The 254,439-nt window shown below is 40.8% G+C and overlaps 2 protein-coding genes and 2 pseudogenes across 47 annotated transcripts; 3 read left to right on the forward strand and 1 right to left on the reverse strand.

The window, feature by feature from the left end:
- Positions 1-3,015: 3,015 nt before the first annotated feature.
- SYTL2 (synaptotagmin like 2) lies at positions 3,016-158,832 on the reverse strand. Of its 32 annotated transcripts, XM_063783354.1 has the most exons (21): positions 158,637-158,805; positions 150,106-150,254; positions 65,586-66,075; positions 56,257-56,408; positions 53,621-53,756; positions 45,558-45,639; positions 44,484-44,595; positions 41,919-42,722; positions 36,202-36,273; positions 29,257-29,358; positions 27,187-27,240; positions 25,898-25,945; positions 22,836-22,930; positions 19,510-19,629; positions 17,728-17,897; positions 15,816-15,918; positions 13,240-13,410; positions 8,892-8,970; positions 6,351-6,450; positions 4,555-4,760; positions 3,016-3,712 (listed from the first exon to the last, which is right to left on the reverse strand). In XM_063783354.1, exons 3-21 carry the CDS (start codon positions 65,684-65,686, stop codon positions 3,567-3,569), a joined length of 2,853 nt encoding a protein of 950 aa, XP_063639424.1. In that variant the 5' UTR covers positions 65,687-66,075; positions 150,106-150,254; positions 158,637-158,805; the 3' UTR covers positions 3,016-3,566. The 32 variants fall into 32 exon arrangements, 31 of the variants coding, with proteins under 31 accessions (XP_063639424.1, XP_063639426.1, XP_016777219.3 ...); XM_063783356.1 differs by lacking the exon at positions 25,898-25,945 and having other exon boundaries at positions 44,484-44,598; positions 158,637-158,832; XM_016921730.4 differs by lacking the exon at positions 158,637-158,805 and having other exon boundaries at positions 32,338-36,273; positions 44,484-44,598.
- Positions 158,795-224,365, forward strand: CCDC83 (coiled-coil domain containing 83). 15 transcript variants are annotated; one of them, XM_016919930.4, is made up of 13 exons: positions 159,049-159,540; positions 160,256-160,300; positions 169,038-169,160; positions 177,159-177,243; positions 186,462-186,624; positions 190,154-190,321; positions 199,456-199,547; positions 203,119-203,187; positions 215,720-215,841; positions 217,086-217,178; positions 220,181-220,260; positions 220,790-220,995; positions 224,064-224,365. In XM_016919930.4, exons 3-13 carry the CDS (start codon positions 169,066-169,068, stop codon positions 224,223-224,225), a joined length of 1,335 nt encoding a protein of 444 aa, XP_016775419.2. In that variant the 5' UTR covers positions 159,049-159,540; positions 160,256-160,300; positions 169,038-169,065; the 3' UTR covers positions 224,226-224,365.
- Positions 161,046-162,411, forward strand: LOC104001282 (adenosylhomocysteinase-like; annotated as a pseudogene).
- A 15,083-nt stretch (positions 224,366-239,448) lies between the features above and the next one.
- On the forward strand, positions 239,449-240,526 carry LOC749107 (tricarboxylate transport protein, mitochondrial-like; annotated as a pseudogene).
- Positions 240,527-254,439: the final 13,913 nt, after the last annotated feature.

Consider the following 254,439-nt stretch of genomic DNA (forward strand, 5'->3'; position numbering starts at 1 on the left):
AAGCCAGCCAAAGAAATAGAGGGAATATATTGTCTGTGATTGAATCAAGTATGTGGGGACTTTTTTAAAATAAAACAAACTAGTGAATAAGCCTGGGAGAGAGTGAAGATGAGAGTAGATGAGAGACCAATCCCAAAGCAGAATGGGAATGAAAGTACAGTGGAAAGAGATATTTGGGGCTTTTTACTTGTATAGTGAGTATGGATGCCAGGGATCTGCAAAGATGTCTAAGCAAGTTCCCTGGAAAATACAGCTGAGGGGAAGGGTGGTAGGCGTCTCTGAAAGAAGCTAGCCTAGCCTAACAGTAGCCATGCTTTGGGTGGACCGCTGGACCATGTGAGAAGTCCATGGAGTTCCCAGGATCCTCACCACCCACTTAGAAGCTAGAGCAGTCAGGGTAAATGGAAGAATTTAGGCCTCTCTGAAAAGAGTCAGCAGTGACCCTTAGAAATTTTACTTCATTTTAAAAATAATGGTATTTTGAAATATTTTCACTTAAGGTAGAAACAAATTGCATGTATACCTAGCTCTTGATTTCATCAGTGTCTACATAACATCCCATTCTTCTAATAATGAACCATTTTCCTTTGGCCACAGGGTGGGCATATTACCCAGGCTAGGTGAATCATATTACACCATCCACAGTGAATGGTCCAATAGGTGGGCATATGACACAGACCTGGCCAGTTTCCACCATAGGTCTCTCAAGCTGAACCTAGGAAAGAGAAGTGCTTTAGCTGAGAGGTTGATGTTGAACCTGGCTGAGGTGCTATTTCTCACTCCCTGAAGAAGAGAGACCACATCTGAGTTTCTAGTTCCAGCCTGCAAGTCCCCAAAATAACATAGGTTCCCGCAGTACTTCTTTATTCTGTGAGCTAACCCAGTATATTTCCAATAAATCCTCCTTTTTGGCTTATTACCAGTTGGGCTTCTGAAAAAAAAAAAAAAAGCCCTAAAATATGCAGTTCAAGGAATGCCTCTAGCTTAGAAAAATGTACTTTGAAGTTTTAGGAGGGTCTTTGCCTAAAAGTTACACTGACTCAAAAGCATGTCAACCTGAGTTCACTAAAGAATTCAAGTTGCCTACATTTTTTTAAAGAGACAGGATCTCCTTCTGTCTCCCAGGCTGGAGTGCAGTGGCACAATCAAAACTCACTGCAGCCTCAAACTCCTAGGCTCAAGCAATTCTCCCACCTCAGCCTCCCAAGTAGCTAGGACTACAGGCACACACCACCATGCCCAGCTAATTTTTTTAGTTTTTCTAGAGATGGGATCTTGCTATGCTTCCCAGGCTGGTCTTGAACTCCTGGCCTCAATCAATGCTCTTGCCTCAGCCTCCCAAGGTGTTGGAATTACAAGCATGAGCCACCACACCCAGCCGTGCTTACATTTTATAAAGCATGAAGCTCACACTTAGCCTTCCTTTTGAACCAGGGAAGATTAAATTTATGATTTATACTTTTTTTTCATGTGAAACCTCTCCTTGGACTTCTTGAGGCAGTCAGAAGTGCTGTGGATAGATGCAAAGAAGGTGGGGGGTTCTATTTTCCACTTTGGTGTTTTGAAGATGAGGGATCGGGGGATAGGATGAGACAGGCAGTCCTGGTCCTAGATGGGGAGATAATGGAGCCAATCTCATTATTGCTCCAGAGCTGGCTGGATGCTGGTTTTACAGGTAACTGAAAGAAAGCCTGAGGAAGTAGCTTGTACTATGATCTGGCACAAGCCAGAACAGGGTTTGTGCTTCTGCCGCTGTGCTCTAGGAAGTGTGACTCTAATTAGCTCATTTTGCCCTTCCCTAAGGTCAGAGCAGGAACGATAAATAGAGCTAGACTAAGCACTCTAATAAAAAACCTGGGTTGGGAGGCCGAGGCAGGCAGATCGCAAGGTCAGGAATTCTCGAGACCAGCCTGGCCAACATGGTAAAACCCCATCTCTACTAAAAATACAAAAATTGGCCGGGCATGGTAGTGGGCACCTGTAATCCCAGCTACTCACGAGGCTGAGGCAGGAGAATTGCTTGAACCCGGGAAGCAGAGGTTGCAGTGAGCCAAGATCACGCCAGCGCACTCCGGCCTGGGTGACCGAGCCACACTCCATCTCAAAAAAAAAAAAAAAAGACCTGAGGAGACAATGGAAAGGGCATTGACCTAGGTTAGTCACTCTTATTGACAAGTGGGTAGAACGTTCTAGTATCTGTTCGGGAAAAACAGGCAAGCATTCTAGTTGTTTTCAATGACATTTATGAGATGCTTGTTGTAAGATCCCATGTTCCCCTGTCACTCAGGCTTTCTTGAACCTACATTAAATCAGTGCTTGTTTTCAGAAAATTAAGCTGGTTGGGTCCTAAGGGAGAGTAATGTGCTTCATATACTAAAATCATCCCCAAAGCATTTTAACTACTTAAAAAAAAAATAAAAATCCTTCAGATCTGCTATGTCCTTTAAAACAAAATAAATAAAAATAAAAATCCTACTCTTAATAACATAGCCAAAGTTGCCCACTTAGGGGAGATGATGCCCAGAATTGCAGTGAAGACTGCAGAAACATTAGCCCAGAAGAAGTTCATTAGCCTTATTAGGAAATTTAGATGTTTAGAATTCCTAAAATATTTTATTTAAAATGAGAAGTCACGCTAATTTTCTAATACAATTTAAATCACATGATAATTTATTCTAAGGGTTTTTACAAAATACTTTATGAAAATTTTACATACATAAGAAGAACAGTATAACTGAACAACTTACATTCTAATTAAAACTTTGTTGCAAAACATGTTTGTGACTACTCTTATGCTGCTTTCATATAGTAAAGTTATAAGAAAAGCAATCATATATATGCAGGGTTTTAAAAAAATAAACTCATAAAAATACAGGCTTGAGACCTATTTTAGAATTAAGTCAAAACAAGCCAACAACTGAATTGTACCTATGGCCAGTGGGTGGCACTAAAATACATTTGAGGCTTGTTTTAACTGTTTGTTTCCTCAAGGCAGAAAAACACCAGTAGATTCAGTCTCATTGCCCTAATATGGAATTCCATATTTTATTAGAGATTACAGAGTAAATAGTTTCTTAAGGTACATTTTTTTTTTTATCATCACTGATGTTCTGTCTCCATTCCCCGCTCCACTTTGAGTATCTTTCTGTGACTTTTTCCCACAACCTACAAAGGTCCTGCAAGGGTACCAGACCCTCTTAACTGTGGCACAGAATTGTGGTGTGAAACACATGATGGCAAACAAGAACATTTTGCTTCTTAACAATACCCCATGTTTAATGCTCTGGGGCAGCTTTTTCTTTGAAGCAGCAGCAGAAATTCAATTTTCCTAGCTTGTTCAAATATCTTATTTAATATTAGAGTCACAAATTACACATTTTGTTATTATTTAAATCCCTTGGGCCTTGTAATCAAAGAAGCACATGCAAATTGACTTTTACATGCTGTGTAGTATTCCTTAGGTGCAATAGATAGAAAGTGAGGATATCTGTCCACCTACTCAGATTTTCAAGATCAGATTCCACCGGTTTAGTAGTTTTCAGTGGAGGAGCCAGTGGAATTTGGGCTCATTTGGAAATCTTGGCAATCAAAAGCATTCTGAGAGGCAGTGTTGCTTCAATCCAAGTATTGGGGGAGTTTGCCATCTTCTCCCAGAGAGCAACTTCCTCTGAAGTAGAGTCCATCCAGTCCACTTCAGTCCCATAACTTTTACCTGAAAAAAGGAAGCTTTGCATTTAGAAAGAAACAGCTCATTGGGGGTAGGGGAAAGAGGGAAAGTTATTCCCTAATTATAACCACCAGTGGAAGCTAGGAGGAGCTTTCTTCACTGGGAGGGCAGATGTGAGACTCAACATAAGGAAGAACTGTTCAATTGTCTGAGTGACTTCATGTTTGTAATCATTACCATAATTCCTAGAGCAATGATTTTTCTTCAAGTTAATGTAAAGGCCAGATGAAAATTCATCAGGGAATAAGGGAGTTGGGAGGACTCCTGCACTGGGTTGGAGATGACACTAGATAATCTCTAGGTTAGTGTGACTAAGGCTTTAGTGTCTAACAGACTCAATTTTGAATCTTGGCTCTGCCACTTTGTAGCTATGTTACTTACTTTCTTGGACTATCAGTTCCTTTGGGGTAACATTAGTAACTACCTCATAGACTTGTGAGGATTCAATGAAATAATGTAAATGAAGCATTTAATACAGTGACTGGTGCTCCATAAATGTTATTGTTATTACTCAAAGCATATATTTAGCCTTGAAGGACCATAAATATTTTTGCAGGGCAGACTAGTGATGAAGGCTTTTCTGTCCCTGCCACTGCCACAATAACTTAAGCTCTATATGCAGAGACACTTCACCCTGTTAATCCTCATATCTGGAGCCCTTGGCATACAACCTGACATTTCTTTACTCATTTATTTCACTATACTTAAGAGATATCTGTTTTCAGGATATCTCGGTTTTCACTGGGAAGAAGCAAAGCAACAAACAAACCTCTAGTATCTCTAGAAAAATTTGGCTCATGGAGAATTAAAAATGTAGCAAACAGTACCTGTTCCAAAGCCAATACGAAGACCTCCCAAAAATTGGTTGGTTAATTTGTAATGGTCCCAGACAGTAAGCTCTACACAGGCTTCCATCAGATCTTCAGGCCTGAACCCATCATACACCATAGTGTGGTTGAAGATAGGGTTGGTGGTTTTCCCTACAGCTCTTGTCTTCTGGCGACTTTTCCTACTTGTATCTGGAAGGATGGTACTACAAAAAGAGGCATGATTGTGGGAGCATTTTAGTAAGATAGTGAACATTCATGCTTTCAATACATAACAACACAGCTATTAAGGATTGACAATGGAGGAAAAGATGTGGAGAGATAGTGGTGGTGGTGGTTTGGCAGACAGTGGGGTAGTGGGTAGGAACACATCATGCTGAAAAGACTCTGGACCTAGAGTCGGCTATACTTGGTTTGAATCCTGACTCTGCTACCTCCTGGGTATGCATTTTAGGGAAAGTTACTCAACCTTACGGACACTTGCTTCTTCATCTATAAAATGGGAATGGTGATGCTGATTTCATAAGGCTAAAATTAGAATTAAATAACATATGCAAAACACTTAGCTCCATGCCTGCATTTAGTAAGTGCTTAATATGCTAGTAATCATTTGAGGATTCCTTTAAAATTTGCAAGCACAGGCTATCCTGATTAGCTGTGATAGCCTAAGACATTTGTGTTATACAGAATAGAAAAAGAAGAGAAACCTCTCCAAATTGCTAGATTTGACTTTGGAAATAAATTATGTAATTTTTTTTTTACAATCACTTACATTTCATTTATGATAACAATTAAATGAACTTTAACCTACCATGCCTCTTGTAAGTGGCAATATAAGACAATACAAGTGGCAACACAAGGCAAGAAGGTCTGTGAATGGTCTCAGAATGTGACTGACTGACTTGGTCTTAGAATGAGGCTGACTTGAGCCAAAAAAATCTTACCAGCTGACATCTATAAAGATAATGTGTAGGGAAAATCATAAATAATATCATCTATGCTACTTAGATATATGTCACATATATATTTATTTATTTAATAGAGAAGGGGTTTGGCTATGTTGACCAGGCTGGTCTTGAACTCCTGGGCTCCAGTGATCCGTCCGCCTTGGCCTCCCAAAGTGCTGGAATTACAGGCGTGAGACACCTCGCCGTACCAGATATATGTCACATATATTTAAAAAGCTACAGTTGGTCTTCTGGTAGACTATATATAAATAAAATTAGAGAAACTAGGAGAGCATACTAATATCTGTTTAGTTATTATTTACTAGATGCCAGCCACTTTATATGTATAACAGAGAGAAGAGTTTGCCATTTAAAAACCCAAACTGTCTCAAGCTCTTAGTAAGGGTTGATTAGCAAATCATTTTCCAAATATCTGCAGTCTCATACAATGACCGTTTGCAAATAGGCCACAAAACAGGTGGGACAAAGGAGAGAAGGAATTCTCCCTGCTCCATAAAGGAGTCAAGGGGTGTGACATCTTACCATTAGAAATTTAATAAAATCTTTTGAACTGATTATTGCCCTCACCAACAGATGTTTTCCCTAGAACACATTACACATTGAGTATGAGGTCTCTAGTTCCATTTGACCTCTTACTTTATGATTTTAAAGCCAAATGAAGCCTTGAGAGTTCATGATATAGATTCCTCCAATTCATGTCTCCATTATCCCAAGTAAATTCATTTAAATTATGAATGATGAGTCAGTATTACAGATATAGAGAACCGAAACTAACCAGCAAAGACCAGGCTACAGAACTGTTGCAGACAGAGTCATCAATACTATTACCATTTAACAAAAGAATTTAGATGACTTCCCCTTAGCAGTGGTAGATCAAGGCATTCCTTCACCCAGATGTGCACTTCTCCAGTTGTAGGAAGCTTTTTACCTACAACAGAAAAAGAAGAGAAAATTTTCACTGCCAGTTCTCCCTTGGCAATACTGTGTCCAAAGATGTCAGCTTAAAAATGTTCTGGCATGGAGATACTAGCTAGTATTTGATGACATCATCTGAACTGATTAAATCTATACAGTCTTAACTAAGTCTTCATAATCTGGTTTTACTGAACTCGATAGCTCTATAAAAATAATTCATATTGGCTTTAAGTACCAAGTATTACATCATTAGTACATCATTCATTTGGGGTTTTGCTTGATTCAACAAAATCAAACATCAGGAATGTGAATCATCCATTTACAGTTATATTCAGAACATTTCAATGAAATGCATATACCTTGCAAACATTAATACCAGTATCAGTTGGTGCTAGTGGAAGGCATGTAAAACATATTTGGGTATAAAGTAACCAAAACAGGTATTGGCTAAGGTATAGTCATTTTTAAGAGTAGTTATACTTTTTTTTTTGAGACAGGGTCTCACTCTGTCACCCAGGTTGGAGTTCAGTGGCACAATCATGGCTCACTGCAGCCTCAACCTCCTGGGCTCAAGTGATCCTCCTACCTCAGCCCTCCCAGAGGAGCTGCAACTACAGGCATGTGCCACCACACTTGGCTAATTTTTAAATTTTTGTAGAGACAGAGTTTCATCATGTTGCCCAGGCTTGTCTTGAACTCTTAAGCTCAAGGGATCCACCTGCCTCAGCCTCCTAAAGTGTTGGGATTACAGGCGTGAGCCACCACACCCAGTCAAGAGTGGTTAAACATTTTATAGGGATATTGTATGTACATACGTAATAGTTAATATTATGGGCAGATAGTTACTAAGAAGTTGGCTTAGTCTGAAATTGTTGTCTAGGCTGGGTTCATACGAACAGAGGAATGCCACCAGATTTTTCTGAATGGGTTAGCTCAATCAGTCAACCAAACAGTACTTAGTGAGGATCTATCATAAGCTCATCTCTATGCTATGCTAGGAACATCATTAGATATACAGAGAATACATGAAATAATATATGCCCTTGGGAAATGTTTATAGTTATGTTGGAGAGAATAATTCAAATAAAATGATAAAAATGTAATATACAGTGAAACTCCAAGTTATTACTGTAATGTTCTAGAAGATGATATGATCAGTGAGATCTAATATAGTTAGGGAAAGCTTTATGGAGGAGATGGGGCTTCATCTAAGACTTTGGTAGGTTGAGGAGAAGAGAAAGCCATTTTAAAGAAGAAAAACTACGTAGACAAAAATTCAGACATGGTGGCACCCATCACAACACACAATACCCCTGCCCTCTACTACCAAGTGATAGAAGGAAAAAGGGAAATGGGGTTTCTATGAATGTTGACTTTAAATGATAGGATACAAATTATATGCAAAAGAATCTACCTTTTAGGAAAATCCAGAAGTTCAAAGGTGGCAGTCTGACAGCAATCCAGCCTGAAAATATGCTTTACTTGCCCTCTAATTCTTTCTTTTTTGGGGGGCGGGGGGTGGTATAAACTACATCAGAATGCTTTTCTTTAGTTCAGTCACTATCCTCACCATCAATTATTTCTTCCATCTCACTAGCTTCACTGCCTGGTTACTGAAAGCATTTGAGTTTACAACCTCTGATTTCAGCCATAACATTCATACAGATTCTTAAAGAGACTAACTTGGGGAACTTGCTTGGGAAATGGAGCAAGGAGCTGGCTGGCATTCATTTCCTGCTAGTCTCTTGCTCCTTAACTGGGCTGAAGACCTGACAAGGAGGCAATTGATAATCTTGAGGGAAAAGCTTTATCTCTTAATGAGACCCTGAGAGTGGAGGGTGAATGAGCTTTAAGTTCTCTGGAGTCCTCTTAATTCCCACCTGTGAAAAAGAACACTCAGGTTCTATTCTTATAGCACTATCAATAAGTCCAAATTCCAAACACAGGAATACACAAATTCTGAATACAGGCCATTCACATTGTGCAGATACAAATTTTTGGAGAGTGAGGTGAAACCCTAATGACTATAAACTAAACTAAAAAAAAAAAAATGAGAACTTTCTTATAGAAACAGAAAGTAAAATGATGATTACCAGAAGCTGGTAGTAGAGGAAAAGGAAATTGTTGGTTAATAGATAAACAGGTTCAGATTTGCAAGATGAAAAGGTTCTGGAGATCTGTTTCCCAACAGTGTGAATATACTTAGCACTACTGAGCTGTACAGTTAAAAATGGTGAAGATGGTAGATTTTATGTTTTCTTTCTTTTTTTTTTTTTTGCCACAATAACAAAAAAAGAATTTTCTTATTTACAACTGTGAATAGGCTCATTTGGTCTATACGTTACTAACTTGATAAGTTTGTTTAGGGCCTCACCTTTGAAAACACATAGTAAATACTGTGAGAAGGGAGGGATAAGGAAAGGACATAAATCTGAATAGAAAATCATTACATACCAGGGACTGGCTCTGGGACATACTGGAGAGCTAGTTTCATTTCACCTCTGTTTTCTGCTTCAAGGGCAACTGGTGCTGTCTGAAAAGTGAAGAAATGTCAGCAGGTGGGAGACAGACTTTTCATCCTGTTTGTTGGTATAGGTCCCATTACAGAACCATATCTGTCCCATTTCTGGGACCATGTGTCACTCATGAGTGCTCTGGATTAAAATTTCTCTTTGCATCAGAACTAGACTGTTGCCTTAATACCTGGGAAAACTAGGCTGTATATCTTGAAAAATCTTGCAGGATACCCAGAAAATATTTCAAGGCCTTTAGTCTCAAAGATGGTGAAGAAACCAGAATGGCTTTCTTGGAGATGGGAGAGGTTTCTTCGAATGCTTTAATTTTGATCAAAACACAAATATTTTGTTAGCTATTCAGTCAGCATATAAAACAATTTATTTGTATTCCCTTTATTTGAAGGAGTATGAGATAGTGTGTGAAAGTAAGGGGGGAAAGGCCATATCTTACATTTTCAAAGCTGCACTAATCTGATTATTTTAGGCCAAATGCATAGAAGTCTGTAAGTATAACAAAGACTGAACAATAATTTTTTAAACTTCTATCTGTTATTTTCAAGTACACGTTGAATATTCCTTATCTGAAATGCTTGGGATCAGAAATGTTTCAGATTTCGGATTTGTTTTTTGAAATTCGTAATATTTGCATATACGTAATGAGATATCTTAGGGATGGGACCCAAGTCTAAACACAAAATTCATTTATGTTTCATATACATCTTCTACACATAGCCTGAAGGTAATTTTATATAACATTTTTAATAACTTTATGCAACCCATCACATGAAGCAGGTGTGGAATTTTCCACTTGCGGCATCATATCGGCACTCAAAAAGTTTCAGATTTTGGAGCATTATGGATTTGAAATTTTTGAATTAGGGATGCTAAACCTGTATAAGAAACCTGCATAAGATAGTTTTTTACTTTCAAATTCTGGCTCTTTAGAGCTTTATTTTCAAAATATGGGTATGTATCAGAAACGTAATGGTAGCCAGTTAAAAATGAGATGCTTTTGATATCTTCTGAGGAGTTCAGGTCTTGGGTAGGGCTAGAAATAAGTGCTTCAAGTGATTTTGATATAACATTTGAGAACCATTTCTTTAGTGGAACTAAAACAGTTCCACTGTTGTGTAGACACTAAGTTATGGTTTGTATTAGTTATTTATATTTATCACTTCCTACTATGATGGACTAGCTTGGATCACATCAACCCCTAAACTAATAACAATTTAAAAGGTGGGATTTTAAATATCAGTTTGAAAGTGCTAAAGAATTATTAACACAGACAGGACTCAAATGAACAAGATCTCAGAATCTGACATTCTTCTCTGCTTTTCACTTTGAGACATTTAAGTAGTGCCAAACTGAGCACATAAAAAGCCTAACAGAATGAGACTGAAAAGGTAAGCAGGACTTTTAGCAGTTTCATGAGGCTGGGGAGACAAAACTTGGAGTCCACGGCCTGTCAAGAAGGAATGGCACTGGAAAAACACTCTAGACCAGTGGTTTTCAAAGTACCGTTTCTAGGTCAGCTGCACTGACAGGGAACCTGTTAAAAATGTATATTCTTGGGCCCATAAACCTTGGGAATAGGGCTCAGAATCTAGTGGGTCTATTTTTTTTTTTTTTTTTTTTTGAGACAGGGTCTCGCTTTGTTGCCCACGCTGGAGTGCAATGGTGTGATCTCAGTTCATTGCAACCACCACCTCCCGGGTTCAAGTGATCCTCCCATTTCAGCCTCCTGAGTAGCTGGGGCTATAGGTGCATGCCACCAAGCCTGGTTAATTTCTTTGCAAAGGCAGGGTTTTGCCACGTTCCTCAGGCTTGTCTCCATCCAACTCCTGGACTCAAGCAATCCACACCTCAGCCTCCCAAAGTGCTGGGATTAAAGCTGAGAGCCACCACACCCAGCCCCAGAATCTGTGATTTAATAAGTCCTTCAGGTGAATCAGATGCATGCTGATTTTGAGAACTATTTCCCATGGCTTTCAGTTGGAACCTCTGAAGGGCCTTAGCCTAGGAATATAAGCAAACAAAAACTAGACCAGATCACATGAAAACTGGGCTTGTGCTTCAAAGTCAGTTTATTCCCAGATTAAATGAAGGTGGTCTATGCCTGCTGTATCAGAAGCAAAAGTAAATCCTCCCCAATTATTCCTAGAACGTTCTCATATGCAATACCCCACATATGATCAAAAAATGAACAGGCATACCAAGACAAAGAACTAAGTGTCCAAACTAAGATTTTAAAAAATAGATAAGCAGGACTCACAAATGTTTAAGATATTGCAATTTTCAAGTACATACATTAAATAACTTTGCATGCTGTATTTTTAAAGACAATGTTAAGATAGAGAATTTTAGGAGAGAAATGGAATCAAAATAGTCAAAAGAAAATATGCTTTCGAAAATATAAGTTTTATATTATAGATTGGCTTAAATTGTAGATGGTTTTAACAACAGAATAGACATAGCAGATAAAATTGTTGAATTGTGAAAAGGTTAGCAAAACATGGACTGAAATATAAGAAAAAAAGTATACAGAAAAGACCATAAGAGACATGTTGGACAGAATAAAAAGGTATAACATACTTGTAATTGGAGTTTCCAGAAGGAGAGGAGAAAATAGTGGGGCAAAAGTAATATTTGAAGAAATAGTTGCTGAGAAATTTTCAAAGTGATGAAAGATACCAAAACATAGATAGATTCAAGCAGCTCACTGAACCCCAAACCTCAGGATAAATTAAAGAAAACTACACCTAGGCTCATTATAGTACAATTGCTAAAAATCAAAGACAAAGAAAAGTATCCTAAAATCTGGAAAAGAACACATAACCTTCAAAGGAGCAAAAATAAGACTAACAGCTGACTTCACAACAGAAATGACCAAATACTATGAAATGACATCTTCAAAACACTGAAAGAAATAATTGTCAACCTAGCAACAGAGCAAAAATATCCCTCCAAGATTGAAAAAGATGTTATGATACCAAGAAAATCTGAAATAATCTGTTGCCAGGAGATATTCACTAAGAGTAAAACTAAAGGAGAGTCTTGAACAGAAGAAACAACTCCACGGATAAATCCAGGAAAGGATAAAGAGCAAGGGAAAGGCAAATATGTGGTTAAATCTAAATTAATAGACCGTATAAAACAATAACGGTAATGTCTTATGGGACTTAAAAATATATACAATTAAAACATGACCAAAAATAGCACAAAGGATGAGAGAAGGGGTAAATGGAGTTAAAATGTTCTTGGTTCCTTCCACCGTTCTGAAAGTGGCAAAAGTTCTAATTTATATTACAGTTTGAATTCAAGGGTGCATATTATAATCTCTACAGGAACTAATAAAGAAAAATGAAAATAAACTATGACTGACATATTAAGAGAGAGAAAAAATGGAATAATAATCCCAAAGGAGGCAATTACGAAAATAAGAAAACAGGACAAATAGTAAGATACTAGATTTGGACCCAAATACATCAATATTTATATTAAGTGCAAATGGACTAGATAATCCAATTAAGAGACAAATATTTTAAGACTGGAAAAACATCAAAACTATTGCTTATAAAAATATATCTGAACTATAAGAATTTTAAAAGGCTGAAAATCAAAAGATAGAAACAAACTTCTAATCAAAAGGAAGCTAATAGAGCTATATAAATACAGGCAAAGTAGATTTTAAGGCAATAAGCATTACTAGAGATAAAAAGGGAATTTCAAAATGATAAAATGGTTAATTCATCAAGAAAATATAACAATTACAGTTGTATGTATATGTAATAAGACAATCTCAAATATAGTGAATCAAAAATAATAAAACTAAAAGGAGAAAAAGACAAATTCACAATTGTAACTCTCCTAGTAATTCACAGTACACACAGACATAAAATCCATGAGGATATAAAAGATTTCAGGAACTAGTTTTGACTTAATTGATAAATATAGAACATTACATCCTTTAATCATTGAATACACTTTGGTCTCAAGTAACACATGGAACATTTATCAAAATTCAGCCAAATATTAGGCTAAAAGTCAGTATCAAATTTCAAAGGATTGAATTATTTAAAAGACCTTCCTGAAGTCTCTGAAACATTTGTGTTAAATGATTTAAACATGTTCCCAATAACCTTTTTTACCTTTCTTTTTTTTCCTCTAGTTTAAAATTATCCCAAACTACAGATCTGTACTCTGAATTAAATGCAATTAAGCTTTTTCCTATACACCAGGTACCACATCAACCAACCAAATAAACAAACAAAAAATTCCGGACTCACCTTCCGCTTCAGAGGGTACCATCTCAATTGTTTATTCTGTTTGTTATCCCAGTCCCATGTTTCCAAATCAAGTTCCACCTCCCCTAGGAAACTATTGCGCTTAAATGTATCCCGATGCCAAATGGACAGGTTCAATTTCTGTGTCTTTAAGATTTGTTTTTCAATTTTATACTGAAGTTCAAAGAAGAAAATTAAATGATGAAAAACATTACTTGATGCCAAAGTTATAACACAGAGATGAAGAGAAAATTCATCTGTATATATCAAATTTTCTTATCTGTTAGATTTCAAGTCCCAAAAATATTGCAAAGTCATCTTATTCTAAGCATCTTGTTTCAAAGAGCTAAAATCCATCTTTCATAAAAGCTGATTTGCTTCCCCACTCTGGAAAAGCAAACCAAGGCTCAGATATCATAGTTGGTAATAGCTCTCTAACAATAAAAGCCAGTTTTTCAATTTTCGCTGAATATTTTTAGACTAGATGTAATACAAAATTGAGTCTAAAATACAAATCAAATGTAACCGAATTCTCTGTTTTCTACTTAAGAACAAGGTCTTTTTTAAAATAGTCTTTTTAGAGCAGTTTTCGGTTTACAGCAAAACTGAGCAGAAAGAACAGAGTTCCCATATGCCATGTATGCTGCCACATACACACACCTCCCCCACTATCAACATCCCACACAGATGAGGTATTTAAAATAAATAAATAAATAAACTTGTCTTTTCCTGCTTCATATGACCAAGTAGAAAAGGTCTGGCATCCTAACAGTTTTTCATCTCAAATGTAGTCAATCTTTAATTACATATAATCATGGAAAGGACAATAGTACTTCTAATCTAAAAATAATTTCCATTTGGCTTCATGATGTACTACTTGAATGTCCACTGTGGTTGTAGTAAGTCTGCCTTTCTCTGAGCTTAACATTTAAATTATCTGGCTTTTCCTGAGTATAGGGTTGAAGTAGCTGACCCAGAAATAGCCAGGGTACTAGGGTATATCATAGTCAAACTGTAATTAAAAACTTGCTACAAAAATTCTACAGGTGGTTAATTCAGACCATGGATGACTGAGTGTTGATTTAACTGCTTATTTTTCCAGAGGATGATCAAATACTTGGACAGAGTTTTCAGAAAGAGGGAATGAACAACACTTATTTTTAGTTTTAAATGATCTGTTAGTCATGACTAAGGCAGCATGATGTAGCTTTGGGAAGAAAAAGAATATGAGCCAAGTATACTTTCTATTCATCTGTCCATTTATCTTTCCAGTAAACATATTTTGAATACCTATCCCAGATTAAGGATCAAGATTTATTAAATGCTTAATGTGTGTTGATCTGTCACACAAATTAACTAATTTACTGTTCTCCACTGCTAAGGTAGGTACGTAAGTACTATTATTATCTTCCTTTTGCAAATCTGAAAACTAGCATTAACCCGACTTGGCAGATCTGAGGTGCCCAAAGACACACGGTTTACAAACAACACCAAGTTGGTCCCTACCCTCATGGAACTTACAATTTAGTGGCAAGGAAGACAATAAAACCACTAGTTAAACTGCTGTTAACATATCCTGCTATAAAGCAAGATTACTGAGGCAGCAGACAGCAGGAGAACTTAGGGGTTAAGCACAGCCCCTCATAAGAGGAGGTATTTAAGACAGTACAGGAGGCAGTTAGGGAAATAATGTGTGGAAGAATATTCCAGCCTGAAGGAACAGAAATTCACAGAATTGTGAGAAAATGTACTTCCTTAAAATAATGAAAAGAATTCAGGGTGACTGGAACAAATACTATGAGAGAGGAAAGTTGAGGCTGGAGTTCAGGTTGTGAAAGGACTGGTGTGCATGGTAAGAAAGATGGCTTTGACCCTAAGGGTTATAGAAAGCAGAAAAATAGCATAATCAGAATTGTGCTTTTATAAGATCATTCTGGTTGCAATGCTCAACTTTATCAGCTGTGGGGTTTTTTTGTTTTTTGTTTTGTTTTGTTTTGTTTTGTTTTTTGAGACAGAGTTTCACTCTTGTCACCCACGCTGGAGTGCAGTGGTGTGATCTTGGCTCACTGCAACCTCCGCCTCCCTGGTTCAAGTCATTCTCCTGCCTCAGCTTCCCAAGTAGCTGGGATTACAGGTGCCTGCCACCATGCTGGCTCATTTTTGTATTTTTAGTACAGACAGGGTTTCACCATGTTGGCCAGACTGGTCTTGAACTCCTGACCTCAAGGGATCCACCCACCTCGGCCTCCCAAAGTTGCTGGGATTACAGGCGTGAACCACCTCACCCAGCCAAGCTGTGTGTTTTTAAATAAGTTACTTCATTTCTCCAAGTTTCATTTGCCTCATCTGTGAGATGCAGATACCAATACCAGCCTGGCAGTTTATATATGGGGAGTGAATGAAATAACGTATACAACATTCAGGTTGTTTTGTCTCAAACAAAACAGTCTCAGAACATTTGTATTCCCTTCCTCCTCCTCTCTTGGTGACTGACTTTATCCTGTAGAGCTACTACCCAAAGAAGACATGGTAAACAGGTCACCATCTAGGATTTTCCTATAGAGAGAGTTCATAGATACCCGCAGTATTTCATTATACACAGGATTCAAGGTTTTCTTCACTACGAGTGTTTTCTTCTTGCCCATTTTGCCTTTGTCTGGTAGCAAATAGGCCTTTACATATCTGAAAAGGAGAATTGAACAGACAAAGTCAAAGAAAATAAAAGTTATGTTTCCACCTCTAGTTTTTTAAATACATTGAAAACTGACAGCAGAAATAATTATTTCATGACACTGAGAAAAGCAGTGAATAACAAATTTTCCTACCAATACCTTTATACTTAAATGTGTAAAGGGTTTTAGTGGAATTGATCATTTTATATTGTTTTGAAGATTTTTAACCGGCATTTCCTGCATTCCTTTTTTCCTTTGGCCTTAACTAATATGCAGGGGTGGAAAGGGGCAGAAAACACACTTCCAGGCCAGGCACGGTGGCTCACACCTGTAATCCCAGCACTCTGGGAGGCCAAGGTGAGCAGATCACCTGAGGTCGGGAGTTCAAGACCAGCCTGACCAACATGGAAAAACCCCATGAGCCAGGCTGGTCTCAAAAAAAAAAAAAAAAAAAAAAAAAAACCACACACACACACACACACACAGAGCTACAAAGTTAGCTGGGTGTGGTGATGCATGCCTGTAATTCCAGCTAGTCAGGAGGCTGAGGCAGGAGAATCGCTTGAACCCGGGAGGCGAAGGTTGCTGTGAGCTGGTGAGCTGAGATCGTGCCAGCCTGGGCAACAACAGTGAAACTCCATCTCAAAAAAAAAAAAAAAAAAAGAAAACACACTTTCAGCATAGAGCTTAAATCTGTTTGTTCCCCTAGTTTGTTCCCCTCTGAGAAAACGCTTTGGTGCTTCCAGTATTTTTAAGTTTTTGTTACCGTCTTTTGAAATAAATTAATCTTAGTAAATACCTAGTCAAGTTATCTTCAATGTTAAAAAAATAAAGGATGTTGAGCTCAGTTGTTTTTATAATAAGAATAAAAGAAAAAAGGATTGCACTTGTCTCAGCAAAATAATTAAGAATCAGACTTCTGTATAGGGATAAGTAGGGAATACCATTTAGCGTTTGCAAAAAAAGAAAAAAAACTGAAGTGCAATCAAACCCGTGATTTAAAACAATAATTTTAGTAATTTCCCCTAAAGTTCTGTAAGATATAATTTAAATATGAAAATTCTCTCATTCTAGAGTCTTAAATATTTTTATACCACTGAGCATTATGAAGTGTGTCCCATGTATCCCTAATTTTGTAAAAAGTTTGAGAGTGTGGTGGAAAGAGATGGGTTCAGGTCCTCATTCCTCATTTTGCTTCTATCTGAATTCACATATATGGGTTACTTGTCTTCTCTGGTCCTTGCGTTCTTATCTGTAAAATGAAGGAACTGAACAAGATGACCCCAAAGGTTCTGTCCAAGTTGAAACATTTTGTGCTTCTCTGTGATTTTTTTTTTTTTTTTTTTTTTTTTGAGACGGAGTCTCACTCTGTCGCCCAGGCTGGAGTGCAGTGGCCCGATCTCAGCTCACTGCAAGCTCTGCCTCCTCGCCATTCTCCTGCCTCAGCCTCCTGAGTAGCTGGGACTACAGGCGCCCGCCACCACGCCCGGCTAATTTTTTGTATTTTTAGTAGAGACGGGGTTTCACCATGTTAGCCAGGATGGTCTCGATCTCCTGACCTTGTGATCCGCCCGCCTCGGCCTCCCAAAGTGCCGGGATTACAGGCGTGAGCCACCGCGCCCGGCCTTTCTCTGTGATTTTTATAATTTAATGTTTGACATATGAATTTATAGAATAAAACAGCATTTCCCCCCAACTTTTCAAACATTCCTCTTAACACATACCCTCCCTCCTCTTGATTACTTTATTTCCTTCCAATTCCTGTAAGATTGACAGTTGGAGAACTAAGAGAAGGTAGGTGACTCTAAAATGTACTTACGGGTCTGAACGCTGTTTTTTTACATCCGCTGCTGCTAAGTCCTTACACTGGGCCACAAAAACATGCAACTCCTTCAGTGACTCCACATATTCAATTGCAAACTGAATATTTCCTTTAACTTCCAGATTGCCAAAGTCTCCACTATAAACACTCATCACACTGCCACTCACCTGAAAGCATCAGAAATACATAGTGTTTGTCTCTATCTCATTCTTAAACCTAGCACAAGGATCATGGATATAATCCTTGCTGGCATTATTTCTTTAGCTTGCTTATAAAAGCAGTTAATTCAATATAGCATAAAGACATATCTATAAAGACAACCTGACATGATATACATGACTAGAGTTTTTTGTTTCATTTTGTTTTTGAGACAGAGTCTCACTCTGTTGCCCAGGATGGAGTGCAGTGGCTTGATCTCGGCTCACTGCAACCTCCACCTCCCAGGTTCAGGCGATTCTCCTGACTCAGCCTCCCAAGCAGCTGGGATTACAGGCGCACGCCACCATGCCCAGCTAATTTTTATATTTTTAGTAGAGATGGGGTTTCACCAGGTTAGCCAGGCTGGTCTCAAACTCCTGACCTCAAGTAATCTGCCCACCTCGGCCTCCCAAAGTGCTGGAATTACAGGCATGAGCCACCGCGCCCAGCCGACTAATGTTTTTAAATAATTTTCCCTATAAGACATAGATGAAAAGTGAAATGCAACGTTATTTAGATGCTGGCTCATTTCAAAGCAGGGTGATTTTATGCTAGGTGGCATTCAAAGGCATCAATTTTCAGGCATGCTTAATATTTAAAATCCAAAAGAAAGAAGATGTGAGAAAACCCAGACACTCTAATCATAGTGACACACTGCTGTATCGAATTTCCAAGGCACTAAAAAGGAATTTTACCATGTTACCCATCCACTGAATCTAGAAAAATGCTTACTGAGCCATGCGCTTTTAGAGGTCAGGAAGGGTAGAAAATGGATGATTGATGAAGGGACTTTAAAACCTTCCCAAAGGCAGATGTTAGATTTTTATCAGCAGAAACTCAATTTAAATAGGTTTTTAAAAAAGGTTTCAGAAACACAAGGCTAGCAAGAATTTAAGCACAGTTTTATCATTTCTTTAGCATACTTGGGTGAATATATGTATGTGTATGCACATCTGATACTCAGATAAGTGTATGTGGATATATTTACATATATTTTTACATACATACTACATGCACATACAACTTCACCTTATGCAAGAAGTTCTATGTAAAGTCAAATTAGTCAGATTCCCTTAAATCAAATCTGAATAACTACACTTAAGGATATTTCCTTTTAAAATGCTGCTCAGATGCCTTCTAAAAGGCAAGGAATTACCTCTCATATTCTTTCATGTCAACCAGTATATTGATTCATCAGGATTACTAAAAGAGAGGTTCAATTCTATGCCTGCAAATCATATATAAAAGCATATCTGATACAAGCAGATTTTATCATAGTTACCCCATTTGTTGCACAGAAAAATTTAGTGGTTCATCTTCTTGGCAATTTAAGTTTATTTGTGAAGTACTTACATCAACAACAACAAAAAAACCCACAAAGATTTGTTTATGATGGATATGAACCCCATTAGTCTAAAAAAAAAAAGATAGATGTAGCTAGCCAGAAGCTAATTATGGATTGGAGAAACTGTTTGTGCCCTGAGAAATACAGGAGGAGGCTGTTTTACAATGAGCATGAGCATGTCAGAGCAAGGTTCAGAGATGCGGAGAGATATTAATATGGAGCCTTTGTTTACATACAGAAGACAAGGACGTCATGCCAGAGGAGCTGCTAAGATTGGTTAAAGAGCTCGGGCTCTTCTTGTGTCTGCTGAGCTGGTAACTGCTTTCTGATGCTGTATCTGTTTCTCTGTCATCACTCTACAAAACAGCATATAATATGCACAATATGTAAATTCAGAATGAGTCAAGATCAGAATCTCTGTTTAGGCAAAGATGATATTTTGGTATTCCACTGACATTTACACAAGGTCAAAGGATGCTAGTGCTAATTGCCAGGGTATGGGATTCAGGATGGAGTGGGTGGTCTGCCTTGACCTCACCTAAGGAGGAAGGCAGTGCTTAGCTACCAAAATAACAAAGTGATTTCTTTTCACCTACAAAGTAGTCTTTCCCAAAGTGCTGCAGAAGACAGCACTATTGTGAGCTTTCTTGCCACTCTTTTAATATTATATATTTATTTGCCTGGGGAACTCTATTGGTATATATGAGAAATTAACTTTACCCAGATAATAAAAAGATTTACTGTTAAAACCAAAACATCATGTTTAATTCCTCTTATTAGCACAGCCCCTAACTTCTCTAAAAATCAAATCTTTTACTTGACACACTATTAAACTAGGAAAAAAGAAATGCTAGTCTCATCTGTTTCAACTCAAGGCCATATATATATATTTTTTAATGTTTAAAATTTTTAAACTTCCCCTTACATATTCCTGTGTTATTACGCTTATCTTTTTGTTCCTAGAGTTAAGTATATTAAATTATACATTCTACCCACATTAGATTTTAACACATTTTTTTAAAAAAAGTAAAATACAGGTATTTATTTTAAATATGTCCGAGGAAGTATTTACGTGGGACAAGAAAGAAAAGTGACAGTAACAAATTTTGTTATATTTGAATCTAAAGTTTATTAAATAGTAGCTTTAAAAATTTATGATTCAGAGTGAGCTCCTTTTAGGGTTAGAGAGCTTATGGAACAGTTCAGTGGCACCAGGGGTTAAGGGACACCTTTATGGAGTAGTTAGTTCATGCCAGCATATTCCAGGACCATGCAATTATGCATCAATATAATGGATGCCAATTGTAATGCAGATTAATAAAGGAGTTAAAGGAAAGCAAAATTAATGCTTTACGTGGATAAGAATCCTTTCTCAAGGATTAAAAAAATTCATATCTTTTAAATGTCTCTGTTGTCACACTCTCTTCCCACATGCTGATAGTCATTTCCCTCTATTTTAGCGCCTACTGCATTCTACCTAGTATATCAGATCATTAGTGAATTATTGGAAGGATAGGACTCTGCCTTGTTGATCTGGAATGGTGTTTTACATGTAACTGGCACTCAACAAATGTGACTGATGATAAGTCTCAAAGGGAACAGATGAGCAAGGCCTGATTGCATTTCCACTTTCTTTAATACCTAGTTCAACCCTATACCCCATGCAAAATGATAGAGCTTAATTCTGGCATCTCTGATACACAAACCCAGATGATTTGAACTCTCTTCTGTGTGGAGCTATGAGACAGCAGGTTAAAACTGAAGGAAGGAGAAAAATTAAAAACCAGGAACTTATATAATTTGCCTCGAAAATATATATATATATACACACACACACATACATATATATATACACACACACACACACACACACACTTTTTTTTTCAATTAGAGTCTCACTCTATCGCCTAGGCTGGAGTGCAGTGGCACAATCTCGGCTCACTACAGCCTCTGCCTCCCGGGTTCAAGCAATTCCCCTGCCTTACCCTCTCAAGTAGCTGGGATTATAGACATAAGCCACCATGCCCGGCTAATTTTTTGAATTTTTAGTAGAGACAGGGTTTTGCTATGTTGGCCAGGCTGGTCTCGAACTCCTGGGCCTCAAGGGATCTGCCCGTCTCAGTTTCCCAAAGTGCCAGGATTACAGGCATGAGCCACCATGCCCGGCCTCATATTATTATATGGTTGAACTGCATGGCATGCCTACTGTTGGCTTCTAGCTAATGAATTACTTCCAAAGAATGAGTGATTCTTTCCAAAGGAAACTGTAACATGTGCTCTTAACCATAGGCAAGGGCTGAATATTTGCAGATACAGTTCATCAAAGGCCCAAGAATGGACAAAAGGATGCCCAGGCCAGTGACAGAATATAATTTATGTGTTGCCCAGAGCTTTCCTCAACATTCCATCTACTAAGAGAATTCTTGATAATGAAGCCTTTTATTTCACCGTTAGAAATCAGACCAAAACTACAAACAGTAGCAGCTAACATTTACCAGGTACTCATTATATGCCAAGCACTGTGCTATGTGTTTTCCCTGCATTATCCTACCGATACCCCACAACCTCACGTGGTAGGTGCAAGGAAACCAGACTCAGAGAAGGTACTGAATGTGTCCATGATCACACAGAAAATTAGTATCATAACCAGGACTAGGGATATCTGGCTCCAAAGCTTAGGCTCCTAACTACCTGACTGCAAGAACATGGAATCTTAATTAAGTCAAAGGACCTGAGTTAAAGTCCTAGATCTACTCTTCAGTAGCTATTGGATTTGGGGAAAGTTATTTAACCTCTCTGCGGCTCTTTCTTCATTTGTAAAATGAAGAAAATAGTCCTTACCACATATAGTTAGTAAGAGTTAGATGACAGAATGAGTATTAGGTACCTGGCACATATTAGGTACTCAATGAATAGTAAATTATAGTCATGTGCTTTCTTAAGACCGTACAGTATATAGTACAGTCGTTAACAGCAGGCAACTTGGATCTGTGCTCCAGTCCTGGTTGAACCCCCTTCTAGCTGAGTGAGGTTAATCTCCCTTAGTCTCAGTTTCCTCACCTGTAATGTGTGGGGATAATGATGGTGCCTACCTCCTAGGGTTGTTGAAGGATTAAATGATATATGTAAAGTGCCTGGCACCCAGTAAATACTCCTTAAAGCTTGATGTGTCATTGTTACTTTATTAACAAACACTTTCAAACTAGTCATGCTGCCTAAATTAAGTTTTCACAAATCAAGTCTACTCCAAACTACAGAGGAATAATCAGTTCATATACCTTCCTGGATTTCTTATTTTGTACTAACTTTGAAACAAAAGTCACATTCCCAAATCTATGCAATTTGACTTCACTAACCAAAAGGAGTTACTGTTTGAGTCAAATGAGATGTGCCTTTCCCTGTTCCAGGATGAACAACACTACTTCTATTGACTTGAAAGGCAAGGGCCAGTCCTTCTGACCTCTTTGATCTCTGCCACAGTGGAATACAAACACACCAACCTTGGCATAGCAATTCCAACCCTCTGTCTCCATTTTTCTGAAGGTACAAAAGACAAACTTGCCTCATCTTGGAGAAATGCTGGAACAGACTTGCTCATCCTTTTGAGTTTGTCAGGGTGAGAAAATGGATTATCAGGTTGTGTAGGCACTGTGGAAACTAAACAGCAGCATTTCCATTTCAAAATTATTCTTACAATTGTCAGAAAACATTAGACATTAAGTTGAAAACATACTTTTATTTAATCTATGAACAAACATGTTTTTGTAAAAAAGTTAAAGGCAGAGTAGTTCACATGCACAGGATCATGAGATTAGCAACATGCAGTTTTTATAAATTATATATAGAGAGAACTAGCAAGGAGTTGAACCAAATACAAAACAAAGTTAATTTTAAAAACATTAGTTTTTATTGAACTGGAGCTGAACTTAAATCAAATTATACTGTCAGTGTGAATTGGTTTAGCTTATTTTTTCACAACAGAGCTTCAGACCACAACGTTTGTACTTTATTGGTTCATCTCCTTGAGATATATCACTAACACACTGCAGGCTGAAAAACTATTTCATCTGGACAGTCAAGATTTTTGTACACAACTCAATAATAAAAGTGTTCTGGTTGTTGAGTGTCTTACAGTAGGTTTGTTTAGTGAGCATGAGGATTACTTTTCTGATAGTGTTTTACACTCAGAATTATAAAATAAACATTATTTTTTGAAAATATAAATTATTTAGATACCTCACTGATTCAGAATTTTCAATATCCCAAGGCAAAGTTAGAATGGTTAAAGTTAGGGTACTCTAAGAATTTAATAAGAAAATGTACCATATGTCTTCTTTCTGATATAGAAAGTATATGTGTAGAAGGTACAAGAAGAGGATAAATTATAATCCTAATTTGCATACACCTAGTTAGAAAACTATTTTCTTCTTTTTCTAAGAATCACAACATCTAAGCTTTTCTTATGGTGAATCACAGCTCTTATAATGAATAAGTTAATATTTTCCAAGGCACTTAGTGCCTAGCACAGAGTAAGCTCTATATAAGTATTTTCTAATCTAATAAATATCATATGATAAAGAATCTTAAATTATATTGTGGGTGAAACAGATACATTGACTTTATCATTATAAGAGATATTAAGAAAATAGGTAAAAATCAAATTATATTTATATACATAACACAAAAGACTCAAATTCATGCTTAAACATTAAATTCATCTTTAAAGAAATCTAATGAAGGAAAAACTAAAAATTTAGCTACACGTACTAAAGATATCCTTGCTCACATAACAATTTTCACCTATCCTTAGGCTCCCATAGGTAAATGCACATCAGAATGCATTTATGGTGTCTCACTAAAATGACACCTACTTTAATCACTTCCCATGAAACAACAATGTGTGTATATTAGGGAGAGTTATACTGGTAGCAGTGTAAGATTAGGTCCCACGATATGGTCCAACGAGAATGCAAAAACTTTTTTGTTATAACATTGCACCCTACTATTTTCAAAGTATATTGTTGGATGATGCTATGAAGGTCAAATTCAATTATACCCACTACTCAAATGTAATCAATTTTAGATTTATGGGCTTTCATCATTTGTGTTTGGATCATGTATTTGATTTTTGTGGTAAGAATATACTCTTTACCAGTGAAAAGGCACTAACAGTCATTTTGGAAAATATCACAAAAAAGGGACAAATTAATTTACCCAGAGTTCAGCACAGGAGTAGTCTATGTGCCTTGACCAATAAACTAAGCCAATTAGGAGATCATGAATAAAGATACAGATATTTAGGCATATATGTCTATGTGTGTTTTGCTTTTACTCCACAGACTAAATTTTGAACAAAACATAGCAAGATATTATAAGATGCTCAAAATTAAATATGTCCTAGTTCAAAAGTAACTGGAAAAGCCCCTTTACCTAACACCCCTTAGGGGCAGAAGGCTTGTTTCATCTGCAATAGTCAGACAGAGAGCACATACTCACAAGAGCTGAAGCCTGGACTCTCTTCTTTCCTAGGCAGTTCTTAAGAATTTGTCAAGTCATGTGCCAAAGTTCAGCACCTTCACTGCTAGCAGGAGGACCTCATAAGCAAAGTTTCAGGTTTCCCACTACATGTCACTGACTTTTAGCCATCAGCACATTGGTTTTCTATCTAATGGCTCCTCCATTTAGCTGCTTTCCTCATTAAGCCCTATTAGCATATCCAAAGACTGTTGGGAAATTATTATTTAAAATATTGTGGCCCTGAGGGTAGACATGTGTATCATTATCTTCATACCCCCAGTGCCTAGGGTTTATGAAACAGAGTGAAACCGAGAAGCTAAAAAATCATACACACACACACACACACACACACACACACAGCTGCATGCTTTACTAGGCCATCTGAGTACTTTTTAAATGTGTTATTTGTCCTTAAGATAGTAGTCACAGCTAAGTAGAGTAATCTTAAGATTGAACAGAAAAGATCGAACAAACATTATCTTTGCTTGATGATAGACATTAATTAGTAGATGGGCATTAGTCACCACAGGTATACATTTACTTCTTAGATTCACTTGTTCACTTGGTTTATACTTAGAACATTTACCATTCAAGGCAGTTTTGAAACTCAGAGTTTAAACCCTGGGCATAATAAGATTTGCTTTTATGGATATGGAGAGAAGCACATACTCTAACAGTTCTTTCATAGGTCCAAATAAGTTATAAATGAATTCACATCTACAGTTTTGTATAGAGGCCACAAGAGATCCAATACTCAAAATCATACTGCAACATAAAAACCAAATGAAATCAGAAGGTGCCAACTTGCTTTTAAGCAGAGATTCAAACAGCATAGAGACTGACAAAAGCACAATAATATCAGCAATAACATATATATATATATTTAATATACAACTCTCCCTCAGTGGAACCACAAATCATTCTTTCAACACAGACAATAGTAAAATGTTTTCAATAAAACCCTTATCGTAATGAAATAGCTTTGCAAGCTGCAGGAGTTTAGTGCCAATAATAAATACTGTGTTATTAATGGGGTTAGTAATTTCAGTATATTTAATATGTAAAGTGGAATGTTTAGTCATTTGTGAGAAAGATCCTGCTACTCACTTCTTGGTATGCATTCATTTGTAACTGGCTTCTGATCTGGTTTCTCATCTACTCAGGAGGGCAACATTGAGAATAAATACCATTTTAACAGAAGGATTAAAGAGACATGAAAGTAAAGCTCAAATGTCAGTTTCACAACTGAGACAGCAGAATACATCTGACAGGTTTTCATCTTGCTTTCATCCATTCCTCACTGTGACTGTTCTTCATTAGCCTCTTTAAGGTCTCCTGTTCAACTAAAAATCTGGGATCAAACAAAAGAGATATGGAGCATCCTTCCTGTAATTCACTAGACCACAGTATGGAAAATGGGAAGGAGCACTGGACTAGGAGTAATGAAGCTGAGATTCTATTTCCTGCCCTCCCAGTGACTGACTAACTATAGGATCTTAGAAAAGTCACCTAATTTCTCTGAGTTTTTCTTATCAGCAAAATGAAGATAAAAATCCCTGCCCCATCAACTTCAGTGAGGTTGTTGTAAACATAAAATAAGAAAGACAAAACGATTACATAAAAGTAAAGAATGACCTTTAAGGAGCTCTGTTGCTGCATTTATATGGGAAAGCTCAGTGAGTACACATTTTTATGATTATAGTGAAGGCAGATTTAACAACAAATAAATAAAATCCAGCATGCAAATACAAATTATACATTTGCATAAATTCTGCAATATAAAAATCAGACTCATTTCTGTCTCTCCCTCAACCAAGGCACCACTATACTATTCATCTTATAACAGAGCCAAGTAATACCTGATCCACTGACAAGCTTCAAGATCTTCTGGCTCCATTATATTCAGAATCAACTTCACCCTCTGTCTATATTTAGTTATTTATATAAGCAGAGGCACGATTTCCCACCCTTGTTCTGGGACTCTTTCCTTTGAATTTAAGATTTTACCAGTTGTGCCCAGAGAGATCTAAATGCTGAGACTTGAGAATCAAACAGAAGAATAACTTAACCCAGGAATTCACTCCACTCTTCCTGCAAGTCAGAGTAGCAAAAATCAGCTCACATCCAAAGAAATACAATTTTCTATTTATAGAAACCCTTGCTTCACAAGGGTCTCTGATGAGATCCTCATGACAGTATCACCAGAAGAAGCCTTAAAAATACAAACTATATTAAATGTACCAAATCAGAACTGTTTTATAGTAACTTAGGCACTATTCACCACATAGTGGCAAATGACGTTCTTCTATTTACCCAACAGCTGCGTCCCGGAGACTGCCCAAATCACCCCAGAAGTTAATACAAAGACAGACATGCAAATACATAAAGATATTTACCATCTTCAGCACTACGCACTAATTCTTCTGGCTGATTATCTACTTTTGCTTGATCTGTTCAGAAGAAATTAACAAATGGTTAACATGGCTGACCCTTGGAGAGAAAAGAACAATGAGATTGTCCCTGGAAGCCCCCGGAGTTGGAAGCAATTAGTCAAGATGCAATGAGGGGTGCAACCAAGATGTCTTCCCCAAAATACTTTCTCTTTAGATAAGCTCCTTGAGCCAGTGCCATAGCGGGAGCTCCCATTTCAGCCCGGATGCAGCTCACATCACTGCTGCACACAGACTCCCAAGGGTTAGAGGGTTAGTTCAGAGCAAGCAATCGGCCAGCAGCAGGAGAAAGCACGGGGCTGCAACAGCCTCTCTATTCTTCTGTAAAGGGTATGATGCTAGCCATGACTAACACCTTCCCAAACCCATGGTCATTAACAAATATTTGTGTGTGTGCATCATCATTCACATATGCCTCTGGGAGGCTTGCTTGGGAAGTCAACTGAAGAGATGTAACTGGGGACCAGCTGCTAAGTGGAATCTTGGCAGGCTAGTGTGAGAGTGGGTATCGGTATTTGGAAGGGAGCGTGCAGGAATACCCGTCAGCTGATGGTGATTTTTTTTTAACCCTATACATTCCTGAGTACTTTAAAGCTGCACCATGGAAATAGCCCCATGTTTCACAGGCAAGAGGTTTGCTAAATGGGCCAATTGTTCTGAGATTTTTTTTTTTTCTTTTTTTCTTTTTCTCAAGGCCCATCACCAACATAAGGAAAAACAATGAGGGCTGTCCAACAAAGGATTCGACTCGCCTTCTCTGGAAGCATTCAGGCGGATATGGGGGTTGGCCGCCTGTTGAGGAGGCTTTAGAGAGAATTCCTGCATTGGGGGGAGGTTAAAATGGGTGATTTTTAAGATCCCTTCTAACCCTGAGATTCCAAGATCCTTGGGATAGTCAGGACTACATTCCAAATTGGGAATACTGTCTTCAAACCCCTGGGAATCTGTGAATTTTAGGAAATGTTTGGTGAAGTGGCTTTTTCTTTTCTTTTTTTCATTTTTAAATTCTGACTTTTTATTCTTAATTGCAAATGCACAAAAAATATTCTAAACATAACAATGGCCAATTTTCAATCATATGAGTTTGGCAGTGGTTAACTTTTCACTTGATAATTTTTCTTATGACCATCTGCAATCCCAGGGGTGCATTTTAGCTTGGAAATAGCAAGAACAAAACCCCAAGAAATCATGGTTTCTTAGTCCATTTGTCTAGCACACAACTCTCTTTATATATTATGTTTTCTGCTAGTACTCAAGAAATCCTTCACCATTAAAGCAGCTGCCAGTGGGGAATCGTGTACCTAAAGTCTTTCATGTTAAGTAGTTTTGGGCTTATAGTTCCAGTATCTAAAAGAAAAGTGTGAATAGAATAGAAGGGATAAAAGAGAAAGGAAAGTCCTTGAAGCCAGGGACTAATTCAACTCTGTATCATGCAAAATTCACTGGACATCCAACGCTGTCATATATAATGTGGTCCCTTCATAAATGTTCTTGATAATAGCCTGTTAATTTTGAGTCCCAGATCTTCTGTGTAATACTAAAAAGGTCATTTCACATTTCTGAGCTTCATTTTCCTCATCTTTAAATTTGGATAACAATAATTCACCTCTCATAGGGTTGCTTGTGCTGGTTAAATGAGATAATACATGTAAAATTATTAGGCACGTTTTGGCAAATAATATTCAATAAATGCTAGTTATGACTATTTTCACTAATACTACTAGCTACCACAATCCTTTGAAACTCACTGTACTTGAGAAACACTCAAACTGGGATTCTTCCATTAAAGGAAACCTAGTGTTTTAGTAACCAAATGTAATATATTATTTTATAAGCAAAGTTCCAGCCACTTTAGGTTGAGCCTCTTCAGCGCACTTTGGAGAGGTTATTTTCATCTGTTGACTGCCCCCATTAGAGGGTGCAGTGCACAACAGCATGCAGTGAGGCTACAGGGGAGCACATAGGCATTTTTAAGCTTAGATGGGGCATGAACAGTGAGGCGAACTTTATTCTCACTTGATGAATCTGATGAAATGTCTTCTAGACTTTTGGAAGGCATTTTCCTAGTGGCACTCCTTTCCAAAGTTTTCAAAACAGGACTGGGTTCTTCTTCTGAACCTGTTATAAAACAAAATCGATGAACACTGCACAATACCAAAAAAAAAAAAATCCTCTAACATATGGACATAGAAATGGTAGGCTGAAAAGAGACATTATGCTATGAATTTCTACTTTACGAAGCACTTATTTCACAGAAGAAAATAAAATTTCTCCACTATTAATATGCTCTTAAACATAATTTTCCTGGTCAAGAAATATTTGCAAACGTAAACCCTACAAAAACAAGATTACCACATTAATAGAAATGTGATCTCTTAGTTGTTTACTCCTATTTTAGACATATGATTTGTCCTATGCCAGACACTGACTCTTCCCATTTAACATTCTAGCTTTTGAAGACAGCCATGAAATACTTCTAGGAGCATTAATAAAATTAATTCAAAACCGTGGAAGGCAGGATTCAGATGTTTAACATCTGTGTATAATTGGGTACACATATGAGTGCATTCTCTAGATCAAAGGTTGTAGACTTTCTGGGTTTCATGATCTAGTATAATTTCCAATGAAATGTTGGGAAATAACATGGGATAGTCAAATTTTTATTTTAGTAAGGCATTTTAAAGTTGCGGGAGGGAGGCCTCTATCATTTACTAATGCCATTATTTTATAAAAGGAATGGCTCCATCATGAATAAGCTTAAGTACTGACATTTATTACTGCTGTATTCTCAGTGCCTAGAACGGTGGCTGGAAATAAACACTTCAAAATATTTGCTGAATCAATGAGTGATTCGATTAAGGAATCAATCAATTTAAGAACCACTTCTCTAGACAATAATTTCCTGAAATACATTCCAGTTCTGCCTAGTACATTCCATAGCAAATGGATTCTAAGATGAATTAGATTTGGATGTTCTCTGTTCAAATTTAAAATGTTCCTTACTGCGGACCTTCTCTGTGCATAATGGCCCAGCATTTCCAAAAGTATTTGACTACTGAACCTTTAATTTTTCCCAAAGGAGCATACTGAGGTATTGCTTAGTTAAGAGCTCAGCCGCAAGTCAAATGTGTTAGCTTGCTCCCCAAAATTACAGTACCCTTATAGTAGGTTTCTCTTCATTTTTCACCCCACCCCCACTGCAGTTTGCTTTAAAATAATAATTTAGGTTAGAGTATATAAACCTAAATTAAAATCATGACTATACCATTTTATACTTCTTAATTGGCTTGTTATTCTAAAATGTCTTCTCTGGGCTCTGTTTAGGTGATTTTTTTTTTTTTTTTTTTTTTTTTTTTTGAGATGAAGTCTTGCTCTGTAGCCCAGGCTGGAGTGCAGTGGCGTGATCTCGACTCACTGCAAGCTCCGCCTCAGGGTTCACACCATTCTGCTGCCTCAGCCTCCCGAGTAGCTGGGACTACAGCCACCACCACCATGCCCGGCTACTTTATTGTATTTTTTAGTAGAGATGGGGTTTCACCATGTTAGCCAGGATGGTCTCGATATCCTCACCTCATGATCTGCCCGCCTTGGCCTCCCAAAGTGCTGGGATTACAGGCGTGAGCCACCGTGCCCGGCCTAGGTGATTATTTAACACTGCCTTTTTGGATAGGCTTTTTACTATTCAGTCAGTTATGCTGGGATACACATTAGATGATAGTCTCTAACATAATTGCAAATTTGCAAGCGCTCCTTCTCCTGTGGGTCAGTTTACACTAGCAACTCATGGGCAGTTTAGTTAAGAGCCTACTTCAACAAGTTTAACATGCTGGCTTTATTCTTGCCATTATATTAATTAATTATTAATTAATTAAATTTATTTACTTTAGAGATTAAATAAATTTAGAGATTTAATTAGAGATTTATAAATAAATATGTATGGTTTTAGAGATTGATATTTCAATTTCTTTCTTTTTTTTATTAACAACAAAATTTTTTAGAGGGGCTTCAACTTAACTGAATAGGATTAAAGGTGGATTCTTTGGTCAGTGTTCAAGAAGAGACCCTATAGCTACTTACAAAGGAGTCCACACCTCAAAGTAAGCCACTCAGTAAAGCTTATCTATTTTCACTGGAACCAAAAGGAGCTAAACAAATGACAAATTCTACTAAACTACAAGGAAGGCAATCAACATCAGTTGTGCAACTTTGGTTAAAATGTCCCAGCCAAAAAACATTCTCTATCATTTCATCATTTTAATCAGGTAGCTTCTCATTCCTATTTGCTCTGGGGTTTCTCTGCTAAAATGTCCACATGTTGATTAAATAGCAAACTGAGACAAGCCCTACATTTCACAGCCTGGCCGCCAAAACCAATGCCCCCACGTTCATGTAGATGAATGTGGAGATCGATTCAGGTCATCAACTTAGCCAAGGCTGGAGCCAGAGAAATGTACCTGGCCAGGCAATGCCCTTAGGTGGCGTCAGGTGAGTCATCTGGCCAAAGTCATACTCTAGAAAGGGAAGATTGTGCATATAATTGAAAATGAGAGGGAGAAAGTGGCAACAAAACACCACAGCACAAGGTATCTGAGGGAAGGAAAGTTCCGGCCTTGTATTTTGTCCCTAGCATTTAGCCACCACTGTGGTAAGATATTGCTCCCGAATGGGAAATTTGTGTCCATCTGTGGCACATCTTTGCGACAAATCTTACTAGACTTCTATAAAGGTTGCCAATTAAGGAAGAAATTCTAAATATTTCCAGGAGGAAAACTAGCTTAAATGTATTAAAGGTACTTTCCAAACCCAAAAAGTCATTTAAAAAGTATTTTTTGAAACCTAAAATTTCTATAGGTAGATGAAAGAGAAGTCAACTCAGACTCTGAAACAGCCTTATAGGAAAGCTGTTTTATGTAATGCATTTGATTAAAAAATATAAATTTTTTTTTAATTAAGAAAGTCTCAGGAACACAGAAGTGGTAAGAAGAATTTAACATCATTTAAGAATATCAAATTAATCCCAATTAAAAAAAAATCATCCTTTACATCAGCATTCCATAAAGCAGACTCACTGTGAGTTAAAAATTTTTAAATGCTCACTGGAAGGATTTCTCCAGCTCTCTGCATTAGAACTGGTGTTTCCATCTGAAAAATCAGACTCAGAGAAACCTTCTTTTTCTTCCTCTTTCTCTTGTTTCATATATGGCGATGCTAGAGTCAATTCAACTTTACTTGTTTTTGTAGAGTTTTCTTTGTTCATCAGGAGAGGAATGGGTTGCCTATTTCTGGACACACTAATTGCTTCAGAAGCCTCTCCAAAGCCAGGTTCCTGAAAAGTCCCTTGTCCCCCTGCAACCCCACTTTCACTGTCCCTGTCCTCTGGGGGGGTTACAGTTTTAATGGTCCCTATTTCATGAGCCACATAAAGTTGTGGGGTTCTAGGGATCTCAACTCCACTTCTGGAACCACAAAAATCTACCAATAAATCAGTCACAAGTGCGTCTCCTCCCAACATTTTATCACATTGGTTGACTTGAGATTCCAAACCATTACTTTTATCCTTCATTTCAGAGGTCTGTGAGGCTGCCCTGTAAAAATGGGGCACTGTCCCCAAGAACCTGGTCTGCTCTGACTGTGAGGACTCCTTCTCATGAGTTTCTTCTCTCACTGACACCTGGAGCTGATAAGGAGGAGCTTCAGTTATTTCTTTAAGAAGTTTCTCAAAACCAGCATCAAAAGCACTCTCAGTTATTAACGGAGCCTCGGCCTTTTCTACTGTTTCTTTTAATTCCTCAGGATGGAATTCAGAAGTGGCTCGCCTGGGCTCCTCTGTACTACCTATTAACTTTGATGGAGAAAGATTCCCTGTATCACTTTCATATTTTGAGGGGAAGGTTTCAGTTTCTTCCTTCAGTAGTTTTTCTAAGCCAGCACTGAATTCGAGGAACTCTGATTTGGGTTGAATAATTGTTTCCCTCACAATTTCTTCCACTTCCTGAGGTAGGCCTTTGCCATATTGAGCAACAATGGAAGCAAATGAGCTAAGCGTCTGGTCTGATGGAGACATTTGGGCAGCTAAATAAGATCCAACTTCATGAGTTTTATCAGGAACTACATTGGAGGAATAAAAATCCTTCCTGTCTGGAACTATGGTGTCCATCGTAGCCCATGGTGATATCACTCCTGGAGGATTTAGGGGGCTACATACTGGCTGTACTGCTTCAGGAAATTCTGGGTTCACTTCTCCAGGACCTACTTCCCTTCCAGCTGGATAACTTAACCATACTTCTCTACACAGCTTCTGTAATGCAGCATTTACATCATTCAATACAGGTCTGGGTGGAAGAATGACTTTCTCTACAGTCTCCGAAATTTCCGTTTGAGAAGGGTGTACCCTAGCCTGGGGAACAAGATGAGCATCCTGGGGAAAAAGCATATCTTGGGGAGGGCTGGCCACATCCCCAAAAGAACCCTTTCTGGAAAGCTGGGAAGTTGGATCCAATGGATGAGAATCTTCTGCAGCCATCTGAATCAAATTCTCTGTGCTTAGCTGGCACTCACCACTTTCAGCTTTCTTGAGGAGAGCTGTATTTCCAAAAGTTTCATCTCTCACTGGAAAAGGAGCTAGTATTTCTCTCTTATCAGCTGAAGTATTGTGACTCTGTTCTATCCCTTTTCCAAAAAATCTCCCCTCTTCCAGCTTAGAGTTGGTTCCAGTGATAACGGGCGCCAACTTGGTTTGCAAGGGAGAGGGTGAAGTTCCAGTTGCTTCCTTCAGGAGTTTGTCTAGACTAGCAGTCAAAGAGTTCCGTTTAACCTTTGGATGAACTACTGTTTTGTCAACATGCTCATTAATGATCTTCTCAGGTCCTTTGACTTCTTCCTCAGTATCAGCAAAATCTGTTTTTTGAGGCCATGTCCTATTTTCAGAAACACTTGGTTCAAGCACTTGTTTTCCATGAACTTTTCCACCAGAGGGTTGAATTGCTGGTGTTGAGGTTTCTGAAAGCAGTTTCTGCAAGCTGTCATTAAAAGTGTCTTTGCAGTCTTTAGACAAAACATTGGTTTTTATTATGGATTCTTGAATCTCTTGTTCTGAGTAATCCTTTTCTTCCTTAAACACTGGAGTAACAATCCCTTCCGTATTCTTTTCCACGTTTTCCTTTGATGTCTCATTTCCTGGCAACTGATGAGTATACTTTCTAAGTGGACTCAAAGGAAATGTGATTTCATCTGGTAGCACCTGGAGTATGCTGTTTGAATTTAATTTCTCCATTTCCTCTCTTGCCATAACTTTTTTTGGGCTTAGAAGCACCTCTGCTTCATGGGTATTTTTACCTGATAATTTAATGTCGCTGAATTCCTTGTGTTTCTGCCTATTAAAAGGTGCAGAATTTTTTTGGCTTGTGATGGTAATATTCTTGTCATTATCCTTACTGTTTGAATTAGCTTCTAAGTCCCAAAACTTTCTCAAATTCTCAAACTGAGAGGGATTATAGACCTGTTCTGCATTGGGTTCATCCATTCTTTCTTTTAGGGACATAACTTTAAAGTTGGCATTTGATTCACAAACTAGAGGTCTGTCTTTCTCCAATGCAGCATGTCGTTCACTCCCGACATTTGAGGGATGTTGCAGTGCTGGTAAAGTAATGTTTCTTCTAGAAGGCAAACTGTCTGCCACTTGTGATCTTTTTATAGGCTCATTTTTCTTATTCTGAAACAGAGACACTTTATCTGATTGCTCAGCTGAAAGATAGTTTCTGGATGGACCTGCTATTTGTGGCTTGGTCTCTTTAGATTTATTTGAGGAATAAGAATTGGAGAGCTGGGATGCTTGATCATCCTCATCTAAGACCACTCGTTTGGGAATGGCCTGATTATATTCACTCTGGTCTGTAGATAAACTGTCCATGGATGATACACCCTGTGACTTCTTCACAGGCTGATATGCTTTAGCAGAAGGTTGTTCCTGGCTACATGAAGATGTGGGTTTTTTATGAGTTATCTTAGCAGCAGCTTTCTCTCCTTCCCAAAAGGATATTCTGTCACTCACTCTTTTGTATTTCTCTCTCTGCACTTGGCTCTTGGGAACCTCACCAGCTTCTTGCTGGAATTGGACCTCAGGCTTCTTCCAAGGAGAGCCATTGTTGGCAACCCCAGGTGTTGACTTAATATTCTCTGGCTCTAAGGAGGCTTTCAGGATATAGGTATTTCCTACTTTACTCTTTCTCTCTGCGTTCATGTTATCTTTCAAACCTGCTTCTTTGACAACTGTTGAAGAGTCAAAATTCACTTCTGAGTGTCCTCTATTTTCTTCATGAGCATGAAACTTGGGTTCTTCTTCACCCAAGTTGCCAATATTATTAGTGTTGCATGGAACTTGGTTTTCTGCATCAGATTCCTTGAGAACACTGTAGGAATAGTTACTATTTGAAGGAGATGCCCCATTCCCTTTTCCTGGGCTTTTTGAATCTTGGCTATAGTCCATATTTTTACTCCCTTGACTTGGGGTGCCATAGCTTTCAAATGGTTGCAATATACCTGGGCCTTCCTTTGGGGTGCCTTTTTGGGACAAATTCATGAATTTGGATTTGATATTCACATTATTATCTTGGCAACTTTCAGAAACCAGCATATCTCCCTCTGCTTGGAATGGTGAGTCAGATCTCACAGGCTTCAATTCAATTTTGCTGGGTGATAGGGTCTTTGAGCCATTTTCTCTTAAAGTAGTGTCATCTGTCACCAAGTCAATAGCAACCTGTGATTTTGAGTCTGTTTTTTCTTTGGACTCTATTCCTCGGGGATGTTGGAGGAATGACTTATTGTCATCTGAATAAGAACTTCGGTTAAACCAGTCTAGAACTTTAAATATGGAATCATCAATTGACTTCTTTATCTCAGTGGCATATGGACCAGAACGTGAAGACGTCTTAGCTTTTAGAGCCGGGAGAGGAGGGGGCTTACCTTGCTGACGGTCTCTAGAACTGCCACCTGGCACCTGAGATGGCTCAGGCTCAACACAATGAGACAGCTCATCTGCAACATAGAAATACTTTTCTAAATAAGAAAAGAGCATGCTTAAAGAACTGTTAATCATTCACATCATCATCTTTATAAAAGCACTTTGTATTTGCACTTTCTATACCAATAGCTGTTTATACCAGCATTTTTCAGGGGTTAAAATGTAAGTTGTCCTAATTAAGGTATTCTACCAAAGGTGCCCTATGACAGTAAAGGAAAGGAAATGTAGAGACCTGGAAGTACATGGTATAGACCTAACCGAAAAATTTCTTTGTAGTTCCTTGTTTATTTTAAAAATACATGTGAATTTTGCATTCTGTTTCATGTTACATTTTATTTTATTATTATTTTTGAGATGGAGTCTCACTCTGTTGCCTAGGCCAGAGTGCAGTGGCGGGATCTCGGCTCACTGCAACCTCCGCCTCCCAGGTTCAAGCGATTCTTCTGCTTCAGCCTCCCAAATAGCTGGGATTACAGCCATGCACCACCACGCTCAGCTAATTTTTGTATTTTTAGTGGAGACGGGGTTTCACCATATTGGCCAGGCTGGTCTTGAACTCCTGACCTCATGATCCACTCACCTCAGCCTCCGAAAGTGCTGGGATTACAGTCATGAGCCACCACACCCAGCTCCATGTTACATTTTAAATGTTAATTTTCTCTTACTTTTAAATCTTTGTATAAAACTGACACTCCAGGAAGATATGCCATGCCGATTTTATGACTTCACCCATCCCCTGGCACATATCATAAACCCTAGAGGGGGCTTAAACCCAGGTTTGAGAAGCACAGACTTAAGTGATTTCAGGAGTTAGAAAAATAACTTTCAAATAAGACTAAACAAGGAATTTTATCCACAATATTTAAATGGGAAAATGAGGATATTTCCATTCCTGGGCCTTACTACTGATGTATTGAATGAGAAGAATTTCTGAAGATTGGGCACAGTAATCTTTACTAACAGCTATTCTAGTGATTGTTCTGCATACTGGGGTTTAAGAACCGTGTTTTCAATCCAACAAAGATCAAAAAGACAAAGAAGGGCATTACGTAATGGTAAAGGGATCAATGCAACAAGAAGAGCTAGCTATCCTAAATATATATGCACCCAATACAGGAGCACCCAGATTCATAAAGCAAGTTCTTAGAAACCTACAAAGAGACTTAGACTCCCACACAGTAATAGTGGGAGACTTTAACACCCCACTGTCAATATTACACAGATCAACGATACAGAAAATTAACAAGGATATTCAGGATTTGAACTAAGCTCTGGACCAAGTGGACCTAAAAGACATCTACAGAACTCTCCACCCCAAATCAACAGAATACACGTTCTTCTCAGCACCACATCGCACTTATTCTAAAATTGACCACATAATCGGAAGTAAAACACTCCTCAGCAAATGCAAAAGAATAGAAATAATAACAAACGGTCTCTCAGACCACAGTGCAATCAAATTAGAACTCAGGATTAAGAAACTCACTCAAAACTGCACAACTATATGGAAACTGAACAACTTGCTCCTGAGTGACTACTGGGTAAATAACGAAATAAAGGCAGAAATAAATAAGTTCTTTGAAACCAATGAGAATAAAGACACAGCATTCCAGAATCTCTGGGACACAGCTAAACCAGTGTTTAGAGGGAAATTTATAGCACTAAATGCCCACAGGAGAAAGTGGGAAAGATCTAAAATCAACACCCTAACATCACAATTAGAAAAACTGGAAAAGCAAGAGCAAACAAATTCAAAAGCTAGCAGAAGACAAGAAATAACTAAAATCAGAGCAGAACTGAAGGAGATAGTGACACAAAAAACCCTTCAAAAAATCAATGAATCCAGGAGCAGGTTCAGGTTTTTTGAAAAGATCAATAAAATAGATGGACCATTAGCCAGACTAATAAGAAAAGACAGAAGAATCAAATAGACACAATAAAAAATGATAAAGGGGATATCACCACTGATCCCACAGAAATTCAAACCACCATCAGAAAATACTATAAACACTTCTATGCAAATAAACTAGAAAATCTAGAAGAAATGGATAAATTCCTGGACACGCACACCCTCCCAAGACTAAACCAGGAAGACGTTGAATCCCTGAATAGACCAATAACAAGTTCAGAAATGGAGGCAGCAATTAATAGCCTAGCAACCAAAAAAAGTCCAGGACCAGATGGATTCACAGCCGAATTCTACCGGAGGTACAAAGAGGAGCTGGTACCATTCGTTCTGAAACTATCCCAAACAATAGAAAAAGAGGGACTCCTCCCTAACTCATTTTGTGAGGCCAACATCAACCTGATACCAAACCCTGGCAGAGACAACACAAGAAAAGAAAATTTCAGACCAGTATCCCTGATGAACATTGATGCCAACATTCTCAATAAAATGCTGGCAAACAGAATCCAGCAGCACATCAAAAAGCTTATCGACTATGATCAAGTCAGCTTCATCCCTGGGATGAAAGGCTGGTGCAACATATGCAAATCAATAAACGTAATCCATCACTTAAACAGAACCAATGACAAAAACCACATGATTATCTCAATAGATGCAGAAAAGGCCTTCGAAAAAATTCAACAGCCCTTCTTGCTAAAAACCCTCAATAAACTAGGTATTGATGGAACGTATCTCAAAATAATAAAAGCTATTTATAACAAACCCATAGCCAATATCATACTGAATGGGCAAAAGCTGGAAGCATTCTCTTTGAAAGCCGGCACAAGACAAGGATGCCCTCTCTCACCACTCCTATTCAACATAGTATTGGAAGTTCTGACTGGGACAATCAGGCAAGAGAAAAAAATAAATGGTATTCAAATAGGAAGAGAGGAGGTCAAATTGTCTCTTTTTGCAGATGACATGATTGTATATTTAGAAAACCTCATCGTCTCCGCCCAAAATCTCCTTAAGCTGATAAGCAACTTCAGCAAAGTCTCAGGATACAAAATCAATGTGCAAAAATCACAAGCATTCCTATACACCAATAATAAAGAGCCAAATCATGAGTGAACTCCCATTCACAATTGCTACAAAGAGAATAAAATACCTAGGAATCCAGTTTACAGGGATGTGAAGGATCTCTTCAAGGAGAACTACAAACCACTGCTCAAGGAAATAAGAGAGGACACAAACAAACGGAAAAACATTCCATGCTCATGGATAGGAAGAATCAGTACCGTGAAAATGGCCATACTGCCCAAAGTAATTTATAGATTCAATGCTATCCCCATAGAGCTACCATTGACTCTCGTCGCAGAATTAGAAAAAAGTTTAAATTTCATGTGGAACCAAAAAAGAGGTTGCATAGCCAACACGTTCCTAAGCAAAAAGTACAAAGCTGGAGGCATCACGCTACCTGACTTCAAACTATACTACAAGGCTACCATAACCAAAACCGCATGGTACTGGTACCAAAACAGATATATAGACCAATGGGACAGAACAGAGGCCTCAGAAATAATGCCACACATCTACAACCATCTGATCTTTGCCAAAACTGACAAAAACAAGCAATGGGGAAAGGATTCCCTATTTAATAAATGGTGTTGGGAAAACTGGCTAGCCATACGCAGAAAACTGAAACTGGATCCCTTCCTTACACCTTATACAAAAATTAACTCAACTAGATTAAAGACTTAAATGTAAGCCCTAAAACCATAAAAACCCTAGAAGAAAACCTAGGCAATACCACTCAGGACATAGGCATGGGCAAAGACTTCATGACTAAAACACCAAAAGCAATGGCAACAAAAGTCAAAATTGACAAACGGGATCTAATTAAACTAAAGAGCTTCTGCATAGCAAAAGAATCTATCATCAGAGTGAAGAGGCAACCTACAGAATGGGAGAAAATTTTTGGAATCTATCCATCTGACAAAGGGCTAATATCCAGAATCTATAAGGAACTTAAATTTACAAGAAAATTTACAAATTTACAAGAAAAAAACAACCCCATTAAAAAGTGGGTGAAGGATATGAACAGACACTTCTCAAAAGAAGATATTTATGCAGCCAACAAACTTGATAAAAAGCTCATTATCACTGGTCATTAGAGAAATGCAAATCAAAACCACAATGAGATACCATCTCACTCCAGTTAGAATGGTGATCATTAAAAAGTCAGGAAACAACCCATGCTGGAGAGGATGTGGAGAAATAGGAATGCTTTTACACTGTTGGTGGGAGTGTAAATGAGTTCAACTGTTGTGAAGACAGTGTGGTGATTCCTCAAGGATCTAGAACCAGAAATACCATTTGACCCAGCAATCCCATTACTGGGTATGTATCTAAAGTATTATAAATCATTCTACTACAAAGACACATGCACACCTGTGTTTACTGCAGCACTGTTCACAACAGCAGAAACTTGGAACCAACCCAAATGCCCATCAATGATAGACTGGAAAAAGAAAATGTGGCACATATACAGCATGGAATACTATGCCACCACAAAAAAGGATGAGTTCATGTCCTTTGCAGGGACATGGATGAAGCTGGAAACCATCATTCTCAGCAAACTATCACAAGATCAGAAAACCAACCACCGCATGTTCTCACCCATAAGTGGGAGTTCAACAATGAGAACACACGGACACAAGGAGGGAAACATCACACACCAGGGCCTGTTGGGGTGGGCGGGGGGTGGAGAGGGACTGCATTAGGAGAAATACCTAATGTAGGTGACAGGTTGATGGGTGCAGCAAACCACCATGGCATGTGTATACCTATGTAACAAACCTGCACATTCTTCACATGTATCCCAGAACTTAAAGTACATATTTAAAAAAAATTTTTTTAAAAAAAGCAAATTTGATTGTTGCTATTGTGAATTATCCTGACTATAAAGAAACTATCATAGGGTTCGATGCAGGCTTACTGAAGATGGCAGAGGGTACACAGCATGTTTTTTTCTATTGTTTCTGTTTTTTTAAAAAACATAAGAAATTATGATTATAAAACATTATGATTACTTCATGATCATATAGGTATAAAAGTAGTTTCAGGCATCCCCTGAGAGTGGTAAGACCTTCAAGACAAGGCTAGTTAGCAGGGAAAAGCAGTACCCTCATTGCCTCTCAACTCACACAAGCTGAAGGAGAAAGTGCCTTCAGGGCTTTTAAAGCCTAAGAACAAATGGCTGGAGGCCTGAGCAGGCCAAAGTCTGAGGCTTTTGCATAGTAAGGCCTCAAAGTCTAGTTTCCCATCCTTTGACACTAAGAAAGTGAAGGTTCTCTTGAGATTACAAGAGAAACCAAAGTCTGGTAAAATTGTAATTAATAAATTTGCATTAGGTGAGTAATAATACATTTACCCTGTACAAAGGTATTAGCTAATGAAAGGAAGTCTTTCTTACTCTATTCCACCTTGATTTAACTAAAAACATTGTCATTTGTTTAAATAATTGATATGGTTATATATATTTTAGGGTAAAGCATAATGGGCCAGAAACTGTGCTATCCTGGTACTTTTAGTTATTGGTGATTGAGGAAAATCTCCAAGCCCATTAAGAGGTATAAACATTTCCAGTGGCATCTGTCTGAATTGTAGATGGAATGCCTAGAAGGTTAAATTGGGATTCTACAGGACTAGCTGGCCTGGGCATTTCAAGCTCACCAAGTTTTTATAATCTAGTAGTGACAACTCTCTTACCAGCGGGGCTTCTGGGTAATACAGATTCAAGCCTTGTTAATTCTGATGATTTATCTTTGGGTTCATTGATGGTTGGTGAATTCTCCATGGACTGTGGTCTTGCAGTTAAAACTTCTGAATGAGAATGCAGCCCATTAATTGGAAAAGAACCAGAAGTCATTGGCTGATGTGTTTCACTTTTTGATACATATGGGCTTGAGGTTGATTGATGAAAAAGCGAAGGCTTTCTGTATTGAGAAGGCTTAGGGTCACTCTGAAACTCTTCTGTGTCCCCTGCATCTTCCGTTCCATTTTTCAATCTGTCAGATTCTAAAACACTAAATTCTCCTACTTCCCGACCATGGATTAGCCCAGGACTTTGTGGAAGCTCATCCTTCACTGCAGAGAATCTCACATGCTTTAATGGCTCCAGGGAGTTTGGGGAAGAGTTGTCTTCTAAAGAATGCTCCTTCTCAGAAATTCTCTCATGGATGGTTAGGCCAGGTGACACAATTTTGCTTTTGGGTTCAAAGTTGTGATTATAACGAAGGGTTTCTGAGTCTGTGCTACTGGAACTGGAGTTGCGCTTGAGGATCCCTCTCGGAGCCCCTCTCGCTTTCAGGGAGTCTGTCCTTTGTCTAGGAAAAGACTGGTTATCATCTTTGTTTAAATCAGTCGATTTGTAGATCATCCTCCTGGCTTTGGGGATTGGAGCCTTGATTTGGGACCCATTTGAAAGGCCTGGCAAAGTCTGCTTTGATTTCTCTAACTTTTGGATTGAAGTATCTGCGACAGTTGACTTTTCTTTTGACTCTGACAATTCATCTGAAAATTAAAACACAGTAGGTGATATATCATATGGAGAGTAATATATAATTTAAAATACCTGTCATAAAACTTAACCTACACTTAGTGAAACTATTAAAATATTAAAGACAGTAAAGTATGTAGCACAACTACAGGCCTAATGTGAAAAGCCTTTAAAAATTCATGCATTGGAGCACAGAGGACTTTTAGGGCACTGAAACTACTCTATGATACTACAATGGTGGCCGCACACTATTATACTTTTGTCCAAACCCATAGAATGTACGCCACCAAGAGTGAACCCTGATGTAAACGATGTACTTTGGGTGATAGTGATGTCTCAGTGTGGTTCATCACGTGTAACAAATGTACCATTCTCATGAGGAATGTTGATAATGAGGGAGGCTATGCCTGTGTGGGGAGAGGGTGTATATGGAAAACGTCTGTATCTTTTGCTCAATATTGTGAACCTAAAACTGCTCTAAAAAATAACGTCTATTCGAAAAATTATGTATAAACTTCATTGCACTGTACATTTAAGATTACTGTGCTTTATATAGTTTGTGATTATTTTACACCCAATACAGAAAGTTTTTTTAAGAATGAAAAGAAAATTTCTCAAAAGAGGCTTAAAGAAAAACATAGAAGTCACTTAAATTCACCTGCAGAAATCAGAAAAGGAAATTCAGTTTAAAAAAATAAAACCCCATTACCTAACACAAAATTTATTTTTGTCAGAAAGTTAAAAACAGGCCAAGCGCAGTGGCTCACACCTGTAATCCCAGCACTTTGGGAAGCCGAGGTGGGCGGATCACTTGAGTCCAGGAGTTTGAGACCAGCCTGGCCAAAAGGGTGAAACCTCATTTCTACTAAAAATACAAAAATTAGGCGGGCGTGGTAGAGCAAGCCTGTAGTCCCAGCTATTCAGAAGGCTGAGGCACAAGAAGCCCTGGAACCCGGGAGGCGAAGGGTGCAGTGAGCCGAGATTGTACCACTGCACTCCAGCCTGGGCAATAGAGTGGGACTCCATGGCCAAAAAAAAAAAAAAGAAAAGTTAAAAACAAACATCTAACATGTTCCAGTGATTTTTTTCTACAAAATATTTTATGTAATCTAAAACGTGCCCAGTGGAAAGTATTTTAATATTCAGACAGGCTAACTGAAAACCCCAGCTCCACTGTTTTTTAATTTTCTACCCCTAACCACTCTTTAATGCTTGTGGAATCTTCTTCAAGTTGCTTTTGAAGAGATTGAAATGTTTAGCATTTCCTCTTAACAGTATATAAAAATGATAAAATTCCATAGCAGGCTGACTTACATCAATTGAGCCACAAACCTGATCAAACGCTTTTGGGCGGCTGGGCTGAGAATTACAGATTAGAGGATCATAACATTGTCAACAGGCTTTTTCTTCTTGAGGCAAGCCCTTTTAAACAGAACTTTGTGAACACACAGTAGGCATCTAATAAATACTGTTAAGTGGAAGACTGAATGTCTTGGGTCAAAAAATCTCCCAATTTACTGATGAGGGAATCCAAGACACAATGGAAGTCACGTAACAAGTCGCAGCTCTGAGACTGGAATGCGTGAGCTATCAGTTTCTCAAATTTCTGCTTCCTCTCCCTCAGGAAGGAAACCAACAAGCACCGTAAAATAAGAAAACCATCAGGACTTTTCACTTTCTCTTGGAAGTTATTTGAGCGAAAGGAACTCTGAGAATTTCCCTTAGTCCACAGATAACAAAGATAAAAATATCAAGTTCATAAAAATAATATTTACCCTCTTTTGAAGTCTGAAATAAACCAGTTCTTCCATTTTTTGACTGTTCATTTTTAGTTTGTTGTGACGAGTGACCTTCTGGCAACTTGGAGCTATTAAACGGATTCTTCCTCTGCTGGGGACAAATATTGTTTATTAAACTTATTTTAAATGTCATGACAGCAACTCAGTGTTGGCAAATGCCTATTATCTTCAATTTTGATAGTTTTATCCCATAAACTCCATTATTTGGCATGTTTGAAAAACAGTTGTCCTGATTAATCTGCTTAGCACAAAGTTACCATATATGCCATTTAAAAATTATATAAAATATATGCAAAGCCAGAGTCCTACAAAGTTAGCTCAGAATCAGACACTTAAATCAAAATCCCACATTTTACAGGTGAAAAAACTTGGCCCCGGATATAGCAAAGACCAGATCAAGGTCAAAGGAAACTTGGGTCTCTAATCAGGTCAGAGTCCCACCAGTGATTCTTCTACCATACCAGACTCTCAGTGTGCTAGATCACAAGTGTACAAAATACAACTGTAATTGACCTTTCCTAAAGATTTTGAAGACATTTTAGGTATCTTGAAGTGCTTCATAGTCATTATTATTATCATCATTTCTAATAATAAAAATGGTATCAATAGAGGTTTTAAAAATTAATATAGGACTCAATAACAATGTTTACTGTCTACAGTTTAATAAATTAGCAATTCTCTCCCAGAAGCAGATCTCTAACAGAGATTTAGGAAGCTATGCATAGGAATATAGGAATAAGGACTGACATGGAACTAACAAGCCTTATTCCATATGCTAAAAAGCAGCAGCACCAAATAGCTTCAGACTTTTTACCCTCTAGGGCTAGAAATCTGGGTCTTCAGCAATGCAATGACATGGTATCCATCCACTTTTTCCACCATGAGAGTGACTTCTTAAACTAGTGACTTCTTAAAATAGTGAAAATTACCTGTATTTGGTAACAAAAAACTGTACTACAAAATTCTCTTTATTTTGTGGTGCTTTGACACAATGAGGAAAAATGGCATTCTTAACAAATACAAGATTTTCAAAATCTGGGCTCAATCTACCTTCTCTGGAGACACATTTGGTTTCCTTGTTTTTTCCTGGGACATATCAATCACACTGGAAGCTGGATTTACCACACTGGAACTGCAAAAGAAACAATAATTCAGAGAATAAAACCTCACCTTTTGAGGAATCATAAATTATGCCTCTGAAGTGGAAAGCTATCTGCAGGCTAGGAGAGGAAGCTGGTGCAGAAGAATAAGAAGGATTCTCTAGAGAATTATTCCCTATCCCAGGGACAGGACAGCGCCAGAGTGAGAGTAAGGCAAGAGTGAGTGGAGACAAGTGAGGTGAGCAGGCTCCCTCCAGAACCACCACACCCTTGACTGTTGATTGAGAAGGGCAAAAGAGGGTCACGGAGGCCCTGGGTGGGGAGAGGAACAACCTGCTCAGACTTCCTGTTCCAGTGGTCTTGCCTCAGGCACAGGAGGTGAAGTTGCTATTGGCTGAAGCCTTCGTGTCCTGTTACCACCACCAGTTCTCTCAGTGGCATCACAGAGTCAGGAGCTTGGAAAACACCTTAGTTTGTGGAGGTAGGGGTAAGATTCCTGCTTTTCCCCATGAAGTAAGGAACCAAAGGCCTGGAGAGGAGGGGAATAATTTGCCCCCAAGGCCACAGAACCTCAACCAAGATTGTTGTCACTAAAACCATGGGCTAGATGTTCCTGCAGCCTCATTTCTTTTCTTTATCTCTGTACTTCAATTGCTATTTTTACACAATTACTCCCAAGAAAAGGCTGAGCTCTTGAAGAAGCCATTCTTCCTTTCATTACTTCCTTTCATTGTTCCAGAAAGGCATTATAGCAGATGAGCAGAAGGATATAAAATACAGCCTGATTACATACAGGCGAGAAAGGGGGAAAATAGAGGATGGGAGGGAAAGGGGAGGGAACAGAATAGGAATGTATAATGGAGCCTGAATTAAGGCTAATAGACACATTACAGGAGTCCTCCATTCCTGTAATAGGTGTGCACAAACTTGAATCAAGCTATCTAGAAACAGTGAAAAAAGAAACCTAGTCACTGATATAATTCAGTCTCTATATAATAAAAACAACCAATAGCTCAGAACCAGAAAGCAATTTCTCTTGAATGTCATTTTTAGAAGCCAGTGGGTGATATGAGGAACAACATCCCTATAGTCGATGCTATGCTCAGTTTCTCAGAGTGTTCTGCATAATCTTCCTTAGTAAATAAAGCAGTCACATAATCAGAAGACCTGAGCCAAGTGCTGATGGTTGGGGGTCTCTGTGGAACACCTGTCTTTTCCCACCATCTTTCTCCTTTCCCCTTCCCACTCACCAAGCCCAAAGGATAAGCAGAGTGTCTATATCCTTCTCCCTCTGCTCCCTGGAATTCCAGTTCCTGTGCCTCCAGGCCGCCAGCCTCAACAGCCCATATTGCAAATCATGTAGTCCCTACCTCCTAGAGATGAGGTCTCTCCCTTACTGAGCTGTACCTAGCTATGTATTTCATGTCTACTATGCAACCTCCTCTGTGTATACATATCTTACCTCGCATAGTAAAGTGGGAGATCCCTCAAGAGTATCTCAAACATCTTTATATCCCCTGCAGTGCCTTGCACAGTGCCTGGTACATAACTGGTGAATGGCTAAATAAATGAAGGCCAATTGAGCCAGTGCCAGGAGAAGCAGCAACAGATAGTAAGCAGGAGGCTGGCTTTTTTTTTTTTTTTTTTTTAATCCATGTTATTTGCCAAACTACAGTGAGGCAGACTATTTAGGTATTAAACAAAATGTCTGTTTCCGCTATTCGGAAAGAAAAAGAGAGGAAGAAACAAAACAGTCAGAACACATGGTCAGACACTAAAATATTAGAAACACACAGGATTCATTCAGTTACCTTGTGGTTGGGATAGGGGCAAACTGGGATGAGGGGGGATACTCAGTTAAAGTTTACAGTCTGCTTAATAGGAAAAAATTAAAACAAGAGTCTTATTTCCTCAAATTTTGTCTGAAAATGCAGCTACTTCCTAGTAGCTTTGTTTCTCTCAAGGGATACTATAATGTTTTGCTTGTCTGTCTTTTATTGGGCAATCAGTACTGCAACCACCTTATTCTCAATTGATCCTTGCATCATCTCTATGTTATCTATCATTTTATCTATCATTCTCTCCATCTCACTTATGAAAAAACTGAGGTTCACAGAGGTTAAGTCACCTGCTTGATGTTACAAAATTGGCAAAAGAGCTGGGGATTTGAACCCAGGTGTGTCTGACTCCAAAGACAATCATGGTAATGGCTAGGCTATCCTGCCTCTGGTTTCTTGCATTAAAGCAGTGGTTTGTGGCAAGAGGACTGGAGGCAAGTCTGGGTGATTCTTCCCTCCCAGGGACTCCCACATCTGTCTCTTCTACCTCTACTGACACCTCCTTTATTTGTGTCAACTCTATTGGCCTAACATTTGGCTTCCTGACTCCCAAGTTCCACTCTCCTAAACCATTCTACGTTCTACCACTACGCTGGAGTGGTCCAAAATGCAACTTTGGTGGTGTCTTTCTTCTGTTCATTACCTTTGCAGGATCCTCAAGGCCTGTGGAATGAAGTCTGAACTCCTTGGCAAGGTACTGGAGACCATCCACCATCTGCCCCAATATACTTTCCCATTCTTCCTTTCTTTTGACCTTTCATGCCAAACAAAATGGTCAATCTACTTACTGCCCCAGAAACTCACCTGACTCTGCTATTTCCACTTAACTTATTCCCAGTCCCTCCCTGTAAGTGTTCTTTTTGCTTTCTTTGTCTACCCAAATCGTCCCTATCCTCTTCATGCCCAGTCCAAATCTCACCTCTTATATCAACCTGGCTAGGAGTATGTCTCTCTTGCCTCAATTATTGCAGCACATTTTATTGGTACTTTGGATTAGGAATTTCCTTTCTTCCTGGCACTACTTGCTATCATGTGGTCATATCTTCATAAATTGGTGCATTATTTTTCCTAAGAGAATACAGAATAGAGCCAGATACTGTGTCTTCTGTTTCTTAGAATTCCTCTCAGAGGGTAGCAGACTGTGTCCTGAATATAAAAGATACTCCATACATTCCACATGATAAGATATTTAAACTATGAAGCAAGCCAAATTCCATACCCTGTGTTCTGTAACTTTCCCTCAGGCACTCTTCAAAAAAGGAACTGCAACATTAGAAGCAGCACTCAGACAGAATTAGTTTACTTTGTTAAGAAGATTATTAAAATATTAGACTATGGTATTGGCATCAGGGTGCCCCTCCTAAAAGCATCTTCATTTTAATACAAGTCTTTGAAATCTTAACTAAAAAGAATAAATAACATCAGGAAGGGCCACTGGGGGAAGAGGTTTTACAGCCGTTTTAAAATTATACCACACAGGCAGCTGCCTGCTATACCCGGCCACAAGGTGCTTCTATGCACATGCAGCCATTTAAAAAAGTTTTTTAACCTTCACCAGCCTTTCTCTCTAAAACAGTTAAAAATAGTAGCAGATATGCCTTTTTCTGAGGTTGTTTTTTTTTTCTTAGCTTAATTGTTGTTTATAGAACCAAATTCTACAAGTGTTGTTGACTTGTTTTTTGTTGTTTTGATCTCTCCCTTTGTACTGTGAGTTCCTTGGGGGCTCAAGCTGTGTCTCATCCCCAGCACCCAGAACTGTGCTGGCATGTGTTGGCACTTAATGAAGCATGAACAAATGAGCAAACAAATGAAGAAACGGCTCAGGGATGGAGTGAGGGAAGCAAATTAGAAAATATCTTATCTGAAGCACCTCAAGTCAGTATTTCTTTAAGTAAAATATTACTTGTGAGTATACATAGTTCTCCAGTGTTCCCACTGTTCAGGCTACAGAGTTGTTGAACATGCATATAAAAGTATGAGGCATTTTTATGTCACAGTGAAACTATTCTTACTACAACTGATATGAGTAAATCTGAGCTCTTATAGAATTAAGAATTATTATTTTAAGAGTTCAATATAAATGACTTTGTAGGCCAGGCCTCCAAGAAATGAAATCTTCACATTACTAGATTTGCTATCAATCCTGGGAAAAAATATCAGATGCATTATCTCAGATTGGCTCATCTCTACCCTGCCTTTGGGAGCAAGCTAGGTACCTTACACTCATCTTAATACTAGGGGTAAACGCAATAGCTAATCCTTCTGGGAGAGGGAAATTAATATCTACGAAAGACTTTCAGGAAAAAGAGCATTGTGGGGGAAAACTAAGAGCTAAAGATGTGGCTTTAATTGATTGGTTCCTATTCAACAGACGGTAAGAAGGAGACTGGTGTCAGAAGCATCCCTAAGGCACAGGCAATGAAGCACAAAGACTTACCAAATAGTGTTTTAATTCTACCAAAAACAAAGTTAGGTGTAAATGCACAGTTTTTCTTGCAAGGAAAGTTATCATTTTCTTGCCATTTTACAGGTAAGTGCCCAGAAGAAAACCTGCCAATGCCACGGACTGAAATACAACAGTGAAGGGTTGATCTTGTTCTCCCTGAACTCATTTGGGAGACATTCTCTAGAGATGTTTGATTACTAGCCATTACAAACCTCTGCAGCAGCCAAGCCTCCTTACAAGCCAAGGACAGGGCATGGCCACGCAGAGGTTTATAGGCTACCTCCTGCAGTCTAGTTCTCCATCTTGAATGCTCTTCTCTCATAGCTATGCAAATCTGAGAGGGCCCTCAAATTCTCCTCTATTTTTCTATAATTGCCAGGGCTTATGGGGACACTTCTGAAGTGACAGCTTCTTAGTAAAACCAGAACAGACCTAATTTGATAGTCAGGAAACATTATACCTCATTTATGGACAGGGTCCTGACCTTCATGGGATGAGTCTTCATTCTGTACTCCCCACCTTGGCTCAGCCATGTCCTGTGGATTACTGTGTACATATTCAAGAGTTATTTTCTGTTGTGGGGGGCACACAATGTGCTATCAGCATATGGTTCATGGACCAGTGCCCATCCATGCACTGTTTGTCACTGGTTCACAATGAGATAAGTACAGAAACGGAGGCTATGTGCTGAAGAACTATTTATAGCAAACATGATCGACGGGCTTATCTTTTGCATGCCACTGTTGTTTTCTGTATTTTATTTTTCTAGTATTTATTTTCATTATAGTTTACAAAAGATATCAATCTGTGATGATTAGAAATAAAAACTTTAAAATGAAACAAAACTAGTCCTTCACTACAAAGGGTTTATGAAGTGCTGGTCCAACCAACACTGCCCACCTGAAAAGTCTGTAACCAGAACTAGAAATGTGGGCATTCAGGGTTTTCCTTTTGCTACTCCAGAACAAGCCTTATTTTCTTCTCCTCTGCTCATAAACCTCTCTGCTTCCTTGTACTCCAGGTGCAAACAAAGGTGAGTTAAGAAAGAATGCAGTCAGCTGCCAATGCTTGACTACATGCTGGGTACCCACAGTGTTTTACTTCTTCATGTGTGGGACCCCACAGAATTGTGCCCACAACAGAAAGAAAGATGTTGCCACAGAGCCTATTAGCAAAACTCCAGAAACTATAATAACCAGCCTATCACCTTACACTCCCCAACTTCTGACTCCTGGCTAAGAAAATACTGACAGGTATTGAGTCATTCTATTAAAGTTCACTTAGTCTAAAAGTACAGGCCCCAAAATACACTTAACACACCCAGTTCACAAAGGTTAAAGTATAGGTAAGAAACATTGCAGGAACTTGATACTGAGTAAGGTAGTAGTTTCTAATATAGAAAGAAGGAAGTAAAAAATAGCTCATTCTAACTTTCTGGATAATTACCACCCATGGCATGTGTTATAGGACTGGCCTTTTATGAGCAAAGCATCCTGGATACGCCTAACATCTTTATTCTTGCCTTCTCAAACATACTTCATCCATGTAATAATAACAATTTTCATGCCACCGGAAAATGGCCAATTTTCTTTCTTCCTGAGAAATGCTGACTGATTCTCATACCTTGTTTCATTTAATCTCACAATGTCCTGGTGAGGAAATTCTGTTCTGATTTACAGATGAGACCTGAAAGACTTGCCTGAAGTCACACAAGGAATGCAGAAAATAACGGAGATGCTAATCTTGAATACTATGTTATTAGCCTCAAGTTTAGGAAGAGTGGGAGAATACCCACCAGCCCCATGGTTCATGAAGAAAAAGTTAGGCTATGAGGACAGTGGCACCTCTGACCCTCAGGCCCACTGAGATAGAATAAGTTCCTGGAAGAAGGATGGAAAGTCTGACCCAGATAAAATGGGGCAATGAGCTATTTGTCTCTGATGCTCCCAAATCATCTCCTTTCCCCTTCTGTGGCACCTGCTCCCTCCTCCCTCAGCTGGTCAGTGCTCTAGTGCTCCCCAGTCCCCATCAAAGCCAGCTCTTAAGAGCTTCTCTCAGCTTCTTGGTGGTAAATATAAATAACTATGTTCTCTCTCTTTGTGTTTCTTTAACATGACAATATTTTAGGTCTCATCTTTCTTTATGAAGGAAGGCCTTCATTCCATTAGAGAGATTATAGGCAGGTGGCAAGTGGGGAGTCACCCAGGGGGACAGAATAGTGTGTCCTTCACACTCCTTCCTGGTGTTCCTGAAATATCTTATATGTAGGCAAGAGCTCATGCTTCCATTTCTTGAGCGCTTATTACGTGCTAATGGGCTGCACTGGGAATTCTATATTCACTGGCTAATTAACTTCTCAGTAATTCTGCTAGCAAACTATTAATATTATTGTTCCCATTTTAAAACTGAGGAAATAAAAGTCCAAGGAGTTAAGTCAGTACTACTGTAAGGTCACATTATCAATTAGTGACTACTATTAAGGTGTTTTATCCCCAGCAAAGATGGCCTCTACAGATACAAAAGAATATTACAAATAGTCCCAGAGGGGAAACAGTGCAGCCTACCATTCATGGGAAGCAGAATGATCCCCTTTCCAAATGGGAAACAGATAAATAAAGGGTACCCTTAGAGTATCCATAGAGTCAGTATTCCATTATCCACGTGATATAACTTTACTCATATTTGACTTTAAAATACCTATTGGTACTTATATCATATACCCTCCCTGACACCTATAAACTATGCTAGAAATATCCCTGTTTCCAGGTGCCTCAGCCTTAGACCCTGATTCAGTGACATCCCACCAGTAAATTCATCAACTTCGTCCCAATTGAAGACTCTGAATTGAACTAACTTAATTGAGGAGCTACAGGTAAAAGGCAACTGCCCCTCTCACTAAAGGGTAACAACTATGCCCTCAAGGAACAGACACCCATGAGAAGATCCTTAAATACCTAAAAACAAATCATTATGGCTCAAAAGGTTTATAGCAATGTAGCCCCACAATTGGCTGCATCTCAGCAAAGATGTACAAATGTACATTTTGATTGGTCAGATAACAACATGTAGGAAAAACACCAAAAAACCCCAAGACTATAATATTGAAGATAATCTATATCCTTAAGAGGCATTTACTGAGTATCTATCATGCCAGGTATTCTACATACCTTATCACTAATTCTTGCCATAGCTTTTCAGGTATATATTATTGTTCCTAGCTATAGTTAAGAATATAGACTCAGAAAGGTTAAATATCTTGCCCATAGTCAAATGGCTAATAAATCGCAGATTCAGCAATTGAATTCACATCTATCTGGTTCTTGTGCTTGAGCTTCTTCCATTGCACTAGGCTGTTACAATCTGGTCATAGTTTATCTTTTCCCTGAAATGACTTATTCCTTGATATTCAAATTGAAGTACCTCTTCATTCTACTCTAAGGAGAAATCCATGGGAGAAATAAAAACGGCTCTTGCTGGTACTGGAAGAAATCACCACTTAACATTTTTATTTTATTTAAGATGTAGATTTGTTGGAAATTCTGGAAGCTGAGAAAGAGTACCACTTGGGCTTCATCTGCATCGGGGCCCAGAATTCTCTCATACACTGCCCCTTCCCCATGCCCATGACCCCAGTCTGGCATCTGTACTCATAGCCTGCCATTCTGCCCATGTGACACCCCAGGCCATGAAAGCCACATGCAGCAGCTCTCCCCAGAAGCTTTGCCTTACCTCGGGCTTGCTGGTGCCGCATCTTCTTCTGGCTCTTCTACAACGCCAGCCAGCTCTGGAGGAAGGAAAGCATCTTTGTTGACATTATTCACCCAGCTTTCCTTTGCCCCATTTTCTCTGTCTTTACTCTGCTCAGCTGAAACAGGAAACAGTAAACACAGGAAGGTTATCTCTCACCTCCATGACCTACAACTCTCTTATCAGCTCTTATCACTGAAGCCTTGAACCTGAACCTCAGGCCTTCCCAGTGCCAAGGCAATCACTGGGTCTAAGTAGTTGATCAGAATTACATCTAAGAGAGAAGTCAGTAAATTGCCACGACATTAGATTTCCCCAAGCAGAGTCTCTTGAGAGAATGAGCATACCTTTAAATGTGAGAGTAACTCCAGAGACCATTAAAGCAAAATTCTGACTGCCTCTAGGTTAATCTGAACTGAGTTGGGGTCAGGTCTAAATGTGCATGGCCAGGGGATGCTCAGGGCAGGAAGTCCTCAGTGGGATAGAAGCACCATCATTACCAAGCATTTACTGAATAGCTGCAATGTGTTCAAATATCTTGTATGTGCTCTAAGATACAAAGGGGAACAAATGATTATGGTCTAGGAATGTCTTCCTCTGCTGCCTTCTCCTCCTCCCCACAGTCTCTACAAATCCAAAACTACATATTCTTCAATCCCAGCTCAGATGTCAGAGCCCCCATAAAACCTCTGTGCTCCTGCTTCAGAAAATAACCTCTTTGGCCTCTGAACATCCAGCACTCACTCTTTACCTGAACATCTCTGATAATTAGCAGCAACTGAATGATAACTAACTACCAGGCACTGTGCTGAGTTCTTTGCATGCATTATTCTATGAGAGCTATTTTCCAAGTACACAGATTTGAAAACTGAGGATCAAAAAGTTCAAGACACTTGCCTAAGGCCACAGAGCCAGTAAGTGCCCAGAATACTTTCATCAATATTAAGGATGAAGCAGTGCTGGAGCTTCCAGTTTCCAAATACCCATATTCCAGGAGAGTATCCCCCCACAGGTCCTGTTACATGTAAGTCTAGTTTCTTCAACTGCAAAATGGGGTGACCTGGTACTAACCAGTACCCTCAAGATTTCTGAAGGTCTGGGTGATTTTGAAAAGCAAGAGGGCTACAAACAATGCACTGTACGTACTAAGCAGTCAGTCCTTTTCCGCAAGGAGTATGGCACTAATTCAGAAATATTTTGAAATCCTGGCTCTGCCATTTGCCAATTATATAATCTCGGGCAAGTTACTTAACTTCTCTGAGCTTCATATGTCCCATGTATAGAATGGGGGAAATAATGCCTACCTCACAGGATTACTGCAACAATTAGAAATAATAGAGATTAAATGCCTATCCTATATCAGATGCTCAAAAGGTGATAGCTATTTTCCTTATTGAGTACAGGGTAGACCTTGACAAGGCTTTACATGGACTAAGCCAGAGTTAATTAGAGAGAAGGCAACCAGTAATTATTTAATGAACTCGACAGAATTTTAAACAAGCCCTCAAAAGATTGCCTTCGCCAGGCATGGTGGCTTATGTCTATAATCGCAGCACTTTGGGAGGGTGAGGCAGGAAGATTGCTTGAGGCCAGTAGTTCGAGACCAGCCTGGCCAAAATAGTAAGACTCTATGTCTATTAAAAAAAAAAGACATAAAAATAGTGCCATGATATAAGGAATATGCACTATCATAGTAACCTCCCTGGCCACAGAAACCATGCTACAAGCCCATCTGGGGTGGGATGCTGGCTGCCTTTGCCACTTTTAAATGGGCATTGTCATGATAGTATAAATCCCATCAATTCAGTAGATGGGTGGAGAAGTAAAGATTTCCCCCCCCAAACCTTTAGGCAAAAGTGGGTTTTTGGTTGGTTGGCATTTTTATTTCCCCCCTCTTTTGACTTTCACTTTTAAATGTTACTATTGTAGGCCACAGGCATGACAGGCAATGAGCAGGTGAAGAACCAATGGAAAAGTGTTTTAAAACTCCTGTGTTAGCTAACAGGCTCTTGAATATATCACTGTGGTCCACAGAGAGGGCTGGAGTAGGTAGCAAGGAGATGCTGTGTCAGCTACTACAGCCTCAAAACAAAGTTGATGTCTGTCTGGACTTTAAACTTGTTCCTATACAGCTTAATTTATTTTTGTTTAATCAAATAAACAAGAAGGTTTTTCCATTAAAAAAATGCCTTTACGGTCTCTTAAATAATGTACTTGGTTAATTAAGAAAGTACTACCATATGTTAAGATCACTGAAAAGAGAGGCTGATATCTTTTTGTCTAAGCCCTTCATTTTACTCAGAAGATTCTGAATCTTCAGAGTTAAAAGCCAAAGAAGAGGTGGTAGATCCCTTACGGGCCCCAACTATCTATGCTACTATAATTCAACAGGGCACCTAAAGGGCTTCCTATGTTCCTCTACACCACACTGAGTCACTTAGCTCTGCCCTCATCCATCCAAATCCAAGGCAAGGGAAATTTAAACCAGAGGGCCACACATTATGAAAAGTGTACATCCAAATGATTTCCATCAGCAGATTTCTGACACCATTCCCTTCTCCCTGCTCCTCCTTCCCAAACGAATGCTTGTTGTAAATGCACTAGCCAAGTCAACTCACCTTCTACCTGGGGCCTCTTCTTTCTCATAGATGCTCTGATGATATCTGCACCATGGATTTTGTCCCTGTGCCTTTTTGCCTTGGCTTCATAAAACCATTGGCCACTCATATTCTTCAGCTGCTGGTCATCCTTAATTTTTTCAGGCAAATGTCTACAAAAGGAAAAGATCTTTAGTTTGCTGAGAACCCACAGTAAATAAATGAGTTCATTATGACACTGCATAAAGACATGTGTAAACACACAGCTAAAATGAAGCTTTAATATTTCAGATGATCCCAGAAACTTCCCAGATGACTAACAAATGTATGTTCACCTTTGAAAAGTCAGAGAAGACAAGGCCAACATTTTTTCAAATAAAGGTTTAATCCACGATTCCCGCATGATGCCTGAAATTTCTCAAGAGCAGATTCACTTTTTGGCTGCATTCTTCAGTGTCTGCTGTTCAAATGCGAATACCCCAGGGAGGGATAATACGGTAGGCTTCCCTAAGCCTTGGTTTCCTTATCCGTAAAAAAGCATTAGTAATAGTAACCTTTGGACTTTAAAATTGGGGTTTCTATGAGGTTTAACCAAGTGAATTCATTAAATAGCTCTCTGCACCTCCCTGGCACCTAATAAACACTGGATGGGGTAGTCATTAGCTCATCAGTCCTTTCCATTTTGGGTGATATGAGTTTATTGGAGACTTTCCTGGAAGCCTGTGGAGGAGGAGTGATGTCTCTGATGCTTATTGTTAGGGAAAGGCATCTTTAAAAGGCTGCTGGAATCAGGGAAGACCAAAATTGAGGAGGAGTGTGTACAGGCAAGTTCCATTTGTGCAGATCCTGCATTTAAGAGTTTCACAATTATTCATGCTTACTGAAAAGCTAAAACCTAAAGAACAAACAAGATAGTCTGCCCTCCTAAAACTTCCCTAAAAACTTTGTTCTAATTGACAAGTCTTAACCTCTCCATCTCTCTATCCATCTCAGTAAAATAAAAAAATCACAAAATCTCTCTTGTTTATAGAGATGTACTTAGAATAAAGTGGAATAAAAGCTGTAAGGGAACACTATACTCTTGGAAGATAATGTGCTAACATAAATCCAAGAGGGTTTTAAGATAGTCATACAAACTAATATGCACAATTAGCAAATCAAAGTGCTTCAGGCAGAGAATGTGAATGGGCCAAGGTGGTAGCAGCACTGCATGTAAGGGTTGCACACAGGCATACCTGGGAGTGGGAAAAAGAGGGGGAGCAGTTATCCCAGGTCTAGCAAGAATGTCTCCTCTCTCCCAAGCGTGCCTGGAGAGTGTCCTTCCACCCAGAGTAAACTCTTACAGGAACTTCCTCTCTTTGTCGTGACAGCCCCATCTATAAACCCTAACAGGGAGAGCGTCATTGCTTCATAGTTCTCAGTCAGCAATGATATCATGGTTTTTATTAAATGTTCCTAATGGTTTGACACTGCTTTCAACACTGTTTTCAGCAGAGCAAACAACTGCTGGACTGTTGGTGAACCTTTGCTTTCTCCTCCCAAAAGGACCAAGTTTGAGTTCAATTCCAGAAAGGAGAAGTTCTTCTACTTCTCCCTGGTGAGTTCCTGGGGGCAGGGTCTGTACTCAATACATCTTTGTTTAGTGTCTGGAAAATAGGGGGTATTTATTCAGATCTTGCAGAGTGGAGGAATATCAGATGAGGCTCCTGACCACCTAAAAAGGCTTCAGGTTACCTTTTCAGATCAATCTGCCAGCACTCACGCCCATACCCCACTTGCCAGCAGGCTCAGCTTCTTACAATTCTCCAATGCTCTTCTGTGACCTCTGTAGATGACAGAGGCAGGAAGTTGTGGCAGAAAGACTCTGGGTTTTCAAGGCTCCCCAAATTACATCCAAATCTCAGTTCTGACCCTTCCTAGATGGGATGTTGGACAGTTTACCAAACTCCTCTAAGCTTTAGTCTCCTTGTTTTTAAGGATCAGGGAAAATAAGACCTACCCTCCAGGACTTCTGAGATGATTGAGATGTTTAACTGAAAGTACTTAGTACTGCCTAGATCTTGGTACGAGGCCAGTTAACGTGAAGTCTCATGGGATGTCTTTCCCTCAGTTCTCTGTCCAGCCCGTTGCTCCTCATCCTTCAAATCCAGCTCAAACACTGCCTCACTGGGAAGCTTTCCCTAACTCAGGAGGGCACAGTTATTACAGTTTCTCCTTTCCCATTGCTCCCACAGCACCTCCACTTCAGTCCTTACTATATCACATTCCAGTGATCTATTTGCACATCTGTTGTACTCACTAATCTGTGGTCTTTGCAAACTCCTTGAAAGTGAGGACTATGTCTTAACCACCTTTGTAATGCCAGCACCTAGCACGGAGCCTGGAACAGAGCTGATACCCAATAACTGTCTGTTGAGTGAATAAATCAAAGAACAAATAAACGCTCAGCAGCCATCCTGAGTCAGGCAAGAGATCAAGAAGATCCTGTCACTGCTATGATTAAGTGAACCTCAGACCCCATCACAATGATGGTGTCTCCTCCTGATGCAGCAGGACATGCTCATCTCTCATCAGAACAGGAAAAAACATCATGAAATGTGGTGTCGGTCAGCATTCTTGTTGAAGGAGGCCACAAACCCTTATAGCAGAACAACACCCAATTTCTTTTCATAAGATTGTTTATTTTTGTTTTTCAACTAAAATGCACTTTGTGGGGATTCTTGTGCAACCCTTGATCTGTTCCTGCCTAAATGACTGTCTGTAAGCCCACGATCAATGCACAATGAGCACAGGTTTTGCATCGACTCCCTGAAACACATGGTCCCTACAAAGGCTGATAGCCGTTATAGTAAGGAAAGGGTTTCTGGCTCACTTGTTTTAAAGTGGCAAAAGAACAGGAAATTCTTTCAAATGTAGTTAAGTGCTACTTACATATTTCCTTACATGACTATCACTACTAGGTTTAATAATCAATTTCTTTTTCTATCTTAGTCACTTGTACTATTTCGTAGATAAATCCATATGTATAACATCAAAGTTTTGTAAAGATGTAGATCATTTTTAAAATCCCACTGTCTAGTGCAGCTGTTAAAATCTTCTCGTTTTCCAGCCCATGTTCATCTCTCATTTTTTTCTGAACTCTAATTACATCAACAAAATGAGCATTTGATTCTCTAATTATCGTACCATCTAGATGAAGAGAGAAAGGGGTAAGTTTCTTGGGACTGACATTTATCCTTTACCATCCTCTCCACACACACACGTTATGTTTAGCAGAGAGTTAAGTAGAGAGAAGACGCTCAGTAAACACCGGTGGGCTGGTGGGCAGAAGTGAGGGCTGAAGAAGAGCACTCAATCCAGAAAGTACACTGGCCTGCTGGCCTCCCAGGTGGGATGTCCTGGTCATTCTCTCGTTCATTCTCCCATTCCTTCAGCTAGCACACAGTATCTGCTTTGTGCTGAACCACACATCTGACACTTAACAAGCCTCTTATCATTTCATCCTTACAATTTCACCACGTTGTTCAAAGAATTTCATCCATTTCAAAAGATGGCCATTTTACCTCTTCTGTATGCTAAAAGCCATATATAAACCCTGTCTGGCTATTTGTTCACTGACTCATTAATTCCCATACCAGCCATCTGCTTCGAATTGGACAATAAAAATTCTATCTACAGCCCTAACTGTCAATGTCAACTCCTTTTCATGCCAAGAGTGTGAGCACTTACAGAGGAAAGCCAGAAGAGCAGAAATGCCCTCTGGGCTGGATTCAACACGTTTGCCCTCAGCCTACCCCTTTTCTCCTTGTGCTCACTTATGTACACCTCAGCTTCCAGCTACTCAACAGGACTAGGCAAAGTTCGAACATCACCTGCAGGACCTGGTTCATAGTATTTAGTCAACTGTGGACAGCTGCTGGCCAGATAGGTTGACTGGTCTATTCTCCAGCCTTTCTTTTTTCATCTTGCCCAGAATATACTGGGCGAGATGTTTAGACTGTGTGATTTGGAGGTGCTCTCAGATGTTTGTTTTGAATGTGAGAGCTGAAAGGTACCTTAGATAGTTACAAATGACCTCACTTTCTAGATAAAATGATAGAAGCCCAGAGAAGTTAAGAGGCTTGCCCAAGGTCACACAGAGCTGGCAGCAGAAGCCAGTCTGACTCCCAGCCAACATACTTTCTACTACCCGATCCTGCCTCAGAGAGCCAAACATGATTTCGGTTTCTAAGATGGCTGTCACACTTCACTCTTTCTCCTAAGGAACTCAATCTTTGATGAAGAATCTGAAAACCAACATGTGGAAAACAAACTACAAACCTTCCTTAGAGTGGAAAACAAGAAATATCCACCTTTTACATGACACATCATAGATCTCTGCAGTCTGCTGAGAGGCAGCACAGTGTAAGGAAAGTGCACAGGCCTTGATGTTGGATCAACAAGGCTTCAATCCTGCGGGGCACTTACCCTCTTCAACCCTATTTCCTCATCTGTTAAGTGGATTCAGCTACACTGTTTTGAAGATGAAATAGGAAAATCTATGTGAAGATCCATGTACAGTCCCTTGACAAATGTTAGTTCCTTTCCCCTTTGCTTTGACAGAAAAACACCATGAGAGGTCCTGGAAATTAGTCCTTCAATGACAACTGCCTTCATTAAAAAAAAAAAAAAAAAACAACTAGGTCTAAGGAGGCAGCTGAGAATCATAAGATGTGGTGGCGGTTGAGATCGTATCTACTGCAAAAACACCCATCGCTGTAGATGTGGTTGTGTGTATATGGGGGTGGGGGATACAGTGCTGGTGGTGGTGTACAGACAGACATGAGCAGCAATTTCCTGCTGGCAGTGTGACGCAAAGCACAGGAAATGCCACCTTTTGAGTATGTGATTTTCAAACCATAAAAGACTAAAATTACATATGTGTATGTATGGTTGTGTTTCCTTAAAGGTGGGTCAGGGCAGCAGGAGAGAAGACACAGGATAGGGGTGGAAGAGAGAGAAAGAATCCACCCTGATGTCTCCTTCACTGCTGGTCTGTGAAATGTCTCCACATGGGAGTTAGGGAAGCAGGCTGTGTAGCGATACATGGTAATAACTGGGTCCAGTACTTGTGGCTACAGGTAGTGGAGCAACATAAAAGACAGTGTGGTAGCAACAGTGATCTGGAACCGTTATTGTCTCAGCTGTACCCCAGAGACACCCCAGTGACTATTTCCTTGGGTACGAGTCCATGTTCTACCATTAACAGACCAAGTGATTTAGGAACTGGATATGTCTCTGTGCAACACTCACTTTTCCTATCCATGAAATCAAGATGGGAAGTAACAAAAACTTTTTTTTTAATTAGCTAGATGTGGTAGTACACACATGTGGTTTTAGCTACTTGGGAGACAGGAGGATCACTTGAGCCCAGGAGTTCGAGGCTGCAGTGAGCTATGATTGCCTCACTGCACTCCAGCCTGGGTCACAGAGAGAAACTCTCTTTTTAAAAAAAAAAAAAAAAAAAAAAAAAGATGGGAAGTGACATATAAACTAAATCATCTCCAAAGTATCTTGAATGAGCTTGGCTGTGAACAAGTCAAAGCACTGGACATATTAGGAATGGCAACATTTCCATTTGAATGCCAGATCTCATCTAGAGCCATACTGAAAAAGATTCTAAAGTGATATCTGGTCTTGCAGGCAACAGTGGTGTATCCATTAGTGATGTCCTCTTGGCTACGGGAGAGTTATACTCCAAAGTCTATAAAACATTAGTATTTAAAAGAAAAGTCTGAATTTTAGTAATAAATTGGCCTTTCTAATGATGTTTTGATTGGGCTGATATAATTATATAATGTGTTTCTAAGCCAAATAACACCTAGGAGGAATGAGGCATTGTAAAGTCATGTTAGGGAAACAAAATTGAGATTTTAAATTTGCAACTGATAATCCATTAAATGGATAAAGGTCATTAGATAGTAAATTCCTTGAGAGCTGGGGCCATGTTTTCAATCACCCTGGAATTCTCTTCATATCATTGTCCAGAGCAGTTCCTTGTACTTAATAGGTGCTCAATTAACTTCTAATATGTTAAATAATTAAGAGTTTTAGGAGTAATTTCCTTCTAAGGAATCAGTCTACTAACTAGAATCTCCTGTCCCTTTTTGGAGGTATAGGTAGAGTGGTGAATAAAGGAATTAAAATGAACTATCACATATTATGTGCCAGGAAGATTAAAAATTATTTTTAATTTAATTGACAAATAATAATTTTATATATTCATGAGGAAACAGTGATGTTTTGATATACATAACATATAGTCATCAGGTCACTGTAATTTTGTATCCTTTACCAAATCTCTCGCTATCTCTTGCTTCCTAAAAATTATTTTACTTAATCCTGACATTAATCTTTTGAATTTAAATGTAGTATTATGATCATGCCCACTCTGAGTTGAGGCTCAGAGAGGTTAAATAACTTGCCCAGTGAAACACAGTTCATTAGTGGTAGGAATGAGATGCAAACGCATGTCAGTTTCATCTCCAGTTCCAAGCAGCAGAGTTTTTTGTGTCATGATCAAACCCTTACTGTTCCTTTCTGAAAGAATAACAACGATGAGCAGAATAGAGCAGAGGGAAAAGCACCGGCCCAAGAGATTTCTCATCATGGCTTTGGCACTGACTTAATGTGTGGCCCTGGGCAAGTCATTTACCCTTTCTGGGCTTTATCTTTTTTTCTGTAAAATGACTGATATGGAACAACAACAATAAAAAAATTTCATAGTTATGAGGCTATAACTCTGGTAGAAGAGGCAAAGACAAACAGCAATGGAATGGAAAAGGCGCTGACAAACAAAAGCCCATGGAGTAACATTTTCAGAGATCCAGTTCTGGTTCCACCATCCGAGGAGCAGAACAACCTCCAAACTATCCCCACAAGTCCCTTCAGGCCTAAAGCAAAGAGGGGGTCAGGCTATGAGTTGAGCCTTTTTCAGGGTCCACAAGCCATAGGTCTGCCATCTATCTGTGCACTGTCACTGCTCCCTAGCTCCAGGGTCCTGAAACTGTCCATGGCCAAGTCCACATGAGGTACATGGTGCCTAACTAGAAAGTCTCTTGGGAAAGTGATGGTAGGTAGGGCTTGACTCACACCAGGCTTTTCACCAATCCAAGCCTTCTTCCTGTCATTTAGTCACAAAAGCAAAACACAAAGGCAGCACCAGTCGCAGCTGCTGGGGCACCTTCAGAAACAACAGACAGAAGGAGTGTCTGCAACACCAACACTAGGAAGGGACTCACACCATTTTCGCTGAAGTTGTAGATTGGCTGATGCCAGAGGGTACACACTCACACCCCTTATAAGGCCTAATTTCAGGCAGAACTTTGCATTTTTTGAGGATATTTTCATCAACCAATGCAAGTGCCCAAGAAACACCTTCACTCTATTCAGACAGAATCATAGAACTACAGACAAGACTCAGCAGCTTGGAATCCCAAGTGCCAAGAAAAGATAGAAGGGAGGGAGGAAATGAAACGAGGCTTTCTCCTCGTAAGCTGACTAACTAGAGGGGCAGAATTGCAGACCATAAATAACACCTCCTGAGCAGAAGGAATCAAAGGTACTTGCACCTCTCCAAAATGCAGGGGCCCACATCCTGAGGTAGAAAGAGAGACTCAGTGCAGTCCCAGCTCTACTGCTTTCTAAGTTCTTCCCCCAATCTTTTCTTTTGGGAGGGTAAAGGAAATACCATTTCCCCTTATGCTTAAAGAATCAATATTTTCTCTATGCTCCCCCACCTCCTGCCCTTACTCCTCAATGGTTGCAATAGTCCCTGCTTTGCCAAATGTCAGGGTTGCTGTGAGGAACATAACAGGATAACATTCATAAAAGGGCTTTATAAACTGTCAATGGGTAGAGGATTAATGCTACCAAGAGGCTCTAATGCCTGGGTTAGTGACAATCCTTCACCTCTCCTGGGGACACTGTTTAAGGCACACCATTTGCGGAGAAGGCACAGCAGAGCCCCATCCAGGTGTGCATTGCAAGGGACCTTTGAGGAACAGCATGATCCCCACTACCTACAGCCACTGCTTGTCATCATAGCTCAGTGTCCTACTTCACACCATGACAGCCAGCCCCTTCCTCCATTGCCAGGTCCTGGGATGGCCTGTCTGTTATTGTTTTCTCAGGGAGAGGAGGTGGAGTTAACAAATGAGTACCTAAGACTGGGATTTGATTCTCACTTCTGACACCTACCAGTTGTGTGATATTGGGCGAGTCACCTGACTTGTCTCAAAGTCAACTTCCTGACACATCAAATAGGGTAATTATATCCCACTCCACCCACCAACCGCAAAAGAGTATGTGAGCTCATAAAAAATAATGGGCATGTTAAGCCCTTTGCAACTTGTTAAATACTGTCTATATAGAAGTTATTTTAGTAGTCATAATCAGACATTCTGTAGTGGTTGAAGTGAATTCTAGCATGTTCTTTTATAAATCATCCACGTTAAATCAGTGTCATGATACGGAAATGGTAAAAATAAAGCCATTATTCATGGTCCTGTGTCCCAGGAAGTAAGAACATATCTTATGCTCCTTTTGGATAACTCCTGGGGCGAGAATCATAAAATTAATAATACTAACTTACATTCAGGAAGCCTGTTGCTGCCTTCAAAGCCCAAGATTACACAGGCAGTAAATGGCAGGGCCTGGACAAAGTCAAGTTCTTCAGCATCCTGGCCTAGTGCTTGTTTGACAACAAAGGTGAATGAAAGTGGCAGGAATGTTGACATGGAACATTTGGGTTCCACCCAACAAGAATAGTGTATCAAAGTTGCCACTCCTCTTTATGGGACCCAAGACAAATGAAAAATTGGCTCAGAGAATACTTTCAATTGCCATTAAAACCAATTCCAACATTTCTGAAAGCATGCAGAAATGTGAGCTAGTTTAATTTATTTTCTTTTCAAAATTCTAAAAATTTTTTAAAATTCTAATTTGGTTCATGATTCAGTTAAAAAAAAGTAGATCCAGTTTTTTTAAGTGGATAGAAATACACACACACACACACAAATGTAGACGTATGTGGTTGTATACATTTCATTTTTATCTCAGTATTTAATAAGTTAAAGGAATTTAGTTAGGTTTTTAATCAAGACCCTATTTCTGGTAGGAGTCCAGTAGGATAAATTAAGAGGCACCAAGAGGAAAAATGTTTTGTCCAGGAAGTAAACCTAAAATTGGAATCCATAAATTCAGTCTTCGAGTCAGAACTACCACTTATAGTTGAAAAAAAACCCAGTGTCCTATTTTCGTACAGACTGCCTCTTCCTTCCCTCATGCCCAAGGCTTCTCTGGCCTCTTACCTGACTCTCTCTTCTTCGGCCCTCTTCAGAGCAGCATCCCGCTGCAAAACCTTCATGATGGCCTCTTGTTCCTCTTCAGTCAGGAAGCTTAAGTCAATCATTTTGAAAAGTGCATGCAAAAATAATAGCAACAAATGTGGCTCAAAATTCTCAGGGCTGAACAACTAAGACTGCAACCAGCAAGATTAAAACACACAAAAATGAAATATCTTGTTCAGTTCTGCATCAAAGTCTTATTTTGGCTCAGCAAAAGTTTAGGGCAGCTGATAGCAAGATCCTAAGTGCTCTTTCCCATGAGGAAGTCCTGGTCTGTGGGATAGTGTCGAGAAGAGGCTCTCAGAAGGATGCTGTATTCCTTGCCAAACAGGTCGCTTGTTCCTATGGTGGCTTCCAGCACACTCACTCTCTGGTCCAGTCTTAGACACAGTTTATTCTCTCTCTGCACCTGTCGTCAATTCATAAGAGGCAGCAGCATCAGAGCATCACCTACCTGGGGAATCATGAGACAGCAAACACCAGACAGTGAGAGGCAGTTCCTATAAGCACTATTCATTACTACAAGATTTTTAAATGGCCATGCGAGATGGTCTCTGAGATCAAGGAAACCAGTTCAGCCAGCTTCCTGAGCAAATGGTAAATGGGTCATGAAACATGCTTCAACCCTATTCCAGACGGCCAAGATGGAGAACCCACAAAAATGCCTGTCAGTGTTTAACGATCCACCTGAGTAAAGGATGGTTGCAAAAAGGAACTGGTTCTCTCTCTGCAAACTCTGGGGATGCTAGGCTAAAAAGTCATGTTAAAGGTCAGTAAGATCAGGGATATGTGATTCCAGTGGTCAAGCAAGAATCTAGAAATAAAAATTTTAAATGCTCACCTCTTCACAAGTAAGAATATTCCACCATACTATATATGTGCTCCATATTAACAGGAGAACTAGTATTAGATAGAGATAGTTTGCAGAAGAGTGAGAATTGTTATTCTTCATCCAGTCTCACTGCTAACCTTTGCTGGACCTAGAGGAACCTAACAAGCTTGTCTACTTTCATTTCTCAGGGGAAAAACACTTACCTGTGTGTGTATATAAACTGGAGGAAAGGAAGAGGCAGTTTCAAAACACCTCACCATCCAAAGTGAGGATTTTTCAGTTGCACAATGTGCAAGAATCCTATTTTCTTTGAGGCATCTTCAATACATATGTAATGGGAAGGAAGTGAGAAGTGAAGAATGACACAGCCCTACAGAAATTCAGAGGTGATCCACTCAAGGTTGGGGCACTTTTAACAAGTGCAGTGCTGAACATACACACTAAAAACCTTTAGTAAATTTTAAAGCAGGCTGGGTGCAGTGGTTCATGCCTGTAATCCTAGCACTTTGGGAGGCCAAGGTGGGTGGATCACCTGAGGTCAGGAGTTCGAGACCAGCCTGACCAACATGGTGAAACCCCGTCTCTACAAAAAAATACAAAAATTAGCTGGGTGTGGTGACACACGCCTGTAATCCCAGCTACTCAGGAGGCTGAGGCAGGAGAATCGCTTGAACCCGGGAGGCGGAGGTTGCAGTGAGCCGGGATCACACCACTGCACTCCAGCCTGGGTGACAGAGTGAGACTCCTTATCAAAAAAAGAAAAAAAAATTTTAAAGCAGCCCCACTTAAGAATAAAACAGTATGTACATTAGTGAATAAAATTTATAAAAATTAATTACTTGAAAAACAGAATTACTGGGAAGTTATCCTTCTACCACTTACTAGCTATAAGTCATTGGGCAAGTTACCGACCACTGTGAAGCTGTTTTCTCATTTGTGCTTGACATTAGGATGTCCCTCACAGATTGTAAGGATTAAATGAAATAATGAATATAAAAAGAGCACGTCTTGCATTCTGTACCAAAAATAGCTACTAAAAATATATTCTAGCTTCCGCTCTGAGTTCACACTTTTTTTCCATCCAGCTGAATAAGACTATACTTAGTAATATATTTCTCTTTTGTATTATGTCTCTTTCTGATCTCCCCCCATGAAGTTTGGGCTTCATTGACAGGGAATCTAATGACCTTTGTTTTAATTTCCTCTAGCTCTCTGCATACTGTCCACAGTAATTACTCAAATAAATATTAAGACATTACTTCATTTTCTTTTTAATTTGCATGTGCTTGCATATGCTACTACCTGCTTGTTCATCTTGAAAACTACTTACCCTTCAAGACAGATCAAAGTTACCACCTCCATGAAGCCTTCCATAACTTCCATACCCCAAGTTAAAGTTGCAGCAGATTCAATGATTATTCCTAACTCTTCATTTCCTCCCTGTAACAGAACTATACTATCATGTTCCCACCAGAGTAAGCAAAGAATTCATCCCTATCCTCCTAATGTCGGGCTTGGCCTGTGACTCGCTTTGGCCAATGGAATGTTAGCAAATGTGATGCAAGCATAGGCTGTAAATGTGCTTTTGTGGTTTGATCTGGCTTCTTGTATTCCTGCCACATGCCACGAGAAGAGCTTGTCCCAATTATTCATTGCCTCTTCATCCTGGGTTCCAGAAAGAGGTAAAAGGACAGACCTGAACCTGACCTCCCTGAAGCAGGTATCCCTGCTGACCTATAGATATAAAAGAAAAAACTAAATATTTGTTGTTGGAAGCCACTGAGGTTTGGGAGTTGTTATACGATACTCCCGCAGCAGGAACCTGCTAATACAAACACTTTCTCCTCCAAATACACATCCACTGCTGTGATGATCTACTCTCAGTCTCTCTTGATTGTGAGTCTCTGAATGTGAACAAATAAAAGAATGAGCAAATGAATAAATGAACCTGATTCAAATATACAATATCACCAAGAGATGGCTATCTCAATTATTTCCTTTCTTTCACGTGCAGTAACTTCCTTAGATCTCAAAGGCTGGCAAGAAAATAGATTTAGGCCACATTCTGGGACCCAGGTTCCCAATGAGGTCTTACACTGCCATTTGGTTGGTTCGATGTGAGACTTTAAATTCAAGGAGTGGTGGACAGGAAGAAAACAACAACAACAAAAAATTTAGGTCGTCTAGCAGTGGTAACTGGCAGGGTTGCTGAAATGGGCAACATTGGCTTCCACACCTTCAAGTAGAATACAAGCTAACAAGTGCTTCTGTGTCAAAGCCTCTGAGGGTTAAAATTTCTAACTTAAAATAGGCTGTTAGTGAGGCAAAGGGCAATGTTTCCACTTTACAAAGGAGTGAAGGGCTGGAACCCTTCCCTTTTAATTGGGTAGGCAGGAATCAGTGCCCAATCAAACTGTAAGAGAGCCCTCAGAGGGCAATCAAGATTCTGCAGTTTGAGGTGCTCACCCAACTCCTAATATTCTGGATGACGTCCAGCATGGGAGCTAACTGAACATTTCCCTCACTCACTTGACAAAGATTTATTGAGAGACTGGCACTATTCTAAGCACTGGAGGTACAGCAAGGGAACAAGACAGAAAAACTTCCTGCCTTTGTGGAGTTCATATGGCAATGGATGGAAACAATCAAACTAAATAATAAAAATAAGTTTTTGAATACCAAATAATTAAATTATAACACATTGGAAGGTGATGAGAACTATGGAGGAAAACAAAAAAGGGAAGGGAGGAGAATAATAACTCAGGGAGAGTAGGAATTTTAAAGAGAGTGGTTAGGGTAGGCCTCATTGAGAAGGTGATATTTGAACAAAAACGTGACAGCGATGAGGAAACAAGCCATGCAGATATCCCAGGGTTCTGAGGTGGGAGTTGTCTGGCACATTCAAGAAATGGCAAGGTGACCAGTGCTGGTACACCAGAATGCCCCCAGGAGAGCAGGAGGAGAGGAGGCCGGAAAGGACACGGGTCAGACTGTATTAGGCCTTGTGAGGACAGTAAGACTTCTGGCTTTTACTCTGAGATGAAGCAGCATTAAAGAAAGCCAGACAAAAAGGCAGCAAACATTTACTTGGTCCCTTCTACACATGTGGCGCTGTACATACCTCTCATGGAATCCTCACAAAGACACTCTGAGGTAGGTCTTATGTATTGAGACAGGGTCTCACTCCGTTGCCCAGGCTGTAGTACAGTGACACAATCTCGGCTCACTGCAACTTCCACCTCCTGGGTTTAAGCAATTCTCATGCCTCAGCCTTCCAAGTAGCTGGGATTACAGGCGCCCACGACCATGCCTGTATTTTTGGTAGAGTTGCAGCTTTGCCACGTTGTACAGGCTGGTCTTGAACTCCTGGCTTCAAGTGGTCTGCCGGCCTCGGCCTCCCAAAGTATTGGGATTACAGGCATGAGCCACCGCACCCAGCCCAAGGTAGGTCTTATTATCTGTGTTTTTCACATGAGGAGAGTGAGGCTGAGGGGGGCATTTGCCACCAAGCTTATGTCTGACTGGCATTTGCTGATGGTTGTGTCAGAATAAGCCAACCCAACATTGACATTTCATTTAATTCTTCTCTTCACACAGATTCCTCCAATCAGCGAGGCAGAACAAAACCCCTGTCTCTGTGGACCCTCATTCTCTGCTTAAGTATAAGAGACTCACCGACCCAGACCTGGCAGTCAGAACGGGGGCAACCTCAGTGCTAAACTGTGAGGGAAGAATTTTGGCTACTACAGTGTCTTGCATTCTCACCAGAGCCTCACAATAACCTCAGTAAAGAAGGGAGGGTAGGAGTGAATATACCCATTGTTCACAGATATTATTGATGTGTTCACAGGAGGAACTCCTGGGGCAAGTTCTCCTTGGGTTCAGCCTCTCCTACCCATCCTCCATTCAGCATGATGCTGAGTCATTTTTCTAAAACTCAGTTCTGACCAAGATACATTCTCAGGCTTAAAATCCTTCACCAACTTCCCACTGACCATTGACTAAAACTCAAAATCCTTAAGCGGCCTGTAGGACTCTCCATGAACCAGCACCTGCTTTACTCTCCAAGCTCTTTTCCTTAGGCTCCAGCCATTCTGAAATTTTCCAGTTCTTCTTGCCTTCAGGCTTTTGCATGTGCTGTTCCTTCGTCCTGGAACAGCATTTCCCTGGTTAATACTTGTTAGGTCTCAAGTTACATGTCACTTGCTGCACAAAAGTCTTCCCTAACCCCTCCAAGCCAGCTTAGGTGCCCCTCCTATGTGCTCAATTAGCACCTGACTTCATCAGTCACAGTACTCATCACACGGTCTCAAATCCCTACCTACTCATGTTTGTCTCTTGCCAGTTTATGAGCAAGGCTTGTGTCTCCCAGTGATTTGTATTCCCAGCTCTTGCCACTGTCTTGCATCTACTAGGCACTCAAGTGTTCATGAAAAAAAAAAAATGATGAACACAGGTGGAAGGGGATTGAGCTTCCATTTCCCCCTGAACATGAACATAGCTCTAGGGCCCATAAATGAAAAACTAGGTCAATATTATTCAATGGGTTCCAGCTCCAGATCTTTCACATCATTCTGTGGTTTGAATAAGTTGAATGACTTCTCTAAGTCTTGGTTATCTCATGCATATGATGGGTATATTCTCTTCCTTGTGGAGATTACTGTGAGGCTCTGGTGAGAATTCAGGACACCGCAGAGGACAAAGAAGGATAAGGAGCAGCGGTAGAAACAGCAGCACAAAGGGAAATTGGAGGACTCCAAATGTGGACTCTGCTTAATTCATACTTTCCATGTGTCAGCCCTACCATGCCACATCTATGAATACTAATACTCTTCTTGTCAATTGTCCAAAAGTTAAGCTAGAGAGAAAAACTAAGGCCCCACATAGTTGGTGCTTGCCTTTGATAGGCAGCAAAGAGTGGATCTGGGCTTCTAACTCTAATTCCAATTAAAATTCTAATCCCAGGTTAAAGTCTAATTAACAACCAAATTTCCTTCCCAGCAGGCTCTGCTGTGAGGAGGGGCCCAGATAACACAGATAGCATCTTCTGCTTTCCCAGACAGTATTGTTGTACCAAAGGCAAGGAGTGTAAAACTTACATAAATGGTGACTCTCACATGATGAGGATTTCAGAAGACAGGCAAATTGTCCTGACAGTCCCATGACATCAAGAATGAAGGCTTCCAAAAAAAAAAAAAAAATCCGGGCAGCAACAGAAGAGCAGTAACAAATATGCTTGAGTTGGGGAGAATGCCGCCAGACAAAAAGGCCGTGATCAACAAGAAGGCTCATCCCCACTGGAACACTTACGAAACCATTGTGCATAAAACTAAATGCTTTGTAAACTTCCTAGGATCACAGCAGCATCAAAGGATGGATGGAAGGAGAAGCCAAAGATGGAACAAGTTGAATGTGACAATTAGAGACTCTTTGCTCACTTCCCTCTCAGCAGAAAGATTTCCCTCCAGTGTACCAGCCCGATGATCATCAGATCACACTGCCAGGGCATCCACGCCTAAAGCTGCTAACTGCACAGCTGGGCTGCTCCGCTTCTCAGGCTCACTTGGTTGGACTTGCCCCTAAGTTCTTCGCATTGGCTACATTTTACCCTGCCCTCTTGAACCCCATTTAATTTATTCTCCCTTGCACATAATAGTTTACAAAAAAGATGTCATGCTCTCCCCACCTCTTCTTAGTTGAGGGGATAAAAAACTTCGTTGTTCCCTCAACTGTTCCTCACATGTTGTTCTCTAAGCCTCTCATGATCTTGGTCATTTCTCTCCAGACTGAAAAAATGCGCAGGCAGTGCTAAGCCCTTTACACATATTTTAGTTTAACCACTCTGACCACCATGCAGATAGGTATTCTCCACATCCCATGGATGAGAACACTGGTGCTCAAGTTAAATAACTTGCCTAAGGCTACTCAACCAGGATATTATTTGAACCCAAGTCTTCAGATTCTGAAGCCACTATTTTTCATCTTTCACTGCATCACTAATCCCCTACTTCTCAGAGAGATCACACAGCTGGTTAGGGGCAAAGATGACACTAGAACCCAAGTTTCCTGATTCCTAGACTGTTCTCTTTTCACCCTGCTGTTTCTCCCTCTGTACATTTGACTTTGTCATTTCTTATGGGCAACATGCATCAGCCCTCAAGGCATGGCATGCTCTTCTAAGGACAACTTGTTAGGAATTAGAAAATGATCAGTCCCTTTGGATTTGGTTTATGGATAGACATGGAAAAGAGGATATGCATGAGATAGAGGGGAAAAAAGGCATCTGTGTCACCATGCACCTATTTATATATGCCTACTAGCCTCTTAGAATGGTATCAATCCCTTGAACCAGAAACTATTACTGAAAGAACCTACATTTTATATGCTTAGGCCCAATCAAAATGTTTTGTAATATGCGTACACAGAAATGTGTTTATATGAAAAGCAAACTTTGTCCACGCACAGTCGGGTAACAATGCTACATGAATATTTTGTTTCTGTGTGGTCAGAGTCTTCAGTGTTCTATTTTTAAAAAACACATAAATTACTCAATGTAATGGGTGGCTTAAGTTGGGCTTCTTGAGAGGAAAGAATTGTCTTGTGACTGGTTCAAGGTAGCCTCTTAAAAAATAATAGTTGAATGAACAAATAAAATGAACTTCTTTATAAAGAGGTGAACAAATGAAAGGATATAGATAGAATAAGAAAGGATAAGCTATCCAACAATAGGTTGCCTTTTTTTTTGAGACAGAGTCTCGCCCTGTCACCCACGCTGGAGTGCAAGGAAGGGCGTGATCTCTGCTCACTGCAACCGCCGCCTCCCAGGTTCAAATGATTCTCCTGCCTCAGCCTCCCGAGTAGCTGGGATTATAGGCACCTGCCACCATGCCAAGCTAATTTTTGTGTGTTTAGTAGAGACGGGGTTTCACCATGTTGCCCAGGCTGGTCTCAAACTCCTGACCTCGTGATCTGCCCACCTTGTCCTCCCAAAGTGCTGGGATTGCAGGTGTGAGCCACCGCGCCTGGCAGTTGCCATTTTTTATAGAGCAACTGAAAATTAAAAATGGACAGCATCTCAAAATACAAAGCTTTCACTTTTGTAAGGATTCTTCCAAAGATGGAAGCCATCTTTCTACTTCATTCATCTCCTCCAGGTCCAGGCTGAGTAGCAGACAGCTAGTATCTTCTGGAAACTGGCTTGGTGGTCTCAAATTATGAATGAAGAGGGAAAGACAGGTAGAAAGACTACCTTATCTGACAATTCCCCCTACTCCTTAATCTCATATTCAAACCTAACAATAACATCCCTGGGTTTCTGAAAAGCTCATTTTCTGCAATTGCTAGGCCACAGGTTTAAACTTACAATACCCCTAGGAATAAAATATGTTAACCAAGCCCCAACCAAGGGCAAGATAATGGGCTATGTGAGGAGACAGCATCACACACGACCAACCATAATACAAGTATGTCAGCTACTAATAAAGGAGGCACACACCAAGTGTCAGGTAGGCCACAGAGATTTAGGAAGGAGATAAAATGAGGTGAGCCTTGAAGGCTGTATTAGAGAAGGAGGTAGGCATTCTGGGCAAGAGCGCTGGACCCTGAAACCATAAAGGTGTTCAAAAAGAAGGCTGGTAACGGGAGTACAGGGTGTAAATGGGGCAAGTGACCAAGGTTGGACCCCAAGAGGCCTAAAGTGTCAAGGGGGGGAATTTGAACCTGAATTTTTCATGCTTGCCAGTCTTGATAAATGTGCTAGAACCATCCTTTTAATCTATATTTTCTTGATCAGGATTCTAAGAAAGAAAAACAGTAAACAAAGAAAGGATCTGAGGAAATGGGCAGCTGAAAGTTCATTTTAAACTTCATACCTGAGCTGAAAATTCAAATCATATGTAGAAGAGAGACGGCAGTCTACAAAAGGGGTGACTTATCTTTGACAACATATCACGAAGGACTTTAAGCCACATAGAACAGAGTTCTGATATTGCATGAAGCTGCTGCAAAAGCCACCATATCCATGGGCTTTTATTAACTACACAGCTTGGGAAGCACCAAGAGGCTTGCCTAAGTTCAAAATACCAGAGAGAAACTTCCTCTCTCCTTGGAATGGCAGCATCCACCGCAGGCCCAGATCTCATTCTGGAAGAGGGTAATTTGTATGCACCAAAAGTTCTGATAATGTATGCCGTCCCCTGCCTCAGAGAGTTTAGATTCTGGAAAGGAGGGCAGATACTGAACAAGCCCAAGAAGTCTCACAGAGCAGAAAGGCAGTGGGCTATAAAACTTTTAACCAGAGGATTTAATGTACTCTTGGGGAGCCAGGGAAGGCTTCCTTGAAGAGAAGTACGATCTCTGTCAACAGCACACTCTATAGTGACATCTAAATTGGGAGTGCTATCACTTTCATTATATTCATGATTGCTTCAATAAATAGTAGTATTAAAATCTGGCTGATCAGCAGCAGATTCCCAGACATTGCTCAAGGCTTACTGAACCAAACTCTTCAAAGCTGATGTCCAGCAATCTGCATTTTCTAAAATGTTCCCACATGATGTGGATACACAGCAATTAGTCAAAGTTAAACACGCATATTTGTATATCAATTGTTTTCAGCTGTTACAAGAGAAAACACATGAAACAAAGTAACAGTCAAATCACAGAGTCATAACTAATTCTTTGCGTGGATGAGGAATCTGTGATGAAAAAGGGTTAGACCAATTGCTTAAGGTCACACAACTGCCTAACATTGGAGCTAGGACATGCAGAGAAGATCTCCTTTACCCTCTAGGACATACACAATTTCAACGTAAATAAGGATTTGCAAACTGGCTAATAAATGGTTTGGGCTGCATTTCACAGCACCCCTAAAAGCCAAACACTGATAACAGCCCAAATTACAGATGAATATCAGATTTAATTATTTTCTAGGTTTCAAATTCAAAGGAAGGGAGTGGAAGAACAAGCTGATTTATTAACTAGGCTGGAATTAAACTCAGGATCATAAAGTTAACTGAACTGTAGCCATCACCAGCCCAGACTTTAAAAGGACCACAGAAAAACGCAAAGTGAGAAAGCCTCACTTTTGGTACAATCACATACACTCCTAACCAGACAGGGAATGAGGGACTCTCCCCAAATGTACCAACTTGGGGGTTCCAAAAACTGGCTGTACATTAGCATCATCTGAAAAGATTTTTCTAAAAATACCAATGCCCAAGTCTCTTCATCCTCCCTCTCTCCCCCAACAATTCTGATTTAAATGGCCTGGGGTGAGACTCCCACCTAGGATATTTTTCAGAATGGTGCCTAGATGATTGTAATATGCAGCCAGAATTAAAACAATTTAACCGGTTCTCTCCCACTTCTAGCTTCTGCTCAAATCCAGGACCTATAGGTGAAGCAAGCAAGGCACCCAGAGCACAAAATACAAAGAGGCAAGGTCACGTGAGCTCAGCACTCTGCACCTGCAGCACTCTGAGAATCAGTGTCTCCTTAAGAGCAAGACACCCAGGGCACATAATTAGACACTCACTATCAGGGTACTACAAGTGAGCATCAGCACTTGCATGACCTTGTCTCCAAGGACTTTGTGCTCTAGGCGCTTCACCTGCCTCAGCCTAGTCCCAGACCTGCTCAATTCCATCTGGTCAGGCCAAATTGCCCCACTAAAGATGCACTGAGCTCCTACTGTGTGCAAGATCTTCCTTGATCCTTACCATCCTCTAAAGAGACACTGATTTTGAAACTAATACAGGTAAATAATGTCTACTATATTCATTTTCTATACCCCCAATAGAAGAAGTGTTGTGATGTAGTAGAATGCACTTGTAGCTTTGGAGTCAAAAGATAATTGAAAGTGGATTAATCTATTAGTTCTTTGGCAGTTTCCCTAATGACTCTCGTTTGTTTCTTCATCTATTCAACATGGGCAGCAAAACAGATCTACCTTACAGGGTTACCATGAGGATGACATTATGCTGTAAGTAAAATGGCCTGGGACACAGTAAGTGCTCCATAAACACCTAATGACAATACATAAATCCCCAACATTTCACTAACTCAATCCCTTTCCATGCCATTATAAGGTTGGAGAATTACTTCTGCTACCTTTTCTATTTACCTCACTAGACTGTTTCCTATCCTCTAACCTCCTACACCATTTTAAGAATGAGTCAAATTCTTGGTTTCTGCAAGCACACACACTCCCACCCTCTGCTGCAGAGACCTTTGAGGAGGGTTTTTTTAATCTTCTAAATTTGAGATGGGGTATTGGTAGGAGAAAAGTTGGGTGAAAGGATCTCATTCTTCAAACACAAGAATTCTCCTAAATCTTTCCATCTTAGGCCTGGACCCCAATCTCAGAGCATCAAAAGCCAAGAGTTTGATATCTTGGTCTCTGGTTCTGCAGTAACAGCCCTCCTCTAGCTTCCTCCAGCAGTGGGCAGAAAGGCTTTGGTATCCTGTGTCTCCAGCATATAGCAGGGTACCTGGCATATAGCAGGCGCCTCATTTATTGAGTAAATGAAGACGAGGAAAAAAAGATCAGAAAGAAAAAAAGCAAAACAATTCAATGGAATACAGAAAAGGCCAAAAAAGGGCTGTACAAAAAAGTTTGATAAGTTATGTTCCATAAGTATGTTAATTCTATGGTAGGCAGAATAACGGTCCTCCAAAGATATCCACATCCTAATCCCTGGAACCTGAAGATATGCTGCCTTACATGGTAAAAGAAACTTTGTAGATATTATTGTTAAGAATACTGTGGGGAGATTATCCTAGATTATCTAATGAGGCCCAATGTAATCACAAGGTCCTTATAAGAAGGAATTAGAATAGTCAGAAGGAGAGAGAGGAGATATGAGGCTGAAAATGTTGGAGTGATGTGTTTTGAAGATGGAGGAAGGGGCCATGAGCCAAGGAATGCAGGCAGCCTGTAGCAGCTGGAAAAGGCAAGGAAACAGATTCTCCCCTAGAGCCTCCTGAAGGAATTCAGCTCTGTTGATCTCTTGATTTTAGCCTGTAAGATCCATTTCAGACTTCTGACTTCTAGAATTGTATAAGTTTGTGTTGTCTTAAGCCCCTAAGTTCATCACAGCAGTAATAGAAAATTAATACACAGTCTGAGGACACGATGTTACTTATTCATCTCTGAGTCCATCTGTGAGTTGTGCCGAACCCCTATTGACTCCAACAGGGATGGCACCCAGTTTAAGAGGCTGAAGAAGAGACCCAAAGCCTGCAAATGAAACATGGGGTTTTATCAGCGGCTTACATACAGGGAAGAGAGTCCAGTAGCGGTGGGCTGGACAGGAGAACCACCAGTCCAGTGGCAGCAGGCTGGACAGAATAACCGCACAGGCCCGTGGTGGTAGGCTGGGCGGGAGAACCACAACCACTTGCAAAAACACACAGTTTATGTAGCATTTTCACTTGGCACCCTTCCCCTAACAACCTCCACCTGGCAACCATCATTTAACCCAAAACAAAGGGCCTCATTTCACAGGACAGCTGGGGGCTCAGATGTTCCTCATAGATAAGGAATAGATCTCCAGGTTGGCCACTCCCAGATTCATTAGCTCAGAACTCTGAACACACATTCTGGTAAATCTGCCACACAGTCATGCTCAGGGTGTGCTCGAGTCAAGTTATTGCTGTTGGATTCATATTGCATCTGCTATACAAATCCCCAGCATGCTGCCTGGAACCTGTTAACTAAGTACATCCTCATAAGTAACTCTGAGGTGACATTATGGATGCTTTCCTCTCCTCATCCTAAAAACCAATCATTGCCAGACTGAACCTGTGCAATCTCCCTCCAGTACAACTCTTTCTCCCCTTGTCTACCACTCATGTAGGCGGATGTAATTTTCTCTGAACATGGCTTCATTCACTCCTGGTTCTCCCTCATTTCTGTCTACCATACACAATCCAGCTAGACTCATATCCAAAGCACCACTCTCATCATGCCATGCCTTGACTTGAAAACCTTCCCAAGCACTTCCCTGATGGCAGAGAAGTCCAAATTCCTTACTCCAGTATTGGCATCCTTCTCATTTCATTCCAAGTTCCCTATCCAATCTTCTTTCCTACAAGACCATTCCTACCCCTTGAACTACAGCCCATCCATTCCCCACATATCACCTGTGCACTATCATCGCCAGACCATTGTTTATGCCATTCTCTCTACCTGGAATGTCTTTACCTTTTATCTGCACACATCCAACCCTTTCCTATCACTCAAGTCCCAGTGTAAATGACACCTCCTCCATGAAACTGCTCCTGCAGCCCATTTCCCCTCACAAATACCCCTACCACAAGCAGGCAACATTTTCTCTTTCACTGAGCCCAATAATACTTATCTGTACATCTCTCATCTGAAGTAGGAAAGAGCCCAGGCTCTAGAGTCAGATAGACCCGAATATAATGTGGCCCTATTATACAAGTTACTTAGCTTCCCTGAGCCTCAGGTTTCTCATCTGTAAAATGGGCATCATACCTATCTTACTGGGTTGTCAAGAAAATTAATGCTTATATATAGGTACCCAACACAGTAATTATTCAATAACTAACATTTTGTAACTTATAGATATATCAAATTCCCACTTCTAGACTCTTTGAGGGAAGGATTTTTGTCCATTTTTAGCCACATTGCACCTTATACATAGTAGTGGAAAAAAACATAAATAGTTACCAAAGTGTTGAGAACATCTCTCGAGACTTCCTGACTGGTGTAGTCTAAGGATGGTTTCACCTTTAGACACTTCAGACAGCAGGGGAGAAGCACACTGGATCTCTGTGATCATCAGTGTTCAATATAATTCTTAAAATGGAAACTTGGCAAGACTCCCTGTCTTTGGTTAATTAACGTAAATGAATGTAAACAAATATTCATCCCAACCAACAGTAATAAAGTAATAAATTAGTATTTCTTTCATTAGCGTAAGTTACATACTGTTAGTTTAATGTCACTGAGTTCTAGCTCAGACAACTGTTGTTTCAGAGCTGGGGGGACAAAGCTCACGTTTATTCCATCCTGTTTAGAAACCCCATGCTGTGGATTCTCCTTCCTTCCTTGGTTGTGTATGCAACAGAATTCCCTCGCTTTCAAGGCATTCCTTGAACCACTTTTACACTGTAGGAGAAACTGGCCCTTTTTCCTCAGTCTAGTTGGCAGTGTCATGAAGGAAAAAGAACGTAAGATTTAAAGTCACAAGATCTGGTTTGAAATCTGATTACCCACTTACTAGCTTGGTGACCACCAACAGCATTTGCTTGAGCCTTAGTTTGCTCATCTCTAAAATTGAGACTAACCACTGCCTACCCTCTTTGCTGAATCACCACAGGGAGCTGATGAGACCCTGCATGGAAAGACATTTTATAAAGTGCAAAATATTATATATAATTATACTTTTTTTTTTTTTTTTGAGACAGGATCTTGCTCTATCACCCAGGCTAGAGTGCACTGGCACAATCTCAGCTCACTGCAAACTCCGCCTCCTGGGTTTAAGCGATCCTCCCATCTCAGCCTCCTAAACAGCTAGGCCTACAGGCATATGACACAACGCCTGGCTAATTTTTTTATTTTTTGGTAGAGACAAGGTTTCGTCACGCTGCCCAGGCTGGTCTCAAACTCCTGAGCTCGAGCCACTCGCCTTGGCCTCCCAAAGTGCTGGGATTACAGGCACGTGCCCGGCTGATCCATTCTCCTTCTAACATAGCATGATCTCTAAGCAGATACCCATAAATTTGGTTAAGAAGAAAGGTTCATAGTACAGTCTAGAAGAAATGAAGAATGCTTTTACTTCACCTATCTTCATATATATAGTTCCTGAGACACAACAGGAAGTAGTATTCTACTTGTAGATAACAAATAGCCACAAGCATGCTCCCATTGAATAAGTCTTAATGAATATCTGACTTGCTATCTATGAAGTCCTATAAGGTTGTATTACTAAATAAAAGGTGCTATTACATGGTAGTTACACCAATCAGTCAGCACCAACTCTGCCCAGGCATTATGTCTCTGAATCTGCAAAATCCAGTCATCCTTCATGATAGCTGTCATATTCCAGAAGGACCTTCACTATGCGTATGAAGGCAGAATGACCAACCGTATCTAAAACTCCATTTAACATTAGATATCAAAATGGGCAGCAACCAGCCCAGCCCCAGTTTTGTTTTCCCCAAACTCCAGTCCCCTTACTTATATCTCAGGCCAGCCTGAGCTCAGACTCAGTATAATGCCTCACAGAAGGATAAAAACCCTAATGAGCAAATTTCATAAAATATTCAGCTGGCCTTTTGGAGAAAAACAGCTGGAGCTAACCTTAGGAATTCCACTAATTCCCCCTACCACACAGCCTAAAAATAGCCAAAGAGCATTTCTTGCTAGTGATGGCCTTTCCTTTAAAGGAAATAATATGCAAAAGGCATGCTGGGGTCATTAGCCCAAACCATGCAGTCCCCATGATAAATCCTTGGCCAAATGTTCCTATGAGAATCTGCCTTCATAAGGTCAACACTGAAATTTCCTTGGGAAGGTTCCCTTCTCCCTACTTCCCACTGTATAAAAGACATAGGTTATCAGCCACTAATTCCCTGTATGGCCATGAGTGTTTCACTTTCCTTTCCTTTCCTTTCCTTGGCCTCAGTTTCCACATCTGCAAAAACAAGAGGGCTCAGTTCTGACCTCTAAGGTCTTCTGCCATTGTAAGACTCCCTGGGAGGTACAGTCAATGGCTTCACTGCCTTCAGGATAAAATTCAAACCACTCAGCGTTACATTAGCCCCTCCAGATCTACACACCGACTTCCTTTCCGTTTCTCCCGACACAGTACCTTGAAGTTAGCTCTTTAAACTTACCTTTCACACCTCTGTCTTTGGAACGTGCAGCTCCTTTTGCCTGCAAGGTCTTTCTCCAGCTTCTTAAACTCCTAGTCATCTTTCAAGACAGAGTCCAGGTGTCACCTCCTGTCGGAAGATGAGTCTAGCCCCTTCCTGATAAGTGGAGTTAGAGTCTCCTCCTCTTTGGTCTCACAGGACTCGGCATTATATAGCAACTGTCTGTTTCCTTATCCGTCTCCTTTATCAGCCTGAGCTCTCCTGGAAGAAGGAGATGCCATGTTCATCTCCTCTGTATTTCCAACACCTGACCTGTGCCCGCCACTCCATGTTTGGTGATATTGTTCCAAATTCCATCAAAGTACCACATTCATTTTATAGTGTTATTCCAAAAGACCAGAAATTTATTTTTTCAATAAATGTTTTCTCTATTCAAAAAAGAAAGTAAACTGTCTCTAAGCCTTTGCCTTATTAGGAAAAAATATATAGCTATTCAGATTTATAATGTAATCTTTGCAGAGCTGAAAAATATATATTAAATTTGTCCCTGAAAAACCTCTCTTTAAACCAACTAAACCACAGTTCTTAAAAAGGCAATTCAAAGTTAGAAATGATGTCCAGCTATGTGGTTTTTTTCTTTTACCAAGAGGCAGGAAAATCTCTAAAAGGAATAAATTATACACTAAACTTTCTGAAAATTCTCAAGCCCTGGAAATTCAGATGAAAGCCAGCAAGAAAGAATGTGATATTACATAGAAAACCAAAAAGCCTTGTTCACTACTAATAACATTAAAAGTTATGTGCATATATTATAGAAAGTAAAAAACTAAATTAATGCAATTAATTGGTAGGACTTGAATTTTATTGAAGAATTAGAGAAGGAACTGACATTTAATCTTTCTCCAATACCTTTTTTAATCTTTACACACATTTTCTCTACACCATAAGGCAAACCAGCAAAGTAGGCACCATCACCCGCATTTTATCAATGAGGAAACTGAAGTTCATGGATCTTAAGGGACTTCATTAAATTCATATTGCTTCCAAGTAACACAGTTGGGATTTGAACTCAGGTCTACCTAGCTCCAAAGTTCTGACATAACAGGAAGAGCAGCAGTAAAGGTGGAAGAAAAGGCCAGGTACACAGTGCCCTGAAAAGGAACCCAAAGAGGCAAACAGGAGCTGGGGTTTCCCTCGAACCCCTACACACCCCAAATACCGAGCTTTGCAAGATAGAATGTTGTTAAACTTGATGTGAAATGAGACCAGTTAAAAAGGAATTTTTATTTTTTTACGTGATCCCAATTTAGAAGCTTATATAAATAAACTCAAAGTGTGGAGAGCAGGCAGGAAGTATGAGGTTATAGCATCAGCAAATCTATTTCTCCTATACCCTCATGAACAACAAAAATCCTTGCACTGATCTGGACAAGAGCTTTATAGTATTAATCAAACCTTAAACCCTTCCAAAGGCAGGCACAAATGATCATTAGTACTTCATTAATTAGGGTCAGCCTGTGCCCTGCCTAGAGCAGCTGAAGATCTGGGTTCTGGTCTTCGCTCTGCTACTGAAAACTGAAACTCTTTGTTTCACTCACCTCTCTGGGTGACTTCACCTGTAAAATGAGGCATTTGGACTCTGATCTCTCAGGTGCCTTCCTGTTTTTTTTTTTTCTCATGGACATAAAATCAAATGACAAAATGAATGCCAACACCATCACCAAGCTAGCTTAGGGAGAAAGAGATGAATAGGCAGACTACTGGAGAAAAATGTCACCCTGCTGCCCAGTGCAAAGCCTTTTTAGAAACTAAACACTTTTCATAAGACATCACTACAGTGAAGGAGAGAATGATAATTAGGAAAATAGGGTATAAAACCTAACAAAAGTCTTTCTTTTCTTCTTTCTGTCCCTCCCTCCCTCCTTCCTGAATGACAGTATCCTCTGTTTGGGATTAAGCTAGGCACAATGGGTACAACTATTAAGTCCTAAGACCTGGTTCCTGTTGTGAAGAACATATTGGCCCGCAGCAATAATAATAGCTCCCATTTGTACAATGTTGGGGGTTTACACTGTACTGTAGCACATGTACTCTTCACAACCCTTCTTGGGAGGTAGGTAGAGCGGGTAGGAATAAGTATCTTCATAATCCCCCATTTATTTATTTATTTATTTAGAGACAGAGTCCCACTCTATCATCCAGGCTAGAGTACACTGGCGTTATCTCGGCACACTCCAGCCTCCACCTCCTGGGTTCAAGTGATTGTCCTGCCCCAGCGTCCAGAGCAGCTGGAATTACATGCATGTGCGACCACGCCTGGCTAATTTTTGTATTTTTACTAAGACGGGTTTCACCATGTTGACCAGGCTGATCTTGAACTCCTGACCTCAAGTAATCTGCCCGCCTCAGCCTCCCAAAGTGCTAGGATTACGGGTATAAACCACCATGCCCAGCCCACCCTTTTATTGATATGAAAACTGAGGTTCAGCAAGGTCAAGTGGCTTAGCCAAGATCACACAGGTGTTAAGTGACAGAGCTGAGAACACATTTGTAAAGGAAGAGAAGAACTAAAAGCAATGGGTGCTATGGTTTGGATGTTTATCCCTCCAAATCTCATATTGAAATTTAATCCCAATGATGGAGGTACAGCCTAATGGCAGGTGTTTTGGTGATGGGGGTAGATCCCTCACAAATAGATTAACACTCTCCTTCAGAAGATGAGTGAGTCCTCACTCTATTAGTTCCCTTGAGAGCTGGTTGTTTTAAAAAGAGCTAGCCAGTTCTCTCACCCTTTGCTTCCTCTCTTGCCAAATGATCTCTGCACAGCTGGCTCCCCTTCTGCCTTCCTCTAGGAGTGGAAGCAGCTGAAGGTCCTCACCAGATATAGATGCCCAATCTTGAACTTCCCAGCCATCAGAATCATGAGCCAAATAAACCTTTTATTATTATTATTATAAGTTCTGGATTACATGTGCAGAACATGCAGTTTTGTTACATAGGTATACACATGCCATGGTTTGCTGCACCCATCAACCCGTCATCTACATTAGGTATTTCTCCTAATGTTATCCCTCCCCTAGCCCCCCACCGCGCAACAGGCCCCGGTGTGTTATGTTCCCCTCCCTGTGTCCATCTGTTCTCATTGTTCAACTCCTATTTATGAGTGAGAACGTGTGGTGTTTGGTTTTCTGATCTTGTGATAGTTTGCTGAGAATGATGGTTTCCAGCTTTATCCATGTCCCTGCAAAGGACATGAACTCATCCCTTTTTTGTGGCTGCATAGTATCCATGCTGTATATGTGTCACATTTTCTTAATCCAGTCTATCACTGATGGACATTTGGGCTGGTTCCAAGTCTTTGCTATTGTGAATAGTGATGCAATAAACATGCGTGTGCATGTGTCTTTATTGTAGAATGATTTATAATCCTTTGGGTATATGCCCAGTAATGGGATTGCTGGGTCAAATGATATTTCTAGTTCTAGATCCTTGAGGAATCACCACAAACCTTTTTTAAAAAATAAATTACCCAGCCTCGGGTATTTCTTTATAGCAACACAAAATGGAGTAAGACAATGGAGTGTATTTAAGTGTCAGCTGTGTGGTTAGAGGGGTAGTGAAGAGATCAGGGCAAAAACCAGGATGAGGTAAGACTTAACCTGAGCTTTGGACAGGGGGAAAGATTCAGACAAGTCACATGCCAACTCACTGAATTCAATGCAGAAGACAGCATAGTACAGCTTTGGAGAGGGTGGAGTACAGGAAAACAAAAGGACATCTATTTTCCTACATACACAAAAGAGCATTGTCTTTCATTGAAGAAGTGGACATTCTTTAGTCACCTCAGTAATTAGCATGTGTATGCTCTGAGTATTTTTCTTGGTAGCAGAAATGGGTGGCCCCAAGCCCTACTTTTCCCTTGGCAGTAACAGTAAGTATCAGGAAGAGGGCTAACATGGGGTTAAGAACATGTAATCTGTACCACTGAGTGAAGGTGAAAACAACTAATCTTGGCACTCTTGACCATTACCAAAAGTGTCTGAGCTAATTGGCCTTTTAGTCAAGGTATTCCTCTCTGCAGGTGTGACTTATCACATGCCTGTACAGCAAGCCTACCTTCCCAGACTGCATTCATTGCTACCAACACTCAAGAATGTAATTAATGAGCACCCTGAACCTGCTTCTGAGGCACGAAGGGAGAGGAGGGGAATGGCTAGAAAAGATTTCAAGGTGAAGATAAAGCATCAAAATGATAGAAGGGATTATAAAACAGGCCCAGGCTCTGTACACTAAAAGAATGGGATTTAATCCCCCCCCAACCCACACCCCCTGCCAAAAAAAAGAAAAAGAAAAAAACTACCAAAAAACAGGAATTGGGACTCTGGAATCAGGTAGAGGTCCTTAACAGAGTAGGCTTCAGACACAAGAAGAGTAAAACTTAGGTCATAGGAATCCTAAGGTTTCACTTACCAGAATTACAGGTCTTACTTCTTTTTTTTTTTTTGAGACCGAGTTTTGCTCTTGTTGCCCAGGCTGGAGTGCAATGGCATAATCTCGGCTCACTGCAACCTCTGACTCCCTATTCAAGTGATTCTCCTGCCTCAGCCTCCCGAGTAGATGGGACTACAGGTGCCCACCACCATGCAGGCTACTTTTTGTATTTTTAGTGAAGATGGGGTTTCACCACGTTGGCCAGGCTGGTCTCGAACGCCTGACCTCAGGTGATCTGCCCGCCTTGGCCTCCCAAACTGCTGGGATTACAGGCAGGAACCACCATGCCCGGCCGGTCTTCTTACTAGTGAGACTTTAGTCAACTTGCAGATTCCAATTTATTTTCATCAAGTAACACTTCAAACAATTTCACTAAGGGTTCTGAGATGAAATTCACAGGTGTAATTCATACAATGTAGGTTATGATAAGATTAAACAATCCTCCCTCACCCTTACCCCATCCCCTCACCCCCCAAAGCAATTAGCAAGCAGTGGGGATGGGGTAGAGCCCAGGACTATTTGATAGTGTTACCCAGGAGTGGTTTTGGAGTTTGGACTCGAAGCTGAAAGTGACTTTCTACCAAAGAGAATTTAAACCGTCTTTTCCATCACAACAGTACCCAGTACTAATTGCAGAGTGAATGCAGTGACCAAAGAGAAGCAGAGCTCCCAAGTTAGAAAGCAGAACCAGTTCTAGCATCTTTTCAGCCATTCTGGCATCTTGAGCAACTCAACAGAAGGCAGCAAGACCTGTAGATATGCACCACTGAAGTCTTGAAGACTTATCCTTGAGCAAGTGCCTAATAATGTCTAAGCTTAGTGAAGAGGAGCAGCATAGACACATGCGTGCACTATCTATTTAAAATAAGGCTGGGCGTGCAGTGGCTCACACCTGTAATCCCAGCACTTTGGGAGGCTGAGTCAGGCGGATCACTTAAGCTCACAAGTTTGAGACCAGCCTGGGCCACGTGGCAAAACCCTATCTCTACAGAAAATACAAAAATTAGCTAGGTGTAGTGGTGCATGCCAAGTAGTCCCAGCTACTTGAGACGCTGAGGTGGGAGAATGGCTTGAGACTGGGAGGCAGAGGTTGCGGTGAGAGGAGATTGCCCCACTGCACTCAAGCCTGGGTGATAGAGCCAGACCTCGTCTCAAGAAACAAATACATGAATAAAATAAAAACAAAATATAGAATCTATATATTCTGTAGTGTACTATACTATATATATTATATAACATATACATCTATATACATAAAAACTACTATACATTTAGTTCTCAGTCATTTGCAACCAATTTATGAAATCCTGAAAACTTCTTGACCTATTATTACATAGAAAATTAGGCTCGGTGGCTGCTAAGTGATGATAAAACCAGGATCCTCATCCCCAGGTAGTAAAATAAGGCATCCCTTTGCCATAGAAGAGTGTTCTAACAAGGGTATTTTGGTTCAGATGTGGTTGTTTATTGGGAGGGGGACAGCAGGATTACATGTGAAGTTATTGCTATTGCTATTATTTCTATGAAGAGCCACCAGTCTGGAACACTTACACGGGCTATCTCCCCAAATCCTCAGTCCAACACTGTAAGGAAAGTGTCATTATCATTCCTGTTTCACAAAAGAGGAACTGGGTTCAGAGAAGCAGAATAATTTCACCTCCATATGTGCTCTTAATTACTATGTTGTGTATAGATATGTGTATATATGGATATATTATAGGTATAAGTTACTATCTACAAACTGACATAATGGAATTTCAAATGTTCATTTCAAAAGCTGTAAACATATGGAACAGATAAAACTCATAAAGTGTTTTTTTTTTTCCCTAGCAGAAGTAGGACTTAAAAAAGGTCACACTATCATGGAAAACTGAAAATATTTAGGTAAAACAATCTTCAGTTTCAGAAGAAGAAAAACAGTCATTTTATAAATTTTTAATCAACAAAGATCAATCAGTAAATACTTCCTAAGGACATACTGTGTGAGAAGACTTGTTAGGTACATCTCACTGAAGAGAGGGGCCATGATTTTAGAAAACTGGTGTGTACTAGAGAAAGAACACTGTCCAGGGATTAGGCAAGGTCAACTTTGCTCCCAGCTCAGTTTCTGTCTCTTGCTATGTGATGCTGGGCAAGTCACTTAACCTTCTGAAGCTTCTATCTCCTCATCTGCAAAGTGAGGGAACTAAAAAGGATGATCTCTCACATAGACTCCTTCTGACGATAAAATGCTGTGACTCACACTGGTGAAAGAAGACAATTCAGGCCACAGCAGAATTTGTCTACAATGAACTATGGCCCTATACCTCTTATTGCATTTCAAAGCCCAGAGTAAAACCATCCCAAAGTCTGTAGTCAAGCAAGCAACAGTCATTCTTTCAATAGTGCTTATGCTCATCTAAAGAGTAGGATAATTTTCCACCAAATTAAATGTCTCTCTGTGATATTGTGAAATATCTTTGTTCTCTTTTCCTGGTACATAGCTCCTAAAACCCTTGGAATCTCTGGAGTGACAAGAGTGTCTTTTGTATGCTAAGGTGATAACTGGTGGCTGGCAGCCACTAGGTAGCTTCAGAATGGGGGCTGGTCACAATAAAGACTAAAGCATGATTAAACTTTTCAGTCCAAAGCCCCAGTCTCTGGGGAGAAGAGAGGTCCCTGCCAGCACAAAGGTTAAGCTAATCACTGTGTCCATTGGTTTAATCAGTCACGCCTATGTAATGAAGCTGCCATAAAATCCCAAAGGGATTGGGTTTGAAGAGCTTCTTGTTAGCTGAACACATGGAAGCTCCATGCCCCTTCTCCCATACTTTGCCCTATGCATTTCTTCTATCTGGCTGTTCATCTATATCCTTTGCAATATCCTTTATAATAAACTGGTAAATACAAGTAAAGTTTTTCTCTGAGTTCTGTAACATTCTAGTGAATTAGTCAAACCCAAAAAAAGGAGTAGTGAGAAATCCAATTTACAGTCAGTCAATCAATCAGAAATATAGGTGACAACCTATTACTTGCGATTGGCATCTGAATTAGGGACAGTCTTGTGGGACTGGGCCCTCAGCCTGTGAGATCTGATGCTATCTTCAGTTAGGCAATGTCAGAATTGAATTGAATTAGAGGATACCCAGCTGGTGTTTGCTGTAGAACTGATTGCTTGCTTGGTATGTGTGGGGAAAACCCCTGCACATCTGGGGTACAGAAGTGTTCTGTGCTGTGGTGAGTAGAGAATAGGAAGAACACTGCAGTAGTCCATTCCAATGCTGCTAATGAAGACATACCTAAGACTGGGTAATTTATAAAGGAAAGAGGTTTAATTGACTCAAAGTTCAGCATGGCTGGGGAGGCCTCAGGAAACTTACAATCATGACAGAAGGGGAAGCAAACACATCCTTCTTCACATGGTAGCAGCAAGGAGAAGTGCTAAGCAAAAGGGGAAAAAGCCCCTTATAAAACCATCAGATCTTGTAAGAACTGACTCACTGTCACTAGAACAGCGGCATGGGGGTAACCACCCCCATGATTCAATTACTTCCCACCAAGTCCCTCCCACAGCACACAGGGATTATGAGAACTACAATTCAAGATGAGATTAGGGTGGGGACACAGCCAAACCATATCATTCTGCCCTGGCCCCTCCCAAATCTCATGTCCTCACATTTCAAAACCAGTTATGCCCTCCCAACAGTCCCACAAGTTCTTAACTCATTTCAGCATTAACTCAGAAGCCCACAGTTCAAAGTCTCATCTGAGACAAACCAAGTCCCTTACACTTATGAGCCTGTAAAATCAAAAGGAAGTTAATTACTTCCTGGATACAATGGGGGTACAGGCACTGGGTAAATACACCCATTCTAAATGGGAAAAGTTGGCAGAAATGAAGGGGCAACAGGCCCCAGGCAAGTCCAAAATCCGGTAGGGCAGTCAAATCTTAAAGCTCCAAAATGATCTCCTTTGAGATCTCCATGTCTCATATCTAGGTCATGCTGATGCAAAAGGTTGGCTCCCACAGCCTTGCGCAACTCCACCCCTGTGGCTTTGTAGGATACAGCACCCCCTCCCAACTGCTTTCACAGGCTGGCATTGAGTGTCTACAGCTTTTCCAGGCACACAGTGCAAGTGTTGGTGGATCTACCATTCTGGGGTCTGGAGGATAGTAGCCCTCTTCTCACAGCTCCACTAGGCAGTGCCCCAGTGGGGACTGGGTGTGGGGTCTCCAACCCCACAGTTCCCTTCTGCACTGCCCTAGCAGAGGTTCTCCATGAGGGTCCCACCCCTGCAGAAAACTTCTGCCTAGACATCAGGCATTTCCATACATCCTCTGAAATCTAGGTGGATGTTCCCAAACGTCAATTCTTGACTTCTGTGCACTGGTAGGCTCAAAACCATGTGGAAGCTGCCAAGGCTTGGGGCTTACACCCTCTGAAGTAACAACTTGAGCTGTACCTTGGTCTCTTTAAGCCATGGCTGGAGTGGCTGGGATGGAGGGCACCAACAAGTCCTAGAGGCTGCACACAGCAGGGGGGCCCTGGACCCAGCCCAGGAAACCATTTTTCCTTCCTAGGCCTCCAGACCTGTGATGGGTGGGGGGGCTGCTGTGAAGGCCTCTGACATGCCCTGGAGACATTTTCCCCATTGTCTTGCTGATTAACATTTGGTTCCTCATTACTTATGCAAATGTATGCAGCCAGCTTGAATTTCTCTCCAGAAAATGGGTTTTTCTTTTCTGTCACACAGTCAGGCTGCAAATTCTCCAAACTTTTATGCTCTGCTTCTTTTTTAAACGTAAGTTCCAATTCCAAACCATATCTTTGTGAATACATAAAACTGAATGCTTTTAACAGCATTCAGGTCACATCTTGAACACTTTACCGCTTAGAAATTTCTTCTTACAGATATCCTAATCATCTCTCTCAAGTTCAAAGTTTCATCTCTCTCTAGTTCAAATCTCTAAGACAGGGGCAAAATGCCACCAGTCTCTTTACCAAAGCATAATGAGCTTTGCTCCAGTTCCCAACAAGTTCTTCATCTCCATCTGAGACCACCTCAATCTGGACTTCGTTGTCCACATCAATATCAGCATTTTGGTCAAAACCATTCAACAAGTCTCTAGGAAGTTCCAAGCTTTCTCACATTTTCCTTTCTTCTTCAGAGCCCTCCAAACTGTTCCAACCTCTGTCTGTTACACAGTTCCAAAGCCGCTTCCACATTTTTGGATATCTTTACAGCAGCAACCCACTCCCAGTACCAAATCACTGTATTAGTCCATTCTTATGCTGCTAATAAAGACATACCCGAGACTGGGTAACTTATAAAGGAAAAAGGTTTAATGGACTTACAGTTCCATGTGGCTGGGGAGGCCTCAGGAAACTTACGATCATGACAGAAGGGGAAGCAAACATGTCCTTCTTTACATGGTGGCAGCAAGGAGAAGTGCCAAGCAAAAGGGGGAAAGCCCCTTATAAAGCCATCAGATCTCGTGAGAACTCACTCACTATCACTAGAATAGCAGCATAGAGGTAACCACCCCCATGATTCAATTACCTCCCACCAAGTCCCTCCCACAACAGGTGGGGATTATGGGAACTACAATTCAAGATGATATTTCGGTGGGGACATAGCCAAACCATATAAAACACTTTGATTTTTATATATAGAACTCTGGTTCTTCATATATCCTAACACCCTTGTTCTTGATGGTATATAGCAAACTAGGCAAAAATAGTTAATATTAGTTAATAAAAACAATAAGACTATCAAAGTCTTACATAACAGAATATTCTAGGCATGGTTTTAAGTACCTTACATATATTAACTCATTAATTTCTCACAGCAACATGAAGTAAGCATTCTACAGATAAGAAAACAGGTTTAGAGAGGCCAAGTAACTGCTCATTAATCAGTTAAGTGCTAGTAATGGCAGCACAACTCCAGCCAGATTGTCCAACTCCAGTGTCCATGCTCTGTGCTTCTACCCCATGCTGCCTTCTTGGACAGAAGTGTCACAAAGCACAGAATCATTCTCCAGGTGGCTTGGGTTGTACATTTTTCAGTCCTTGGCTCTTCTTGCTCCTTTCTCTATGATCCCTGCACACTCTGTGGCCTGGCTCATTTTCTGATCTCTGGCTCAGATTCTGGCCACAGATTTCCTCAGACTGGACTTCCCCAGGCAGCCCAGGAAGAGGAGGTCTTTACCTATCTGATGGGCATTACTCGGCCACAACAACCACGTGCTATGTGCCCATGGCAGGCTTCCTAGTATGACCCAGAACAGAGTCCTGAAATCAACCTTCACAAGGTAACTGGAAATTCATCTTTCTTAAACCTGGCAGAACCCTCACCTTTCTCGAGACCCTGACAGAGGAGAAAAGCAGCATTTCCCCCAGGAAAGACATTCAGTGAATTCAGTTGAGACTATGTTTTGCAATATTTAATGACAGAGACGGTGCAATGCAATGGTTTGAAAACAGAGCTTTCTAGGCTATGAACCACTAATGCCTCAAATTCCTTCTGCTGTATTCTCCCATTAGGAAACCAAAGCCACCAAAATAGAAAAAAAAAAAATTATGGTAAACCTCATTAATGTCTTGCAAAAAAGAATAAGTAAAATAACAGAGATGTGAAGAAAAAAAATCCCATCTAAAGACATGATATTCTCTGTCTTACTGGTTTTTTTCCTTCCATCTTAGATAGAAGAGAAGAAGAAAAACAAGTGGAAGTAAACATCAAAGGAGATCAAGGAGAATAGTAAGGCTGAATTGCTTTACTTCAAATTCAGGGTCCATAATTTTATTATTCTCTAACATAATGGCTTTCAAATGCCACTACTATTTAGGCTGAGATACAAGGGAAATAAATGATATCATCATGCAGCTTAACTTTATTACATGTTCGTTTTATTAAATTTATGCACATTAGAAGCATAGGAAATTGCCAGCCTTTAACATTCACACACACGCAAAGAATTATACAAAAAATACATCATCTTGAATCCTGGTCTTCAATTTCTTTCCACAATTCCACAGAGCTGGTAAGGGGTAAAGAAAAAAAAATGTTCCTATCATTGAGATTTATAAACTGATTTCTTTCATCCTCGGAATCACTAGTTACTCACACCACAGCCTGTGGCTGCCGGCAGCAACACATCAGCACTTGCATGTATTTAATGCGGTATCTTCTTATTTGGGTATTATTTCTCATTAAACCAATCAGAAGAGGCTTCAAGGTAGAGAGGGAGAAGTGGGAGGTGAGAAAGGGGAAATTTGAGCCAAGAGAAATGCCACACCCATTCCCCATGGAAACCACAACCATGTATGGTCGCTGAGTGAAAAGGACTTGAGTGCCCAGCTAAGAGCTGGAAGGCAAAACACCAATGAGGTCCCCTCTGTGGAATTCAGTCTTTCACCTCAGGATAAAGGTTTTTGTAATTCTAAACAAAACTAAAATGAAAAGACATTAACTAAATACCAAAATGGATAGGACAGAGTTTCAGGATGAGCTCAAGCAAGCAACACAGCTGGACCCAGGACAGCCAGAAATGAACCCCCGTCAGGTATGGAAAACAGAAGGAAAAGTGGGATTTTGCCTTTTCCCTTAACTATTATTCAGAAAGTGTTTACTATCTTCCTAAAAGTAAAAATCCTTGTCTAACAGTTTTATAAAAAGAAAAACAGATCTTAAAACAATTGTTGCAGAAACTTCTTCCATTTCTGTTTCTAAAATAATTCAAAACACTAATTTTTAAGATTTTTAATGAGAATTTGAATCATCATGAAATCTTACAGAAAATATGAGTTGGCTCAGGAGAATTAAAGAAGGTATACTCCCCAAGTTTTAACTCTCAAGGTCAATCAGAGTCCGCAGGAGCTTAAATGAGGCTCATGGTCTGGACTGGCTGTTTTCCTCCAAAGAAGCTACATATTAAGATGTATGAAGCCTGAGAGTCAACAGATTTTCACTCATCTATTTCTCAGTAGAATGTAAGTAGCACAATGCCTAGCTCAAAAAATACCTGTTGAATGAGTGCTAAATGAAAGAATAAAATATTCCCAAGGAAGGAATGACAGTGACTTCCACTTCACGCTCTGCCTAAGGTTAGACCTGACTATGTTACATAATACTATGTTTAAAAAAGTCCTGTTCATTCCAGCTTTATTTGTAATAGCCAAAAATTAGAAATAACCCCAATGCTCTTCAACAGGTGAATGGTTAAACAAACTCTGGTACATCCATACCGTGGGATACTACTAAGCAACAAAAAGGAAAAACTCTTGATAGACACAACTTGGATGAATCTCAAGGGAATTGTGCTAAATGTAAAAAGGCCAATCCTAAAAGGCCACTACTGCATGGTTCTGTTTATATGACACTCTTGAAATGGCAAAATTATAGAAATGAAGAACAGATTAGTGGTTGATAGGGGTTAGGGATGGGGGCTGTGGAGGCTGTAGGGAGGTGGGTGTGATTGTCAAAGAACAAATGGAAAGAATCTGTGGTGGTGTAACTGGTCAGTATCTGGCCAGTGATGGTTGACACATGTGATAAAAGTGTATACAACTTAATACACACAGGCCCATGTGCACACACACATTAGTAAACTGGAAAAAATCTATGCCAATATCTGAGTTGTGATATTATACTATAGTTGTACAAAATGTTACCATAGGGGAAACTGGGTAAAGGGTACACGGATCTCTGCACTATTTCTTACGGCCTCATGTGATCTACAATTGTCTCAAAATAAAAAGATTAATTTAAAAACATTCTGAAGCGACCTCTCCTCTGCTACCAACAGCACTACCAGTTTGAGAGTGTGTGTATGTGTGTGCATGGCAGGTCGAGAGAGGGGGCATCAACACATAAAACTTAACCACCTCCACAGAGCTCTCTATGGGGAGTTTAGAGGCATCTCTAACTTCCTTTAAACTCCCAATGCACCAATTGTTTTTCACACAACCTAAATTTTGCTCTTATATTAAAAACAAATATTTCAGGACTCTTATCTCCATATCTGGGATAAAAGGTCATGAAGTAAGCATTCTTACTTACCATGAGAGCCCATGTTTTATACCTGTTTGATACCCTCTCAGTGCCTAGCACAATGCTCAACCCAGAGTAGAGCCTGAATAAAAGTGCTTTTAATAAATGGATAAGCAAATGAATGGATGGATGAACTTTCTCATCATAGTAGAACCAGATAAGCTGAAAATTCACAATGTTTTTGCTCCAATTTTCTCAACTTCAAAAGGTCAGCAATAGCTGTGCCCACCTGCCTCACAGGCCTGGGGAGAGGATCCGAGCCTGCTGTAGGAGCAAGTACATAGCTTTGTTTAGAGATATGCCCTAATTATTTCTTGTGTGTTTTTGTGCCAGCTTATTTCTCTGAACCTGAGATTTCCCATTTGTAAAATGGGGGATAATATTTATTTCTGCAAGGCTGCTATGTGAAGGAGACATGGTGTTAATAAAAGGCCTTGCTCAATATCAACCTCACTAGATGATCACCAAATGTTTTCACCCTTCCATAGATACTTCCAGGAACTAGTTCTCACCTCATAGCTCAAAATGGCAGCCATTTCTTAGTAAGTTTATGTTTTTTTATAAATAAATAACCAGTGTTGTATTCATGTAGCATCTTCCTCTAAAGATCAAACTTTGCTTACATTTCCAGTGGCAAAGTAGTGTGGACAAAGTAAATGTAGATAGAGGATGGAGTAAATGGGAAGAGACAAGTTCAAGTGGAAGATGACAAGGGCATTTGTGGGTAGCTGTTAGGACTGTACCACAAGTCCTCTCCCACTACATCACTTCAGAAAGCAACTTGTCTTGGGCTTGGTCTCCTCCCCAATGGTTTATTTCTTTTTTCTGTTTTTTTTTTTCTTTTCCTTTTTTTTTTTTTTTTGTATTTTTATGGTATTTAGTATATTCATACCCAAGGCAGCCTAGATAATGGAGGAAGACACCTGAAAAGTCTACTGGCCTCTAAGAATGGTGGGCTAGAGGTATGGAAAGGAAGGAGAAGGGGCCTCTGTTTATTTTCTCTGCTGTGAAAGCTACTTGAACTCAGGAAATATCTACTGCTTCCTTCTCAGGGCTGGGAATGCCCTAGTCTGTTCTTACCCAAGGGTGGTAACTTTTCCTCCAAGTGTGCAGCTGTCTGAAAATATATTTGCTCTTGATGTGTCACTGGGTCATGAGTAGTTATCTGAGAAATACTTTACACATGGGTGTCTCCTGAGCCCAGGCAGTGGAGATATTTGCTTACCCATGAGGCAGGGAAGGACAAACAGGGGATATGGTTCCAGGGTCCAGTTTTTAAAGACTATGCTAATTCAGTCAGTTTGTCAACTGCATTTTGAACCCTAACTATGTGCCTGGCCTCTGATGAAAATGAGAAGGACTTTTTCTAAGGTAATAATGATACTGAGAGAGGTGGTATTTTTGATTAGTTACTAAATGCCATGTCTTCTTCTTAAGACTTTGCACGCTTTATCTTATCCAGTCTTCACAACAAGTTTGTGAGATAAGTCATATTATTAACCTCCTTTTAGGTAAGAAAATGGGGTACAGAAACAGTAAGTTGCAGAGTTAGTGTCAGATCCCAAAGATAAGGGAAGTAAATAGCATGTTTTCTATTAGTTGAACCAGTTGCTTATAAATATGTTGTGAAGCTGTGAAATATACACAAGTTGTGAAAAAGACACCATGCAAAAGTCTGGAAACTTGCCAAAGTAATCACATCACCTTTAATAATGAGTGTGAAAATGTACCTTCTTGGTTCCAGAGACCCTTATTTCATCCAGGTTTCTAAGGCATCCATTACATCATAGTAAAATAGCTAACATTCCTTTTCCCTTCCTCTTTGTCAATAGCTGCTCTGATCTTAATTATCTGTAGAAGGCCTCTAGGATGAGATTTTTGACAATATGTGTTACAAGTAAAATTATTCCATAATTATAAAAAAAAAAGAAAGAAAGGAAATGAGAAGGAATCATCCATGACTGAGACACAGAAGGTCCCCTCCCTTTATGGAGCTCATGGTCACATTCTGCATACTCACATTTGGTTGCTTTACTTCTATCATAATAATCTTGTGTGGCACACAGCACATGTGTCAAAGCAAAGGTCTCAAAAATAGAATATCATTCCACACATGTTCCCTATAACAAGCAGAAGAATATGAAATAGAGATAATATAAAGATATGTCCCTGTTAGACAACAAAGGTTTGGCATATCTTGCAAACTTCAAAAAGATGAATGTTCTTTCCAGAAAAATTACACATTTTATTTATTTATATATTTATTTATCATTTTGAGATAGGGTCTCACTCTGTTGCCCAGGCACAATCCTAGCTCACTGCAGCCTCGACCTCCTGGGCTCAAGCAATTCTCCCATCTCAGCCTCCTGAGTAGCTGGGACTACAGGCACACACCACCATACCTGGCTGATGTATGTGTGTGTGTGTGTGTGTGTGTATATATATATATATATTTATTTATTTATATGATGTGTGTGTATGTGTGTGTGTGTGTGTATGTATACATATATATATATATATATATATATTTTTTTTTTTTTGTAGAGACAAAGTCTCCCTATGTTGCACAGGCTGGTTTTGAACTCCTGGGCTCAAGCAAGCCTCTCACCTTGGCCTCCCAAAGTGTTGGGATTACATGTGTCAGCCACCGCCCCTGGCCAAATTATACATTTTGAAAGCCTTATCAGTTTTATTCTCTTCCTTTTTGATACAATTAACAATAGCATATACTTATTAGGTACTTACTATGTGCCAGGTACTATACTAAGCCCTTCAAAGAATCATCTCAATTAATCTTTTAAACAGTCTTATGAGTGATGCACATAATATTATTCCTATTTTATTGATGAGGAAACTTCAGCTTAGAAAGAACAAGGGATGTAAACCAAGGATCAACTGATTCCGAACAAATGTGGATCTCTACATTAAGCTGTAATATTATATGCTTGCTTGGTTTAGAGAGAAGGCCAAAGTTATGATTTCTATTATTGAAATAAGAACGTATACAGTATAGATTCTTCAAAACATATTAGGGTGAACCAGTATTAAATTGCCAATACCGGTTGAGTATCCCTTATCCAAAATGCTTGGGATCAGAAGTGTTTGGGATTTTTGGATTTTTTTCAGATTTTAGAATATTTGCATATATATAAGATATCTTGGGGATGAGACCCAAGACTAAACACAGATTCGTTTGTCTCATATACACCTTATACACATAGCCTGAAGGTAATTTTTTATAATATTTTTAATACTTTTGTGCATAGAACAAAGTTTGTGTACACTGAATCATCAGAAAGTGAAGATGCCAGGTGTGGAATTTTCCACTTGTAGGGTCATGTCAGGGCTCAAAATGTTTAGGTTTTGGAACATTTTGGATTTCAGATTAGAGATGCTCAACCTGTATACAACTGTTTTGACCTACAGAAATAGCAATTTCATTTGGTTCAACCTAATATAATATCAAGAGACAGAATGACCTAAGCCTATCCCAAGCACAACCCCTGACTAGCTGTATGAATTTTAACAAGTCACTTAACATTTCTAGACTTCACTTGCTTTACTGCATAATATAAAGCATAACTATAAAAGTTAGACTGGATTTGTCTTTAGGTTCCCCAGCTCCATAATTATAAGAGAAGAGGTGAGGAGAAGTATAATTTATTTGTTCAACAATTATTTATTAAGTACCTACAATGTGCCCAACACTGTGCCTTCTCTCCCATTCCAGGTTCACCTGTGTTTCAAAGACAGGCTCCCAGTAGCTTCCCATGATTCCAGGGATTCTACATGTTAGAAATAAAGAACAAACTTGAAGATTCTCGCTTGTCTGTTCAGGATAACTGGGATGTGCCCTATGGTGCTGGCAGGTCCTCCCAGATCACAATTCCACAGCAGAAGAGATAAACATAGGACCTGGAAACCACTTTAATGTGAAGAGATGAAATGCAGCAGAAGAAATGTTCATGTGAACAAATGTGTATCTTCCAATAAAAAAGAAATATCAGTAGGCTGGGCATGGTGGCTCATGTCTGTAATCCCAACATTTTGGGAGGCTGAGGCAGGTAGATCACCTGGGGTCAGGAGTTTGAGACCAGCTTGACCAACACAGTGAAACCTCGTTTCTACTAAAAATACAAAAAAAATTAGCTGGGCATGGTGGTGCACACCTGTAATCCCAGCTACTTGGGAGGCGGAGGCAGGAAAATTGCTTGAACCCCAGAGACGGAGGTTGCAATGAGCCAAGATCACGCCAGTGCACTCCAGCCTGGGCAGCAGAGCTAGAGTCTGCCTCAAAAAAAAAAAAAAAAAAGAAAGAAAGAAAAAAAAACACCTTAGTAAATATTCTGGCTCACAGAAAATATCTTACTTTACTTGTACCTCCCAGAAAGACAATGATTTAGACTTTTAACTTAAAAATATACAAAATTCCACAAAGAAAGAGCCTCACTCAGCTTTGCTGGGTACAGCACCTTAGCAACTAGCCACAATCTTTGCAATGATTAAGGATTGGGAGTAGAGAGATACAGAAAAACACTAAACAGCAAGTTCAAAGACACCAATTCAATACCTAGCTATGTGACTCACTAGCTTTGTGAGCCTGGACTTAACATTCAACCAGCCTCAGCCTCAGTATCTCATCCATATAATGAGGATTGGGATGATGAACTCTAAACATCTTTCCTGTTCTAAAGGTCAACCAGTTCCTTATCATCTAAGTTTTTACCATCTAACTGCCATCTGTTCCCTTTTGTACTATCCATTGTGAACACAGCAAACAGTTGTTTTCCAATGTGCCTGCAATCGCTCTTCAAATACGTACCTGAAGACTCTTTTGACTCCCTCTCTTCTAACATAAGTCAATGGCCCAGATGGAGTCATGTGGTTAGCAAGATGTTTGGAATAACTCATGTGGAGTCATATGTCTAAACCTGGAGCCATAAGGAAGGGAATACATGCAGCAAAGAGCTGCTTGCTTTCTCAACATCTTGTAACTGAGAAAGGCCCATAACTCCCAATCTCATTTCCTGGGAATTCTACCAGCAGCTGCGATAGGATTACAAAAGTTGCAAGAGAAAGGGTTAATAACCTTGATGAGCTGACCATCTAGCTGAGAAAACTGAACCTATAGAAAGTATATAACTGGCGAATTGTATAGAACAGATTATTACTACATACAAAATTTGGGGATGTACCCAGTAAGAGTCACAGGAAGTTAGACAAAAAAAATGGTTAGATGAGGGGTATAGTCTGCTCCAGGGAAAGCCTATTGCTCTGTAGGAGGTCAGACTTTGAATCACTGAAGAGGACATGACTTACTTGGGAAACCATGACACCAACCCAGCCTCTAGTGGGCGGTGATCTTCAAATTAGGGGTGACCTGGGGCTCTGCCAATAGAGTTCTCTCAAACCCACCCTAATGGGGTAGTTAAGAATAGACTATCTGACAGGGCAGTGGAGGCAATTGCAAGCCAAATGTCACTTGGCTTTTCTATGTTCTAAGTCAAGGATGTTCATTTCTCTCTTAACTTGTAGATTAACTTTCTAGCCCATTTAATGAAAACCATCTCTGAATGGGGGACCTATGAAATGTGTCACTCTGAAGTTGCAGAAAGTTATTTTTTCTTCTTCAAACAAGCACTCCTTGGAAACAATAAACCAGTAAGTAAAAATAATTCCACAAAAGAAATCACAGAAGCAAATGATTAATAAATACCACCCCCACCTAAGATTCTTAGTTTCAGAGCTTTTTTTTTTAAATTTTATTATTATTATACTTTAAGTTTTAGGGTACATGTGCACAATGTGCAGGTTAGTTACATATGTATACATGTGCCATGCTGGTGTGCTGCACCCATTAACTCGTCATTTAGCATTAGGTAGATCTCCTAAAGCTATCCCTCCCCCCTCCCCCTACCCCACAACAGTCCCCAGAGTGTGATGATCCCCTTCCTGTGTCCATGTGTTCTCATTGTTCAATTCCCACCTATGAGTGAGAATATGCGGTGTTTGGGTTTTTGTTCTTGCGATAGTTTACTGAGAATGATGATTTCCAATTTCATCCACGTCCTTACAAAGGACATGAACTCATCATTTTTTATGGCTGCATAGTATTCCATGGTGTATATGTGCCACATTTTCTTAATCCAGTCTATCATTGTTGAACATTTGGGTTGGTTCCAAGTCTTTGCTATCGTGAATAGTGCCGCAATAAACATACGTGTGCATGTGTCTTTATAGCTGCATGATTTATAGTCCTTTGGGTATATACCCAGTAATGGGATGGCTGGGTCAAATGGCATTTCTAGTTCTAGATCCCTGAGGAATCGCCACACTGACTTCCACCATGGTTGAACTAGTTTACGTCCCACCAACAGTGTATAAGTGTTCCTATTTCTCCACATCCTCTCCAGCACCTGTTGTTTCCTGACTTTTTAATGATTGCCATTCTAACTCGTGTGAGATGGTATCTCATTGTGGTTTTGATTTGCATTTCTCTGATGGCCAGTGATGGTGAGCATAGTTTCAGAGCTTTTATCATGTCTTCTTTATTTCAAAATACAAATACCTTTACGGTAGGAAATAATTTGAGAACTGTTATCATAATATTTTATGTTTTAAAGATGAACAGTTTTCTTTTTCCTGTTCAGGGACTTTGAATTTAAAAATTTCTCAAAGAGGCAGACAGGGAGAAAAGTTTCAGCCACCTCAAACTCTGATAACATCCATGAAATTTAATTTGAGATATCTCATAACCAATATTTTATAACCTGTCCTTAAAAATGAAGGACATGCTCTCAACACTTCCTGTCATGGAAATTGTTTCAACAGACAAAGAAATAGGCATATCCATGGTTAAAATCTCACAGCTGTCACATTATTTAGTTCTGCACAAATGAAAAATCCTATTACCCAAAAAAGGTTGGAGAATCTGTAGCTATAATTTGGCAAGCAATTGCATTTCCACATTGTTTTAGTCATATCATCCCTCATACAGATATGAACCCTGGAAAATATTTAATTAAACATAACTATGTGGTATGAAAAATAAGTCAAAAAAAGAAGTTAATGCTTTGCCATCTTTAATGCTGTTATGCAATTCATTAGAGAAAAGAGCACACAATCCCTCAATCCCCATCCTCCAAAGATTCAAAAGAGCAGATTCAGTTTTTTTTTCTTGTAGAGACAGGGTCTCACTATGCTGCCCAGGCTGGTCTTGAACTCCTGGGCTCAAGCAACTCTCCCACCTCAGCCTCCCAAAGTACCAGGATTACAGGCATAAGCCACCTTGCCTGGCCAGATTTAAATTTTTTTTTCTTTTTTTTAGAGACAGGGCCTCTTTCTGTCACCCAGGCTGAAGTGCAACAGCACAGTTATGGCTCACTGTAACTTCAAACTCCTGGGTTTAAGCAATCCTCCTGCCTCAGCCTCCCAAGTAGCTGAGACTAGAGGTGCATGCCACTACATCCAGCTAATTTTTAAATTTTTTTTCTAGAGACAGGTTCTCCCTATGTTTCCAGGGTGTCTCAAACCTCAGGCCTCAAGTGATCCTCACACCTCAGCCTCCCAAAGTGCTGGGATTACAGTCAAGAGCCACCACGCCCAGCCAGTTTTAAATTTTAAAGGACAACAGAACAAATAACAAAACCTCCCACTTTCTCAAGGTCACAAAAGAGACTTTCATATCACCAAACTCAAAAGAATCCAGATTCTCAAATGGGCATCACATCTCTCCATGAATTATCCCTTGGTGAGGAAACTTGCATTTATGAAGACTTTTCTACTTGCTTGGGCTTGATTTCTGCTATTTGTCTGGTATTTGAAGGGAGGGAAAAAAATCATTATATTGCTGGGGAAGTACAGGAAGTAAGTCTCAAACATGAATTTGAATTTGTATTTCTTTCTGAAAACAAAAGTTCATTTGAGGTTTATACAGAAGTAAAAGAAAAGCAGAATTTCCAGGAATTGCTCCAGGAATTCATGGAAAGTAGATCCATTCATCATTTTTTTCTAATAAAGAAAACCAAGAAAAAACAATAAAGAGATGGTCTTTCAAAATGCCTAGCTTCCCATTCCTTTACAATATCACTAAGGAGAGGTTAAGTGGCTGTACTTTGGTCTCCACATTTACATTTCAGAATTATTGCCCACTGTGTGGCCTTGGGCAAGTTACTTAGCTTCCTCACTGGTAAAATATCTACTTAAAATTGTGTTATAAGGATTACATGCACTTGTATGTATAAAAGACTTAGTCTAGCATGAGTCCATAGTGAACCTTGTATTAGCTGTAATACTTATATTAGCTAATATAAGTATTAGCTGTTATTATTACTACCACCACCACTAAGTTTATTTTCAGCCCCCCAAATAAAGTCACATCCCCCCAAGGAATAATGCTTGCGTTTTATTTTCTGAAATGATGATGGCCTGGCTCCAGGCTCACCATCAGATCTAAAAAAAACTGAACCCTCTCAGCCAGAGCACACTAATGTGAACTGGGGTCTCGGCTGCTCTGTGATTTGGGCAGCAGAAGAGGCCAGATACTTACGCCCAGTAGCCTGAGTTGCACTCATTTAACAAATGTTAATTGTATCCCTAGTCTGTGCCAGGCAGTGTACCAGGTGCTGAATTTATTTGTTCATGATCAGCACTTTCACTGTATTTTCTAGAGCCCAAGGCCGTGTTTTTTGTTTTTTACTATAATGTGCTGCTTATGTTAAAAAAAGAAAAAGTTACATAGGAAACATTTTCCAGGATGAAACTAACAAGAATAGTAAAAGCCACTCCAAACCATCTATTTCTATCTTCTTCCTTATATTTCTACAATATAAAAATTTTCACCTACTTTTTAAATTTGATAAAGCAGATTATTCCCAGATGAGTTTTTGCCAAATATCTGCAAGAAAGGATGACTTCAGGTGAGCTGGCTCTGAAATCAGCAAACTGACAGAGCAGGCCACCACTCCCCTTCCCTCATATCTACCAAACTGCAAATAGTGCTGGGAAGGCTGCCACTCTGGGAATCCCAAAGGACTCAGGAAAGGTGACACACAAGCACAGAGCATACACATAAGCCATCATCACCAGGGGAATCTCCTGCTGTAAAAACTCTGAGTAGGCACCAGAAGCTTAAACTTCTTCATAGAAGAGCCTTAACATTCACTGAGGCTCAGGTTAGATTTAACCACTTACATAAGAACTGATCTAATGATTATTATTTTATGAAGTTGCATCATTGTGTTCAGGCAGCACAGGGAAGAAAAAGAGCACTGACTTGGGAGTCGGGCTTGAGCTTGAATTCCAGGGCTACCACTTAAAAGCTGTGAGACTCTGGGCAAATATTTAACTTCTCCAAGTCTAATTTTTCTTACCTAGGTTATATGGCATCAAATTTCTACCTTTGAAGATCTTTGTAAGAATTAAAAGGATGATTCACGTTAAACACCCAGCTGATATCTGACACACCATAGAAACTTAACACGATATATGCTCTGACCAACTCTTATTTTGGGGCAGGAAAAATGTCCCAAGAACTCCTCCCCTGATTTAGAGAAATAATGAAAGTGAATCCAAGGCAAATATTGCCCCTCATTTTTCTAAGAGTCTAATTCTGATAAGTGATATTTTTAGGACTCTGACAGTACCTGAGATATTATGAAAAATGCAACCAAACCTTCTCCAATAGCTCTTTGTCACCCAGATCTTACAGTGGGCAATCAAGAAGGCTTCAACTTTCTCCTGCAGAGTACCATGAGCTTTGGAACTGGAGCCCACATCCTCCCAGCTCCTCTGTTCTAGTCTCTTTCTATCCAAATCCCAAATGCAGCTTCCAAAAAGAAAGATCAACTGTTTCCCCACAATCTATACACAGGATGGCACAGAGTGAAAGTAGGCAATTTGCCTCAACTTCTTTTCATTCACTCAGTAATATCTTTCAGGTCTGAGACTTGACTGATATATACTTTTAAATAAACTTAAATATATCAGGAAGCTAAGAGACTTTATAGTTCTTATATTTCCCAGGATCTAGGTTTAAAATAAAAAGGATTGAATTTGGGCTCACGCCTGCAATCCCAGCACCTTAGGAGGCCAAGGCCGGAGGATCGCTTGGGCCCAGGCATTCAAGAGCAGCCTGGGCAACATAGCAATACTCCATCTCTATAAAAAAATTTTTTAAATGATCCAGGTGCAGTGGCATGCACCTGTAGTCCTAGCTACTCAGAAGGCTGAGGCAGGAGGATTGCTCGAGCCCAGGAGGTCAAGGCTGAAGAGCTAGGACTACAGGTGTGCAGCTCAAACCGACCATATTACTCTGGTCAAGCTATTCAGTTCTTCTGAATTATAGTTTCCCTAGCTGTGGAAACTAATAATACTTCCTACCTTATAGGATTATTTTAGCATTAAATGATATTGTATGTGAAAACGTTTTGAAAACTGTAAAGTTCTATACAAATGTTATATTAGAAAATGTTAGTCTTTTTTGGCCAGTAGCAGTGGCTCACACCTGTAATCCCAGCACTTTGGGAGGCTGAGGTGGGAGGATCCCTTGAGGTCAGGAATTTGAGACCAGCCTGGCCAACATGGTGAAACCCTGTCTCTACTGAAAATACAAAAATTAGCTGGGCATGGTGGCAGGCATCTGCAATCCCAGTTACTTGGGAAGCTGAGGCACAAGAATCATTTGAACCTAGGAGGCAGACATTGCAGTGAGCTGAAATCAGCTACTGTACTCCAGCCTGGGCGACAGAGCGAGACTCCTTCTCAAAAAAAAAAAAAAGAAAAGAAAAAGAAAAAGAAAACATTAGTCTTTGTTATTATTGTCCCTTTTGTCAGCTACAGCCTATGTGATCTAATAAAATCTTAAGAAGTCTGTGTTTATACACAGCTTCCCCAGCTGGCCATACCCCACCTGGCCACTCATCTATCTCATACCACACCTTAGTCTATACCCACTGATCTCAAGACCAGAAAGTTTTTGTTGTTGTTGTTGTTGTTGTTCTTGCTGCTTGAGAAGGAGTCTCACTCTGTCACCCAGGCTGGAGTGCAGTGGTGCAATGTCGGCTCACTGCAACCTTTACCTCCCAGGTTCAAGAGATTCTCCTGCCTCAGCCTCCCGAGTAGCTGGGATTACAGGTGCACACCACTATGCCAGTTATTTTTTTTTTTTTGCATTTTCAATAGAGATGGGGTTTCACCATGTTGGCCAGACTGGTTTCGAACTCCTGACCTCAAGTGATCCACCTGCCTCAGCTTCCCAAAGTGCTGGGATTACAGGCGTGAGCCACTGCACCCAGCCTATACCCGCTGATCTCAAGTTCAGTTTTTTTGTCAGCCCTCCCATTCCCTGTTCATTTTCAAACAAACGGATCATCACAGCTTCTGACACTCTCAAAGTTTGAAATTTTAAAGCTTGACACTTATTTCTAAAAGGTGAAATGTGATTTGGTTTACGGAATGACAAAAAAACCCGTGAAACTTTCTTAAGCACCTTCTTCACATGCCTAAATACATAGCGTCTTGAGAAATGGGCCCTTCTCTTATGTAAAGACCAATAACTTCTCAGAGTCTTTAATATCTTCAGAGTCTTAGCCAAAAACAAACCAAAAATAAAAAACAATTGGCTTCACATATGTGGCATTTCATGGTGTGTTGAAGGGATCTCCAAGTCCAGTCCCAGGTTTGATGATTCACTAGGATAACTCAACAGGACAACATACAGTCATATTCACAGCTATGACTTATTACAGTGAAAAGATACAAAGCAAACTCAACAATGGAAAAAGGTGCGTGGGGTGAAGTCTGGATAAAACTGGGTGGGAGCTCCCACGGGTCTTCTCCAAGAGGAGTCACACTGGACACACAAGTTGTGACAATGCATCTGAAATGTTACCAACCAGACCGTTCATTAGAGATTCAGTGCCCAGAGTTTTTAATGGGGACAAGTCATGTAGGCACCCCTTCCCTGGCATGTACCCAAATTCCAGACTCCCAGAAGAAAAGCAGGTGCTCGGCATAAACCATATTGCTTGCACAAACAGTTTAGGCACAGTGAGCCACTCGATCATTTAGATTTGTGGGAATCCTCCTGAAATCCAAGTTCCCTAATGCCAGCCAAAGGCCAACTTGCAAGCACGCCTTTCTATGGACAGGCAGTTTCACACCCACTATGTTCATTCTTTTCTGCACACATGAGAATAAAAAGCCAAATATCTAATTAATTGATAACTGCCCACTGACCACTAAATTCTTAAAGCCCATCAATGTACTAAAAACCTTAAAAAGACAGGGAACATAACTTAGCACTTCAAAATATATTCATTTAACACACTTGTACTATCTCAGCCTTCTGGGCTTTGGGCATTAAGGAAATAGTAAGTCCCTTTAGTCCCAGCGCTCTAAGAACTTTTGGAACAAAAGGGAAGATAAGATGAGGACATAAAGAATGATAACACACAGTGGTATGTGATGATGGCCATAAAAGAGGTATAAGCTGAACACTAAACCAGTTAGAGGAGGGAAAGAAAACTTCCTGCCATGATGAACCAGGAAGATTTCAGGAAGAATTAGCATAGAGCCGCAGTTTTAAGAACAGCTAGGATTTCAGAGTTAGAAACAGGGTTAGGAAGAGCTCAACAAAAGGGACTAAAAGTCCATAAAAAGCATCCAATCTCCTTAATAACATGTACAACACTCTTCATGATCAGCCCACTACCTACTTCACTGGCCTCAGCTCCTGCCAGCCTTACCTTGAACATGAAACCATGCTCGCCATGCTATTTCCCAGCCTTTTGACCTTCTGATTCCTATTCACCCAGATCACCTCTCAAATGCCACCTCTTCCAGGAAGCCCTACCTTGGCACTTGATCTCCCTTCCCTCTTACCACCCCACCTCCTTCCTCTGTGCTCACATCTGACTATGAACATCACACTGAGTGGTAATTACAGATATCTATTTTCCCCACTGGACCCTGAGCCTAAAACAATTTGGCACACAAACATAGAAAACACTCAGTGAGTATCTATCAAATAAATTAACTCTTGCCTCTAAATCTGATATTCTTCCCACTACAGCATGCTGCCCCTTTTATCAACAAATGTTCACTGTTTAATAATAGTTTAAAGAGAATAGCAAGAGATTTTCTGTAAAGATCAATCATACCATACTTAAGTATTAAACTAAGCTCACACCCTTGGTCACTGCATCTACAGGTAGTGATGCACACAAATACACCCTCAAGGACCTAACCATTCCCACACACAGTTCATCAGTTTTGGTGCTTTGGTCTCAAAGTAAAGAGACCAAACCAGAATCTATCAAAGGACTAGACTGAGACTTGACTAACACAGTGAAAGGGCTTGGGGATTGGCACATGAAGGAGTCCAGGTTCAAAGGTCTAGTATTCCAAAAGCCCAATGTAGCATGTCTCCAAGAGTTTCCTGGGTTTCTGCCGCCCAGGCTGGAGTTCAGCAGCACAATCATGGCTCACTGCACCCTTGATATCCCAGGCTCAAGTGATCCTCCCACCTCAGCCTCCTGAGTAGCTGGGACTACAGGTGTGCACCAACATGCCCTGCTAATTTTTTTCTATTTTTTTGTAGAGATGGGGTCTTGCTATGTTGCTCAGGCTGGTCTCAAACTCCTGGGTTCAAGCAATCCTCCCACCTCAGCCTCCCAAACTGCTGAGATTACAGGAATGAGCCACTATGCCTGGCCCCCAGGAATTTAAAAGGTACAACTTACTCCCTATGCACTGAATGTCAGCCCAAGACTTGCTTTTAGTTCCTGGCTGCTCAGAGAGTGGACTTGGAAAAAGTATGCCAGAGAAGGAAAAAAACAAACACATCCACTCCCTCCTCACTTCCTCACACACCAAGCAAATACCTGTGCTCAGTTCCACAATAGGGTCACATCTGTCCCCTGTGGAATCTGACCGGTAGAGCCACGTCTCCTCCACACCCTTGGCTCCTGGCCACACAGTATTAATAGTTCAAGTGGAGATTCAGGTGACTGTCTTCACATTGAGGCACCTCTAGTAACCAAGGCTAATCTCCCCAGTGGCTTTCCCCAAGGAACCCAGGCAATGTCGGATTTTCCCTCTGGCATAGATAAAGCAGGCAACTATCCGGAAAACATAAACACAGGCCTAGAAACACAGAAACACACATCTGCGTGTACCTGGGTCTGATCCTGACTGCTTAGGGAGAAGGGCCACCTAGCTTCTTGCCATTTCCCATAGATGATAGTTTTGCAGTCTGAGCCTCTCTGCTCCTCCCTCTAAGAAACTAAACAGCTGCTAACCACAGTAGTGCATGCTAAGCACAAGAAATTCTACAAAGCACTAACCAAATTCAGCATGCATTAGGTATCAACTATCCCTAGAATCTTAAACTCAATTCTGGAAATACAAAAAGGGGCCTTAAACTTTTTTTTTTCTGGATTCAAGCTTCAATCATTTTGCCAGAAACACACCTGGTCCTTTATTGAAAAGTGGTAAACATGCTTAACTCAAGGTAAGACATATTCATATTTTTGGAACAATTTGGCTCCAATGTGATCCAGTCCATAAATTAGCATATGGAGTCACCATTTTCCAACACATTATGTACTCTCCTATAGAAGTCTTGAATAGCAGCACCATCTCTACAAGTACCATTACCTTTTACCAAAAAAGCTTTAATATATGTCATCTCCTCTGTACACACAAGTGCAAACAAGTATGCCAATCAACCCCAAACCCATCTTTCATACTGTGAGCAGTGTTATTATCCTAAAGAGAAATTTCATTATCTCACTTACAGTATTGAGAAACTTCAAAGATAAAGGGCAGCCTCCAAGATAAAGGGTCAGATTGTAGCCTCATTTCACCTTTGGTCTTTGGTGAAACTCCACTACATTAGCAGCGCTACCAACCATAACTTACCTGTCCTGTGTGCCAACTCAGTAGTCTCTTCCCCATTCTTTTTTTTTTTTTTTTTCAGATGGAGTCTTACACTGTCGCTGGAGTGCAATGGCGCGATCTCGGCTCACTGCAAACTCCACCTCCCAGGTTCAAGTGATACTCCTGCCTCAGCCTCCAGAGTAGCTGGGATTACAGGCACCCACCACCATGCCCGGCTAAGTTTTTGTATTTTTAGTAGAGATGGGGTTTTACTATGTTGGCCAGGCTGGTCTTGAACTCATGACCTTGTGATCCGCACGCCTCAGGCTCCCAAAGTGCTGGGATTACAGGCATGGGCCACCATGCCCGGCCTCCCCATTCTCTTAGTATCCCTTCTCTCCCTGCCTCCATGGCTTTGAACTTGAAACATCCTTCAACATTTCCTCCCCACCACACTCTCTTTTCTTCTTTTTCTTTTCTTTCTTTCTTTCTTTCTTTTTTTTTTTTTTTTTTGAGCCGGAGCCTTGCTCTGTCGCCCAAGCTGGAGTGCAGCGGCATGATCTCAGCTCACTGCAACCTCTGCCTCCCAGGTTCAAGCAATTCTCCTGCCTCAGCCTCCCAAGTAGCTGGAATTACAGGTGCCCACCACCAGGCCCAGCCTCCCAAAGTGCTAGGATTACAGGCATGAGCCAATGCACCTGGCCCTCAGTCTCTTCTTAACCTAGCAAACTCCTACTCAGCCATAGGTCTAGCTTATCTGTCACCTTCCTACTTTCCCTGGCAGTTGCTCTCTCAGCAATCTCACAATAAGCTGTATGCATTTCTAACTAGAACACTTACCACACTGTACTGTAAGTACTACTTCACCATTGTCACCTTCAATAGCCAAGAGGAAGGGAAGGAAAGAGAAGGAAAGAGAGGAAAGAAAGAGAAGGGAAGAGAGAAAGGAAAGAAAGAAAAGGAAAATGAATAGAACTGACATTTATTGAATAGTGACTCTACGCAAGACACAAAGTCAGAGGCTTTAATATATTCATTACCCCATCTTGTGAGAAAATGAATGCAATTTTTTCAGAAAAGGAAGTTGAGAGTCCTACTCCAAAGAAACTCAAAAGCTGCTAACCACAGTTAAATTAGTTGCTTTATAACACAACTAGTAAGTGCATTCATGTTTAAATTCAAGCTCATCTTATTCCAAAGCCAAGTTTATTTCCACTACAAAGTGGCCTCTATGAGAAACATGGACACTAACCGGAAACATCTTCTTAACCATGACCCCTCTCCCATCACCTTGTTGGCCACTGTGCTTCATAACTCTGGCTTCTGACCTTCCACCTATGATTGCACCTCAAAATCATCTGCTATAACCATCAGATGGCAAGGTGTTGCTAGGAATCTGGCAAGAACACAGTGAATACATTTGCTGTGTATGTGAAATAGGTAGTATGATACTATTTCAAAAAGGTTCAAGAATGCATATTATAAAACTGTAAAAATGTGTCATATCTAAGTGGTCCTGCTAGGACAACTCATATAAAAATTCTTTATCTTTATAAAATCCTCATATCATGTACAACATGAAAATCAACTTCATTTCTACTCAAGTTCTTCAGTATATTCCCTCTCACTTATCAAGTTGTGATGCCCCAAAATAAACTGTAATTAGGGTCTTCTTGCCAGTTCTCCATAGTATTTCAGTTGCTCTAGTCCTGGGTGGTGCTGCTTCATAACTGCAGGAATAAGTGGCTGACTCCTTAGGCCATGGAGCGCTGGGAGGACCCAGTTGTTTTTCCTGGAAGATTATGTCAAGCCCATCATTACATCTCTATGGTAACAGAAATATCCTAGGTTTTCTGGAACAGTCCTAGTTTTGAATATTTATAATCTGTTTCAAGACTAGTGACAAACATATGTCTTAACACAGGATTCAGTAAGCATGAATATAACATCTTTCCTTTAGAGAACTCCCCCAAAAGAGGCACTACTGGGTTGTGAAAAGAGTACAGGTTTTCCAGTCAAAGTAACCTGGGATCAATTGTTTGTTTGGCCATTTACCACCTCTGTGACCTTGGGCAAAGGACTTCTCTGTGCTTCCATTTCCTCATCAGTAAAGTGGATAATTATCACCTACTTTAGAGAGTAGTCCTGCCAATTAGAGGAACAAGGACATAGCAAAGGGACTGACACAGAGTATGCACTAGATAGATAACAGACATTCTGTTTATTATGTTGTTGTTATTTGTAGCATCCCTAAAAGGAATGGAAAAGAAAGATACTATTTTTGCTTTTCTAAGTAAAGGACTATAAATTATGTGATTTACCTGTATTCAACTTCCTAAACACAACACTTCAGTTACTACATTCCAGGTAGTGTTGATTCTTAAATAGTATACTAAGTTGCTGACTCATCACTTTGTAGTCTGGTGTCACCACCTAATATTTCCTGAAATACTTAAACTTTATTAATTATTACTATCTCTGTGTAACAAAATTTTCTAAATTTTTGCAACAAGCCCATTTTCAAGGGTTATCCTGTGTAGTCAAAACACTATCGCAAGCTATGTACCCTCATTCTGCATCTAGAACTCAGTTTGCAGCTCCGTACGTAATTTCATGAACAGTAGAGCAGAATACAAGTAGGGTACAGATAGCGTACAATTATATCAGATTATCTTCCAAAGATCCAAGGCATGGGCTCTGGAGTCAAACTGCCTGGATTCAAATCTCTGTTGTTCTTCTTATTGGCTGTGTCACCTTGGGCAACTTATTTAAATTATATGGGCCTCAATTTCCTCATCATAAAATAGAAACAATCATAGTACCAAAAATAGTATCATCAATAGATTATTGTGAGGATTAAATAAATTGATGTAGGTATAGTGGTGGAATACTGCCTGGTACATAGTAAGTGCTCAATAAATGTCAGACATCTTCATCATTCACTTGCTTCAGACTGTTTTTCAGTCTGAAGCAATTAGACGTGACATAGTATGTTACATTAGCAAACAAAAATACCAGATCAGGTAAAATACCTTTAAAATAACTGAATAAAATGAATCCTACATAACCAGTTACTACCTCTAGGTGCCATAACAGCAGTAGATCTATCGTATTTGCATTTGAATGCCGGTGGCTCCAACTATTCATAACTTACCTTGAAGACGTCATGTAGAAATTGTAGCTAAATCAATAGTAGCACCAGAAAGGAATGAAGTCGTGAGTCCTTGTCTGGTAAGTCTTTGGTCAACCACCCAGCACAGCATCTCAGTCTGCTTTTGCTGGTTTTCATTAAATACAGGACCTCATTTAATCCTCTAAACAATCTTGTCATACAAATCCGATCATTCTCATTTTATAGACACATGGAGGGAATTACATGCTATGACAATAGTTGCAGTCTTGGGGATAGCAAAGGTCTCAGGATGAAAACCCTGAACGTGTCCCAAAATGGCATAATTGAAACAACCCTAGACTATAACTAAAAGAAAAAGGGCCGAGTGTGGTGGCTCATGCCTGTAACCCCAGTGTTTTGGGTGGCCAAGGTGGGAAGACTGCTTGAGCCCAGGAGTTCAAGACCAGCCTGAGCAACACAGTGAGATCCCATCTCTACAAAAAAAAAAAAAACTGAAAACCCAAACCTTTTACTTACAAAACTCAAATGACTAGTCTAAAACCAACAGTGGTAAAGAATCTGCCCTAAGAAATCTAACACAATACAGCTCAGCCTTGCTCCCAACACAGATCACTGGCAAAGGGAATGGGAATTGTCAGGCAATAGATTTGACTGAGCAACTCAGCTTGCCTGGGATCCAGCTCATGCCCTCAGCCTCAAAGCCCTGTGTTTTAATCAAGTGACTCAGCCAGAGGCAGGAGAGTCCAGGCGCCTGTGGCCGGGAGGGATGGCAGCACAAAACACATCTGTCTAATCAGAAGCTAGTGGTGCTGGCATCCATTCTGTCAAGACTTACAGTAAAACAATGCTTCTGCAACGGAAAAAAAGAAACTTATATTCACTCAGAAATCAACTGATACCTTTCTTTCCCCCTCTAACTCAGAAGGCAAATATGTGGAATTGTTTGCTACGTCTTATATCTACCTACCCCCAAATATTTATTGATGCATTTATAGAAAGAGGACAACTTATCTTGGAATAATAAACCAAATCTATACTAGTAGCTACAAAGTGTTTAGAAAGTATAAGGTTAGGAAATGCTCTTATTTTGGCCTTCTTTTATCTCAATCATCAATACAAGGGATAACACATAGGAAAGTGTTTTTGTAGGTTGCAGGTAGTTCACATAGGTGAAGAAGTCACTGCAGTAATCTGAGGACACTGCACCACATTTCAGCAGAGCGATTCATTCATTCTTTTCTTTTTTCATTTATTAATTAATTTAAAATACTTATACTAAGTTCCCATTGAGTGCCAGGAACAGTGCCAGGCTATGTGGATACAGAAATAAACCACAAAATCTGAGCCCTCAGGGGCTCAATCTTTTCCCAAATTGTTCATCTCCATCCTATTCCAATCATAGCTGCACATGTCTTTGCTCCCTTTTTCCTTCTCTTTCTCCCCCTCTCCAGTTCTGAGCCACTTAAGAGTGAGGTCATGTGCTTCTCCCACATTTTGCAAAAGTCCTAGCACAGGTCCAAGTGCCCAAATGGGCACTAGGCAAAAATACTGTATGTAGTGACTTTAGAGGCAAATACTTAGTGAAACACATGGCTTTATTACCATTTTTTAAACCTGCTTTCATTATACTGTATTTCTGTCAACCTACCTTCCCCAAAATTCCCTTAAAGCAGTTTCCCTAACAATCTCAAGAGGTTATAGATTAATAATAAAAAATAAATAAGCAGAAACCACTCTCCTCTCAATGATCTGTGGATCATGTGTTCTGCATAAAGGTAGTCAATAGAGGAGACCCTTAGAAAATCAGGAGGAGGCGTCAAAAGCTTGAAGCAACAGAAAGTAGAAACATTTTCTCATATCTCATTCATCTGGATGTGGAAATTCTCTACCAGACTTCAACTTGGGAAACCATGAATAGAAAACAACCCAGAATCAGATTTTTAAGACTAGAAGGACCCTCATCTGGTCCAATTCTCTAACTTTATAAGGAAACCAAGGCTCAGGGAGAAAGTGTGACTAAACCCAGATTGCACAGATTGTCTTTGACAGATGCAGAAGTTGAAACCAAGCCACCTGTCTCCCAGTACAGGGCCCATTGTCTCCTCAGAGTGGCCAGGAGCACGGCGTATGCCTGAGAGCAGTCCTTGAGGCAATGGCTACCGGCACTCACATGCCCCCATGGGTACACTGCCTTTCCAGTGGCTCTCATTGCTTCCTCCTAGCAAGCCTCTGCCTTGCTTAGGGCAAGTCAAGACAGCTCCCAGGAGCTCTGAGACTCCCTGTGTAACTGAACAATTCCCTTGAGTGGCAAGCCTGATTTCATTCTATAAAATGGGACTATCTTCTGTCTTCTTCTGTTCACGATTGTGATGAGGATCAATGGGAGAGCATTTACATCATGATTAAGTCCTACTAATACCAAGAGTTGGATTCCAGGATTTTATAAAGACTGATAATGTTTTATTGCCTCTATGTTTAAACATTTTTAAAATATTAATAGCATACACACATGCATGCAATCCAAGTAACAAACAATAACACCTGACACTTGATCCTTATAGTGATTCTGGTAAGTGAGGATAGAATTTGTTTATTATCATCAATTTATAAAAGAGGAAACCAGCTCAGAGAAGCCATCTGTCTTGCCCAAGGTCACATAGGTAATAAAATGCAATGCTGGGGCAATAACTTTCTCTAGGACCCTCCTGAATTTTCTGCAAATTACTGTGCAAATTAGTTTTTTAATTTTCTGCTCAAATTTTGCACATCAGCAACACTAAAGAGCTACCTTTTCTGTTATATTTGAGATGTTTAGCAAGAGTACAGCTTGACCCTGCATTTTCAACAGCAGCGCCATGGCCCAGCACTCATCTCTCCCACAAGATAAATACAGGGAAATTATGAGGGGTGAACTTCGGGGCTCACAAACAAGATTAACCTTCATGATGCTTTTAATCATTCATGATTTTTTCTCTACATTCTTTCAAAAACAATCTGAGATGGCTCTTAGCTCTGACAATAATTCAGTCAAAAGGGCTGTATTTGTGTGTGTGTTTTTAAAATTTGTTAATATAGATGCAAAGAAAAAGATTTGGAAGGCTATATCCCAAGTTTTGCTTTAATTATTTGAGTATAGATGTATTGATATCATTATTATTATTATTATTATTATTTGAGATGGAGTCTTGCTCTGTCACCCAGGCTGGAGTACAGTGGCGTGATCTCAGCTCACTGCAACCTCCGCCTCCCGGGTTCAAGAGATTCTCCTGCCTCAGCCTCCTGAGCAGCTGGGACTACAGGCGCATGCCACCACGCCCAGCTAAGTTTTGTATTTTTAGTAGAGATGGGGTTTCACTATATTGGCCAGGCTGGTCTTGAACTCCTGACCTTGTGATCCACCTGCCTCGGCCTCCCAAAGTGCTGGGATTCCAGGCATTAGCCACCGCACCTGGCCTGATATTATTATTAATGTTAATCTGGATCTTATATTTTTTTCTGCAATGAATATGTTTAGTTTTGGTAATAAGAAAATAAAGGATATTTTTATTTTTAAAACATTCTTCATTCTGAAAAATGGGAAAAAAGTGGATGTCTCCCCAGGGACTAGAGAAGCTCTATTACTGTGAAACAGAGAGTGGAAAATTCAAACAGTAGTCTAAGCCCTCTAGAACCTTGGTCCTACTTCTCCATCTGGGTACTCGAAGCCCCTAAGAATATATAACAATCTGCCAGGACACCAGTTTTATTCAGATATTTTGAAGAAAAAACTTTATATTTTTAAATCAAAGTCCATATATTATGAAATCAAATGAAAAAATTGCATAAGCACAGGAGCATGTGTTGGTCTTCTTTTCCATTGCAGGATCTTCTATGGAAAAGTTTGGTAGGCCCTAAGACAAACATTATAATCTTATCCCCCCAACTTTTGAGAGAGTGACAACCTCATTAATACCAAGTAAGTTTTCCTCTTAATTAAAAAAAAAAAGCCACATTTTTCTTCATCTACTGTATGTTTAAAAATTCTTTGTAAAACAGGTGACAAGCAAACATATTCCCAGGGAGCTCTGGAAGCCTATACAGGCACAGTTCACCCTACCTCCCTTGCCCAAAGAGGAGAAACACCTAGACTAGCATGTGGGTTTTGAAGATGGTGGAACCTGGGCTTCCCCTAGGCTGCCTCACATTTCTACAAGGCAGCAGACCACTCTGCACAAGGTGCTAATTCATTCATTCCACAAATGTTTATTGAGCAAAACCTGAAAAAGGCCTCTTAGGGGACAGTGGAATCATTCACCAGCCAACGGCTAGGGCTAACGGGTCAGATGTGGACAATCAATCTTTCATTAGACCCCAAACCACCTCTAGGATAAAGCAAACAGGGCCCTGCCCCACCCACGCACTAGCAGCTGGGCAGGATTAGGGTAGGCCTTCTAGAACAGGACTGCTGCTGAGAGGCTAAGGCAGTCACAGATTACCTCCAGAATAACGGAAACTCCTGCACCATAAATGACATAATAGCTCTAAGATGTTTTGCATAGTGCCTGACACCTGGTGAGAACTCAATAATGTTAGACATTTTTGCTCTCCTTATTCCAGCTTGCTCTTACTTAAGGAGCACAAAGACAGTGTAAAGAACACAGGTTTTAGAATCAGAGATTGGATTTGAATTCCAGCTATGCTACTTCCTAGCTAAGTGACTAAAGGAAGCAATCTTTCTGAGCCTGTTTCTCACCTATAAAATAGGGTATAGTACATCACCCCTCAGGTGGCTTTGTGAGAATTAAGGATATATTACATACAAAGAAGTGTCTGGCCCATAGTAAGTGCCCACTAAACAGCAGTCAACATTGCCCTGCTGCCGTCCCCACACCTTCTCTTCTCCTTCCTAGCTGCTCTTGATGGGTTCTGCAATCTGATTTCACCTGGATACCACACTAAGGGTGAGAAGGGGCAGAACTTCAGGGGTGGAGGAAAGTGAGGGAAGGGAAATGCTGGAGACCTTCCATAGAAATCCAGCCAAGTCCTCAGCTCCTTTCAATCATCCTACTCTATCTGGCTGCTCCATCCAGCAGACAGCAGAGGTCACCATCCTGGTGGGGAATGGCTGCCAACAACGGGACGGGAAGCTGGATGGCAGTTTGCATCCACCCCACCTTCCAGGGTCTGTCTGTCTGAAGCCCCACCGGGCTTCCTCTGCACATCCCTGCCGGGCTGTGTGGCTCAGAGGGCTGACAGGGTGATTCATAGCCTGTTCTTATCTAGGCTTCTATCTCAACCCTGAGCCCAAAGCCCTGGAGGCTGCTGGTCACAAACCAGCACTAAATGAAAAGAAGAACTTTTCATTAAGGCAGGAAGTGGAGCCCCTCAAGGTCAAAGGGGATTTATAAAGAGAGGAGGAAGGAAAGGGAAGACGCGGCAGGATGGGTGCAGAGAAAGAGAGACCCACTTCCTATATGCTGGTGGAGCCCTGTGTCTTAGACGCTAAAAACAGTCGCTTTTCCACTTCAAAGGATGATAAAGCCCACTCGTGTAGTTTATAGCTCGCCGTGGGACGAGGTGTGGGTATGGAAGAGAGTTCCAAAACACGTCTTATTTTCAAAGGAGAAATCATCATCCCCTGGCCGGCCCTTCCCAACACCCCACCTGTAAACAGGTCCTGACGCTCCTACCTTTCTGCACCTGAGCAATCTGGGGGCAGTTACTCTGCAGCCAGGTCTCCCCAGCACCCAGCCCCAAGCCCAGGTCAGTCCCTGAAAGCCCTAGAAAACGCGATAGCTCAGCAGAACCCTCGCCTACCCGGGCATCCCAGCTTCCTGGCCGCCTGGGCAGCGGAGGTGGCTCTGGAGTAGGTGGGAAACTGAGGAAAGGAGCTTTCCCGGTGCCAAAACGCAGTTCCCATTTTAGAACTGGGAAGACTAAGGAACAACATTCTACACCACCTCCCTCACTTAACAGAGGAGGAAGCAGAGACCAAGAGAGGGAAACAAAGTTGCCCGAGGTAACACAGCGAGTGGGCCAAGTAGAGACTGGAACCCGAGCGCGCACCTCCGAGTCGCTGCCGGGCAGGGAGCGCGCCTCGCCCTCTCTCTTGTCTTCTGGCCCCCAGCCCTCGGCCTGGCGGTGCACACCGCGCAGCCCCGGGCGCGGCGCGTTACCTTCCCCCGGGCAAGGCGTTGCGAGCCTTCACTCTCCCGACGGACGCTGGCGGCTCTGCCCGGCTCGCAGGCGCGCGGCACGGCCCGGGTGTCGCCCGGCACTGTCAACGCAGAGCGGCGTGCGCGAGTCCCTCCCCCCTACCCCCGCCCCCCGGCGGGCGGTGCGGTGGGGCAGGTCCCGGGTGCTTGGGCCAATGGCGCTTCGCCCGCTCCCCGCCCCGGCCCGCCCCGGCCTCCTCGCCCGGCACCCAGCGCCTGCCAGCCCCTGCCCTCTCCCCTTCCCTCCCTTCGCCCTCCGCCCCCGCCTGCTGCTTCTCTCCCGTTCCTAGCCTCCTTCTCAAGTGTACCTTGCCCCGAAACAACTTGTTTTCTGTGCAAATAAAGCATCACTGTTGTTATTGTTATTATTATTTTTATCACGGCGCGTTAGGGGGCCTTGGAGCCCGAGAGTGAGGAGCACTAGGAGCCTCTGCACTCCGAGAGGGGACAGCCACCGCGCATGGAAAGGGGCGCGGAGGGTATGGAGCCCGGTCATGGGGTAACTTGCTTTAACCCTCGGGACGTCAATTTCCTCACATGTGAAATAGAAGAAGAAGGGGGGAAAAAAAGTTGTTGAGAGGACTAAATGAAGTGATGCTTTAAAATACAATAATACCTAGAGAAAGGTGAGGGCGTCATGTACTGCCTGAGCTACTTACTGGGGTATGCACAGAGGACTGGTAAGCTCCTGGAAGACGCTGTGTGGCAGGGAGGCAGACAATGCAATACAGTAAATACAATATTGTGGTCAGGCGCGGTGGCTCACACCTGTAATCCCAGCATTATGGGAGGCCGAGGCAGGTGGATAACCCGAGGTCAGGAGTTTGGGACCAGCCCGGCCAACATAGCAAAACTCTGTTCTAATTAGAAAAAAAAAAAAAAGAAAAAAGAAAAATTAGCCGGGTGTGGTGGCGAGCGCCCGTAGTCCCAACTACTTAGGAAGCTAAGGCAGGAGAACCGCTTTAACCCGAGAGGTGGAGGCTGCAGTGAGCCAAGATCGCACCACTGCACTCCATCCTGGGTGACAGAGCAAGACTCTGTCTCAAAAAAATAAATAAAATAATTTTAAAATTGTATCACGACCTATTTTTTACAAGTTACCCACAATGGGGCCAGCCCAGGCAAACCTCTGAAGGAGATGAACCTTAAAGCCTTTTTCCTTATCATCTCCTGGACTAGTGTTGTCCGTTTAACTGAGGGTGGCCCAGGTCTGCCTTTGGTTCTTCCAAAGGTCTTCCTTCTCCCAAACTTACAAATACTTATCCCCAAGGGCTTCAGTTAGTGCCCAGTGCAGGCTGCTAGCCTGGCCCAAGAGTCCTGGCACTGTGCAGAGATGTGTATTCTGGCTTCCTTCAGCCTTTGAGAGCCTGGTGTGTCCCTGTGCTGGGTGAGCATGCCACATGCAAAAGAGGAATAAGCCACTGGTCTTGCCTTTGAAGAGACAAATTTGTAAATAATTTCATTTTAGGGTAAGTGTTATAATAGGTTTACAAAGTGTTGTAGAGTCACTACGCTGAAGGAGGGGGACAATAAAAAATACAAATGTGACCAAGGTAGGTCTTGAAGGAGGGCTACAAATTAGGTCAGATTGAAGGGGTGACAGAAGACTGGGCGCAGAGAGGCAGGCAGAGACATGGAGATGCCTGTCATACGTCACGGCTATTGCACAGGATTTGGGACAATGAGGCAGAGATGAAGCTAAGGAGGTAGGTGGGCAGATGTTGGAGGAGTGGCTGTACCTGCCTTGCTGAGGGAAGCAGGCTGTGTCCTGCTGGTGATGGCTGCTGGCGAATGATTTTAGGCAGGGGAGTAGCATGACCTCAGATGCTTTTGGTACTTCACTTTTATTGTTGATTGCACCTGCCTTGGTTATCCCCTTCCTGCCCCTCTCTAGCTCTGGAGGGCAGGCACTGGGTCTTGCTCACCTCTGGGTGCCTTGCATCACCTGGCATAGGACTTTGAAGCAACTAAATACATGCTGTTCCCAGTATCACTCCTCCCCTGGAAACAATAGCAATGCCTAAATGCTAGAGAGGGTCACAGGATCCTTGCTTCAGGTTGTGGGGCAGGCAAGTGGGGGAGAAATTTTAAGGCAGGGTCTTGTTATGGCTCCCAATTCGTCTAAATCTTGTATGGCTCAGAGACTAAATCTTAGAGCTCTTGGCCAAGATCCAAATGCTGTTAGAAATGTCAATTTCTAGTAAGACCTTAGACCAATTACTCAACCTCCCTGTGCTTCAGTTTGCTCATTTGTTAGAGAGAAAATAATTGCACTGCTCTCTCAGGCCTACTGTGAAGATTAAAAGAAGATGCACATGTTTAGCATGATGCCTTGCACATATAGAGCACTGAAAAAGCCTTGGTTAACACGATCATATCAAGTCTGCAATGGCCTGTTCCACTTATCCCATAGGAACCCTTCAAAATGGTTTACATATAAGTGACACTTAAACTTTAGAGAATTCTAGGTTGACATTGAAGGGGAAGGCAAGAGGGTAGGGATAGCATGGTGTAAGGTTAACTGCACAGACTTTGGTGTATCTCCTGGCTCTACCACAGAACTCGCTGGGTGACTTTGGACAAGTCACTTAATTTCCTTCTTTCTCTGGGTGACTTTAGACAAGTCTCCTCCCTCCCTCCCTCCCTCCTTTCCTTCCTTCCTTCCTTCCTTTTTTTGGCAGGGTCTCACTTTGTTGCCCAGGCAGTGGCACAAACACAGCGCACTGCAGCCTCAACCTCCCAGGCTCAAGCCATCCTCCCACCTCAGTCTTCCAGGTAGCTGGGACTACAAGCACACACCACCACGCCCAGTTAATTATTGTATTCTTAGTAGAGACGTGGTTTCGCAATGTTGACCTCTTGAGCTGAAGCGATCTGCCCGCCTCAGCATCTCTAAGTGTTGGGATTACGGGCGTGAGCCACTGCACCCAGCCTAAGTCACTTAACTTCTGTTAGCGATTGTTCTTCTATAAAATAGAAGTAGTCATATTACCTGCCCCATGCCAAGGAGATAACACATAACATATATAGCATATTGCCTGGCCCAAGGTAAGATCTCAATTCATGTTAGCTAATGGTGTGATAATGGTTGGAAGAGAGTTATTACAGTTTTTGGAAAGAATAATCTCCATGCCTCTGCCTGCCTCTCTGCACCCCAGTTTTCTGTCACCCCTTCCAGATGACCTAACTTGTAGCCCTCCTTCAACATCTACCTTGGTCACATTTGAATGTAAGCTTTTATTGTCCCCCTCCTTCAGTGTATGTGACTGTAACTAATATATTGGAAAGGGGAAATGTAATCCTGGAAAAAACTAAACCTACATGTAAAGGTTGGTGCTGGATCTGTGAAAACTAACTGGGACAGGAGTAGAAGTGAGCTTAGAAAACTGCAGGTAGGGCATGGGCCTGAAAGAGTTTTGTAGGTAGACTTATTTAAGTTGAGAACCCCTGTCTGAACAAGGATAAGATTCTTGTAGCTCTATGGAACTGAACAAAATGGAATATTGTTTGCAGAATTGTGTATGACCACTCTCTGAGCTGCCCTCTTGGAATGGTGGAAAGCTGGTGCTTTTAAATGATAATCTGAAATTTAACCCCTAACACCACCCAACACCACCTGTGACTTTGTAGAGTCACAGGCACTTTGCTAAATTGTTTAGTTTTATCAGCTAGTAAGTAAATATTTATTGGTAGCATAAGCTAGGTGTGGTTCCTTCAAGCTTGAAATATCCTTCCCTCTGTTTCTGACCCAAGGAATCCTTCTTATGCATCAAGGCCTAGGACAAGTGTCACCAGATTCGCCCTCCTAGACTGAATAAATTAATCCTTGCAACCTCTCCAATTCCCATGGTGTATTCCTCAAGCATTTTCTTGGCATCGATTTCATCCTGTCTTTATAGTTACTTGTCACAGGATCTGCCACTCTCTACTAGTTTTAAAGCTCACCCACTTCTGGGACCCCTTCTTTCTCTTGTATTTCTTCTTACCACCTCCATCCTTCTCCCCACCTCATTGATACCCAAAATGACTTATACACAATAGGCACTAAATAAATGCTTTATAAGTTGCATTGACAAACAGGTCTCTCATAGTATGCATGTTACAAAGAGCAGCACTTTTGCCACAATGAAAAAGTAAAAGAACCTTTCTCTTAAAGACATGACTTTGTCTTTAAGCTATGTGAATTTATAACTTCTTAACCACCAGAAACTGTAGATATTGCTAAAATGCTATATAATTATATCTGGCATGGTAATGTGGTTAGATGACTTATACCAGTTACGTATCAAATGTACAGCATTTAAAACACAATTTAGTCATGGTACTGAGTCACCAAAGCAAGAATTTGGTTTTTTAAATAATTTGTAAATACTGAATATTCTTTTAACTTTCAAAAGTATAAAACTTTGGCCTTGAATCAAATTGTGTTAGCAATCTCTCCACAGTCTTTAATAATGCCTTGAACTTCTACAGCTCTTTGTATTTTTCAAAGCCCTTTCACTTTGATTATCTTGTTTGATCTTCATTCAACCCTATGATGTAGGAAGCGCAGCTATTAGTGTCTGCATTTTACAGATGAAGATAGGAGGCACATGAGAGGATCAGGCCCTTAAACCAAGGCCAGATTGCAAATGACAAAGTCAAGGTTAGGACCCACGGATCTACTACACCAGAGGTATTTCATATATTCATGAAAACTGTGGCATCATTATGTATCATCTTTATGAGCAACAATCTCATATATTATAATTTATAACCCTGTGTATGTATTTTCATATGGCCTTCCTTTAAAAAGTAAAGAAAAACTGGCCGGGCACGGTGACTCATTCCTGTAATCCCAGCACTTTGGGAAGCCAAGGCTGGTGGATTGCTTGAGCTCAGGAGTTCGAGACCACCCTAGACAACATGGTAAAACCCCATCTCTACCAAAAGTACAAAAAATTAGCCAGGTGTGGTGGTGCATGCCTGTAATCCCACCTACTCGAGAGGCTGAGGCAGGAGAATCGCTTGAACCTGGGAGGCGGAGGTTGCAGTGAGCCGAGATCACGCCACTGCACTCCAGCCTGGGTGACAGAGTGAGACTCCTTCTCAATAAATTAAAAAATAAGGAAAGAAAAAGAAAAAGTAAAGAACAACTTTTGTAGTGATCACTTCCCTCAGATATGTATGTGTCATCATCATTAGTTATTACTCAGTGTCTTTCATCTGTGACTGTCAACATTACACTTTTTAAAAAACCTCTAGGTTTCCTCTATAACTGTTTTAGAACAGATTTTGTTATTTTGTTTAATGAAAAAAACAAATATTACTTCAAAAAATAGAGGACCTCCACTTATATGAGGTACCTAGAATAGTCAAAAGCAAAGAGACAGAAAGTAGAATAGTTGTTACCAGGGGCTAGGGAGGAGAAGGTAATAGGGAGTTACTGTTTAATGGATACAGAGTCTCAGTGTGGGACAATGAGAAAGTTCTGGAGATGTTCTGCATACACGTTGCAAAACAATGTGACTGTACTTCATACCATAGAACTGTACATTTATAAATGGTTAGAATGGCTGGGTACAGTGGCTCACGCCTGTAATACCAACACTTTGGGATGCTGAAGCAGTAAGAACGCTTGAGCCCAGGAGTTTGAGACCAGCCTGGGCAGCATAGTGAGACTTGTTCTCTACAAAAAATAAAAATAAAAAATAGCTGGATGTGGTGGCACATGCCTGTGGTCCCAGCTACTCAGGAGACTGAGGTGGGAGGATCACTTGAGCCCAGGAGGTCAAGGCTACAGTGAGCCATGATCATGCCACTAAACTTTCCAGCCCGGGTGACAGAGCAAAACCCTGTCTCAAATAAAAAAAAAAGACCATCTTATAAGAGAGTCTTTCTGGTAGAAGAAGTCTAGTTATAATGTCATAACCCATGACCTTTTTAGTTTTATTTATTTAATCTTTGAAATTCATCTTACCTAAGAGCCCCTCTGCACCTACTGCAGAAGAGAAAACAGTAATCTGTGTAGTGACTCTTACTAACTTTTTAAAAATAATCCAGAATGGGGTTGAGCACTTGTGTGACAAAGTGAGATCCTGGTAGATTATTACAGCTACTACTATTTGAGTACGTCCTACCTGCCAGGAACTAGACTAAATTCGTGTATACCCATTATTTCATGTAATCATCAAAGCAGCTCTCAGTGGTTACAGATGAGAAGCTGAGTTATATGAGGATAGTTACTTACCCAAGGATACACAGCCTGTGCTGTTTAAAATGGTAGCCACCAGCCCCCTGGGGCTAGTGACTAGTCTAGATTGAGATGTACTGTAAGTGTAAAATATATACACACACACACCCCTCATCAATAATTTTGTATTGATTACATGTTGAAATGATATTTTGAATATATTAAATGAAATGTTATGAAAATTAATTTCATCTGTTTATTTTTACTTTTTAGTGTGGCTACTAGAATATTTTAAATTAAATATGTGGCTTATATTATATTTCTTTTGGAAAGGCCTGCTTGAAGCTGACTGGGTACATTCCCTACCTCAGTTTTCCCACTTGGGAGAAGAGGCAGTCAGCTCTATTTCTCATTGTTTCAGTGGCAAGTTCTCCCATCACCTCCTTCCTACCGTGGTGCCACATCCAGAGAGGGACTTGTGAGTTATTGTATACAGGATAAGAGAGTCATGTTGAAAGATCTTACATCTGTGTTAGTTACTCTGCTTTAGAATTCAAAGCACAATAATTACAAAATGTTATCATTGCTACTGACTGGGGTTTTTATCCCCTGTTTCTTTTCAAGTACAGAAGGACCTTTGTGTCTTTTTTTTTTTTTTTTTTTTGAGACAGAGTCTCACTCTGTGGTCCAGGATGGAGTGCAGTGGTGTGATCTTGGCTCACTGCAACCTCTACCTCCCGGATTCAGCGATTTTCTTGGCTCAGCCTCCCAAGTAGTTAGAATCACAGGCGTGCACCACCATGCCCAGCTAATTTTTGTATTTTTAGTAGAGACAGGGTTTCACCATGTTGGTCAGACTAGTCTTGAACTCGTGACCTCAAGTGATCCACCTGCCCCAGCCTCCCAAAGTACTGGTATTACAGGCGTGAGCCACCGTGTCTGGCCAGAGGAACCTTGATTAACCATACACTTGAAGGATGAAGTGCGTGGTGCACATGAGACATACACATGAAACATAATTTTGTTACATCCCTTGTTTATTAAATTACTCATTCATGTACTTATTTCATATTATAAATATTTATTGAATGACCATTATATATGGTATATTGCTATGAAGAATTCAAAGATGAATCAGATTAGGGTTTGCTGTTGATTCTCTTTCAAAAATAGTTTATTTCCTTGCTTTTTATATTGAATATCACAGACAACGTAAGTAAAAAGCCCTGGACCACGGGGTCATATGGCCAAGAATCTAGTTCTGGTTTTATGTAAAAATCAGCAGGTCTCTTCAACTCTGAATCTCAGATTTTCCATCAATAAAAATTGGAAAGGATGGATAAAAAATCCACTTGCCTATAGTAAAAATGTAAATAAGATCACGGTAATGTATAAATTACTATCTATCTATCTATCTATCTATCTATCTATCTATCTATCTATTTATTTATTTAAGACGGTCTCGCTCTATCACCCAGACTGCAGGGAAGTGGTGTGATCATAGTTCACTGCAGCCTTGACCTCCCAAACTCAAGCATTCCTCCCACCTCAGCCTCCAGAGTAGCTGGGACTATAAGCATGCACCACCATACCCGGCTAATATTTTGTATTTATTAAAAGATACTGAATTTGAAGTCAGAGATTTGTCTTCTCTTCTGGACCCTGCTAACAACATACTGTGTGGCCTTGAATAGGTCATTTAACCTCTCCTGCCTTGGTGTCCTTATCTCTAAAAATAAGAAGTCAGGCTGCATAGATTCCAAGATCTCTTCAGCTCAAAATCCCAGGTTTTAAGAGTTTATGATTTTTAAGACAGTCACTCTCTGAAGATCAGCATTTAAATTTACCTGTCATAATTTTCATATCAATTCTCTAGTCATAGATCTTATAGGGTTTAAATGTATAAAATACTAGTAGCTTTTCTGAAAATTGTGCTTACTTGTTTGCAGAAAAATCTCTGCTTCAGATTATGTTACCCTCTGCATCTTTAAAAGACAAATGGAAAAGAAAAAATATTAAAGAAATTTAAAACAACTGTTTCAGTTATCTATTGGTATGCTTGCTGCAAACCACTCCAAAATGCAGTGGTTAAATGATGATTTTTAATTTCTCACGATTCTGTGGGTTGGATGGTTCTGTTGCCGCACTCACTACTTGGGATTCCTTATGCGGCTGCATTCAGCTGAGAGTTCAGCTGAGGGTGGAACCCCCAAGATGGTCTCTCCTCCTCCTAGGCCTCTGCCCACATGGCCTCTCATTCAGTAATTTAGCCTAAGCTTTTCACATGGCTGCTGGATCCCAAGCATTGCAAGAGTCAAGCCTCAATGTGCAAGTGTTTATGTCATGCTTGCTAATGTTCATTTGGCCAAAGCAGGTTTTGTAGCCAAGTTCAGTATCAATGTGGGAGGGCCTGAATATCTGGAAGCATGTTTCATCAGGGACCACCAATGTAACAGTCTGCTGCCACAACTTCCATTCAACTGGATTCTAGTTAACTGAGATCTCATCCCTCTCTCTCATGCTCTAACATAAATCATTCCATCTTCTACTTACATGCTTTGTGCATTCTTGTATTTCTGCATATGTAACACTCCACTTTAATTATTGTTTATATTTTGGTGTTCACTCTCCAAAATGGAAGTTTCATGAATAAGGGAAGAGACAGTATCTTATTCCTCTCTCTGAATGTCCAGCATCACTGTCTCTGCATGAGGGACACTGCACTGAATTGAATTTTTGAGAACTTTACCAAATACAAAGGGAAGATCATTTCATTTTAGATTGCAGCATGGCAAGGATTCCTAACCTAGGTTCTTTATTTTTATCAATGCCTATTTGAAATTTAGCATTTCCTTCCATTATAAATGTAAGCAACAACCCACAGTAGTATTATCAGTAGATGCAGCTTTATCACCAATAGAAATCTCACATTTTTATTTAACACTACAGTTGACTTGTTGCAGATATTGTAAATACTAAATTTTTAAAAATAACTTTAAAATAATTTGAACAACGATTTAAATATAATTGATTTTCTATGTAATCCTGGGTATTTTATTTTATTTCATTTAGAAACATTATTCTGAGAAGGAGCACATGGGTTTTACCAAACTTCCCAGACTGCCCATGGCAAAATAAAGATAAAGAACCCCTGCCTAGAGTGAGCACCTGATTTGGAAGACATTTAATACCCAGAAAAAGAATCTATTTTCCGCCCCATAGAAGCAGCATCAGCATCACCTGGGAATATGTTAGAAAAGCAGATTATCAGGCTCTACCACAGACATTCTAACTCTGGGGGTGAGGCCAAGCAGTCTGCGCTTCTGTAAGCCTTCCAGGTGATTCTGGCATGTATGAGAGTTTAAGAGCCATTAAACTAGGAAAAATAGTTGCATCTGAGGTATACAGGGGTTGCTAAAGCCTATTTAATCAATCAATAAGTATTGATAAATACTGATGTGTATCTCCTATTCCTCAGCACTGGGAAACATACCACAAGAAAACGTTCTACATCTTCATTTGAGAGATGTATACATACGTAAAAAGACTTTAGGCTGCACACTTAAGATTTGGGCACTTTACTAAATGCATGTTATATCTCAATTTTTAAAGTAAGTATACTGTAGGAGACATATAAGAGTTCAATGCATAATCCCTGCCTTCAAGGAACTTTTCAATCACTTTAGAAATCCATTTATCCAATCATTTATTGAGTGCCAGGCAGGGTGCTGCATGCTGGGGGATACAACAGTGAATGAGCCAGGCATGAAGTCTGTCCTCCTGAAGTGTACTTTCTAGTGGGTGAGTCAGAGAAATAAACAGGCAACTCTGAAACAGTGATAACACCTATTAATTATGAATAATATCCACACTAGTTACCATATTTCATTGATTCTAAGATGCACATCTTTTTTATAGCTTAACATTTCTGAAATAAGGATGTGTTCTGCATTCTACAATTGCCAGTTTAATTAGAAGTGTTTTTCTAATGGTACATAAAGTAATGGTTTAGCTTCAGTTTAGAGCATCTTATAGATTCTAAAATATTAAGTATCACAGGAGTTCAGAGACGTGTAGACCAATAAGGATTCCAGGAGTCAAAAAAGGGAAAGGTGAGACTTGAGCCACGTTGAAGAAAGAGTAGGATTTTTAAAAGAGGAATAACAGGGACAACTGGAGGTGAAGGCACCAGAGCTGGGAGGAGCAAGCCGTGATTGAGAGACACAGGTTCCAGTGGGACAAAGAAGGGGAGTGTTAGGAAGCGAAGGGAGCAGAATGGCCAGACATGTTAAAATCAGATTATAAAAGGCCTGGAAAGTCCAGCAATGGTACAGTTAAACATAACAAGCAACTGAAGATTTCTGAGCAGAAGAATGAAAGAAGCTTAAGTATGTGGAACGGACTCAGGGACAGGAGCTATATATATGTCCATTTTCAGTTTTTGGTCAATGTTTTTTGAGATTAAAGGAAGTAGATTCAGTACCCAGAGAGGTAATGTGCTCACAGCAGAGCCAAGACAAACATAAGATGACTATATACACATGAGCATGTGGCAGAGATGAATGAGCCAACATCCAACCACTCCCCAGAATCCAGTGGGAGAGCACACCCACTGGGTGTTGTTGCTCTTGAACAGCTCTACCTGAATGACTGTGCTAGACCCTGCCAGTGGCAGCAGAGCCAGCCACACCAGCACTGGGGCCCTGGCCATCTCCACCCTTAGTTGGGCCTCATAGCCCTAGGTGCTCAAAGACTCATTTATCTGCCTTCCATTTCAAAGAGATCTAACAGTTATACCAAATTCATTGAATCCTTACCACATCCCTGTAAGGCAGGTGTTACCACTCCCATTTTACAGGTGAGGATACTAAGGATCAGAGAGGTGAAGGGATTCGCACCCTAGTCTGTCTCCTCTCAAAGTCTGTTCTTTCAGCCAGTTTTCTCTGTGAGTCTCAGGTGTAAGCAGACTACCAGATCAGTGATCTCGGACTCCTAGTCACGGGGTCTGGAATGGCTACTGCTAACAAAAAATGAGCTTGGAGCCCACCCCTGTGCAGCAAGGTACAGCCTTGCCCCAACCTTGGCCATGCTCAAGCATCTATAAGACTGGATCTTACTATTTGCTCTACACTTTAGTTATTCTGCCAGGGTAGAGAACCTGTCTTGAATCCCTGAGCCATTGACCTTCTCCTGTCAACCTCCTCCTCCTAGTTGTGGTCCTATTCCAAATTAGATGAACCCCTGCAAACTCAGCCTTGCTTCCTGCCTGGATCTGAGAGCCATCACTGTCTGGAAACTGCTGCTGCTAAGTTCCACTCCCTGACATCTGATTTCCCATTAGGTCAGGGAGTATCTAAGGCTTCAAACCAGAAACTATAGCTGTGCTCAGATTGGGATAGATCTGGCCATTAGCTGGGGGAAGTAGTAGATAAAGACAAGAAGGAATCCCAAGGAAAGTATTTAGGGACAAAGGCAAGAAGAGGAATCCACAGCCAGGCCAAAGAAGTATCAATCCAAAGAGCCTGGCAGAGAGGAGGGACAAGCCGACAGGGAGTAGGACCGTAACTAACGCCAACATTAAGGAACAAGTGCATGCAAAAGGGAGGATGGAGGTGCAAAAAGCAATGACTTCCCAAGCAAGCACTTGAATATGGAGACAGGGCCTCCTTGTAGGCCTCTGAGTGTGAAGAGAATGGTAAGGTCGCCACACTGGCTTAAACACTTGGACCTAACCTTGTGGCTGTGACTAAGCCCTCAGGCATTATCATGGAACATTGGTTGCTTTCACCACAATCCAGCCCAGTCCCAGCCTCCTCCCTCTTGCCACCCTCCTTCATTTATTCACTTACTCAACTAACAAACATTTGAGCCTCCACTAGAATATAAGTTCCATGCAGGCAGAAACATTGTCTTTTTCATCATTTTAAGGCTTAAAATCCAAAGCAGTTTCTGACACATAGTAGGCACTGGATATATTTGTAAAATGAATAAATAATTGATGAGTGTTTGGGAAATGTGCTGAGTCCTAGATTATCTTCTAGTGTGCCAATAGCCTTAAATAGAATATCAAGTACATGTTGCCGGCTGACATTTACCAACAGTAAAATTCAAGATTTTAGTAGTCTAGCAGCTGCCAGCTTGCACAGTCTTCAGTCAGATACTTTCTACATTAAGATCATTTACAAATTTCTAAGGCAAGAAATAGCATGTGGACTTGAAAGAAGGTAAAGATATAGTTTACACGTTATGCTTTATATTAGTACTTTAATCCACTTTTAAAACATCTAAAATGTACTAATTTATTTCCCTTTTTGTTTCTTTAAGTTTCCTATTTTTAAAACACTTGTGGTCAATTCTATCAATACTACTAAGTATCCGTTACTGGGTTCAAAGGAATTTTCCATAGAAAAATGCCTGGAAATTGCCAAAATTGTACAGTCAAAAATTATAGAGTTGGACCACAAGACCTTTTATACTTGAGTGGAATACCAAAAAGAAAATATTGATGCAAAGCTTTAAGATTTTACTCCGGGTTACTTCTTAAGGCACTAGCTCAAATAACACTCAAAAGTTTTCAAGATGCATGTAAACTCTATGTAAGCTCCAATCATCTATGCGCTGACTACAGGATGCTGTGGTTAGTCAGGTTGAACTTCCATCAGCCACCTTCATGTTCAGAGTAAACAAATAACAATTCTGGGACTTGCAAAGAAACCATGGGAAACCCTGAATGGGACTTTAACTTTGAATTAAAGGAAACCACAGGCCACCACACTGCCGCCCATGAACATGTTTACATTTTGTCTGAGTGCGGGTGAGTGCAAATGGAGTCTCAGTGACTTACAGAGCACTGTTTTAACTATGATGTGGTTAAAACAGTCTAATCATGTAACTCCTCCAGCAGGCTGCTGAGTAGTATATGCTGGGGCCTCAGCAATACAGACAGAGGTGGGGAAGAAGATTGGAGAGGGTAGGATCAGAGCATCCAGCTGACATTAAACTACAGGGTCTGAAGGTCCATGGCAAACTTGGGTTTGTGCAGGATGGGTATTACTGTCTGTTGGGTGTGTGTGAGGAGGGAAGGAACATTTATACAAGCAGGAGGCATCATTCAAAATGACATACCATCCACAGAAGATTTACCTAAGATCTGCTTTATGATCATCTTCCTTGAGCGATTAGAATGTGAAAGAAAGGATCAGCCTGGGTATGGTTTATAGAATTTCACTGAAGATTTCCCACTAAAAGTCACACTGAGCGTCTTGGGGTAGAATGGTTTGTATTGAGTAACAGAAAATATTGCAATGGTCAGTGAGAACTGGCAATTATATATTTCTCAATTCCTAACTATTTCTAAATTCTGCCATTCTAAAATAAAATAGTTGAGGCCATAGCAAAGATTTCTCCTTTTCCCTGTCCTCCAGGAAAACTAAATGAGTAAGGGAGCCAATAGAAAGTAAGCTCCTTGCTTGCTTGAGAAGCAGGTCCTGCTTAGCAGGGCAGGGGAAAAGAAAGTGCGGGCACTAGGAGAAGTCAAAGCCATGACCACAGAGGAGAGCTGCTATGGCCTGTGTAACATTTATCTGCGAAGACGACTCCTCCAGAATCTATCCCACCCTTTCTGCTCTCCCTAGAGCGCTGGCAGAGAGACTAGCACAGCTGAGATAGGGTTTGGGACAAGCCACTTCAGGAGCTCCACTAGCTGCTACGTCCATCCCTAGGAAAAGGGTGTCTGGATCATTAGTGTATTGCCCTGGGTTAAGAGGCTGGAGAATGAATGCTGCATAAATCAGTGTCACTTCCTTCTTTGTTCACTATGCCTAATACATAGCTTACTTATGTTTTGAAGTGCCTGATGCTGAGTGTGCAGCTCTAAAGGACCATGAGGTTGAGTTATAGAGGGAAGAGAACATTTCCCTGGCTAGTTCCTATAAGCTATTTTGCAACATGGAGCAATGGTTTGTGTTTCCAAGCAACTGGACTATCTATAGGAAGACCCCACAGGGGATGGGTAGGTGAGGAAAGACTGGAAAGAGCTGGGTCCCTGATCTCTAGCAAGATTTGGGGAAGAGGGTTGGAGCAGAGCTCAGCCTAATCCACAACTAACGTGTTAGGCAAGGAAACTGAGGCAGAAACACAACTGTATGGATTTGGGCAGCACAAAAATATCAAGAAAAAGGTGCATGAGATATCCTAGAAAGCATGAAGGCCCAGAGCCAGAGCAATGTTTTACCTGGAATCCAGGCTGTCATTTCCCATTAGTGTAATCTTTCACAAATCTCTTAACTTCTCTAAGACTGTTTCCTTATGTATAAAATGGCACTAATCATGATTTCATAGGGATCTTGTGAGAATTAAGCAACGGAAATATTATTTTGTTAGATTGTAAGCTCCTTGAAAGCAAAGAATGGGTCTTAGCAGCATAGCAACTGCCACGGGAGAAAGAGTGTTTAATAAATGTGTACTAAAAAGTGAAAAACAAGAAACTAATTCCAGATCCCATTCTCAGGTGAGGCTGAGGCTGCTAGTCTATTCACATTCTCTTTCTTATTACTCAAAGTGGAGTTCATGAACATTGATATTCCCTGGGAACGTCTTAGAAATGCAGGCTCTCTGGCCCCACCCCAGACCTATAATTTTGGCCAGATCCCCAGGTGATTCTTTTGACATTAAACATTGAAAAGCACTGCTTATGTCAGGATGCCCAGGAGGACTGAGGAGGCCTGTCTCCTGCTGGAAGACATCTAGAGGCTGCAGCTGGGAGTGGCTGGGGAAGGCAGAGCTGTCAAGTAGTGTCCAAACTGATTCCCTAAATTAGGACCACTGTCTGTGAGGGTTTGGGCAGATGGCCAGGCTGCTCTGCATCAGAGGAGCCAGGCCCTCAATCCATCTGTGCAGAGACAGTCTGCAGATTCCATGTGTATGTGAGCAAAGGTTGAATTTCAGACCAGGAGCCTGGTCTTGAGGCAATGTCCAGAGGTCAAGGAGGCAAGAAATCAAGTCCAGGGGAGTCAGGTGAGAGAGAAGCTAAAACAGGCTGTGCTGGTCTAGGGAGCCAGCATCTGGAGGACAAGGGGCTGGGGAGAAACAGAAAGCAAACAATTCTGCTGATACTTGCTGAGCCTCTAACGGTATGTCAGAGAGCTCTCACTTTAGGAGAAGTTGCTACCCATGCTCGTTTAACTCCCTTCAGCCTGGAGGTGGATGTGCTATAAAGCTCTAGTTCACAGTCAGCAGGGACTCAGCATCACAACATATTCACTCCTCGTGAAGGCAGGTATGAATCCTGCCGAAAGGTCTTCTCTCCTGCTGACATGAAGAGATGAACAGTGAAAGTGGGAAAGTGAAATTTCAGGGACCATTTCTGAAAGTTCTGTGAAAAAACAGGCTAGGAAGTCCCAGGACCTTTGCTCACACCATAACCCTGAGTGTTTTCAGTCAGGAATGGGCTCCTCCTTAGGAGATAATAAGCCGAAGGACCCAGTAACCCAGAAAGCATAGTCTCAGGGAGATCAGCATGGAATACTATTATCCAAGGATGTCAGAGCCAGAGGGGACCTGGTGGCTTTCAATCATTTTTTTAATCCATGGAGCCCTGTCTTCCAATGTGATCTTACTCAGATCCCCAACATTTGAAATGGATATTAGCAATGCTGTTGTTACTGAGGCAGAAGTTGGATCCCAGAGCCATTCCCCTCCCACCTCTATTCCCCAAGGCCCTCTGAGGCCCCTAGGTGGACCCCACTGGATTCCATGGAGCAGTTGGGAAGCACTGCTCTGCACCGGTCCTAGCTTTAAAGAAATGAGGAAAAGGGACCCCATGATGACAAGGTCCTCCAGCATCTGGCACCAGCTCACCTCACTACCCCTATGGCTCCCTGTACTTTATCTATTGTGGTCTCTCTTCAGTCTTCACAATATGCCATTCATTCTTTTCTGGGCCTTTCCAGGGGCTGTTCTCTCTCCTGGAAGCACTCTCTGCTCCCCTCCATGCTTCTTTGTCTCCCCACCCCTAATTCCTGCCTGCCAACTCCTCCATATCCTATGGATCTTAGCAAAGGCCTGTTTTGTCCACTGTGGCCAGCACAGTGCCTTATAAATAGTAAGTTCTGGGTATCTGTCTCTTTTTTGAATGAGTGAATGAGCACACTTACAGGAAGCTTGTTCCATGTCTCCTAGCTAGCTCCAAGGTTCAGAAATGTTGACAGCCCCTCCACCCAGATATGGGGTAGTCATAAGAAAATCCTTGTCAAGTCTGTGTTGATTCCCACTCAGAGAGTTTTGACTGGAGTACAACAGCGTTAGGTTGAAGATCTAGGTAGTGATAAGAATGTGTTTAGCAAATGCAAAGTGAAACACACTCACAAAAAGTTGCTAGGTCCAGGCAACCTCAGTGTGGCCATTGAGAGTTACTGGAAAATATCTGTTTCTTAGGATGACAGTTTTCAGACATTATCTTAACCCTCTGCCATCCTGAGGGTTTGGAAATAAATAGGTCTTCAACCTGACTACTAGCTAACTGTAGTGACTACATTTGGCGTTCCTACTAGATTGTCTTCTAAAAGTTCCACAAGGAATTATTTATAACTTCCCTGATGGCAAAATACAGCCATAAAACATGCTGTTTGGTATTTCTCAGGCATCTCTGTGGTGGATGAATGAGTCACTCCCAGAAGACTTATCTGACAGAAAAATAAACTAAATAAATATGAGTTAATGTTATACTAAATTTTTTCTGCATATGCAAGCAGCTGCAAACACTAAGGTCAACATATTCCAAAATATGTTTGAATTATTAGTATGTAGGCAGTAAATGGTTAAGAAAAATGATCTCTTTAGATAGTATTACTCAAACATTACTTTTACAAGCTTTGTAGAATGATTCAACCAGTTAACTCAAGTCTCTGCTTAAGTGACTCATCATAGTAAACAGGTTTTTAATTAAAAAGGAAAATTATATTTGCATCCCTCTAAGATAAGGCAGAAACTACAGACCATTTAACTATTTACATTCTCTGTCTATCTCTACCTATCTTTGGCACCGGTTACAAAGGAAAACTACCTGGAAGGATAATTTCTCCCACAATAATCCCTTTCAACTAAACAAGACTTAGCAATTTATAAACTATAATCACATGCATGATTTCACTTGATCCTCTCAACAGCCCTCTAAGACAGGTTTGACAAGAATCAGAGTCAATGCCATTTAATAAATGAGGATGCTAAGGCCACAGAGACTACATGATTTGTCCATGGTTGTCCTCCTAGTAGGGGTACAGCCAAGGCCTTGAACCCAAGGTTTATGATCCCAGGTCTATGTTAATGTCATCATCAAGTAAATAGTGGTTAAGTCTGCCTGCTGTCTCAGATCATATTGCAGTAGGACCCTGGTCTTCTAGCGCAGTAGCTCTCAAACTATACTTCTTGAAACCCTGAAGATCCATAGTGGTGCTTGGGAAGCCACCTTAGGGAAGGTAAGAAGACAGGATACTGGGCCACCATACCCAAAAAAGAGCTCTGGGTTTTTTTTGTTTTGTTTGTTTTATAGTTTCAACTTTTATTATAGATTAAGGGGTAAATGTGCAGGTTTGTTATGGGGGTATATTATGTGACGCTGAAGTTTGAGGTACAAATGATCCGGTCACCAGTTAGTAAGCGTAGTACCAAATAGGTGGTGTTTAAGCCCATGCCCTGCTCCCTCCCTCATCTGGTAGTCCTGAGTGTCTATTGTTCCCATCTTTATGTTTATGTGTATTCAATATTTAGCTCCCACTTATAAGTGATAGCATGCAGTTCTTAGGCTAATGGTCTCCAGGTCCATCCATGTTGCTGCAAAGGACATGATTTTGTTCTTTTTTATGGCTGTGTAGTATTCCATGGTGTATATGTACCACATTTGCTTTATCCAATCCACTGTCGATGGGCACATAGGTTGATTCCATGTCTTTGCTATTGTGAGTAGTGTTGAAATGAGCATACAAGTTCACATGTCTTTTTGATAGAATGAATCACTTTCCTTTGGGTATACACCCAGTAGTGGGATTGCTGGGTCAAATGGTAGTTCTATTTTAAGTTCTTTGAGAAACCTCTCAACTGCTTTCCACAGTGGCTGAACTGGTTTGCATTCCCACTAACAGTGTATAAGTGTTTCCTTTTCTCCACAGCCGCCCCAGCATCTGTTATTTTTTAATAATTGCCATTCTGACTGGTGTACTATGGTATCTCATTGTAGTTTTGATTTGCATTTCTCTGATGATTAATGATGCTGGAGCTCTGTTTTTATATGTCTTGTATACCGACATTTTAGTATATAAGGGTTGACGTTTCAAGTAAAATTTCTTTGGAAGAAGGTAGGTATTCCACTTCTTTAAAAAACTTTGAAGCAGCAGTACACTAATCCAAACTTCTCATTTTACAGATTGGAAACAATTTCTAAATGTCAACTAATTTGTCCATATTCACACCCAACTAAGACCAGAAACCAAACAGTTCTCTTTATACACAGTTAACTACCCTGTGGTTGGGATAAAATTACGTCCCACAGTACAGTGTTTTGTCTATATCAATCGTTCTCAAACTTCAGTGTGTATCAAGATTTCTTGGAGGGCTTGGCACAGATTTTTGAGTACCACTCCAGAGTTTCTGAGTCAACAGGGCTGTGGTGGGCCCCTATTCATTTCATTCCTAACTAATTTTAAGTGATGCTGATGTTGCAGGACTGGAGACCATGCTTTGAAAACCAATGGTCTACTGGATACCAAACAACTGAGTTGACTAGCCAATTGTGCACTTCATCAATTTTCATTCTGAGAAAAAAATGGTGAAGGACTCCTTCAGAGTTTATAAACCCATTGCTTTAACCATGCCACTACACATTCATTGACACCTTGCATTGATAATCTGTCACATCAAAGATCCTAAACCTTCCATGCAGCATGTGGTGTTTATGCTCCAGACATATCCCCTTGTCCAACCTCTGAGTTTACCTGCAGCTCTATCTCAATGGCTGATGTCTCTTTGTGTCTTTGTCTAGGACTTTCTTCAGCTCACAAGAGTTTGCTCAGCCCACAAAGGGGTGGGAGAAAGGGACAGATGCCCCTAATTCTCAGGGATATATTTCAAACAATGAAGATAGGAATATGTGGATAAATACTCTAGCTTCTCTATCCTGTGGTGGGACAATTTTGGAGCTTCGTCCTTCAGCGTCCTTACAGCATCCCTAGTGAGATGGACCCCAGTTTCCTGCAGCAGAAACTTACTCATTAACACATTTTTAAATTAACATTTCTCCCTTCCCTCTCCACTTCCCCCACTTCCTGATTTATGCTTCCTGGGATCACTTCCTTAAAAAACTACCTACATCCCAAGTTCTTGCATTAGGGTCAGCTTTGGGGGCAAGAAAAACTAGGCCACTATATCTCAAAATTCTTCGCCAGATTCATGGAAGCAGCACCTGCTCTTGATCAACTTTCAGTTCTACGCCCTGGGGTTTTATTCATGGGTCTTTGGGCTGGCTAACCCAAGTGGAGTGTATTCAATGGGTGTTAATAAATAAATAATAAAGATTGTTGCTGCCTTAACAATAGCAGAAATACAGACTATTGAGTCATGTGTGGATACTCATAATTCATCAATTGTGTGCTTAAGTAGTCACTCTTCAGAAAAAGGCTCAAGTTCACCAGTATCAGATCTATGAAGGATACTAGCTTTAAAAGAAACTGGCATTATGCAGATTTTTCAGGGCACCACTGTGAAAAGCACCTGCCAACTTTGAAATGTAGAAAGTTTGCTTTTGTACTATCAGAGCAAGATTAACCTTCAGCAAATATTTACATTTGAGGAGTGGAGTTTCAGCAGTGATGGTCAAACTGCAGAGCAAATCTCAAAGAGAAAAACCCATCTGAAAAACAATTAAACTGTCCTCAAGTTGAAGCCAAATAATGGAAATAGATCCTTTTGGTTAAAAAAAAATTAAATGATCAAACTTGCTCCTAAATAGTAGAACTAATTCACATAGTTCATTATACATGATGATGGCTTAATATTTTTCTTATTTAAAAAAACGGATTTTTAAAAACACAAGAAAAATTCTGGAGGTGACGGATACGTTTAGTACTTTGGTTGTGGCGATAGTATTGTAGGGTATGCATATGTCCAAACTCATAAAGATATATACATTAAATGTGTACAATTGTTTGCATATCAAGACACTAACTGCAAAAGCCATAAAGGAAAATGATGGACAGATTTGACCACAACAAAAAACTCAGGAGTGATAAGAAATAAGCTAAACATAAGCAACAAACTTGGAAGCTACACATAATAAGCTGCACATACTTAAAATGTACAACTTAATAAATTTTGACATAGGTACACATCCATGAAACCATCATGCTGGCTTATTTTTAAAAAGTAAATTTTACCTAGTTTTAAGTCTGTATCACTTTTAAATGACAATTTCTGGAATAATTCATTAATTATTATCTTTATATAGTGACTCATCAAGGGCTGAAAGTTCTTTATTCTGTATTTGAAATGCTACAGGAGTATGCTGAAATTGCATATGTGCAAAAAACTGGTTGGCACAACTCTGCAGAACTTAGGAGGCATATCTGGCAAACAATAATAAAAGCTACCACTTATTGGGCATCTATCATTGCCAGGCTCCATTATGTCAGTCTTTGGGTACATCATTTGTTACCCTCATAACAACCATATGAGGTGGGTATTACTAATTCTATTTTATAAATGAACAAGACTTTGAGACATTAAATAATTTAGACATGTTTACATAGCAAGAACATTGCAGAGCTAGGAACTAAGTTTGTTCCATGGTAATATTTCCCAAACTATTAATTAATTTTTGTATTCATTCAACAAATATGCACCAGGCCCTACGTTAGATGTTAGACATATAGCAGTGAAAGTTGTTGACAAAGTTCCCAAAAACAGTAACTTTACAGCCAGTGATGAAGAGAGTCACTGAAGTGTTCTGAGGACATTTAAGGCAGGATAGATTAAGCATGATGTTCAGAAAAGCATATTAAATGCTTTTCTTTTTCTTTTTTTTTTCTTTTTTGAGACAGGGTCTTTCTCTGTCACCCAGGTTGGAATGTAGTGGCACAATCATAGCTCACCATAACCTCAAACTCCTGGGCTCAAGTGATCCTCTCACCTCAGCACCCCAAGTAGCTAGGACTACAGGTACACACCACCATGCCTGGCTACTTTTTAAAATTTTTGTAGAGACTGGATGTCACTATGCTGACCAGGCTGGTCTTCAACTCCTGGCTGCAAGCAATCCTCCCACTTCGGCCTTACAAAGTGCTGGGATTACAGGACTGAGCCACCATACCCAGCCCTTAAATGCATTTTTGGCTTATAACATTTTCAACTTATGATGGGTTTATTAAGACATAACACCATCATAAATTGAGGAATATCTGTACTTTAATTATTTAAATATGGGTTTTATATTAAGATAAGGGTCTAATTTTTATTTTTAATAGATTCCATTTGGAAATTCCAGCACTGCTTATTAAATATACCATTCTTTCTCACTAATTTGAAATATCACTTTTAACAAAAACTAAATTAATTTCTCATTATGGTAGATGAGAATTAAGTTATCCAACAACTTCTAACTTCACTTACTCCATCCTCTAGCCTCCCAATTTTTGGTTAAATCATTAGTCACTATTTATATAACAAAAATGCATACAAATATTATGCAGTGTTGAGCCAGGTAGTATACTATGATTATTTTTCCTTTCTTGAACAACTTTTTATTTTTCCAAGTGTTAATACTTGCCTTGTTATTTTCAGTTGCACAGTTTTATGTGAATCTATACAAATGCTTATTTGGGCCTGTCAAGGTCCTATTATTATTGTCCAAATACTCAGATATATCCAATAATCTTTCTACTCCATTGTTTTCCTGGCAATATCCCTCTCAGAACCCTCCAACTCTCCTGCTCCAGTTGGGGTGATTACTGTCTCGATCTACTGCACAACTATCATAATGGGATTTCCTTCACTGCTTTCTTGTATTGGAGGCTTCAAATGTCAGTATGTAGACGTGTTTTCTCTTGAGAAAAAGCCTCCAATCTCCTGCCTGCAGGGGAGGGCAGCATATGTCTAGTTGCTATTTGGTAGTAGGGTCTTTCTGGGACAAGGCTTGAGAAAGAAGGCTGAGGATCTCACTGTTCATTACTCGAATTTTCCCATAATCAGCATGTTTCAGCCTCTTGCCATAAATTCAATTCCACCTCACCCCTACATGTGTGGCATCCCTGAGTCTGTCTGGGCTCTCTCTGGTTCATTGTCTCCAGAGAACTTGTCTTCTGTCACCTGCAGAGGGTAGCTGCATAGCATCAAGAGATGGGGAAGAGGTCCTTTGGTGCTAATAGCTCCAAACAAACATATAACTAATCCCTGCACCTCACTTATCTTCCATGGTATTGGTACCACTTTAAGTCCTGTGTTCTCTATAGGTTCTCACATAGTAACCTCTTCTGCTCAAAATCATTGTTTCTCTCCTCTACTAATTTTCTACCTTCCAAATTTTTTTTTCTGAAATTTCCCATTTGCTGATGTCTCCTTTCCAATTCTCTGTCTTTTTGGATTTACACCACACCCCACACCTACCCAACCCCACCACACATGTATACATTTAGTGAGGTTTCAGTAGGAAGAGGAGATAAACTCTGCCATGTTTAACTGGAAATCTCTAATCTTATAGTCTCATACATGTATATACGTGTGGCACTATGAGGTATATAAAATTATCATGATAATAATAATAATATATTAAGAATAATGGTAATCAACCCTAAATGCCCCCTTCTACCATTTCTCCCAAAGCCCCAGGGCCCTCTGACAAACAGGCCTCTAACATCCCAGAGTTTCTCAGGGTAGATATGCATGATGGCTCTTGACACATATGATATAACAAAGAGATATGTTGAGAAGTAAAAAATAATTACTTAGTAATTGAAAGAAAACATATTTCTAGCTAATAAATATGAAATATATTACATATTATATTTTCTTACAAACTTTGTTATACTTAGTATACTTTATGCCTCCAAAGTAATAATGTGACCTTAGATCTGTTTGGAAATGTGCATACACACACACACACACACACACACACACAGATACATAGATAGATGACTAATAGATAGACAAGGTAATTTAGAATTTAGATACATAGACATATATTCCTTCTGGCATTTTTAACCCTCAGAAATGACTATTTCTCCACCCCATTCCATGGCTTCACTGTTACAAAAGTTGTTTATTATGTTTTGGTTTCAACCCTTTGCTCCTTTCTGTAATTAACCCAAAAAGTAGTGAGGAGAGAAAATTCCAAATGTTCTCCTCAAGCAATCAATATGCACCCTTTTTCTAACATTCCATTTACAGAATCAGGCTCCAAATTCAGTCATCATTATATCCCACACTTATTTGTAATGCTCCTCTTAGAGACAGAATTGTATCCTCCCAAATTCATATGTTGAAGCCCTAACCCACAATGTGATTGTATTTTGAGGCAGGGCCTTCATGGAGGCAATTAAGGTAATGAAGGGTATAAGAGTGTGGCCCAATTCAGTAGAACTGCTATCTTCATAAGAAGAGGAAGACCTAGCAGGGATCTCTCTCTTTCTCCATGTGAACAGAAGAAAGGCAATGTGAGGACACAGTAAGGAGGCAGCCATCTGTAAGTCAGGAAGAAAGCCCTCCCCAAGTCAGGAAGAAAACCCAACCCTGATGGCACCTTAATCTGGACCACTTTCTACTGTTTATATCCAGTCTGTGATATTTTGTTATGGCTGCCCTAGCAGAAGAATATACTTCCCCCTATTTTTCTGAATACATCCTTTTTAAGTCAAAATGATGAGGCTGGGAAGCCATATGATGGAGTTACTCTCCTGATGATTGCTGACAACAGAATTAAGCCCTAGTGACTGCAGAACCAGGGCCTCTGGCTACTGCTATGACTCCAAATCTGATTTCTACCCTGGAGGAACACACATTATAATGACTAGTCCTCCCTCAGAATGGAGCCTCTTGATTATTTATAAGAGCATATGAAGAATAGGTGAATAATGATGGAGCACTTTACTTTCTGCAATCCCACAATGATATTAACCCTTCTGTAACTGGTCTTTTCCAAACCACGCTTTCTCAATCTCAGTACTGTTGAAATTCAGGCCAATTGTTGGGGGCATCCTGTACACTGCAGGATGGTTAGCAGCATCCCTGGCCTCTACCCACTAATTATACTCACAAATGTTATAGAACGTTTAAAAGCAAGTTTTTATTTATTTATGCTGGTAGCACCCCTTCCCCAGTCATGACAATTTAAAATGTCTTCAGGCACAGCCAGATGTCTCCGGGGGAACAAAATCACTCTGTTTAAGAACCACTGTTTAGCCTTTAGTGGTTCTGGGTTACAGTTATTAAAACCTGTCAACCTCTGACAAACCTCTGTGTCAAAAATAAGTGATAATGAAAAGTAATACTGTATTTCCCCCTCAAATATAAGCATTGGGACAAGAATTTGTGATGAGAAAAAAATTCTTGTGATACCAGCAGGAAATATATTATTTCTTGGGAGATAGTATGTATCCATATTTGCGTTACACAAAGGTATTTTCTCTGGAGATATAAACATAGATATGGATGTAGACATAGACATAGGTGTATGTATTAGGACGTTCTTGCTTTGCTATAAAGAAATGCCTGAGACTGGGTAATTTATAAAGAAAAGAGGTTGAATTGGCTTACAATGCTGCAGGCCTTACAGGAATCATGGTGCCAGCATCTGCTTGGCCTCTAGGGAAGCCTCAGGAAGCTTCCAAACCCAGCAGAAGGCAAATGGGAAGCAGGTATCTCACACGGTGAAAGCAGGAACAAGTGAGAGAGAGTGCCAGGGGAGGTGCCACGCACTTTTAAACAACCAGATCTCAAGAGAACTCACTATAGCAAAGACAGCACCAAGCCATGAGGGATCCACCCCTGTGACCCAAACACCTCCCACCAGGGCTCATCTCCAGCACTGGGGATTATAATCAAACATGAGATTTGGATGGGGATAAATATCCAAATTATATCAGCAAAGATATCTCCACATATATAATAGTCATATGAGTTTTCACATATGTATACACTCATGAAACCAACAGCACAATCAAGATGTAGAACATTTAAAAGCAAGTTTTTATTTGTTTATTTACTTACTTTTAGAGACAGGATCTCACTATGTTGCCAAGGCTGGCCTCAAATTCCTGGGCTCAAAGGATCCTCCTCATCCTCTAGAATACTAAGACTATAGATGCCCACCACTGTGTTGGGCCTTTTTAAATTTAAAAATTTAAGGGAAGCACAAAGTTTATTAGTTTCAGAGAAAGTCATATGATGTACATGGGGGATATTCATGAGTTATCCCATGAACATACAAAAATAAATGCCACTTTACCTCCTTTTTAAACTTAAACAGCTATAGGAACTTGCATTCTTGATTTTTTTCAAATGTACAATTAAGTTATTATTGACTGTAGTCACCCTGTTTTGCTATCAAATAGCAAGTCTTATTCACTCTTTCTAACTATGATGGAACACTTTACTGTCTGCTATCCCACAGTGATATTCATCCTTTTGTAATAGATCTTTTCCAAACCAGGCTTTCTCAATTTCACCATCCCCACCTCCCAGCAGCACATCTGAAGCCCATCTGAAGGATAGTTACCAGAGGATGGGAAGGGTATAGGGGACTGAGGGGAGGTGGGGATGGTTGAACTCTCATGAGTTCAATTGTTTTCATTTCTAGACCCCACAAATAAGTGAGAACATGGAATGTTTGTCTTTCTGTTCCTGGCTTATTTCACTTAACATAATGATATTCAGTTTCATCCATGTTGCTGCAAATGACTGAATCTCATTCGTGATTAAAAGTACTCCATTGTGTATATATGTTACATTCTCTTTATCCATTCATCTGATGGTGGACACTTAGGTTGCTTCCAAATCTTAGCTATTGTAAACAGTGCTGCAGTAAACATAAGAGTGTACATATCTCGTCAATATACCGATTTCCTTTCTTTTGAGTATATACCCAGCAGTGGAATTGCTAGATCATATGGTAGCTCTATTTTTAGCTTTTTGAGGAACCTCCAAACTGTTCTCCATAGTGGTTGTACTAATTTACATTCCCAGCAACAGTGTACAAGGATTCCCATTTCTCCACATCCTCGCCACTATTTGTTGTTGCCTGTCTTTTGGATATAAACCATTTTGACAGGGTAAGATGATGATATCTCATTATAGTTTTGATTTGCATTTCTCTGATGATCAATGATGTTGAGCACCTTTTTATATGCCTGTTTGCCATTTGTATGTCTTCTTTCAAGAAATGTCTATTCAAATCTTTTCCCCATTTCTTATCAGATTATTAGATTTTTTTTCCTATAGACTCACCTGAGGTCCTTACATATTCTGGTTATTAATCCCTTGTCAGATGGGTAGTTTGCAAATATCTTCGCCCATTCTGTAGATTATCTCTTCACTTTATTGATTGTATTCTTTGTTGTGCAAAAGCTTTTTAACTTGATGTGATCCCATTTGTCTGTCTTTGCTTTGCTTGCCTGTGCTTGTGGGGTATTACTCAAGAAAGCATTGCCCAGTCCAATGTTCTGGAGATTTTCCCCAATGTTTTCTTGTAGTAGTTTCATAGTTTGAGGGCTTGCGCTCAACTGGGTATTGTCAAAAAATATCAGAGATCTGCTATCCAACTTCAAACTATACTACAGGGCTACCAAAACAGCATGGTACTGGTACAGAAACAGACACATAGACCAATGGAACAGAATAGAGAGCTCAGAAATAAGGCCACACACCTACAAATACCTGTTCTGTAACAAAGGTGACAATAACCAACAATGGGGAAAAACTCCCTATTCAATAAGTGGTGCTGGGAAAACTGGCTAGCCATATGCAGATTGAAACTGGACCCCTTCCTAACATCAAAATTAACTCAAGATGAATTAAAAACTTAAAGGTAAAACCCAAAACTATAAAAACCCTGGAAGGCAACCCAGGCAATACCATTCTGGACATAGGCACAGGCAATGATTTCAAGATGAAGACACCAAAAGCAATTGCAATAAAACAAAAATTGAGCTTCTGCACAGCAAAAGAAACCATCAACAGAGTAAACAGACCAGCTAAGGAATGGGAGAAAATATTTTCAAACTATGCATCTGACAAAGGTTTAATATCCAGCATCTATAAGGAACTTTAACAAATTTACAAGCAAAAAACAACTCCATTAGAAAGTGGGCAAATGAGATGAACAGACACTTCTCAAAAGAAGACAGGCATGTGGCCAATAAACATGAAAAAAAGCTCAACATCACTGATCTGCAAATCAAAACCACAATGAGATATCATCTCACATCAGTCAGAATGGCTGTTACTAAAAAGTCAAAAAATAGATGCTAGTGAGGTTACAGAGAAAAAGGAATGATTATACAAGGTTGGTGGGAGTATACACTAGTTCAACCATTGTGGAAGACAGTGTGGCAATTCCTCAAAGACCTAAAAACAGAAATACCATTCAACCCAGCAAACCCATTACTGGGTATATACTCAAAGGAATATAATTGTCCTATTACAAAGACACATGCACGCGTATGTTCATTGCAGCACTATGCACAATGGCAAAGACATGGAATCAACCTAAATTACCATCAATGGTAGACTGGATAAAGAAAACATGGCACACATACACCATGGAATACTACGCAGCCATAAGGAAGAACAAGATCTTGTCCTTTGCAGGGACATGGATGGAGCTGGAGGCCATTATCCTTAGCAAACTAATGGAGGAACAGAAAACCAAATAGCACATGTTCTCATTTATAAGTGGGAGCTAAATGATGAGAACACATGGACACATAAAGGGGAACAAGACACACTGGAGCCTATCAGAGTATGGAGGGTGGGAAGAGGGAGAGGATGAGGAAAAATAACTAATGGGTACTAGGCTTGGTACCTGGGTGACAGAATAATCTGTACAACAAATCCCCATGACACAAGTTTACCTATATAACAAACCTGCACATGTACCCCCGAACTTAAAATAAAAGTTAAATTTTAAAAAATCAAGTGATTTATGTGAATTCAGATGTCACAATAACATAGAGGTTTTATTACACAGGTGTAACTTATTTGTCAGGTACTACTTTCTGGCATTCTCACAGTATGGCATGCCTGGTTTACTTTCTGGAAAGAATAACCATTTATTCATTTATCCAAACATTCGCTAAATATCTCTGAGCACCTTTTACATGTCAGCCCCTGTGCTAGGCACTGGTGGTATAATGGTGAAGCAGAGAGACACGGTCTACACCCTTACAGAGTTAAGAGATTAGCTTGAAAGACTGACACTGAATGAGTTCATTTCAAGGGTAAGGAGAGCTACAAAGGGGAGGTCAAGTGCATTCTGAAAGCTGTGGTCACTCTAGTGGCTGCCCATATCCCCTCAGCATTCACCAGGCAAGCCCTTAGCTTCTTCCTGTAAGCACCTCAATACTCAGTCCTGAGTGAGGACTTCTCTGACCTGCAGTGGGTAGGGGCATGGTTAGCCCCTGTAGGCTATTGGGGCCGGGGAATCAATGCCCTCAGGACCATCCTCAACTGACGATAAATGAGAGTTAACCACCCAGCTTCCTCACCCTTTGGGTAAGACAATTCTGAGCGTATTTTCTCCTGTCTCCCAGGGTTCTCAGTGAAACCAAGCCCCAGTTACCCATCTCCCAATAACTTGTTTGTTAACGTATCCTGAATTGGCTTTTCTTCCTCCCTCATCTCCCCATTTTCCTACCATAGCTTTCTAAGACTCCCTCCCTAATAAACTACTTGCACTAAAACCCCCATATAAGGGTGTTTTTGGGGGAACCCAACTGGAGCATATAACAAGGGGACCTGACCTAGACCTGGGTGGGCCTGGATCTTGGAGGTCCTTATCAGCCATGTCAGAAACTCTTTCCTAAGAGATCTGTGGAAAGTCATTTATGGTCTTAAACAAGGGAATGGGTCTGTGGAAGAATGTGAAGACAGGAATGAATTCAGGATAGCTGGGTAGGAAGCTATTTCATCAGTCAACTCAGGAAAGATTGGGACCTGTACTAGGGAGGAGGCAGTGAAGAGAGAGCCTGCCATAGTGCCTAGCTCATAGTAGCTGCTCAACAAATATCATCCAAAATACTTTTGGATGAAAATTAATGACTCGGTTAAATCTACTGTAGAATGTGTTCAGTTCCAGCTGTGGCCAGTGGAATCTGTCAATAGACTGCTGAAACTTGAAGCTTGATTAGATCTGGAGGTGAGGAAAATTAAAGAGTCTAAAATGGGCCAGGCATGGTGGCTCATGCCTATAATCCCAGCACTTTGGGAGGCCGAGGCGGGCAGATCACTCGAGGTCTGGAGTTCAAGACCAGCCTGGCCAACATGGTGAAACCCTGTCTGTAATAAAAATACAAATTGGGTGTGCTGACACACTCTTGAAATCCCAGTTACTTGGGAGGCTGAGGCAGAAGAATTACTTGAACCTGGGAGGCAGAGGTTGCAGTGAGCCAAGATCATGCCACTGCACTCCAGCCTGGGTGACAGAGCAAGATTCTGTCTCAAAAAATAAAAATAAAATATAAAATAACAGTCTAGAATGACTCCTAATCTTCAGGTTTGAAAAGCTAAGTGGAGGCTGGTGTCATTTACTAAATATGGAACATGGCCTCGAGGAGGAGGGGCAAATTGGAGGGGGTGGAAGATAATAAGTTTGGGGCATGGTACGACTGTGAGCCATCTAACTGATGCTGAGTGTGTGTGTGCAGGCTTGGAGCTGGGTCCAAGATGCATATTTGGGTCCCATCAAATTTAGACACCAACTAGGTGGAGAAAGCCCTCTTTGGTTACATGGGAAATGTGACACAGAAAAGTTTCACATTCTCCTACTTTCCAGCAGTCTCACATAACAGTTAAAAGGCTACAAGGAAGAATTAACATTTATTGAGAACCTACTATGTGCCAGGAATTGTACCCAGTAATCTTCAGAACAGCCCTGAGAAGTATGCAATATTATGTCCATTTTATAGATCAGGAAATTGAGACACAGAAAGCTAGAGTAACTCATCCAAGGTCACACAACTAGTAAGCAGCTTCAGAACCCTGAACTGACCCCAAGTTCATGTTCTTAAACAAAATAAGCATCAACAAAGTGTGGTTACAGAAAGTATATCTCTCAGTCTCACCAGATGCCTCAGTGGGTAGTTCCCAAAGTCAGGGGCATTCGATAGAAGAAGGATTTTTCAATTTCAGGGTCAAAGAATATTCTTCTCTGCAATACCCCTTTCAACTGTTGATGGCTTCACTTGGACAGCTTCCTCTCCAAGCAGTCCCCCTGTTGGTGACTCTATCGTGTAAGCCCTAGCTGAAGCCTCTCAATTTCTGTCTCAGTAAATTTGCCTTTTGTAGACATTTCATTTACATAGAATAAGAAAGTGGTCTTCTAGCAGTGGGTTTTCTTAGCTAGTGTGCTGTATAAAGGGTAAAATAGTATGTCCTCAAAACCATATGAAGTGTGTAGGGAGTAATTCACAACATTATTATTCCCTTATTTAAAAATGGAGCACAGTACCTTGGGTTTGCTAATATTGGTACATATTCCTGAAAATGTCATTTTATTTTCCTTTCCATAAACACAGTTCTTAAAATATGGAAGTTAGAATGTATACTGCCTCATTCTCCAGATGTGAGGTAGTGTTACTCCACATATTCTCTCGTGGTGTGGTAATAGTAGTTTCATAGACTACTTCCTGGTGTGGAGGTGGGCATCTCACCTGAGTCATAGAAGACTTCAGAGATTAGGCAAGCTGACAACTTGAGCCAAAGAGATGAGGTCATTCTTTTTGCCAGTCACTGCAATCTTGCAAAGGGCAGAGCCTGAGACAAGCTCCTTGGACCAGAAACTGGAACCAAGTGAGTGACCCTTAGGCAAAAGAAAGATTGAAACTGTGGTCAGTGGAACTCATTCTGGAACCTGACCCTGTCCTGCCTGTTCCCAGCCTCCTCTACACTTGCCAGAGTGAACTTCTGTCATCATCACAGAGCCTGTAATCTTCTGTATGGCTCAGAGGACCCGCCATGATTTGTCCCTACTTGCTTCTCCAGCCTCCTGTCTCACTTCTCTCCTATCCCTGGGAACCTATTATCCAACCACGGTAATCTCTTCTGCTCCATTAGAAACTCATCATTTTCGTTTTTACCTCTAGGGCTTTGTGTTTGCAATGCCCTCTGTCCCAGGCCCTCCCACTCAATGCTCCAGTCTTCCTGCTCATTGTCAAGTTCCTGCTCATTGTCAAGTTTTAATTTAGATCTCAATTCCTCTGGAAAATTTTCCCTGACTCTCAAGACTGGATTAGGTTTTCCACAGCACCTTGCTTTTACCCCTTTTCTGGAAAGTATCCAACTGTTTTATAGTTGCAGAATAACTTGATTGCTCATCACTTCCCCTAAAATGAGAACTCCTTCAGGCAGAGATAGAATCTGTCCAACATCTGACCTCATGAGTTACAACAAGCTACAACTGCCCAATGAAGTTGCTCCCAAATTCCTGATCCACAGAAACTGGGAGATAATAAATGATTATTATTGTCTTGAATTGCTAAATTTTGGAGTAATTTGTTGTGTAATAATAGACAACTAATACACTAACAAAACTAATTAGTTTAAAACAACAACCTGGGCTGGGTGCAGTGGGTCATGCCTGTAATCCCAACACTTTGGGAGACTGAGGCAGGAGGATCACTTGAGCCTAGGAGTTCAAGGTGAGCCTGGGCAACACAGTGAGACCTGGTCTCTACAAAAAAAAAATTAAAAATAAAATAGGCCAGGCGTGGTGGCTCACACCTGTAATCCCAGCACTTTGGGAGGCCGAGGTGGGCGAATCACGAGGTCAGGAGATCAAGACCATCCTGGCTAGCACGGTGAAACCTGGTCTCTATTAACACACACACACACACACACACACACAAATTAGCCGGGCGTGGTGGCAGGCACCTGTAGTCCCAGCTACTTGGGAGGCTGAGGCAGGAGAATGGCGTGAACCTGGGAGGTGGAGCTTGCAGTGAGCCGAGATCGCGCCACTGCACTCAGCCTGGGCAACAGAGCAAGACTCTGTCTCAAAAAAAAAAATAATAAAATAAATAAATAACATAAAACCACCACCACTTTATTACAGCTCACAGATCCTGTAGGTTAGTAATTGGTGATCTCTCCCTCCTGTGGCTTCAACTGAGATTAACTCAGCTATACTTAGCGGATGGATGGGCCAGCTGGGACAGTCCCAAGATGACTTTGTTCACATGTCTGGCACTTTGTGGGTTATAAGGTGGGGTCAGCTAGAATGGTGGACCACAGTACCTATACTCGGCCTCTCCAGCATGGTTGTCTCATAGGAGATAGACTTCTTACATGGCAGCTGGCTTCCTCTAGAGCAAGTATCCCAAAAGAACCAGGGGGAAGCTGCATGACTTTTTATAACCTAGCCTCAGAAGTAACACAGAGTCATTTCCATATTCTCTTGCTTACAGTAGTCATAAGACCACCAGATTCAAGGAGAGGGAACAGAGATGCCACCTCTTGAAGAGAGGAGTGTTAAAGAATATGAAACCTTTATTTATTTATTTTGTTGTTGTTTCATTTTGTTTTGTTTTTTTGAGACAGAGTTTTGCTCTTGTTACCCAGGCTGGAGTACAATGGTGCAATTTCAGCTCACTGTACCCTCTGCTTCCAGGTCCAAGCGATTCTCCTGCCTCAACTTCCCAAGTAGCTGGGATTACAGGTGTGCACCACCACACCCAGCTAATTTTGAATTTTTAGTAGAGATGCGGTTTCACCATGTTGGTCAGGCTGGTCTCAAACTCCTGACCTTAGGTGATCCAGGCACCTCAGCCTCCCAAAGTGCTGGGATTACAGAGGTGAGTCACCACGCCCAGGTTGAAACCTTTTTTTTTTTTTTTTTGAGATGGAGTCTCACTGTCGCCCAGGCTGGAGTATGCAGTGGCGCAGTCTCGCCTCACTGCAACCTCTGCCTCTCGGGTTCAAGCGATTCTCCTACCTCAGCCTCCCAAGTAGCTGGGATTTACAGGCATGCACCACCACACCCAGCTAATTTTGTATTTTCAGTAGAGATGGGGTGTCACTATGTTGGTCAGGCTGGTCTCAAACTCCTGACCTCAGGTGATCCACCTGCCTCGGCCTCCTGAAATGCTGGGATTATAGGCATGAGCCACCGTGCCCAGCCTGAAACCATTTTTTAAAAATTAACTTTGTTAAAGTACAATTTATATACAATAAAATGTACCCATTTTAAATATATAGTTCAATGGGTTTTAACAAATCTATAAACCCTTGTAACCACCACCATAATCAAGATATGGAGCATTTCCTTTATTCCGGAAGTACTCTCCTGCCCCCTTGCAGTCAATCCCACACCCCAGCCCCTGAGCTCAGGGCCATCACTAATCTGCTTCCAGGCTTTTCTAGAATTTCATATGATACAGCATATAGTTTTCACACTTGGCTTCTTCACTTAGCTCAATTCTTTTGAGACCCATCCAGGTTGTTGCATGTATCAATAGTTCATTCCCCCTACCCTTTTTTTTTTTCATTCCTAAGTGCTGGCAACATTCCTTTTTTTATTAAGTAGTATTATAAGCAGCTATGAACATTCATTTTCATTTCTCTTGAATAAATATCTAAGAGTGGGTTTGCTGGGTCATAAAGTATATGTGTTTAACCTTATAAAAGACTGCTAAACTGTTTTCCAAAATGGTTGCACAATTTTGTTTTTCCATCAGGAATATATGAAAGTTCCAGTTACTCCACATCCTTGCCAACACATGGTATTGTCAGTCTTTTAGGGTTAGTCATTCTAGTAGGTGTGTAGTAGTATCTCACTGTGGTTTCAATTTGCATTTGCCTGATAACTAATGATATTGAGCATCTTTTCGTGTGCCAATTGGCCATGAATATATCTATTTTTTGGAGCATCTATTCAAATCTTTTGGCATTTGTAATTAGTTGGTTTTTTTCCTATTGAGCTTGAGGAATTATTTATAAATTCTAGATCCCAGTCTTCTGGCAGGTATATGTATTGCAAATGTTTTCTTCCAGACTGTGGCTTGCCTTTTCATCTTCTTAAAACTAAAGAACAGCCTGGGCATGGTGGCTCACGCCTATGATCCCAGCACTTTGGGAGGCTAAGGCGGGAGAATCGCCTCAGGTTGGGTGTTTGAGACCAGCCTAGGCAACAAGACAAGACCCGCATCTCTACAAAAAATAAAATAAAAAACTAAAAAATCAGTTGAGCATGGTGGCACGTGCCTGTGGTCCCAGCTACTTGGTAGGCTGAGGCAGGAGGATCACTTAAGCTTGAGAGTTCAAGGCTACAACGAGCCATTTCCATACTGCTGCATTCCAGCCTGGTGACAGAACAAGACCCTGACTCAAAAAACAAACAAACCAAAAAAACAAAAAAGAAAAAAAAAAAAACCAAACCCTCAACAGCAGATATTTTAAATTTAAATTTGATGAAGTTCAGGTTCTTTTTTTCTTTTTTGAATCATGTTTTTTGTGTCCTATATAACACTTGGCTGATGCAAAGTCAAAAAGATTTTTTGTCTTATTCTAGAAATTTTATAGTTTTCACCTTTATGATTCATTTTAATTTTTTGTATGGTTTTTGGTCTGAGTGAAGCTTCATTTTTTTTTTCCAAATAGATATCCAATAGTTACAGTCACATTTGTTCAAAAGATTATGCTTTGCTTATCGAGTTACTTTTACACTTTTGTCTGAAGCAACTGATCCTATATGTACAAGTATATTTCTTGATTTTTTGTTATATTCTATTGGTCTATATGTTTGTCCTTTTGTGTTCATATTTTAAAACTATAGCAAGCAGGCAGCAATTCACTGTTGCTAAATACTCTTGTGATGTCACACGCTAAAGCCCTCAGGCACAATTCAAATCATATAGTCCAGGTTCCTGGGATAAGAAACCCTGGCTCCAGCTTACTGTCCTGGGCTCCTCTTATATCTGAGAAAACAAAGAGATCATAAGAGTAATTTCAAACATTAATTAGGCAGACGAAGTAAGAAGGAAAAAAAAGAGATGTGGTATCTTTTTGCCATAATTCTGGTTATTTAAGTTAAACTTGGTTTGGAGAGATAAAGAAAAAAAAGTGAACTGCAGGTATGTGCCTCTGGCTTAAAGTGAAAAAATATGACCCTTATAAACAGTGAGACACCATCCCATTTTATAATACAATATTGCAACGTGACAATGGATGTTGGGTTAAAACAATCTCCTTCTTAAAGGTAGCATATACTTTCTTCCTCTTAAGAGAATATTTTAGTTCATGATTATTTATTTTTGCAAAGCATCTATTTAATTGTTTCAAGTTTGTGAGAAACAAAGTTATTGGATAGGAAGTTGTAGCACAAATTTTCTATTTCTCAAAAGTAACTGCTGTAGGTAAAATGTCTGATTTATCAAAAGTTTGAACTGGTTCGCAAAGGCAGTAAGTTCATTTCTAGTTCAGGTCTTTACAAATTATCGTGAGATTTAATAATAATAAGACCCTGCAGTTGCTTCTGTTTAGCAATTGCTCATCTCAAACAGGTTCTTTGTGGTTTTTTCAAAAACAAACAGCATATTTGGCTTCTTCTACTATAGATACTTTCCTACGTCTATTTCTACATCATTCAACATGGCAAGGCTAACAGAAAATCAATGTCAAATGAGGAAACTCAGCAAATGGTTTTTATCTGGCTTCACACTGATCACCAACTGGTAAACACCATAAGAAAAACTGTGCAGGATATAAATGATAGGTAAAAGTACATTTTTTCACTATGGGCCCAGGCTCTCATAATAGAAGCAGGCCTAAGATTTAAAACAAATGATGTGGGAATGAATTCAAAGTGCTGAAGAATCACAAATTGCTTTTCTATTTAACTAAAAAATCTCCATGCTTTAAAAATTTTCTGCTGGTAGCTTTTTCTCCTGAATTTGCACTCTTAATAATTTTATCCTACAATCCCATCTGATGATGTTATTTTAGGGAAAACCAGGTTAACAGAAGAACATTTATCAGATGTGTAGATCATAGCAAATTCCTGGCACTTAATAAACACAACACTGACAGACTAAAGGGAGGTTAAAATGAGGTGGAACACGTAAGTTATCTCTAACAATGATTAATTTTTGTATATTTTACTGATGAGAAAAACTCCCTTAACCAAAAGCTGCTTAATATTAACTGTTTCAGTTCCCTTCCTTTAAGTTCTTAATACGTTATTAATATAACACAGCATGAATAAAAAATATGATAATCCAAGAAAATGTGGCACATATACACCATGGAATACTATGCAGCCATAAAAAATGATGATTTCAGGTCCTTTGTAGGGACATGGATGAAACTGGAAACCATCATTCTCAGTAAACTATCGCAAGAACAAAAAACCAAACACCGCATATTCTCACTCATAGGTGGGAATTGAACAATGAGATCACATGGACACAGGAAGGGGAATATCACACTCTGGGGACTGTGGTGGGGAGGGGGGAGGGGGGAGGGATAGCATTGGGAGATATACCTAATGCTAGATGACGAGTTAGTGGGTGCAGCGCACCAGCATGGCATATGTATACCTATGTAACTAACCTGCACAATGGGCACATGTACCCTAAAACTTAAAGTATAATAAAAAAAAAAGAAAAAAAAGAAAAAAAAATATGATAATCCATTTTTTAAAAAACAAATTCAAGAATGCCAAACAGGTGACTTACGAAGGGAGCAGGGAAGCCTAAAGGGGCCTCATTTCTGTCTTCCTGGGACAAAAGGATAAGTAATTGACTGAAATGTAACTACCTGGACATAGACGCTCCTAGGATGTAAAAGAAAGTTGTCCGCCTCTGCCTCCCCCTCCCCCTCTCCCTCTCCCCACGGTCTCCCTCTCCCTCTCTTTCCACGGTCTCCCTCTGATGTCGAGCCAAAGCTGGACTGTACTGCTGCCATCTCGGCTCACTGCAACCTCCCTGCCTGATTCTCCTGCCTCAGCCTGCCGAGTGCCTGCGATTGCAGGCACGCGCCGCCACGCCTGACTGGTTTTCGTATTTTTTTGGTGGAGACAGGGTTTCGCGTGTTGACTGGGCTGGTCTCCAGCTCCTAACCGCGAGTGATCTGCCAGCCTCGGCCTCCCGAGGTGCCGGGATTGCAGACGGAGTCTCGTTCACTCAGTGCTCAATGTTGCCCAGGCTGGAATGCAGTGGCATGATCACGGCTAGCTACAACCTCCACCTCCCAGCCGCCTGCCTTGGCCTCCCAAAGTGCCGAGACTGCAGCCTCTGCCCGGCCACCACCCCGTCTGGGAAGTGAGGAGCGTTTCTGCCTGGCCGCCCATCGTCTGGGATGTGAGGAGCCCCTCTGCCCGGCTGCCCAGTCTGGGAAGTGAGGAGCGCCTCTTCCCAGCCGCCATCCCGTCTAGGAAGTGAGGAGCGTCTCTGCCCAGCCGCCCATCGTCTGAGATGTGGGGAGCACCTCTGCCCCACCGCCCGTCTGGGAAGTGAGGAGCGTCTCTGCCTGGCTGCCCATCGTCTGAGATGTGGGGAGCACCTCTGCCCCACCGCCCCGTCTGGGATGTGAGGAGCGCCTCTGCCCAGCCGCGACCCCCTCTGGGAGGTGAGGAGCGTCTCTGCCCGGCCGCCCCGTCTGAGAAGTGAGGCGCCCCTCTGCCCGGCCGCCACCCCGTCTGGGAGGTGTACCCAACAGCTCATTGAGAACGGGCCATGATGACGATGGTGGTTTTGTGGAATAGAAAAGGGGGAAATGTGGGGAAAAGATAGAGAAATCAGATTGTTGCTGTGTCTGTGTAGAAAGTAGACATAGGAGACTCCATTTTGTTCTGTACTAAGAAAGATTCTTCTGCCTTGGGATGCTGTTGATATATGACCTTGCCCCCAACCCTGTGCTCTCTGAAACATGTGCTGTGTCCACTCAGGGTTAAATGGATTAAGGGCGATGCAAGATGTGCTTTGTTAAACAGATGCTTGAAGGCAGCATGCTCGTTAAGAGTCATCACCACTCCCTAATCTCAAGTACCCAGGGACACAAACACTGCGGAAGGCCGCAGGGTCCTCTGCCTAGGAAAACCAGAGACCTTTGTTCACTTGTTTATCTGCTGACCTTCCCTCCACTATTGTCCTATGACCCTGCCAAATCCCCCTCTGCAAGAAACACCCAAGAATGATCAATTAAAAAAAAAAAAGAAGAAGAAGAAAAGGGCCCCAAAGTGACGTCAGCCCCATCTCAAATTCAAACCCCTTAGTAAACGAACAAGACAGACCTAAACTATTGACTAATTCTCCAAAGCGAAAAGTCAGGAAAATAAAAAAATCTCGTTAAGCTGTAAAAAATAAAAATAAAAATAAAAATACATATCCAGGTACATATTCTTTCTTTGAGACAGAGGCTCGCTCTGTCACCCGTGCAGTGGCAGTCTCGGCTCACTGAGATCTCAGCCTTCCAGGCTCAAGCAATTCTTCGGCCTCCACCTCCGAAGTAGCTGGGACTACAGGCACTCACCACCATGCCTGGCTAATTTTTCGTAGAGATGGGGTTTTGCCATGTTGGCTACGCTGGTCTCAAACTCCTTACCGCAAGCAATCTGTCCACCTCGGCCTCCCAAACTGCTGAGATTACAGGCGTGAGGGATTGTAGGCGTGAGGGATTTGTAATTACAAGCGTGAGCCACCACGCCCTGCTATATTACTTACTTCTTAAACACCTGCAGTTCATTAAAATACACCATGTATAAATTATAAATCATAATATTATCAAGAACTGTTATTTCTAAGTGCTGAATAAAATGAATATTTCCACTCATTAAAAAAAAAAAAAAAGAAGAAAGTTGTCCGTTCAAAGCCAGTGTCAAAGTACCAAAAAAAGAAAATTATCTTGCGGCAGATAATGAGAAATAATGCAGGAGAGGAAAGAGGAACTTTAAAGGCTGTACGTGTAGGATTTTCTTTTTCTCTCTCGGAGGAAAGAACAGCAAAAAGCCAAGAGTGGGAAATGCTGGACTTAAATTCCTTTCTTTAGGTTTACGAACAAAAAAGGAAAGCGAGAAGAAAAACAGAATCAAGGACTTATACAGCAGGAAGTTGTCCTGTAAGCATTTAGTCCAGGGATCTGCCATTCTTATTAAGAGCTAAAACCAAAGAATTAGTGCACAAAAGTAGAAAGAAGACAAGCCGCCATTGTGGAAGGAGCGCCGCGGGGCAGAGGCGCGCAGAAGCCTCACCAGACAACCGGGCCCCGTCCCCGTCCCCCGAACTGTGCGGAAACCGCCACCGAGTCCAGGCGTCTCATTTTACAGCGGAAGACACAAACTCTGAGACCCAAATGACCTGCTCACGGTCACAGCACAAAGCCCGTGGGCCCTGTGTCTACAGTCACCAACTTCCAGGCTTGCGACTAAAGGGAGCCAACGAGCGCGTGAGCGTCTGAGACCAGCTGGCTGAGGGACGCCGAAAATCCCGCGCGGAGGAAGGCGGGAGAGCGCTACCGCGGCTACCAAGGCGGCGGCGCGGGCGCTCGGCCGGGACCCTTCCCTGCGTCGCCACTAGATGGCGCGCTCGGCCCGCCGTTCGTGGCTAAACTAGGGCGGGTGGGGAGGGAGTAGGGAGGAGGACGTCGGTTGCCTTGGAAATGCAGGGCGCGGCAGCTGCTGCGGTGGAGCCCGTAGGCCTGGCCGGCGGGCTGAAAGGAAGTGCGAGCTGTTCGCCCAGGGCCGGGTATCCGCCCCCTGCAGGCTGTGGAGGGGATGTCAGGAGACTGGCTGGCCTCTTTTCTTGGCCCCCGACTCCTTCCAGTCTGACACTGAAGACTTTATAAGCTTCCCCCCGACCACCCTCCACGGGCTCCACTCTCCACGGGCCCCTCTCTACGGGCCTGGGCTTGCGCCGCTTCGAGATCAGCCTGGGGGTCGCGCCCTCCTGGTCTTGTCCACGAAGCGCCGTTCTTGGGCCGTTAGGAGCTGCTGGGAAGGGCTCTGATAGGCCCACTCCTCTTCTCCACCCAGGATATGAGAAGGAGGGCAGGCCTTTTTAATCTGATCAGAATGTTAACCCATCTCTCCGCCTTGCGGTAGAACCCCTGGATACATTATTTGCCCTCTCGAAAGGCAGGCTCTGAATTTGATTCAGGTTTGTAACCTTCACGGTGCCCTCACACAGCCCCTAGCACACAGCAGACGCAGAGTAGACTAAGAATGCCTTTCATTCTTATGAGGCTTTATCACTTGACAGTTTTCCCAAAGCGTCTGGAGCCTCATAGCCCGGACAGCAACTAGGACAGATGGAGGAGGAAACAGGTCAGAGGTTCAGAGACTTGGCCTAGGTTATACAACTCTGTGCAGGAGCTGGGACTAAGCTCGGTCTTGCTTCTCTTAGTGCCCTTCTCACCAAATTCTGAGTCTAGTGAATGCTTTCTGAGGACCTCACATACTCTTGCATCCTTCTCAATACCAGTGCAATGCTCTTCCCCTGTAGGTACTTCATATGTGCTAAGTGTGTTATTGATGTCTTTTACCCTCATATCCCAATTCATAGATTGGTTTCAACTTCTTGCTCTGGATACTACAACATTCTTCTAAAGAAAACACTTGGTTTCTTTTATGAATTTGTCACATTTGTACAGTGCCATGTTGTTTCCTCACTCCCTTCCTTATCCCATAATTTTCTGCTGGGCAAGAGAGAGAGTTGAGGAAGTGATTAAGAGATGGGAAAAAGTGCCCTATCTAAGCCCCCCCCCCCCAAAAAAAAAAAAAGGAAAAGAAAGATTCCTGTGATGACAGAGGAGAAAAATAATGACTGGGTATTTATCAGTCTATGTGATAATTGCTCATGGATTGCCTTACAGCCACCTCCAGAAGATCCTCTTTAGACTCACTACTGCTATTTGAAGGTAGAAAGAAGCCTTTTTGTTCTCTACCATTATTATTGCATATTTTTCCCTTATCCTCATACTAATATTTTCATAGTTATTTTTCTTTTCTTTGTTGATAATTCTAAAACTGAAGGACAGTAAGAGTGGGAAAAAATGTAGTTCTGGTTACTAGAGAAGTTAGTGTAATATACTGCAGTTCAAACTATTTGATATTAGCAACTCTGGATCAGAAGACGGACTAATTTTAAAGCTAAGACTCCAATATCTTTGGGTACTGCAGTAGAAAAATGTGCCATGACTAAAGGATTTGGTGAAGAAAATACATGCTAATGTAATGTACATCATCAGTCATCCAAGTGAAACTTGAAAATGTCACTCATCTAGATATTTTTAAATACCTTGATTTTAATATATGATTTTAACATATTTCCAAACCGGGCAAATTTTACATTTTAACACTAACGATTTTGGTCCCTATCATATATACATAATCAATATGAAAAGAGGTCTCAATTTTTAAAATTAATGTTTTAGGTGGTACTATTACCACTGAATGGCTTTAAATTAATTCAGGATTTTTAAAAACATTTACTGGAGACCATTTCTAATTGAGTTAAACATGTGTTCTGTGCAATCTCATTTGCAGTAGCCACAAAATGAATAAACTACCTGGGAACCCCCTGCCCAGTGCCATACCCCCAGTGCCTGTCCCCAGATCGAGGCTTGGGCCCCTTCAGCCATGTCTATCACAAGCACCACCAGCATGTCTGACAAACTGCCCTACAAAGTCACTGACATTGGCCTGGACTTCTGGGGACGCAAAGCCCTGGATATTGTGGAGAACCAGATGCCGGGCCTGACGTGCATGTGGGAGCTGTACTCGACCCTCCAAGCCCTTGAAGGGCACGCGCATCACCAGTTGCCTCCATAGGACCCATGGAGATGGCCATCCTCATTGAGACCCTCATTACCCTGGGTGCCAAGCTGCAGTGGTCCAGCTGCAACATCACCCAGGACCATGCGGCAGCTGCCACTGCCAAGGCTGGCATTCCAGTTGTACGCCTGGAAGGGCGAAACAGAGGAAGAGTACCTGTGGTGCACCAAGCGGATATTATACTTCAAAGACGGCCTCCTCAACGTGATTCTGGATGTCGCTGGGGCCCCCACCAACCTCATCCACACCAAGTACCCACAGCTCTTGTCGGGGATGTGAGGCATCTTCAAGGAGACCATGATTGGGGTCCACAAGCTACACAAGATGATGGCCAATGGGATCCTGAAAGTGCCTGCCATCAATGTCAACAACTCCGTCACCAAGAGCAAGTTTGACAACCTCTCCGGCTGCCAGGAGTCCCTCATAGATAGCATCAAGTGGGCCACAGACGTGATGATTGCCAGCAAGGTAGCAGTGGTAGCAGGCTGTGGCAACATGGGCAAAGGCTGTGCCCAGGCCCTGTGGGGTTTCAGGCCCATGTCATCATCATCAAGATCGACCCCATCAACATACTGCAGGCTGCCATGAAGGGCTATGAGATGGCCACCATAGACGAGGCCTGTCAGGAGGACAACATCTTTGTCACCACCACAGGCTGTGTTAACATCATCCTTGGCTGGCACTTTAAGCAGATGAAGGATGATGCCATCATTTGTAACACTGGACACTTTGACATGGAGATTGATGTCAAGTGGCTCAACAAGAATACTGTGGAGAGAGTCAACATCAAGCCCCAGGTGGACTGGTATCAGCTGAAGAATGCACACCACATCATCCTGCTAGCTGAGGGTCAGCTGGTCAACCTGGGTTGTGCCATGGGCCACCTCAGCTTCTTGATAAGTAACTCCTTCACCAACCAAGTGATGGCGCAGACTGAGCTGCAGACCCACCCAGACAAGTACCAGGTTATGGTTCTCTTCCTGCCCAAGAAGCTGAATGAGGCAATGGCTGAAGCCCACCTGGGCAAGCTGAATGTGAAATTGACCAAGCTGACTGAGCTGCAAGCCCATTACCTGTACTTGTCCCGTGATGGCCCCTTCAAGCCAGATCACTACCACTACTGAAAGCCAGACCTGCCCTTCGCCTTCCAACTGCTGTCCTTGTCCAGGCCCTGCCTCTCCTCCCTAAGAGCAAATGGCACCCACTTTGTGATTGGTTTGTCAGTGTCCCCTATTGACTCCCTGGGGCTAGTCACTCAGTTTTTGGCCTCTGCTGCATCCCTCATACTGTTCCAAGTGTGGAAGGGGGAATTGAGAGGCCCCTCCTCAAGCCTTGGTCATGATAGGGGTACAAGGGAGACAGCCACAGGGAACTATGAATTCAATGATCTTGGAACTTCTCACTAAGTCAGTCCTTCCTTAGCCTGGAAGTTGGTAATGGAGTCACAAAGCCCATATACTTTACCATCTAGGCATTCACCCGGTCTGTGGACTTATACCTGTGTGCTTGGTTCACAGGTTCAGTGGTACCTCAGCCCATGACAGAAAAGCAGCAGCTATATTGAAGGGCAAAGAGGAACTGTTGTTTGAATTTTCCTGAGAGCCTGACTTAGTGCTGGGCCTTCTCTTCCACCTCATAACAATGAGATTGGTACTTTTAGTCTCTGTTTTATAGGAGTTAGAATAGACTGTTAAGGGACAACTGAGAAAGGAGAGAGAATTGATAGCCAGAGGTTGAGAGGGGCCATAAAAACATAAAAGCAAGCATAGATCTGCTACCACTTTGTAACAAGATAATTCCTATCACAACCCTGGGTCAAAAAGAGAATAATCTGGTCCATAATGTTTATGTTAAAAAAAAATAAAAAGCAGGAAGGTGGGTAAATAAAAATCTTGGTGCCTTAAAAAAAAAAAAAACCCTAGGAATACAGCTTACCAAGAAGGTAAACGAGTTCTACAATGAGAATTTCAAAACACTGCTGAAATAAATCAGAGATGAACACAAACAAATGGAAAAACATTCAATGTCATTTTTCATGGAATTAAACAAAACTATTCTAAAATTCATATGGAACCAAAACAGAGCCCTAATCACCAAATCAACCCCAAACAATAAGAGTAAAGCCAGGGGAATCACACTACCCAACTTCAAACTATATTACAAGGCTACAGTAACCCAAACAACATGGTACTGTTACAAAAACAGACATATAAACTAATGGAACAGGTTAAAGGACCCAGAAATAAAGCCACACACCTACAACTACTGGTTTTGTGACAGAGTCAATGATAACAAACAATGGGGAAAGAACTCCCTATTCAATAAATGGTGCTGGGATAACTGGCTAGCCATATGTGGAAGATTGAAACTGGACCCCTTCCTTTTACCACATACAAAAATTAACTCAAGATGAATTAAATACTTAAATGTAAGACCTAAAACAACAAACACTCTAGAAGAAAACCTAGGAAATACCATTCTGGACATTGGCCTTGGCAAAGAATTTATGACTAAATTCCCCAAAGCAACTGCAACAACAACAAAAAATAGACAAGTAGGACTAATTAAAGAGCTTCTGCACAGCAAAAGAAACTATCAACAGAGTAAACAGACAACCTGCAGAATGGGAGAAAATATTCACAAGCCATGCATCCAACAAAGGTGTAATATCCAGAATCTATAAGGAACTTAATTCAGCAAACAAAAAGCAAATAAACCCATTTAAAAATAAGAGAAGGACAGGCTGGGTGTGGTGGCTCCCGCCTGTAATCCCAGCACTTTGGGAGGCTGAGGCAGTCAGATCACGAGGTCAGGAGTTTGAGATAGTCCTGGCTAACACGGTGAAACCCCGCCTCTACTAAAAATACAAAATAAATAAATAAATAAATTAGCCAGGCATGGTGGCACGTGCCTGTAGTCCCAGCTACTCGGGAGGCTGAGGCAGGAGAATCACTTGAACCCTGGAGGCAAAGGTTGCAGTGAGCCGAGATTGTGCCACTGCACTCCAGCCTGGGCAACAGAGTGAGACTCCGTCTCAAAAAAAAAAAAAAAAAAAAGGCAAAGAACATGAACAGATACTTTTCAAAAGAAAACATACATGTGGCCAACAAATATATGAAAAAATGCTCATCATCACTAATCATTAGATAAATGCAGATCAAAACCATGATAAGATACTATCACACAGGAATCACAATGGTAATTATTAAAAAGACAAAAAACAACAGATGCTGGTGAGGTTTAGCAGAAAAGGGAACACTTATACACTGCTGGTAGGAGTATTAAAGAACACGTGGAAAGCAGTGTGAAGATTTCTCAAAGAACTTAAAACAGAAATACCATTCAACCCAGCAATCTCGCTACTGGATATATACCCTAAGGAAAATAAATCATTCTGTGAAACAGACACATGGACTCATGTTCATCGCAGCACTGTTCACAGTAGCAAACACATAAAATCAACCAAGATGCTAATCAGTGGTGGACTAGATAAAGAAAATGTGGTACACATACACCATGGAATGCTACACAGCCATAAAAAGAACAAAATCGTGTCCTTTGCAGCAACATGGATGCAGCTGGAGGCCATTATCCTAAGCAAACTAATGCAAGAACCCAAAAGCAATACTGCATGTTCTCATTATAAGTGGAAGCTAAACATTGAATAAACATGAACACAAAGATGGGAAAAATAGACACTGTCTATTACAAGCCATAAAGTGTGAAGAAAAAAAGTACAAATTGTGGGGCCACAAGGCGAGGTTATTTATCACTAGTTAGGACAATAAGAAGAGGCTTCTCAAGATGAATTTAAATATTAAAGGATACAACATCTGTTTTTGAATTCCCAAGATGAGGGTTTATAGAAGTAGTTAGGTGTCACTGGCATTAAAGGAATTGTATTTTGTTGAAGATGAGTACCATGAATGGTTTTGAATATGTATTTCAGCTTTGCAATTAACATTATAGTGAGGTATGTGCCTTCTAAGTTAGATTGCTCTTTAATAAGACTTTTGGAAGTACTGCATTACTACTACTACTATTACTTTTATTAGCCTTACAGTTTATAGCTGAGAATCCAGTATAATTTGGGAACTGCAGTTCAAAACCATGCAGTTAATGGCTCAGTTTCTAGCTAGTTAATGGCTGAGCCACAACTAGACTTCAAGACTCCTAGCACCCAAATAGAGATCTTTTATATCATGCACTCATGCCTTGATGGAATCTTATTCTGAACTTCTGTCATTGCTAATGCTGTTAAGTAAATATCTTTCATTTTAATCTACATTGTATGTAAAACATTAGCTATCAAACCTCAAACTCCATTTTATATGTCCAGAAAGGTATTAGGGCAGAACTGCCATCCCTCCCAGCCTCCACAGAATTAGGAAAGGAGTCATTGGGAGGCTTCTGGATATTCACGCCTTCACAAAGTCATTAAAATAGTCATTTTGGGCCAAGTGCGGTGGCCCATGCCTGTAATCCTAGCACTTTGGGAGGCCAAAGTGGGTGGATCCCTTGAGCTCAGGAGTTCAAGACCATCCTGAGAAACATGGCAAAACCCCCTCTTTACAAAAAATTTAAAAATTAGCCAGGCATGGTAGCATGCGCCTGTAATCCCAGCTACTCTGGAGGTGATGTGGGAGGATGACTTGCACCTGGGAGGCAGAAGTTGGAATGACCCTGCATTTTTAGCTTGGGCGATGGAGCCAGACCCTGTCTCATTAAAAAAAAAAAAAAAAAAAAGAGAGTCATTTATTTTAAGCTTTCTAGATATTGAGCCAGGATGCTGAGATAGTGCAGGAAGGGATACACTGTGTGTTCTATAGGTAACTTTGCAGAGCCAAAGCAGTATGGGATAACTACATATGAAAAAAATGATTGTGATATGTCCATTTTTAGTAAATAAACTTCTGGCTTCTCACTGAGAGGCGTTTGGGAAATATTTATTGCAAGATTTTATGACAGAAAATGATGGAGTAGATTCTGGAAAGGTTGGCTGGAGTCCTGAGTCTTTCAAACCCAGGATGCTCACCTGTCCTTACATCACGGTGTATGTTTTAGAGACCTCAGACACAGTCGGGAGAGGAAAACACACATGGCCACAAAAGGGAGGTCACATGCTGGATGAAGATCTCCCTAGCATTATCTGCATGATTTTGCAATGAATTTTAAAGCTGCTCATTTTTTTAAAGTTCTGCTGCAGTGTGCTTCTGTCTTCCTATCTGTCTGAGAAGGGTCTTGCCTCATCTATACTTTATAACTGGGGGCCAGGTAAAGCACCATGCACAGAGCAGGCATTGAATAGATGTTTGTAGTTACTGACAGATTCGACGTCTATTTGTCAGATATTCTAAGTGTAACCTTCCTGGAAGATAATTGCATTTACTTTGTGAATATTTTTCTAGGATTCTCACCCTTTACTGAGAGAAATCTTCTGGGTGGTCAGGAACTGTGAATCCTTGTAAATGTTTATGAAAGTCCCCATGATTTATAGCACATTATCAAATGCAAAAATAGATGTTGAGGTACTATCATTAGCCCATTGGAAAAATGCAGCTATTAAGCAGACAGTCCAATTGGCTTACTAATTTTCTTAAAGTGTGTGAAACAATGAATCTTAATAGAGTTTATGTATAAAGCATTTGTGCTTTAATGGGTCCACACTTTCACTCATATTTTATTAAAATCCTTTGCCATAAGCTGCAGTTAGGTAAGTAATTATACATTAGTCAGAGAGTTAAAAACATAAAAGCCAGATAACTAAGGTAATTGAGCAGGATGAGGTCATTTTTCCTCCAGCACCAGATGGGTACCACAGGTAAAAACCGTAACACTTGATCTCTTCCATATGACTTAGAAAGAGATTAATGTTGGCATTGGTTTTAACTTTTAAATATTTTATAGTAAAAATTATTACTAAATGGTAAGTTATTGTTTTAAAATGAAACATTTGTCAGTATGCTTTTTGTGCAACAGCCAAGTTTAAAATTCTAATTCTAAAATGGAAAATAATATAAAAATTCAACTCTACATCTGAAGCAAAGAGTAATCTTCTCTTAGCTGATAATTTTCTGTGAACTGTGGTGGTATCATGATGACACCTTTTGGTGGGAGCCTATTAAATTATTCTCAATACTTTCATATTTGAGAAGACACTACTTAACGTACTAATGTATTAGATCTTTTTGTTGTGTCATCTGTGTGCTTTTCAGTTGGAAAGTATTGTGGTATATTTGCATTCATGTATATGCTCAAATTAGTTAGCATACAGAGTAGTGCAAACTTGGTTAGAAAAGTCACAGACATAAAGACAGCCTGACTGGAAGTCTGAGTGTGCAGGCAGCATGTCTACAGAGAAAAAGCGTGTTTTCATTTTAATAAGTTTCTCCACTTTGGAGCTGAATGGTCTACAAAGATCTATGTGGATTGCCAATTCAGTGATCCAAATCAATGAAGGTTGACAACAGCAAACCTTATGGATTAGTCTTTCCACACATCATCGTACTTACAGAAGGCAGCCATTCTATGCTTTAGTTACCCAGAATTTGAAGAAGCTTGACCTGGAGCAACAACTGAAGGGAAAGAGGAAGGGGCACTATACAGAGATAGAGCTAGAGATATATGCCCTTTTTCTATATCTCAGACACTATGCTAGGTGCTTTAAATATTAGCTTATTTAATCCTTACAATAGCTCTTAGAGTAGAATTGTTATCCTTCTCCCTTGACAGATGATGAAACTGAAGTTCTTCAAAAAGATTAAGTAACCTATTCAGGGTCACAGAGATAATAGTGATGGATGTAGGATTAAAGCCCATGTCTGCCTGATTCGTTCATGCATCCACTCATGTGTTTATTTGACAAGCATTTATTGTGTGTCTATTGTGCTTAGTGAGGAAATACAGTAGTGCACAAGAATTACATCATCCCCACCCTCATGAGAGTTTCCAGCCACTTAAATAATTACAAAGGTTATATTTTATGCTTTCTACCACACTTAACTACTGATACATTTATTTAAGGCTAGGTACTTATTCTTTTAAGATTAGTGGAAATTAAAAGATAAAAATGTGTTAAGGAAGACTATAATCTGAAAAGTCTACTTTAGTACCCAAACCAAACCTATGAAAGTTCTCCTGCTTACTATAAACATCTGTGAACAGTGGGTCTTGATTTTCCCTTTTAAAAGGTATTTTTGATTTTTTTATTATTTGGTATGAAACCAGTTAATAGCTGATGAGCAGTTATTAGTACATTATTATTATTCGCATGTGTAAATCGCAACCATTTTAAAAGTACTTCAATGTGTGCTTTTATTTGCTGTTTATAACAACCCTGCCCAAACCTAATTTTTTTGGATCCTGATTCTAGTTCTTAAGTCTTTTGGATCCTAGCTTCTTCGTGCTCATGAAAATTGTAGTTTTGTTTTCATTTTCTTTGAAAAATTAATAGACATTTAATTAATGTCTCTCTGCCAGACACTGTGGAGAAATAAAATTATTGAAAAAGCTCAGTTCTTTGCTCTTAAAAGACCTAGATAGGGGCAACAGATATAGATGAATAACATAAGAGAGGGAGTCTCTTAGAAAGTTTTGGGTGGAGGGAATGCTATACATGGGCTAAACATGGAATTCACCAGAATCAAGAATCCAATCATTTCATGATGTTCCACCATTGTGGTGAATGTTAGATCTGGGGACATGGAAGCAATCAGGATAGAAAGCCAGTATTAAGTCCCAGAGGTACCTTATCTAGAGTAAACAAAAGTAGGGAGGCAAAGATGGAATTTTTCACTTTTCCTATGTCTCTTTTCTAAACAGGTATATTTCTTAATAGCTAACCAGCACAATGGAAAACTCAGGGAAAGCAAATAAAAAGGATACACATGACAGGCCACCAAAAGAAATTAAACTGCCTACCAGTGAAGCACTTCTAGACTATCAGTAAGTTTTTATTCTGAAATCTGAAAGTTGCCATAGATAAAAGGCAGTCATTGTTAAGACTCATATAACTGCAAATGCAAACAATACATGCAGCAGCTGCCAAAAGAATAGAGGTGGGTTTGGAGGCCTAATTGCACTCTTGTGCTATGCACATATTTTTAAAGGTTTTTGAAACTTTGAATATAACATAGTCCAAGTAGTAGCTATGACTACTTAGACTATTTTATGAAATGAAATGAGAGCTGCTATGAAACAGCTTTCATTGATGTACTATTGGCTCCTTCAGTTGTTTATTGGTTACTCTCACCTATGTATACAACAGCTTGCTAGCTTACCTCTTAAAATAAAACACAGAATGGTTAGTTTACATTTATAGAGAGTAGAAGAGGCCGGGCATGGTGGCTCACACCTGTATTCCCAGCCCTTTGGGAGGCCAAAGCAGGCGGATCACCTGCTTTGGTTGGGAGGTTGGGAGTTCGAGACCAGCCTGACCAACATGGTGAAACCAGGTCTCCACTAAAAATCCAAAAATTAATCGGGCATGGTGGCGTGTGCCTGTAATCCCAGCTGCTCGGGAGACTGAGGCAGGAGAATTGCTCAAACCCAGGAGGCAGAGGTTGCAGTGAGCCAAGATCATGCCACTGCACTCCAGCCTGGGCAACAGAGCAAGATTCCATTGAGGTTCCATCTCGAAAAAAAAAAAAGAGAGAGAATGGAAGAGAAATTTTCCCTTTATGTGACCTTTTATTTCTTAGACATTCCAACTTACATTATTCCTAAATGGCTACATATCAAATCCAAATGATTTACAGAAAATTCTTTTTAATAATAATAAAATTTTATAATGTCTCACTCCTAGGAGGTGGAGACAAAACCATGGGTAACATTTATTCCATATTTATGTTTTATTCCAACAAATAGCTCCTTGAGGGTCTGTGAACCTTAGCTTTTGGCACAAGGTAAGTGTTTTAATTTGTAATTCTTAGAGAATTAATAGATAAGTGTTAGTCTTTTCTTGCATAAGGCTGAAATATACTTCATTCATGTACTTATTCAATAAATACTTGGGTGTTTACCAAGTGCAAGTCAAGTGCTGGGTACTGGAATGTAGCAGCAAACAGGACCACATGGTCCCTGCCTTGATGAAGCATGGGAGACAGACAATAAACCACTAATTCGAGCTTTAAAAAAAATGACAGGGTGGTATGGTGGCTCATGCCTATAATCCCAGCCCTTTGAGAGGCCAAAGCAGGTGGATGAGCCCAGGAGTTTGAGATCAGCCTGAGTAACATGATGAAAACTCATCTTTACAAAATAAAAATTAGTCCCTGCTATTTAGGAGGTGGAGACGGGAGGATTGCCTGAGCCCAGGGAGGTCAAGGTTACAGTGAGCCATGATTGTGTCACTGCACTCCAGCCTTGGTGACAGAGAGGGACCTTGTCTCAAAAAAACAAAAAACAAAAAAAAACAAAAAAACATGGCTATAATAAAGGTACTATAAAAGAAAACTGTAGGGTGCTGTTTAACAGTGTAACTAAAGGACTTTAGTCAGAGGAGTTAGGAAAAACTTGTTTGAGAAAGCTTTGAGCTGATTTCTGGAAAAGGAACAAGCATTATGGAAACACAGAGCAGTGAAGAGCATGACTTATGGAAGACAGGAGGGTAGGAAAGAGCTTATCACAGGCCAGAAACTGAGAAAAGGGAGGGTGAGGGAGGCAGGGCAAGAGCAGATGCTGGTGATTTAGGCAAGGGTCAGATCAAGAAGAACACTTGGGTTTTTATTAGAGGAGTATAAAGTTGAAGATGGAGAGCCCATGATGCTAGTGACTAGGTCTTTGTTTAAGAGAGTTGTTGTTGTTTAAAGACAGAGTCTCACTCTGTCACCCAGGCTAGAGTGTAGTAGCCTGATTATAGCTCATTGCAGTATCAAACTCCTGGGCTCAAGTGTTCCTCCTGCCTCAGATTTCTGAGTAGCTGGGAAGACAGGCATACACCACCAGGCCCAGTTAATTTTTTAATTTTGGGTAGAGCTGGGTCTTAAACTCCTGGCCTCAAGCGATCCTCCTGCCTCAGCCTCCCAAAGTGCTAGGATTTCAGGCATGAGCCACCTCACCTGGCCAAGAAGGATTTTAGATTTTAAAATCTAAAAGAAGGATTTATTTTAAAAATGTACCATAAAAGATGTATGTTGTCCTTAACAACATTCAGGGAAAATCTGTCTCCTTCTTTGGAGATCCCAATATATTCGTATGAACTTTTTAGGATTGAGTGAAGGGATCAGAACACCAAGAGAGAAGAGGCTTTCACCTGTTTCCTTTTATCTTCTACTTGAAATAACATTAACTAATAACTAGATACTATTCATACTCATTTCTCAACATAACTGAAAACTTTCTTCATCTCATCTTAGGAGAGGTGGACAAAAAGCCAAGCTCTGTGAATGTAACCTGGTCTCTAATTTGCTCCCATGGTGTAACTGGTGACATCCAGTTAACAGCTGTTTTTCTCTCTTTTGGGTGGACCAGAAACCAGTCTTTCTCCTCTTTAACAAAGGTTTACAAAAAGGCAAACGTTTAAAAATTCTCATGATCTAGTGCAAGTTATAAACTGAACATCTCATACCCTTGTTCTTTTGTATTTGGTAAAACTAAATAAACAATCTCACGAACTGGAACAGCCAAGGCCTTGCTGTACCATGCTCTACTGATGACAGTTTATGCATTCCATGTGTTCCTCGGTGACAGAACTGTTGTCACATGACACATAGCCAAGACATTTCCTCTCACCATCTGAGGAAGGATTGTCCAGGAGTTCCCTGGCAGCCTCTTATATCTCTCTCAGCTCCTAACAAAGCAGTGAGCACATAGTAGATAGTTAATTCATGGTTTTTGAGCAACTGAACTTTTTTCAAATTTATCCCAAGAAGAGAAAGTCATGAACTTCTATGGTTGTTTGTGAAGAGCTGATACTACCAATGTTCAGTCTATAAAATTATCGTCTCTGAATAATGATGGTTTTTATTTTCTCCTTTATACTTGTCTTGCCCCCAGTTTTCTACAATAAGTATGGATATAGATATAGAAACAGGTGAGAATATGGTCATGAGTGAAAAAATGGAGATTTTTTTGAAAGTCAAGTTTGTTTGGATCAGTGATTTGTTTGTTTGTTTTTGAGACAAGAGTCTCACTCTGTCACCCAGGCTGGAGTGCAGTGGCATGACCTCGGCTCACTACAACCCCCGCCTCCTGGATTCAAGCAATTCTCCCACCTCAGCCTCCCCAGTAGCTGGAATTACAGGCATGTGCCACCACACCCAGCTAATTTTTTGTGTTTTTAGTAGAGATGGGGTTTTGCCATGTTGGCCAGGCTGGTCTTGAACTCCTGATCTTGGCCTCCTGCCTTGGCCTCCCAAAGTGCTGGGAGCCTCCCAAAGTGCTGGGGTTACAGGTGTTAGCCATGTTTGTTTATTTTTATAGAGACAGGGTCTCCCTATGTTGACCAGGCTGGTCTCAAACTCCTGGGCTCAAGGGATCAGCCCACCTCAGCCTCCTGAAATGTTAGGATTACAGGCGTGAGCCACTGCGCCCAGCCCAGATTTGTGTTTTTATATGAATAAGGCAGTTAGAATATTTGAGGTGAAGGAAAAAAATATGGCAGGTCTTGTGTGCTTCATTCTCCCTCAACAAACTGTGAGCTCCTTGAAGACTATTCTTTACTCATCTCTGTACCTCTAGTATCTAGCACAGCCTTATAGTATGAGCTCAGAGTTTCTTTGTTGAGTAAATGTTGTCGGATCTTGTCTGAAAGCAAAATCACACTCATGAAAACAAATACAATGTTATTTTTGCCTGTTGATACAGGAAACAAATTTTTTAACGTACTAACACTCAGTGAGGAAATGCCCACCAATAAACAAGCTCTTTCTTACCCACTGGTGAGTATAAATTGTTCAAATATTCTGAAAACATTTGTAACAAAGCAATCCTGCCCTTTTATCAGGTAATTTCATGGATATAGGAACTCTTTCCCGGAACATAAGGTCATGAACTTCTATGGTTGTTTGTGAAGAACTGATACTAAATCTATAAACCAATACTAAATCTATAAAGTGCTCATCTCTAAGTAACGGTAGTTTTTATTTTCTCCTTTATACTTGTTGTCTCCCAGTTTTCTACAATGAATATGGATAGAGATATAAAAACATGTGGGTATGGTTATAGGTTTAAAGAAAAAAACACAAAAATATAGGTTTTTTGGAATTCAAATTTATTTGTTTTCCTTCCCAGAATTTTCAATGAAATTGCATGGGTGGGGGGAACATTGACACATTACTAACATTTTAACAATATAGAGAGTGGGGGAAAGGTGACATATTGTCTTACTAACAATTTAATATCACTGTGCTTTAGAATAGTGCCATAACCTTTTCAAACTGCTTTAATGTATATTGCTTTATTATCACCCCACTTGCTTCAGCACCTAGTGTGACATGTCAGATTCTAGGGCACTGAGTAGATGGGGGAGATATTAAAAAGGAAAAAAGTGTATAAGGAACAATGATGCTTGAAGTCCCCATAATAGTGTTGAGTTCTGAAGTTAAGCTTCATCTGCTTCCTGGTAAAACACACCTTTTCATGAAGCCAGAGAAGGCTGAAGTGGATTTCAAAGACAGGCTCAGCTAAATTAGACCCACAGCTACCATAAGCTCCACAAGCGGGCCAGTGAAGCTGCCAAAGCATTTAGGCCATCTCAGAATTCCCCACTGAGGCCTGCTGCTGCCACTCACATCATCCTGAACTGCTCACTCCACAAATGGACAAGAGACAAAGCCTGAGGCCATTTGCTCCTAAATGCTCTGAGGGAGGGGTGGTGGGCTTAAGTGTGGGGATGCCAGTTGTAGCAAATAGAAATAAACGATGCCCAATTAAATATGAGTTTCAGATAAACAGCAAATAATTTGCTTAGTATAAATATGACCCATGCAATGGGGCTGGGGCTGCACATGGTCTCCAGCCCAATCGTTGCATGCTCAGTCATCACCAAGGAAAGCTCTCAGCTGCAGCCAGGGAATTGGTCTATTAACGAGCCCATCTGTAGACTCAGTTTAACCAATGAAGACCACATCTTGAGATTCATTTGCCTGCTCTACCCATGTAAAGAAGTAGTATTAATAGATTTATAACTGCAGAAATTATGTCAGTAATTTGCACATTTGCATAGGTTCTTTTCAGATAATTTTCATTTATAATACTTTTTTTTTAAATCTCCTGAAAAACGGGAGATAGAAAAGGCACTCCTTCAAAATTTTTGCACAAATGTAAGCTTTAGGTAAGAAGTCAAAGATGAGCCAAGTGTGGTGGTGCACATCTGTAACCCCAGCTACTTGGGAGGCTGAGGCTGGAGGATTCCTTGAGCCCAGGAGTTCAAGCCCAGCCTGGGCAGCATAGAGCCTTATTTTCTTATTATTTTGTGGAGGCTGCCCTATCTACTATAGTAGTCCCCTCCATTTATGGTCCTTCTTATATCCTGTTATTTTCCCCATGGTATTTATCATAATATGTAAACAATATGTTTCAATATGTTTATGTGTTTACTTCTTATTATCCAGTAAAAGGTACTCCTTGAAGGCAAGGATCATGAAGGTGTTGTTCAAAATTATCTCTGTAGGCCAGGCGCAGTGGCTCATGCCTATAATCCTAGCACTTCGGGAGGCTGAGGCAGGTGGATCACTTGAGGCCAGGATTTCAAGACCAGCCTGACCAACATGGTGAAACCTCGTCTCTGCAAAAAATTCAAAAATTAGCTGGGTGTGGTGGCGTGTGCCTGTAATCCCAGTTACTGGGGAGGCTGAGATGGGACAAGCGCTTGAACCTGGGAGGGGGAGTTTGCAGTGAGCCGAGATCATGCTGCTGTACTCCAGCCTAGGTGACAGAGCAAGACTCTATTTCAAAAAAAAAAAAAACAAAAAAACAAACAAACTATCTCTATAATGCCTAGAACAATGCTGGGCACCTTTCAGCTCTTTAAATCTACATTGTATGTATGACTGTTTGAAAGGGAATATTGGTCCATTTAAATTGCAGAATTTTGTAACTATAAAGGAAGCATAGAGTTCATCTCCATCAATCCTCTTATTTCTGGAGATTAAATATCCTTAGAGAACTGGAAAACCAGCTCTAAAATTCAAGTTTCATAGTATCCAAACAGAGCTTTTTTTGACCAGTAAAGGATTTTTTTTAATGTTGCATTTTCTCATTATTGGGAAAGAAAGAGCCTAGTTTTTCTCTCTAATGAGTATACAATGTCACAAATATAATTGATGTCTGGGGGAAAGGGCTAAGGATATAAGGTTTAATTCAACTGAAATTTACTAAGCATTTATTTTATGCTAGAAACATTCACATATGATTTCTTATTTTAATCCTTACGATAATATGCAGAGCTAGGTATTTTTATCCCATTTGACAGCTTGGACATTTAGGCCCAGGGAATTGACTTGCCTGAGATCATGTAGACAAGAAGTGATAAGGGCAAGACTTAAAACCAGAGTTTCTCATTCTGTAACTACTCTTCACTCTACTACAGAGGTACTATATTTCTGTTTTTGTTTTATTTTGTTTTTAATTGAGCCAAAGGGTTTAGGTAACACATTTCTGTTGCCTTATTTTGGTCTCAGATTTAAAGTTATAAGATTTATTAGGTCATAGTGATACAAGATATACTATAAAGTTTTAAAAATTATTTTATTTATTTACTTTGAGACTGGATCTCACTCTGTCACCCAGGCTGGAGTGCAGTGGCATGATCTTGGTTTGCTGCAACCTCCGCCTCCTGGGTTCAAGCGATTCTCATGCCTCAGCCTCCCGAGTAGCTGGAACTACAGGCATTCACCTCCACACCTGGCTAATTTTTGTATTTCTAGTAGGGACAGGGTTTTGCCATGTTGGCCAGCCTGGTCTGGAACTCCTGTCCTCAAGAGATCCACCTGCTGGCCGGGCACGGTGGCTCACACCTGTAACCCCAGCACTTTGAGAGCCCGAAGCGGGCAGATCACTTGAGGTCAGGAGTTTGAGACCAGCCTGGCCAACATGGTGAAACTCCGTCTCTACAAAAAATAGAAAAATAAGCCGGGTGTGGGGGCAGGCGCCTATAATCCCAGTTACTCGGGAGGCTGAGGCAGGACAATCACTTGAACCCAGGAGGCAGAGGTTGCAGTCAGCCGAGAACATGCAACTGCACTCCAGCCTGGGCGACAGAGCAAGATTCCATCTCAAAACAAAACAAAACAAAACAAAAAAACCCAGATCCACCTGCCACGGCCTCCCAGAGTGCTGGGATTACAGGTGTGAGCCACCATGCCTGGCACATGTTTAAAGAGATACACTATACTTAACACCTCAAATAGCTATCAAATAGCCTATAAGAAAGTCTTTCTGCACTTTTCTATCTCTCTTTCACACCTTACAGACACTCAACAAATACTTGTTTAGTGTTAAAGAAATGTATTTGTGCCAGGAAAGAAGTTTTTATTATTTGTAGAAGAGATGGCACACTAATGAACTTGAACCAATAGGCATGCCTAGTTTACCTTAGTATTTCAAGAAGGTGTGCTTGCCCTTATAAAGTCTTAGATTTGTTTGTCGTTTTTGTCTAAATGTTTTTAGAATTCTAGAAAGCATGTTTTCTGTATGCCCACTCCTAGTTTTCCTTTAGGCTAAATTATTTATGAACAATTAGAAAGTATAAAATTATGACTATAAAACATGAACAGGGATTTTTTTTTTCAAAAAAAAAACCAAACAACTTTGAAGTTTTCTCTCCAATATATATTTTAGTGAGTAAAATAGATTCAGAAACACAAAACCATTTAGGAAAGGTTTTTATCCCTAAATGTGTTTTCATAATACATTTAATAATTCACTTCAAATACTTTTTAAATTTTTTCTCATTTCCTAAGATAAATGATTCTAACACATTTTATCTTTGTTGATTCTCAGATGTCAAATAAAGGAAGATGCCGTGGAGCAATTCATGTTTCAAATAAAGACACTTAGGAAAAAGAACCAAAAATATCATGAAAGAGTGAGTATAAAATTTAGAACCTATATATAGTCATTAAATATTTACACTCATGCTTTAAAAAATTGTGGATTATGGTGAAATATACTCTAGGAAATTATCTTCTTCAAAGCTTGGAATTGATTGATTTACAATCTATTTAAGTTTCTTTATACATGTGAGGCAGAAGGATACTGCTGTTCCCATTATATTAGTTATAATGTCAGTGGAAGTTGGGTTGAATTATGTTATTTAGACCCTGAAGACACTGAATCTTAACTTCAAAATTTTAAAGTTTTGAAACCACATTTATCTTTCGACTTTTTATTTAACCAAACTATAAAACATTGGTTCTCCATTTTAAATCTCTTTGTCTTTTTTCTTTTAGATTTTCAGAGAGTATGCGTATGTAAATACCATTTGAAAAGCACAATCTCAGTTGTTAAAATTAGTAATTGCATATTTAAGATGATATACTGTTTTTATAAAATCAGATTAAAATGAATATCAAAAAGGTGCTATATATGACTATCGGGACTAAAGATCAACAGAAATAAAGTTTGGAAGCAATCAATGATAATTAACACAATTTATCCCTCAAGGTATCTCATGAATGATGAAATACTGAGAGTGCCCCCTTTTAACACATTTATTTTATATGGGCCCTGAAACTTTCACAGTTAACTGTTTTATTTTGGCTTCTGTCTAAAAAGAATATATCTACAAATTTTAATAGAGTCTGGAGTCAGAGACCTGAGTTTGCATCCTGACTGTACAGCTTACTGCTGATGTCATTTTGGCCAGATTTGGTATGAGCCTCAATTTCACTCTTGTAAAATGGGGATTCCTGTCTCCCCCATAGGGCTAATTTATTTGTCCATTCAGTACATATTTAGTGGATAAGACAAGCCAGTAATATAACTGTGACTCTGACACTGTCACGATTCTTAAGGTTCATTCACTTGTAATAGGGACTAAAACAGAAGCTCAGTTTGGCCTGGTGCCTGAATGCAGGCTCCACATGAGATCCAGAGCACTAAAGAGAAGTAAGTCCCATCGATGCACCCATGCACATCCTCCAGTGATCAGCACAGGGACTTGTAGATCAGGACTTGGTTGTGGAAAGTAAAACAAATCAGGATTGAGTAATCATTTTCCCCTTAGCCCATCATTTGGAGCCAGAAATAGTTAAAGTTCTTGTTTCCATGAAGATTGGCTCAAGAATGCACATTAGTGGACCCAGCAGTGAGGAGCAAGGAAAGACAGATTCTAACTACAACTCTGTATCTGAATATCATCCATTTCTTTCCTTTTATGTTGTTATTGCTGTAATTTAAACCACCATCTCTTACTCATCCTTCCCTCAAAGTACATTTTCCACAGTGCAACCAAATTACCTTTTGAATATTGTAAACCAGGTCCATTCTTTCATTCCTACTATTCTACCACAACTGCTCTAGCAAAAGTTATTAATGACTAATTTGCCAGGTCTAATAGACTCTTTTTAGTCCTTACTTTACCTCTCATCTCTTAACATCCTTCAGTGGCTTCCTATTGCACAGAAAATAAAATCTATCATCTTTACTAAAGTCTTCAGCGCCCTTCAAAATCTGACCCCTGTTCACCTCTCAAACCTTGTCTCCAGCTGCTGATGGAGGATTTTTTGCTCCTTAGCTCAGCTAGGTCTGGGTTCTTGACTCACAACCAGGAAGAGGTAGGCATGCAGACATGCGAAGAGTGAGCAAGGCGGGAAGTTTTATTGAGTGATGAAACAGCTTTTAGCAGGGAGGGGATGCAGGGGTGGTCCCCCTACCCAAAGGCAGGAAAGTTCCCAATATGGCTGAGCCCAGGGATTTTTATGGGTTCAGAGTAGAGACTGTGTGCTGATTGGTTTCTGAGTATGCAAAAAATTTTAGGGTGGGCACAATAGTGTAGAAAACCAATTAGGAAAGGGTAGGTATATGTAAAATAGGTGAAGGATGAGGACCAATCAGAGGAAAGCTCGCCAAACAGGAAGGCAGGTTATCAATATGGTTGGAGGATTTACCCAGGACTGTTTCCAGCTTGAAGGTTGGATTTCACTGGGGACCGGCCCCATCTGCCTAGGCATTTGTCTGCCTCCTGCCTCTATCACTGCTCCACCTTTTGCTTACCATCTCTTCTTTGAAATCTTGAAAAACCAATCTATTTATTTATGCCTTTACTCATGCTGTTTCCTCTTCCTGGAATGCTTTTTTCTTGGTTAGCTCCTTTTCATTCACCCAACCTAAGTTGGAATATTGTGTAAAATTATATCTCCATTATTAAACAGCAAGCTTTTTAGACAGCAGCAATCCAGTCTTACTTCTTTGTTTCTCCAGAAGAGTCCAGCTTGAGTAGGTGTTCAATAAATATTTGTTGAGTTGATTCATGCTAACACTAGTGGAAGAAAAAATGTTTTGAGGTCATAGATATTTAACATGACTCATGTTTTCTCTTCAGTTATTTCAAAATCAGAAATGCCCCTCTTCTTTCCTACACATCATCTCTTCCTATGTATATTTAGTTCTGTTTGGATTATCACCCCATTTATTATCTTTCTCTCAGTTTGCATTCATTGCTCCACCTACCTCATTAGATGTTCCGTAGTTCACTCTGTCTACTTCCCTACTCTCCATTCATTCTTTCATTCCTACTATTCCACCACAACTGCTCTAGCAAAAGTTATTAATGACCAATTTGCCAGGTCCAATAGACTCTTTTTAGTCCTTTCTTTACCTCTCACCTCTTCAGCAGCCACTTCCTTTATCTTAAAACCCTTTTCTCCTTTGGGTTCCAGGACCTCACTGCATCTTAACTACTTCACTGACCATTTCTTCTCATTTTTCATTCACTGCTCTTTGCCTAGACCCATCCCTTAATTATCACATTTAGCAGAGTTCTGATCTCAACCCTTTTCTCTCACTCCTTTTTGGGGTCATCTCACTTAACACTATGGCTTCAAATAACCATCTATTTGTTAATAATTTTCATATCTATATTTGATAAATTTCATAATATTGTACACCAAAAAAAATGAGTGTATGTACAAACGGAAATGAATAAAGTCTCTAGCTTAGTTAATAACATTGTACTAATGTCACTTTCCTGGATTTGATAATGTACTATGGTTATGTAGAATCTTATCACTGGGGAAAGTAAGGTGAATAGTAGAATGGAACTCTCTGCTCTGTTTTGGCAACTTCCTTTCTTGTTTTTTCATTTGTTTGTTTGAGACAGTCTCACTCCGTCACCCAGGCTGGAGTGCAGTGGTGCAATCTCTGCTCATTACAATCTCCACCTCCCAGTTTCAAGGGATTCTCGTGCCTCAGCCACTCAAATAGCTGGGATTACAGGCATGCGCCACCACACCCAACTAATTTGTGTACTTTTTGTAGAGACAGGGTTTCACCGTGTTGGCCAGGCTGGTCTCAAACTCTTGACCTCAAGTGATCCATTTGCCTCAGCTTCCCAAAATGTTGGGATTACAGGTGTGAGCCACCACACCCAGCCTCTTTTCTTGTTCTTATGAGTCTCAAAAAGTTAAAAGGGTAAGCGTGACATGACTTTATATGAAAACAAAATCAATCTTTTTTTGTAGCTTACTTACTGAATATCCTTTTTCCATTTTTATAATGTGATAATTATTCTTACCTTAAATAGTAATTATTTACCTCACTTTGTAGGATAAACATATTTTTAGCACATTAGTGATACAGCTAACTAAATTTCGTTTCTGTATATTACTCAAAATAATTTTTGAGACATTGAATTCTGTCAAATGCTATCAGACACATTCTCCTTCCATTCAAAATTCATATGGGGTTTGGGAAGTTTAATATAGATGATATTAAATTTATATATAATGTCAAATATTGTTTAATAATGCTTATGCAGGCCAGGCACAGTGGCTCATGCCTGTAATCCCAACACTTTGGGAGGCCAAGGCAGGAGGATCGCTTGAGGCCAGGTGTTTTGAGACCAGCCTGGGCAACACAGTGAGAGCCTGTCTCTACAAAAAATTGTAGAAAGTAGCCAGGTGCAGTGGTGTGCACCTGTAGTCCCACCTACTCAGGGGGCTGAGGCAGGAAGATGCTTGAGCCCAGGAGTTTGAGGTTACAGTGAGCTATGACCATGCCACTGTACTCCAGCTTGGGCAACAGACTAAGATCCTGTCTCTAAAATGGTAAAAATTAAACAATTTTTTTTTTTAATTTTGTAAATGAAAAATATCACATGCTTGAAAAGAATAGTCATTGTGTTAAATATTTGATCTAGGAGATCTGGATTTATTTTAAGAAGTATTGTGTCAAGTATGGAAAGAAAACTAAAATTTCTTTGTATATTATATACATTTCTTTGTCACTTGTATGTAGTGGTTTTAAAATTACCACTCTTTGGAATTTTTTACCTGTATATCATGGTAAATATTTTTGAGCTGGGATTGAATTTAGAGGCCACTGTTGTCTTACTAAAATTAACTAACATAAGTAAAATCAGATATCTTTACTTAGGATTCAAAACATAGTTGATAAAGGAATTTTCCACTTCTACAAAAATAAGTGGAAAAGTCCATATAAAGAAAAAGTAGTAGCAGAGCAATAGTTTGGCAAGTGATATTTCCATTGCTATTATTCAAGTTTCTATAAATATTTCATTGTAAAATAACATGTCAAACTAAAATAATTCAATTTATTTATAAGCAAACAAAACATGAATCTATTTCATTTCAGAAAATAGAATATCTGAGAATTGGTTAAAGAGTAGTAAATTATTTATTTTTCAGTTGTTAATATTCATTGGCCTTCATTTTTTAGTTAAACTTCATTTTGAAATAAGTATAGATTAACTTATAGTTATAAAAATGATATAAAAATGATAGAAAGGTCCTATGTACCTACTACCTAGCTTCTCATAACATACTACAAAATCACAGTACAATATTATAACTAGGATATTGACAAGATTAACATGGAAAGTCAAGATACAGAAGATTTCCATCACCACAAGTATCCCTCATGTGACCTTTAAAGCCACTCACTCCCCTCCCAGTTCTGCCCCCTCATTAGACCCTGGCAACCATTACTCTGTTCTCCATTATTATAACGTTACTTCAGGAATGTTATACAAGTGGAATCATACAATAAGTAACCCTTTGGTACTTGGCTTTTTAAAATTCAGCATAACTCTCTGGAGGTACATCCAGGTTGTTGTGTGTGTTATCAGTTAGTTTCTTTGTATTGCTGACTAGTAGCATGGTGGGGATGTACCAGTTTGTTTAACCATTCACCTGGAGGACATCTGGGTTGTTTCCAGTTATTGGACATTTTACATAAAGCTAATATAAACATTCATGGACAGGTATTTGTAAGAACAAAAGTTTTCATTTCTTTGGAATAAATGCCCAGGAGTTCAATTGCTGGGTAGTATGATAGTTACATGTTAGTTTTTAAAGAAACTGTTGAACTACTTTCCAAACTGGCTGTACCTTTTACATTCCCACCATCATATAAGAGGGATCCAGTTTCTCCTCATCCTCTTCAGAATTTAGTGATGCCACTATGCACTATTTTAGGTTAGCCTTCTGGTAGGTGTGTAGTAATATCTTAGTGTGGTTTTAATTTGCATTTCCCTAGTGGCTAATGATGTTGAATATCTTTTCATGTGCCTGTCTTTTGCTAATTTTATAATTAGACTTTTTGTACTCTTGAGTTTTACGTATATATATAATCTTCTAAAACTAGTCCTTTCTTGGATATGTTATTTGCAAATATTTTCTCCTAGTCTGTAGTTTGTCTTTCATCCTCACAAAAAGGTCTGTAACAGAGTAAAAGTTTTTAATTTTAATGAAGTCCAGTTTATCAATTTTTCCTTTATGGATTATGCTTTCAGTGTCAAGTTTTCAAACTCTTTGCCTAGCCCTAAATCTCAAAGATTTTCTCCTATGTTTTATTCTAAAATTTTTGTAGTTTCACCTTTTACATTTAAATCATGGTCCATTTTGAGTTAGTTTGTGTATAAGGTGTGAGGCTTAGATCAAGATTCTTCTTTTTTTTCTACCTGCAGATGTCCAGTTGCGTCTGCACTATTAGTTGATAAAGCTATCTTTCCTGCATTGAACTGCTTTCATACCTTTGTCAAAAATCAGTTCGACATTGAATAGGCATTTCTCCAAAGAAGATATACAAATGGCTAACAAGCACATGAAAAGATGCTCAACATAGTCATTAGAGAAATGCAAATAAAAACCACAATGAGGTACCACTTTCTCCTAATAACTGAGCCTCAAAATACATAAAGTAAAATTTGATAAGGATAAGTTTGAGGATTAACAATTTTTTTTTTTTTGAGATAGAGTTTTGCTTTGTTGCCCAAGCTGGAGTGCAGTGGCATGATCTCAGCTCACTGCAACCTCTACCTCCTGGGTTCAAATGATTCTGCTGCCTCAGCCTCCTCAGTAGCTGGGATTACAAGCAGCTGCCACCATGCCCAGCTAATTTTGTATTTTTAATAGAGATGTGGTTTCACCATATTGTCCAGGCTGGTCTTGAACTGACCTCAGGTGATCCGCTCGCCTCAGCCTCCCAAAGTGTTGGAATTACAGGCGTGAGCCACCGCGCCCCGCCTTGTGTGGGTCTGTTTCTGAGTTCTCTACTCTCTTCAGTTGATCTCTATGCCTACCCCTCTGTCTATACCATATAGTCTTGATTACTATAGCTATATAATACATCTTGAAATAAGGTAAATTAATTCCTCTTACTTTATTCTTGTTTTTCAAAATCATTTTAGCTATACTGGTTCCTTTGTCTTCCCATATAAATTTTAGAATTATCTTGTATATATTTGCCCCCTGACCCAAAGAAAACTTACTAAGCTTTACATAGGGATTATATTAAAGCTGTATATCAAAATTGGGATATCTTTACTATGCTGTCTTCCAATCCATGAACATGATATGTTTCTCCATTTGTTTAGATCTTGTTTTATTTTTATTTATTTAATTAATTTATTTATTGAGACATGATCTCCTTCAGTCACCCAGCCTTGAGTGCAGTGGCACAATTACGGCTCACTGAAGCCTCAACCTTCTGGGCTCCCACCTCAGCCTTCCAAGTAGCTGGGACTACAGTCATGCACCACCACACCTGGCTAATTTTTAAATTTTCTGTAGAGATGGGGTTTCACCATGTTGCCCAGGCTGGTCTTGAACTCCTAAGCTCAAGCAATTCACCTTCCTTGGCCTCCCAAAGTGCAGGGATTACAGGCAAGAGCCACTGTGCTGGGCCCAGATCTTGATTTTTTTTTTTAATCAGCGTTTTCTAGTTTTCACTATGCAAGTCCTATACATGTTTTGTTAGATATTTTCACTGGGTCTAGCATTCTAGATGGACAGTTCTTTATTTTCATCACATAAAAAATAATGTGCCACTTTCTATTACCTTTCTTCTAGCTAGCATGGTTTCTGATGAAAAATATGCTGACATAGTTTGAGTACCCCTTAACTGAAATTCTTGGGACCAGAAGTGTTTCCAATTTCAGATTCTTTTAGATTTTGGAATATCTGCATATACAGAATGATATATCTTGGGGATGGGACTCAAGTCTAAACATGAAATTCATTTATGTTGCATATACACCTTATACACATAGGCTGAAGTTAACTTTATTTTCCCCTTGGGGATGCTGAATAAACTGTGTTTGGTGTGCCTGCATTTTGACTGCAACCTGTCACATGACATCAGGTGTGTCATTTTCCATTTGCGGCATCATGTTAGTACTCAAGAAGTTTCAGATTTTAGGCTGGGCACAGTGGCTCATGCCTGTAGTCCCAGCACTTTGGGAGGCCGTGGCAGATGGATCACCTGAGGTCAAGAGTTCGAGACCAGCCTGGCCAAAATGGTGAAATCCCGTCTCTACTAAAAATACAAAAAAAAATTAGCCAGGTGTGGTGGTGGGCGTCTATAATCCCAGCTACTTGGGAGGCTGAGGCAGGAGAATCGCTTGAACCAGGGAAGTGGAGGTTGCAGTGAGCCAAGATCCCACCACTGCACGCCAGCCTTGGTGACAGAGCAAGACTCCATCCCCCCCCCCAAAAAAAAAGTTTCCGATTTTAAAGCATTTCAGATTTTGAATTTTCTTATTTTTATTTTTTGAAACTGGGTCTTTCTCTGTCACCCAAGCTGGAGTGCAATGGTGCGATCATAGCTCACTGTAACATCAAACTCCTGGGCTAAAGTGATCCTCCCTCCTCAGCCTCCTGAATAGCTGAGACTACAAGCACCACTATGCCTGACTAAATTTTAAATTTTTTGTAGAAACAGGGTCTCACTATGTTGTCCAGGCTAGTCTTGAACTCCTGGCCTCAAGTAATCCCCCCACCTCTGCCTCCCAAAGCACTGGAATTACAGGCATGAGCCACCACACGCTGCCCAGATTTTGGATATTCTAATTAGGTATGCCCTGTATGCTAATTGTTTTTCTCCTATAGGTAAGGTGTGGTTTTTCTCTGACTGCTTTCAAGACTTTTCCCTTGTATTTAGTTTTCAGAAGTTTGATTATGATGTGTCTTAACATGGATTTCTTTCTGCTTATCTTGTTTGGGGTATGCTTAGCTTCTTGAATTCATAGGTTTATGTCTCTTGGAAATTTGGGAAGTTTCCAGCCATTATTTATTTGAGTACTTTTTCAGTCCTGCCCTCTTTCTCTCCCTCTAATACTCCAGTAACATGAATCTTTTGTTATAGGCCAGGCTTGCTGGCTCACACCTGTAATCCCAGCACTTTGAGAGGTCAAGGGAGTTTCAGACCAGCATAGCAACATAGCAAGACCTCATCTCTAAAAAAAAAATAATAATAATAATAATAATAATTCTAAAATGTCAGCCACCTTAGTATTGGCATCTACATATTGTCATTTTTCATTTAGTTTACAATCTTCCTGGTTCTTGGTATGATGAGTGATTTATTGAAACCTGGACATTTTTTTAATAATGTCATAAGACTCTAGATCTTATTTGTAATCTTCTGTTTTACCTAGCTTTTACTGGCATTGCTCTGCCAGGGGAAGTAGGGATACGACCTCATAATGCCTGATGGAAGTAGAAGTCCAGGCTTCCCACTTGCCTTCCTGTGATACCCAAAGGCTGGGAACTTCTTGACTCTATTTTGAGGAAACATAGTGTACATAGTTGATCAAACGTGAATTACTGTTGATTTTCATGACAGAATAGCCGCTTAAAAGAAGAACAGATTTGGCACATACGGCATCTACTAAAGGAACTGAGTGAAGAGAAGGCAGAGGGATTGCCAGTTGTAACAAGAGAGGATGTTGAAGCAGCGATGAAGGAAAAATGGAAGTTTGAAAGAGACCAGGAGAAAAACTTGAGAGGTGATTTAGGAACATAGAAAACTATCATAGAGTTGTGCCAAGTTATTTCTTGAATATATTAATGCTTTATTCTTCCAATATGTTCAAAATGCTGTAAGTGTATTTTAAACGGCATCATTACCACCGCAGCCACAAACACATGTAGGTAAATGGGCAGGAGAGGGAAATAATAAAGTGGGTAGAGGTAATGAAGCCAAGCAAGGAGGTGGTAGAAAGGTAGTGATCAAAAACAGATGAAATTTATCTGACTGTTTTGGGATAGGGTGTAGTTCAGTCACCCAGGCTGGAGTGCAGTGGTGCGATCTCAGCTTACTGCAATCTTAACCTCCTGGGCTCATGCAGTCCTCCCACCTCAGCCTCCCAAGTAGCTGGGACTCCAGGTGCACACCACTATGCCTGAGAATTTTGTTCCTTTTTTGTAGAGATGAGGTCTTGCTATGTTGCCCAGGCTGGTCTCGAACTCCTGGGCTCAAGGGATAGTCCCACCTCAGTCTCCCAAAGTTCTGGGATTACAGGCGTGAGCCACCATGCCCAGCCTCATCTGACTCTTACAACAGGACAGTATCTTGTTAAACACCATTACTCATAGTAGGGTTTTGTTCTTTTTCTTTTTTTTCTTTTTTTTTTTTTTTAATTCTGTTGTTTGGTGGTTTCATCGACTTCAGCTTCAGCTTAGATTTGGGAATGATAAGGCAAATAAAACCATGAAAGATGTTTCTCCCAATATCTCTAAGGGAGCCAAGCACCCCATTAGATGGAGGAAATAGGGATTAGCGTTGGGAAAGGGGAAGTTTGGAGAACATGGGTAGTAATGACACTAGGTGCAGGCAATGAAAGACCCAGGGCATACTCTTGCTGTAGGCTTAGGAAATACCATGGTACTGAGGGTAAATCATGCAATTCTGACATACACATTTTGAAATTCCTATTCTTTCATTCTAAACTTGCTGCTAAGATTTCTAGGACCACTTTTGCCAAAACCTCCATAAATAACATCCCTGCTAGGAAGCTGGAAAACACGAGAAAGAGACCTAAGTGCTATCATTTGTTAGCCCTTAGGAAATCCACGTATTTCTGGATTTCTCCAAGTGCCTACTTAGCTGAGCACTTTGCACACAGCAGGCTCTCCACTCAATAGATATTTGCTGTTTTGAGTGAAATCGTTTCCAAGACCAAATATCAATAGGCAAGTTTCATTTTTAGGGGAGTCCAAAACTGTTCCCATAGACCTCCTCCTACCCAAGTCTCTTCATTGGCAATAGGGATGTCATGACATGGTAGATAGTATATTTTGCATGACTTCTTTCCAAAAGAGTTCTGCTTATATTTGGAAGGAATGCTTTAATAAGTCCCTTGAGATGGAGTGAGACCCCAAAGGATGCTCAGGTATGCTCGCTAAACTGCCTTCTAAAGGAATGGGCCCAGTTAGTTGAGATGCGCCTGCTGATGGTTTGGGCTGAGCATGGGGATGTGTCATACAAGACTGGGCCACACGGCCTGACTGAGCACAATAGAGGAGGACTGGACATGCATGGGAAGAAAGGAAGCTCACAGACATGGAGGAAGAGAGGGAAAGTAAGAGAACAGAAGTGTCTGGAAAACATTTCCGAGGTAGTCACTTTATGTCCCAGGTAGTCCCTTGCAACTCATTTTGGTGTGGAGCAGCAGCAAGTGCTTCACCTATCAGCTTGTTACAATGCCAATTCCCAGGCCCCACCCAGACCTACTGAATCAGAATCCGCATTCTGACAAGATCCCAGGGGATTCCTATGCACAGTAAGGTTTGAGAAATACTGCTGCAACCCTTTTCATCCAACTTTTAGTAAGGACTCTTTCAGTTGCAAGGATAAAAAATCCAACTCAAACTAGCCTAAGCATAAAGGGGATGTTAGTCTTTTCACATCACTTAACACAGAAAGACAGAGTGCTTCTGACCTGGATACAAGGCTTCACATGCTGTCAGATCTCAGCTTAAACAAACAAACAAAAATCTCTGGGGCGTATGTGTTACTAGAAGGGAAGGGAAGAAGTTCTAAGAAACTAGAAAAACAGCCACTACATCCATCTCCCTTTTACAATCTTCAGTGACATCTACCAACCCTCCCCTCGAAGGCCAAATGGGGCACTGGCCTGAGACAGTAGCAGTCTGCTCGAATGAGAGAACAACTACCCATCTGGCTTATAGTAGTACTGATAATTGTTTAATGAAAATAACCACCATTTGTTAAGAGATTTTAAATATAGTATCTTGTGGCCAGGCATGGTGACTCATGCCTGTAATCCTGGCACTTTGGGACGCCAAGGTGGGCAGATTGCCTGAGGTCAGGAGTTCAAGACCAGCCTGGCCAACATAGTGAAAACCTGTCTCTACTAAAAATACAAAATTAGCCGGACGTGGTGGTGGGTGCCTGTGATCTCAGCTACTTGGGAGACTGAGGCAGGAGAATCACTTGAACCTGGGAGGTGGAGGTTGCAGTGAGCCGAGATCGCGCCACTGCTCTCCAGTCTGAGTGACAGAGCAAAACTCCATCTCAAAAAAAAAAAATTAGTATCTTGTGTACATCTTTGGAAAAAGATGAGTCCTGAGTCCTTCTGGGCCTCTGGACTGAAGAATATCACCCTGGCCTGATTGAAATGCTTCAGTCATTCAACAGACATTTATGGAGCGCCAACTAATTGCCAGGCTCTGTGCTAAGTGCTGGATTTACAGAGATGAATATAATGTAGTCTTGCCTTCAAAGAACTCTCAAACAAGGTGATATATGGTTATGAGATAAACAGCCATTAAGTTTGTTGTACTTGACTCTTTTGTAATGCTTCTTTTTCAAAAATATTCAGCAACACAATATTCGGCCTAAAGATTGAATAGAATATCATGTTTAGCAAACAAAGTTTATATCCCTGAAATAGTTCAATATTTGTACATATTTAACTGGGGAACTTGCCCATCACTCTGGTTTTACCAAAGGGGGGTGGGAAAAGACATGTTATTATGACTATCAGAGGCTATCATTTCATACAAGAGAAATCCAAATAAATGAACTTTAGATGACTGAATCAAACAATTTACTTACAAAAATGGTTGCCAAGGACCTGGGAAGGACACAAGTTGAAATCACTTTTGCTCAGAGGATATAATGGCCAGAAAAATGACAATTTCCTAATAAAGAATACATATTATACATATTATATGATACACTATACAAAATAGGACCCTTATTAAGCTATCACAGGAATGATGTAAACTTGCAGCTTCCTAGGCATATGGGTTGTCCATTACGTCTTTCAATCAACCCTCAAACCACACATCTACTTTGTAATCAGAAGTTTAATTTTGCTTAGATTTTGAATCAGGGGAGATAGATAAACAATAGTTTGAATAGTTTAGAATTTCCTAAATTTTAGATATAAAATAGTATTTATGAGTTAACAGTATTTTAATATCAGATCTTAACTTCTTAAAACCAGATTGCAACATATAATGGTTACAAGGAAAACAGAAATGACACAGTGTCTTTATTTTCAACAGATATGCGCATGCAAATAAGTAATGCTGAGAAACTATTTCTTGAGAAACTCAGTGAAAAGGAATATTGGGAGGAGTACAAGAATGTAGGGAGTGAACGACATGCTAAACTCATTACCTCCTTACAAAATGACATCAACACAGTTAAAGAGAATGCAGAGAAAATGTCAGGTCAGTTGCAATAAAACTAGTTCAAGTTCAGTAAAAAACATCTTTAGTAGGGCATACATTGATGGAAGAAAAAAGTGCATACTCCCTGAATCATTCATTACTCTGCTGTCAGCACAAGCAGCTGTGAGCCTAAGGGTAAAGGTGGAGGGAGGAAGCAGAAAAATGATCCCAGGACCACCTGTGAAACTGAGAAGGGGAAATAAAGAAATGGGCGGGTGGGGGGCAGTGTGCAGAAGCCCTGTGACCAAGTGACTTTAAGAAAGACACTTCTGGCTGGATGCGGTGGCTCATGCCTGTAATCTCAACAGCCTGAGGCTGGAGGATCGCTTGAGCCCAGAAGTTTGAGACCAGCCTGGGCAACACGGTGAGACCGTATCTCTACAAAAAATTAAAAAATCAGTTGGGCATGGTGGCTCATGCCTGTAGCCCCAGCTGCTTGAGAGGCTGAGGTGGGAGGATCAGTTGATCCCCGTGGTCAAGGCTGCAGGGAGCTGTGATTGTGCCACTGCATTCCAGCCTGGGTGACAGAGCAGACCTTGTCTCAAAAAAAAGAAGAAAGAATCTTCATTCAATGGATGGGGTCTGTATGTTTCCACACTGGGACAGAAGCAATTCCACCAAGATAGGAGTGTCCTGAGGCCAGGTTATATTAGAAAGAGAATTCACCTGGGGCAAGCTAAGTCAGCTTAGCCAGGCTGGATAGCCAGAATCATCATGGAGAAGCGTCAAAGTCAATTAAGTTGTAACCAGGGAAAAACTGGGGAACAAACATGAGATGAGAAGTGGAGAGGCTATAGAGTAGGATGCCGTCAGGAGCAATGAAGGTTACCAGGACTAGATCTGGACACGATGAGGGCCAGCTGTCTGTTACTGAGGCAAGCATAGCGGCTTAAAAGAACACCAGAGACCCAGACACAGAAGAGTCATAGGACAGAATTAATGCGGGAAATCTGGCCCAAAAGAGTTGCTGTGGGTGGACAACAGTCCAGGACCCAGCTGGAGATAGTGCCCTGCGTTGTGGAGGGGTTCCTGTGGGTGGTTCCCATGTTCCCCTATCAGGGCTCTCTGCTTGTGGACCAATTTGTATGTAAGTTTCTCAGCTTAGGGCCTCTGCACCACAGTGGTGGTGTAAACTTGGCCCCATATCAGTCTGGGCTTGAAGTTCCAATTTGTCAAAAGGTTCTTCTTCTGAAAAGAGAACAAGAGTGCCAGCCTGCTACTCCCTCTGTCCCCACTCAAATCCTCTCCCACTATTACCAGTTTCTTATTTAGCAGTCAGAAATATTCTATGCATATATATATATATATCACAAATAGCATGCTATAAATATGATGTCTTACTTGCTTTTCATGTAACAACATGAACATCCTTCTAAATCAGTATATCTTAATACTGCCTCATTCTTCCAGTAGTTACATGGTTTTATATTGTACCTTTTTTTTTTTTTCGAGACACGGTCTCACTCTGTCACCCAAGATGAAGTGCAATTGCATGAACACAGCTCACTGCAGCCTCAACCTCCCAGGCTCAAACGATCCTCCCATCTCAGTCTCCTGAGTAGCTGGGACAGCAGGCATGTGCCACCATACCTAGCTAATTTTATTTATTTTTTGTAGAGGTCTCACTGTGTTTCCCAGGCTGGTAACCATAATTTTTTGACCAGTTTCTTACACATAAGCATTAAGGTTGTTTCTAGTGTTTTAGTATTACAAATAATGCTGCAATGACTATCCTTACACATGTCTCATTTTCCTATGACAAATATTCTTGTATTTATGTCATTTCACTTATGTGTATCTCTGAAAGAAATGGTTGTGTGAAACAGACTATTTTACTGTGATAAATGTGGCCCTCCATAAAGGTTGTACCAAGTGGTACTTCTAACAGTATGCATGAGGATACCTATTTTCCCACATCTTCAGCAACAGGGGGTGGTATCCAAATTTTTGTTCTTTGTCAGTCTTATGGGTCGAAAATGGTATCTCATTGTAGTTTTAATTTCCATTTCTTTTATTAAAAGTGACACTGAATGTGTCTTTTCATAACTTCAAGAGCTATATGAATTTCCTTTTCCATAAACCATCTGTTCATATCTGTCACCCATTTTTCTAATGTGTTGTGGCACTCTTTACATTTTAAAAAAATTAGCTCTTTAATTGTGATATAAATTGCAAATATTTTTCCCATTTGTCATTAGTTTTTTTGTTTGTGGGTTTTTTAATGAAGAAATGATGTGCTTTTAAAGTGCCCAACTTATCAGTCTTTGATTTTATGTTTATGAGATTATGAATGAATTCTCCAATATTTTATTCTAAAATTTTTATGGTGTTGTTTTTATATTTAAGTCTTTGTTTTTGTGTGAGAGAGTGATCCAACTTTATTTTTTTACCAAATGGTTTTCCAGTTGTTCCAACATCATTTATCATCAATTTTTATCCTACTGATTTGAAGTGCTAACTTTATTATACTTTTATTTCTCATATATATCTGAATCTTACTCTCTACTATCTATTCTGATTCACTGATCTGCCTATGCATTTGTTAACCAGTAGAATACTTTTTAAAAAGTTATTGTTCTGGTACGTTTTCAAAATTTCAAATATTTTAGCCAGTATTTATTTTACATTTTTAAAGTAGGAAAAGTGATCTTCTCATATAAACTTAACCCATTATCTTGATCAGAAGTTTGGATGATTGGGCCAGGCGTGGTGTCTCACGCCTGTAATACCAGCATTTTGGGGGGTCCACGGTGGATGGGTCACCTGAGCTCAGGGGTTCGAGACAAGCCTGAGCAACAGGGTGAAACCCCATCTCTACCAAAAATACAAAAGTTAGCTGGGTGTGGTGCCGCACACCTGCAGTTCCAGCTCCTGTGAGGCTTAGGTGGGAGGATGACCTGAGCCTAGTAGGCAGAGGTTGCAGTGAGCTAAGATTGTGCCACTGCACTGTAGTCTAGGTGACAGAGAGAGACCTTGTCTTAAATTAATGAATTATTAACTAGGATGATTTCTTTGACTTAAAAATTTTCATGTGGTTGTATTCAACTTTGGGGTGGTAAAAACATATATATATTGAATTACTTGCTGGTCGAGCCATGGGGCGCAGCCATAAGAAAATGGTTGTTATGGGCTTGTATTATTTTCCATTAGTTTTAGGGACTTGTCTTAACCATCCAGGTAGCAGCAGCCACTCCACCAGGGGAGCTATTAGAACATGTTGGGGACCACTAACTGGACACAATGAATATGAGCGAGACTCCTAAATCAATCTATCTGAAGGCTTACTACCATCATCCCCTCTTTTTCTCCTACCTTCTACACAGGCTTCCTTCTTTCATGATTTTCCTGGAATTCTCCTCCAATGATTATGGGGTTTGCGTTAGTTAGGCTGCTTTACATGCAAGGAAGAGAGATCAAGTCAGGCTATTGTTGTGGGCTGGGAGGTTGCTGTAAGTGAAAGAGGATATTAAAACTTTTTAAAGTCTCAGTTTACGCTGAGGTGGCAAAATGAGATGAGATACCACCACATAGATTTGCAATTTGATGAAGAAGAAAACCAGTTTCGCACCTTTGACCATCGAATTCCAGTCTATACAAGAAGTTAGAGAGGCCAGGAAAAGGTTGTTAGAAATTAGGGGACAACTTTTGGAAAGAGCTTTTGGTGTGCTATCAGTCCTACTCTTTCCCCCACCGAGGAGCAGGTAAAAGGTAATTCCTCCTCCATCTCAAATCCGGGTGAAAGGTCTTCAGAGAGATTTCTCAGATGGTTCAGTATGTGTCCCCTGCAGTCTGGGCATTCAGGTCTAGTTTATGACTCATCCCTGAGAAATCTAGGGAGTAAGTGGCTGAGGAGCTAACCGCACTGACAGCAGAACACAGAAGAGGTGGCTGCTGCCCTGGGCTGGGCCTGCACTCCCGAGTTTGTCAGGGCAAAGAATGGAGGAGTGTTTCTTGTCGACTTGTTATGAGAGAGAGTTGGGGAACAGTCATGTGAAATCTTGCTGGAGACAGCTGACTAGGGTGTTGGGGGCCGGTGATAGGTCCCCAACAGAAAAACAGGGATTTTGAATGTGTGGGAGGGGAGTGCAGAATTGAAAACCAGGGACCAACAGAAAGTTGTTACCAACTTCTAAGGACAGTACTTGCCCTGGATCAAGGGAATGCAGATGAAATCCCATTTCAAATGGGGAAGCTTGTCCTCCAAAGAACCTACTAAAACACTCCCATGAGACAATGTGTCAGCCTTAAATGCCAGCTAGGTCCAGAAAGTAGACATGAGCTTGAGACAGTATCAGTCAAGTGAGAGCTTTCTTACCGTTTTCCATGTTTCCCTCTTCCCTTCAGCACTGAGAGAGGAATCATGGAAGCTCAAGGCAGAGAAAATGGCAGCAGGCCCAAGTTAGGAAAGGGGATTGGCATAACTTTGAAAGAAGTTTAAATTGTTGCAATATTCTGAACATACTAATTACTCGTTGGAGGACCTTTTGTTACCACAAAGAAACCAGAAGTCATAGGATTTACCATATATTTTATTGAGCAGAAGTCAATAGCCTCACAGTATGAGTTTTAAAGGAAAGAGACAAAAATTAAGTTGCTTGACTCCCCAAGAGTAATGCTTGTTGGCTGTAACACAAATGAGGAAAGGGAAGACTGAAGACAGAATGATATCAGTGGTGGTTCTAGGCATGGCTCCTCCCCACATTTCTCTCCCCTGATCTGTGACTGTCCCTCTCATTGGCACCTCTGCTTTGCTCTGCATACCTGTCCCCCTTCTCTTCTACTTCCCACAGAACAGTCCTTGCAGTATTCTCCAGCCCATTTCTAAAGACATCTGGTGCCATCATGCACCTTATCAAACATGACCAATGGCCTTTGTCCATACCACCTCATGGGTCACCAGTCAGCCCCAGCACAAACTATTCCTCGGTCACCTGCCTTACTCAGCAGCCTCTGCTGAAACCCAGGGGGCGAGGAGGAGAAAACACTTAGAGCTGCTTCCCTGAACTTTAGCTAGAATGGGATATTGGGATACTAGTATAGAAAACAGTCACTAACATATCCAGGCCAAGGTTACTTCTCCTCATTAAAAGGAAAAGGAACCTTAGATTAAGCCCAGGAATAGAGAAGGTGAGGGGTTATTACAAGTCATTAGATAATTACAGTCACAGAGCATTTTTATTTTTGTCCTTTACTGGGGCACAGGACAGGGATTCTTAAAAGTTCTTTGTACACTAACAGTGAATTTTTTAAAATTAGGTTCAAGACTCCGTACAAAAAAGTAACATTGTTTCTTTGAATGTTAATTTTCTTGCCTATAAAATCAGAGTCCCTAGGTGATCTCCAAGAGGACTCACATTTCCAGCATTTGCTTTTCCATGTCTTGTCTAATCCTTACAAGTTCCTTTGAGTTAGATATAATTAGGCCAGTTTAAAGATAAGAAAACAGGCCCAGAGAAGTTAATTGCCCTAACCAAAGTCACAATGCTAGTAACAAATGGAACAGGGATTTGAACCTAGGTGTGTTAGGCCCCAAATCCATCTGCTTCAAATAGTCCCCCTGAATCTGTGATTCAGTGAGTTGGGGTGGCTCTAAAGAGATTACTACCTGGCCAGTGTTTCTGCTAGCTCCTGTTCAGTTTTCTGCAAAAGGGACTAAGAAGAGGCCACTGCCACAGGAGAGGGTCACCACAATGGAGCTATGTGACCCCACAAGTCAGAGAAGAGTATATAATAAAGCCCTCAACAGGCCAGGAGGAGTAAACCAAAGCAGAGCCAGACACAGCAGGGAAGGCAGAACAGTGCAAAGCAAACTTTAGCCAGTACAGTGTGGGGTCAGCTTCTGGGAAGGGACCCCATTAGATGGGGTGTCTGAGAAGCAAGGAGTCTTCTGCACAGTCCTAATCTGCCAAGCTCCCCCTTGCAGTGTTTCGAGCTTTTACGAGGAGACTTTTACATGCCCCACTTTCTTTGGCTGCATTCACCAATAAATGGTTAATTGTTACCAGAAGCATCATCTGAATCACAAAGGCTAACAATGAGATTCTCACATTCACCCTTGTCCTGGGTACTGTGTTTTTAAGAAGAAAAACGGTCCATACACTTTTATATGGAAGTTGGAAGAGAACAGAATGTGAATATTGCTTTTTCAGTATTAATAAGGCAATAGAGAAAGCTACATCTTTAGTCAGAGTGTATTTGATAATCTATTTTTAAATGATTTATAGCAAAGAATTAATACTTCATGTTATCAAGCTCCAGGTTTTATGGTTTCTTCTAGATGCTAAGAATGTAAAATCCATTATGCTCCTGATCCATTGCAACTTTTAGATTGATTATTGTGTTTTGTTGGGTAGAAGTTCAAATAAATAACCAACATTAAGCTGATGGGCTAGGGTAAATTGAAAAAAGAAATTCCATCAGAAATTAGTTTGGAAGGATTAAAATATTCATGAGATTAGTTCAAATAAGTAAGAAAAACGCAGGCTGTATAAACGGGAATATGTAGGTTGGAATAATAAAGGCTTCCACTTCTTATTCTCTAGATGTCAAATTAGACTAACTCCAAAAACCTAATGAATTCTTGCTTATGAACTACTGCCTCACTCTAGTCCATCTCTATTAGAGGCAGAAACTGCCCTCTCCTGACCACCTTTTCTGGCCACCCCACAAGTTAGGAGAACTCTCCCTTTCTCTCTCTCTCTACTCCCTCTTCCCCTTCCCACCCAAGCTGCCAGAGAAGGGGAAGAGCCAATATTTGCTTTCTGGTGCTGAAGCCTCAGATCACTGCCCACCAAAGACTTGCAGTTTGCCAAATTTGATTTTCTTCAAAATATTTTTTGGCATGTATTGTGTCCCAGGGATACAGTAATAAAAAGATATGGAAGAGAAGTTTTTACTTTCTGCTCTCAGCGTTTTCATGTAATGGGAGAAACAGTTATGCTAGTACAAAGTATAGACGAGGGCTGAATAACTCTTGCCCAGCTCTCTGGCCCGAGTTCTGGTGGTAGCTGCCTTAGCTGGGCTCCTGGTCAATTGAAAGACCAGACCTGCAGATCTCCTTCCCTACAGCATAAAATCCCTGAGGGTTCTGCTTTGGCTGACTTGGTCTGTGAAGAAAATTTTCCCTTTGAAACAACGCCCTAAGTCAGGGGTTCCCCAACCCCCAAGGCCACAGGCCAAGATTAGTCTGTGGCCTGTTAGGAACCGGGCCACACAGCAGGAGGTGAACAGTGGACAAGCAAGTGAATCTTCGTCTGTATTTACAGCGGCTCTCCATCACTTGCATTACCGTCTGAGCTCCGCCTCCTGTCAGATCAGCAGAAACCTTAGATTCTTTTAGGAGCGCAAACCCTATTGTGAACTGCACATGTGAGGGATCTAGGCTGCATGCTCCTTATGAGAATCTAATGTCTAATGATCTGTCACTGTCTCCCATCATCCCCAGATGGGACCATCTATAACCAAGAAAACATATCACAAGGACAGGGTTTTTTTCTGTCTTAACCAGCAATATTTGCAGTGTCTTACATACTGTTTGGCATACAGAAAGAGCTTGATAGTTACTTGTTGAAAAAAGGAATGAACAAATTGGACTCATTTGTCCAGCTTTCTTATAATGTAGAATCAGGGCTCCCACTGATTCTACATTATAGTGAGTTGTATAATTATTTCATTATATATTACAATGTAATAATAATAGAAATAAAGTGCATATGTAATGCACTTGAATCATCCCAAAACCATCCCCCTCTCCCACCCAGTCTGGGGAAAAATTGTCTTCCAGGAAAACAGTTCCTCATGCAAAAAAGGTTGGGGACTGCTATCCTAAATGGAAATAAGGTTCTATAGTACTGTTAGTACAATACTGTTGTTTAGTTGTAGAATAAGTTAAGTGAGCCTCTGGACCTGCCCAGAAATATAGCAGCCATGATTTTCAACATCATTTGTATGGGAAAATACTTTCTGAATTCCAAACAATTGCCCTGCCTATGTTACATAAATAAAGCACAACTAATGGGAACATATAACACAGAAGTAATAAAACACAACTAACTTTGATTATCCTCAGATTAACTCATTTGGAGTAGTACAGGTTCCTCATTTTTCACACTGCTGACTATCTGACTCAGTTCCTGAATGTTACCTCCTCAAAAAAAGCTTTCTCTGATCACCCGATCTAAAATTGAGAATTTTAGTTTTTCTTCCTCATACACATCACCAACGGAAATATTATTTATTTACCTGCTTACTTATTTATGATCTGGCATCCCCATTAGAATGTACATATCACAAGGACGGGTTTTTTTTCTGTCTTAACCAGCAATATTTGCAGTGTCTTACATACTGTTTGGCATACAGAAAGAGCTTGATAGTTACTTGTTGAAGAAAGGAATGAACAAATTGGACTCATTTGTCCAGCTTTCTTATTCTCCACTCTTTAAAGCAGCCTTGCTGTCACAGTGTCTCATAGTCCTTAAGAAGGGATATTGATTTCATGATCTCTAAGCATCTTTCAAGGCCTAAAATTTTATGATTCTTTGCTCTCTCAATAATGACATTTGTGAGCATATGAAAATCTTGAGAGGACAGAGAATCCTGTGCTTCATTTCTGTCTGTATTTCTCACCTGAGCCTAACTTATAACCAGGTCTATCAACTTTCTCAGCCCCCTTAATCCCTCTCTACTCTCCTCTCCTCGTTCTGTCTTTCCTGCCCCAGGAAACATATGCCAAGAATAGTGGAAATCTAGTTAGATGAAGTCAGACAGAATGCTACCCGAACAGATAGTAAAGTCTTCATACTTCTGTTGTGGAGTAGTAAGTTGTGTGATATGAAGAGTAGACTGCCACACAAATGCTAAACTGTTTGAAATTCTGCCTTTGGAGAGACAGTCCTTTGAAAATACAAATATTCTTGTGTAAGAGATCTTAAACTAATTCACATTAAGGTATTAGTAAATTATTAGATCATATCTTCTAATTGGAGGAATTAGATTCTTCAGTACCCTGAAAATTCAGAAAAAAAATGTTTAGAAAGGAGAACTGAGGATGATGGAAAATAAAATTTACTGACATCATAGTTTTACCTAGAATCATGCTTGATAAGGCTTTTAATTTTCTTTTTTTTTTCTTAAAGAACACTATAAAATCACTCTGGAAGATACTAGAAAGAAAATAATCAAGGAAACTTTGTTGCAACTGGACCAAAAGAAGGAATGGGCCACACAGGTATAATTCAATTTTCTTAAAAACAGAACAAAACAAACATTTTCCCCCTATTTTTTCTTTGGGTATATTATAGTGGTTAAGAACTTTGGATAGATTCTCAGATTTGGGATGCTCAACCTGTAATAATGGCTGTAACATAATATTAAAATAAAAGTTTTGAACGATTTATAAAATGAAATATAATTTGTCTAAAAAATACTGTATTTTATATCCAAACCTAAGAACGTGGATTCTGAAGCTAGACAGTTTGAGTTTAAATCACAGTTCTACACTTACTGGCTGTATAATGAATTTGTTACTTAGCTTTTCTGGGCTTCTGTTTCCTAACCTATAAAATGGAGAATAATACAAGTATTTACCTTAAAGAAATAGTGTGAGGGTTAAATGAGATGATTTAAGTACTATAATCTCTCACAAGAAGCAACAGCTCAGTGAATTTTTTTCTTTTTTTTGAGGCAGGATCTTGCTCTGTCGCCCAGGCTGGAGTGCAGTGGCACAATCACAGCTCACTGCAGTCTTCACCTCTTGGGCTCAAGCAATCCTCTCACGTCAGCCTCCTGAGTAGCTGGGACTACAGGCATGTGCCACCACTCTTGGCTAATCAGTGAATTATTAATCAGTTATTTTTTTAAGTATAAGAAATATAGGTTGAGTATCCCTTATCTGACACATGTTTCAGATTTTGGATGTTTTCAGATTCCGGAATATTTGTATTATACCAGTTGAGCATCTCAAATCCCCAAATCCAAAATCCAAAGAAGTCTGGCCTGGGTGCAGTGGCACACTCCTGCAATCCCAGCACTTTGAGAGGCCAAGGCGGGTGGATTGCTTGAACTCAGGAGTTTGAGATCAAGCTTGGGCAACAGGGCAAAACCCTGTCTCAGCTAGTCCCAGCTCAGTAGTGCCAGCTACTTGGGGCACTGAAGTGGGAGGATTGCTTGAGCCCAGGAGGTCGAGGCTGTAGTGAGCCGTATTTGCGCCACTGCACTCCAGCATGGGCAACAAAGTGAGACCTTGTCTCAAAAAAAAAAAAAAAAAAAAAACCAAAAAACTGAAATTCTCCACAATCTGAAATTTTTTGAGAGCCAACTTGATGCTTAAAGGAAATGTTCTTTGGAGCATTTTAGATTTCAGATTCTCAGATTTTGGATGCTCAACCTGTGATAATGGTTGTAACAAAATATTAAAATAAAAGTTTTGAATGAATTATAAAATGAAATATAATTTGTCCAAAAAGTACTTTCTTATATACCCAAACCTAAAAGAGTATATTCTACACTGCTGGCACTTTAAAAATCTGGGATATAAAATATTTTTGAGGCATAATTTTCAATCTTATATGTTCTCTAATTCCTTTGTTTTTACACAAAATATCTGATTTTTTTTTTTTTTTTAACAATCTTGACCTCTCTTCAAACTATCTGCAAAATCAGTGAGGTCCCCACTAAGATTGTCTGTTCATCTGGGACATTTCTGTCTCAGAATCATAAACATCTGGTCTTTTTTCAAAAGGTTCCTTACTGAATTTCAGTTGCTGTTATTGGTTGCATCCATGTTGGTTCAGTTGTTCTTTTAGTCTTACTTTCTTATTGCATTATTTTTACTAATTTACACAAATACAGAAGGTTTTGGAAAACTGATCAGCAATTTGTTTGCTCATGCAATTCAGCCACTTTGTAAGTGAATCTGACTCACTCACATGGTGAAATCAACCATTAAGTAATCTGACCATAGTTAGACGATTCAAAGTAGATATATAGGCCAAATAAGCCTATAATTTCAAGCATATATCGTGAGGACTATTCTAAATATTCTTTCAAGCATTACACATTTAAGTCCCTCAGCAATCCAGTAAGCTGTAGAGACTTGGTAATGAGGAGACTGGAGCACAGAGAAGTTTTATGACTTGCCTAGAGCAAGTGGGAGAATCGAGATTCATTTCAGGAGGGCTCCATCAGATCACTGCTCCTAATCACTAAACTATACATTTTCTTTTCTCCACATAATGTCGAACACTCACATGCTTGAATGAACTTTCCTCATTTTAGCTGGCTATTTTATCATACAGTTCAACATCCTATAATCCCAATGCTGTGCAACCTTAGATGCACATTAGAGTCACCTGAGAATTTTTTTTTAACCCAGGTGATGCCTGTATCTCACCCATACAGAAGGCTGATATATTGCCCTGGGATGTTGTGTGGGCTTCTGGATTTTTCAAAGCTTCTAGGAGATTCAAATGTGTAACTAAGGTTGAAATCACTGATCCACTGTTAGTGAATCCAGCCATTAGCCAATTAACTTCAGTTAGGAGCAACTTCTTGCTTTTGTCCACATGAAATTCTATGTTGGAGGAAATTAGAATTATTAGTTGTAACTGGAGTATAAAAATTCCCGGCTCCTAAGAAATATAGGTACACTTATAATGTAATAAGCATGACTTACAGAAAAACTTTTATGGCAAATCTTTCAACTCTTAAAGACTTTAATAGGGCTGGGTGCGGTGGCTCACACCTGTAATCCCAGGATTTGGGGAGGCCAAGGCGGGTGGATCACTTGAGATCAGGAGTTCAAGACCAGCCTGGCCAACATGGTGAAACCCCATCTCTACTAAAAATACAAAACTTGGCCAGGCACAGTGGTGGGCGCCTGTAATCCCAGCTACTCAGGAGGCTGAGACAGAAGAATCTCTTGAACCCAGGAGCAGAGGTTGCAGTGAGCCAAGATCACACTATCACACTCCAGCCTGGGTGACAGAGCAAGACTCCATCTCAAAAAAAAAAAAAAAAAAAAAAGACTTTAACAGATAAATGTACCCTTAACACACTTTTAAATCATTTCTGTCCCTGTTTGTGATCTAGATTATTTTTCTTAATTTTTCTTCTTTTGGTCGTGCCCTTCAGTTACTAAATATTGAATTTGTACCATAGTATCCATATAAAAGCATCTCGCAGAGAAATACAGTTGGTTATTCACTATAAAATTCTTTTCAATATCTATGTAATTGAAAATAAATTTATATTTTATGAACCTACTGACAAAGTAAGACTTTTTTGTCTTCTTTGTCTAAAATGCCTTTCTTCAGGAGACTAGCTACAGCCTACCCTGAAACTACTTGCTGTTAGATTTACAAATAAGTATGTTGTTATTACTGACATGCAAAATCTTTTCAAATTAAAAAGATAGTAATCTGTTCATGTTTTTGCTATATGTTGGATTATGTCTGTGACTATAAACTTAAAGAATGTTTGATCACTGCAGTTTAACCATCTGAATTGTGAAACATGATTTCACCATAGCAGTCAGATTTGGTCACAATGGAGGTGAATTGAATGGTCAGTTACACATTGTCCAGTTCTCCAAATCACCTGTAATAGACAGTGTAAATCAGCAAAAGCAATACAATAGGATAGTAAAGAATGAACCACCAAACCAAAAGTTCTTAAGTATGTTCCTAAAGTAATTGCAGACACAATCTAAAATGAATGATCAGAATAACTGCACATCACTGTTGCTAAAATTGTGAATCAGCATGTGGCAACTCTTCCTTAATCCAGAAACTTTCTTTTAGAATGCTGTAAAGCTCATTGACAAGGGCAGTTATCTAGAGATCTGGGAGAATGACTGGCTCAAAAAAGAGGTAAGTGGAATTTATCAAAACAAACAATTTCTTCGTTCTCATTTTTTAAACTGGAAATGACTTTTAATTATGAACTGAAGTCATGGGAAAAGCATGGTACCATGACTGACTGAGACAAAATAAAATTCAAGTGGAGTCCTCATCTCATTACAAGCTGTTACTCAAAAAATATCATAAATAATCTCAATAATAATCAGAAAAAAATGTTGGGGTTTATAATTCACACAGTAAACTCAAATGTGCAGTTTCTTTATGTCCTAAAACTTGATTTGGTCTTCCTCATGAGCCTGCTTCCTCCTGGGTGATGGGGCAAGTCTAAAGGACCATTCTAAGCTGATTCTCTGCTGGGTTAAATTGTCTCTTTTGAATGACATGTTCTCCTTTGGTCTGTACCACTGACATTTGAACCAGATAATTCTTTGTTGTGAGGTACTGTACTGTTTTCTCTAGATTGTACATGCTGGTCCTCTGGTCTTACTTCCATATCTCCTTATCCTCATCTGTCTAGAAAACTCCAACTCACCCTCAGGCTTGGACTTTGATTATCAATTTCCTTGTGAATCATTTCGTAATCTCTCCAGGAAATCTTGGGAGCTCCTTCCCCAGTGTTTTCTTGTTTTATTGTAATTCTTACTGAAAGATGTTGAAATTGTCTATTTATGCATCTGTCTCATTAATACACAGAGCAGGCTATATCTTTTCAACTATATTTCCATGGCACCTGATAAATAATCTGTGCTCATTAGTTATTGAATGACTGAATGTCAATGAATATAGATATATTCATTGAAGGGATTAATCAAATAATAGCTTAGATCATAGGTTAAAACCTTTGTGAATTGTTTTTTTTTTTTTTTTTTTTTTGAGACGGAGTCTCGCTCTGTCGCCCAGGCTGGAGTGCAGTGGCGCGATCTCGGCTCACTGCAAGCTCCGCCTCCCGGGTTCACGCCATTCTCCTGCCTCAGCCTCCCGAGTAGCTGGGACTACAGGCGCCCGCTACCACGCCCGGCTAATTTTTTGTATTTTTAGTAGAGACGGGGTTTCACCGTGTTAGCCAGGATGGTCTCGATCTCCTGACCTCGTGATCCGCCCGCCTCGGCCTCCCAAAGTGCTGGGATTACAGGCGTGAGCCACCGCGCCCGGCCGTGAATTGTTTATTGTAGTTCAAGATGGTAGGCTGCATCCTACCTCTCCTGAGGGCTCGCTGAAATAAAATTATAAAAATTATAAAAATACAAAAAGAACTCATCCACAAAGAGAACAAGAGGAGTTAACTAGCAGGTGAGATTTCAGAAATCTTCTGAAAGACAAAAAGTAGATGTGAGAGTATGTTGTTGGATGAAACGAGAAGCTATTACTTGGGCCAGACGTTACAAGAGAACTACAGAGGATGTGCAAAACTCAATGTTTTTGGAAACCTGGGAGATTCTCTGCTCAGAGTCTGTGTGTGCTATAGATGGTGGGAATGGGAACTGGAGCAGAAAACAAGAGGGTTACTTGATGATCTGAATAGGGAGCATCTGTATCAGTAAGCATCCGCCATCACCCTCTACAATTTCCCTCACATACCACCAAAGTGTTTACTTTTGAACTAAGAACCTGATGACTGTCCTCTGAGAACACTAAACAAATTATCAGATAAAGGCAAAGGTTTCTAGTGTAGACCTTAGATGTTTCTGTGCCCCACAGAAAATCCTTCCTATGTTGGCATTTAGGAAGCCACAACCTAATATCCCACTCTTGCCTTCTCATCCTTTGGGATTTGCCAGTTCACACCACCTGCCATACCACATACAGTCTCCAGTCCACATTCCCATTCAGAGGAAAAATTTGGTATGAAAACAGACCTATTTACACAGTGGTGGGGAAAATCCATGCCACTCCCCAGACTTTTCTTAAATATAAATAGACATCCAAGGACCACCAGGCATTTGAGTACATTTGGCACAACAGAAGAGAAAGACCAAGTGAATTAACAACAAAATAAAAAATAAACAATAACAACAAAAACAGCCTGTGGAAGAAATAGAAAAAATTTAGGGAACTGTGAAGGTCTTTTGTTAGTATAATCAAAATAATCTGGCCAGGCATAGTGGCTCACACCTCTAATCCCAGCACTTTGGGAGGCTGAGGAGGGCGGATCGCTTGAGGCCAGGAGTTCAAGACCAGCCTGGCCAACATGGCAAAACCCCATCTCTACTAAAAATACAAAAGTTAGCTGGTCATGGTGGCTCACACCTGTAGTACCAGCTACTTGGGAGGCTAAAGTACGAGAATTGCTTGAGCCCGGGAGGCAGAGGTTGCAATGAGCCAACATCCCATCAATGCATTCCAGCCTGGGCGACAGAGCGAGACCCTGTCTAAAAAAAAAAAAAAATTCTGGCCAGACACATTGGCTCACATCTATAATCCCAGCATTTTGGGCAACCAATGCAGGCAGATCACTTGAGTGCAGGAGTTTGAGACCAGCCTAGGCAACATGGTGAAACTCCATCTCAATATATATATACTTTTTAAATTTGAGAAGGCATTTTATTTATAAAACAAGATGCTTTAAGAACAAAAATCAAATATAAAACAGGAAATAGACCAGGCATGGTGGCCCATGCCTGTAATTCCAGAACTTTGGCAAGTCAATGCAGGAGGATTGCTTTAGCCCAGGAGTTTGAGACCAGCCTGGGTAACATAGTGAAACCCCATCTATACAAAAAATAGAAAAGTTAACCAGGCATGGTGGTGAGCACCCATAGTCCCAAATACCCAGGAGGCTGAAGTGGGAGAACTGCTTCAGCTCAGCAGGTCAAGGCTGCAGTCAGCTGTGATTGAGCCACTGCACTCCAGCCTGGGCAACAGATTGAGACTCTGTCTCAAAAATAAAATAAAATAAAATAGGGAACAGAGAACAAATCTCAAAACAGGGAAGACCACAATACAAAAAAAAAAAAGGAAGAAGAAAAATAAGAGACATAGAGTACTAATGTAACATGTACAATATCCAACTAATACAAATACACAGTAATTTCAGAAAGAAAGAATAAGAACCAGAGCAGTGGCTCACTCCTGTAATCCCAACACATTGGGAAGCTGAGGTGGGAGGATTGCTAGAGCCCAGGCATTCAAGACCAGACTAGGCAACATAGCAAGATCCCAGCTCTACAAAAAATAAAAAAAAATTAGCCAGGCATGGTGGTGCAGGCCTGTGGTCTCAGCTACTCAGGAGGCTGGAGTGGGAGAATCACTTGAGCCCAGGAGGTCAAGGCTGCAGTGAGCTATGATCGCACCATTGCACTCCTGCCTGGGTGACAGACTGTCTCAAAGAAAGAAAAAAGAAAGAAAAAAAGGGCAAATAGAGGGAAGGAAATCATCAATGAAATAATAGAAGAAAATTTCAGGGTTCTGAAAAGGACATGAATTTTCAGAACACCAAGAACAAAAGGAAAATCCTAAAAGATTCTGGCAGAAGCAGGTGGGGGTGGGGGTGAAGTTAACTACAAAGGAATAAGACCCAAACTGACATTTGATTTTTCAATAGCAAAGTTCAGATGAAAAATTATTTTTAACTTGGAGTTCTATAGTCAGCTAAAGTAGATTAAGGACAAATAAAGCTATTTTCAGAAATGCAAGGGCTCAGAATACTTCTCATGTTTTCTCAAGAATTTACTTAACCATGTATGTCAGCAAAACAAGAAAGTAAACTGATGAAGAGAAAAACAGGAAACAGTATACTTCCCAGTATACCAGGGAAGAAGTGTCTGAGGATGATAATTGTGTTGCAGGCCTAAAAAGCATCCCGTCCAAGTTGAAACTGATCTCAATTCCAGGCTCTAAAACCACATATTCAACAACCAGCTGTGCAACCGGTGCAGACATCTCAAACTCCTAAATTGACCGCATCTTCCCTTTTTCTGAAAACTGCCTCCTCTTCTACTCTATCTGTCCCACTTAAGGATCCCACCATTATCCAGTCACCCAAGCCAGAAACTTGGGAGTTAAGTCACCCCTGTGTATACTCAGGGGATTTGTTCTAGGACCCCTCCACCCTCCCCACCCTGCCACTTATACCAAAATCCAAGCACACTCAAATCTGGCAGTCAGCCCTGCAGAGCCCATGTTTATAGCATGGGTCATAGTATACAGCATGGGTTATAGCATGTTTATAGTATATACCTCTGTATATGCGGATTTTGCATCCCAGGAATACTGCATTTTTTATGTGTTTGATTGAAAAAAATCTGCATGTTGGCCAGGTATGGTGGCTTATGCCTGTAATCCCAGCACTTTGGGAGGCTGAGGCATGTGGATCGCTTGAGGTCAGGAGTTAGAGACTAGCCTGGCCAACATGGTGAAACCCCCATCTCTACTAAAAATACAAAAATTAGCTAGACGTGGTTGTGGGCACCTATAATCCCAGCTACATAGGAGGCTGAGGCAGGAGAATCGCTTGAACCCAGGAGGCAGAGGTTGCAGTGAGCTGAGAGTGCACCACTGCACTCCAGCCTGGGTGGCAGAGCAATCTAAAACAAACAAACATACAAAAAATCTGCATGTGTTGTTCAAGCACCAACTATTTTATTTTTATTTTATTTATGTATTTATTTACTTTTGAGACAGAGTCTCACTCTGTCACCCAGGCTGGAATGCAGTGGCATGATCTCGGCCCACTGCAAACTCTGCCTCCCAGGTTCAAGCAATTCTTGTGCCTCAGCCTCCCAAGAAGCTGGGATTACAGGCACATGCCACCACATTCCATCTAATTTTTTTTTGTATTTTTAGTACAGATGGGGTTTCATCATGTTGACCAGGCTGGTCTTGAATTCCTGACCTCAAGTGATCCACCCGCCTCGGCCTCCAAAAGTGCTGGTATTACAGGCGTGAGCCACCACCCCCAGCCAAAGAGCCAACTATTTTAGAAATGTTCTTTTCACTTTCCATATTCAGAAGGCCTCCAAGTCCCATCGGTTCTACTTTGACCACTTCTCCTTCTCTGCCATGGTCCTAGTTCAGGCCTTATTATCTCTCACCCAGATCTTTCAATTGTGTCTTACCTGGTTTTCTTCCCTGACTAGACTGGAATCTTTCCCTTTCTCCTTCACACTGCCTCAGAGTCACCTTTCTAAAACATAAACCTGCCTGTAGTCCCTGCTACTTGGGAGGATGAGGCAGCAGGATCACTTGAGCCCAGGAGGCGGAGGTTGTAGTGAGCCAAGATTGTTCCATTGCACTCCAGCCTGGGCAACACAGCGAGACTCTGTCTTAAAAAATCAAATTAAATTTAAAAAATTAAGTTTAAAAATTAAATAAAATAAAAAATTAAATAAAAAAATAAAATAAATGAAACATAAACCTGGTCTTGTCAATCTTCTGCATAAAACCGTTCAATTAATGACTCTCCAGTCAGTTCAGAGGTGCCAGGGAGCATGAAAGGGGTTTTGTTCTTGACTGCTTTTTTAAAAAAATAAACTTTTAAAATCAGTTTTAAATTTACAGAATTATTGCAAGGATACTAAGAGAGTTCTCATATACGCCACAACAGTTTCCTCTATTACTGACATCTTACATTGTACGGTACATCTATCATAATAAATGGAGAAGTAGGTCTGGCCCAAATTGTGTGCCATTCAGAGAAGTTTGAACTCTAGCAGGTAATAGAGAGTCATGGAATTCTATTTCTTAGTAGCCTGTTTCTGGTTTATGAGGACAGCAGTACCTTAAGCTTATCTAGCCCAATCTACCCTTCTACTTGAAATTCCCTTTAGATACAAAGTAGCCACCCAACCTGTGATTCAATGCCATCTATGAAACAAAGCTCACTGCCTTTTGAGAGAACGCACTTCAGCTACATGCAGTTCTTGTTAATGAGTTATTTTTATATGATTCTCAAATGTACATCTTCAGCACAAACTGATGTGTGTCCTCCTCTCTGGAACTACATTTTTTTCCCTGCCAAATATTTTCACGTGGATGTCCCAAAGGCATTTCAAACTCAATGTACCTAAAGCAGGACTCATTAAGTTTCTCTTCAAAAATTTTCTCCTCCATTTCCTTTTTCACCATCTGCCCAGACACTCAAGATAAAAATGTCACCGGCAGCTTCTACTCTTTCCTTTTTCTTGCTCCCCATTTGACTGAGTATAGTAAGTCTAGGAAACAAGGAATTTAAACATTCATATGGCTTCTATGATAATTGACAATTATCTTTAAATTGTCATTATTAAGTCATGGTGAATAGGAGTTCATACTATCTCCCCAAACTAACTAGGATGAATTCACAATTTTTAAAAAGGTATTAACAATTTTTAAGGCTGGGCATGTTGTTGGCTCATGCCTGTAATCCCAGCACTTTGGGAGGCTGAGGCAGGCAAATCATCTCAGGTCAAGAATTCGAGACCAGCCTGGCCAACATGGTAAAACCTCATCTCTACTAAAAATACAAAAATTAGCCAGGCGTGGGCCAGGCGCAGTGGCTCACACCTGTAATCCCAGCACTTTGGGAGGCTGAGGTGAGAGGATCACCTGAAGTCAAGAGTTCGAGACCAGCCTTACCAACATGGAGAAACCCCGTCTCTACTAAAAATACAAAATTAGCCGGGCGTGATGGTGCATGCCTGTAATCCCAGCTACTCGGGAGGCTGAGGCAGGAGAATTGCTTGAACCCAGGAGGCAAAGGTTGCAGTGAGCCGAGATTGCGCCATTGCACTCCAGCCTGGGCAACAAGAGTGAAACTCCGCCTCAAAAAAAAAAAAAATTAGCCAGGCATGGTGGCGTGCATCTGTAATCCCAGCTACATGGGAGGCTGAGGTAGGAGAATTGCTTGAACCCGGGAGGTGGAGGTTGCAGTGAGCAGAGATTGTGCTACTTTACTCCAGCCTGGGCAACAAGAGCCAGACTCAGACTCAAAAAATTTAAAAAAAAAAAGGTATTAACAATTTTAAAACCTCAAGGTGAGCTCAACAGTTAAAGAATATTAGGGAGGGCCAGGAGCAGTGGCTCATGCCTGTAATCCCAGCACTTTGGGAGGCCGAGGCAGGCGGATCACGAGGTCAGAAGATCGAGACCATCCTGGATAACACGGTGAAACCCCGTCTCTATTAAAAATACAAAAAATTAGCCAGGCATGGTGGCGGGCGCCTGTAGTCCCAGCTACTCAGTAGGCTGAGGCAGGAGAATGTCGTGATCCCGGGAGGTGGAGCTTGCAGTGAGCTGAGATCCCGCCACTGCACTCCAGCCTGGGCGACAAGAGCATGACTCCGTCTCAAAAAAAAAAAAAAAAAAAAAGAGTATTAGGGAGAAACTTACTTCTTATACATTTATTAAATACAAAGTATGATCCTAATCAAATAACTTAACAATTCTCTCTTTTTTTTTTGAGACGGAGCCTCACTCTGTTGCCCAGGCTTGAGTGAAATGGCACAACCTTGGCTCACTGAAACCTCCACCTCCCAGGTTCAAGCGATTCTCCTGCCTCAGCCTCCCAAGTAGCTGGGATTACAGGTGCCCACGACCACACCCGGCTAATTTTTCTATTTTTTAGTAGAGGTGAGGTTTCATCATGTTGGTCAGGCTAGTCTCAAAGTCCCGACCTCAGGTGATCCACCAGCCTTAGCCTCCCCAAATGGTGGGATTACAGAAGTGAGCCACCTTGCCCGACCTCAATTCACTTAATCTCATGAGATGTCATAAATCTTAGATTTAGGGAAAATGACTACAAAAAATTTGCATTTGACTAATAAGAAGGGCTGTTTTCATGACTTGACTCTTCCTACTGAAGCCAGAAATTATGTTTCTGCTTCTCACAGTTCAATGGAAATAAATGACAGAAAAAAAAAAAAGGCTAAGTTTAATGGCATCAGGAACAAAAAGAGCTTTGTAATAAAGAACAAATCACCTGGGCATGGTGGCTCCCACCTATACTACCAGCACTTCGGGAGCCAAAGGCAGGAGGATTGCTTGAGCCTAGGAGTTTGAGACAAACCTGGGCAATATAGTGAGACCACATCTCTACAAAAAAAAAATTTTTTTAAAGTAGCCAGGCATTGTGGCACACATCTGTGGTCCCAGCTACTTATGAGGCCGAGATAGGAGGATCACTTGAGCCTGGAAGGTTGAGGCTGTAGTAAGCCATGTTCAGGCCACTATACTCCAGCCTGGGTGACAGAATGAGATCCTGTCTCAAAAAATTAAATTAAATTAAATTAAATTAAATTAAATAAATAACAAATCATTTTATGGAAATGTAATAGATTTAATTTCTCTTTGTTTTAATAAATATTCATTTTTAACATTATTAAATTTACTTGCAAAAGTAATTAAAACTATTTCTGGTACCATCACAAGAATTGAAAATTGCCTGGAAATAGAACAATATATGTTAATTAATTTCTTTGGTGAAAGTTTAGAATGAGTAACAAAGGATATTTAATAATGGAACTAATGAAAATATTTCTCCATTTATCTCTCAGCAATAACCAAAAATATAAATCACTGGGAAGGCTACAGAGCTGTTTTGTTACATGATTATCTTTTTTTGTTGTTGTTTTAATTTATAATTATTTTCTTTTTTTCATGTATTAGTTGTTATAAGTAACACTGCATGATTTCAATTATCTGGTTTTATTTAGCATGCTTATTAGAAAATGAAGGAAACTGGAATTTCCAAATGATTGAGATTAACAAATGGAAAGCTGGAGAAACTAGACAAAGGGAATCAAGGAAATTAGCATCAGGATTTCAAGTATGAGGAGACATAAGGCTAACTTGGATCTTTCAGGAGAAAATTTCAAGAACATATATTTTAATCAGGATCCTAGGTCCCCAACTTAACGTTTTAACTAAATTATCTCTCCCAGTTTCTATGTATATTTCTTGGGCATTTTGCTGGGGGGCAGCTGAGGCAGGGAGGGAAATGTGGTCTTCCACTTCTTCCTCCTTTTTACTTTCTGACCCCAGAAATCCAAAGGTGTTTGTAGGGTTATGAAAAAGAAGTAGTTTTTATTCCCTAACATTTCAAAAGGCCGAGGGAGATAGCTATTGAGGAGCACATTACTATTCTAAAGGGATACGTGATGTCATAGGAGAGCCTTAGCCTCTAAGAGTGGATGCAACATCTCAAAAGGGCCCCCATTCCCAGCTTTCGAAAGAGACCAAGAACTGTGTGTGCTACCTCCCAAGCATGCCAGGCCCTTAGGTCAAACATCTCCCAAATGTTGCATTAATTCCTTCTGTTTACAGTGTCTAACTATAGTTTTTTTTCCTCATCCTTTGACATTTGAAAATCATAAATTTTCCTTAAGGCATTCAAGCTTGTAATCAACATAATTATCTCTCAACATATGAGATCCTAAAACACCAAACCCTAGCTTTGTAATTTAGTAATCTGGACTTAAACGGTTTTACTAAATTGTTTGAGGCAGATAAATAATATATGCCTTTTTTTCTAACTTCAAGCCACCAGCAATATTTGAGCCTTTTCCATGGGACTGGTATTGCTTTATATTATAATTATTTGTGGTTTTAATCATTGGATTATAAGCTCTCTTGAGGGAAGGAGCCATGCCTTATTCACCCTTGCATCCTTCTACATCTAGCTCTGAACCTTGCCCATAATAAGAATTTATGGCTGGGCACCGTGGCTCACACCTATAATCCCAGGTGTGATGATGAAACCCCGTCTCTACTAAAGATGCAAAAAAAATAGCTGGGCATGGTGGCGGGCGCCCATGGAAGGCACCCGTGGAGGCTGAGGCAGGAGAATCGCTTGAACCTGGGAGGTGGAGGCTGTGGTCAGCCAAGATCACGCCACTGCATTCCAACCTGGGCAACACAGCATAGACTAGATGATTAGATAGATAGATAGATAGATAGATAGATAGATAGATAGATAGATAGAATTCATGGCCGGGTGGCTCATGCCTGTAATCCCAGCACTTCGGGAGGCCGAAGCAAGCAGCTTGCTTGAAGCCCAGGAGTTTGAGACCAACCTGACCAACATGATGAAACCCTGACTCTACAAAAAAATACCAAAAAAAAAAAAAAAGATTAGCCAAGTGTTCCACTACTGCAGTTTCGCTACTCAGGAGGCTGAGGTGGAAGGATCACCTGAGCCTCAGGAGGTTGAAGCTAAAGTGAAGCTGAGATGGTACCACTGAACTCCAGTTTGGGTGACAGAGCAAGCCCTGTCTCATGTTTTTGGTTTTTTTGGTTTTTTGTTTGTTTGTTTTGAGACAGGGTCTCGCTCTGTCACCTGGGCTGAAGTGTCATGGTGCAATCATAGCTCACTGTAACATTGAACTTCTGGGCTCAAGCAATACTCCCGCCTCAGTCTCTCAAGTAGTGGGGACTACAGGTGCACACCACTATGCCCAGCTAATTTTTTATTTTTATTTTTGGTTTTTGTGTTATTTGCTAAGGATTCCTGCATTTAAGAAATGATCATGTGATAGAGATATGCATGTGGTAACATACTGAATGCTTTAAGATTCCTAAATACAATTAAATCTCAGTGACAAAGCAGAAAATGTTATCATCTCCTTCTAAGTACCCATCTCAGTTACACTCTTGGCAGCTTCTGACAAGAGATACTGAATCTAAACCCCTGTGCCTTTTTTCTTTCATCATATTCCCTCAAGACTTTTATTACTTCCTCCAGTTTATATCACCATTATTCTCACCAGCCTACCTCTTTCTATTTTATGCTCTTGCTTCTAATTCTCCTATTGCTCTGTTGTCTCCCCATGAGCACCTCCTGATCCAGCACCTGTGTAGCTCAGGCTGCTTTGGGTGGTGGAGGGGTGGGTTTGGATGTTCTATCTAGTAACATTCTTCTATATACTCTTCCCACTATCAAGCCCTCTTTGGACAAAAGTCATCAAAATACACTTTTTTTTTGAGACAGAGTCTCGCTCTGTTGCCCAGGCTGGAGTGCAGTGGCGTGATCTCAGCTCACTGTGACCTCCACTTCCCGGGTTCAAGTGATTCTCCTGCCTCAGCCTCCCGACAAAATACACTTCTTAAAAACAGATGAGAACTCTACCAACAGAACCAGGACATTTTTTCCTATTTGAATTAGCCACATTATTTTTCTTCTTCTTTTTTACAGGCCCAATTGATGTACAAAAGTTAGTCAATTTCTTCAGTAAACATTAAGCCTGCTATGTTTATCAATGACCTTCCATCACCTACAGGATAAAAACCAGATTCTTTAGCATTATTTGGCCCTTCCTTAATTGTCCAGTTCCTCTCCTGCTTCTCCTCATTCTTATTTTGTATCTATCCACACTAAAATGGTCATGCCTTTGCACATGTGGTTTCTTCTGCCTAGAGCACAGCCTCCTGTGTCTGCCCAGGGAGTCCCTGCTTAGCTTTCAGGATCCAGATTAAGTGTCATCTCTTCTATTAATGCTCCCTTATCCCCGACAACTGATAGAAGTAGGGTGAACCTCTCTCTCCTCCGATGGCACCAGGATGGCTTCCATTATGGTTATTATCATGCTATTTTCTGTTTTCATTACCATCTTTCCCACTAGGGTACAAGATCCTTGAAGGTTACTACACCTTGTTGATCCTTTGTTCCCAAAGTATAATATCATTTCTGCCACATGATAGCCATATGATACAACTGAATGAATGAACGAATGGACAAACAATATTTCATCTACCTGACAGTTCTCAGAATTACCTAGCACTCAGAGAGAACATCATTGTATTCTAGAGGCTGATAGAAGGACTACTAGCCTGTGCTTCTCCTTTAAAAAGTCCCAATAATATAGCATTTTCCCAGTGTTATTGGTTTTCATTGTATTATTTATAATTACCCTTAGATAGGGCCTAACTTAGCTACTAATATGCCCTATTGCTAAATTCATCAGCCATGTTTTCTTAGTTATGTCTGCCTCTGACTTATACCTAAGTTCAGCAGTGTTTTTGAAGGGTAGAAAAGGACAATTCCTGCTATTCTATCATAACTGCCTAACTATTCAGACAAGTTCTGCTGATGATCTAAAAATGATTTCCACCTATTCCTTTTAAGGGAGGAAGGACAAAGCAAGCCCAGTAATAAATGATACACAATAGGTCTTCCCCTCAGGCAAATGCACTTTTAGAAGTTGAGTTTATTATAGAAAACTTAATAGAACTTGGCCAGTCATGGTGGCTCACACCTGTAATCCCAGCACTTTGGGAGGCCGAGGCAGGCAGATCACCTGAGGTCAGGAGTTTGACACCAGCCTGACCAACATGGAGAAATCCTGTTTCTAATAAAAATACAAAATTAGCTGGGCATGGTGGCACATGCCTGTAATCCCAGCTACTCAGGAGGCTGAGGCAGGAGAATCGCTTGAACCCAGGAGGTAGAGGTTGCAGTGAGCCAAGATTGCACCACCGCACTCCAGCCTGGGAGACAAAAGTGAAACTCCGTCTCAAATTAAAAAAAAAAAAAAAAAAAAGAAAGAAAGAAAAAAGAAAAAAATAAAGAAAAGAAAACTTAATAGAACTGAATCAATAAGTACCAACATTCATTCTCTTCTTCTGAGAACAGGTTGCAATTCACAGGAAGGAAGTTGAAGAATTAAAAAATGCTATTCATGAACTGGAAGCAGAAAATTTGGTGCTTATTGATCAACTATTCAACTGTAGACTTGTGGATCTCAAGATACCCAGGTGAAAATTGTTAATATAGAGAGAGTATTTTGTAAACATTTGTATCTGCTGTAAAAAGTTGTTTTTTTAAAACAAAAAAAGATGATTTAATTATTCAGTGCTCCAGCAGTAGTCAAAAAGAAAGGGACAAAAAAAATGCTCATGATGAAGGTATAGGATTATTACTATTGACCATTGGTACAATGTAAAGTTTGGCTTGTTTTTTCTTGCAATGAACTGTAGTCACAATAGCCAGCACGTAACATGAACATCATAACTGCCAACATTCAGGAGCCTCCAGACCAGCAGGGGTAATGGTCATGAAAATAAGTACATAACAGTACAGCAGAAGATAGAGGAGGTAGAGAGTTAGCACAGAGGAGGAGGTGATCCACTTGCTGGAAGTTTCATGGAGGTGATCTGGGCTCCTGTGGATTGTAGAATTATTTCTTTCGGTTGAAAGAGTCAAAACTACTCTGTAGGCCGAGAAAAGAGCTTGGCATTCCAAGTCATATTTGTTCTTGCATACAAGAAACCAAGTGGTGCATATACCTTTATATGTTTGGTTAGCTGTCTTCCTTATCTGACAAAAAAAAGTCTTAATATATTAATCCTGACAGAAACCTAGGGCCCTTGAATATAAAATTAAAATTCAAAATGGCACTCACAATTTAGACAAGTAGTCAAAACCAAAAAATAATCTAAATAGTAGCATGTTTAGGAAGAGAGGGGAAGTCACACAAATGTAGGGTGCATGTGTGCAAGTATGGGAGAGAAATGTCTAGGTCTAGGAATTAAAGCAGATGTTAAGTTGAACCTGGTGGAATAGCCAGGAAAAACTTTCCACACAAGTAGTTCCTATTGTTTGTGTGACATGGAAGACTACTATTTGAGACATGATCATGTATTTGTTATGTATAAACTTTCTGTTGTTTTCCAGGAAAGGTGGATACAGGTAAATTATGGGTTCCCTGTTTACTAGGCTAAATGATGGGTGTCAGGATACAAGATTAGAGAAATTGGGAGATAAGCTGGGTGGGGCAGGATAGAGAAAGAGGCCATCTGCCCCCTTTGCATTATTACTTTGTGTGCTTCAGAGAGAGTAGATACCAATATAGATGAGGTGAGGCTGAATGAGGATTGATTACTGAACTCCTGTACTTCCAGTCTCTTGAGCTGATGCCCTAGAGGGCCCCTAGGGGTAGGTGCTCACTGTTGCCCAGTAGGCAATGCTCACTTTTGCCAGCCCTCCTCTCTGTGATCAGGTATCCAGTGCTACATTCCTGTCCCACCTCTAATCCTCGTCATCTGCTGCTGCTGCCTTTGGAATCATGTCTAATCTCTGCCAGGCGTTGCTGGTATGTGGCTTCTAACTACCTACTGCTATAGCTGCTGTCCACTGCCCTCTTTTCTGAACTGGCTAATCTTTAGGAAAGAGCTACCCTCTAAACTGCCAGACCCGTGTCTCTACCTGGATCAACTCAGTCTGGTATATTTGATTTTGTTCTGACATGGTTGTAAAGTGCTAATAATTCTAAAAAAGGGAATTATTTCATTGGCCAAAGGGGACTTGGCAAGAACAGAATGGGAGACTGAGAAACTTTTAATGGGGATTTTCATTGAGTTGTTTACTGTGCAGTATATAATCTAACGTCATCCTCGCTCTTCCCTATAAAAATCTTCTGTAAGGCCGGGCGCGGTGGCTCACGCCTGTAATCCCAGCACTTTGGGAGGCCGAGGCGGGTGGATCACAAGGTCAGGAGATCGAGACCATCCTGGCTAACACGGTGAAACCCCGTCTCTACTAAAAATACAAAAAATTAGCCGGGCGTGGTAGCGGGCGCCTGTAGTCCCAGCTACTCGGGAGGCTGAGGCAGGAGAATGGCGTGAACCCGGGAGGCGGAGCTTGCAGTGAGCCGAGATCGCGCCACTGCACTCCAGCCTGGGCGACAGAGCGAGACTCCGTCTCAAAAAAAAAAAAAAAAAAAAAAAAAAAAAATCTTCTGTAAAATCCACACTGTTCATCAGTGCTTTAGGGGCTGGTTTTCCTGAGAGTAATGGAATGCTTAGTCTAGCTTCAGAGTTGGACGAAATGAAGTCAAAATATTTTCAAGGGAAAAGAAACACCATGGGTGACATTTATAGGAACTGATATATGTGTCCTTGCTATATGCTCCCACAACACCCTGAACTTTTCCTTTGTAACCAACCTTTATCACACTTTTGATTACTTATTTAATGTCTGCTGCTTTACTAGATTGTAAACTCCTTGAGGCAACTGTTTTGGACACTTTAGAAAGACCTGCATAAAGAAACTGGAAAATTTGAAAGCCCTCAATTATCTGCTAGACTTCTTATGCAGAAAGATAACCTGAAGGGTGTTCAGGAGATTTTACTGTACCCATTTCCAAGCCAAAGGAATATTACACTATTATATCTTTTTGGTAACTTCCCCCTCCATCTCTTTGTTGAGAATTAAGTTTTGTAAAATACTAGTAGGGTGATAAGAAATAGACATGAACTGTCTCCAGTGGACACAGAAGAAGTTCTATTTCCCTATTTGGATGAGGAATGGGATATTGTGGTTAATAGAGTTACCACATTTCCTATGTAGTTACTCAAACTTTTTCCCATCTCAACTCACATAGAATGTCATAGGATTTGTTTGACACATTGGGGCAAACAGATGAGGAAACTGTCAGCCAGAGGTGACTGCCCAGGACTCCAGTGCCACAGGGCTGAGGCTAAGTGGGCCAACACCTACAAATCTAGCACTAACTTACCATAATAACATCTTTTAAACTATTTTCCATATCATTAAGTATCAAGTGTTGTTACCCTGTAGTAGTACAGAAGTAACAGTAAACTAGCGATTAACAGAAAAAGCTAGATTCCTGAAGGTTATGGCATTTAGAAAGATCTTAATTGTTCACAATGGTAAAACTAGGAAACAAAAGAATTCTATAGCCTCAGACATGTCTCCCTGAAGACCACAGCTACATGTGAAACTTACGTTTACTAAGGTACCTTTACTAAACTTACCTTAACTAAAGTTAAGTTTTTAGAAGGTTTCATAGGTGTAAATATTGTATGTAGTTACAGTATTTGCTGGAGCCATTAGCATCTGGATAACACTTTATTCATGTTCTTTAAATAACTGACAGCCCCTAATTTAGGGGATTCACTTTACTTGCTTAGCTGCTAAGCGTGAAGGGTTGTTTGCACATTTGCAAGCGTTCAATTACTTCATGCTGTCTTCAGGTAAACCTCATGGAAATGCCATACAGAGTTTTCAAAGCATCATATTTTCTGATTGAAAATTCAGTGGACACTCTAAAAAGGAGAGCACAGAATTAAACAATGTAGAGAGAGCTACAACAGCATATGGACATCAGTTCGCTGGGCTTGTAGGTGAAGCATACCACTAAGCAAAAGCCAGGACCTAGATGGCATCTTGGATTCCTACTGTTCGCTTTCTCTTTCTCTCTTCATCTCAAAACGAAAACCACTCAAAAGTGGTCTTTCAGGCCACTATCATTCCGCACCTGAAATACTACAACAGCGACCTGACTAGTGCCATGCTCACTCTCAGTTTTTTGAACTTTAAGTGTGTTATTTCCTTATTTGGAATGCCCTTCTTTCACCCCTAGCTCTTCCCTGGCAAGCACCTCCAGGTTCAAGACTGTATTAGTCCATTCTCATGCTGCTATAAAAAACTGCCCGAGACTGGGTAATTTAGAAAAGAAAGAGGTTTAAGTGACTCACAGTTCCACCAGGCTGGGGAGGACTCAAGAAACTTAGATTCATGGCAGAAGGGGAAGCAAACATGACCTTCTTCACATGGCAGCAGGAAGAAGTGCAGAGCGAAGGTTGGAGAAAAGCCCCTTATAAATTATCAGATCTCATGAGAACTCACTAACACGAGAACAGCATGGAGGTAACCGCTCCCATAATTCAATTACTTCCCACTGGGTCCCTCTCCCACAACATATGGGGATTATGGGAACTACAGTTCAAGATGGGATTTGGGTGGGGCCCAGCTAAACTGTATCAAAGACTAAGATCTTTCCTGGTTTCATCCAGGAAAACTTTCCTTCCTCCTAAAGCTGACTCAGGTGCTGCTTCTTTCTGCATCCCATTATTCTCACACTATGGTAATTACCCATCATGGTACACACCATGACTTTAAAATACTGTAAGGCTGTCTGCCACCCCACTGGGCTTTATGCTCCTCAGGGTAGAAATTATGTCTCATTTTTCATCTATGCATTTCTAGCACCTAGTAGAGAGACAGACCCTAGTAAGCATGCAATGCAATATTTATTGACTGACAGATTGTTTTTCTCATTTGTTCTTTTAGGCGACTATATCTCACCCAAGCTGCTGGACTAGAAGTGCCACCTGAAGAAATGTCTTTGGAATTGCCAGAAACACATATAGGTATTACTTTATTGCAATAATGATGATGATTTTTTTCAAACTCTTGTTTTTCAATTTAAAAAACACTTATCTATTGTGAGCAGGTGCCCCACATACAAAAGCTATTCAGAGAATAGACACCTGCCAGCTTCTCTAAATTTCTCCTCTTGCAGTGCTTGTCCTAATCTATCTCCTGTCTGTAGTCCCACTTTCAAATGAAGGTCACCATGTTTCACAGTAAATTAAATAAATACTGGTGAAGAGGGATGAGGCTGCTGTCTACACTGGCAAGGTTTAGGGCCCTATTTAGCCAACCAAAATGACAACATATACTTAGGCACCAATATAATTACTATAACTTATTAGCTAACAGAAAGAAATACAATTTAGAGTTTCTACAAATGGGACTCCCTCTTACTTTAATACATAAATTCTACATTTGCAATTCTCAAAGTTCCATCCAATTAAAAATGTGACAAAGTATGTATTGCATTTTTATTTGTATATGTTCAAAATGTATACATAATTAATTCCTTTGTATTTATCCAAGAAGAGAAGTCAGAATTGCAACCCACAGAAGTAGAAAGTAGAGACTTGATGTCCTCATCAGATGAGAGCACTATCTTACATCTTAGTCATGAAAATAGCATCGAAGATCTCCAGTATGTGAAGATAGATAAAGAGGAAAACTTATGCACAGAGTTTGGGGACACTGATATGAAGTACTTACTATATGAGGATGAGAAGGATTTCAAGGTAAGATTCATAAGAACACAACTTTGACTACTAAGAAAATGCTGTTTTGAGAAATGCTGTTTTAATTGAGAAAATTAACCTAAAATATGGATATTGAAAATTCCATTTGCAATTATTAGTAAAATTGGCCCACCATTCACATCTCTCATTTGGATACCATTTTCACTCCTGCTCTTGCCCAATTTGCTACCTATATTCCTCTATAGGCCTCCATTAATAGTACACAAAGTAAGTTATCTAATGCTACATAACAATCCCCAAAACCTAGTGGCTTATAACAATAACTATTTATTCTTGCTTAGGGCTCTGTTGGTTAGAAATTCAGGAAGGGCTCCACTAGACAGTTCTCACTTGGTGGACTCTCAGTCAGTTGCAACCATATGTTGGCTAGGGCTGCACTCATCTGAAGGCTTGATCGGGGCAGGAGTCTTCACTTCCAAGGTGGTTTATATGGCTAGCATGTTGATGCTGGCTAAACTGAGGGCCTCACTTCTTCTTCACATGTGCCTCCTGACAGGGTGTTTTGAATTTCTTTTGTTATAGTGTCTGTCTTCTCCCAAAACAAGCAACCCTAGAGACCAAGATAAAAGCAGCAATTTGGCTGTGGTGGCTCATGCCTGTAACCCCAGCACTTTGGGAAGCTGAGGTGGGCGGATCACCTGAGGTCGGAAATTTGAGACCAGCCTGGCCAACACGGTGAAACCCTATCTCTACTAAATATACCAAAAATAGCTGGGCATGGTGGTGCGTGCCTGTAATCCCAGCTAGTTGACCGGCTGAGGCAGGAGAATCGCCTGAACCTGGGAAGCAGAGGTTGCAGTGAGCAGAGACTGTATCATTGCACTCCAGCCTGGGTGACAGAGCGAGACTCTGAAAAGAAAGAAAGAAAAAAGAAAAAGAAAGAGAGAGAGAGAGAAAGAAAGAAAGAAAGAGAAGGAAAGAAAGAGAACGAAAGAAAGAAAAGAAAGAAAGAAAGAGGGAAGGAGGAAAGGAAGGAAGAAAGGAAGGAAAGAAGGAAGGAAAGAAAGAAGGCAGTTTTATATGGCTTAGCCTTGGAAATCATACATTGTCACTTCCATCATATTCTACTGGTTGATGTAGTTACAAAGTTCCATCCAAGGGGAAGGAACATAGCTCCTACATCTTGATGGAGGAAGGTCAGTATCACATTGTAAGAGAAGCACTTGGGATAGGATATGAATTAGACTATCTTTGGAAAGTACAGATTGCACATATACCATTCATTAAAACCTGGAGTATTAAGCCTTTTAATTTTGAAACTTCTTTCTAGTACATTCCAGTTACTCCCACAGCCATCCCTTGTTATTTTCCCTCTTGATACTTTAAAAGTTCTCCTAGAATTTGATGTCTGGTAGTGGAAAAAATGATGTAAGAAAGCAGAAGAAACTGAATAAACCAACACAAACCATTTTAACTAACTACAATTCAATCCTGCTGCCATCAAGCGATGATTTAAAGACTAAAGTTCTAGTTCCTCTAGCACTGAAACATCTCCATGAGTATCTTGGAATCATGACTCCTGGGATGTCATGATGATCTCAGGCTAGTGGACAATTGTCTACAAAATCCCCAAATTGCATACCATTTGGTTGAATGAAAGACTTACTTTCCATGAAAGTTTTTGATGTAGTCAAACTGCCATGGCCATGGTGTATTACTTGAGAATCCTCCTCCCAGTGATTCTGAAATATGTGGTAGGTCTCCATCAACTTGCTTTTCTACTATCTTACATTTATCACAGCTACATATTTTGAAAGCTAAATAGAATTATATGTATTTTGAGAAATAAGACATCACCTTCCTTTTTCATTCTTTGATTCTTCTAAATTCAAATAAATATTTATTGAGAACCCCACAACATGCCAGGTCCTTGTTAAATGCTTGTGCATTTAAGGGAGAGAACAGCAAGAAATGAAATCTCAAATATGCCTATACAGGAGGCCTTGCCCCCAAATCACTTATAGACTTGTAGAAGACAGGTAAGAAAATCAACAAGTACCACGTAAGAGTAAACAGACCACCTGTACCTGTGTCCCTGATCAGTCTGTGCTTATCATTGCACCCCAGCACTTGATATAGGGCCTGGCATATAGTGAACACTTGGGAAAGGTTTGCTAAAGTGACGTGTCAAAGGAATTAAAAAGCAAGAGTTATGGCATGGGAGACTTCCTGGAGGAAGGGACATTGGGTAGGGTGTGAGCTCTGTCCACCCAGTTTTGGGTTGGCTATGGATTTCATATCAGTTAGACTTCAAATTCTGTTTGTTGATATCTTAGATTTGTAAACCAAAAGCTATCTGAGACAGGTCTCAATCAATTTAGAAGTTGATTTTGCCAATGTTAAGGACAATACCTGGGAGAAAAAAAACCCACAAAATCACAGAAATAGTGTGTGGTCTGTGCCTGTCTCCAAAGATGACTTGGAGGCCTTCAATATTTAAAGGAGAAAAGTGGGCTGGAGGGGAAAGCAGGAAGGTATGGTCATCCACATGTTGCAAGAGAAAAGGAGCAGGTAGGGGAACAGTCAATTATGTATTCACCTCGCACTTTACAAAAGATCGGCTGAACATAGAGTAGCTACCTGTGGGGATATTTAACCTTTTATCTGTACATATCTGCTTAGGAACAAAAGCAAAGGCAGTTGCTTACATGACTCAGCTTTCAGCTTAATTTTTTCCTTTTGGCAAAGTGAATTGGGGTCCCATGTTTTTATTTTCCTTTCACAGACTATAGTTAGTTTTGCACTAACTATAGCCAGCATCCCTCCCCCATTAACCCACTATGAGACAAGCCTTCCAGGCTTGCTGCCTGCTTTTGGAAGATCTTGCCTACTGTGTATGCCCTACTGGGTATATAAGTTTCCTGAGTATTTTGGTTTTTTCCCATTTATAGTGGCTCTCATATTTCATGTGCTACACAGCATCAGGCAATTAGGGGGCAATGAAGTCTGTCAGATAAAGGCCAACTGTAATAAAGAAAGCCTAATCTATCAAGCTGGTAATTTGCTGAATCACCTCTCCTATTCTTTTTTGTGCCTGTTCACCATAGGATTATGTAAACTTGGGCCCCCTGGGAGTGAAGCTTATGAGTGTGGAGAGCAAGAAAATGCCCATTCATTTTCAAGAGAAGGAAATTCCAGTCAAACTCTATAAAGATGTCAGGAGCCCAGAAAGCCACATCACATATAAGATGATGAAGTCTTTTCTCTAAGACTGAAAGCTGCAAAGGAAACACAACTTTTCCTTATAAATGTTCTTTGGGAACTGAAGTATATCCGTTGCCCATTTTACTTACACTTTGGCTCATTTTTAAACCAGCTGTTATTTTAAAAGTCATATTTACATTTAAAATCAAAGGTATTCAGCTATTCATTTACTTGCATGGTATGAGTGACCAAAACGGAAGCACGCTTTGTATTTCTACACTGAAGTATTCAGAAGCATGACAGTGGGTTCAAGGTAGTCTCTGAGGTTCCTTTTCACACACAAAAAATTCACTGATTAATCTGTGATTCCAGTATGAAATAGTTCCATTAGAAATGTTTCTAAGAAAAACTTAGAAGTTTGCATAGCATTGTCTACACATCTTTCCCTCTGAGGATGCTCAATGTGATAGACAGCCAGTCTATAATGCAAGCCAATTCTCCGTAGTTTAACCCTGTGTATTAGTCTGTTCTCATGCTGCTAATAAAGACACAATTGAGACTGGGTAATTTATAAAGGAGGTTTAATTGATTTACAGTTCAACATGGCTGGGGAGGCCTCACAATCATGTCAGAAGGCAAATGAGGAGCAAAGTCACATCATACATGGTGGCAGGAAAGAGAGGGCTTGTGTAGGGGAATTCCCATTTATAAAACTATCAGCTCTTGTGAGACTTATTTACTACTTCAAGAACAGTACGGGAAAAACCTGCCTCCATGATTCAGTTACCTCCTACCAGGTCCCTCCCACAACACATGGGGATTATGGGAACTATAATTCAAGATGAGATCTGGGTGGGGACATAGCCAAACCATATCACCCTGTTTATAATGAATATAAAAAATGAATGTTGGAAATAAACTTGAGAGTGTTAATTTGTCGTATAAAAATATTCCACTGATAGGGAGCACTCCCTCCCTCCAGCTGTATCTAGTCTAAACTACCACATTCCTATCCAAAGCAAATACCACTTCTCTCAGGGCTACCACAAGCCAAGGACACTGTGAGTACCTGGATGTGACATCAGCATTCCATTTGGATCCTTGAGACCAGATAATACCACCATATGTCATATTTCTGTAATCTTTAGTGATATAAGGATTAATTAATCATCAGTGGGGGATGTTATTGGCATTTAAAGTAAGGACAATTGTGCAGCACTGTCTTGAGCCCACAGGATGTTAGCACTCCTGCTCCCTCAATCTCAAATGCTGCTACATTAACACTCTTCATTGTAGAAGTCGAAAACACTCGTCATGTTTCCCAACACCCCTTACATTGTAGTACCATCACCAATTGAACATCTTTGAGTTTCTCAGTTTTTGGAGACAAGGACTCACTCTGTCACCCAGGCTAGAGTGCAGTGGCACTATCATAGCTCACAGCATCCTGAAACTCCTGGGCTCAAGCAATCCTCCTGCCTCAACCTCCCGAGTAGCTGGGACTGCAGGTCTGTACTATCATGCCTCAACCTCCAACAGTGCTAGGATTACAGGCATGAGCCACCGACTGGCCTCTCCTGTACTTTCATCTCCATTGTGTTCAGTGCTTTCCTGGACCCTTCCCATTCTCTCCCAAAACTTCCAACAACAACCTCTAAAAAAACAATAAACAAGACAAATGCCACTGCTGAAGGTGTAAATGTCCAAGGGGTTCACCTTGCCTGCTGCCTACACAGAGCCAATTCCTCAAGACAGGGGAGCCAGGCATGGTGGCTCACCCCTGTAATCCCAGCACTTTGGGAGGCCGAGGCAGGTAGATCACAAGGTCAGCAGATCAAGACCATCCTGTCAAGACCATCCTGGCTAACACGGTGAAACCCCTTCTCTACTAAAATTACAAAAAAATTAGCCAGGCACGGTGGCAGGCGCCTGTAGTCCCAGCTACTTGCGAGGCTGAGGCAGGAGAATGGAGTGAACCCGGGAGGCGGAGGTTGCAGTGAGCCGAGATCGCACCACTGCACTCCAGCCTGGGCAACACAGCAAGACTCCGCCTCAAAAAAAAAAAAAAAAAAAAGAGGGGAATTGCAATAGACAAAAGAGTAATTCACACAGAGCCAGCTGTGTGGGAGACCAGCGTTGTTTTATTATTCAAATCATTCTCCCTTAGCATTCGGGGAGCAGAGTTTTTAAGGACAACATGGTAGATGTGGGGAAGCCAGTGAGCCGGGACTGCTGATTGGTCAGAGATGAAGTCATAGGGAGCCAAAGCTGTCCTCCTGACCAAATCAGTTCCTAGATGGGGGGGCCACAAGATCAGACAAGCCAGTTTACCAATCTAGGTAGTGCCAGCTGATTCATGATGTGCAGGGTCTGCAAAATATCTCAAGCACTGATCTTAGGAGCAGTTTAGAGACAGTCAGAATCTTGTAGCCTCCAGCTGCATGACTCCCAAACCATAATTTCTAATCTTGTGGCTAATGTTAGTCCTACAAATGCAATCTACTCCCTAGGCAAGAAGGAAGTCTGCTTTGGGAAAGGGCTGTTATCATCTTTGTTTTAAACTGTATACTAAGTTTTTCCCAAAGTTAGTTGACCCTCCGCCCAAGAATGAAAAGGACAGTTTGGAGATTAGAAGCAAGATGGAGTCAATTAAATTAGATCTCTTTCGCCGTCTTGGTCATAATTTTGCAAAGGCAGTTTCAAAGGTGTCTTTTCTTTTTGAGACAGGGTCTCACTGTCATCTAGGCTGGAGTCCAGCAGCATGATCATGGCTCACTGCAGCCTTAGCCTGCCAGGCTCAAGGGATCCTCTCACCTCACCCTCCCAAATAGCTGAGATCACAGAAGCACACCACCATGCCCAGCTAATTTTTTATTTTTTGTAGAGATGGTGTGGCGGGGGGGGGGGGGGTCTTACCATATGACCTAGGCTGGTCTTAAACTCCTGAGCTCAAGTGATCTTCTTGGCTCAACTTCTCAAAGTGCTAGGATTATAGATGTGAACCGCCATGCCCAGCCTGTTGAAGGTTTCTTTTACTCTCTGGTTTTGACTGGCACCTGGCTTTCCCCAGAAAGAGCTCACTTCCCCTGTGGCTCTCTCTAGTGGTTGGTATTGATTCTTCTCTGCCACCACCTTCTGTGGGGCTCACATGCTTTCACTAATGCAATGCCTCTTCTAGACCACAATTCCACCAGTCTCATGTAAAAACATGCCTTTTGAAGCTCAGTATATATATCACCCTCTACTACTATTCTTTGCTATAATTTTCTAACCCTTCTCATCACTCTTCTCCATAATCTTAAATTTGGCACCTGGTTCACGGGCCTCTTTTCCACTCTACTCCATTCCCTAACATATCCATCTATTGAGATACCTATTAGTCATTCATGAGTATAAAATTGTTGCATGTATGTGTGCTTCTGTTTGACCATCCCAGATCCACTCTCTACCCCTATCTCTGTGTCTCAAAGGGTGACCTTTATGGACTGCGTCAATGTCCTTTGCTTCTAACCTTCTACTGAGTTTGTTTAATAGGAGTTTCTAGCAGGAGATCAAAGAAAGTGAGAAGGGTGAGATTTCTTCCCCCAGCTCTTTCTCTACCAGGTCATGTAGATTAGCAGGGTCCCTCTATCAAAGGCCACTATTCCTGTTGGAAGGCTCACCTAACAAAGGTTGAGCATCCCTAATGTGAAAATCCAAAATCCAAAATGTTCCAAAATCTGAAACATTCTAAGCACTGACACAATGCTACAAGTGGAAAATTCCACACCTGACCTCATGTGATGGGTTGCAGTAAAAACTTTGTTTCATACACAAAAAAAAAAATTTAAATAGTATATAAACTTACCTTCAGGTTATGTATATATGGTGTATCTGAAATATAAATGAAGTTTGCATTTGGACTTGGGTCTACCCCCAAGATATCTTATTACGTATATGCAAATATTCCAAAATCCTAAAAAATCTGAAATCTGAAACACTTCTGGTCCCAATCATCTCAGACGAGAAATACTGAATCAGTATAGCTACTCTCTAGGTCTGGTAAGTACTCCCTCCCTCTCCCCCTTTAGACCCAGGAGTGGAACAGTTCCCATCTGTTGATAGCCCCAGGGAGTGTTACCATTCCTGTTGGTTTTCCTTGATCCTGCCCACACCTTTGTATATATTGCCTTTGTTAAATTTTCTCCAGGTATCCTGTTTGAATGTGCCCTTTGTTTCCTGCTAGGAAAGGTCAAGGCTGGAGATTCAGATCTGGGAATCAACAGCCCAGGACTGAATTTAAAGCCATGAAAGCTTAAATGACATAACCTAGGGACTGAGTTTCAATAGAGAAAAGAGACATGGATGCACCTGGAATAATTCATTCTGTAGATGTGGGCCCTGAAACTAAAAGGTATCACTATCAAGAGATTTCAGAGCAGAGGTGGACTGAATCTAAGTAAAACGGCAAACTAGCCCTGACCCAGTTCAACTCTATTTTTTTTCTTCGCTCTCCTCTCTTTCCTTTCCCTCTCCCTCCTCACTCACCACCTACACACGGCACCCACTCCTCACCAGAGCCTCTCGATTCCCCCAGCTCAATTCTTGATTCCTTTGAGGTGATTTTCTCCCCACCTAATATAACTAACAGAGGATAGATTCTTTTTTCTCTGGGGAACAAAGAATACCAACCCAGACACTATACTCCTTGTATTCACAATGTTGAGCATACAAAACTTTATACGTGTGTGTGTGTGTGCACGCGCGTGTACAGTGCAAAGAAGCAGGAAAATAAGACTAAGAATCAGGAGGAAAAGCAAACAATTAAAGCATGCCCACCAATGACCCAGATATTCAAGTCAGTAGGCTAGGACTTTAAGAATATTATTATATGGTGGCTGGCAATATGGCCGAATAGGAACAGCCCTGGTCTGCAGCTCCCAGTGAGATCAACACAGAAAGTGAGTGATTTCTGCATTTCCACCTGAGGTACCCAGCTCATCTCACTGGAACTGGTTAGACAGTGGGTGCAGCCCACGGAGGACGAGCTGAAGCAATGTGGGGCGTCGCCTCACTTGGGAAGCACAAGGGGTCAGGGAAGCTGTGAGGGACTGTGCCATGAGGAATGGTGCATTCTGGCACAGATACTATGCTTTTCTCACGGTCTTCACAACCTGCAGACCAGGAGATTCTCTCAGATGCCTACACCACCCGGGCCCTGGGTTTCAAGCACAAAACTGGATGGCCATTTGGGTAGACACCGAGCTAGCTGCAGGAGTTTTTTTTCATACCCCAGTGGTGCCTGGAATGCCAGCAAGACAGAAACTTTCACTCCCCTGGAAAGGGGGCTGAAGCCAGGGAGCCAAGTGGTCTAGCTCAGCAGATTCCATCCCCATGGAGCCCAGCAAGCTAATATCAACTGGCTTGAAATTCTTGCTGCCAGCACAGCAGTCTGAAGTCAACCTGGGACGCTGAAGCTTGGTGAGGGGAGGGGCATCTGCCATTACTGAGGCTTGAGTAGGAGGTTTTCCCCTCACAGTGTAAACAAAGCCACTGGGAAGTTCGAAGTGGGCAGAGCCCACCACAGCTCAGCAAAGCCCCTGTAGCCAGACTGCCTCTCTAGATTCCTTCTCTGGGCAGGGCATCCCTGAAAGAAAGGCAGCAGCCAGCAGCCCCAGTCAATTATAGAAAAAGCCCCAGGGATTATAGAAAAAAGTCCCATCTCCCTGTGATAGAGCACCTGGGAGAAGGGGCGGCTGTGGGCACAGCTTCAGCAGACTTAAACATTCCTGCCTGCCAGCTCTGAAGGGACCAGCAGATCTCCCAGCAAAGCACTTGTGCTCTGCTAAGGGACAGACTGCCTCCTCAAGTGAGTTCCTTAACCCCGTGCCTCCTGACTGGGAGACACCTCCCAGCAGGAATCAACAGATACCTCATACAGGAGAGCTCCGGCTGGCATCTGACGGGTGCCTCTCTGGGATGAAGCTTCCAGAGGAAGGAAGAGGCAGCAATCTTTGCTGCTCTGCAGCCTCCACTGGTGATACCCAGGCAAACAGGGTCTGGAGTAGACCTCCAGCAAACTCCAGCAGACCTGCAGCAGAGGGGCCTGACTGTTAGAAGGAAAACTAACAAACAGAAAGGAATAGCATCAACATCAACAAAAAGGACGTCCACACAAAAACCCCATCTGAAGGTCACCAACATCAAAGACCAAAGGTAGATAAATCCATGAAGAGGAGGAAAAACCATCACGAAAAGGCTGAAAATTCCAAAAATCAGAGTGCCTCTTCTCCAAAGGATCACAACTCCTCGCCTGCAAGAGAACAAAACTGGACAGAGAATGAGTTTGACGAATTGACAGAAGTAGGCTGCAGAAGGTGGGTAATAACAAACTCCTTTGAGCTAAAGGAGCATGTTCCAACCCAATGCAAGGAAGCTAAGAACCTTGAAAAAAGGTTAGAAGAATTGCTAACTAGAATAACCAGTTTAGAGAAGGACATAAATGACCTGATGGAGCTGAAAAACACAGCATGAGAACTTTGTGACGCATACACAAGTATCAATAGCCGAATCAATCAAGCAGAAGAAACGATATCAGAGACTGAAGATCAACTTCATGAAATAAAGCAAGAAGACAAGATTAGAGAAAAAAAAGAATGAAAAGGAATGAACAAAGGCTCCAAGAAATATGGGACTATATGAAAGTGACGGGGAGAATGGAACCAAGTTGGAAAACACTCTGCAGGATATTATCCAGGAGAACTTCCCCAACCTAGCAAGACAGGCCAACATTCAAATTCAGGAAATACAGAGAACACCGCAAAGATACTCCTCGAGAAAAGCAACCCCAAGACACGTAATCGTCAGATTCACCAAGGTTGAAATGAAGAAAAAATTGTTACCGGCAGCCAGAGAGATAGGTCGGGTTGCCCCCAAAGGGAAGCTCATCAGACTAACAGCGGATCTCTCTGCAGAAATCCTACAAGCCAGAAGAGAGTGGGGGCCAATATTCAACATTCTTAAAGAAAAGAATTTTCAATCCAGAATTTCATATCCAGCCAAACTAAGCTTCATAAGCAAAGGAGAAATAAAACCCTTTACAGACAAGCAAATGCTGAGAGATTTTGTCACCACCAGGCCTGCCTTACAGGAGCTCCTGAAGGAAGTACTAAATATGGAAAGGAAAAACCAGTACCAGCCACTGCAAAAACATACCAAATTGTAAAGACCATCGACACTATGAAGAAACTGCATCAACTAATGGGCAAAATAACCAGCTAGCATCATAATGACAGGATCAAACACATAACAATATTAACCTTAAATGTAAATGGGCTAAATGCCCCAATTAAAAGACACAGACTGGCAAATGGGATAAAGAGGCAAGACCTATCAGTGTGCTGTATTCAGGAAACCCATCTCATGTGCAAAGATACACATAGGCTCAAAATAAAGGGATAGAGGCATATTTACCAAGCAAATGGAAAGCAAAAAAAAAAAAAAAAAAAAAAAAAAAAAGCAGGTGTTGCAATCCTAGTCTCTGATAAAATACACTTTAAACCAACAAAGATCAAAAAAGACAAAGAAGGGCATTACATAATGGTAAAGGGATCAATTCAACCAGAAGAGCTAACTATTCTAAATATATATGCATCCAATACAGAAGCACCCAGATTCATAAAGCAAGTTCTTAGAGACCTATGAAGAGACTTACACTCCCACACAATAATAGTGGGAGACTTTAACATCCCACTGTCAATATTAGACAGATCAATGAGACAGAAAATTAACAAGGATATTCAGGACTTGAACTCTGCTCTGGACAAAGTGGACCTAACAGACAGCTACAGAACTCTCCACCCAAAATCAGCAGAATATACATTCTTCTCAGCACCACATTGCACTTATTCTAAAGTTGACCACATAATTGGAAGTAAAACACTCCTTAGCAAATGCAAAAGAACGGAAATCGTAACAAGCAGTCTTTCAGACCACAGTGCAATCAAATTAGAACTCAGGATTAAGAAACTCACTCAAAATCACACAACTACATGGAAACTGAACAACCTGCTCCTGAATGACTACTGAGTAAATAACGAAATTAAGGCAGAAATAAATAAGTTCTTTGAAACCAATGAGAACAAACACACAATCTACCAGAATCTCTGGGACACAGCTAAAGCAGTGTTTAGAGGGAAATTTACAGCACCAGATGCCCACAGGAGAAAGTAGGAAAGATCTAAAATCGTCACCCTAACATCACAATTAAAAGAACTAGAGAAGCAAGAGCAAACAAATTCAAAAGCTAACAGAAGACAAGAAATAACTAAGATCAGAGCAGAAATGAAGGAGATAGAGACACGAAAAACCCTTCAAAATACAAAAATTAGCTGGGCATGGTGGCATGTGCCTGTAATCCCAACTACTCAGGACGCTGAGGCAGGAGAATCGCTTGAACCAGGGAGGCGGAGGTTGCAGTGAGCTGAGATTGCACCACTGCACTCCAGCCTTGCGACAGAGCAAGACTCCGTCTCAAAAAAAAAAAAATTTAATGAATCCAGGAGGTGTTTTTTTGAAAAGGTTAACAAAATAGATAGACTGCTAGCTGGGCTAATAAAAAAGAAAAGAGAGAAGAATCAAAAGACACAATAAAAAACAATAAAGGAGATATCACCTCTGATCTCACAGAAATACAAACTACTATCAGAGCATACTATAAACACCTCTATGCAAACAGACTAGAAAATCTAGAAGAAATGGATACATTCCTGGACACATACACCTTCCCAAGACTAAACCAGGAAGTTGAATCCCTGAATAGACCAATAACAAGTTCTGAAATTGAGGCAGTCATTAACAGCCTACCAGCCAAAACAAGCCCAGGACCAGACTGATTCACAGCTGAATTCCACCACAGGTACAAAGAGGAGCTGGTACCATTCCTTCTGAAACTATTCCAAACAATAGAAAAAGAGGGACTCCTCCCTAACTCACTTAATGAGGCCAGCATCATCGTGATACCAAAACCTGGCAGAGACAACACAAAAGAAAATTTCAGACCAATATCCCTGATGAACATCGATGCGAAAACCCTCAGTAAAATACTGGCAAACCGAATCCAGCAGCACATCAAAAAGCTTATCCACCATGATCAAGTCAGCTTCATCCCTGGGATGCAAGGCTGGTTCAACATATGCTAATCAATAAACTTAATCCATCACATAAACAGAACCAATGACAAAAACCACATGATTATCTCGATAGATGCAGAAAAGACCTTCAATAAAATTCAACACTCATTCATGCTAAAAACTCTCAATAAACTAGGTATTGATGAAACGTATCTCAAATAATAAGAGCTATCTATGACAAACCCACAGCCAATATCATACTGAAGGGGCAAAAGCTGGAAGCATTCCCTTTGAAAACCAGCACAAGACAAGGATGCCCTCTCTCACCACTCCTATTCAGCATAGTATTGGAGGTTCTGGCCAGGGCAATCAGGCAAGAGAAAGAAATAAAGGGTATTCAATTCAAATAGGAAGAGAGAAGTCAAATTGTCTCTGTTTGCAGATGACATGATTGTATATTTAGAAAACCCCATCCTCTCAGCCCAAAATCTCTTTAAGCTGATAAGCAGCTTCAGCAAAGGCTCAGGATATAAAATCAATGTGCAAAAATCACAAGCATTCCTATACACCAATAATAGACAAACAGCCAAATCATGACTGAACTCCTATTCACAATTGCTACAAAGAGAATAAAATACCTAGGAATACAACTTACAAGGGATGTGAAGGACCTTTTCAAGGAGAACTATAAACCACTGCTCAAGGAATTAAGAGAGGACACACACAAAAAATGGAAAAACATTCCATGCTCATGGATAGGAAGAATCAATATTGTGAAAATGGCCATACTGCCCAAAGTAATTTATAGATTCAATGCTATTTTTATCAAGCTACCATTAACTTTCTTCACAGAATTAGAAAAAAAAACTACTTTAAATTTCATATGGAACCAAAAAAGAGCCCGTATAGCCAAGACAATCCTAAGCAAAAAGAACAAAGCTGGAGGCATCACACCACCTGATTTCAAACTATACTACAAGGCTACAGTAACTAAAACAGCACGGTACTAGTACCAAAACAGATATATAAACCAATGGAACAGAACAGAGGCTTCAGAAATAACACCATACATTTACAACCATGTGATCTTTGATAAACCTGACAAAAACAAGCAATGGGGAAAGGATTCCCTATTTAATAAATGGTGTTGGGAAAACGGGCTAGTCATATGCAGGAAATTGAAACTGGACCCCTTCCTTACAGCTTATACAAATATTAACTCAAGATGGATTAAAGACTTAAAGGTAAGACATAAAATCATAAAAGCCCTAGAAGAAAACCTAGCAATACCATTCAGGACATAGGCATGGGCAAAGACTTTGTGACTAAAACACCAAAAGCAATGGCAACAAAAGCCAAAATTGACAAATGGTATTTAATTAAACTAAAGAGCTTCTGCACAGCAAAAGAAACTATCATCAGAGTGAACAGGCAACCTATAGAATGGGAGAAAATTTTTGTAATCTATCCATCTGACAAAGGGCTAATATCCAGAATCTACAAGGAACTTAAACAAATTTACAAGAAAAAAACAACCCCATCAAAAAGTGGGCAAACGATATGAACAGACACTTCTCAAAAGAAGACATTTATGCAGCCAACAAACATATGAAAAAAAAAAGCTCATCACTGGTCATTAGAGAAATGCAAATCAAAACCACAATTAAATACCATCTCACACCAGTTAGAATTACGATCATTAAACAGTCAGGAAACAACAAGTGCTGGAGAGGATGTGGAGAAATAGAAATTATTTTACACTGTTGGTGGGAGTATAAATTAGTTCAACTATTGTGGAAGAGAGTGTGGCGATTCCTCAAGTATCTAGAACCAGAAATATCATTTAACCCAGCAATTCCATCACTTGGTATATACCCAAAGGATTATAAATCATTCTACTATAAAGACACATGCACATGTATGTTTATTGCAGCACTGTTCACAATAGAAAGACTTGGAACCAACCCGAATGCCCATCAGTGATAGGCTGGATAAAGAAAATGTGGCACATATACAACATGAAATACTATGCAGTCATAGAAAAGGATGAATTCATGTCCTTTGCAGGGACATGGATGAAGCTGAAAACCATCATTCTCAGCAAACTAACACAGGAACAGAAAAACAAACACCGCAGGTTCTCACTCATAAGTGGGAGGTGAACAATGAGAACACATAGACACAGGGAGGGGAGCGTCACACACTGTGGCCTGTCGGTGGGTGGGGGGACTAGGGGAGGGATAGAATTAGGAGAAATTCCTAATGTAGATGACGGGTTGATGGGTGCAGCAAATCACCATGGCACATGTATACCTATGTAACAAACGTGCACGTTCTGTGAGGTATTGCTCCTCACAAGAGGACATTAGCTGCAGGGGTCTGCCCACCGACCCAGACCCAAACGATGGATGAATAAAACGTACACTGACACACAGATACTCTGTTTCGCCAGTCCTGCTGAGTGTCCGACCGCCTACACACCAAGAGAGGTTTGTGATGTGGCCGGTCCTGAGCAGCCCGCACTTCAGGCATTTATTTAGTATAAAATTAACAACAGAAGCTTTCAATAAACACACTTGTGGATAATTAACATGGTTAAGAGAGTAGTTCTACTAATGATTAAAGCTCAGGTACTGCAGTTTAAAGTAAATACCATTGGGGGCAATATCCTTGGTCGACCTCCCTCCGAGAGGGCCATCTGGCTCAAAGGTTAGTTAATGGAGGTAGGGTAAACAGACATAACTGGGGAAGCCTCTATTGTCCCTAGTATTTACCCTATGACCTAATGCTCTAAGGTAAGAACCCACTGCCTTCAGCCTGTTCAATTATTACAATCTATGTAATCTTGCGGCCTTCCAAAAAGGTTTGTGACTATTCTCTAAAACTTTCCCTAATATTTCCCTTTAATATTTCTGCCACTATCCTGAGTGAATCCCAACAGCTCTGCACATGTATCCCAGAACTTAAAGTATAAAAAAAGAGAATATTATTATAAATACGTTAAAGAAAGCAAGGAAAAGATGAATAAAACAGGTAAAAATATAAAGAATTTCAACAGAGCATTAGACTCTATAAAGAAGAACCCAACGGACATTCTAGAAATCAAAATATACAAAATCGAAAAGTAATAAATCGGTCTAATGGCAGACTGGATATGGAAGAAACCAGGAATAGTGAAATTTGGGATAAGTCAATATCCAATATCCAAAAATAGTCAAACACAATTCCAGAAAGAATAAAGAATAGAAAGAGCAGAACACAGTGGTAATGAACATGTGCAATTAAGCAGTCCAACATCCGCTAACTGCAGTTAGTGTTCAAGGAAAAGGGGTAGTAGGGATAAAGGAGAAGAAATATTTGAAGACATAATGGCTGAGTTTACCAAAACTGATTAAAGACAATCTACAGATTCAAGTTCTGAAGAACTGACACATGGAATCTAAGCATAATGCTGTTAGCAGTGGCCAATCTGTATGGGTCTGCAGCAAACTGAATTCTTGCCTCCTCAGAAGAAAGAATTCAACCAAGAGGCATAAGGCAAAGGGAGAGACCAGGGCAAGTTTTAGAGCAGGAGTGAGTATTAAAAAGTTTAGAGCAGGAATGAAAGGAAGAAAAGTACACTTGGAAGAGGGCCTAGCAGGTGACTTGAGAAATCAAGTGGACGGTGTGACCTTCGACTTGGAGTTTTACATGCTGGCATGCTTCTGGGGTCTTGCGTTACTTCTCCCCTGGTTCTTCTCATGGGCTGAGCTGACCGCATGTGCAGTGGCTTGCCAGCCCTTGAGAGGGGCTGCATGTCCAATGTGTTAACAGGAGCTGTATGCATGCTCACTTGAGGCACTCTTACCTTACCAGTTGAATGTTCCTAGAAGGTCATATAGCAGTTAAACTCCCCCATTTTGCCTCTCAATGTACATGCTTGAGCCCACTCCCCCAACTACTGAGATCTTATCAGGAAGCTGCTGATCACGAGTTCCAGGTGTTTCTATCTATTGGGAGACCGCCTTTCCCTGGCACCAGTTGTAACCAATATTTATTTATTTATTTGTTTATTTAGAGATGGAGTCTGGCTCTATCACCTAGGCTGGAGTGCAGCAGCGCAATCTCAGCTCACTGCAACCTCCACCTCCTGAATTCAAGCGATTCTCCTGCCTCAGCTTCCCAAATAGCTGAGATTACAGGCATGAGCCACCAGGCCCTGCTAATTTTTTTGTATTTTTAGTAGAGCCCGGGTTTCACCGTGTTGGCCAGGCGGGTCTCAAATTCCTTAGCTCTGGTAATACGCTGGCCTCGACCTCCCAAAGTGCTGGGATTACAGGCATGAGCCGCTGTGCCCTGCCAATTATTATTTTAAAGAGACAGTTAAAACCGCCTGACCATCACTTGATGGTTGCCTGATGTTCCTGGTGGAGTGGGGACCCTCTCCTGCCTGCTAATGTCTGCCTGACTACCTACTGTAACAATGCCATATCTTGAAAGGGGGTCCTGATACAGAGAATGAGACATTTGGCCAAAACTAAGCAAATCTGAATAAATGTATAAACTTTAGACAAGAACAACACATATTGCAATATTGGTTCATTAATTGTGTGAAAAGTACCATACTAAAGACAAAGATTAATACAGGACAAACTGAGTGTGGCGTATATGAGATCACTGTATGTCCCATCATTGTCTTTTGTAAATCTAAAACCTTAAAGATAATAGTCTGTTTATAAATAAATAAAGTCACAGACTGCAAAAAGATACACCATGGGCCAGGTGTGGAGCACTTTGGAAAGTTGAAACCAGAGGATCGCTTGAGTCCCCAGGAGTTCGAGACCAGCCTGGGAAACATAGGGAGACCCCCTTCTCTACATAGAATAAATTTTTAAAATTAGCTCGAAGTGGTGGAATGTGACTGTGGTCCCAGCTTCTCAGGAGGCTGAGGTGTCAGGATCACCTGAGCATGGGAGGTTAAGGCTATGACTATACCACTGCACTACAGCCCAGGTGATGGAGTAAGACCCTGTCTCAGAAAAAAAAAAAGGATACACCATGCAAACATCAACCAAAATGAAGACAGTTTGACCAAACTAATATCAGACAAAGTAGACTTTAAGGCAGGAAGTATTAAGATAAAAAAAAATGAAGAAAAATATAACAGTAAATGAGCCAGTTCATCAGAATGACATAACAATCCTAGATTTGTATGCACATAATAAACATGGTCTCAAAATACATAAAGCAAAGTTTACCAAAGTAAAAAAGATACAGTAAATTGTATGTTATATATATTTCATAATAAAAAAGGAAAAAGAAAAAAGAGACAAATACAGACTCGAAGATCTTACTGCACCTCTCTCAACAAGTGATAAATCAATTCGACAAAATTAATATAAGTTAACGACTGTACAACGTTCATTCCTTTCATGTGGACATGAAACATTTCCAAAAATCGACAACATGCAAGTCATAAAGAAGTCACAACAAATATTCAGAAAAATTGTAATCACATAGAATGTGTTCTCTGACCACTGTGGAATTTTATTTTTTTATTTATTTATTTTTTTTTGAGATGGAGTTTCACTCTGTCGCCTAGGCTGGAGTGCAGTGGCATTATCTCGGCTCACTGCAACCTCCGCCTCCCGGGTTCAAGTGATTCTCCTGCCTCAGCCTCCCGAGTAGCTGGGATTATAGGCGCCTGCCACCATGCCAAGCTAATTTTTGTATGTTTAGTAGAGACGGGGTTTCACCATGTTGCCCAGGCTGGTCTCAAACTCCTGACCTCAGGTGATCCACCGCCTCGGCCTTCTAAAGTTCTGGGATTACAAGTGTGAGCCTCGGCACCCAGCCCACGGTGAAATTTAAAAACAACAACAACAAAAACCCTTCAAATAATTAGAAAGTAAGCAAAACACTTCTTAATAACTCATGAGAAAATATTTTGAACAATAATGAAAATATGACAAGTCAAAACCTTTTGGATCCAGCAAAAGTTGTGTTTAAAGACAAATATATAACTTTAAATTCATGTATTAAAAAAGAAAGGCTGAAAAATCTTAAGCTGTTACCTTAAGGATTGTGAACTCCAAAAATTTCAGGCAGGTCTCAGTTAATTTAGAAAGTTCATTTTGAGCGCGGAGTTCAGGAAGCTCGGACCGAAGGCCGCCACTGGGCGCCCAGCCTCCCGCCCGCCATGTCCGCGCCTCGAGCCCCACACGCTCTGGCGGCCGCCGCGCCAGCGTCTGGGAAGGCCAAGCTGACGCACCTGGGGAAGGCGATCCTGGCAGGCGGCCTGGCGGGCGGCATCGAGATCTACATCACCTTCCCCACCCAGTACGTGAAGACGCAGTGGCAGCTGGACTAGCCCTCGAACCCGCCGCGGTACCAGAGCATCGGGGACTGGGTGTGGCAGACAGTCCGCAGCCATGGCGTTCTGGGCCTGTACCGCAGTCTCAGCTCCCTGCTCTACGGCTCCATCCCCAAAGCGGCCGCCAGCTTCGGAATGTTCTAGTTCCTCAGCAACCACCTGCGGGATTCCCAGGGACGGCTGGACAGCACGCGCGGGCTGCTGTGCTGCCTGGGCGCTGGAGTGGCTGAGGCCGTGGTGATCGTGTGCCCCATGGAGACCATCAAGGTGAGGTTCATCCACGACCAGACCTCCCCAAACCCCAAGTACCCAGGATTCTTCTACGGGTTAGGAAGATTGTGCGGCAACAAGGGCTGAAGGGGATGTATCAGAGCCTCACGGCCACCGTACTGAAACAGGGCTGGAACCAGGCCATCCGCTTCTTCGTCATGACATTCCCTGCACAACTGGTACCGAGGAGACAACCCCAACAAGCCCATGAACCCGCTGATCACTGGGGGCTTCGGAGCCATCGTGTGCACAGCCAGCGTCTTTGGAAACACTCCTCTGGACGTGATTAAGACCCGCAGGTAGGGCCTGGAGGCGCACAAATACCGGAACTTGATGGACTGCGGCTGGCAGATCCTGAGGAAGGAGGAGCTCAAGGCATTCTACAAGGGCATTGTCCCGCGCTGGGCCAGGTCAGCCTGGATGTGGCCATAGTGTTTATCATCTATGATGAGGTGGTGAAGCTGCTCAACAAAGTGGAAGACGGACTAAGCCCAGTGGGGCCACTGGAGACCCGCCCCAGGCACCTCCAGAGGCCCCACCACTCTTGTCTCACATGATTCCAGTGCAGTAGTGCCAAAAGGCTCCTTTCCACATCCCTTGAGCTCTGTGACCTGGTCTGTGCATTGTGGCCGTCAAGTCCATGTGTCCTATAGTGCCGTGTCTCCCCTGTGGTCTGTGTGTGACACCACCACTGTGTCCCGCTGTCTGGCCCAGCCATGCTTAGTATGCATCTGGCCTGTGAACCTGTGCCCACTTGTCCATGTGCTTACTGTGAGCCTGTACCTGTGTTTCATGTTCTGTGTCATGTGACCCTGTGCCCGCCTCCCAGGGTGCCCTGTGGCCTGGGTCCTTGGCCCTGTAGCCCTGGCCCGGTCCCAGTCTGGTGCTTTCCACCCTCCACTGGCCTATCACCGCTGCCTCCGGGCCTCCCCCTGGCTTCTCCGCATTCTAGGGTCTGCAGCACCCCCCTTCTCCCGCCATTGGCCTTAACTGGCCCTTGGGCCCTCCCTCCACCCAGGACAGGGTGGCACCCACCACTCTCAGGACCACCGTGCAGAATTTTTAAAAAAGGTATTTTGCCAAAGTTGAGGACACACACCCATGACACAGCCTCAGGAAGTCCTGATGACGTGTGCCCAAGGTGGTCAGGGCAGTTTGGTTTTGTATATTTTAGGGAGACATGAGACATCAATCAACATATGTAAGATGAACGTTGGTTCTGTCTGGAAAGGTGGGACAACTTGAAGCAGGGAGGGGGCTTCCAGGTCATGGTAGATAAGAGACAAATGGTTGCATTCTTTTGAGTTTCTGATTAGCCTTTCCAAAGGAGGCAATCAGATGTGCATTTATCTCAGTGAGTAGAGGGGTGACTGAGTAGAATGGGAGGCAGGTTTGCCCTAAGCAGTTCACAGCTTGACTTTTCCCTTTAGCTTTGTGATTTTGGGGGCCCAAGATATTTTCCTTTCACAGGATCTAGGAAAAAAAATAAATCCAAAGTAAAGGTAAGAAAATACAGATGAGAACACTGTTTCAGGAAAAACTGTCGCAAACAATGTTTTTCCTTTACTTTCCCACCACAACAATCAACACAGAGGACCTCGTTTTAAAATTTTTATATTTTTTTACCCAAAACAAAAATGGTCAATAATACAGAAGACTTCTGTGACCAAATGTGAGGTTTTTTGCCACATGCCGAGCAGTAGACACCAGCTGGGTGTTCTCCAATTCAGTTCCAACACGATCTACTCGGATATGGTGTCAGAACCCATGGAGTGAGGGGGCTCAGTCCCCAAGACTGTCCCCCTTAAGCCCCACAATCAGAGTGGCAGGGAAACATTAGACTCCTGCCTTGGGGCAAGTGAAAGGAAGACAGGAGAGAGATTCTGTTTTCTGAGGCCGCTGGTTGGGTCTAACACATCCAACATTATAACAACAAAAGATTGTAACAAGGTGTTCATAGAACGGGTAATTTTAAAAAAAGAAAAAAGACCGCAACGAGGGATATGGGAATGATGAACCAACTATGTATCATAACACCACAAGCAGAAACCAATTAAAGAGAAAGCTGACATACACAGGAGAAAATCAACAAACCCAAAAGTTGGTTCTGATAAATTCTAGTGCTGCCTGATGGGTTCATCTTACCTGCTGCCCAGAAAGCCCAACACACTGAGAACAGCAGGTTTTTTGCAGCAAAGAAAGAGTTTAATTAGGCCGGGCATGGTGGTTCATGCCTGTAATCCCAGCACTTTGGGAGGCCAAGGCGGGTGGATCACCTGAGGTCAGGAGTTTGAGACCAGCCTGGCCAACATGGTAAAACCCTGTCTTTACTAAAAATACAAAAATTAGCCAGGCATGGTGGCACATGCCTGTAGTCCCAGCCACATGGGAGGCTGAGGCAGGAGAATCTCTTGAACCCGGGAGGCAGAGGTTGTGGTGAGCCGAGATCACACCATTACATTCCAACCTGGGCAACAGAGCAAGACTCTGTCTTAAAAAAAAAAAAAAGAAAGAAAAGAAGAAGAGTTTAATTAATGCAGGGCTAGCCAAGCAGAAGATGGACTTTATTACTCAAATCAGCCTCCCAGACAACTCAGAGGCTACGGTTTTTTGGATAATTTGGTGAGCAGGGGGCTAGGGTATGAGTGCTGCTGATTGGTTAGAGATTAAATTGTAGAAATGTAGAAACCAGTCCTTGTGCGCTGTGTCAGCCTCTGGGTGGGGGCCACAAGAGTCATGAGCCACAGGTCCAGGTGGAGTCAGTCAGTAGCCAGAGTGCAAAAGTCTGAAAAACATCTCAAAAGACCAATCTTAGGTTCTACAATAGTGATGTCATCTATAGGAGCAATTGGAGAAGTCACAAATCTTGTGACCTCTGGTCACATGACTCCTGAGCAGTAAGGGATTATAGAAAAGCAAGCTAGGGAACAATGCTGGTTATCTTTACACCTACATTTTAGTATAATTCAATCTCCCCTCATAACCCTAATCTTGTGACTTTTCATTAGTCTTACAAAGCTGGTTTCAGTCCCAGAACAAAGAGGAGATGAGTTTTAGGGAGGGACTATTATTATTTTTGCTTCAATGCTAAACTGTAAACCAAATTTCTCCCATTGTTAGCTTGGCCTATGCCCAGGAATAAGCAAGGCCAGCCTGCCTGTGAGTCTAGAAGCAGGATGAAGTCAGCCATGCTAGACGTCTCTCGCTGTCATAATCTTTGCAAAGGCAGCTTCAGTTCAAAACCAGCCTGGGCAACGTAGTGAAACCCTGTCTCTACAAAAATTTAAACATTAGCTGGGTGTGGTGGTGCATGCCTGTAGTTTGTTTTAGCTACTTAGGGGGTTGAGGCAGAAGATTGCTTGAGCCCAGGAGTTTGAGGTTACAGTAACCTATGATCATGCCACTATACCCCAGCCTGGGTGACAGAGGGGGACCCTGTCTCTAAAAAAGTAAAAATAGGCCAGGAGCAGTGGCACACCTATATTCCCAACACTTTGGGAGGCTGAGGTGGGACGATTGCTTGAGCCTAGGAGTTTGAGACCATCCTGGGAAACACAGTGAGACCCCATCTCTACAAAAACAAAAATTAAAAAATTAGCCAGGCCTCGGTGGCATGTGCCTGTGGTTCCAGCCACTTGGGAGTCTGAGGTGAGAGGACTGCTTGAGCCCTGGAGGTTGAGGCTGCAGTGAGCTATGATCATGACATTGCACTCCAGCCTGGGTGACAGAGCAAGACTTTGTCTGAAAAAGAAAAACAAAGTAAAAGTAAAAAAAGAAAGGAAAATGTTGAAGAAACTAAACATCGACAAGAATACAGAGCACCTGAAACTTTCATATAATTGGTGGCAAGACTGTAACTGGGAATGAACACTGAAATATGTTTTGCCAATATTTATTAAACCTGAACATGTATATACATATACTGCATGACACAGCAATTCCACTTTGGGCTTTATATCCAACTGAGATGAATGCTTATGTTCACCAGAAGACATGTACAAGACTGTTCCCAGCAGCTGTAATGATAATAGCCAAAAACTGGAAACAACCCCAATGACTATCAGTAATAGAACCTGTAAGTCAATTGTGCTATTCTCACTACTAAGCACTCAACAATAAAAAAAAAAAAGTAAATTGTGCTTAGTCACACTATGGAATATCACACAGCATAAAGAAGAATAAACTACTGACACGTGTAGCTATAATATACAAGTGAATCTTACAGATGTAATATTGAAAGAAGGCAGACATACAGTATGATTCAATTTAATAAAGCTCAAAAAGAAGACAAGCAACCAATCTATGATGATAGAAGTCAGAACAGTGGCTATCTTTGTGGTGGGTAATGACTAGGATGAGACATGAAGGGCTTTTCTGGTAATCTTGATCTGAGTGGTAATTAACCTGGGTGTGCTCACTTTGTAAACATTCATCAAGCAGGACTCTTAAGGTTTGTGTATTTGACGGGTGTATCTTACACTTCAAAATGGAGTGAAGTTGCCATTTTTTAAAGAATGGTAAACTTGTTATAGGTAAGATTTATCTCTATTTTTCTCAGGAAAAAAAAAAAAACTTACTTTCCCCTGGGACAAATCAAACAGCTTCTAGTAACCAACAAAAACAGCCTATGTGGCAACTCACTGATTTCAGCAGGTCAACAGAAATTGATTTTTTCTCTCACACTTGGAGAGTTCAGATCATGATTTTAAAGCAAGCCAGTCATAACATGTTAAGAATCCCACCTAATTTGTTAGTTGTGGCAGTTTTTCCTTCACAGTGTGAATTTGAGTCAGAAGAAAATATCAAGTGACTATATAAGGAAAATGGCTGTGCTTCCAAGACAAGGATACCCTCTCTCACCACTCCTATTCAACATAGTATTGAAGTTCTGCAAGGGCAATTAGGCAAGAGAAAGAAATAAAGGGTATTCAAATAGGAAGAGAGAAGTCAAATTGTCTCTGTTTGCAGATGACATGATTGTATATTTAGAAAACCCCATCCTCTCAGCCCAAAATCTCCTTAGCTGCTAAGCCACTTCAGCAAAGTCTCAGGATACAAAATCAATGTGCAAAAATCAAAAGCCTTCCTATACACCAATAATAGACAGCCAAATCATTACGGAACTCCCATTCACAATTGCTACAAAGAATAAAATACGTAGGAATACAACTTACAAGGGATGTGAAGGACATTTTCAAGGAGAACTACAAACCACTGCTCAAGGAATTAAGAGAGGACACACAAAAAAATGGAAAAACATTCCATGCTCATGGATAGGAAGAATCAATATTGTGAAAATGGCCATACTGCCCAAAGTAATTTATAGATTCAGTGCTATACCCATGAAGCTACCATTGACTTTCTTCACAGAATTTTAAAAAACTACTTTAAATTTCATATGGAACCAAAAAAGAGCCCATATAGCCAAGACAATCCTAAGCAAAAAGAACAAAGCTGGAGGCATCATGCTACCTGACTTCAAACTATACTACAAGGCCACAGTAACCAAAACAGCATGGTACTAGTACCAAAACAGATATATAGACCAATGGAACGAACAGAGTCTTCAGAAATAACATCACACATCTACAACCATTTGCTCTTTGACAAAGCTGACAAAAACAGGAAATGGGGAAAGGATTCCCTATTTAATAAATGGTGTTGGAAAAACTGGCTATCCATATTCGGGAAACTGAAACTGGACCCCTTCCTTACACCTTATACAAAAATTTACTCAAGATGGATTAAAGATTTAAATGTAAGACGTAGAATCATAAAAACCCTAGAAGGAAACCTAGACAATACCATTCAGGACATAGGCACACCCTAATTGAATGGCTGATGGTGGCCATACAAATGGTATGGAATGACACCAGAGAAATACCAGAAACTGTGAGTAAATGGCAGTTGTATACAGATTTGGTGCAAGTAATTTGGGAGATGGGTATATGGCAGGCTATGTTCGATCTGAATACCTGAAGGCCAGATGATGAACGCTTTACCTCCCACATGAGGGACCTTGTATTGGGCTCTGCCCCGCCAAGTGCCTTCGGCTCCCTGGCCGCTCTCCTCACTCCATATGTGGGGTGCCACATACTTGAAGTGACTACTGCCATGGCGGCCCTTGGGGAAGCAAAGGGCCATTAGTGGGACCTAGGAATCTACACCATAAAAAGGGGAACGGTACCCCTTCTGCAGGGGGCCACCTCATGGGACAGAAAGGGGCCCCAGTGGATGACCCACATGCCACCAGATATAGATTGATTTGATTTTGGATAGGGTTGACCAAGAGAAAATTGATAGGCAACCCAATGAAGTGCCGTTAACTTTGTAGAGGCAACTGTCCCTGGAGCAGCAATTCCAGAAAATGCCCAAGAGGTGGCAGGATGATGCTGCTCAACTCAGTACCCCCGGCCACTCCAGCTCAAGCACTACTTGCAGATGGATGGAGGTATAGAAATTTTTGTGTTTGATTAGGGAACTGGCCGAGGTGCTCGGCTTGGGGGAACACTGGACAACTGGAGGCCACAAGTGGAATTGACAAGCCACTGGTCCCCCACCAACATACAGCGGGTGCTGGTGCTGGTAGACACTGGCACAGATTGTACTCTCGTCTATGGGAACCTGGATAAATTTCCAGGCAAGGCTGCATATATAGATGGCTATAGAGGTCAGTCAGTGAAAGTGAAACCTGCATCTTTGCACCTTGGCATTGGCTGCTTGGCTCCCGACTTATAAACTATGTTTCTCCCATACCTGAATACATTTTGGGGGTGGATACTTTACATGGCTTGGCTTTACAAACCACGGACGGGGAATTCAGACTCCAAGTATGTGGGGTTAAGCTGGTACTCCACAGACATACACATCACTAGCTCCATGTCCTGCCACAACCCTTATGGATTACTTCCACCTGTCAATACCACTTGCCAGGTGAGCATACAGAGATAACTGAGACTATTAAGAAGTTAGAAAAGGTGCAGATAATGTGTAACACCTACAGACCCTACAATTTTCCAGTATGGCCAGTCAAGAAGCCTGACGGAACTTGGCAGATGACAGTGGATTATTGAGAACTAAATAAAGTAATACCCCTTTTACATGCAGCTGTACCCTCTATCATGGATTTGATGGACCCCTTGACAATGAAGTTGGGAGAGTACCACTATGTGGTGGACTTGGCCAATGCATTCTTCTCAGTTGACATTGCTCCAGAGAGCCAGGAAGTTTGCCTTCATATGGGAAGGGCAACAATGGACTTTCACAGTGCTGCCGCAGGGCTATATGTATAGCCCCATCATATATCATGGTCTCCTTGCCACGGATTTAGCCGCCTGGAAGTGTCCAAAGGGAATCCACCTATTCCATTATATTGATGATATTATGTTAACCTCTGATTCTCTTGCAGGTTCAGAAGTGGTGGCACCCCTTTTACAACATTTGGCAGCATGAGGTTGGGCAGTCAACAAATCCTAGGTCCAAGGGCCTGAACTGTCTGCCAAATTATTGGTAGTTATCTGCTTGGGTAAAACAAAGGCTATACCAGAGGCCATCACTGATAAAATTCAGGCATATACCTGGCCCACAACGATGAGGCAACTACAGACTTTTGTAGGCCTCTTGGGATATTGGTGGGCATTTGTACCCCATTTGGCTCAGATGGTAAAACCGTTGTGTCAGTTGACAAAAATGGGAACTACTTGGGATTGGGACAATGAGGCTGAGATGGCTTTTCTGGCAGCCAAGTGGGCCATACAGCAAGCACAGGCCCTACAAGTAATTGATCAGGGGCGCCCATTTGAACTTGATGTGCGTGTGACCACAGATGCTTTTGGCAAGGCCTATGGCAGCACACAGAGGGCTATAGAATACTGGCAGGCTTTTGGTCCCAACTTTGGAAGGAAGCTGAGCTCTGGTATTCATTGATAGGGAAGGAGTTAATAGCTGCATATGCCACCCTTCAGGCTTGTGAGAGTGTGACGGGACAAACAACAGTAGTCATGCCTGTAGATGACTTACCCAATAGTGGGGTGGGTACCTTCACGGGTAATGACCCTCCGGACTGGGATAGCACAGACATCTACCTTAGCAAAGTGGGGAGCCTAGTCAGAACAGCAGAGTACCCTGAGTAAAAGCCCCTTATCAGCAGAATTACAAGAAGTCTTGGGACCTGTAGTCCTGATGCAAGATAAGGCCATGGGTCAACCTGAGGCACCCTTAAACACTGAGCCATTACCATTTAAAGAGGGGCAGGCACCTCTTCCATTCCCAGTGGAGCATGGTATAAAGATGGGTCCAGCCAGGGTGTTACTGCTGCCTGGACTGCTGTTGCGGTCCAGCCTAGTATTGATACCATATGGTTTGATACTGGGGGTGGACAAAGTCAATGAGCTGAACTCGGGGCAGTATGGATGGTGATCACCAAGAAGGAGACACCTATGGTAATCTGCCCCAGTAGCTGGGCAGTTTACTGAGGCCTGACCTTGTGGTTAACTACCTGGAAGTTACACAATTGGCTAGTTGGTCACTGGCCCATTTGGGGCCAGGCCATGTGGCAAGACCTATGGAAAGAAGGATGACCTCCTCTGACCAGGTATGGGGACCAACAGTAACCTGTGGTTGCCTGCCCTAATGCCCCTAAAGACAGGGGAACAAAAAACCTGGCGTTGAACATGGACCCTTCAAGTCCCCCATTGCCAATGGTTGGCTATGGTAGCCCTCTGGGGGGAGGGCCTACAGTATGATTTACATGTCACTCCTTGGGTATTCAATATATGGCTTCCATGATTGACCGTTCGTAGGGGAATGCTCAGGGAAGGAACCCCCCTCCTTGTATTGTCTGTATGGCCTATTGTGAGCTCCCCAGTGACTCTGGCACAAATACAGGACCCAAAGAAACCATGGGGAGCTGAGAAGCTGTGGTACCATTGCCCAGGGCAGAAGCCCTTGGCGGCTGCATTGTTATCCAGAGATAAAAGGTTGGCTTGTATTTTGCCTCAGAAGAGTGATTTACCTGTGTGTGCCTGCTTTGTCATTCTGACCATAAGTTGACATGCTCTAACAGCATTGTGGAATGGGCTATGCTGAGATGACCAATGTGTCCAGCTGTTGGATCTGCACCACCCTTCCCGTAGCAGCTGCAGATGACTTGCCCTGGCACATACATCCAGCTTCTGCAGAAAACCAGACATGGTTAGAGACTTGGGGTCCCATGGCCAACGTTTGTAACATGACACAGCAAGCTTTGGCTAGGGAGTGCTATAAGACCCATGGCATTCCCACCCCCTGGCTGACCTGTAGCATCTATGATGGATGGGGCTGGTTAGTGGGGGTTAGCCTCCACCACAGGTACCATGATGTATAGAGCAACTTTGGGGTAATGCCACCATGGGGTGGTTACCCGCCATAGCCTGTACAAATATAATATATGTCACCACACCAAAGGTGCGGCAGAATAGGCAGCTTCAGCAAGGCCAGGCCCTAGTAGACTTTGTGCCCCTCCTGGGAGTTTATGGGTCTGTGGAGACACGGGATGGTTCTTTTTGCCAGTGAACTGTCTGGCTGCTGTACCTGGGGGTGGCCTTTTGTGCCTGCCACTGATATTCCCACATTGCCTAGACACCCACATAACTGGGAAGAGCTACGTTCCTGGTTTTTGGGAGTGCAAAACCAGGTGGCTCTACCCCTTAGTATTAGCCATCCCTAGAGCAGGTGTCATAACTGTAGAAATGCAAGTTGCAGCCCTTGCTGAGCACACTGCTCAAGCCTTGAATTACACCCAAGTTGCCCTCCTTCTGTTGACAGATGAGGTTGATCAAAACAGGAAGGTAGCACTGCAGAACCAGATGGCCCTAGACATATTAACTGCTCCCCAAGGTGGCACCTGTCCTCTTTTGGGGACACAATGTTGTACCTTCATCCCTGGCATCTTTTGGGAACACAAAGTTGTACACCTTTATCCGTGACAATCAACAAAACATAACAGCAGCTTTGCAAGGAGTTTCCCAGGAAATCAAGGCAGTTGAAAGCCTTACTGATGACCCCCAACAAACATGGTGGGCATCTCTGGGCTCTGGCCTATGCTGGACTCTTAATAATTATGGGCAGCATAGTGAGAATATTAATAGTGAGTTGTTGCTCTCTGTATTGCTGCTGTGGCCTCTGGGTCCAGGGTTCCGCCCTGTGGGCACATCTCCCCACTAGGAGAACTCCCTCAGCCTAGGGGGTGGAGTATAAGGAAAATGGCTATGCTTCAGTCAGGAGTAGGCCAAGGCAGACATCCAGTACAGCATGACACAGCAGGTTTGGAGTGCAGGCACAAAATCTTGTGCACTATGTAATCACACTTATGTAGTCATTTAATGTAACCTGTTTGTGTGAGCCCATATCTGGCTTTAAGCCACTGTTGTCTGTGAGAAATATAATGGCACTGCTGACTCTGTAGGAGAGGGGGAGAGAATAAAGCCATGTCCCAACTGCCTATGGTCCCTCGAGTGTTCTTTCAGCTACCCACCACCCATCCACCAGCTCCCCTCAGACCTGAGCTCAGGTTGGAACCTGACAGACTAAAAAAGTCTTGTTTGCTGCCAAGAAGATGTCAGAGTTGAGAAGGCATCATTTGGAAAGGGAAGGGGAAAGAATGTCTGTATTAGTTCATTTGCATTGTTATAAAGGGATACCTGAGGCTGGGTAATTTATTTTAAAAAAGAGGTTTCATTGGCTCACAGTTCTGCAGGCTCTACAGGAAGTGTGATGCAAGCATCTGCTCCAGGCAAGGGTTGCAGGAAGCTTACACTCATGGTGGAAGGTGAAGGGGGACAGGTTTATCACATGGCAAGAGCCGAAGTGAGAGAGAGAAGGGAGATGTTCCAGACTGTCTTAAACAACCAGATCTCATGTGACCTGAGCAAGAACTCACTTATCACCAAGAGGATGGTGTTAAACCATTCATGAGGCATTTGCCCTCATGATCCAATCACCTCCCACCAGGCCCTACCTCCAACATTGGAGATTACATTTCAACATGAGATTTGGAGGAGACAAACATTCAAACCATATCAATGTGCTTTCCTTCCATAGTATCATTTCTTGTGTTTGAGATTTGCAGAATAGCAGTATCTCTAAAATAAATCTGCAGTTTTCTCAACAACTCAAATTCCAAACAGCTTACAATGGTAGCTTTGTTAATGACTACATTGCAAAGCAACTCTCAATAAAGTTGTACCACTGTGAACTTCCTATGGGTGTCACTCATTCAACAAAGCATTTATGGAACCAGTCAGGCACTGTTTGTAAGGTTTTAGGGATGCAAAATCAAACTGCTTCTTTCCTCAAATAGCTCATGGTCCACTAAGAGAGCCTGAGCCATCATTGCTGCTTTCAGTCTTCAGCAATAACAAGGAGGGAAGGAAGCAAGAAAAGTGGGAGAAGACAGGAAAAGCTATTCTAGGTGTGGTGGGTGAGGCTACCATGTGTTTAGCTCACACTGTTTTTAGTACCTTTAGTAATAGGCTTGGAAAAAGCAATTTAAGTAAAAATGAGTTTAGGAGGATTTTTATGTAGGTTTCAGTTCTCAGAATAACAAAGTATTTGAGTTTTGCATGTTGTTATTCAAGATTTGAGGGGCAGGAACAAGGTGGTTGGAGCTTGAGCTTCAGGGTAGTAAGTTGCTTACTTTAGGCCCAAAAATTAGCTAGGTTTGAAGAAATTAAGGAGGTGTAAAGAGACAGAGTATGGGAAAACACATTCTGTGGAGTCAGGCTGGCTGCCTTTGCATCTTGGGCGGTCACTTAACCTCTTTAAACCCTGGTTTCCTCAACTATACTTTACAAATCTAATTCCCATACTGCAGTATTATTTAAGGATTAGAAAGTGTGTAACCTACACATAGTAGACATGCAATATATGGCAGTTGAAAAAATTGACATATAACAGGAATCTCTAAAGATTCTCTGGAAGTAGCCAAAGAGTATGGTTGTCTTTGCAATGCATTCACGTAAAGGCACACAGAGCAGAGTCTGTGTCCAATCCGTCACATGGTGTGAGGTGCAAACCAGTATGATGACAGCCGGGCTCTACACACTTTAAGTTTTAATTTGTATAGATATATGATAGTTTTATATGCATGTGGGGTAACTACATGCTTATTAATCCAAGGGCTCGCTCTGTCTTTTGCTGAGAGCAAATCAGTCACCGCCTGGTGTAGGGGCATTGTCTTCATCCAGTAGTCTCCAAGGGCCCATCCTGAATCTGCTGATCTACTTGAGGCTGTAGGGACAAGTAGTAAACCTAGTTCCAAAATTCTTATGTGTAGCAGGAGGTGGGGTACAGGCATTTTTGTCTCTTCTCAAGCCATGTAGTCAGACACTAGAACCATTCAGGGAACAGAGAGGCTAGGTTAGTTTTATGGCAACAAAGGGCTGTTTGTTAAAGGACTGATTTCCTTGCTTGTTTTACTAGATGCCAACACAACAGTTCTCTGTATTTTTCTTGGAATAAACTGGCTTTTGTAACAGACACAAGGAAATGCACCCTCGAACAACTGAGGCTTTCTAAATATTAGTGACTTTAACTTGATTAAGTATTTCCATTTCCTATTCCTGTGACTTTGTGAGGCTCATGTTCCCAGAAAGCCTTTTTTTTTTTTTTTTTTTTTTGTATCATGACTCTTTAGGTTGGTTATGTTTTAGGTCATTCTATTCTTATGATCTGAGTAAGTGCTAAAAGCCTTTAAGATACTTTTAAAGCATCTTTAAATAGAAATGTTTTCAGATTTCCAGCACAACAAATGAGTCTTAAAGTAACTGCAGATTCAGATATCCTCACAGATTCTTAGCATAAGGTTTTGTCAGCATTTCCTTCCTCAAGTCCTGTGTCAACTCGCTGACCTCTTGCCTTCTTGGGTTACTGCCATCTTTCTGTATAGTCTCAGCTATAAAAATATGCTAGCCCTTGCAACATTTTCCTCCTAAGAAGAATGAAAATTAACCACGAGGGATTCCCCTCTCTATGACTACTCTGAATGAGGCCAGCGAGTCACTTTTACCTCAAAGTCCTCAGACACCAAATCAGAGGGATGGTGTACCCTGACCTCCCTTGAGGTTCTAGCACAAGTGTGTAATTAACCTTAGAGCTTTAATGTTCTTCGTTACATCTCATTTTTACATCAGTCATTTTCTCCTAGCCACTTAAAAAGTGTCTTTTGTTACTTTTATGCTATTTATATGGAAATGTCAACGTGAGATATAGCTGGACCTAAAATCTGGTGAGAATGTACATATTTTCAACATGTCTTGTAACATTTACTCAGCACTAGCAGCTTGGATCTGCTTAGTTTTCATTTTTTTAAGCTTTTGATGTTTTTTGTATTTGTTTTCATTGACACATTTCAATTCTAAAACATTATTTTAAAAGATTTCTCAGATCTCAACTTACAGTATGTGTCATGGGTTTTGAAGTCACAGATCGGAAAAAGCTTCATGAAATTAATTCTTCTAATGAAAATTGTAGGACTGTGGCACTGGTTGCTATTTTGTCTTTAAATATATTCTCCCTATTAGCAATAGTATAAAATATAAGTGAAAAAAATAAACTATTCTCCTCCTTCTTCTATAATCATCCATTTAGCTGTTTTAGTTGGTACATGGTCACTCGAATTAAATACATTTTTTTAGTCTTTAGGCTTTTTAAAAAATAGCCATATGACAAAGTTCTGGCCAATGGAATGTGAACAGAAGTGCAAGAAGTGTGCACAATTTCTGGGTCATCTCTTCTCCTGTCCCCACCCACCTGAATCCTGCTGCTTGGAATGTGGTTATGCTGCTTAGCCATATTGGATTGTGCACCTGAGAGTAATACCTTAAGGACTGTGGGACACCAAGACACCTAGACCTAAAAGTGGACACTTAACAATCTTGTGGGACAGAGTAGCCACACATACCAAGTCACACTTCCATGTGTGAGGGAAAAGAAACTATCTTGTTTGAATCATTGTTAGTTTAAGTTTACTGTTATACACAACCAAAACCAATCCTCATACAGAGACTGAATATTTCCCTTATGAGAAGTCAATGTTTTCAATAGTAAAATATTGTCTCTGCCAGGTGTGGTGGCTCATGCCTGTAATCCTAGCACTTTGGGAGGCCATGGTGGAAAGATTGCTTGAGCTCAGGAGTTCGAGACCAGCCTGGGCAATATAGTGATACCTCCCCTCTACAAAAAGTTAAAAAATTAGCTGGGTGTGGTGGCATACGCCTGTAGTCCCAGCTACTTGGGGGCTGAGGTGGGAAAATTGCTTCAGCCTAGAAGTTCAAGGCTGCAGTGAGCCATGATCTTGCCACTGCACTCTGGTCTGGGTGACAGAGCCAGACCTTGTCTCAAAAAAAAAAAAAAAAAAAAAAAAAAAAAAAGAAAAGAAAAAGAAAAAGAAAAAGAAAAGAAAAGTAGTCTCTAGTCTCTAGGACATTAAATAGGGCTGGGTAAGCAATTTATTCTGTTAAATTTTTTTTTACAAATTGACATTTTGGGCTGGATGATACGAAGAAAAAA

Source organism: Pan troglodytes, chromosome 9 (assembly GCF_028858775.2).
Source record: "Pan troglodytes isolate AG18354 chromosome 9, NHGRI_mPanTro3-v2.0_pri, whole genome shotgun sequence".
NCBI lineage: Eukaryota > Metazoa > Chordata > Mammalia > Primates > Hominidae > Pan > Pan troglodytes.

Coding starts and splice junctions, on each gene's coding strand:
- SYTL2 (XM_016921730.4), bottom strand. CDS start 65,686: ATGATTGACTTAAGCTTCCTGACTGAAGAGGAACAAGAGGCCATCATG. Junction 22,931..25,897: donor AAATGAATGCATACCAAGAA/GTGAGTAGCAGG, acceptor GCTGCTGTTTAG/TTTCCACAGTGCCTACACAA. Junction 3,713..4,554: donor TCGTATTGGCTTTGGAACAG/GTACTGTTTGCT, acceptor TCCTTTTTTCAG/GTAAAAGTTATGGGACTGAA.
- CCDC83 (XM_016919930.4), top strand. CDS start 169,066: ATGGAAAACTCAGGGAAAGCAAATAAAAAGGATACACATGACAGGCCA. Junction 186,625..190,153: donor CCAGGAGAAAAACTTGAGAG/GTGATTTAGGAA, acceptor TATTTTCAACAG/ATATGCGCATGCAAATAAGT. Junction 190,322..199,455: donor GAATGCAGAGAAAATGTCAG/GTCAGTTGCAAT, acceptor TTTTTCTTAAAG/AACACTATAAAATCACTCTG.